This window comes from Alosa pseudoharengus, unplaced genomic scaffold (genome assembly GCF_046254945.1).
Source record: "Alosa pseudoharengus isolate Yale_2024_CS ecotype anadromous, Long Island Sound unplaced genomic scaffold, YU_APseudo_1.1 YU_APseudo_1.1_scf_16, whole genome shotgun sequence".
In the NCBI taxonomy this organism is placed as follows: domain Eukaryota; kingdom Metazoa; phylum Chordata; class Actinopteri; order Clupeiformes; family Clupeidae; genus Alosa; species Alosa pseudoharengus.
In genome coordinates this window covers 38106313-38348022 of record NW_027468630.1, presented here as the reverse complement: position 1 = coordinate 38348022, position 241710 = coordinate 38106313, and the positions used below count along the sequence as shown (strand labels likewise).

General features: G+C 40.1%; 3 protein-coding genes, 1 long non-coding RNA gene and 1 pseudogene across 4 annotated transcripts; 2 read left to right on the top strand and 3 right to left on the bottom strand.

The window, feature by feature from the left end:
• Window positions 1-6263: 6263 nt before the first annotated feature.
• On the bottom strand, window positions 6264-174652 carry dnaaf1 (dynein axonemal assembly factor 1). Its single transcript, XM_076287958.1, has 10 exons — window positions 174464-174652; window positions 140148-140226; window positions 91513-91604; window positions 60444-60665; window positions 60185-60351; window positions 26348-26469; window positions 8334-8500; window positions 6718-6920; window positions 6532-6579; window positions 6264-6434 (listed from the first exon to the last, which is right to left on the bottom strand). Exons 1-10 carry the CDS (start codon window positions 174537-174539, stop codon window positions 6390-6392), a joined length of 1221 nt encoding a protein of 406 aa, XP_076144073.1. The 5' UTR covers window positions 174540-174652; the 3' UTR covers window positions 6264-6389.
• A 28432-nt stretch (window positions 174653-203084) lies between these two features.
• LOC143125305 (general transcription factor II-I repeat domain-containing protein 2-like) lies at window positions 203085-204500 on the bottom strand. The gene has a single exon (XM_076286644.1). The coding sequence runs from the start codon at window positions 204498-204500 to the stop codon at window positions 203085-203087; it is 1416 nt and encodes a 471-aa protein (XP_076142759.1).
• A 4208-nt stretch (window positions 204501-208708) lies between these two features.
• On the top strand, window positions 208709-209220 carry LOC143125304 (ADP-ribosylation factor-like protein 5A pseudogene; annotated as a pseudogene).
• Window positions 209221-212505: 3285 nt separating this feature from the next.
• On the bottom strand, window positions 212506-234245 carry tmed3 (transmembrane p24 trafficking protein 3). Its single transcript, XM_076287952.1, has 3 exons — window positions 233954-234245; window positions 219364-219609; window positions 212506-212840 (listed from the first exon to the last, which is right to left on the bottom strand). Exons 1-3 carry the CDS (start codon window positions 234104-234106, stop codon window positions 212607-212609), a joined length of 633 nt encoding a protein of 210 aa, XP_076144067.1. The 5' UTR covers window positions 234107-234245; the 3' UTR covers window positions 212506-212606.
• Window positions 234246-237906: 3661 nt separating this feature from the next.
• LOC143126356 (uncharacterized) lies at window positions 237907-239121 on the top strand. Its single transcript, XR_012987464.1, has 2 exons — window positions 237907-238072; window positions 238958-239121. It is a non-coding gene; the product is annotated as an uncharacterized LOC143126356 (long non-coding RNA).
• The last annotated feature ends 2589 nt before the right edge of the window (window positions 239122-241710 follow it).

Here is a 241710-nt window from a genome sequence, read left to right as displayed (position 1 = left end):
GATTTTCATGGCGGAAGAAAGATGTGTAATAATTCAGTTTTGGATTCAGCCAAATCTTCAGGTTTTTTATGGGCCAAACCTTCTTTTATCAACCGATCTGAATCCCACAGTGTTTCCGCCGCTGCTAGAATATGAGCGGCATCACAAAAGCACATTAATAATCAATCAATTAATAAATAAAAGAAAAAACATAGAAGGGTTAATTGCAGGAACAGCAATTGGGTAAACTTGCTCGTTCCTCTCCAGGTTTGATGTCAACAAATAATAGTAGGCTAACTTATCTATTGGCTTGCATCTCTCAAGCCTACGTCATATTTAATATTTTCTTAATGTAAATGTACTTGTTTTTTATTTTAAGTCCAATAATCTTACAATCTCTAGATGCTTCAGTGTGGTGAAAAGATCATTAACCGAGAAAGGTAGCATTTGCTTATCAGTTTGATACTTCAAAAAAAGCTGGCATTCTTGAACAATTAAGAGGAAGATGTTGGCTTTGACCAGAAACATAGGGTCAGTGCATGTCTTTCCAATAGTTTCAAAGGACTTGTTTTTTGGATGTGGTACTTTACAGTCATTAAGGGCTGTATTTTGGGTCACCAGCGCATGCCGTAATACTCGTTATTCACCCGCGCAAAGTTGAATTCGGTATTTTGCACGTTTATTTTTTAAGCATTGCGCCCAGGGGTGTGGCAATTAACAACCTAGGGAGGGGCCTAGCGCGTTGTCTAAAAATCGCTATCATACACCACCTAAACCTGGTCAGAAGTCAATGGCGAGTTGTTCATATGCTATTTTAAGAGCGCATGTCACCAGTCATATTGGCAGGTGCACGCACCATCCTTCTATCATTCATGAACGCACACCAGCGCACATCCATGCAAAGCATTACAAATTGCACGATTACAATGGGAAACATAATTAGAACAAAGATATTACGAAATACTGTACATCTCATAATGAGTAGTTATTCACCATCATTTGCAAATTGGTAATGACGGTTAAAAGTGATTAGGGGAGAGGCGAGAGACACGTATGGAGCACAGCTGAAGACGCACTGTCACGAGATATAAGCAACTCCTCTGCAGGATAAATGTTGTTTTATTCAGTCATTTGAGCAATATTAGGGTAAGTGTTGCTTTTTCCAGCCTGTGTTTTCGGTGGTAACCCATTGTCAGTCAATAGTGAAAGTAACTGCATATAACCGTCTTGTCATTGACTGACTCCTTGGTGAAGTTAGTTTCACTTTGCCAATGAGTTCAAATAGACGAGTGCAAATGCGTGAAGGCTATGCTAGGTTTTAGTAAAGCATGATTTAAAGAATGACTATTCTATACGGTCTCGCAAGCAGCCTCCTTCAAATGCGCCTTTGAATGCCAAAATACCGATGCATTTATTTGACATATCGCGCGTTGCGCCGTTAAAGGGAATGACAGATGTCATTCTCATTGGTTTAAAATGATGTTACGCCCCAAACACACCCATATGACTGATTAAAAGACCCAGGAACGCCTTGTTACGCCATGCGCTCCACTTTTGATAGCGAAACCCCTCCCAATGTGAACTGGACATCCTACTAAATTTGAATAGACTTTTGACGAGTGACGATGCACTTTAGAATGTCATGATAGGGCCCTAAGTGTAGGTTCAATGTCCCACTGCTCCCAGCTTTAAAAGCATTGTGTATTATGTGGAGACCACAACTCCCTCTGTTCAGGAGTTTGGAGCCAATCTCCTCCGAACCCCTGGACAGTGTGTTGAATAATTTCCAGTTAACATGTGAACCATCCATGGATAGCTGAAATAGCCCATGGATCCCATGGAACAGTGTTGCAGTTGGTACGTAATTGCTTGTGGAGGGCAATAGCACATGCATGTCTGAGAAAATGTGAGTCAAAAAAACTTGAGCTAACATAGGGCTGTATTTTGGGTCACCAGCGCATGGCGTAAAGTTCATTATTCACCGGCGCGAAGTTGAATTCGTTATTTTACACCTTTATTTTTTAAGCATTGCGCCCAGGGGTGTGGCAATTAACAACCTAGGGAGGGACCTGGCGCGTTGTCTAAAAATCGCTATCATACACCACCTAAACCTGGTCAGAAGTCAATGGCGAGTTGTTCATATGCTATTTTAAGAGCGCATGTCAACAGTCATATTGGCAGGTGCATGCACCATCCTTCTATCATTCATGAACGCACACCAGCGCACGTCCATGCAAAGCATTACAAATTGCACGATTACAATGGTAAACATAATTAGAATAAAGATATTACGAAATACTGTACATCTCATGATGAGTAGTTATTCACCATCATTTGCAAATTGGTAATGACGGTTAAAAGTGATTAGGGGAGAGGCGAGAGACACGTATGGAGCACAGCTGAAGACGCACTGTCACGAGATATAAGCAACTCCTCTGCAGGATAAATGTTGTTTTATTCAGTCATTTGAGCAACATTAGGGTAAGTGTTGCTTTTTCCAGCCTATGTTTTCGATGGTAACCCATTGTCAGTCAATAGTGAAAGTAACTGCATATAACTGTCTTGTCGTTGACTGACTCCTTGGTGAAGTTAGTTTCACTTTGCCAATGAGTTCAAATAATAGACGAGTGCAAATGCGTGAAGGCTATGCTAGGTTTTAGTAAAGCATGGTTTAAGAATGACTATTCTATACGGTCTCGCAAGCAGCCTCCTTCAAATGCGCCGTTGAATGCCAAAATACCGATGCATTTATTTGACATATCTCGCGTTGCGCCGTTAAAGGGAATGACAGATGTCATTCTCATTGGTTTAAAATGATGTTACGCCCCAAACACACCCATATGACTGATTAAAAGACCTAGGAACACCTTGTTACGCCATGCGCTCCACTTTTGAGAACGAAACCCCTCCCAATGTGAACTGGACATCCTACTAAATTTGAATAGACTTTTGACGAGTGACGATGCACTTTAGAATGTCATGATAGGGCCCCGAGTCTCAATCCCAAAAACTATATATACATCTAATTGTTTTATCTGGAGGGGGGGGGGGGGGGTTCAAACTCTCATCGAACAGTAGGACGTATGCATTTGTAGATTTTACTTTTGACAAAAGTAGGGATGATAAATGTGGCACAGTACCAAAGGTTGATAAGTAGGCTGCTTTGTCATCCCCACAACTGAATTTAGAGGCTGTTGCTGTCTGGAAACATGAGGTGGAAATGGTCACCCTTCCCTGCACAGCTGTTGAAGGAGCCATGCTTCTCGACCAAGTCAAGCCAGAGTCCTGCATGGATCCATTTTTGGAGACCCACCCCCGCAAAGTTCAGCACCAGATCCGACCCGTCACCCGTGATAATATCAAAATTAAATCCGCACCTGCCCGCCCAGACCTGTTAATATTTGGCCCGTTACCTGACCCATGACCGCGATAAATCACACACAAGCTAAAATCATTGCAAATAAAGTGCTTTATTTTTATCTTGAACAATCTGCGAAGGGCAAGCACCAAGACATCTGTGTGACGTGTAGATGTGTGGGGTTTTTACTGCTACTGCCACCTTTGTGTGTGTTAACTGTGACTGGCAGTTTACATAGTTCAACAGCTTTATGATCAAGGTAGAGGAAGAGGTTGGCTTTGGTTTCCTTCGATCCCAGGGGAGCTTTGCAGTCTTTGATTGGTGTAGAGTCTTGTATTTTGTATCCCTTATCATGTGCTTTTCCCATTGTATGAACCTGTCTCGTCCTGTCTTTCATGGAGTTTGTGATGGTATAGTTGTTAAATAATAAGTAGCCTATATGTCATTGTAGCCTCGTGCCTTACTTTAAACATTTTCAAAGAAGCATTCTGCCAGATCTTGGCAACAGTTTATGTTACTTTTCCTGACAACCATCTCCTGCACAACAGCCATGTCATCTATTAAGATGCTATCCAATGTGTGTGTTAATTGCACTGAGCTACTTTCTGTAGATTGTTCAGAGGATGCTGTTTCTGAAACCAGTCACAATTCATGGATGAAGGCAGACTTAGCTGTAGTGGGCAGCATTAGGCTTGCATATAATCAACAAATTCATATGTTCCCACAATTTCCTGCAAGTCCTGTTAACAGAATTATTGAAGACCAAAGAACTAATTGTGGACTTCAGGAAGTCTAAAGCTAGCACACACCCCTATTCTCATCAATGGGACTGAAGTGGAGTGTATCACCAGCTTCAGATTTCTGGGTGTCCACATCTCTGAGGACCTCTCTTGGACCCTCAACACATCTACCCTGATCAAGAAGGCTTACCAGCGTCTTTTCTATCTGAGGAGGCTAAAGAAGGTCCTCCAACCTCCTCAGATCCTGGAGAACTTCTACCCCTGCACCATCAAGCGTATCCTTACCAACTGTGTCATAGTTTGGTATGGCAACTGCTCTGCCCACGACCGAAAAGCACTGCAGAGGGTGGTGAAAACTGCCCAACGCATCACCGGTTCCTCACTCCCCTCCATTGAGGCCATCCAGGGCAAGCGATGCTTGCATAAGGCGCACAGCTGAACTCTAGCTCTGCATCCCGGTGACAACCAACCAACTAAGCCCCCCCCCCCCGCGCCCAATGCCTCCTTGCCTGTGCAGACCTTTTTTTTGCACTTCTGGTTAGACGCTAACCACATTTCGTTGTCTTCATACTTGTACTCTGCAATGACAATGAAGTTGAATCTAGGGCTTTTCTCAATATGCGTTCTTTTCTATACTTGTGTTCTCATGAACTTGAAAATCGTTCTGAAACGTCATCAATCACCGCCGAAGTACTGTTCCAATTCACAAGTTCGCATTTATTCAAGAACGCATAACATTCCCGGAAGTGTTCTCGAATCGTTGGTTTTATCAAGGATGCATCGGGTGGTGACTTGGTGGCTTGAAGATTCCACAATGCATTAGCTCAGCCGTGACACTCACATAAGAGAAATGGCAGCATTGATACATAATAGGCCTACCTATCATAATTGCTGCTACAATCCGATCCATGTTTAGGCTATAAACGGTAGGCTACAGGCTTCACAACTAACGTTAATCATAACTGTCACTTAAACGGCGAACTTCAAACGTTGTTCCCGCCATCGGCAAGTGAATATATTGTTATTAATATTTAATTTTAAAAAAATCAATGAGAAACACAGTTAAACAAGCTGGTGAATTATATATTTTATTGTAAATGTCAGAAATACTGGGTAGACCAATAGAGCAATAAGTAAATGACTAGACTCCCGAGCTGTTCCGAGAGAAGCTGCCGTTGGCAAGAACGCTGCTGTCTCAAACTGCAAATTGAGCGCCCTGTGTCCTCGCGTTCTCCAGAGTCTGGACTCACGATCTTAACTTTTCAAGTTCGAACTTTCAAGAACGGGAGACCGTTCTTTAGCGTACTTTGTATTGAGAAAAAGCCCCTAATCTAATCTATTGTGATGAGTGCAGAACATTACTTTAATTCAAATGATTATTAGGTTATGTGAAGGAAACTTTTAATCAGTCAATGTTTTTCTGGGTATGCCAATAAATAGCATAATAGTGGTTACACCCATCACTGGTTGATAATCATGACATCTCATGTCACCCATGGTCATATTTATTACCTAAGTCATTCAATTTTAATAGAAAATGTATGTATATAATGATAATACCTAACATATATCCATTGAAAATGTTTAAAAAGGCGATTATTTGCAATTTTTGGTGATATATCCGCCATCTTGGATTTTGGACCTGTCCAGTCCGGGGGAAAATTGAAAACTGGTAGTTTTGCAAACTATAGGGTCTGAAGAAGTGAAAAAACATAATTTGCAAAAATCTATATGAAATGTTCCAAACACCTTTTTTTTGCTACATATCTCCCTGCACTAGTTTGTTACATGACTCTTTTTGCAAAATGATGTACTCCAGATGTTGATATTAAAAGTATTTTTCCCCAGACTTGTAATGTGAACCTTTACTTTTTCCTATGAATAAAGTGACATAAAATAATGATTGCATATCAATTCATCTTTATTTATTACTTAGTTTCAATTCATTATGCTGCAAGCATTTTTTTGCTCAAAAGCCTTCGATATACACATTGACAAAACATATCTAATAATGCCCATTCTAAGTGGTTATTCTTACCAAATAATAATATTATGGAAGTTGGCATAGACATAAAATAACAAAAACATGAATTACCAATGCAGGACTGGAGTGGACTACATAAGTTGATGTCCCATGTAACATGAAGGTTGTGTTAGCACTGCAGTGATGTAAGTGAAGCAGTTTTGATAAGTCATTCTTCTATAAATTGGAGGTATTCCTTGTCTTTTTCGAGAATAAACAGCTGGTTGGTCAGTGTCATGTTTCATAAGGTATTCTGACTGTGAAGGAATGTCAGAGGTTAACTCCATAGTTAGTCATCTCTTGTGATGATCTCTATGAGTGTATGGGAACCATCCTATTTAAAAATGGGAGGGGTAAAGAGAAAGAGAAAACAATGTATAGAGTGGACTTTACAAATGGGATTGTAGTGTTTGTGTGAGTTTATAGCTTACCTTCATTAGTTCTTTATGCTCAGGAATGTCATCCAGATCAGGCAGATCCTGTGGGGCATGAGTCAAAGTCAACATTTGGAGTAATGTTAATATTGATTATGTGTATGTTGACAGAATTCATGTTCAAGCTATGTATTTGTTTTCTTTGCCTTAGTGTGCATGCATATGCCTGTCAATATAGCTCACATTAATCCAGAGTGTGCTCTTATTTGAAGGAATGGGGGAATCAATCTGGTCAGTAGGCTTAATGTCACCCTTAATGGCTTCCGAGCTGGGACATGAATGATGAATGTCACTGCTCCCAGATTGTGACAGGTCATTTTCAGGCTCTGATGCCCTGAGGTGCATCTGAATCTTCTTAGTTGAGCAACTTAATGGTTGTTTCACTGCTATTTGGGACATATCAGAAGAGTCCCACAAGAGGGTGAGAAACAGTTTGTCTGAGTGTGTAAAGCATGAATATAAAGTATATAGATGCATTAGCAGTCTAATTGGTTTGTTTACATCCTCAACTACTAATACAATATTCCTTCTCTAAAACCTAGAGAAACCCAAAAAAAGACCACATAGTTGTCTGCACAGACTAGACAGAGTTGTCTGCACAGACTAAACTTTTTGTTTTTTGTTGTGGTGTCATGGAGCGATGCAAACAATAAATCGGTGGTCGTAACAGTAAATATGTCATATTTGCGTTCCTCTCTTGGCGTCTTTTCCGACCTTTCATATTCAGCTTGAAATTGATTGGCATGCGAAACAAACAAGGAGAAGTCCAAGGGATTGAGTTAAGAGTTATCTGTAACCATGGATACCTCTCAACTGTCCTGCTTGCTGCTGCAGGCAGGCAACAACAGCTTCAAACCTGGAAATTTCCCAGAGTTTCCCAAAGCCACTGACCTTCACAAATAGGCTAGACTACAAGGTAAAAGAAGGCTATTTAATTTACAGATAACTCAACGGTCAAATTAGCTAGACTTTTTGCTTTTTGTTGTGGTGTCATAGAGCGATGCAAACAATAAATCGGTGGTTGTTAAATATGTCATATTTGCGTTCCTCTCTCGGCATCAAATTGATTGGCATGCGAAACAAACACTGTGAAATTGTGCCAAAATCATGTAATCTGACCAAGCCTAAAAGGCTAAAAATTGGTCAACTACTATGGAATCAAAATTGACCCATACCTTTTGTACATGTGTATAGATAGGGAACTTAAATTCCTCATTGGCTAACCAAAATTGGTTAGCCAATTCCTCATTGGCTAACCAAACCTGAATTGGCTCTGAATTGGCTCTTCAACCAAAACATCAAACATCAAATTTGTCTTAAAAGTGTTCGTAGGTCTGTAAAAATTACGCCTTAACGCAACATAGATTTGTAACTGCAGAACAGATTCGTAATTGAAAGACAAAGATTAGTAACCATGAAATGGTTTGTACCAGTAGAATATATTTGTTGGAGTGAGTAACACTGAAAATTGTTTTTCAGTACAAATCACAGTCACAAATCAGTTTTACAGTTACAAATCCTGACACACACACATACAATATGAGACACTTTTGATCCCCAAGGTGGCGCGAAAGAAACCCCTTCTTTATTACCCATGAAGTACAGTTACAGTTGTAGCAATCTAAGGTTTATGATGGTAACAGCCCAGGTTTAATCATGTTTTATGAATCATGTTAATCATGACATTAAGATAGAACGTTCCAATACATTTCTTGGAGCACACAATGTTACAACATCAAACAACATCAAGGATGATGAACACTTTCATTAGACAATATTTTTATAGTTTGACTGTATACCTCTCTTCTGCAGTTCTTTGGCCTTGTTCTGCTTTAGCGCTCTGTCTCTGATGGCAGTCATTGCATCCAGGCTTTCCTGTATTTTCCTGCGTTCCCTAGTTTCCCACAGTTCCCTCTCCCTTTTCTCACCTTCTATCCCCTCTGCAGCCCAAGCCTCTGCGCAAGCCCTAAAAACACAAACAGTCCACAAGAGGGATGTTACAAAAGGGGTTAACAAAAAGCTAACAGTATATGCAGCGTTAATGATATGAAAAGCCAAATAAATACAGTATTACTTATACCAATAGATATTGTATGTTTATGTAAATAACACCAAGATTACCTCCCTGGGGACAATGGCATCATTGGCCATCCTGAGATTTACATTTAGATTTATTAAAGATCCCATGCCATCAAATACCATTTTGCCTGTTGTTTTTGAAATAACATAGGTCAAAATGAGTTTGTGACCTGTGGTAAGTTTGAAATCTATGCAGTTTGTCTGCTGTATGCAATAACCAAATGAAAGGAAAAAGCTGAAAAATTGAGCCAATCTGGATAAGCGGTCATTGCTAGGTAGCACTGCCTAATTATTATTCATGGCCCTGCCCACTTGGTTGGTTCATAACCACCCACAGAAATTCTGACAGAATCTAGATTGAGCTAGTGCTACACGTAGTTGCTATGGCAAAACAACAGTGAACCTGTGTGTTACGCCTAAACAAACATTTACATTGCATCTCCTGCCTAAAAAAGAGTTAGGGAGAAATGGTTACAATTGTAAGGATTCTGTCTTGTCCTGTTCTACCAGTCTAATGTTTTTCCATCATGTCTGCTCCTCTTGTGGCTTCCTGTTTGCTTTGTTTACTTCCTGTGTCCTGTGCCATGTGCTCCTTTGTTTGTTTTGCCATGTGTTTCTGTTCCCTGTGCCTGTGTCTCTGCCCCTCACCTGATCCTGGTTAGTTTAATTATGGTTTCCACCTGTGTCTTGTTCCTTATTCACCTGTGCCCTGTTAACCCCTGTGTATGTAAACCCTCTGTCTTCCCTCAGTCCCCTGTCGGTCATTAATGTTGTGCTACGTGGTGGTGTGATTAAAGATTCCTGTTTGTGCCTCAAACTTGCTTGCGTCTTGGTCCAGCTCTCCCCTTGCAACCTTGTGACAACAATATATTTTTGGAAAAATACCGGAACACTATTAAATTAGTGCTGTGTTTGCCGCATTTTGAAGACTATGACATCGTCAACTTTGGGGAGTACAGCAGGGGGTTTGCATCAAAGCTGGTAATGAAACCTGGAGTTGTGCCATCACGGAGGTTGCCCACCTCTAACACCAGCCGTAAGTACATTTATCTACACAAGGAAATCCTATTTAAAAAAAGTTATATGTGGGCAGTTCCAGCGTTATGGATGTGACAATTGGACTCATATTGGTAAACCAAATGCCTTAAAGTGGGGGCAAAATTAGTATCAGTGAATTAATTTGCATACATTTTAATGTAACCTCTGTCCTCTGAATACTGAGAAATCCTCAAATTGCATATAATCAATTTCATCCTAAGAATACAAGCCATTTTATCAGCGTTATGGATGTGACATGAAATGGACACACTTTTGTGAGAGATTACAGGTTTTCTACAAACTCTGTGAATTTTGAAGGAAACTGCCGAAACTATGATATATGTAGCATGAAGGAGACTTGAATGAACACAAAAAGTGTGTTTTTGAAACTATGCGTCATTTTCGTAATGCATTATGTAGGAAAAACTGGCGTTATGGATGTGACTGTTTCACGTTATGGATGTGACGTGTCTGAACCAGTCCTCGACAAACTACATAAAACACATAATTAAGTAGTGAATTTTGATATGAAACAATTGAAATAGTAATCATGAAAAACTAGCAATGAAAGTATTGCTTCCTCAGTGCCCACTAAGATCCACAGGAAGAATCAGGACAACAAGTCATTTAAAATATAAAAAAGGAATTAATTTTTTTCTTTTACCGTCATCAATTTTGGTCAGTGATTCCCGGGTTACTGAAACACCAGGGAACATGAAACTTGGTGGCCACTCCCCTAAATGACTAGCCCTACCTGAACCGTTGCACCCAAGATGACAAAATATTTATGGTATGTTAGTCTCAAGAACCTAATAGTCCATGAGCCACAGGGGGTCGTCACTACCACTTGGGGGGGCAAATTCTCACTATATTTTTCTGAAAGCTACATATCTCTGGAGTATAAAATGGTATGATAACAAGTTGGATCTTGTAGCTTTGTGGCTGTACAGGCCTTCAAAGTTGACCTCTGATTTGAAAAAAAGGAAATTCCGCCTATTGGCTCTCATAAGAGCCCAGAAAATAATCCAAATCTTATTATTACTGATGCATATGTGGTGTTTGATGTTGGCATACATATTTTGACTCATTATGTGATTTTGCTCTTCATTTTGGTTGATAAAATTCAAGATTTATGTGCAAAAAAAAGCTAATTTGAGTTTTCAAAGCAACATGTTATGGCAATACCTAAATGCAGACTTGAGATAAATAAGTTTGGTTTTTCTTTTATCACATACACATATATTGGTAGATGTTTTTTCTTTACTTTGACATGTTTCGACGTATACTTCCATCTTCATCAGAAGGTCACACGGTGGAGTGCTTACATTTATGTACAGAAATGTCCTACATGGAGTTATGATAATGTTAATACCTTGGAGAATGTAAATGTTATGGTGACAGTATTCACTATAATTTAGTTTATAATTTAGCCTGTGTGTGTGGACGGCACTCCAGGTACGGGAGAGCATATATGCTCGCTCATCTCTGTTCATCGTCTTGGGCTCCGCTTTCTTATTTTAATCGCCTCCTTTATCCAGCAGTGGTATCGGTTGTTCTCCTGCTTAATGACTCTGGCATACAGGAGGTGTGGTCCACCTGTCAAAAAACTGACAGGTGGATCACACCTCCGTAACAACATCAGCTGATAAAAACGCGTCACACTACTCCACCGTGTGACCTTCTGATGAAGACGGAAGTATACATCAAAACATGTCAAGGTAAAGAAAAAACATCTACCAATATATTTGTATGTAATAAAAGAAAAAACAAACTTATGAATTCTGGACTTCCTAACCAACAGACCTCAGTCTGTTAGGTTAAGGTTAGATAATCGCATCTCCTCAACCATCGAACACCAGTGTACCACAGGGATGTGTGCTGAGCCCTCTCCTCTACTCCCTCTTCACCTACGACTGCACACCTGTACATGGCTCTAACACCATTGTCAAGTTTGCAGATGACACTACGGTGATTGGGCTCATCAGCAATAATGATGAGACGGCCTACAGGGAGGAGGTCCAGCACCTAACATCGTGGTGCACTGATAACAACCTGGCTCTCAACACCAAGAAGACCAAAGAGCTCATTGTGGACTGTCTAAAGCTAGCACACACACACCTATTCTCATCAACAGGACTGAGGTGGAGCATGTCACCAGCTTCAAGTTTCTGGGTGTCCACATCTCTGAGGACCTCTCTTGGACCCTCAACACCTCTACCCTGATCAAAAAGGCTCACCAGCGTCTCTTCTTTCTGAGGTCCATCTGTCTCCTCAGATCCTGGTGAACGTCTACCGCTCCAACTGTGTCACAGTTTGGTATGGCAACTGCTCTGCCCACGACCGGAAAGCACTGCAGAGGGTGGCGAAAACTGCCCAACACATCACCGGTTCCTCACTCCCCTCCATCGAGGCCATCCAGGGCAAGCGATGCTTGCGTAAGGCGCGCATCATCAAAAACTGTTCTCACCCCAACCACAGACTGTTCACCCCACTCCCCTCTGGGAGGCGTTACAGGTCTCTCCGCATCCGAACCAGCAGGTTCAGAGGAAGCTTATTTCCTGCGGCTGTCACCCTACTGAACTCTAGCTCTGCATCCCGGTGACATCCAACAAACTAAGCCCCCATCACCCCCTGCCCCGCCCCCGCCTGATGCCTCCTTGCCTGTGCCTGTTGAGGTGTCCACGACCATGGCAACCTTGACAGGGACAACAAGGAGGCGGACATCCCCTAGACCCCCCCACAACTGCACTACCCTATCCCACCCATCTATCCCATCCATCTATTTATTTACAAATGTACATACTGTAATTATACTTATACTGTACATAGCCATATTCTACTGCTTTTCATCCTGCACATACACTTAATATTAATACTATTGTAATGTTACTGTTTCTGCACTACAATGGTACTGTTACCACACTGTACATACTGTACATATCTGTCTATATGGTTCATACTAAATATCCATATTTATTCAGTTTTTCTGTAATATATTCTGTTAATACACTGCTATATCTATATTGTTCTTACTACTACTATAATGGTACCGCCACTACATTGCACATACCTGTACATGTTGTTCATACATTGTTCATATTACAGTACATAGCCATAATTATTCTGCTCTTATAAGGTAACTGCTAATACACTGCACATATTTATATTTAATTTATGCTACTCTAAACCACCTTCTGCAAAACAACTGTATACTACTGTATACACTGCACTATATTTCTTGTCCTGTCTATGCACCACCTGCCTATACTGTGTATATCACATTGCACTTTTCTGCTTTTTTGCACTTCTGGTTAGACGCAAACTGCATTTCGTTGTCTCTGTACTTTTTCTCTGCACATTGACAATAAATCTAATCTAATTTAATCTAAAAATATATCTGCCTCTGCTTTGCCTCTTTACGGATCATGCTATGAATAGCAGCAGCAATGTCTGCATAAGTTGAGACATTGTTATTGACCTTCTGGACCAGAGACATTCCATCAATGATTGTTGCTGTATTATATTCATCTGGAAGATTATCTGATAGTGATGCAAGTTTCTGCAAATGCTTTGCAAGTGCTGCTTTAGAGGTTTTCCTTGGGGTCCCCTCAGGTGTCGCCAAGGTCCAAGAGGGTGACAAAAGACTTCTCATGTCCAGTCTTTAACATGATGGTCTTGCCATGTGCCTGTGTTTTCTTTTTTGACTCATGCTCGTAAATGTCTAATTTTTGCTTTGTCAATGTATCATGGAATTTGTGCTTAGAGGCTGGAGTCAGATACACCTATGTCATGATCTTTGCCTGTAGTATGAGCCTGAATCAGATCATCCCTAACCTCTTGTGTTGCTTTGCCTGCTGTAGATATGCAAATGAACTCATGTTCCTCTGAAAATGGATTGATCCAATTTCAGTTTCTGTCTCATCAGATCTAACTGTGTAGAATTTTTAAAATTGTTGTAAATGTATGTACTTGTAGATCAAGTCTTGGAAAATAGTTATTATTTCTTTTCAATGGAAATGATTTTAACATCAGATGAAAGACAATTTTAAGTATAATAATAATAATAATAATAATAATAATTGTACATAATGATAATGTGTAAAGTATGAATATTTTCACCAACCAGTTCATCTACATCTCATTCCCACATTCTTACTAGTCAAAAGTACAACTGAAATGTATAATGTAGATCATTTTAGCACCTGTGATGCAATTACAATAATTTCCCAACTATTAGCTGTAGCTTATACATTGATTTTGCAAAATTTCTTCAGCTATGAGGTTAATAGACTGGGGCAGTTAATATGGTATATGGTTTTGTTTCTTTTAACTTGCATAAAACACTGTCCTGTGGCTTATACACAATACGGCTAATACACAGGAAATTACTGTATGTATTTCATGTGCCTGGACATAATACAATTAAACTGGGTACATGTGGTGATGTGAACAATTTTTATATGGTATTCCATGAATGTAAAGGTAATATGTGATTGGTAATCATGATGTTTTGATCTCTTGGAATATCTCTTATGGGTAGTTTCAATAAAATACTAATTTACTGAATTTTGGGGTGTTTCCGAATAGTACATTTACAAATACTAAATAGCATAGCAATGCAGACCTATGTAATCATTTGTATTTCAAGTCTCTGCGGGGAGGTAGGAAGGTATAAATACATTGATTAATGAGGTAGTGGGCATTTCAATTAGTGCTGCAACACGTTGTGTCTCTGAAAATGTAGATTTGCTCATTATTACACATAAATCTTCATTTTGGTTGATAAAATTCAAGGGCAAAATCACATATTGAGTCAAAATATGTATGCCAAAATCAAACACCACATATGCATCAGTAATAATAAGATTTGGATTATTTTCTGGGCTCTTATGAGTGGTTTAACAAAAAAAAGCCAATAGGCGGAATTTCCTTTTTTCAAATCAGAGGTCAACTTTGAAGGCCTGTACAGCCACAAAGCTACAAGATCCAACTTGCTATCATACCATTTTATACTCCAGAGATATGTAGCTTTCAGAAAAATATAGTGAGAATTTGCCCCCCCAAGTGGTAGTGACACGCCCCTTTTGGGCCTGTGGCTCATGGACTATAACCCATACCCACTGATTTGTGATTTGCACCTATAAAGTACATGCACGCGCACGTGCACATGCACACACACACACACACACACACGCACACACACACGCATGCACACACACACACGCATGCACACACACACACACACACGCACATACAGACAGGCAAGCACACGCACACATAAACACATACAGACAGGCAAACACACAGACACACACAAACACACACACACCGACATGAATGCAGACACATAAACACACACACAGGCACGCATACGCATATGCAGACATGAACGGCAGGCTGAACAGATCTGCAACAGAAGGAGGTTGCTATGTTAACTCCAGCTGCAAAGTCAGCTAACACGATAATCCAGTTACTGTACAACAACAGTATGACAGTTACGGGAAGATAATCGCTCAGATTTTCAGATTTTTATTAGGCCACTTGAAAATAGGCTATGGCTAGGCTAATCACTGGAGGTATTTTAATATTATGTTTGTTTTGCTAATGCTAAGGCGAGGCCTCCCTGTGGTTTTGATCAACCTAATAATCTTTGAAATGTCAATTGTAAACACTAAGGTGAAATGCATTGAAACTGACATGCCACCAGAACAGACGTTTTATCGGCTTTGAGGTATAATAAAGTCTCCAGTCTTGTAAATTTACATAATGTAACATCCATAACGTCACATCCATAACGCACCATTAAAGGTTTTAAAAGTAAGAAAGGGGCACAATTTGGTCATCACACTTTACATTGATATAAATCAGCTTTGCACAGACACTATGGACATTGTCGCATCAACACTGTATGTGTAGCATAAACTTTTCCTATAAAACGTTATGGATGTGACATGGCCATGGAACTTGCTGACTTAAAAACAAAAGCCTTACAAATGTAAGGAGTTGCGCTCTTAAAGGCAAGCTGAGCATAGACATTGCTCTACCATTCCCTTGTCAATGTGGAATTTGTCAAATTACACAATTTGTTTGAACCTTGGGTCCATTTATCCACTTTTTAAATATGTATAATATTACCATGTGAAAAATGTTGTTTCTGGTATGGTTGCACACCATATTTATGATGTGAAAAGAGTGTTATTCTCCATCAAATTCAATCAGATCAGTTACAAACAATAAAATATAGACCTAAATGAACATTTTAACAATAGTGCACAACTTTTTTTTCATGGTAAGGATGACCTTTGCATGGAATTGCTAATTTAGATACACTTATGGTGTGGGTGCTTGCTTTTTCTTTAGGAATCCACCGCCTTGGTTTTTATAGAAATGAGTATGAAATACAGGACGGTTGATAATAAGTGACGTTCCTATAACCATAGTTAGCTTTTCCAAGCGAGGATAACAAGTTTTCTCACAATGATCATGCAGTTAAATAAAATTAACATGTCGATTACAGAGGGGTTTAGCTGTAACAATTGGTTGGATTTTATAAATCAGATGCTTTAGATGCTATAGACTGTATTGTAAGTTACATGAGAAGTCCAGGGCATTGAGTTAGGAGTTATCTGTAACGATGGATACCTCTCAACTGTCCTGCTTGCTGCTGTAGGCAGGCAACGTGCTGTAGTACACTTATTTTTTGCGACTACCAATCAGTGCAAACCTTATTTACATATTAAATATTCATGAGAAAAGCAGTCGTCTCCTCTACCAGGCTTTTCAGACAATGCTAGAATAGCTTGAAATAAGCGATCCAAGGCATTTCCAACCCAAATAATGTTAGACTCGATCAATAGACATCAAGGGTTATGACAAAATTAATGAAATACTGTAGGTGTGGCATGGGACCTTTAACTGTTGCATACAGCTTCAAACCTGGAAATTTCCCAGAGTTTCCCCAAAGCCACTGACCTTAACAAATGGGCTAGGCTACAAGCTAAAAGAAGGCCTATTTAATTTTCTTTCTGAAAATTAACAGATCACTCAACGGTCAAATTGGCATCATATTAGTTACTTAACATTGCTCGTGCTAATGCTCATGAGTCATTCAGTGACAGGGAATTTGTAATGTGTCTCAGATATTGTTGTTCAGGCTTGTTAGTTTTTTGAACATTTATTTTATCTAACAGAATGATGATGGAAAAGACAATGAATTATGCGCAACTATGTTCCATTAGCCTAAAATCGTGAGACTGAAAGAAAATTACTTTCATGATCCTCTTAAAGTGGCAGGCACTGATAAATATGAACTATTCAAATTACTAAATATATTTTAGCTATTATTAATTATGCAGATCATAAAATACTAGAAATTATTAACAAAATAATATTTATATGCATTCCAAAATATGAAACAAACATTTGACATCATTTTCTGTGTATGTGTGTGAGTGTGTGTGGAGGGTCGAGCAGAGTCTAGGATTACCACTGATGTGAATGATCACACACAATATTTAATATTACTGATGGTTTATTATCAAATACATTTTTTAAGTATCGAAAAAGTATTGAAAAATATTTTTTTCACTTGGTATTGGTATCAAAACAGTAATTTTGGTATAGTGACAGCACTACTACGGTATATGCTTGAAAGAGATTTCCTCTTAGAGATGTCCTCTAAACTCTTATTACTCGGTGTGGCTGAGTCACTATTTAGTTTAACTAAAACCTCTATCACAATGGGAAAGTGTACGTTTAGTGAGCTCAAAGATGGTGCATTTAGTAGTTGGCTCGTGGTCCGTTGCTAACAATTGGTATCAGGCCTATTGCCCACTGTAAGAAGGCATTGGAGTTGTCTAGTTTAGGCATAAAAGCCTTAGTCACACAGTCTATACATTTTCAACCCGTATAGCTTGCACAAACGATCTTTAATCGACATGAAAGAAGACAAAATTCCTCAGCCTCTAAGCACAATATGAAGTGGACTAAATAAAAACATTATGTTGGGATAAACATCGACAGTAGATGTATAGGGGCCCACTACAGGTCGTCGCCCCCCCATAGTGAACCATTAGCTCCGCCCCTGTACACTCACTCCTGAAATTATCATTTGTAGCATATGAAAAGAGAAGATCTATTTATACTGTAACCCTATGTCTCATTAGGCCTATAGGTCACTGTTGTTGTTGTAGTGTGGGAATCTTTTTCATTGTGCGGCTCTTTTGAGTGGTGTGGAATATGTTTGGGCTCTTTATGCTGGACTGGCTAGCCAAACCTGCCATAGGACTTCAATAGAGACGAGTGGAGCCAATTTGAACCCATTTCCCATTGGGCTTCTAATGAGCCACGCATCCACAGGGTGCATCTGAATAGTCAGTACGTAGGTTAAGAACGTACTGTACTACTCAACCATCAATCTCAGTTGAGTGACAAACATGTGACGCTAAGCAATGTTGAGGCTCGTGCCTTATATTTGGCACTTAAATATATAGATCAGACTAAACAACAAAAGTCTTTAAAGGGACACCAGGCAAGCCTGATGCTTTTTCTCTACGAAAATCCCCCTCGCTCGGTCTGAAGCTCTTTTCCTTTTCTTTGCATCTTCCGTCAAGGGTTTTCGCTGCTTCTTCGCCGGCTCTGCCATTATACACACGTTTGCAACAATCGCTAGCGTTTCGTTAGCCTCCCTCTGTGCTGTGGATGCAGGATGGAAACTGAAACTGCTTCGGTCGCCGGGTACGATACACTGAACTTGCAAGCGGGATATTCTTCCTACAGGCAGTAGGGGCGGGCGAGAGAGTCTTCATTCGCCCTGTAATGAGTCATTTAACCATATACCGACTTATGAAGATGATTAATTAACACGAAAACGTTGCCTGGTGTCCCTTTAAATTTTACAGACTCTAGATCATGTCTCCAGGCATTGGAATCCTTAAAAGCTGACCATCCTATTATTGTCAACATCCTTGATAAACTAGAAAGACTAAAGAACCAGAACTTGAATGTAGTTTTTTGCTGTCCCAGGCCATGTTGGTCTGAGAGGAAATGAAAGTGGACAGTGCTGCTAAGCAAGCCCTTAACGAAGAACTCACAGGATGTCAAATCCCCGCCTCAGACCTTAAACCTATATTGAACTCTTACATCACAGATAAGTGGCAATCTGAATGGGACCAATGTACCAACAAGCTATATGAAATCCATCCTTCTGTAAGGAAGAGACTATTTTTTTTCTTTTCAATCCAGACACGATCAAATAGTCTATACCAGATGCTGTATAGGACATTCAAGACTCACTCATAGCTTTCTATTGAGTGGTTGAAGATCCACTATTATGCCAATTTTGCAAAATGCCCCTGTCAGTGAGACATATTTTGATCTGTTGCCCTGCCTTGAAAACCAAAAGACAACAATTTTATTATCAAAATTCTATAGCTGATGTTTTTAGTAAGGTCCCACCTTTGAAGGTTTTAGAATATCTTATTAGCATAGATTTTAAGAAACATATTTAAGTTTCTATAACACATAGTGCTCTGGCCATTAAATAGCCTTAGTTGCGGAAATGGCCTTAAATTAAACAAACAAACACTAAGCAATGTACTGAACACAGTAAGTGTCAATGGAATGCTAACTCCAAGTAGTCCATGGTTAGCTACAGAGCCTCCAATAGGGGCTACCATTAAAATTAGATATCTAGATACCGCATTAGGGTCCAAAACGTACGCCAATAGCGCCGCGCCACAACAATCGAGCAATAAATCAGATCAGGTGTCTCTGATTGCCGGCAAGTGTTGCCCATAGACAGTAAGGTGTTGCTCCCAGCAATATGGTGCCGCATTGACGTACCACCTAATAGAACTCGACAGACAATGCGGTATCCAGATTTCTAATATCTATAGGGGGTACACTTTTCAAATGTTCACCTAACCCCTTGCAATTAACTGGAACAAAGGAAACAGGAAGTGTCAGGAAGCACATACAGTGGGCATCGCTTTCAAATGGCCACTTCAGTCACGCATTACGAGGCGTGAAGCTGCGTGAAGCTTTAGTACCACTTTCAGCCACTGTGCGTCGCTCTGCCACTGTACATCGCTCTGCCTGCCGCCCCTTCTGAAAAAGCTCGATTTACCTCGATTTAGGCTACTTGGGTATGGCTTAAGGCTTGACTACACGGTGGTAACGGAAATCGAAATTTGCTGTCTACATTTGTCAGTGTTGGGTTAACGCAACTACGCAAATCAAAACAGTGGTGTGATAATTGAGCCAGTAGAGAAATAACTGTTCAGAATTAATCTGTAGCCTTGGGTAGGCTTCTGCGACGTTTTTAACAGGCTACGCTATAGAGGCTTAGACAACTATGACCCACGTTTTGGTTTCGTAAATTAATTTGCCCTACTTCTTGACTGCAATGTAGTCAATTGACTGCTTGACATGTCATTTTTATTTTTCTGTACAATAAACAAATACATCTGCTTTATGCCGCAGAATTACATTCATATTTGGAACGTACATAGTCCAATGCGTCGTTACCCTACGTTAGTGTTTCCCAAAACCATAGTAGCAACGAACGTTCGCAACCACTATCGTAAAGTTGTGTAGTTACAACTACACCTCTCGACCTGTGGTAGAATGCTAGTAGAGGCATAGTTCCAGGGATATTCATGTCAAAGACGTCACTGACACCAGTTATTTGTTCGCAAATTAATAATTATAAATATATTTAGGTTTCTAATTGATATTTACACTTCTAACCACCATACATCCATATTAAAAAATTCCCAAGGCAGAAAATACATAAATTAAAAGCCAATTTGCAGCCATGTGCACGTAAGTAAAAGTCACACACCTGCAGATAATAATAAGGTGGTGCGCACTTTTTGAAGAGTCAGCTGAGAATATGTAGCCTTTGATTTTCAGGGAGGGGGGGGGGGGGGGGGGCTTGTTAGTTTACGCAAACCAAGCCAAGAAGGCTGATTTTTTTTATTTTTTTATTTTGATAATATGATCTGCACAAAAGATAAACTTAGGTAAAACAACGATGTCAATATTGTTGTCAAAATCTTAACCCAGATTCGAACTCTTGGACAGGGTACTGGTAACTGCTGTGCAACGGCGGCTGTCATCTGCCGGCCTTAACGCAATGCGCCACAGAAGTATGTGCAGGTGCCCGTTCACGTGCTACTAAACGTCATTAACCACCTTAGTCCAGACTACTGAAGTTTGGAAACTATCATGGTCCAAACTTACAGTACAATGTAAGTACGACAGTTTTGGGAAACAGTCGTAACTTAGATGTTGGTTAGTTGAACGATGCATCCTGTTAGTAAAAAGCTAACCTCGGAACCATCGTTTTTCGTTTTTGATCTGTATCCCCCCGGCTGGATTGGACCCCCCGAAAGGAGGGTAGGGCAGACACAGTTTTCTATGAATATCTCGAGAACCGTAGGGTTTAGGAGGACCATTTTTTTTTGTATGTTGATCTCAAGGGGCCATGTCAACCCATTACATAACCACTCATTTCATGTATAGCGCCACCTAGTTAAACACAAAAAAGTAAAAATGAGGTGTTGTAATTGCAGGTATCTGTGACCTAACATAGTCAAAACTGCACGAAATTGGAAGTGTAGGATCATTATGACACCCTCTGTATGCACGCCAAGTTTTGTGGAATTCCATTCATGGGGGGCCACACAATAAATTCATTAATGTTACTATACACCAACTGGCCTGTAGGTGGCCGGAGACAGTTTTCTGTGAATATCTCGAGAACCGTAGGGCCTAGGAGGTCCACCTTTTTTATGTATGTTGGTCTTAAGGGGGCATGTCAACCCATCCCATTACCACTTATTTCATGTATAGCGCCACCTAGTTAAAAATTAAAAAGCAAAAAATCAGGTGTTTTCATCACAATATCTCTGGCTGACAAGGTCAAAACTGCACGAAATTAAAAGTGTAGGATCATTATGACACCCTCCGAATGCATGTTTTGTGTACTTTCGTTCATGGGGGCCTTACAATAAAATAATTTATATGTACATTTAGTGACGTACACCAACAGGGATTCCCGGGACACTGAAAGACCGGGGTACACAAAACTTGGTGGGCATGTAACCCCACATGGATAGCATGGAACCGTCGTTTTTCGTTTTGATCTGTAGCCCCCCCGCTGGACTGGACCCCCCCCCCCCCCGAAAGGAGGATAGGGCAGACACAGTTCTCTGTGAATATCTTGAGAACTGTAGGGCCTAGGACAGGGGTGGGAAAACTGCGGCCCGCGGGCCGGATCTGGCCCGCCAAGCACTTTTATCCGGCCCGCCAAGCATTTCATTTAGTTATCAGGCTGCTCGCTATTTTTTTCCTGCGATAGAGACGACGTTGGTTAGCTTTACTGCAAACTGCTTTTCACTCTCCTTAGATAACGTTTACAATGTCAATGTCAAAACATCATGTTAAATAGAGATAACATCACGTTAAACTAAGTTAACTCTTAGTTATCTCCTTTGCAGCAGATCTAACGTGAACATTATGCAATCCATTGGGAACGCGTCTGCACTCACGAGAGGGAGAGAGCGCCGCAGGTTCCAGCTGGCTTGTGATTGTTGATAATTGATATCTCCTTCTTATAAGAAACTTTTAAAAGGAAATCATGAAGGCAACAGTAGTTCCCACTACTGACCATTTCAAAACTGTGAGAGGGCCCAGCCGTAGGTACAGCACTAGCCATAGCGGAGCAGGCAGAAGATCATTGAGAAATAAACGTAAATTAAAGCGACTGTCTTAAAGCGACAGTGCACAATTTATACATTTGTTAAACAGCATAAAATTAGCAGTATTTTTAAGCAATTAATATTTTAAAACAAATACTTTTCATACTAAATTATAGGCTATAAAAATGTATTTTTTTATGTGTGTGTGTGTGTGTGTGTGGGGGGGGGGGTTGGGGTTGTTGTGCGGCCCGCAGGCCAATTTTCAAAACCCAATGTGGCCCTTGAGCCAAAAAGTTTGCCCACCCCTGGCCTAGGATGACCATTTTTTTCCGTATGTTTGCCTCCAGGGGTTATGTTAACCCATTTCATGTGCACACATGTGCACAAACAGATACACACACACACACACACACACACACACAGATACATTCACAGTAATCATACGTATGACACATACTCACACAGTAGACATATGTACGCTTGCATGCACAGGCACATACGCAGGCACACACACAAGCACACACACACACACATACATACACCCACACACATAACATAAACATGTACATGCACACATGCACACAATTCAAGAAATTCTCAGAATTATGAACAGGCAAGATGGAGGTGGGGTTGTATAAAATGAATTTTACATGTGAAATCTATGCACTAATCATGTTTTGGTACTTGTTGTCTAGCAGATACCAGTGAGAATTGAGTGTGGATAATGCAATTTAGTGAGACAGTTAGAATCATATAGGCCTTTCAGCGTGATTTATTTTTGTGGAAAAAATGTGCTGGACTGGGCGGCAGTCATATTTTGTACCGCTCTGCGGTACATCTAGTTGACTGCAATGTAGTCAATTGACTGCTTGACAGGTTATTTTTATTTTTCTGTACAATAAACAAACACATCTGCTTTATGCCGCAGAATTACGCACTTGGCCAGCCTATAGAACGGGCACATTTTGGAGAGAATAGAGAATGTACGCACGCAAGAATCTGTAGGCTATTTGTGGCTGGTTACCAGCAAACATGTTTAATGCATTAACTCAAGACGTCAAACCTTTTCTAAACAATACAAACAGAAAGGATGCAGCAGGCAGCAAATGTAGAAGAGTCATTTCCAGTGGTAGAACAAAATGCTGAATGAAGCCCAAAGATATGAAGGCATATCTGGCAAAAGGCCTGTGGTTTGAGCAGCCTACAGTAAGTAGGTCTTAGTGAGTTAGGAGTCCTCTAGACTTCTTTTCAGCTGTCTCAGAGGTGGAAAGTTGCGTTCGTTGGGGGCAGGGCCGGATTAACAATTCATTGGGACCCTTGGGAACAAATGTCTGATGCCCCCCCTGCCCCCCAGCCAACGTGAATCGGGGCGGTCAGTTAATAGGCCTATCGTGAAGATTTGTATTGCCGTTTAAGGCATGAGCGCATCTGTGAGGCCAAGCCTCACCAAGTAGCCCGTTTGTTTACAACTAACATTACATTTAAGTAAACTGCTTATAGGCTATGCCGAAATAGTTTCAACATTTTGAATACCAAGTGTCGGGTAAATTAGGAAATGCCTTATGGCTGAAAGCTGCTTGGGATCCCCCCCCTGTCAAGCAATAACCATAGTTAAAAACAGATGACATGATGCGCGTCACTGACATAATGTGCAAATAATATAGCCTAGATATTCCAATATATTCGAATACATGCGTTTATTTTAGAGGGGATATTCGAACGTCATTTTTGAGCAATTTTGACAGCCCTAGTCCACTGTAGGCTACGCCAATCGTCTATTAACACCTTCCACCTAACCCCGGTGAGTGGGGGTCGCTATAATGCGTGTGAAATAGCACCATTGAGTAGCCTATGCGAAATAGCCTTAAAATCGTTCCGGTGTTGTGTGCCTTCTGGTTTCTCCACCTACTGGTTTCCTTGCGCGTGCATGCGCTGCAGCAGTTGTCAGACATTCACAAACAAGTTGTTTTAGGCGGTTTGAAGTCGCTTGTCATACGCCATGATCGATTGGCTACATTACAGCCACTCGGACAAAAGACATGTAAAAAATATATGTTTTGAAAACTAGCATTAAACTGGATTCGATCCCGCAAAAGCAACACACGCGTGACTCTCTCCATCCTGATTCCCTACTCTTTGAGCCAACTAATATGTTACGTGAATCAATTAACTATTGTAGGCTACCATTAATTAATAACGTAGGCAACACCCAGGTAACATGTTGTCCAGGCTATCTGAAACCAGGGGTTGCCTCTCATCTACAACAACTGGTTACCTTGGGCTGCTACAGTCGGCAGTGCATTGTGCACAGTAGGCCTATGCTACTCTTTGTGGTTGATCAACTAAAAATAAAAGATGTATTTGGTGATGACGTTATTGTAGGCCTAGTAGACCTAAATTCTGAGAAATTAAATGGTACGAGAAACGATCTACATAGCGCACCAGACCGCAATGTCTTCAAGGGTTGAATGAAGGGAGTTTGCAAAAATTAGTGTATTTTTCAAGTCAATAAACATTCTTAATTTTCGAATGTCTTTGTCAGGGAACATCTAACTTTTAAAAAACCATAGGCCTGGTAGTCGCTCAGACAAGGAGTTATAAGATAAAGGCAATACCATTTGTGTCACCTAATGCAGTTCAGTGAATTAGCAAGATACCATCAGAAGGCAACAATCATAAAGCGAGCTCTCTCCCCTGCGCATAAAGCTGTCTGCGTGTTGTAGGCTAGATTTGCGTGAGTTCTTTCTATCTGCTTTACTTTTGTGAGTTGCGACCACCTAGGCTATGTTATAGACGTTCTATGAGGTACCAGTGTTTAGCTGTGTCACAAAACAATAAGCTTTGTCAGACTACTTTTAAAATAATATTCAGGGCTATATACATTTTAAACATTCGGGGCTGAAGACCCGACAAAGCCTTGCGTTAATTCTTCAGGTGGGAAGTGTCAGGAATTTTCATACGAGAGACGCTCTCATTGGTGGTTAGTATATGAAGTAGGGAATTGACAGCAACATATCCAATCACATTATGAGAGATGCTGAATTTAACATAAACTGCGATGTTTGATTTTAAATGAATGTAAATTTAGCCGGGACTGTAAGCTGGCACACGTGGGTGCTCGATGTTTTCAGTGGGTGCCCGAGAGACGGAGCACCCACGGTATCGGCGCCTATGACAAGCGTATCTCGCGGTTGCATCCATTACAAACAAACATGCAATGTGAACGTCTGGGATTGGGGAGAGCACTAAATGCTCTTCTGAATAAGCACGAAGTCAAGCCTTTAAATGAAAAACACTCTTTAATAATCAAAGAAATAAACGCTAATGAAGTAAACTTGTGACCATCAAAAATAGTTTATCGCCTGTAACTCCGTGATAACAGGACATAACAGGAAGGCATTTGGCTGAGCAATGGAGGTTAATATGCTCTATATTTTGTCCAAATGATGTCTGTCTATCATCGTTGCACTCGGAGTAAACCAGAATGTTTAATTTGTCCTGCGTTTCTTCTACGTCTGCAAACGGGATTCACTCGCCGTTAACCAAATATTTGTTTATTAGGGCAGGGCAGGCATATTTCTGGCTATTAAATTATTTCTAAACCAGTCTGCTAAATTCTGTAGTGATTGCAGTGTCGTTGCAGCGTCACTGGAAAAATACAAATTAAAGTCGTGATCCCGCGCGCGGACCGCGAGGGAAGCTGGCCAAGTCGAAGCACTGCCCACTGCAGAACATGACAACTAGAAAGTGACGCAGGAAGTAAGGTATAAGTATACTCTTTTGATCCCGTGAGGGAAATTTGGTCTCTGCATTTATCCCAATCCGTGAATTAGTGAAACACACTCAGCACACAGTGAACACACAGTGAGGTGAAGCACACACTCTAAATACACAAGACTATAAGAAATCTATCCCATAATGATAAAACTAAAGACACAGAACCTCAAACATGGACACCATTATTGTTTAGACTATACACACAAAAAATGTACCTTTCTTTGGGAAATACAGGCCTGTCATCCAGATAAGTCAATTGATTAAGATGCACTATCAGAGTCTTCCTATAGTGTGAGATGTTTTTGATGACTTCATTCCCCATGAGATTAAGAACACGCTGAAAAGAGACACAAACAGGTCATTTAGACCAGGGGCCGTATTCACGCTGAAAAGAGACACAAACAGGTCATTTAGACCAGGGGCCGTATTCACAAAGAATTTTAAGGCTAAAAGTAGCTCCTAAGTGGCGAATTTAGGAGCAACTCCTAAAAATAATGGGCGTGTCACTCCTAACTTTAGGACTCCTCATTTTTTTCCCTAAAAGTAATTCACGAAGCATTTTAGAACTAAAAGTAGCACCTAAGTCTGGGACAGCTTAAAAGTAGTCGAGAGGACTCCTAACTCACTAAGACCTATTCACAAACAGCTTTTTGTGGCATTTCACGTTGCGATGTTTTGAAATGCGTCGCCGGCAACAGGAGCTTCCAAATCGCGAGGGAACAATTTTGCATTCATAAAAGGGATGCAATAACGCCACCAACAACAACCAAAACTACTCATTGTTAACATGTAAATTAAATGTAACGTTTCATTGTGAATCAAATTAAAATGGTCTCTTCTTTGCAAACGTAGGCATATGTGACAGATTAATTCAATAATGTTGCAAAGATACTGCATCAGTCCGTAGGCCTATGTTTCATTAGGCTACTACTGTAGGCTATTTGTTTTGCCTTACTCTTTATTCATTTAGGCTAGGCCTTTTTATTCAGTTATTCATCATCTTCCGTCCTTCGAGCTTCTTGTGTAGCGCACGCATTCTCAGACCTGTCACCTGTCACTCATCATCGTAAGGGAGGTGTTTGGAATCATTCCCGCGTTACAATCAGCCAATCAAGGTGGTCACTTCAGTCAAGCTTGTGCATGAGTAATGACGTCATCCATAGCAACGAAGACTCACTCTTAGTTTAGGAGTTGTCATTTTTCCTTACTAAGAGTAGGTCTGAAAGGCTTTGTGAATAACTTTTAAGAGAAAACTCCTAGCTAAAATCTTTTAGTGCGATTTAGGAGTACTCCTAGTGGTAAGATAAAAGGCTTTGTGAATACGGCCCCAGGTCAGTCAAACAGGTCATCTGAACAGTGATTTAGATACAGAACTTTTTTGTAGAATTTGCCCCTTTATCATCAATGACTTCGTCATTTAATGTTTATTGTTGTCTTCACTCATTCTTGTATTGCTTCATCCTTATTCATCTGTCTTCCATAATGTATTAACCTTATGATATGGCTGTATTTGTGTAGTTTGCAAATAAATGTAAAAAAGCATTAAGTGCTTCTATTCCTTTTTTTTGTGCTATATCATAATCAACCTATTTTTTTATTCAGGGAGAAATTGACAGGGCATTGCTGTAAAAGAGCTTGATGCTCAGAGTTACAAAACATACAACAACAATATCACTAATCAAAATAACAAAACAAGAACAATAAAAAAGGCTAATAATAATAATAATAATAAATGGAAAGAAAAGAAGGGGAATGTATGAATAATAATAATGATATAAAAGGTCATTAGCAAGCCAGATCATCAATCATACCCTTGAATTTGTCTAGTGACACAAACCTATCTAACTTAAGTAACTCTTGCAATTTGTTCCATTTATTAGATGCAAAAAAGTCAAAAACAAATTTACCAAATTCAGATTTAATTTGAGGAGCTTGAAGAGATATAAAACCCTGTGAGCGTGTATTGTGGCAGATTGATTTCATGTTCAGAAGAGGAGTTGGGTAAAAAGGTAACTTTCCCAGTAATGTCTTATAAACAAAAAGGAGCCAATGCCTTAACCTCCTATCATAGAGGGAAGACCATCCTACATTTTGGTAGAATTTACAGTGATGAGTTTTAAACCCATCTCCATTACATTAATACACAGGATTAGATGTTAAAATCCCTTGTGCCAAAATCCAAGGTAAAAACACATTCAGAAGCCCCTGCTCAAGTTTAACTTTAAAAAGCACACTACCCACAAATCCGCCAACAAATGGTCACAAGCACAATGCAAATGGCCTATCCAACAGCAGTAGCCTATATAGTATGCGGCATGTCATTGGGGTTATCAAGTGGGCACCCTCATTCACCGATGTTTCGCTAAGTTAGGCCCACGACACCTCATGAAGGCTTAACAGTGAAACCAGCGTCCTGGAGACACTCCCCTCCATGCTACCACCATATTACCACATTGAAATATCCAATACTCAAAATACTCTTAACCAGCCCAGGCATGGTCTAAGTTGGCTAGGTCGGTCCGTCCCGTTGATGTGGACTGAACCATAAACCATAAAGAACCTTAGCCAAGTACCATCACCCTAGGCACAGCCCATCACAAACACAAAACAAATTAGCCAGTTAGCTTAGCCCATTATCTTAGGCCCCATCCCAAACACAAAACAAATTAGCCAGCAGTTAGCAGTTAGCTTACGCCCCATGCTGCCCCATATTACCACAACAAGCATCCAAATACCCTTAACCAACCTAGGCATGGTTTAAGTTGGCTAGGTTGGTCCGTCCCGTTGATGTGGACTGAACCATAAACCATAAAGAACCTTAGCCAAGTACCATCAACCTAGGCACAGTCCATCACAAACACAAAACAAATGAGCCAGTTAGCTTACCTTAGCTTGCGCCCCAGGCCCCATAGCTTGCGCCCCAGGAAGGGTAACTTCTCCTTACCCACCACCAAAACAAATGAGCCAGTTAGCTTACCTTAGCTTGCGCCATAGGAAGGGTAACTTCTCCTTACCCACGACCAAAACAAATGAGCCAGTTAGCTTACCTTAGCTTGCGCCCCAGGAAGGGTAACTTCTCCTTACCCACAACCATTCGCTTGCCCGTTCTGCTGCTAAGGACATGTTACTAACCACCTGCCTTAGACTTCGACCACAAATGCCCAATTCAGACAGCAAGCCAATAGCAGATCTGGCCACAAACCCACGTGCACCGATTTCAATAGGCCTTAATCGTGCACTCCAACCTCGCTTAGCTGCCTCCTCTGCTATTTCAGTATATTTAGTTATTAAACGTCGTAAACTGTGGTAAACTGCATCAAGTGATTTCAGAGTGGAAGGGAATGCATGCATATACAGTACACAATGTCACCATAGTCTTGAATAATGGTTCCGCTTTCTAAAGAGAAGCAAGACCTAACTGTAAAGTGCACCTAATTTAATTTTTACCTTTTTTGTGAGATCAAGCACATGTGTTCTAAATGATAGTTTGTTAATGAGAATATGAATGTTAACTATATACTGATATCAAATATAAAAAGTTGATATAACAAGTTGGGACATTGTTAAAATGAAAATGAAAATAAAAAAATAATCTGCAAATCTCTCAGAAATGACAGACAAATGATAGTCAAATGACTATTTTATAGAAAATCAAAGTTGATACCAGCAACACATCTCCAAAAAGTTTGGATGGGACAACAAGAGGTTGGAAAAACGGTTTAATGAATACGACAGAAGGAGGAACATTTTATAACTAATTGGGTTAACTGGCACCATGATTAGGTATAAAAAGAACATCCCAGAGAGTCTCTCAGAAGTGAAGATGTGGAGGTATTCATTACTCTGTGTAAACTTGTGTGGGCAAATAATGAACATGAAATAGCAAATAATTTGGAGATTTCATCATCTACAGCAGTGTTTCCCAAACTTTTTTTCTGGCGACCCACTTTTTAAAAATGAAAGACCATCGCGACCCATTTCACTTCAAATCTACCCTGCAACCACCAACATTGTTTTAGGTCACAGGTTCTCCAACTTTTCTATGCCTCCCCCAACCATACATTGCTATAGGATCTAAATAGATAGATCCTGCTTTGAACACGGTAGTGTTGCATTTTGAGCACCATCAGCGTGAAAAGTTGGAAATGACTACTGAAAAGATACGTTTTAATGCGCAACCGAGTTTGGGGAAATTCTTGCATGTTGCGCATTCGTCAGCATAGTAAAGCTGTTTCTGTATTTCTAAAAAAACATGTTGTAGGCTACGTTGCGTTGCAGACAAATGGGTCCATAACACCGTGGACGTCATTTCCGATGTAAACAGCAAATAACTCAAGTCGTTATATTGTATTGTTGTATTATATTATATAGTCGTTATATCAGAACAAGAGGCTTTTGGGCAATAGCCGGAAGAATGCGCCTTTACTTTGGAGTTCGCGAGATAGAAAACGAGAGAAATAGTGTTTAAAATGTCTATTTAAATTGTAGCCTAATATAATGCACTGTTGTGCATTTTAAATCAGAAATAAGAATGTGAGGAGGTTGCTATTAACTTTAAAGATTGCCTCTACAATCGAAACTATCTGCATGCAATTGAATATCCTTATCCGGTCTATGGATGTCTGCTTTAGTTGACAGCACGGTCACTAGATTTTAATCGGTAAAGTTGAGGAACTGTATCTGTTAATGTTCGTGCAAATAGGCGGATTCATGTCCCTTGCAGTTTGCAACTGCGAGGTACAGGTCATGGCAGGCGCCCCACAGAACGGTTTCATTTTGAGAGGTAGATATCCATGCTCTGGCTTCCCCTCTGCGATGCGTTCATCCCCCAGTTTCATGCGCCAGTTTCATGAGCTTTTATGACAAAACCGCAACTGTGGTAGTTAACAAACTACATCCTAATAGAAAACTGTTAACTTTCCTGGTATCAAATGACATATGGTATCAGTTAGACCTATAACACAACATAAATTGTGCTGGGCTGGCGTGGGTCGCGACCCAGACTTTGGGAAACACTGATCTACAGTACATAATCTCATTAAAATATTCAGAGAAATCTTTGAAAACATCTTTGAGCATGTGTAGTTGGCGAAAACCGCACTACTGCTGATACAGCCACTGGCGGGCCAAGTATTTTGAGGCTGTGGCTTTGAGCTGACACTGACTGTGTGCCCCTTACATACAGACGCAAACATCCACCTGTCTCTTTTGCGTCATCTTAGACTCAAGCTCAACTCCACACGCATGATAGCTAACATACACCAGCCACTTAGTAAGTGCACACCCAGTTCACCTGTACACCAAGACGGCTGAGGTGACTGAATGTAGCTATCAGGTGTTATTTCAACTTCATTGGAGATGATGACATTAGCGGCTAGCCATCCAAAAATGTTTTATATGCAGGGCGCAACCAGAGGGGTATTTCACAAAGGCAGAATTAAGACATCCAAGATAAGTGATAAAGCAAGTTTTGGCATAGTGTTGTCTGGTCATCCTAGCTAAAATAAATGCAGAAAAAGGCGCCATTCACACAAAGTGAACAACCGCTTTTGTTCATGCCACCTGATAATTTTAGGGACTGCTCCCGTGATTGCATTGTTTTTCCGACTGCAAGCGTTCATTAGCTTTGCCGTCGAAATGTGCGGAAAACATGGATGCCACAAAAATGGTTAAATCATGCGCTAACTAATCTTAAAGGTCACAGAGAATCAAAAAACGTTTTACCTAATCTTTGTTGAATAACGGTAGTACGAAAAGAGCTAGACATTTTGAACATCTCATGTTCATAGAAATTCCTCTTTTAGAAATGTTTGCCAGAAATTGGGCCAATCTGAACGGATACATATTATGTAAAATGTATCTCACTGCCCCCCCCACTCTCATTCTATTTCCTCCTTTGCACACACCTGCCCTCACACACCCTATAGACGGTTTTATGGTTATGGGATTTGGCAGACGCCTTTGTGCAAGGTGACGCATATATACAAAAACAACATAATATTTAAAATTTAACAGGGAACAGATAAGAATGTTGGTCAAACTATAATAAGGAGAATAGCAATAATAAATAACAAAGTCAATTCAATCAATAGCCTAATAAAATAAGCAATGAAAATGAGGGCGAAAAGCAATAATAAACAATAATGTCTAATTAATCAACAGCCTAATGGAAATAAAACATTATGCAAACCATAACGCATAAGAAGCGCTTAAAGAACTAAGTGCATGTTGAACAGGAATGTCTTTAGATCCCCTCTTAAACGACCCAAAACTACCACAGCAACGGAGAGCACTGGGCAACTCATTCCACCAACATGGAACCACTGAGGAAAAGAGTCTTGAATTAGACTGTTTATGACTGGTCGACACAACAGACACTCATCAGAAGACCGCAGTGGGCGGTTGGGGATGTATGTCTTGATTATTGAATTAAAATAAGTAGGAGCAGACCCAGTTGGTGTCCTATAGGCCAAAGTCAGAGATTTAAATTTAATTCTGGCTACTATTAGCCTGGAAAATCCAGACCCTGGTAATCTAGAAAGATTAAGGGTCTGGCCACGAACAATGTAATAGCCCGAGGGGCGGCAACAAGCGTGCATTTAAAAATCTCACTGCATGCAATTGGATAACACTAGACCAATGTTTACTGTCCTCCAATGTTGCAGCGCTGTCTTCATCAGTGAAATAAAGTTTTCACAACTTTGCTGATAACATTTCAAATAAATGCCAGTTAGCGCATTAGCAAGGACATTGTGTAAGGTATTAGGCTGCTGCTGTTAGGCTGCTGTTGATGTTGTTGATGTTGTGCCTTTTGCTTGTGTGTAGTTAGGCCCACTGCTAGATTTTGACAGGAGCTAGCGATATCGCTTTAAAGTAAGCTACTTGGGCTCACGCAAGCTGTCAAACACTGTCCACTCGCCTATGTGGTGCACCCCTCTGGTTTATACATCCACTTATGTTAGCTAACTGTATCTGGATGTGTTGCTATCAGAGCAATACGTTAGAGATGGTGCATGACATGCAGTGATGCCTCGTATAAAATAAATAAATAAATAAATAAAACGCTATTTAAGCACCGAAATGAGGCACCGAAATCCACGTTGTTATTCATGCAGTTACTACCGTTTGTGTCGGCACCGGTGCCATATTAGAACCGTGTTTCGGTGCCCAACCCTACTTGCAACCCATTTCCCAAATTCCCAAAAGACCATACAATCAGCAAGCAGTCTGGTTTTAACAACCAGCATGTGGACTGCAAGAACCACTGAGGACCCTTTGATTTGGTGCAAAAAAAAAACGAAACCACATTTCCACTGCTGAACAAAGTTGCGAAAAAATACCTCAGAACTGTAATTTCATCTTGATTTAAACTATTTGACTACACTTCTCTTTAATGTCACTACATTGGTGGTGTGCGACTAATTGACAGCCTGCCCCTTTAACCCTTAGAACCCTAAACTGTTTTAAGGGCATTTTCACTACCTTTAGTTAGAAGGATTTATCCTGGTCATTCTAAGTGCCATACACACATGCTATATATCTAGGCTACCCAAATCTGCCACAATTTCATGTATTAATACTTGCACTGATTAAATTTAGATTTTCAAATAATAAAAATACAAAAAGCTTATTATAACAATTCTTATATTTTGACATGTATCTCACCACTGCAAGCTGCAGCTCAACTTGCCTTACAGAACTGATCTGACCTGACTTGAGGTAACTGAGGTAGCTGCCTATGGTGTAATGATTCTCAACTTTTTACTGGATTGCCATGAACAAAGTAAAGGCAAAAAAGGTGTTTCTTTGTTGAACAAATTGGGATGCAATGTGAGCCTTGAATTGGATGCCATGCAGGAATTTACTAGGATCTCAAAACCGGATTATGAACATGCTTTGCCATAGAGAAACACACGATAGCGTTGGATTATAAACATGCTTTGTCACAAAAACAGACAAAAACGTGGGGTAAGTCCAGCTATATGAAGTTATTATTTTGCTGTCACTTTGTCTGTTTTATAACCCTGAAGGATGTACTTGGTATCAAATGATGGCTCTGTGTCACCTCTTTCATCTGACATGCGAGTAATTCAAACGAGAGTAATGAGTGTGCAGCATTGGTTTGTGTACATGACGTTATTATATTGCAGTCACTTTGTCTGTTTTTATAAGCCAGAAGGATCGATATACATGGTACCAATGGATAGCCCTGTGTCTCCTCTTTCAGCTGATATGCTTGCCATATCTATGCGATCACAGGTTCACGAGTAATTCAAAAGTATAGACTGTAAATATAATTTAATTTCATGATTTTTTTTTATTTTCATACTTGATCGTACAGACAAGTGCATAGTCTCGTTGGAAAGCCCCACTTCTGTTCTGTCACGCAATAAAGGTTGCTGCGATGAACAGTTCCGGAGCAATAGTCCAGTCATTTTAAGCCAAAATAGGGGTCAAGGTTGAACAAATTGCAACACAAGCAAACTTAACTGATTTTGAATCCTCAATATGTCCTGAGTAAGGGGAAAAAAAGGCCCGAAGAATCCCAATAGGGGAAAGTTTTGAAAAAGACCCAAATATACCCTATTCATGCGCCTATACAGTATTTTTCTCACGTGAATAGGGGGAAAAAATTAACCTTCACATATCACCATGAAAATTACTGAGTTGATTACTTACATCAAGACAAACAAAAAATGTATTATAAGTTTTTTGAAATTGTTTGTTAACATGGGCAAACGGCATAATGTAATTATGTATAGCTAATTTGTATAAATATCACAACGCTAATAGTCTAGGCAAAGGTCTGACCCAAAACTAATTGCAACAGAATTTATTTTCACATTTTTATATTTCAATTGGTGATCTTTACACCATAGTAAAAGACCATGAAAATCCAGTTGGTGGAAATATGTTAAAATGAGGGTTGTTTTATGCATTATTCTTCAGCAAATACTGACAAAACTGTAATGGTAACACTTTCTATGAAGGTTGTATTTATAACGCCCTATGAATGCATTCATAATGTTTTTTAAGGTGTCTATAAAGCATTGTAATGCTCATTATTACCATCTATATGTATTCACAATTCGTCATAACCGACTTCATGATGCATTATGACAGCTAATTATGAATGATTATAATTTTAATCTGAATAATGCATTATAAATATGTCAAGATCTGCCTACTCACTTGTCAGTTTTATGATGCATCATAACTACTTTGCTTTGCTAAATGCGTATAGTGATGCATAAAGAGTTTTGACTTCTACTGTAGTCCTATATATCTATAGCTATAAGTATATATAATAAAGTTATAATAATTTATACATCTCCGTACAGCACACAATTATAAACAGCTATGCAATATCATAAGTGTTATTTGTCAGCTCTAAGTAAAGTGACAAGAATATGACCCTATTATCCTACAATGAAATGAGAGCCTGGACAGTAAAGACAAAAGGAATGCATTTAGTTCACTTTATTTTCATTTAAACCAAAGGTCTATTTTGATTCGAACAATCTTTCAAAATGACCCAAGAGAGATTTCAGTGGCATTGTGAGTTTTATTCCAATAATAACCACCACCACAAAATATAAGACCATGCCGTGCCACTTTTTTGGCCTGTCTCATTGTGTTTGTGTAATGTGCTCAGAGCGTTTATAATCAGTCTGATTATGTGTGTTGGTTTTAATGAAAATAAAGTGAACTAAATGCATTCCTTTTGTCTTTACTGTCCAGGCTCTCATTTCATTGTGCCTCATATTTGTTTATAATAACCTTATATCTATTTATAACAACACCTCATTTGCTCTACTTTACCTAAAGCTGACAAATAACACCTATGACATTAACATAGTAATTTATAATATCGTGCATATGGGGTAAAGATGCTAGACTCGGTACGTAGTTCATTGCACCCTTTAATTACTCAGTGAACTTATATTTGTTAATAATAGGGTCATATTCTTGTCACTTTACTTAGAGCTGACAAATAACACTTATGATATTGCATAGCTGTTTATAATTGTGTGCTGTACGGAGATGTATAAATTATTATAACTTTATTACTTATAGCTATAGATATATATAGGACTACAGTACTCAAAACTCTTTATGCATCACTATACGCATTTAGCGAAGCAAAGTAGTTATGATGCATCATAAAACTGACAAGTGAGTAGGCAGATCTTGACATATTTATAATGCATTATTCAGATTAAAATTATAATCATTCATAATTAGCTGTCATAATGCATCATGAAGTTGGTTATGACGACTTGTGAATACATATAGATGGTAATAATGAGCATTACAATGCTTTATAGACACCTTATAAAACATTATGAATGTATTCACAGGGCGTTATAAATACAACCTTCATAGAAAGTGTTACCACTGTAATTAGAATGTTGTAGAATACACATTCTAAAGAATATCTGACCCCATCTAACTTAACATGGAATTTTAGAATCTTGCATTGTTGAGGAACATTCTTTTATTTTCAAAGAGTGAATTCTTTTGGCTTATTTCAGACTGGTTTGTTGCAAAATTGGTGTCTATTTTTACATTGTGGCCCTTTGAATCAATGGAAATGGTTGTTGAATCTTTAAATAGAGCCAAGTGGGTTTTTTGCATGTAAGTGTTCCACAATGTGTAATCTGTACAAACACATAGGCATTATTCAGCCTAGGAAAGTGGTTTGGTGTTTACGTAATCTGATTTAGAGGTCACTGAAACATACAGTATATCACACTAAAGTATCAGTCCATCATTTTGCAAGTCTTATAGTAATTGACCTCTTGCCCAGGGGTGACTGATATAATGTCTGTCCAATCAGAGGGGGCTGTATGATGCCCCTTTACTTTGCACAATTTTTGTCTAAAACAATAATCGGACAGCACAGTATGTTTGTGTTAGTGAATGCAGGAAAATTGTGAAGGCAAAGTTGAAGATGGACATGATCATGTCCTAATTCGACAGAAGGGTGCAGATGGGATAACTGCAGTTAGCCTCCAAGTGACTCTATTGTTGTGACATCTGGCAAAAATGCTATACTAATAAATATAGTTTAAGGTTAATAATTAACAATGCATGCCTATGCATGGGTCATGGTTTTACCAAAGTCATAAAACAGTCAAAACTATACATATTCTAAAAGTATATGCACTGTACATGAAATATAGCATCAATCAACTTATGTCCCATCTTCCTCCATACCATGCATAACACATACTCCTCTATTCTGTATAGGCAAATCAAGTGAACAGCTGATACATTTTGGCCTGCACTATTAAGGGAAACAAATTAAACACCATAAACCATATATTTTCTATAAGCATATACCCTCCGGAGGAGATATAACACCATTTAAGACATTTCCCATCTTCCTCTATGCCATGCACAATACATTGCCCTATATTCTGTAAAGGCGAATCTAGTGTAAAGTGGATACATTTTGGCCTATACTGTCCAGGGAAAACAAATTAAACACCATAAACCATATATTTTCTATAAGCATATACCCTCTAGATGAGATATAATACCAGTTAAGACGTATTATCTTCCTCCATGCCTTGGACAATTTGTTTGTCAAATGTTGCAATTCGTTTTGGGTCACTATACATTAGCTATACATAATTACATTATGCCCTGTTTGCCCATGTTAACAAACAATTTCAAAAAACGTATAATACATTTTTTGTTTGTCTTGATGTAAGTAATCAACTCAGTAATTTTCATGGTGATATGTGAACGTTAATTTTTTTCCCCTATTTGCGTGAGAAAAATACTGTATAGGCGCATGAATAGGGTATATTTAGGTCTTTTTCTAAACTTTCCCCTATTGGGATTCTTCGGGGCTTTCTTTCCCTTACTCAGGACATATTGAGGATACAACATCAGTTAAGTTTGCTTGTGTTGCAATTTGTTCAACCCTTTCTCCTAAAATGACTGGACTACAATGTAACATAGGAGGATGTGTTTTTTTTGACGCACTTTTCGTTAATCGGGTTCTAAGGATTAAGGATGTGAAAGTAGCCTATAATACATTTCTGAGTGGATTAGAAGGCTTGTATCTCACTGTGTTCAGCTACGAGTGTAAATCACTTTTTGCATAGTACATTACGATATGTGGATGCAATTGGCAATGTCTTCTATGTCATTAAATAAATGTTAAAAAATAACTCTAATGAAATCATTCTTGGATCAGAGGTAAATATCTTGCAATTTTATTCATTTCTATGATTTTGGCAGCACTACTCAAACTAAGCCCATAAGCTAGAAAACATGACATAAGCTAAAAGGACATCTCCAGGTAAACGTTTGCCAATGAGCTGCATAGCCTACTGTCTTAATGTCATTAAACCAAGTAGGCCTTAATTAATTTACTTTCATAGCCTAGGTAGGTTAGCAACACCAGGTTGAGAGATGCAAGTAAGTAGATCAATAACGTTAGCCTTCTATGTATTGTCATCAAAACTGCAGAGGAACGAACACGTTATAGGGCAGTCTTTGGTGTCTGCAGAAGTAAGTGTGGTATCTGGCTCAATATTCTGCGCGAAGGACTGTTGTGGTAAGTGAAATTTCATGGGGAAACTACGATGATTAGTCAAATTTGCGAAAGTTGCGGTGGCAGTTTGGACAAAATTGCGAGGTCGCCTAGAATTCGCAGGGATTTGCTGAATTTGGGTTAATTGTTCCGATCACAACATCACGAATTCCTGGAGGGACTGGATATCATTGTCCATCGTGATGGTTGACAGACATCACATAGGCTACTTCACAGACGCCCCCACATGCCAGGCACTTATTCCTGCTGTAACATAGGCAAAACCATAAAAAAAAACCTTTCCCTGGAAATGAAATTGAGCCTACTTTAAAGTAAAGGCTGTCAGCCAAACAGTTATCACTTATTAGTCTACCGTCTTGTAAAATAAAAGACTTATTAGTCTACCGTCTTATTCAAATAATTCAATTCAAACAATATGACGTGAATGTGTAATTGTGTTTTTGTACATGTCTTGCAGTAGGCCTATAGCCTACATTGGACATAAAATATGTAGCCTAATGTTTTAGCAGAAAATTATCCTAATGAATTATTATTATTGTTACGACTAGGACATTCTAGCGCTCTAAAATTTTTGCAAGGCTACAGCGAGCTCCAAAAGCGTCCTTCTCCTCCGTGTTAAAATAAACCATTTCATTTCATTAGTTATAGGATCAGAAGGTAGGCCTAGCCTATCCGTCTTTCACTGTAAGGCTTGTATTTCATGCATTTAGCAAAAGTCCCAGTCAGCAGCGGAGTGTTAATCGGGATTCGTTATTTGTCAAAGTTTTTTACTTCTCCCTCCTATAGGCTGGACTGCGCGATCGCAGCCCTGTACTTTCACTTTCCGCCGCCCTCATAGTCGGCATGGACGGTAGCCTAACTGTACATACACACCGCCGCCGACTTGAGCTTCCAAAGAAGCTCTGGTCGCCCTGTCAAGGACGCTTGTCAAAAAAGTACAGGGAAGCTTTTGGACGCTTTGGCCGCTCTGACGTGACAGCATTTTACATTCCATCATGTTCTATCTTAATACTTTATTCTATTCGATTGGTTGCTGGTCGTTGGTCGCTGAATCACGTCATAGCTCATTACCATAAAGTTGAAAGTCAGTCAACTTTCTGCTTGACGCTCAAGTAGGGGAGAACGAATGAAACACTTCTTAGGGACTGTACGATATTTAGCGGGGAGGGGGGGGGCGGTCGCCAGACGATCGGGTTAAAAATGTTCTGCCTGGCCCTCCCCCCTGGTGAATTTTTTTTTTCAGGGGCCTCCCCCCAGCTCAAAAAATTCTCCTAGGCCCTCCCCCCTACGTGAATCAAATAAAACTGGTTGAAAAATGACTTTTACCAGGTTAAAACGGCCAGCAAATGTCATAAGCACACATACACACACACGGGGTTACAAACCAGTGTTGCGCGGGTTTGGTCACAAGCGGCCCGCAGTCGCCCGATATTTTAATCAACCCGACCGCAACTCGGACCGCGAATATTAATTAGGACAAAATTATACCCAACCCGCGATCCGACCGGCTTATTTACAAAATGTGTGCTTTTGGTTATAGCCTGCATGCAGTAGTCCATTTCTGTAAAACAAACGAATTTATTTGCGAAACTGTATGCAGTAGAACTACACGCAGGCATAGGACATAATGTTAGCGTAAGAACTGGTTTAAAATGCTGAATGAAGCACAAAGCTTTACTAAAGCACATCCACTGTTTAAAGTCACAAACACAACGAACTAAGGTAACTTTTATGCATGCGCGAACCTATACATAGCGGTAGATATGGCTGTGTAGTCTGTGCCATAAGATTTATTCCTGCAGGCTGCCCGTTTCGGCTGTCATACTTTTAAATGGCTTCGCAAAAAGTAGGCCTACATAGACCATAACTTGTACAACTGTCATCTTCTTTAAGAACTTTTCCCAATATTTCCTATAGCCTATATCGCTTTTCCTGAAGGGGTGTCTTTATTATTTTAACTCGCGTCTTCAGCTTCTTTACTGTTGACTTACTGTATCGATGCTTTACTGTATTGATGCTAGCCTTCTCGTGATGTTTTAAGTAGGCCTATTTGTAGAAAATATATATTTAATAAATTTTAACTGACCCGCCCGCAAATGACCCGAATATCATTAACATATTTTGTTTATGAGTCATAACCGCGGGTGACCTACAAGCTTACGAGGGGAGTTGTGGGAGATTCAGGTAGGGTTGCGACTTTTTGGACTCGCCCACTCTGTCAAAGAGACGTGAATCATGTTTTGGCCTACAAACCTTTTAAAATATCGAAAACGGATCATTGATCAGTGGGAAAAAAATATCATGGATCAGGAAAATATAATTTTCCTCGGCCCTCCCCCCCCCCCCCCCCGGTAAATATCGTACAGTCCCTTAATTAAATGTAATTTACAAAGACATTGTAAAACTACATCTATCCTCTGTCGAATACAGTTGCATTTACAGCTCTGAACAAAACCGTTCAAGAGTTAGTTCAAGAGAAGTTCAAGAGAAGTCGAACGTGCGTTTTGTTTCATTCGTCCCTCCTGGCTGGGACGAATGAAACGGCATGGGGGATGAATGAAACATACAGCTTAAATTATGTAAACTTCCCACAATTTCAATATGTGACAACATATCATAAATGGTACTTCAAGTATGTGTTATTTTAGATAGATTGCTGCTGGGCTATATGTCTTGGTTCATGTCTGTTAACAACTCATTGACGTCATGGTAAAGCGCTTTTCTCGCGGTTATGGAAATAGCATGCACTATGCCATTAATATAGCTAAAATAATGCATGTTTCTAATTATATAATGTTTCTATAGTACAAATGTTATTTCACTGTTTTTACGTGGTTAAAGCCACCACACATCCAAATAAGTGCCCTTCATGACCGACAGGCCGTCGGTCTCAGGTTAACATGGCAAAACTCGACCCCCTACCTGATAGCCCCAAATATATTTGCATCTTTCTAAAACTGCTTTTCCATGTGTCACCTGCATAAAATATAGTATAAACACAGATATGTGTGCATTGACTTAGAATAAATGGGCTTTACTGCCTGGTCAGGACAAATGAAACAGGTGTTTCAATCATCCCGCCATAGATATCTAGCAATTTTATGCTGTTTTGCATCCATTACAAACAATCATGCAATGTGAATGTCTGGGATTGGGGAGAGCACTAAATGCTCTACTGAATAAGCATGAAGTCAAACCTTTAAATGAAAAACACTCTTTTATAATAATAATAAAAAAAATGCTAATGATGTAAACTTGTGACCATCAAAAATCGTTTATCGCCTGTAACTCCGTGATACCAGGACGTAACAGGAAGGCATTTGGCTGAGCAACGGAGGTTAATATGCAGTGTTGGGAAAGTTACTGAAAATTAGTAATTAGTTACAGTTACTAGTTACTTCTTTCAAAAGTAATTGAATTACCTTACCAATTACTGTATATCTAGAGAAAGTAACTTTTGAGTTACTTTTAAGTCTGCTTTTAAAATGTCAATATGAAATATGAACTAGCTGGTATTTGGTTGATTCCAACGTCCATTTAATAGGCTATACACGTCAACTAAATGTGTAGCCTACCAAAAAACGAATTTTCTGGCATTCATAACTAGTGCATAATATTATGACTAGGGCTACACTTTGTTTCTTGAAATAACTTCTGATGTCCTCCACCTTTCTTTTCATGCCCGACATCCTCGAATCGACAGCCAAGCAAAGATTATAGAGCTAAGATCTTTGCAGCCAAGTGTGCCAAAAACTTCTAATCGACAGCATTATCTACAGGGAGCTAAGCCAATCAAAAAACAGATCTGTTTCAAAGACGTATTTTGGGTGGTGGTACTGAAGTGGGAAATGATTTTAACCTTTTGTGTACTGCATGATGCGCTTTTTTCCCCGTTTCAACCTGAATATTGGTGGGTGGGGACATTTCAGTCATTATTTAATATTGGCGTGGACACGTCCTTCGGACCCCACGCAAATCTACGCCCATGCATATAACAAGTCTCTCATTATTAAAGCTCTGATATCACTGCGATGGCAACTCCGCCCGCTCGAAGGGAGAGGGGGAGGGAGACGCACACACCACACGTGTCCAAAACTCAGCCAGATGGTCGCTGAATAAAACTCCCACAAATACTTCGGAACAACGTCGGCATTACTTAATCATATGATTGACCACCGCTACCCCATGCATACGGATAGCCTACAACTTAGCTATTTGCAGCTCCCTAAATACAATGGCAAGCAGTTTTATAGAAGAGGGGCATTCAGGGAGGGAGACACACACCACACGCGTCCAACACTCAGCCAGGTGGTCGCTGAATAAAATAGTGTTGACGAACTGACCGAAGTGTCGGTTAAATAACCCGGTTCGTGTCACTGAGCCGGGAGAATCGAGTGCCAAACGTCAAAAACCGACTCAGTGTTCCTAACATCCATTTTCACATAGGCTACAGAGCAACACTGGCTTGATTGGCTGTGCTCGAGTGTTCTCGTCGCTACTCTTTCATCGTATCGCGTATTAGCGCCTCTACTGGAGTGGTAGTATAATCAGTCAAACTATGATGAGCCTGTATGGCTCTGGGCCTCATAACCGTGGCTGTCAAACGAGTCAAACAGTTCGCTAGGTTCTCCGGGCCTCGTAACCTTGGCTGCCACACGAGTCAAACAGTTCTCGGCAAGTTGTAATCAACCGATCACATAAGCCTTTCTAGTGCAAACTGGATGCTTATGTTCATGGACATTTTATCGATGGTAAAGTATTATATCACATACCTACAAATACACATAGGCCTAATGTTATCTTAGTAGCCTAGTCATGTTAAATAAATGCTTAGAAGTGAATGACTGTAGTAGTGTTGCACGGTGTATCGATACTAAAAAGGTATCACGATGCCTTCACGCAAAAAACGATACGATTTTCGACGTTTTTAGAATTGATACTTCCTCTATCTATCTACTATCCTCACATTTGTACCTTTGCAACTGTCAAAGAAATCCCATGAACACGGGAAGGCCTAGGGTAGCCTATACTTAGGGTTGCCAACCGTCCCGAATTGGGCGGGACATCCCGTATTTTGGGTGATTTTGATTTGTCCCGTCAGGGACAGCGCCACTCCCGATTTTCAATCACAGCTCATCGGCCTTGTTAACTTGTCAATAGTAGGCTACTGTAAACGCACCTGGAACAAAGTGTCCAGTGCCGCCGCAACCACGCGCATCTCGCACTGTGCGCACGGCACCAAGGGACAGAAGGGGCACCACAATTTAGCCAGAAAAGCTTTACTGCAAACTGCTTTTCACTCTTCTTAGAGAACGATTACAATGTCAAAATGCAGCAAAAGCATCTTACATAAGGATGATACTTTTTGGGTCCTCTCAGTCTCTCTATTATGCAGCAGATCTAACTTGAACGTTATGCTACTCGTTTTAATTGGGAACGAGAGGGAGAGAGGGTGGAAGTTTCCAGCTGGCTTGTGGTCATTGGTAATTGATTTCACCTTTTTAATATAAGAAACTTTTAAAAGGAAATCACGAGAACAACAAAAACAACGCGAGGAGATTGCGGAATTATCCGGTTCACACTATGCTACTGACCATTTACAATGTGAGGGCACTTTGACATAGGCTGCACGCACTGTGATTTGGACTGATAGAATATGAAGAGTGGTCAGTTGCCTTTGTGTAATGGAATTGGTGAGTCTTGAAATCTTCAATAATCCGTTTCCCTTAAACTAAGCATTTACATGAAGCACATGATAACTATGCCAATTGAAACACTTTCCACTTAGATAGCTAGGTGGCTACCAGGTTCATAATTCACTTTTAATTGCAAACAGAAAATATCTAGCTAGCATCATTACATGCTTCTATTTCCACAGGAATGAAGGTTGTTTACACCAACTTAATATACTTATAATTGTGCTATAGGCCTAAATGTGGCACAAACAATGTTAGTTTGTGGAATGACCATAGGCTATATTGAATGGAGCTGGCAAAATATTATGAATACTGTGTAGAGTAGACTATGCTCTTAAAGTGACAGTACACCATTTGTAAATTAGTTTTTTTTTTTTTTTTTGGGGGGGGGGGGGGGGTGGTGTCCCGCATTTGAAGTGAAGTGTCCCTCATTTGGGGTTGAGGAAGTTGGCAACCCTACCTATACTGTACATAAGATGGCCTAAAGATTAGGCCCCTCTGCATAGCATTCAGTGATTTGCATGCAGTAATTTCAACACTGACCTTGATCTAGCCTAGTTTGGCTATTTAAAGTTACTTTATTGCCAAAACACAATGTAAATTAACTATAACAAACAATAAAGGACTTAAATCACACAATGTAGGCCTACTATTTTACTGACTATAAAAAATGATAATTATGTAGGAAGTTTAGAACCCAGAGTTGACCTGCACACTACAAAAGTGCACCGAATTCAACACAAATGATTCAATACACTTTTCCAGATATCTTAGGATTTTGCCGTAGTATCGTTTCAGTATCGAGCATCGTGATATTTATGGCAGGTATCGTATCGAAGTCATAATTTTGGTATCGTGACAACACTAGACTGTAGGCTGCAGGCTGTCACGAGGAGACAGAATGAGACCGAATGTAAACGTGCAACAACCGCTGTACACTTTATCTGGTTCTCGGCAAGTTTGATTCATACCAGCCTTAGTGCATCGTAGCCTAGATTATTTATTCATGGCAATTCACACATTATCGATGGGGAAGTAGGCCTACATCTCATATTAGCCTACACGTCATATTATCTTAAAGTTATAAAGTTAAATGTTAGAGAAGTGAATGTTGCTTAGCCTCACGAAGACCGTGCCAGGCTGAGCAAGACCGTAGTCGAGGGTGAGTCTAATGTTATCAAACGGTCTAGGTTCTCGACAAGTTAGTTATTAACCAAGCCTTAGTATCGTAGATGATTGTGTTCAATTTACACATTATTGATGGGGAAGTAGCCTACATCACATAAGCTTCAAATAGGCTACCTGGGTAGCCTAGTTATAAAGTTAAATGTTGCTGGCTTCGTTTGTCACGAAGAGACCGCGCATCAGGCTACTTCGCCTACTAAACGAGACCGTAACCGAGGTATAGGCTATGAGTCTATGTAATCAAAACGGTTGTCTAGGTTCGCGGCAAGTTATTGTTTTAGTGCATCGTAGATGCTTGTGTTCATGGCCATTCATATATCGATGGGGAAGTTAATCACATAGCCTACAAATACACGTCATGTTATCTTTGTAGTTAGAAAGTTAAATGTTAGAGAGGTGAATGTTGCTGGCTTCATAGTAGGTTCACGAAGTGACCGCGCGCCAGGCTACTGAAGGAGACTGTAACCGAGGGTATGAGTCTAATCAAACGGGTGTTATCGCAAGTTTGAGTTATCAACCGATCGCAGAAACCTATTTATTTCTTGTGCATCTTAGGTGATTATGTAGCCTACATAGAGGTTCATAGGCTACATTACCGATGGATATAAAATAAAAATACACGTCATGTTATCTTGGTAGTTGTTAAATGAGATGTTTGTTGGTAGGCTGTCATGAGGACTGTACAACAGGTTAGAGACCGTAACCGTGCTAATGCATGAGTAATCAAATGGGTGTCTAGGTTCTTGGTAAGTTGAAAGCCTTTATCTTTCGTGCATCTTGGAATTGTTCATTGAAATTCATATCCTAAATTACAAAGGGGGGAAATATTATATGACATAGGCTATGTTATCTTGGTAGTTAAGTTAAATGTTAGAAGTGAATAGGCTATTGGTAGGCTCACGAGCAGACCGCGCGCACAGCTGACTACTGAACAAGACCGAATGCAGGCTAACCATGGGCAGTGCTTGAGTCTAGTGTAGGTCAATATGAGTGTGTATGTCAGCTAATTTCAGAGACATGGAGAGCATGACATTTGCAGCTTGAGGCTACATGTCTTGGAGCGATATGGCGGGGGAAGTAACGCGCGATATAAACCCGCCCCCTGTCGCGCGAAACGGTGACCGAATCTATTAACTCGGTAGGCCAACCAACGACCGTCCGGTTGAACCGACTTGCGTGTAAGAGTCGGTTGTCCCATCACTACTGCCTATGATCTGCAGCTTTTCTCAAACTATGGGCCTCCTCAACAATTAACCTACTACTGCTCCACGTAGCCGCGAAATTAAGTTATGCCCGGTGCTTCTCACGTCTGCTCATTTGCAGCATACTTATTCATTTGGTGTCATCAACTATATAGACATAGCCCAGTCAGCACACATACAGTACGTCTCCAAGACGCTTGGAAAGGAACAGCTTAATTACATCGCGTTCCATTTAGAACATCTTATTTGATCTGATCTTACAAACGGCGGCGTCAAGACACATTTGAGTTCTACATCGGAGATAGAACGCTTATGATCGCTCATGCAATGTGTGCGTCCCTGCAGCAAGTGAAACTGGAGGTGTGGGCTAGAAGCAACAATAGTTTAAACAACAACATGGCTTCCTGTAACTATCAATGGAAAAATGCATAGAAACTGCTAATCATAATCTTTAAATTGACATTAATTAAGCTGGCTATATGCAACACAATTTATTTATATTCCCTTTGCATATGTTTGGGTAGACTTCAAACGTTTTTGAATTTGAGCTTACAGTTCTGTGTCCTTTACATTTATTTAATAGGTATTAGTGATACCTCAAAATTAGGCTGCTGTCTGTTGCTGCTGGCAATTTATTGTAGCCTGCTGTGTGTGCGTGTCTGCACGCAGGTGTCTCCCTCTCCCTCCCATGTCATAGGCCTATGTAATGTGTCCAGAAAACCCACAAAACGCAACAGTGATAGAGCAATCATAGTATCATGATATGATTGCCATCTGGCGGTAGTGGTTTGTGGGCCTATTGGGGTCAAGTAGGAAGCCCAGCAAGTTCCAAAAGTAGAAAAAAAGTTTTGCGAGATCTCGCAAAAGTTTTGCGAGATCCCGCAAAAGTTTTGTGAGATCCCGCAAAAGTACATCGTTTTTTTTTCCTTCTTCATGTTTTTTTTCCCATTACTTTTTTTTTTCCCATGTCACCCGGAGGGCTCCGTACTTATTTGAATGCTTTCAACATCCTAGATAAATTTCAGTCAGGTTTTAGAAAACTTCATAGCACCGAATCTGTTCTACTTAAGGTGCAAAATGATATTCTTTGCTCAGTAGATAATGGTTCTTGTGCCCTCTTAGCACTTCTTGACCTTAGTGCTGCTTTTGATACCATTGACCATAGCATCCTGTTAAAATGTCTGGAGGATGAAGTTGGTCTGCAAGGGGTGGTTTTGAAATGGTTCACATCATATCTGAATGATAGAACATTCTCTGTAAGATTAGGTAATTGCTCTTCGTCCATTGCACCTATCAAATGTGGTGTCCCTCAGGGTTCCATTTTAGGCCCTCTGCTATTCTCCCTATATATGCTGCCTCTTGGCTCCATTTTTAACAAACATAACATTCAATATCACTGCTATGCTGATGACTCTCAATTTTATCTGCCATTAACAGCTGATAGTCCCTGCACCTTGGAAAGCCTGTTTAACTGCTTTAATGACATAAAGAGTTGGATGGCTGCAAACTTCTTACAATTAAATGAAAAGAAAACAGAGATAATTATTTTTGGTCCACTCAGCTCTGTTCCTAAGATAAGAAATGCACTTGGGCCACTGGCTTTAAATTGCCACAGTGAGGTCAGAAATCTAGGTGTTTTCCTAGATTCCTCTTTGAATTTCAATAAGCAAGTCAGTAGTGTGGTTAAGGGAAGCTTTTTTCAACTAAGACAAATAGCTAAATTAAAGCCCTGGCTCTCATATACTGACTTAGAAATTGTAATCCATGCTTTTGTTACATCTAGGCTGGACTATTGTAACTCTCTGTATTTAGGTCTGAACCAATCTACCCTTGCTAGACTTCAATTAGTCCAAAATGCAGCAGCTAGGCTTCTTACTGGAACAAAGAAACATATGCACATTAGGGATCGACCGATATATCGGCCGGCCGATATATCGGGCCGATATTTGGGTTTTTTACGTGTATCGGCATCAGCCGATATGCGGCTGCGTTCGCCGATAGTTTTTTCCCAGCATTATTTACATACAGGCGTCCACAGGCAGGTCTGTGTTGCTGGAGACGCTGCAATTCACGTACAGACTGCCCCTCCCCCAAGAGCAGAGAGCTGAAAGCCTGCTCTTCAAGACAACAGTAAACTTTAAACTTTCAAAGCATCTTTTAACTGTTTGACTTTGCTGCTGAAATATTGCCATACAGTTTGAAGGTGGAAGCAAGTTTGTGGGTCCAAATGGAAAATGCGAATGATATAGGTAGCCTACTTTATTTAATGCTTAATGCCTCGTTTATAAAACTGCTTGCCATTGTATTTAGGTAGCTGCAAATAGCTAAGTTGTAGGCTAGGCTATCCATATGCATGCGGTAGCTAGCTGTTACAAACACTGATCATATGTAATGCCAACGTTGTTCCGTGGTATTTGTGGGAGTTTTATTAGGCAGAGAAAGCATAATGCTTTCCTTTCCAATTAGAATGTCTTATTTGATCTGATCTTACAAACGGCGGCGTCAAGACACATTTGAGTTCTACATCGGAGATAGAACGCTTATGATCGCTCATGCAATGTGTGCATCCCTGCAGCAAGTGAAACTGGAAGTAACGTGGGCTAGAAGCAACAATAGTTTAAACAACAACGTGGCTTCCTGTAACTATCAATGTTAAAATGCATAGAAACTGCTAATCATAATCTTTAAATTGACATTAATTAAGCTGGCTATATGCAACACAATTTATATATATTCCCTTTGCATATGTTTGGGTAGACTTCAAACGTTTTTGAATTTGAGCTTACAGTTATGTGTCCTTTACATTTATTTAATAGGTATTAGTGATACCTCGAAATTAGGCTGCTGTCTGTTAGGCAATTTATTGTAGCCTGCTGTGTGTGCGTGTCTGCACGCAGGTGTCTCCCTCTCCCTCCCGTGTCATAGGCCTATGTAATGTGTCCAGAAAACCCGCAACACGTAACAGTGATGGAGCAATCATATCATGATACGATTGCCATCTGGCGGTAGTGGTTTGTGGGCCTATTGGGGTCAAGTAGGAAGCCCAGCAAGTTCCAAAAGTAGAAAAAAAGTTTTGCGAGATCCCGCAAAAGTACATTGTTTTTTTTTTTCCTTCATGTTTTTTTTTTCCCCATAACTTTTTTTTTTTTTTTTTTTTTTTTTTTTTTCCCATGTCACCTGGAGGGCTCCGTAAATAAGAAGTGACCTGAGAGAGAACACCTTTTTCCAGGATCTTTGAAACAAAAGGTAATTTGACTTTGGCTTCTTTAGTAGAGGTTGGACAATTGCATGCTTAAAACTAGAGGGGACCACTGCAGTAGATAGAGAGCTGTTGATAATGGCCCAAACAACAGGGCAAATGATGACTTCCTTAAACAGGTGTGAAGGTAAAACATCTGAGTGGCAAGAGGAGGATTTCATATGAGACCACTTCAAAATAGTTGGGAGGGAGACACAGGTTGCCACTGCTGAAGGCAGTTGGGTGAGAGTTTTATAACTGAGGGATCATAAATTAAGTAAGGAATTTGAGATTTAATGTTATTAATCTTATCAATGAAGAAATTGAGAAGCTTCTCACAGTTTTCAGTGATGGGAGTGATAAAGAGAACAGCAGCAGGAGGATTTAAAATAGAGTTGATGGTACTAAACAATATTTTTGGTCTGTGAGCATTACTGGCAATAAACTTAGAGTAATACTCTGTTCTAGCTGACTTAACAGAGTTTTGGTACATCTTTAGAGAATCTCTAAAAAAGAGACTTGGAGTTTGTCTTTTTTCCATTTTCGCTCATTTCTCCTACACACTTGTCTAAGAGAATGGGTAGAATCATTAAACCAGGGAGTGGAGTTGGTTTTTGACCGTTTTAGTTTTAAAGGGGCAACACAGTCTAGAGTAGTGGAACAGGAAGTGTTGAAGATATTAACTAATTCTTCCGTATCAGAGCAGGTGGACAGGGCATCATTGATAGCATTGAAGCATAAAGGTGTTAGAGAAATGTAAAGCTGTGGTTGAATTTATGGCTCGGACAAAGGAGTGGGACTTGGGCGGAGAGACAGTCGAACAAAACATAGAGCATTCAAACAAAATCATAGAGTGGTCAGAGATACCAATATCAACAATTTCTAAATTAGACACAGAGAAGCCAGAGGAAAGTCTAGAGTGTGTCTAGGTCTAGAGTGTGGCCTTTCTGATGTGTTGGTGCCATCACTGATTGAGTGAGGTCAAAAGAGTCCACTATGCATAAAAACTCATGAACCAAAGGTTTTGATGGGCAACAGATGTGAATGTTGAAATCCCCAAGAATCAATAATTTGTGTGTCAAATAATTGAGTGGCCATGACTGATAAAAGGTCAGAGAATTCTTGAATAAAATTAGAACCAATTTTAGGTGGTCTGTACACTAATGCACAGAGGAGGGGGGGATTAGCATGAATTTTAAAAAGTTGAACCTCAAAAGTAGAGTAAACATCAGTTGGTATAATTCTACAATTAAAACAGTCTTTTAACACAGTTGCTAGACCACCTCCACGACCAGTAGACCTTGGGGAATTGAAGAAGCTGCACTTAGAATGGCATTACATCACCGTTGTTAAGCCAAGTCTCCGTGATGAAAAGAAAGTCCAGCTGACGAGACGTAAAGTTGTCCTGGAGAATGAAGGTCTTGTTCGAAAGAGACCTCACATTCATTACAGCGACTTTGAGGTCACGTGATCCGTTGTCCGGAGTAATCAGTGGGAGTAGGCCTAAGCAGTCTTGGTGCTCGCCTGTTCTGGTGGATGGCACAAGAGAGTCTGGCACATTATCAGGGACACTGCTGCATGATGCAATCGCCGGGTGCAGGTGCCGTACAGAGACGATCCAGGAGGTCGCTGTAGATTCTCCACTGACACTGTAGGGAGCGGTTTATTTGCGGGAGCGGACTGTTCTGGAAAGCAGCGTTGATTCGGCAAGAGATCCCGTGGAGATGATGGAGGGATGCTTTCCTGTGTCGCTCGGATGAGAGAGCGACGTGCGCCTCTGTGCAAGTAGCGTTTCCGCCGGAGGATCCCCGCTGCCCGGCAAAGGTGGATCACCTCGAAGTTGATGGTGTCGGTGGAGGCGAACTGTTGAAGTTTAAGGGGTGTGTAATGAAAGCCCCCCATAGCCGAAACACAAACTCCGACACGGATTGATGGATCAGCCAGACCAAAGTGGAGTTGATGTTATCGGTGCATTTGCAGTCACCTAGCTAGCACGAAGCCTCAATCTCCGGCTGGTCAGTCAACCGACTATATCCAGCAGCTGGACAGTCAACCAACTGTATGAACCCAGCATATACAGGATGGAAAAGGAGAGAGACACTAGCACGATCATTATCAAGTGTTCAGATTGATTGTCTGTCTGTCTTTTACGACGATTTTCTTGGAACAGATCTTTCACACAACCTCAGTAGCCTGGTCAGTATGTATCTTAGCTGTCCCCTTTCATCAGGCCGTATAACCTATATAATATATTGGGACATCGCCCAACCCTATTGTTTGCAAACGTATTGTTTGTGAAACTAAGGTCTAGGACCCGTTGTGGTCTAAATCAAGGGGGCAGGCGAACGTTCGGAGAGCGTAGACACTATGGCGGATCTGAGGCTAAATAGTAGACCAGTTCACCTAGCCATCCCCGTTGAAGCCCATTCAATTTTGGCGCCACTTTGACATCAAATAACATTACAACTGAAGCGTTTTAAGCCTTTATATTAACTTTTTCTATTTCCGGAGTAATACAACATTGTGTGATTGACGTCATAACCTCATAACTGACTTACAGACTGAGTAATAAACTTTTTTCGAAATCAATGCTAAAGTGACGTAATAAGCATACAGCCAGAGCGGATGAAAGCGTCACACAGGAGCAAAATAACCGTATTCTCTGGATAAGAACGATCGGAGCACAACATTTCAGCGAAGTTTTGATGGATTGATAGCCTAGGCTGTTTATATTAAATCACATTTATCTACGAACAACTAGGACATTTAGAACAGTAATGTAGACATGGTAACGAAGTAAGTGGCTACACACCCAATCTCTCGGTGCAGCTATCACAAGAGTTACACAAGTCAGACTACGTGCCTACGTTACATTTACGTCCCCTGAGCCTGCGCAGAAAGCCTCGTCGACCAACAGGAAACGGTTGAAATTTGCTTCACCCGCCTCGATTGACGTCTACGTGATGACTCTGTCCATATCTTTTACTGTCTATGGTCTAAATGCACGTCACACAAACAAGGATACGGAAATCTGTCTGATAAATAGTGTATTTAGGGATAGAACCTAAATGGTTATAGATCCGTTGAGATCAATTACATTTCTTTTGTTATAAGAAATGTCTTCTAGAGCTTTAATTTTGACTAAACTCCCCTAAGAATAGGGTACTTAGTTTCCACTGAGTCCCGGACGGGCAGACAAATGTCTGTTCAGGAGTTTTTGACCTCTCATTTTTAAGAATGACTAAACAACTTTTGTAAACATAGCTCTGAAGTTCTTACCCTTTTTATTGAGTTAACCACATTATTAAGTACGAACCAAGGGCACAGGGACTCCGAAATAGAAAGAGACTCTGAAGTAGTCCACCTTCCTTAGCCCCCAAACCAGGGAATTTGATAGACAGAGCCTCTCAATCAAGTCAACCCTCTCGTACATCCTAAACCCATTGAAAATGGGCCCTTGCACCAGACACACTGAAAGATACTTCCTCTTTTGCTCTGTCAGCACAGCTCAGACCTAAGACCAGCACACACACCTTCGCACACACAGAGTAGCGATCTCTACTGTGTTACGGGAGCCCCGTAGACACCAGAGTGGACACAAAACGCAACACTAGGCTAGATCCGAAGTTTAAACGAAGCCTAGCTGTGACTTGAGGTCACCTGATATCACCATCAAATTAGAGGATATTTCAAAACTATTAAGAGCGTCCTAAGAGCAATGCACGAGTGTTCATGCTACAAGCATGTTTGGGAAACAGTCAGAAAAACCAAACGAACGATCGTAAGATGAATCGTAGAAAACCCTCGTAAGTGCGTGTATCCATCGGTATCGGGAAACCGGGCCCAGCTCCATCTACCAGCAACAGGTCTCACCTGCAGACAATTAGGCAGACAATAGGAAACAGCACCACCACAGGGTAATGGAGGGACATAACACCCCCACACCATAATGGTGAGTCCAGTCTCCATAACAATATCAATTTAATTACCAAAAACAATAATGACACATGACTCAATTGGCGGCCTGCGGGGTCATTTGTACTGGCCCTTTAAAAAAAAAAAAAAAAAAAGCAGTAGTCCTGCAGCCACTGCACCTCAGCCCATTGCACAAGTTACATTACAATTCATTACATTTGTACGTAAGTTGAACTTAAGTTCCATCTTAGTTTAGTTTCAACCTAAATTGGCACTACCTTGGAGTTTATGAACTACTAATATTTAACAGGTTGCACCACACAGTTTCTGTCAACAATATCACAAAAACCACGAGTACAATTTCCGCAAAACTTGGTGGAAAAATGGAGCAGATCCGACTCAAAGGGAATTAGTATTTTTAGTATAAAAAGTATTTCTATATAGTAGCCTGTTTTTTTTTCCGCAATAATAGCGAAAGAAAAACTGGGAGAGTGGACGTCTCTCTGTGTCCATTTAGTGAATGATGAATTTGTGCGTAGGCTATTGCTGATGTCACTCTTCACGTTTTACAACATAAATAAATGCATTATTAGTCTAGTAAGTCAGAAATGAGCCTGTCTATAGGCCTCTTGGAAATCATGTTGCATATTACATTAAATGCTCACTCAATTGCGATTCGAAGCAAAAAGTATCACTGGTAAATAATGAAGGTAAATTGCATTATAGTAATGGATAGTATAAATGTGGCGACGGCAAACGTTTTGTATGCACTTGTGGTTAAAGTGAATCGTAGACTATATAATAACAAAAGAAAGTAAAGGAGATGATTTGCACCTTCGTTCACCAAATAAAGGCCGTGGTTGTGTTTCTACAATATGTTGGCATGACACGTAATTTCTGTCAGAAACCAAGTAGTCTAGGCTAAACTTTTTCATTGTCAGCGTGAACTATGACTATGTCCATGTTCAATATGTTTCATTTATTCATGCAGTGAAATTTGGTTTAATGGATGGGGTAACGTGACGTGTGTCTCACAAAAGACGAATCTGTCCCTCTCAAAACATGTTAAAATTAGTGTGATTAGCAATCAGAAAAAAAAAAAAAGTCCCGGGGGAGACACCCCCGGACCCCCGTGTTGTTGTTATTATTATTGCATTGCATGTAAATGCAATGGACTATTATCGCTGTTCTTCTTAATATTATTAGAGTGCATGAAAATGCACTCTATTGTTATCCGATTTATTCTTATTACAGTGCATGAAAATGCACTGTACTGTTCTTCTTCTTCTTATTATTCTTCTTCTAACGCAATTAATGCAGCCGTTTAACGTAGAAACTTCATTCAAACTGCGTTGCGTAGGTCTTACTTAGGACATGTGGGCTTTGTATTTTTCATCTTTGTAACTTTTATACTTTTTAAACTATTAATTAAAAACTGTTCAAAATTTCCCCATAGACTTAACATGGGCTGATGACATCACAATAGAGCCGTTAGGCAATTAGAATCCTATGGCAGGTGTTCGGGTCACCTGGATCTCAACTGCCAGTCTCAGGCTTTAAGCATACAAACTGGCCCTATTAAGACTATACATCCTGTCCAACTGCTTCCTCTGCCAAAAACTGTTTCAAAATAAAAGTCCTCACTACAATATTTCACTGTTAAACAATTTAACCCTTTAAACTACTGAACTTTTTAACTGTTCAGCCATTGTAACTGTTACTTGTCATCAACTATGACTCTTACCCACTGTAGCTAGTTAGCATGGTTAACATTGTTAGCATGCTAACATGTTAGTTAGCATTTTTAGCAAAAATTCCTAAAATTGATTAGCTAAGTTAGCTAAGTAACATGGTTAGCATAGTTAGCATGCTAGCATGTTAGCATGCTAGTTAGCATTTTTAGCAAAACTCTTAAAAATGATTAGCTAAGTTAGCTAAGTAACATGGTTAGCATAGTTAGCATGCTAGCTTGGTTAACATTATTATCTTTGATAACATAGTTAGCATAACTGCTAGCAAACATTAGAGCCATTCCAACTGTCAGTTATCGTCAACTATCTACCTAAATAATTTAACCATTTAAACTATCCACCTATTTAACTGTTCAGTCATTCCAACTATATTAAACGCACACCTTTAAGGGTTAAGCATACAGGCTCATTCTATGCTATAAGCCTGAGAAACTGTTCAGTCATTCCAACTATATTAAACCTCATCTATCTAGCAAATAGTTTAACCTTTTAAACTATCCACCTATTTAACTGTTCAGTCATTCCAACTATATTAAACCTCATCTATCTAGCAAATAGTTTAACCTTTTAAGCTATCCACCTATTTAACTGTTCAGTCATTCCAACTATATTAAACATCATCTACCTAGCAAATAATTTAACCATTTAAACTATCCACCTATTTAACTGTTCAGTCATTCCAACTATATTAAACCTCGTCTACCTAGTTCAGTCATTCCAACTATATTAAAACTCATCTACCTAGCAAATAATTTAACCATTTAAACTATCCACCTATTTAACTGTTCAGTCATTCCAACTATATTAAACCTCATCTACCTAGCAAATAATTTAACCTTTTAAACTATCCACCTATTTAACTTTTCAGTCATTCCAACTATATTAAACCTCATCTACCTAGTTCAGTCATTCCAACTACATTAAACCTCATCTACCTAGTGAATAATTTAACCTTTTAAACCATCCACCTATTTAACTGTTCAGTCATTCCAACTATATTAAACCTCATCTATCTAGCAAATCATTTAACCTTTTAAAACCTCATCTACCTCATAACTGCTAAAATGATTAGCTAAGTTAGCTAAGTCACATGGTTAGCATAGTTAGCATGTTAGCATCGTTAGCATTTTTTCCAAAACTGCTAGAAAACATGAGCTAAGTTAACTAAGTAACTTGGTCAAAATAATTAGCTTTGTTAGCATAACTGCTAGCAAACATTAGAGCCATTCCAACTGTCAGTTATCGTCAACTATCTACCTATATAGAGCCCTTAAACTATTTGTCTATCAACACGCATTAAACTATCAGTCTGTCAACAACTTTTAAACTATCTACATATAACTTTTAAACGTTCAACATTCATTAAACTATCTGTCTATTAAACTATCTGTCTATTAACAACTGTTAAACTATCTACATTCAACTTTTAAACTGTCTACGTCTAAACTTTTTATCAAGCTATGCTATGTCTGTCCTAGCTTCATTTTCATGCACTCGTAATTCCCTGGAATTACATTCTCTAGTTGTTATTCTTCTTCCGACCAAATTTGACGTTCAAAGGCTCTAAAACCACTGAACCACTCCTACAAAGGTCTTGAAACGGAGATTTGTTCTATGTTTTTTCACATTTGTGAACTTTATACTTTTTTTAGATATTTATGATAAAAGAGCAAGAAATTCTCATAGAGTTAACATTGACCGCTGTGGCGGCAAATTTTAGCATTATGACGTGACCTGCAGCTGAAGATAATCAACAGCTGAACATGAGCTACTAGGCCTACTACCACTGGAGCTGTGAATCTTCTGAACGCCTTCGCCTTCTGTGCCGTGGTCACTTTATTTGCTCGTAAAACTCTCATTCAGAGGCACATTTCTCTAATTACAGACAAGGTAAGTGTTCTGGTTTTTGGTATTGGAGTCATTTATGTCGTCAAATATTATGTTATGTAACGTTAAGTTGTATGAAATGATGGGTCACAAATAGCTAAACTAACGTTATAACGTTAGGTCACGTTAACGTTAGTGAAATAGTTAACGTTCGCACCTTGCTACGTTGATGTTATTTAAGGAAACCCACTGTTAATCAACGCAAATATGTCGTCAACTTTACAGTGACCGGTTAGCTGTAGGTTTCGATAGCTAACGACAATCAAACGTAACGCACTAACATTTGGTATTAGGCTAACCAGCAGCGTTTTAACTATAACCAGAGCCCGTCTGTCTTCTCTGCTAGAACGTTAACGTAGCCTACTAATGGCTCTGGTTCTATTCAACATCAGGTCACTTTCCACAGGTTTATAGAATCAAGCACCTAGAATAGATTATGAATGCAGACTACTTGGTGCTTGATTAGGCTATACTGTGTGAAGGGACCTGATGAAACCCATCATGTGTTTCATTCATGGCACGTTACTCATTGTTGATGGTCATAACGTTATAGCTTCTACCGTTCACATTTAGTTAAAGCTAACAAATAGCCTATGTTACTGTTTTTATTTTACCAAATTTGTAACGTTGTACACCGCTTGATTGTGTATCAAATAGGCCATACATTTTCATTCTATGCTCCTGATTCTTACGTAGCCTAAGTAAACACTATCACGGTATGCTATCATAGTTCGTCTATTGATGGGTTTCATCAGGTCCCTTTCCACAGGTGTATACAATCAAGCACCTAGATTATGAATGCATTTGGTGCTTGATTATACTCCTGTGGAAAGGGACCTTATGAAAGCCATGAATAGGCTACTGTTAGGACAATTGCAGACATTCCTTGTATTGTTTTGGCATAACTGTTAAACTTGTTTGCTTTTGTCTTTTAGGTTCCAGACCAGTGGTGATGACCATATATGACATTACAGTACGTGTGTGCCGATCTGTGTGCACACCTGTCAACCATACATCTCTGACAATGTTGCTAGCAACATACTAACATACATTCTTACAAACATGTAATCTGTGCACATACCATTTAACCATACTGAGACTTATCTGAGATCTACACTGAGACATTCTGAGAACTATACGAAGGACTATACTCACTAACTATATGGAACATGTATACCTGTGAATCATATGTCAACCATTCATACCTTTGAATCATATGTCAACCATTCATACCTTTGAATCATTCCTGTGCTGTAACATCTGTGAAACATAGCTGTGCTGTTAGACCTCTCTTTTTAGACCTGAGCTGTGCTGTGTGAAAAATAAGATTCTAACCTAAGTTCTGTCTAAAACTGATCATCTGAAGGGCTGACTCTTTTATTCTTCAGTGTATATATCACCATCAAATTTGACCTAATACCATTAACTGAGGCCTCTAGCTGTTGCTGCCAGTTCAGAGTTACCACTGATAAAGAGATCTGTCTTAGGATAATATGATTGGCATTATCAAGTTCTGTATATATATATATATATATATATATATATATATATATATATATATATATATATATATATACATATATATACACACAACTGTGATTTTTACTTCAAGCTTACATTGGTAAGTGTTCATTAGTGTATTCTGAGTATCATTCTGCTGTATTAAAACAAAGAATGTTGATCAATATTGAATTGACCATTTATTTTTACTGACTGTCATATACTCTAAGCTAACATCTAACCAAGTAAGTGGTTTTCAAGAATACTGTAAGACTGTGTAATCTGAATAATCATACTGTAAGTAATATAATGTTATACACAGCAGTTTTTTTGCATTTACATGCAATGGTAATTCCCTGGAATTGCATTTTCTAGTTATTATTATTATTATTATTATTATTAGGCCATTATGACTGGCCTGCCCCCACTGCTTAAAAAAAAAAAAAATCTAGAGGAAACAGCTGGAACGCGGTTCATTCTCATTTAAATGGTGGGAACGTCAAATGTAACAAGTAGGCCTATAAGTCGAGAAGCGCTATGAGACCGATTACACATTTAATTCACCTGGACAGTGTTTGAATCCTGTTCGTACTCACTGGAAATCTTGGACCTAGCAGTTACTGCGCAAAGCACAGATTCCATTACTATGGATCTGTTATCACAGATTTCAGCCATATTAGCCACCACCAACCGGCTAATGATGTTGTTATGCATACAAAATACAACATAACACCCATATTGCTGCTGTTGTACTTCATGTGATTATTCATATTTCAAGCCCTATTTCTCCAGCTCCTCAGTCCCCATTACAAACTAATTGAATAGCCCTGCTGTAATCTAAAGGATGAACAAACACACCTGACACACACACAAAAACAAACAAACATGACAACAGTTACAAAGTAACCGTAGACAAGAAAACATTGACAAAGGTAGATAAAGTGTGCATCACGTCTTTATCGGGTAAGTGTGGATTTACTGATAAATTCACCCAGAAAATACAATATATCTGTAAGCTTAAATCATCAAAAGAATCTGTGCGTTAATCACACACACAGCAATAAAGGATAACATCAGTCTTTTCAGATACAGTGGCTATGTGCTTACCAAATTCGGCATCTGCTCCAATATGTTGAGTATTTGTGGATCACTCAAACGGTTATATGAAAGGTCAAGCACACTGATAGATGGACAGAGGGAGAGATGATCTATGTCAGATGTGGTTTCCAGAGCATTGTGGGAAATCTGCAAAGTACTCAGCACCCGAAGACATGCTGTAAAATACAGAAATATCAACTTAAGTCATGTGCGAGTATGGGTGTGTGTATGTCTGTGGGTTGTCTGGTTTGAGTAGGTGTGTTCTCACAAAGGTTTTGGATGGTTTTGATGTAATTGTTTGAAACATTCAGTTGATTCAGCTTGCTGAGAGCTTGTAGGTTCTCCAATGTGTGAATAAGGTTGTGCTGTAGGAACAGACAGCATAGCTCCAGTTGGTTCTCCAGGTTCTCGATCTTGCGGATCCCATTCACTTCAAGCCATAAGCATCGCAATCCTGTGAATTCATCTAGATTCTCTATCACAGAGAAGCCTAAAAATGATAGAGGGAGAGATTCATCAACCCTTCAAGGAAGTTTTCATATGGTTGCTATAATCATGTTATAAGTCCCGAGTGCAATAAAACATTCTTACAAGCAAATTATATTAACTTGCACGTCTAGAACTGACCGAAAAAAGCCAGTTCATCAATTAATTGGTTGCACCATGGAGCAAACAGTGTACTTTTGCGTTCATTCATTGGGCTCCAGACTAACTTTTTTCACTAGGAGAACAGTGGCCCCCAACTGAATTTTAGGGGTGCAACCAGAAAATTTAGGGGCAAATTCTACTAATTTCCACTGTATTACTAATAAATACTTTGATAATACAGTAGATACAGAAATTACAATGTGCCGTTTCAAATTCAGTGTCACATTTTATTGTGCACTTTTTTAACATATCACGGCATACTCTCTGCTTGACGCTAAGATTGTGTTTAACTAGTGTATTGTGTTTAAACTGTGACATTTTGTATCATTTTAATGATAATAATGACAGTCATTTTGTTGAGGAAAATTATTTTATTAAGAAATACTGTTAATTGATGCTGTTTAAGACCATCCTTTAAAATATTCTTGTTTGCAGTAACAGCCAAAAAAAGTAGGTAGGTAGGTCAATATTTATGTATTTAGTGCACTGTCACTTTAAGACTTTTTGCCAGCTCCACTCAAATATAGCCTATGGCTAGTGCTGTGCCTATGGCTGTGCCCTCTCACAGTTTATAAATGGTCGGTAGTGGGAACTACTGTTGCCTTCACAATTCCCTTTTAAAATGTTCTTTATAAAAGGAGATCAATTCCTAATTAAATGGAGTAGCATAATGTAAATTAGATCTGCTGCAATGGCGATTACAAAGAATATAATCTCTATACATGCCGCTTTGACATTGACATAGTAAGCTTTCTCTAAGAGTGTAAAGCAGTTTGCAGTAAAGTTAACCACAATGTCGTCTATCGCTGGGGGAAAAAATAGCGAGCAGCCTGATAACCTAATGCGCGGCAGTCCGGATTAAAGTGCGTGGCGGGCCGGATCTATGATAACCTAATAAATACTTGGCGGGCCGGATTAAAGTGAGTGGCGGGCCGTAGTTTGGCCACCCCTGCTAGACTGGCACTAGCACACTAGCCGCTGGTCGGAAGAACGAGTCAATAGTTTGCTTGCTCATTGTTGACACACGTAGCAAGTTGTGATATCTGTCTCCTTCCCACAGACGTTTACGCATGCTCGATTATCTCAAGGACCCTCCCACTCCACACATTAGCCACTTACAGTGGCCATTCCCTATCCTTCTCATTGGCCTGCCACAAATTCCGGATTCATTGACGCATCCTTTCCACGTTTAACGTGTAAAAAAGGGTCAAATTTACTGGTCGCACATGTGTGACTGGATGTAAAATTCAGTCGCACACTCTCAAATTTTGGTTGCAAAATGTGACCATTTGGCCTGGGAAGTCAAGTCAAGGCAAGGTTATTTATATAGCGCATTTCATACACATTTCATTCAATGTGCTTTACATAAACAAAAGCAAACAGGTATAACAAATAAAAGCATAGAAGGGCATTATAGTCAAAGAATAGTTAAAAAGGTAAAGATCATAATAAAAAGAAAACATAAAACACACAAGGTAAAATCATTTAAAAATAAAGAATAATTAATAAGCACAAAAAACAAAGGTAAAAGTAGTAAAAAAGTAATAAAAGACAAGGTAGAATAATTTTCAAGGCAAATTCAGAATTTGTAACTCAGTGCAGTTAGCAGAAAGCATCTGAGAACAGTTTGGTCTTGTCTAGGCTACAGTTGGGGCCTTTTTGATGTCATCCGAAAGTTGGTTCCAGAGCTGAGCCGCATAGCAGCTAAAAGCTGCTTCACCATGTTTAGTTCTAACAGTAGGTTTTACTAACAGGTTTTTCAGCTGGAACCTGAGAGGACGAGAAGGTGTGTACTGCTGAAGCAGTACAAAACAACTAAGCAAGCAATAGTGCTTTAAAGTCAATTCTGTGACTTAATGGAAGCCAGTGCAGGGACTTAAAAATTTGAGTAATGTGGTCAGTTCTTTTAGTTTTTGTTAGAATCCTAGCTACTGCATTTTGTATCACCTGAAGCTGTTTAATAGTTGTGGGAGAAAATTTGGATTACTAACAAATCTTATTACATAGAGGTGATTAACAATACATTTTCATATATGCTTTTCTATACATTCAATACTGTGCATCAACTTTGCTTTGTCTGTCATTTGTTCTCTCTGTGTCACGACTTTATAATAAAGGTCATGCGACCCCTTTTGTCACGAGTTAAGGGTATTCTGCCTGAGGCAGAAATATTAGGAATATCCTGACAGGAAATGGATTATGGTAAGAAAATGCTGAAGGATGTATAGTATTGCACTGATTCTTGAAACTTTGGCAAAAACATGTTCCACTAAGAAAAGTGCTCATTCTGTTGGAAATGAATAACATTTTCATGAATAAAAAGAATCAAGGTTATAATCAGGGGGTTGTTTGCACATATGCAAGGTTCTTTTATAGGTTTATTTTTATTTTTTATTAATTTAATGATTATATTCTGGCTCATTGCCTACAAAATCAGCTATCCTCGGATAGGAGATAATAATTTAAATTTGATTAAAAAAGCAAAAAGTAATAACTAATTGAATAATATCTTTACCACATGAAAGAGTACATTATAATATGTATTAAAAACTACAAACAGTGTGTTTTGAACAATATTTACTATTATTTTGTGGTTGCTCAAAATGTGTCCCAAATATTCGTCACCACCGTCAGATATTTATAAAAAGCAATTAAATCAGGCAACTACAAGGTCAACTACATTCCTGCGGACCCCATTTTCAAACCTTCCGCTCTACTGCATGCTTCAAGATCAGCCAAGCTCCTGTAAGTTTGCTATTTTCTCTTAAACTTGTTCATATTTTTGAACACTGCTACTGTCGCAACCATAACATGTCAACACTGTCTCTTTTATAAAAAATATTAGATTTTAAAATGACATAAGTGTATAATTTTTAAGAACAGGTCTGAGGTAGCTAGCAACAGAGGGGAAACAAGATGGCTAATGTGAACAACTCATGCATATCATGTAAAAGAGTAGGTTTTTGTCACCACCGTCAGGTTTTCTGTCAGACGGTGGTGATAAAAACCTCCAAATGGTCCTCATTGGAGGCTAGAATATAATTGTTGATCACAATAAATACCAATATGACCTGTAATGTTTTATTAACCTCTTTTCTATTTTTATTTATGTAATTCCCCCCTCCCTATATTTCTTCCATATAGGCCTTCACTGCATGCTACTCTTAAGCAATATAGCGCGAGTGAGAGTGAGAATGTTCATGGATATCCTGACGGCTGTGGTTTGGCCGCAGCCACAGCCATGAGGATATCCATGAACATCCTCACAAACATGCCACATAGTATACAATATTCCTTGTAGGCTATGCATCTCCAATGACTAAAGCCAAATGAAAATGGCATGACCACATTTAACTAAATCTAATATTCACTGTAATTCCCCCCAATTTCATAGTGATTACACTCAACTTTGACTTTATGTATTTTAGGAAGTTATGGCTAGGCAGCAGCTATCTGTGGAGGAGAGAAGGATAAGAAACAGGGCATATCAAAAGAAGCGGAGAGAGAGAAAATACACAGGGACGCAGAGTTTAATTAGGAGTACCTCAGAACAGAAAGGCAAAGATGGAAGAAGAGGGTGGAGGAAAAGAACCTAAACAATATCAATGACTTGAATGAAAGGGAAAAGAGAAGTCAGAGAAAGGCTTGGAAACGTAGAAAACAAATATCAAGAGAACGTAAGAGAAAGGGCTCAGATCACCCAGAAACTCCTCCAGACAGTCCAGTGGATCAGGCCATACACGAGCCAGCGCGAAGTAGGCAGGCTATAGCAGGAGAAAGGGAAAGAAAGAAATCAAGAGCAAAATACTATAGAGAGATGAAAGCTATGAGAAATAAACTTCAAAAGGTAACAAAGGATGGGAACAAAATGAAAAAGCGTTGGCTACGAGAACAAGCTAGGAATAAAAAAAACACAAGAATCACCAAGATGCAGGAAAGCCAACTCAAAAACCCCTCCATTAAGAAAACTCTGCTGTTCCACAACACACTCATTCATGAATTGAAACAAAACAAGTCTGCCCACAAGAACAAGAGCTTGACTCTGTCAGGCAAGGTTCTGAAAAAATATCGGCTTATTCATCAGACAAGGCAATTTGGCGTGACATATAACACACTGCGGAAGAGGAGGCTTACTGACAAAAAACCTGCATACATTCAAACAATTTCTCAGAAGGTTCAGGATTTCTACCATAATGCAGCAAGAATGACAACTGACAAACAGGACACAATAACACGCAAGAAAATAAAGCATCAGAGAATGATTCTAACTGATACAGTATTGAACTAACCTGACTCCGCCAGATGGATTTGCTCCGCATATCCATCTGGGAACTTTTCATTGAAGAACTTTTGGGAAGGGGCGGACATACTGGTTAGCTGATTGGATAAACCATCTGTCTATCACCACCTTTGTTGGTTATCGACGGGCCAAATCAACCAATTACATTAACAAAGTATTCTTCTAATGCCGTTTAACATACAATTAAGTTAGGTAACGTGACAAACGTTAAGATGTTTTAACTTACCATTTATGAACCTAATCAACGACAATTCCCATCAAGTTTTCACGGTAGGCCCTACACTTCTGAAGATAGTATATTCCTCCATTATGAACTGGAATCAGCCGTGGAGGATGTCTGTCTCGTTCATTCCTCCCAGCTGCATGGCTGAGACTCATAGCTTCACAGTTTACCCAGGAATACTTTCTAATTTGAATAAAACTTGCTCGATAGCTATGCTCATCTCTGTGGATGCAGTCATGTTGTTCGTTGCGTCACACCTCAACCCGCCTCAAAGCCAACGCTGATTGGACGTTCGTTTGGTGAACTGCTCCAAATTTTCTTTAACGGAAAGTATCCAGACTGATCTGCGAGTGAAACCCTGAAGCTCGCGAGATCAGGATGGTCTCACGAGGCTAGTATTGAAACTCCATAAGGAGTTCACCAACAAGGAACCAAGAGTGAAGCTCAGTTATCCTTTTGTGCCTTACATCCATTCTATGTCACAGCACCAAGACTGTCGGATCGTAAGACATGCCAATGTCAGTACCATGAAAATGCTAAGCTGATGCTTGAAGTTCTAAGAGAAAATGGTATTGTCAAGGCTAGCAAACTGAAGGATAGTTTCACAGACAAGTGAGGCATGTCTTCTGCGCTCCTGCACCCGGTGTCTCCACAAACATACACTTCCCACACCACAGCAAGACCAGACCAATGTTGAATGGCAGCAATGGGAACGAGTTTAGGATCAAACAGCAGATGGGCTCCACTACACACAACACAAGACTTGTGATGCACAGTGGCATGCTGGGAGAGCTTATCCAACAATATGAAGACAAACTGAGGACAGAAACAACAACGCACGTGTGCTCAGTTCAGAACCAGACCAGAGAGTACAGGAGCATGATCGAGAAGTGCAATGAGAGCACCGTAATTGTGCACGTGGACTTTTCTGAGGCGTGGAAATGCAAGTATAGTTCTGAGGTACAGTCATGCCATTTTGGTCAGAACCTCCCACAGCTCAACCTGCACACTGGCATGTACTATACAAAAGAAACGAAGACGGGCTTTTGCACAGTATCAGAATGCGTCTGCCATTTGGACTCACATGGAACCAGTCCTGACAGATATTCGTTTAAAGTTTCCAAAGGTTGATATTGATACTATTCACTTTTGGTCAGACGGCCCCAGCAAGCAATACAAGAACAAGAAGAACTTTTCTCTCCTCTGCAGTGTCCCTCCAACTCTAGGTTTCAAGAGAGCAACCTGGAACTTCTTCCCAACCTCGCATGGGAAGGGAGCCCCAGACGGCATTGGAGGAACTGTGAAAAGGACTGCAGACAGCCTTATACTGCGGGGGAATGACGTTGTGAATTGGAATATGTTCCATGAGATGGTTGGCAGAAGCCTCGGCAGCACTAAGTTCTATATCATTACTGAAGCTGACATGCAGCCATATGATGCACTCCTTTCTCAACCACTAAAATATGTACCTGCAACCAGGAAACTTCATCAGGTTACACCAACACATCGAAACTCTGAGATCCACTGCAAATCACTGTCCTGTTTCTGCAGTGAGCCACAGATGTGTGAGTGTTTCAGCCCAACACTATTCCAGTTGACTGCCAACACACCCAGGGTACAGGTTGAGGATGATGGTCCTACACTGCGAAAGAGGAAAGGTCCTTTGGCAATGCTGATGAAGGAAATGGAACAGGAGGAAAGTGAGCAAGAGCCAATGGAGCAAGAACCACTGACCAAGAGTGGTCCTGATGGGACTGTGACAGATCTATCTGCTCATGTAGTTCATTGCGGAGATTGGCTTGCGGTCATTTATGACGAGTCATGCCACATGCAGACGTTTTCTGACGATACTGCAATTGTGGGGTGTATTAGGGACGAGCAAGAGGAGGAGTACAGGAGCCTGGTGGAGGACTTTGTGCATTGGTGCAAACTCAATCACCTTCAACTAAACACTTCAAAGACCAAGGAGATGGTGGTGGATTTCCGCAGGTCTAAGCCCGCTCTGCTACCAGTCTCCATTGATGGGGTCAATGTGGAGGTGGTAAGCACCTACAAGTATCTGGGTCTCCACCTGGACAATAAACTGGACTGGTCAGCCAACACTGATGCACTCTACAAGAAAGGACAGAGCAGGCTGTACTTCCTGAGGAGGCTGCGGTCCTTCAATGTGTGCAGCAAGCTCCTCAGGATGTCCTACCAGTCTGTTGTGGCCAGCGTCCTCTTCTATGCAGTGGTATGCTGGGGAGGAAGCACAAAGAAGAAGGATGCTGGGCGACATGACAGGCTGGTAAGGAAGGCTGGCGCTGTAGTGGGAGCTGAACTGGAGTGCATCACTTCAATATCTGACAAAAGGACCCTGAACAAACTGATCAACATCTTGGACAATGAATGTCATCCACTCTACAGTACTATTAAAAAGCAAAATAGCTTGATCAGCTGGAGACTTCGCTCACTGCCATGCACAACTGAAAGGCTGAGGAAGTAATTTGTCCCCAGGGCCATTGAACTGTTCAATGCCTCACTAAAGGGAAGAGGAGAGATAGACTTCTCTGCTTAGTCTGTCTGCCTCTCCACTAGTGTTGTCACGATACCAAAATTATGACTTCGATACGATACCTGCCATAAATATCACGATGCTCGATACTGAAACGATACTACGGCAAAATCCTAAGATATCTGGAAAAGAAAGGACTCATACCTCCTCCAAGTGTATTGAATCATTTGTGTTGAATTCGGTGCACTTTTGTAGTGTGCAGGTCAACTCTGGGTTCTAAACTTCCTACATAATTATCATTTTTTATAGTCAGTAAAATAGTAGGCCTACATTGTGTGATTAAGTCCTTTATTGTTTGTTATAGTTAATTTACATTGTGTTGTTTTGGCAATAAAGTAGCTTTAAATAGCCAAACTAGGCTAGATCAAGGTCAGTGTTGAAATTACTGCATGCAAATCACTGAATGCTATGCAGAGGGGCCTAATCTTTAGGCCATCTTATGTACAGTATAGGTAGGGTTGCCAACTTCCTCAACCCCAAATGAGGGACACTTCACTTCAAATGCGGGACACCCCCCCCCAAAAAAAAAATAAAAAAAACTAATTTACAAATGGTGTACTGTCACTTTAAGAGCATAGTCTACTCTACACAGTATTCATAATATTTTGCCAGCTCCATTCAAATATAGCCTATGGTCATTCCACAAACTAACATTGTTTGTGCCACATTTAGGCCTATAGCACAATTATAAGTATATTAAGTTGGTGTAAACAACCTTCATTCCTGTGGAAATAGAAGCATGTAATGATGCTAGCTAGATATTTTCTGTTTGCAATTAAAAGTGAATTATGAACCTGGTAGCCACCTAGCTATCTAAGTGGAAAGTGTTTCAATTGGCATAGTTATCATGTGCTTCATGTAAATGCTTAGTTTAAGGGAAACGGATTATTGAAGATTTCAAGACTCACCAATTCCATTACACAAAGGCAATTGACCACTCTTCATATTCTATCAGTCCAAATCACAGTGCGTGCAGCCTATGTCAAAGTGCCCTCACATTGTAAATGGTCAGTAGCATAGTGTGAACCGGATAATTCCGCAATCTCCTCGCGTTGTTTTTGTTGTTCTCGTGATTTCCTTTTAAAAGTTTCTTATATTAAAAAGGTGAAATCAATTACCAATGACCACAAGCCAGCTGGAAACTTCCACCCTCTCTCCCTCTCGTTCCCAATTAAAACGAGTAGCATAACGTTCAAGTTAGATCTGCTGCATAATAGAGAGACCGAGAGGACCCAAAAAGTATCATCCTTATGTAAGATGCTTTTGCTGCATTTTGACATTGTAATCGTTCTCTAAGAAGAGTGAAAAGCAGTTTGCAGTAAAGCTTTTCTGGCTAAATTGTGGTGCCCTTTCTGTCCCTTGGTGCCGTGCGCACAGTGCGAGATGTGCGTGGTTGCGGCGGCAGTGGACACTTTGTTCCAGGTGCGTTTACAGTAGCCTACTATTGACAAGTTAACAAGGCCGATGAGCTGTGATTGAAAATCGGGAGTGGCGCAGTCCCTGACGGGACAAATCAAAATCACCCAAAATACGGGATGTCCCGCCCAATTCGGGACGGTTGGCAACCCTAAGTATAGGCTACTCTAGGCCTTCCCGTGTTCATGGGATTTCTTTGACAGTTGCAAAGGTACAAATGTGAGGATAGTCTTCTTTGCGCCCAGTGTACAAGTACGACATTCCAACCACTCAGGTCTGTCAGATACTGTAGGCCTACACCATTACCATACCTGTTGCAATATATCTGTGTGCGTTCCTACATTATGTCTATTTCTTTGATAACATGATTTGCTACCACGTAACAATAAGCCGCTATTATTATTAGGACTCAACACGCTTTGGTGGTATTATATGCCGTGGGCTTTAATCAGCGCATTTCGGGTATCCCATCTTACATCTGGCCAATAATTATTAAACAAATTGCAGTCTACATGCCATGACAAATATTACCAGACCGAACATGAAATAGATTGTTTACAAGTTATGGTAATGTTATTCTGGCATGAACATTGCGCTTTCATCACGTTAGCACCCTATGATTACAGCTCGTTATGTCTCGTCAAAATGATTACAGCTCGTTATGTCTCGTCAAAATGCATTGATGAACGAAGGTTCGCTTTATCTCAGAGAACCATATACTCGTTTCACTTAGGCTAAACTAAAACAGAAGAGAAGAACTTGGCACTAACCATGTAGTCGTGTTTTCTATAGCATATTCGTTAACCTGTCGTTTTTTGAACTCTTTAAAAATGTTGGGATATGTCTGTGAGGTGTTTAGCCAAGTTCCATGCGTAGCCTACTGCTTTTAAATGACTTTGAAACATATTTTACAAACGGGCCTCTGTGTACCTGATGGCTTGCCTTCACTATTCGCGATGTATCTGAAATAGTTGCAGATTTTACTTAACCTTTTGTTTTAAGACTGTCGGCAAAGAACTATGTTGCCGTTGGCTGCGCACTCACTCACTCAGCGCTGCCTGCTTGACACGCCCACTTGCCTAGATGCGTGCAAGGAGCAGTGAGAGCAGCAGTTCACACAAACACAGAACGTTATTATTTTAATAAAGTATCGATTCTAAAAACGTCGAAAATCGTATCGTTTTTTGCGTGAAGGCATCGTGATACCTTTTTAGTATCGATACACCGTGCAACACTACTCTCCACCCTCTCCATGTTTGAGTACTGACTGCCCACTACTGCTTTACTACTGTTTTACTAATGTCCACAGCCTAATGTTTTTACTACCGTTTTACTGCTACACTGTTTTTCATGCTATATTAGCACACATGATCAATGGCTGCGGCCAGGCTTCTGCTACAATACTGAATGAATGAATGGCTATAACCCTATTACCTCAACCTGACGCAGATCTGTTCCAGAATCACTGTTTATCGTATTTAATGACATAACATTGCTATAGCTTTGTAATAGGTTTTGATGAAAGTGGCATAGCTTCTCTGCTATACTAACTATTCGACCATGATAATCTATTTACCAAATGGGGGTTAGAAAAACCACACGATAAATTCCGTGCATCAAAGCAGACTGGAACATTCATGTCTAGTAGTACTGTGCGTCTGTCTAATTCTCAAACAGCAGAATGCTTAAATGCTATGTTAAGCTACAAGTAGGCCTAGGTCAATGTATAACATTAGCTTGGGATGTTTTTACAGTAAGCATTGGTAGTTGTGAAAGTAGCTGCATCCCTTCTAAATATCAAAATATGGAAATGCTAACACATCTTTTCTTACCATTTCTGCTGTAAGTGCATGTTGTGTGTGATGTCTGTATGCTACTGAGACCCTTGAATTTCCCCTTGGGAGTGAGGTGAGTGAGTGGAGTGAGTGAGTGAGTCTATGATATGTGCTTCATACCATTTGACCATATTCTGGTCAAACTTGTGGAACCATCACCATGTCGTGCAAGCAGGACTTGGGAGATATACAACCTGTCTGCTGAAGTCATGGACTTCATAGAGGAGAAACATATACACCATATACTTCCTGATAAAGCTAAATGAGTGGTGGAGTGATGTAAAACAGGGAATACTCACAGGAGTTCACATAGGCTATGGATTATTGATTAATGATTTCTTTTTTACTTATGATGATAATTAAGGGGTACTTTTATTAATGATATCCTATTGCTAATTTAACCTATGTTTCTTATTGAAAGTTTGCCACATTGCTCACAATTGTTATTTGTTATCTGTTCTTCACGTCCAATATACAGTTTACAGTCCAGTTTTCAGAAGAATATAATGTGTTATTTTATGAGTAGGGGGCACTAGATGACAGTTTAGGATGATGTTAGTGATGCATTGTACATTATTCCTACTGGTAATGACTATGTTTTACTATGATTTGATATTTGATAATATGGGGATGGGGTACTTTTAATATTGCTTAATTGTACCTTATATTCCTTGAAAAATCACAGTGCTCAGGATTGTTATTTGTTGGACCAAATAGTTAAATAAAGTTTTTAAACAAGAAGCCATTGACTTGAGTGGTATACATTTTGGAATTGTTATGGTTATGGTTATGGATTTAGCAGACGCCTTTGTCCAAAGCGACACATAAATACAAAACAGCATAATATTTAAAATTGAACAGGGAACAGATTAGAATGTAGGTCAAATATAGTAAGGAGAATAGTTATAGTACACAATAATATCAATTCAATCAATAGCCTAATAAAAAAGCAATGGAAAAAAAAGGGGAAAGGCAATAATAAACAATAATGTCCATTCAATCAATAATATAAAAACAATGACATGCTAAGACTACATTAAGGAGAATATCAATAATAAACAATAATGTCAAATTAATTAACAGCCCATTATACAAACCATAACACATAAGCGCTTAAACAACTAAGTAAATGTTGAATAGGAATGTCTTTAGACCCCTCTTAAACGACCCAAAACTACCACAGGAACGGAGAGCACTGGGCAATTAATTCCACCAACATGGAACCACTGAAGAAAAGAGTCTGGAATTAGACCCAGTTTTCATGACTGGTCGACACAACATGCGCTCACCAGAAGACCGCAGTGGGCGGTTGGGGATGTAAGGCTTGATTATTGAATTAAAATAACTAGGAGCAGATCTAGTTAGTGTCCTATAGGCCAAAGTGAGATATTTACATTTAATTCTGGCTACTATAGGGAGCCAATGGAGAGTAACTAGAAGAGGAGTTACATGTGTCCTCTTTGGCTGATTGAAGACCAGGCGTGCTCCAGCATTCTGAATCAACTGTAATGATCTTGTTACACAAGCGGGTAAGCCAGCTAATAGTGAATTACAATAGTCCAGCTTAGAGATGACCATGGTCTGAACAAGAAGTTGTGTGGAATCTTGTGTCAGATAAGGTCTGATCTTCCTAATGTTGTAAAGCATAAACCGACATGATTTTGCAATAGAAGCTATATGCTCAAAGAAGTTAAGTCGTCATCAATTACAACGCCCAAGTTTCGTGCCGATCTAGTTGGGGTCAGTGAAGTTGAGTCAAGCTGGATGTTAATCTGTTGGGGAATAGCTGTTTTAGCTGGAAACACCAAAGAGAGAGATTAAGCTTGAAAGTAATTGTAGGTGACTAATTACTTAATATTAATCTTAGACTGGCGAACTTCAGGAAAAACTCAGGAATCAGGTTTATTCTGTTACAAGCAGAGAGAGTACAAAAAAGGTCTATGTAGGCCTAGCCCAGGCCATGGCACAAGGCCATGGCCTCTGTAGGATCACCCTCTCTCTCTCAGTTCTCCATGCTCTAATCTTGAAAATCTGATCTCACAAACATTGCAGTTTAGTTACTTTTAAATGGTTTAAACAAAGAACAAAGTGGCGCCAAGAACAAGCCCACTTGATTGGTTCTACAGTTGGTATCAGACACACCTACTCACACCCACTTCACACCTATGAATTCTTGTCAGAATAGCATGAGGAGAGATATCTTATACATCAGAAATATCACTTATAGAATGTTCCAAACATTCTCACAATCACATCATTACAATCCTTGTAATGAGACTATCAAAATGATACCAGACATGAATACATTTACATTTCATGATACATGGATACATTATATCAAGGAAGCATCCTTTGTCTTGTGTAAGTGATAGGCCTTAAACCAGCACATTAGCATTCCATTGGGGGAGGGGATAGTGTCTTTGTTTAAAACCAAGATGGGTTACATGGCTAACTAAAAGTAGTCTTGAAGTTAAATTATTATCCATTTTAACCATACATTTTATTGCTATCAATTCCCCCTTTTCAAGTCTGAATGACTTGAAGTTTAAAATAAGATTCCATAACATGAGCCTTCTTGAACAATTTTACAATTTTTTTTTTTGTTGTTGTTTTTTTTATAAAGTCCATAATCAGTCCATAATCAATGTAAGTGTGTGCGTGAGCAAGGAAAGCAGCGTTCAGCATACATCCTTTCTTGCGTTTCTCTTCCGTTGAAGAAGGGTCCTCTTATGAAACTTGAATGTGTCTGCATTGTTTCAGTGTAAGTGTATGCGAGTGCAAAGGGTGTGCATGCAGGCCGCGTTCGGCGTGCACCCTTGTGTCAGTCCAAACAGTCCATGAACAATGGGCCATGAGTGTCTTTGATGATGCGGAGTGCGAGGCTGCTTTCGGCACCCCCTTTCGTTGCTTTCAGTCAGTCCGGTTTTGTTGCTTCCAGAGTCATGGCAGTTGGTTCTGCCACAGGTTCCGTTGGACCTGTGGTTCCTGAAGTTCGCCAGTCTAAGATCAATATTAAGTAATTATTCACCTACAATTACTTTCATGGAGGTTCCAACCGCAGAGATAATATACTTTTGTCGCTGATTCTAAGACGCCGCAGTTTTTTTTTTTTTTTCTCTTTTTCTCATCGCTCTGGTGACAGCTCCCAAGTTAAGGACGCTTTTTATCTGCATTTCTTCTTTGGTGATGAACGAAGGTGGATCTGTAAATCCGGGTGGTTCCTACTAACCACAGTTTGGAATGGGCGGTAAGATATCGGAAAAGGCATTCTGAGTGAGTAGACATTTTGGCAAAACCGTAACTTAATAGTGGACACAAAATTGTGCTTCCCCGATTTTGGCAATATTTTGGCAAAACCGTAATTTAATAGTGGACATAAATTTGTGCTTCCCCGATTTTGGCAAAACGTCGCACAAGACGAATTAATCCATATTTTGTAAAGCGTCTATATATGTGTTGGATTGAAGTCCAATGGTGCCTCTTTATTGGATATAAGGAGTAAATAGATTAGCGAGTGTGCTAGGCAGCTCAGTATTAAACACGGTGGTTCATGTGCAATCTATTTTTCGCGGGTTTTAGGGACATCATGTCCTAACAAGCTACGTAGCTTATGCCCCTTTGTGTTTACAGAACATTTTATTCCTTCACTACCAAAACAGAATATTAGACAGAACTTGGTGCTGCCCTTTTTGTTTTTTATCACCAAGAGCGTATGAGCGGCTAGAATCCAAGCTAACACTAGTCTTGTTTTGTTTTTGAGTAGATGTGGTGTTTTGTTTTAGGCTACATCTACACTCAGATGATGAATCCAGGATTTTTGTCGTAATCTTTTTCAAGTGTGCAAACAGCATAAGCTCAAACAGCATAACCTCAAGAGAGCATGGTTAGGCCTCTTTTAAGTACGCCTGAGCTAACTAGCTGCCGCTAGGGGCGTCTAGATGTCTTTGTGAGCTAATATGAGCTAACTGAAAAGGCTTGACTAAACTTCTTTTGTTCTTTTAAGCAGGAAATTCTTCCTGCAGCCCGTTTAAAGTTGTCCTCCAGCTCCATGGAGCTGTGTGTGTCTGTGTGTCCAGTATGAATGAATGCGCGTGTGGGCCGGCCCTGTGTGTGTGAAATTTGTTTATTTCGTTATATGTGTTTGTTTCCATTTTTTGTTTCAAGTCCTTCTTTGTTTTCTTGGGTCAAAAGTTTTCACACCTTTTGCTATCTTATCTCACTGCCTTTGTTCTAGCAGCACTGTATTCTATAACCAACCCCCCAGCTTCTCCCCCATGGACACAAAAGGAACTTCACTGGGGAGATATGAACCTAAGAGGAGTGATAATGGGAAACCATTGTTGATTTCAACCATTTTCTTTCTTTCATTTGAGGGACATCTTTTGGGTTTAACATGTTAAGACATATTTTTTTTTATTTTTGCTTGTATGCCAATGGGAAATGTTTGCTACATGTTTACGCCTTGTTTGATGTGGGCAAATGTTCAATTGAATGGATTCATACCCACAACTTGAGTTTCTTTCTGTTTGAAATTACCTTTTATTTGTTTTTAGTTTGTATTTTTTTGTTATAGTTAAGAAACTATAAAAAGGGGGAGATAGATGGTATTGACTTGAAATACCATCTAAGTTTATTGGTTTTATTGCTCAAATGGTCATTTTTTAAATGCCTACTGTTTTGTTTTACTGACCCTCACTTCTAATGCAAAATCTCTTTAAAAGACATGTAGGGGTACCCTACCCACGTGAGTCTGTGGATTATTTTTCTTTTAAACATCTAAACTTAACCAAAGTTTATTTATTTTCTTTATATTGGCCTTTTGCCAATAGATGCAAATGTGTAGTCTCTGTTTGGAGATAAATAGCCCTGCTATGTTAGAAGACCCATGCTGTAGGTGTGACTGTCTCCAATTGAGAAACTGAATACATTAGCATACTGTTGTTGACTTGTGAATCTGCATTCACGAGACACTGTTTGACTCTGTTTACACTCATGCTAATGTCTCCCAAGTTGTTGTGAATCCACTCTTCAGAATCTCTTTCATGCCAGAAGGGACAAAGGGAGGTGTGACATGCCTTTGTCTTCGACTACCACTAAGCAAACATATCAGAAGATCCTTTCAAGATGGCGAATGGCTCCACCAACCAGGCTCAGCTACCACGCCAGAGCAGCAGCCGTGGAGACCAGGCCATGCCACTGGACGAGCTTGATGGACCAGACAACTCTGCCCTGGGCTCAGGTACAGCCAGCAGCAGCGGTCGGGGCTAGGCCATGTCATGAGACGAAACTGGACGAGGCTCAGGAACCACAGGTCCAACGGAACCAGTGGCAGAAGCAACTGCCATGACTCTGGAAGCAACAAAACTGGACTGACAGAAAGCAACGAAAGGGGGTGCCGAAAGCAGCCTCGCACTCCGCATCATCAAAGACACTCATGGCCCATTGTTCATGGACTGTTTGGACTGACACAAGGGTGCACGCCGAACGCGGCCTGCATGCACACCCTTTGCACTCGCATACACTTACACTGAAACAATGCAGACACATTCAAGTTTCATAAGAGGACCCTTCTTCAACGGAAGAGAAACGCAAGAAAGGATGTATGCTGAACGCTGCTTTCCTTGCTCACGCACACACTTACATTGATTATGGACTGATTATGGACTTTATAAAAAAAAAAAATTGTAAAATTGTTCAAGAAGGCTCATGTTATGGAATCTTATTTTAAACTTCAAGTCATTCAGACTTGAAAAGGGGGAATTGATAGCAATAAAATGTATGGTTAAAATGGATAATAATTTAACTTCAAGACTACTTTTAGTTAGCCATGTAACCCATCTTGGTTTTAAACAAAGACACTATCCCCTCCCCCAATGGAATGCTAATGTGCTGGTTTAAGGCCTATCACTTACACAAGACAAAGGATGCTTCCTTGATATAATGTATCCATGTATCATGAAATGTAAATGTATTCATGTCTGGTATCATTTTGATAGTCTCATTACAAGGATTGTAATGATGTGATTGTGAGAATGTTTGGAACATTCTATAAGTGATATTTCTGATATATAAGATATCTCTCCTCATGCTATTCTGACAAGAATTCATAGGTGTGAAGTGGGTGTGAGTAGGTGTGTCTGATACCAACTGTAGAACCAATCAAGTGGGCTTGTTCTTGGCGCCACTTTGTTCTTTGTTTAAACCATTTAAAAGTAACTAAACTGCAATGTTTGTGAGATCAGATTTTGGATTGTCAGACTAAGGATGTAGAGCGGAAGAGAGTAGTTGGCTCTAGGCCAACCTAGGCCTTTTAGGCCTGGGCTAGGCCTACATAGACCTTTTTTTTTGTACTCTCTCTGCTTGTAACAGAATAAACCTGATTCCTGAGTTTTTCCTGAAGTTCGCCAGTCTAAGATCAATATTAAGTAATTATTCACCTACAATTACTTTCAAGCTGAAGGTGCCGATCTTTCATCCAGGCTGAAATATCCTTAAGGCATGCAGAAATCCGGTGGGAAACACTAGAGTCATCAGATGGGAAAGACGGGTAAAGTTGAGTGTCGTCTGCATAACAGTGATAGTCAAATCCATGGGAGCGAATGGTATCACCTAAGGAAGTGGTGTAAATAGAGAAGAGCAAGGGTCCTAATACTGATCCCTGAGGCACACCTGTGGTGAGGTCATGAGACTTAGATAGCTGTCCCTGCCAAGACACGTTGAAAGAACGCCCTTTAAGGTAAGAATTGTATGTAGTAACTAGAATTGCGGTTCCAAGGAACTGCAAGAGTGGGCCCAAAAACGCAGAAAAACGGGAATACCGCGAAAACGACAAGGGCCAGCGACACGAAAGTAACAAGCAAGTTACACCGGTTCGGGCCTGAATTTTTGGAGTTCGAACTGCGTTGATAGCTCAAACGGTCTAGGAGCAGTAGTTTGTCCAAAAAGTGGGTGAAAAGGAAGATATAACTAGAATTGCGGTTCCGATGAACTGCAAGAGTGGGTTTGATCATGGGCATGGAACTCGGCCTCATCCAAGGATTCCAACGGTACCTCATTTATGAAAATCGGGCATACGGGTCAAAAGTTACATGCACACACCTTCATTATACACAGACAGCCCAGCCCAGCCCATTAGACATTGCCAGGTGGCTTAGAACTCTTCCAGGTGCAAGCTTAAGCAATTATAGCTGTGATGTCACAATCGAAAATTGAATTCTGAACATTCAGCCATTCATTTCAATGGGGCCCAAAAACGCAGAAAAACGGGAATACCGCGAAAACGACAAGGGCCAGCGACACGAAAGCAACAAGCAAGTTACACCGGTTCGGGCCTGGTTTGATCAGTGGCACGGAACTCGGCCTCATCCAAGGATTCCAACGGTACCTCATTTATGAAAATCGGGCACACGGATCAAAAGTTGTCTGCATTAACGCAACATCCAATAAGCTAAAACGCATAAATAACATGGTTGCTATGCTGGTTGCTATGGTGGTCGCTAGGTTGACATTACAGGGGTGGTTTCTAGGTTGTTGCTAGGGTAATTAGTTAGTTGCTAGTAAGCCATCTTAAGCTGACTGCATAAAGTGATTATTTTAAGAGATACATTTTCAAACCAGAACTGTGTATAGGTCATGGTTAAAAACGTATCAGAATCTCAGAAATAATCACGTAATGCAGCCAGTTTAAGATTTTTTAAGAAGTCAGATTTTTTAAAGGCAATCAAATTTCTGCTGACTCTCTTCTGGCTGCGGTTAAAGGCCAGCGCCTCCTGAGAGGCCTGAAGGGTCAGTTCTGAGGTTGTTGGCTGCTGGAACCGAAAAAAGGACTGCATTTTCTTAAAAGACAATGTGACTGAAGTGCGGGCAAAGTTTGCACAGAAATGTACGATTTTTCCCACCCTCATCGACCTCGTCATAAAACTTGTTTAAATGATCACACGACGCCTCCTTGCTGCTTTGTTGTCTACATCAGCATTTCTCAAACTTCTTTGACCTGAGGCCCAATCAAGGCATACTTTGGGGTCATAGGGCCCACCTACATGAACCCACCCCCTCCTCCCAACCCCTATCAAATTGTAATGATATCACAATTATTATTTTTATACTATATTGCCTACATGCACTTCAAAACAGTCAATGTTTAAAGTGCTAAGATTGTTTACAAAAGTTTGTGAAGGCATGCACATCAGAGTACTGCTTTACTAATGTAAAATATAATTAGGCCTACACTAGTTTCATTGTTTTTGCATTGTTGCATGATTGATATGCTATTTAATTACATTTCATTTGAATGCCTGAATGTAAGAATTCAGGAAACACAATACCAGCTTTTAACATTTCTGTTGTTAGTTTATGTAAATCACATAACACATGAACTGTTTACATACTACTGATAGCCCATTACTGTACACAATAATACTGTGCCCATTCATTAACATATATTAAACATCAGGCGTCTTGTTTACACATTTAAACCATATTTGCACTTCGAATTTCGCTTCCAAACTGTAATAACTACATCTACAAAGTCTAAAGAAGATAACCATGTAGTCTGTTCATAGATAAGATCAATTTTGACAGAACTACAGACTTCGTGAAAGTAGCCTAGTAGTCCTACATAAAAGGCTCCATATTCACTTCATTGCAAAATCGCGGTTGGTCTGTTTACACACTAAAACCATATTTACACTTCGAAATTCGCTTCCAAATTGTAGTAACTACATCTACGAAGTCTAAGGAAGATAATCATGTAGTCTGTTCAACGATAAGATACATTTTGACAGAACTACAGACCTCGTAAAAGTAGTACCTAAAATTAGTGTGATAAATGGCCATCACGTAGCCTAAAGCATATAGCACTAGCATATGACAACAGCAAATAGCTAACGTTTACGTTAGCCTAACTTACTTATCGTTGACGTTGACCCGACACGTTTATAAGTTAGACCATAGACTGATAAGGACGTCCATCAAAATTCCGTGTGTATCCTGTGTATCTTTCGTGCTGCTATCCTGTTGCCTTTTCCCTGTTGTTCCGGCAACAAGGTTTTTACGCGATATTTGCCACATCCCAGAGAGTTGTTGTTTGGTGGGTCAGGTGATGAGCCGTCGAATCACAGCACAGCACCCAGAATGCATTGCAACACACCGTCTAGAAGGGACTCAGCGTTAGGTCGGCTTTAAATAGCATACAGAACCTATAGTAATATAACGTTGTCTGTAAGCTCCACAGATCGTGGCAAGACAATTGAATTGATTGTGGACTTCTTGCTGGGCAACGATGAGTAACTTGATTAGTAATGCTGCGTGGATATGCATGATATCTGTATGAAAGTGTGTTTCTCAATGTAATAATCTATACAACTGTACACATGACTAAGTTCAAATGGAGCTAGCTGGGTAAAGGACTGGGCTGAATGGATTGGTGAAATACTTTATTTATTTATTTTTTTAATGACCTATATGAACATGGTTTGGCTTTAAAAAAAAGAGGAGACAGCGCGACCTTTACACTTAGTGCTGGCAAGGCATTGAACTGGGCTGAATGGATTTGGAAAATATATATATATTTTTTAATGACCTGTATCAACATGGTTTGGCTTTAAAAAAAGATGAGACAGCGCTTCGCGCTGTCTCATCTTTTTTTACATTACCTTTACACTTAGTGCTGGCAAGGCATTGAACTGGGCTTCATTCAAGGATTCCAACGGTACCTCATTCATGAAAATCGGACATACTGGTCAAAAGTTACATGCACACACCTTCATATACACAGACAGCCCAGCCCAGCCCATTAGACATTGCCAGATGGCTTAGAACTCTGCCAGGTGCAAGTAATCAACTCTAGCAGCAGAGCTCTACCAGGTGCAAGTAATGAGGTGCTGTGATGTCATAAAGCCCCAGCATTCCGCCATTGATTTCAATGGGGCCCAAAAACGCCGAAAAACGGGAATACCGCGAAAACGACAAGGGCCAGCGACACGAAAGCAACAAGCAAGTTACACCGGTTCGGGCCTGAATTTTTGGAGTTCGAACCGCGTCGATAGCTCAAACGGTCTAGGAGCAGTAGTTCGGCCAAAAAGTGGGTGAATAGGAAGATATAATAATAATAATAACTAGAATTGCGGTTCCGAGGAACTGCAAGAGTGGGTTTGATCAGGGGCATGGAACTCGGCCTTATCCAAGGATTCCAACGGTACCTCATTTATGAAAATCGGACATACGGGTCAAAAGTTACATGCACACACCTTCATATACACAGACAGCCCAGCCCAGCCCATTAGAGCTCTGCCAGGTGGCTTAGAACTCTTCCAGGTGCAAGCTTAAGCAATTAGAGCTGTGATGTCACAATCGAAATTTGAATTCTGAACATTCCGCCATTCATTTCAATGGGCCCAAAAAACGCAGAAAAACGGGAATACCGCGAAAACGACAAGGGCCAGCGACACGAAATCAACAAGCAAGTTACACCGGTTCGGGCCTGAATTTTTGGAGTTCGAACCGCGTCGATAGCTCGAACGGTCTAGGAGCAGTAGTTCGGCCAAAAAGTGGGTGAATAGGAAGATATAATAATAAGAAAACTTAAGAAGAACAATAGTGGGCTTGCTGGATCAAACCCACTAATAACTAGAATTGCGGTTCCGAGGAACTGCAAGAGTGGGTTTGATCTGGGGCACGGAACTCGGCCTCATCCAAGGATTCCAACGGTACCTCATTTATGAAAATCGGGCACACGGATCAAAAGTTATCTGCATCAACGCAACATCCAATAAGCTAAAACGCATAAATAACGTGGTTGCTATGCTGGTTGCTAGGGCAATCATGCTGGTTGCTCAGGTGGTCGCTAGGTTAGAGGGCAGTGCCTCCTGAGAGGCCTGAAGGGTCAGTTCTGAGGTTGTTGACTGCTGAAACCGAAAAATGGACTGCATTTTCTTAAAAGACAATGTGACTGAAGTGCGGGCAAAGTTTGCACAGAAATGTACGATTTTTCCCACCCTCATCGACCTTGTCATAAAACTTGTTTAAATGATCACACGACGCCTCCTTGCTGCTTTGTCGTCTACATCAGCCTTTCTCAAACTTCTTTGACCTGAGGCCCAGTCAAGGCATACTTTGGGGTCAAAGGGCCCACCTACATGAACCCACCCCCTCCTCCCACCCCCCATCAAATTGTAATATCATCACAATTATTATTTTTTTTATACTATATTGCTATACATGCACTTCAAAACAGTCAATGTTTAAAGTGCTAAGATTGTTCACAAAAGTTTGTGAAAGCATGCACATCAGAGTACTGCTTTACTAATGTAAAATATAATTAGGCCTACACTAGTTTCATTGTTTTTGCATTGTTGCATGATTGATATGCTATTTAATTACATTTCATTTGAATGCCTGAATGTAAGAATTCAGGAAACACAATACCAGCTTTTAACATTTCAGTTGTTTACTAGTTTATGTAAATCACATAACACATGAACTGTTTACATACTACTGATAGCCCATTACTGTACACAATAATACTGTGCCCATTCATTAACATTAAACATCAGGCGTCTTGTTTACACATTTAAACCATATTTGCACTTCGAAATTCGCTTCCAAATTGTAGTAACTACATCTACGAAGTCTAAGGAAGATATCTATGAACATACTACATGGTTAAGATACATTTTGACAGAACTACAGACTTCGTGAAAGTAGCCTAGTAGCCCTACATAAAAGGCTCAATTAACTTCATTGCAAAATCGCGGTTGGTCTGTTTACACACTAAAACCATATTTACACTTCGAAATTCGCTTCCAAATTGTAGTAACTACATCTACGAAGTCTAAGGAAGATAAAACTGTAGTCTGTTCAACGATAAGATACATTTTGACAGAACTACAGACCTCGTAAAAGTAGTACCTAAAATTAGTGTGATAAATGGCCATCACGTAGCCTAAAGCATATAGCACTAGCATGACAACAGCAAATAGCTAACGTTTACGTTAGCCTGACTTACTTATCGTTGACGTTGACCCGTTGACGTTCTTTTTAATAAACTGCCTGTAGAGTTCTGAATGCTTCGCTTTACATGTAGATACCCTCATTATGCTACGGTGTAAGTGTGTTGCTATTTGGAGCCTTGGTAGCTATTTATATTTACTACGTTTAGTTCAAGTGCTCTGGTTCAAGCATCGTTGTGTTTGGTGGGTCAGGTGACGAGCCGTCGGATCACAGCACAGCACCCAGAATGCATTGCAACACACCGTCTTAAAGGGACTCATCGTTAGGTCGGCTTTAAATGGCATACAGAACCTATAGCAATATAACGTTGTCTGTAAGCTCCACAGATCGTGGCAAGACAATTGAATTGATTGTGGACTTCTTGCCGGGCAATGATGAGTAACTTAACATGAATGAGTCAGGTGCGTAATGTGTGGATGTGCATAATATCTGTATGAAAGTGTGTTTCTCAATGTAATAATCTATACAACTGTACACATACATGACTAAGTTTGAATAGAGCATGCTGGGCATAGGACTGGGCTGAATGGATTGGTAAAATACTTTATTTATTTATTTATTTTTTTAATGACCTATATGAACATGGTTTGGCTTTAAAAAAAAGATGAGACAGCGCTTCGCTGGTGGCTTAGAACTCTTCCAGGTGCAAGCTTAAGCAATTAGAGCTGTGATGTCACAATCGAAATTTGAATTCTGAACATTCCGCCATTCATTTCAATGGGCCCAAAAAACGCAGAAAAACGGGAATACCGCGAAAACGACAAGGGCCAGCGACACGAAATCAACAAGCAAGTTACACCGGTTCGGGCCTGAATTTTTGGAGTTCGAACCGCGTCGATAGCTCAAACGGTCTAGGAGCAGTAGTTCGGCCAAAAAGTGGGTGAATAGGAAGATATAATAATAACTAGAATTGCGGTTCCGAGGAACTGCAAGAGTGGGTTTGATCAGGGGCATGGAACTCGGCCTCATCCAAGGATTCCAACGGTACCTCATTTATGAAAATCGGACATACGGGTCAAAAGTTACATGCACACACCTTCATATACACAGACAGCCCAGCCCAGCCCATTATAGCTCTGCCAGGTGGCTTAGAACTCTTCCAGGTGCAAGCTTAAGCAATTAGAGCTGTGATGTCACAATCGAAATTTGAATTCTGAACATTCCGCCATTCATTTCAATGGGCCCAAAAAACGCAGAAAAACGGGAATACCGCGAAAACGACAAGGGCCAGCGACACGAAATCAACAAGCAAGTTACACCGGTTTGGGCCTGAATTTTTGGAGTTCGAACCGCGTCGATAGCTCAAACGGTCTAGGAGCAGTAGTTCGGCCAAAAAGTGGGTGAACAGGAATAATAAATAATAACTAGAATTGCGGTTCCGAGGAACTGCAAGAGTGGGTTTGATCAGTGGCACGGAACTCGGCCTCATCCAAGGATTCCAACGGTACCTCATTTATGAAAATCGGGCACACGGATCAAAAGTTGTCTGCATTAACGCAACATCCAATAAGCTAAAACGCATAAATAACATGGTTGCTATGCTGGTTGCTATGGTGGTCGCTAGGTTGACATTACAGGGGTGGTTTCTAGGTTGTTGCTAGGGTAATTAGTTAGTTGCTAGTAAGCCATCTTAAGCTGACTGCATAAAGTGATTATTTTAAGAGATACATTTTCAAACCAGAACTGTGTATAGGTCATGGTTAAAAACGTATCAGAATCTCAGAAATAATCACGTAATGCAGCCAGTTTAAGATTTTTTAAGAAGTCAGATTTTTTAAAGGCAATCAAATTTCTGCTGACTCTCTTCTGGCTGCGGTTAAAGGCCAGCGCCTCCTGAGAGGCCTGAAGGGTCAGTTCTGAGGTTGTTGGCTGCTGGAACCGAAAAAAGGACTGCATTTTCTTAAAAGACAATGTGACTGAAGTGCGGGCAAAGTTTGCACAGAAGTGTACGATTTTTCCCACCCTCATCGACCTCGTCATAAAACTTGTTTAAATGATCACACGACGCCTCCTTGCTGCTTTGTTGTCTACATCAGCATTTCTCAAACTTCTTTGACCTGAGGCCCAGTCAAGGCATACTTTGGGGTCATAGGGCCCACCTACATGAACCCACCCCCTCCTCCCAACCCCTATCAAATTGTAATGATATCACAATTATTATTTTTATACTATATTGCCTACATGCACTTCAAAACAGTCAATGTTTAAAGTGCTAAGATTGTTTACAAAAGTTTGTGAAAGCATGCACATCAGAGTACTGCTTTACTAATGTAAAATATAATTAGGCCTACACTAGTTTCATTGTTTTTGCATTGTTGCATGATTGATATGCTATTTAATTACATTTCATTTGAATGCCTGAATGTAAGAATTCAGGAAACACAATACCAGCTTTTAACATTTCTGTTGTTAGTTTATGTAAATCACATAACACATGAACTGTTTACATACTACTGATAGCCCATTACTGTACACAATAATACTGTGCCCATTCATTAACATATATTAAACATCAGGCGTCTTGTTTACACATTTAAACCATATTTGCACTTCGAATTTCGCTTCCAAACTGTAATAACTACATCTACAAAGTCTAAAGAAGATAACCATGTAGTCTGTTCATAGATAAGATCAATTTTGACAGAACTACAGACTTCGTGAAAGTAGCCTAGTAGTCCTACATAAAAGGCTCCATATTCACTTCATTGCAAAATCGCGGTTGGTCTGTTTACACACTAAAACCATATTTACACTTTGAAATTCGCTTCCAAATTGTAGTAACTACATCTACGAAGTCTAAGGAAGATAATCATGTAGTATGTTCACAGATAAGATACATTTTGACAGAACTACAGACTTCGTGAAAGTAGCCTGGAAGCCCTACATAAAAGGCTCCATTAACTTCATTGCAAAATCGCGGTTGGTCTGTTTACACACTAAAACCATATTTACACTTCGAAATTCGCTTCCAAATTGTAGTAACTACATCTACGAAGTCTAAGGAAGATAATAATGTAGTATGTTCACAGATAAGATACATTTTGACAGAACTACAGACTTCGTGAAAGTAGCCTAGAAGCCCTACATAAAAGGCTCCATTAACATCATTGCAAAATCGCGGTTGGTCTGTTTACACACTAAAACCATATTTACACTTCGAAATTCGCTTCCAAATTGTAGTAACTACATCTACGAAGTCTAAGGAAGATAACCTTGTAGTCTGTTCAACGATAAGATACATTTTGACAGAACTACAGACCTCGTAAAAGTAGTACCTAAAATTAGTGTGATAAATGGCCATCACGTAGCCTAAAGCATATAGCACTAGCATATGACAACAGCAAATAGCTAACGTTTACGTTAGCCTAACTTACTTATCGTTGACGTTGACCCAACACGTTTATAAGTTAGACCATAGACTGATAAGGACGTCCATCAAAATTCCGTGTGTATCCTGTGTATCTTTCGTGCTGCTATCCTGTTGCCTTTTCCCTGTTGTTCCGGCAACAAGGTTTTTACGCGATATTTGCCACATCCCAGAGAGTTGTTGTTTGGTGGGTCAGGTGACGAGCCGTCGAATCACAGCACAGCACCCAGAATGCATTGCAACACACCGTCTTAAAGGGACTCATCGTTAGGTCGGCTTTAAATAGCATACAGAACCTATAGTAATATAACATTGTCTGTAAGCTCCACAGATCGTGGCAGGACAATTGAATTGAGTGTAGACTTCTTGCCGGGCAATAATGAGTAACTTAACTTGAATAGTGATGCGTGGATGTGAATAGTGTCTGTATGAATGCGTGTTTCTCAATGTAATAATCTATACAACTGTACACATGACTGTGTTTGAATGGAGCTAGCTGGGCATAGAACTGGGCTGAATGGATTGGGAAAATACTTTATTTATTTATTTTTTTAATGACCTATATGAACATGGTTTGGCTTTAAAAAAAAGAGGAGACAGCGCGATGACCTTGAACTGGGCTGAATGGATTTGGAAAATATATATATTTTTTTTTTAATGACCTGTATCAACATGGTTTGGCTTTAAAAAAAAGATGAGACAGCGCTTCGCGCTGTCTCATCTTTTTTTACATTACCTTTACACTTAGTGCTGGCAAGGCATTGAACTGGGCTTCATTCAAGGATTCCAACGGTACCTCATTCATGAAAATCGGACATACTGGTCAAAAGTTACATGCACACACCTTCATATACACAGACAGCCCAGCCCAGCCCATTATAGCTCTGCCAGGTGGCTTAGAACTCTTCCAGGTGCAAGCTTAAGCAATTAGAGCTGTGATGTCACAATCGAAATTTGAATTCTGAACATTCCGCCATTCATTTCAATGGGCCCAAAAAACGCAGAAAAACGGGAATACCGCGAAAACGACAAGGGCCAGCGACACGAAATCAACAAGCAAGTTACACCGGTTCGGGCCTGAATTTTTGGAGTTCGAACCGCGTCGATAGCTCAAACGGTCTAGGAGCAGTAGTTCGGCCAAAAAGTGGGTGAATAGGAAGATATAATAATAATAATAACTAGAATTGCGGTTCCGAGGAACTGCAAGAGTGGGTTTGATCAGGGGCATGGAACTCGGCCTCATCCAAGGATTCCAAAGGTACCTCATTTATGAAAATCGGACATACGGGTCAAAAGTTACATGCACACACCTTCATATACACAGACAGCCCAGCCCAGCCCATTAGAGCTCTGCCAGGTGGCTTAGAACTCTTCCAGGTGCAAGCTTAAGCAATTAGAGCTGTGATGTCACAATCGAAATTTGAATTCTGAACATTCCGCCATTCATTTCAATGGGCCCAAAAAACGCAGAAAAACGGGAATACCGCGAAAACGACAAGGGCCAGCGACACGAAATTAACAAGCAAGTTACACCGGTTCGGGCCTGAATTTTTGGAGTTCGAACCGCGTTGATAGCTCAAACGGTCTAGGAGCAGTAGTTCGGCCAAAAAGTGGGTGAAAAGGAATAATAAATAAATAAATAAAGTAAACTTAAGAAGAACAATAGTGGGCTTGCTCCGCAAGCCCACAGCATGGCTTCGCCATGCTGTGGTCTTGCTGGATCAAACCCACTAATAATAAGAAAACTTAAGAAGAACAATAGTGGGCTTGCTCCGCAAGCCCACAGCATGGCAAAGCCATGCTGTGGTCTTGCTGGATCAAACCCACTAATAATAAGTAAACTTAAGAAGAACAATAGTGGTCTTGCTGGATCAAACCCACTAATAAGAAAACTTAAGAAGAACAATAGTGGGCTTGCTGGATCAAACCCACTAATAATAAGTAAACTTAAGAAGAACAATAGTGGGCTTGCTCCGCAAGCCATGCTGTGGTCTTGCTGGATCAAACCCACTAATAAATAAAGTAAACTTAAGAAGAACAATAGTGGGCTTGCTGGATCAAACCCACTAATAATAAGAAAACTTAAGAAGAACAATAGTGGGCTTGCTGTGGGCTTGCTGGATCAAACCCACTAATAAAGTAACCTTAAGAAGAACAATAGTGGGCTTGCTGGATCAAACCCACTAATAAGAAAACTTAAGAAGAACAATGCTTGCTGGATCAAACCCACTAATGAGGCAACTGTCACCACCGTCAGTTCTGAAGTCACCACCGTCAGAGGGAGTTTTAAATTAATATGCTTACAGTATGTTTCTCCAGTGCTTTTTAGTTATTAAAGGAACACGCCACCCAATGTCAGTAGTAATATATGTTCTTACCTTAACTTTCACGAGTTGAGTCATACCTCTCCCGTGTCGGTACGTGCACTCAAACGCTCTAGTGCGCGGCTGGACTGTGTTAGCATGTTGCTATGCTAGCGGGCTTTGACGGTAACTAGGCGTAGAAGTAATCAAAAACATCCACGTTTTCCCGACTTAAATACAGTTGCACGAGTAGTTGATAGAAATGCTACGGCCACGCAACATGAAACATGGTGATTTTCCAAGCGAATAAACTGGAGAACTACAATGTGTGGCGCAATAGCACTTGGGAGTACTTCGACCTAGCGTAGTAGTATTGTTAACACCTAATTGTAGATCCTATCCACCACAGAGTTTAGAATCCATGCTGGATCGACCCTCAGCCTCTCCCTCCCCTCTGAGCGAGAGAGAGGCACACACACTAGAGATGCGCTGATGGGCTATTATTTCAACCATAACTGCATAGCAAAACTTATCATCCATCAGCCATCCATCAGCACCAAAGTTTTTATGACCAATTTTCAAAACCGCACCCGCCCACCATCCGCTGGTTGTTTTAGCCTAATGTAGGCTATATGGGTGATGCAGCGCTGCTGACGTGAGGCTAGAAAGCCCTTGCCTGTTCTAGAAAGACTGATCTAATGCAGCAAATATATTAAAAGGCTAAAGTCGTACATTGGCTATGTTGTAGCCTATCCCCAGAATATCAGCAGCAAACTCAGTCTCTGTCTCGCCAAACAGTCTCCAAATAAAACGCACATCGGCCTGTTGCCTATTCTGCCAGCTTGTGACAATATATCGTCCAAAATGCTTGATTGCATTGCATTCTCCACATTTTTAGCTAAATTTTCATGTACCACATCAGCATTTTTGTTCAGTGAATCTTTTGTAAATTGCTTTGTTGAGTGTTGAGTGGATAGGCCTACATTTTTACATCTGACCACCTGAACCAACTCACCACACTAAACTCAAGTGGGAGCTATGAAGAAAGTTAACATTCTGCCTTAAAAATGTAAATGTGCAAATGTATGAAAAATAAAATGAATTTAACAAACATAAGTTAGCAGTGCATGAGCAATACGATCAACTGATACGATTAGGTTACATCAGATCAAATAATTTTGTAGGCTAGGTGGCGGTGCTGTGTAATAGGCTATCCACCATAAAGGCCAGATCCTGCACCCATTCCGGGCATTTAAATTGCTACTGGTCTGCCTTTTTTCTCCAAGAACTGTCCAATTTCCTCTCGTAGTTCAAAGAAACGCTTGAGTACGGCACCTCGGCTTAACCACCGTACTACAGCGTGGTATGGTAAGCCAGACAGAATGCCATTATCACTAAGAAAACAGTCAAACTGACGGTGAGTCAGACCTCGCGACCTGAATAAATTTACAGTTTGCACAACCACACTTTAACATGATCCAAGTTTAGTGTTTTACAACACAACACTTCCTGGTGCAAAATACAATAAAATGCCCAAACATCTTGTCCTCCGTTTGCAGGCTGCACTTTGTCTCTGAATTTTGTCGCAACGCCTGCTTTTCTCCCGACAATGTAGCCAAACTGACAGGACAGGACCAGTCAACTCCGAACTTTTTTTTTTTTTTTGGCTGCGCCTAGCGGCTGAATTGAGCATTTCGGTTATTTCTTTGAAAATTCTTAACTCCTCACAGGAATGGGCTAGAGATTTTTTTTTCTCGTCAGAAATGTATTCTCTACAAGTCTGGGCCGGATTAAACCATCTAGCGGGCCGCATCCGGCCCGCGGGCCGTATGTTTGACACCCCTGCTTTAAAGCAATAGTGTCTTTTAATACAATATGTCTGTTAAATAAAAAAACATTTTTTTTTCTATTTAAGCTTATAGTAAACTTTGTATGATGTTAGATCTTTTAAAGGAGTACATGTGAAACAGTATGAAAAAGGAACAAAAGTGAATATTCAACATTTAACAGCATATGTGTGTACTAAGAATGCCAGAAAATGATTTAAAAACTCTAAATACATATTAGACCAAATAAATAAAACATAATTTGATTTTTATTGTGTCTGACGGTGTTGACAAAAACAAAGTAATAACTGGAAAAATGCCTATTTTATGAAAAATATACAAAATGGGGAGCTGACACCGGTACATTGCTGAACAGCCAATGATATGATATACCTTCAGATGTTGTAAATTTAAACAACTTTTTATTTTCAAAATTAAAACCCGTTTTATCCAAATTCCCAAGAATCAGTGATTGACCAATTATCTGGCTTACTTGGAGTAGCCACATGACTTGCGTATGGCATATGGGTCACATGCTATATCCAAAAAGTGTACATGTATTGTATTTCTGCATGTATGGGGAGTTTTGGAAAAGAACATTGTACTCATGTGATTTGTATAACCACAATGTAACTAGTATAAGATGGGGCCTCGCCCTAAAGAACTTTGAGTAGTGTTATTGGAACTTGTTGTTGCTAGTGACTTGCTCCCGCTATCGTGAATAAACCTGCAGTGATTTCTCACACCTGAGTGTGCCTGGAGATGTGTGTCTGGACATGTTTTGACATCAGTTTGGCAATATTTTTAAGGTGGGGGCCATTGCACTGGGCCCATTATGCAAAAACAGCAATCTTACCTTTGTAGTGTAAATAAAGGGCATCATTCAGGCTTGGTGTGATGTACAGTTTATTCTTTTTACAGTGGCGCAGAAGAAACTCTTTTGTGATCCTTCAATAAAAGCAAAAAAACAGTATGGTATGTTAACTGAAAAATAAGTTTTCCCTTTGTGGAGATAACTTTACACAGTATATAGAATATTTCTCCAACCATAAAGGAAATTGGAGTTGCATAGAGAATTTAAAAATCTGAAAATTTAGATAAAATTCTAAATGCTGCAGTCAAAAACCTCATTCACATAATACACAAAATATTGAACCAGAAGGTGTGTTAACCCTGAAAATGTGCAAATCTAAAATACAAAATGAAAATGAGTAGGCCTAAGGGAAACATGTGGAACTCAAATATCGCAAATATAGTGCAAAAATAGCACTATTTTGCAAAAGTGAAATGAAAACACATTTTTCCGCATTTAAGTGAGTCACATAACACTAAATGCATTCAAAAAGATGTGCGTTTTGTGTAGTCTAATGAGACAGTATTTTTATAGTTGGTTTTGAGGTGAGGACATTAGTGCAAATCTATAAGCACAAGAAAAATGTCTTTGGTGAAATTAGAAAATACATAATTTAGTCATTTTTTTGACCCTAGCTATATCTCGAAATGGATTTCCGCGACATAGGACTCATTTTGTCGTGACAAGCACCAAATATTCACCTGTATAAAATAAAAATTCTAAATGTTTCGGTAGTGAGTGCATTCGTAATTAAGCTAAACTGCGTTGCCGGTATTACTGTGTGTGTGTGTGTGTGTGTGTGCGCATGTATGTGTGTATCTTCTGGGAGGTCGACAAGAACATTCACAAAATATAGCTGCAAGCAGCAGTGAGGGGGCCAAGCAGATAGGCTGAAGTTGTCATGGCAACTCCATGCAGTGCAGTTACATGAGACACATACAGTGGGCATTACTTTGAATAATAATAATAACTAGACTGCATTTCCTGCGGGAACTGCGAAAGTGTGCTTGCCCTGGTCCGGTCACCAACGTGAGCAGACAGTGGCATACGCTATGCTGAACCTGGCTTGATCCAGGCATTGTAACAGTGCCTTTCAGTGTTGGAGCAGTGGCAATATCTCAAAAGCTCTAGGAGAGGGCTATTCAACTATTGGCTTGCGGGTTGAATGCGGTTCGTTGGATTTTACCTTTGGCCTGCCTTCGAATTTACCTTCTATGACTGAGATCAGACTGGGATTGTTTTGTGAGCCTGGGGTTGTTTTGAGAGCCTATTGATCTCAGATGTATCTCAGAATAAAGGAATACTTCATATTACTCTAAACCACTGTTTGTAAATCAACTGTATACTACTGTCTACATTGCACTATATTTCTTGACCTGTCTCTGTATATTTCATCACCTTTCTATACTTTGCCTCACATTGCAACACAGCTCAGATCTTTGGTTTGCTATGAAGGCCAATCGTTCTAAATGGATGGTTGCTATGGCCAAAGGCCAGTTCTATCTCTGCCGTTGTCAAGCGGGCATATCATAGAATTCTGATTAACCTTATCTTATTTGAAACATCTCTATTTTACTTAGCCCACTTCCATACAGTGGGTCCCATTAAGAAGTGGCCACTTCATTCGCGCTTCCCGTGGTTCACACAGCAGCATTATTAAATGAATCTGTCACCATATGCCTATGCCTACGTTTGCAAAGAAAACGTTTTAATTTGATTCACATGAAACGTTACATTTAATGTACATGTTGACAATGAGTAGGCTAGTTTTGGTTGTTGGTGGTGTTATTGCATCCCTTAGTTATGCCTACAATGCAAGTTCCCACACGATTGGAAGCTCCTGTAGACAATAGTAGACGCATTTCAAAACATCGCGTTAGGAGTCCTCGCCACTTCTTTTAAGCTGTCACAGACTTAGACTACTTTAAGGGCTAGATAGTAGTCCTAAAGTTATAAGTGATTAAGTTATGAGTGCAAGCATCTCATATCAAATGACCATGGCATTACGCAAAACAACATAAATCCCAATTGACCGATCCCAAGCCCCGCCCCCTTTTACTATGTCACAATGAGGACTTCGTTAGGCCTAACTTTGCATAACTTTGGATAGGCTGCTACTTTTCAGTAAAGAAATCTGAGTGTATACGAAAATGTTCCCTTTATTTGTGTTCATAACTACACACAAAAACATAACTAAATCTGGTTTCCACTGATGAAACGACAACATAAGCCTACGCAAAAAATTATACCTACCTTGCAGAAATGAACTCGCACATTCATACGATTGGAAGACGCGCAAAAGGCTACACCTTCAATCACGCATCGCCTTACACACAACAAGAACACTTTCAGCTTTGCTACCTTGCCATGTTTAACTTGGGATAGAAGACTGTTCATAGAAATAAGCTAATGATAATTTTTTCAACAAACGCAATAATAGCTGCGATGCATTATTGATGGCTGAACGAGAGATGTCTTCTAAAGATCGAATCATGTGCAGATTTAAAACTATGCCTTGCTATATAGGCTATGCAGTCTCGAAATCGCCAATATTAGACCTAGGCTAGCCTACTACATTGCCCAAACGTTTAAATGTATTATAGCATAAGCGGGCACTGATAAAGTCTAGTGCAAGACAAATCACATCTGCAAACTGCAGATAGCCTATGTCATGTGTGATATGAATTTGAACTTGGGAGTGGGAGGTCGACCTTCTGACCACGTGGTGCAGGGACAACAACCTCCTGCTGAACATCAGCAAGACCAAGGAGATTGTTGTTGACTTCCGGAGAGGTCACACCCAACACCTGCCACTGACCATCGACGGTGCTGTGGTGGAGAGAGTGAGCAGCACCAAATTCCTGGGGGTGCACATCAGTGAAGACCTCTCCTGGACCACCAACACTGCATCACTGGCGAAGAAAGCCACCCTCAGCTACATAACATCCTGGACTTTGTACCCACAATGGCTGCCTTGCACTACTCCAATTGCACTACTTGCACACTTTGCAACTTGTTGTTGTTGTCCTGAAAACACAACACACTTCTGCTGCTCTTACATAACTTGCACCACTATGCCACTTGCTTACTCAGGTCAAACAGAACTACCTCAGCCATTTATTGGCCTGACTTTGCACTACTATATTGACTGTCTATGCACAATTGCACAATTTCAACCCAATTTTGCTGCTCTTATTTATTCATTGTACAGGGATGCAAACAGAGGTATGGTCAAAAAGGAGTGAGATTATCGAAGCCCACGCCCCCGCAGGAAATATCATATAATTACATTTTGCCACCACCTCTACCATCCAGGGCTCACCCTATTCACACAAAAAATTCTTTATATGAAAATACACTGTCCCAGTTCCTTGGCAGTGATGCAAACACATGAGGTGAAAAAAGAGAGAAACATGACCAACCAACCCCCCCCCCTCGTAAAAAAAAAACAAAACAGTCTAAGATAGTTCCAGAAATGTATCTTTATGGATATATAAAACCATTATCATTGTTATGGTCTTGTTGTTGCACAATTGAAACTAAAGCAGTAAGTGAAAACATGCACATCGGTGGACTGCTTTACTAATGCAAAATTGCAAACTATTACAATGATTTCATTGCATTACTCAGCATGGTTGCACAATGCTTGCATGAGAAATACTTCCCAAAAGCCTTCCCTAATTGTAAGGATGCCATATAGGGGTGTAAATCACAAGTTTCATCACGATTCAATACAATATTGATTCTTTAAGCCAATGATTGGATTATTTTTGATCCTTCAAATTTGTTAGCAATTCCATGTGTTACTGGGGTCTGTTGTTCATAGGAAATGATAGATTTTGATTAATTTTCATGGATTCAAAAATGCCAAATATTATAGGCTTAATTATAGGCCAAATACTGAACATTGACTGTGGAATCAGGTAACACACTTTTTTTCTCTTTTCCTCCCCTAAAACCTCCTGTCACTTGCCAGATGCTTTTGAATTTAACATGGTTTAACTCATATGTTGCAGTCGAAGTGAAAGGACACTAGCCTATTTGGAATATTCTGTAGGCCTGCTGTTCCTTTTATTAGAGCAATTTAACTGACTGAACACGTTTTCATCAGGCTATTGAATGCTTTATATGTGAATGCTATATACTTAATTTACCATTAGCTAGATTTGAATGGTTCTATACGCAGTTGTCATATAAATGCAGTGTTTTGTAGTAGGCTATTCACGTTCATCACTCGTGGTGTAGGCCTATGTCTTGAGTGATCGCTGTCCCTTTAAATGAGGACTTTAAATTAGGCCTACGTTTTGACTCTGTGCTGTTTTTGTTGATGGACGGCGCCGTCTTTCATTCAGTTTTCCTACCGTTTTAATAAATGACACACGCAATTCCCGTGATTGAAGTAAGGAATTGTTTTTACCGGTATTCTTGCAATTCCCACATAACATTAAATATTAGGCCTAGGTCACTGACAGGAATAATTATTGTACGGTTCCGGATGATCACTCAGATGGCAGCGTGTTGCGTGTTAAAACTTCCACCTGAAGTAGCTATACTGCGGAGGTAAGAGCGCGAACTGAGAGAGTTGCCTCCTTACGGAGCCTATATTTTCTTAGCTGCTATCAGAACGATAGACTACAGCTCCTTTGCTTTGCTACATGATCAAAGATGAGTGGAAGGCGAAGCACATTTACCAGCAGGCCCATATGAGAAACGCTCAGGTTCCTCTTGTAGCCTGCGGTAGATGACGTGAAGAAAGCTAGAGTCGCCGGAAAGCATCCTTGATGATCAGACCCTGATCAGATGATCAGTGCCTTCTTATTTACTTTTTATTGTTTACTTGAATGTTATGTTTGTCTGTGGACTTAGTTGGTAAAATAATGTCTTGTCTCCACCGTGGGATAGTGAGAAACGTAATTTCGATCTCTTTGTATGTCTTGACATGTGAAGAAGTTGACAATAAAGCAGACTTTGACTTTTCAATACACTTGTATCATGTTTATTTGAACTCTTCCTTCTAAAGCAGCCATTCAAAATAATAAGTAGGCTATCAGCCTACCGAAGAGAAGCTATCTCTCCACCTCCCCAACATGAGCTGCTTAACAGGCTAGTCACTCTCCCAAGTTGCGTGGGAACTTGGATCTGCACCACTTGGTCCCATCTTCTATTAATCATCGAAATATGGTTAGATTTTGTTATGGACATGTCAACACCATATTTTTGCACAGACCTGTTTATTGAATCAGAGTCACATCTGCAGCAAATAAGGTAAACTACCTGCTTGTGATAACGTGCTAATTGTTTATCCCCAGTTAACATGCATCCCATTAAGATCCACGACACCTGATTGGTTTGTCCTCAATTTGTGGTGTTCCACCTCGTTGATAACAGCGGACATTGTGAATGTGTCCATCTGCATACTGAAGGCCTCTGTTTTTTGAATATATCAATATTACTTGACGCCCAGAAATCCAGCATACACTGTTGCACTCGGCTAAATGGGGGTGCTGCGTCCCCATGTTGAACACGCGTTCTCGCACACTTTCCTGCAAACTTGTCCGACTTAGCAACAGTAACTATGGGACTGACAATGGGAGGAGGGGCTTGGGATCGGTCAATTAGCAACATATCGTAAAACTTCAAATAATCGCCGAGTCCCTAAGAGACGCCTGTCTCTTTTAAACGCCTGGCGTGACTACAGGTTTGGGTTAAAGGCCGGTCTCCAGTAGAGGCCTGGTCTGTTTTTTAGTTTCGGGTTGTATTTAATCTTCTAAAACCCGTCAGATCGTCTGTTTAAAGATTCGCAATGACACGAAACCGTTACAGAAAGGAGGTTACAGCAGTATGAATTAGATGTTGACCGACGTTACAAGCAGTCGCAAAGCATTCACATGTCTGGTCACAGTTGCAAGGTTTTAGAATGTTGCATCAAGTTGCTGCTCGTTGCGAATCTTGGGTGTGATTTGTGCTTAAGTATGGCGCAGACTGCGCACGTTATGATTAGATGGCATTAAAAAACTGCGGGGAAAAGCTAGAGTTCCAAATTGTATAACTTTTTTTCCAATATGAACTATGAGATATGTCCGACTTCGTCATCGTTCAATTCATCCCTTGTATTTAAAATTTGCCGATAGGCCGATGGTAAGCTTGTTTTTATGCTGGCAACAAAACCAGTTCGGTTCGCGAACGTTATTCTTTATTCTAAATGCCATGGCGATAAAGAGAAAGAAGTCAGAAAAGGAATATACCTTAGACTAGGCTATATCAGAGCCCGTCTACGGACATTCTCTGGCTATATAACCTATTGAAATAGGTTAATGATGTAAAGTCAAGTGCGCTTCTATGGGACTTGTGTGTGCGCGCACAGTTTTTATTGATGAGTCAGAGTGGCAAGTGCTGCGCATAGTTGCAGTGGAATATGGCTGCCCAGGGCATTATAAAACTTCTCACTCTTAGACCTACTCATACACGGCGGTGAAATGGCGTATTTAGCTGTCTAAATTCGAATCATATGCTGGGGGAGAAATCGTCAGACATCCATGATTATTTTGTTATTCGGCACCCCTGGTCAAAAATATGTTCGTTGCTAGGCAACATCAAATAAACGAGATAAGTCTTTTCAAGGTATTAAAAGTGTACATGTGATTAAGAATGGATGTGTGTGGTTTGCAATTAGAATAAACAAGAAATAACATTTCCAATAATTTCCCATGATAAATTACATAATATTTGCACCTTCCTTACTTGTGAAGCTCACACCGTATTTAGTGAAATGTAATACAACGTTGCCACCTAGCGTTCAGATGTAGGCTATTTAACATTAACGTGACATTTCCTGCTTATTCTTTTGTCAACTCCATGCTTTTAGGAAAACAAACAATCTTTTTATCATAGTTCCCTCTTCAATGAGCGATTACCAGCTCGTTTTTGTAACAGAGATAGCTGTTTATTGTCCTAGGTTTACAGAAACACCTATTCATATTAATACGTATGGAGTGCTGCCGACCACTGTTCATTACATGGCCCAGAATGCCTTGCATGTCTTTACAACAAAACAACACAGTAAAACCTAAATGCCTGTAAACATATGAATTTGCATACTTGTAACATTTTTAATAATACTCTCCCATCATGATATTTAACAATAATGAAAAATTTAATTTGAATACCATCAATGTGAAAATAACTGTACTACGTCAGCAATAAATAGCTAATGTTCTCCTTGACATTTCAGTTTGTAAGTCCATACTATTCCATGGCTGAGCAAAGATTTCATGATTGGGCAAGGCTGCCCAGAGACATTGTGGCTGGCCAGAGACATTGTGCATACTTGGAAGGCATTGTGATAGGAGTGCAAAGGTGAAAGGTGGCAGTTACCAAATACGGGAGGGTGGTTTGCCAAATGTTGGAAACTTTTGGAATATTTTTTTTTTTTTTAGCTTATGCACCCTCACATTGGAGTCCCGAGTTCATATACAAAATTTGGTATCGATATATGACAGTGTTCCTAAGATATAGACGACTTCCTGTTTCGGAGTTTCGCCGCCGATTTTGTTTGGCTGTGACGGGCAAACGCTTCTGAAAATCAAACTTTTGTGAGGCTTGGTCCAAGGATCATGTACGTCAAGTTTCGTGAAGTTCGGACCAAATTTGTGACCTTCTACCTTCACAAAGTGCAACAAAAGTGCTTCACACACAAGACCCAAACAAACAAATAACAAAAATGCCTAACGGAGCGGCGTAATTGCCAGCGTACCCGTGACACGTGAAACATACGACATGTGAAACATTCAAGACGGATAACAAACAAACAAAAACAAATAATAAAATAAATAATTGATAGATTGATTGATAGATAGATAGATACTTTATTGATCCCTAGGCAGGGCTGTACAGTGCGACATATATGTCGCACATGCTACAAAAAAATTTGTTTGTGCGATGGATGATTTACCAACGTAGCACTGGTGCTACAGTAGGCCTATACAGTTTTGCTTATGGCAATACAATGCATGCGTGTGAGACTGACAGGGAGGCTACATCAATTACCAGAGGTGGGACCAAGTCACTGTTTTTAAAAGAGCATAGAAATAAAAATGTTCAATGGTTCTGTGAAATATGTTCAATGGTTCTGTCTTGATAGCTTTTACAATATATGCATGTGCATACCTGAGTAATCTGTACGAAACGGATAGCTATAAGACACTCAGCACAGCAGCAAATATATATTGTTTTTTGCAGCGTCCACTGTAAGGATGAGTACATAGCCGTGGGGGTGCGGCAGACAGTAATTTTGTTTTAAAGTATTAATTTCTTAAATACTACACATGTGATGCTGTTTAACTCTTTTGTAAATGGTGCACTGTCACTTTAAATCCAATGTGTGCCACTGCCCACACGTTCTCCTAATGACTTTTTTACCAGCTCCATTCAAATATAGCTAGGCTGGTCCACAAACTCTAACATTGTTTGTGCCACATGTATAGCACAATATTAACAATGATAAGCATGATATTAAGTTGCCACAAACAGCTTTCATTCCTTTGGAAATAAAAGCATGTAATGACTTGATGCTTGCTAGACATTTTCTGTTTGCAATTAAAAGTGAATTATGAGCCTGGTAGCCAGTAGCCACCTAGCTAAGTGGAATGCGTTTCAATCAGCATAATATCATGTGCTTCATGTAAATGAATTATTGAAGACTTCAAGACTCACCAGTTCCATTACACAAAGGCAAAGACAACTCTTCATATCCTTGTCCATTTTCCAAATCACAGTGAGTGCAGCCTATGTCAAAGTGCCCTGGCTCTCACAGTTTATAACAGTAGTGAGAACCAGATAAATCCGCAAATTCCTCTAATCTCGTCTTTGTTTCCTTCATGATTTCCCTTTATACGTTTCTTATATTTAAAAGGAGATATCAATCATCATCATCAATGACAAGCCAGCTGGAACCTGCCACTTGTTTTCTCTCCCTTTCGTGTGCGCTGAAACGCCTTCTCAATTAAATGGAGTAGGCTAGCATAGGCTACGTTCAAGATGGATCTTAATGGAGAGGACCCGAAAAGTATCATCTTTATGTAACATACTGTTGGTGCATTTTGACATTGTAAACGTTGTCTAACAAGAATGCAAATTTGTTGGCAGTAAAGCTAAAAAAAATGTAATATTGGTCCTTCCTCTGTCTCTTGGTGCCCTACACACAGTGCATGATGCGTGTGGTGCTGACAGAAGCACTGATCACTGTGCTCTGCCTGTTTGTGTCCACTATCTGTTTTGTTTTTTTCGTCATAGAAGTGAATCCCTGGGGTGACTGGTCTACGATCAGGAAATTTATTTTTGACTCGAGACATGTCAAGTCATTACAAGTCAAAGAGGCAAAGTCCGAGTCAAGTCTCGAGTGAATAGTATTCAAGTCCAAGTCGAGTCGCAAGTCATGCCGAATTTTATCAAGTCGAGTCTGAAGTCATTAAAATCACGTCTCGAGTCTGACTCGAGTCCAAGTCATGTGACTCGAGTCCACATGTCTGTCAATTACCTTCTACTGTGATCAGTGCAACTGGCTACACCAGATGTGATAGAGGCGCGTAGGCTACGTAAAAAAAAAAAATAGACCGTCTTCTGTTTTTGCGCATCGCGAACTGAGCTCTTCGTTACGTGTTGTTTGAAGTGCGTATAGACTACTTCTGTGAGCGGGGAATTGATGTAGGCTACTTTGATTTCAACTTAGTTGCAGTCTACGCGATTAAAAAGTATGTCTACTTGTTTGTAGGCCTAGTATCCAAACAATCCAACTCCAAATCAAACAACACCTTGCAAATTATCCTCGCGAATCAAACAAGTGATAGCTATGTTTAGCCTAAAGCGAAAGTATCTTCCGACCGGGCCGGTCTGACGGGATTAGATTAGGCAAGCAGAGGTAGAAGTTATGGCAATCGCCTTTGCATTTTTAGTTCAGTTTTAAACGAACAACTTAGTATCCAAACAACACCATTCAGATCTAAAACTTAGAAGAAAAAAGTCCACCGGGACGTTCGCTGCTATCTGTCAAATATGAACCCACTTCATGCGCAACAGTCTCGCTTAGTAGGCCTAGTGCTTAATAACCTATACAAGATCGGTTCCGAAAAAAACTTCACGACACTTTAATTACAACTGCGTTAGCCACAGACCTTCAGCTATCTTTAGTAAGCTACATACTGTAGCCTATGGGTATGGAACAGTCTAGGGATGCATTTCATGGGTGCACTGTTTGACATGTCAGTTAGCCTATAGAGGTGGGTCGGTCGCGAACGAACTAGTTCCTTCGAACGGGTCTTTAAAATGAACGACCTGAACTAGTTCGCCTTTCCAGTTCTTGTTCGTTCTTTCGTTCGTCGCTGAATCACACTGACCTAGTGCTGCTGTGAATGCCTCTGGCCCAGCTCCCTAAGGCGAGAGCCAAACCAATCGTATGCTGTTGTCTGTATTGTTTCTAAAACGTTCTCATCGAATTAGCCAATGAGGGGCGTGAAAGCATAGCAACCGTTTCCATGAAAAAAAACAAATGGGCTAGTGAGACTAGTGGGAGAGCATACGATAAAAAATAACGATAATGTACATTAACAATTCCATTTTGCATTTCAATATTGGCATTTACATTTAAATATCTGTCTAATGGTAAATGCATGCTGTCTTTGTATTTTCTGTGTCATGTCAGGTTAATAAATGTCTCTTCAATCTGTCTCGTTCGTTCGTTCTCACGCCAAGACCTGTTTCACTTCGGTCTGTCGTTCTCGTTAAGTCAGTCACTCGTTCTTGGCAGAGTGAAGCAGAAGAAGCAGAGTGATTATGGCTCTGTAGCCTGGGCAAAATGGGGACTTGAAACCTTTTCATCAATATAATCTTTCTGCCAAGCCTTTAAACATGTTTGTCGGCATAGCCTACTGGGTCTTTGTTCCTTTATGAATGAACACATTTTTAAAAAAGAAATTAGCTGATCTAGCCGTAGTCTACTTCAATATGTCAATTTAATGTCAAGATGAATGAACACATTAGCTACTGCTGTTTTGTCTAAAAGTACACATAATCATTTAGTTGCAGCTATATTTGCCGCTACAATTACAGTGTTGTGTTGACCGTTTTCACAAACGAGGAGCTGAGAACCTGCATTCCATGATTCACCGCTGAACTACGTTGTAGGCTACCGGAAATGTGACTGAACGAAAGAACGAACGATTCAGAACGAATCATCTTGGCGAACTGAACGACGCGAACTGTGTCATGAGAACGAACGACAAAATCCACCTCTATTAGCCTACTCATTTGCACCACTGGTTAGGGACCGTTCGTTATTTATAAACGGGGTCACCGGAGGAAAATAGGGGAGGGTCATGTCTTTTTATTCTTTGTTGAGGGGAGGGTCACCTAACTTTTTTTTGTCTAGAAGGGAGGGTCACCCATCTTTTGTATTAATGAAAACAGCAAAAAATCAAAGTGGCTTGTTTGATTGTTGATTTCTGTCGCCATATAACGTTCTCTTTCGTTCCATAGCTCTGTCAACATTGAACAATGAAAATAAGGGAGATTTCCCGGGTTTCTCACGCAAAATACGGAAAATGTCAACATTCGTCCCCATTAACGTTGAAAGGGTTGGAGCAACAAAGTAGCCTACTTTATTCACGCCTAACAGCCTATATCCATTTGGTCAACTTTATCCAGCCCTAAAAAAGCTAAATTTAACTTTGGTTTACTTGTAGTTTACCGTGTAACTTTAAACAGTCTGCATGCTTAACATAGCCTAAAGCATACTTGTGCTTCATTCATCCACACATCCAGCTTCTATTACGTTTTGACAAGCATTTCTACCAATTGACCTTGTTCCTGCCCATCTCTAGCTTTGCTGTCTCCATCCTTTCTGTTTTTGTTGTTTGCAAAAAAATATATAGTATTTATTGGTAACCAGCAACAAGTGCAATTTGTTATTTGCTGTCATTCTCTCTCCTGCCAACAAAAACGTTCCAAGTAGCAGTGCGTAATTCTGCTTCATAAAGTTGAACAAATACATTTGGTCATATAAATAGCCAGTTTATGGTCTACAGTGTAGTTGTTAAGTTATGGTAGGCCAACTTGGAGTAAATATACAGAGGGAATTCTTTGTCTAGCTGAGTAGCCTGGCAGGTGCGCACGTAGCCTACGGCCGAACACTGCAAGCGCTAATAATTCGTGCTCTCACGACAACCACGTCGTTAACTTAAATAGGCCTAGGTTAACATCACTCTGAGTTCGCATTCAAGCAAGCAAAACGATGATTTGAATACATCTGTTTCTCTGGAAGGGCAAGGGGTTACAACAGGACAACACAGAGACAGGCCAGAATGCAGGACTAATGTTATGAGAGTATTACACTAATATGGGATATTCTACGGAAAAATATATTAAAACGGCAAGACAGCGGGGAAACGTTAAAATGATAAACCCGGAAAAAGTTGGCATGTTAGGTATTTTTCGGTCCCTGTGATTATTTGTGAAATTGTGCAAACGGCTTTTCAAGTCATTTGAGAAGGAAGAAGTGTAGCAAGCTCCCAAATTGACGCTCGTCTGAGAAATTGAGTTTTGGATAATGTTCAGCTTCGGCAGCTTTACAATGACTGAGGAAGCCTAGAGACGAGTCCATAGCAACAAGTTCATGTGTTGAATTTGTTATTACCCAGTGTGGTTTGTTGAATGGTCTCAATGCTTTATTGTTTTATTTCATGTGAATAATTACTAGAGGAGTAACTTTTCAAGTAGGCTAATGCAGTTGCAGGAAGTGTGCATTTAGTTTCCATTGTGTTTCCACAACAATGTTAGTGAGTAAATACTGAAATGGCCACCATCTTGGTGAAGTGTGATGTGTAAGATCAGAAAGCAGAGGTTGAATTTATGGCGGTAGCATATATTGATGTGTTTTCATAGCGCGGAAGACATCGACAATTGGCCAGGGAGGGTCATGTCATTTTTGAAAATGCTGCTGGAGGGTCTTTGAAAATTATATAGCAGGCAGGGGAGGGTCATGCAACTTTTGATCGAAGCACTTAAAATCCCTCCGGTGACCCCGTTTATAAATAACGAACGGTCCCTAACCTGACTCTCGTCAGATGAATTTCGTTCCGCCTAGCTCCACTAATCCATCTGGGATCGATCCATTGGAGTGTTGCTTCAGAAGGCTGGGCCTTATCAAAAATCCTTGCATACAGTATGATTGGATAAGCCACTTGTCCGTCCTCTATTAACATGCTACTTCAACCACTCACATTGAAGCCAACCCGTGACGCTGAGAACAGTCTCACAGTCACTTCTACACTACGTCACATCTATGAAACTCCCGCCCTGCGTCCTGATTGGCTCTACCATAAAATCTGGTGCCGAAATCACTCTCAACGGAAGCGATTCCAGATACAAGGATACAAGGAAGTTTATTGTCACATGCATATAGTTACTGGAAGTAAGAAATGCAGTGAAATTATGTCTGGTGTCAGCCTATTTGTGCATTTATGGGGGGTAAGAAGAGGGGTTTAGTAGATTAAGTGGCAAGGACTGCATAAGAAGGTGGGGGAGGATTGGGATTGGGGGGGGCACCAACAAGGTGCACCCAAGAGCAACAGGGACAAGGAAAAACTCCCTTACCAAGGAAGAAACCTTGGGCAGATCCACGGCTCAAGGGGCTAACCCAACTGCCAGGGGTCTTGGTGTGTGTGTTGGGGGGATGACAAGGGAGATGGGATAGTGTGCTGTGTATGTGGGGAGAGGGCAGTGTGCAATATGTGTGTTGGAGAAGCTTCCTCATGAGACAATGTGCTGTGTACTGGGGGGGGGGGGCAGTGTGCAGCAAGTATGTAGAGGAGGCTTACTGTATCAAGCAGTGTGCTGTATGTATGTGAGGTGATGACAGTGATGATGTAAGTGTGTGTGTTTTTTGTGTGTGTGTGTTGGGGGTGGGGGGTGGCAGAAAGGCTAGGCAATCAAGGACATGGGTAAATAGATGGAGGATGAAATCAAAAATAATAAATAAAAAGTTCTATGGAGATGTGCAAAAGTTGGAGAAAGTCAGATATGTGTGTGTGTGTGTGTGTGTGTGTGTGTGTGTGTTTTGACGTGATGAAATAAGAAAATAAATAAAAGGTCTGTAGCATAGGGAGAGGGATGTAAAAGTGCTAAAAGTCATGTAGGTGTGTGTGTGTGTGTGGGGGGGGGGGGGGTGTCATGAGTGCTTAGGAGTGAATGAGTGCAAAGTCAGTATAGTGTGAGTTCAGAGTTGGGAAATGTCTGAGAGGTCTGAGGAGTGAATGTGTGCAAAGTCAGTGTAGTGTGAGTTCAGAGTTCGGATGGCCTGGGGATAAAAAAACTTCTTCTGAGTCTCTCAGTTCTGGCGTCTTCTTGATTTCAGCGGTAGGAATAATCCATTGTTAGGATGAGAAGAGTCCTTCAGAATCTTTTGAGCTCTTAGGAGTACTCTTCTGGAATATATATTTTGTAGAGCAGGGAGTTGAGTTCTTATAGTACGTTCAGCTGAGCGCACTACTCTCTGCAGAGTACTACAATCTGTGGAGTTCCCATACCAGGTGATGATGCTACCAGTTAGAAAACTCTCAACCATTGAAGTGTAGAAGGCCTTCATGATGGATGTAGAAACTTTGAATTTCCTTAGCTGACGAAGGAAGTAGAGTCGTTGTCTGGACTTCTTCAGAACATATTGAGTGTTAACAGTCCATGTTAAGTCTTCAGTAATGTGGACACCAAGGTATTTAAAACTTGTGACTCTCTCTACAGGTTGCCCGCTGATCATTAGTGGGTTGTAACTGTAGTTCTACTGCTGCCTTCTGTAATCCACTACCATTTCCTTGGTTTTATTGACATTCAGTGTCAAGCTGTTAGATTGACACCACTGTGCCACCTCATCAACCTGATCCAAGTAGAGCTGTTCATTGTTGTTACTAATCAGGCCCAAGATCACTGTGTCATCTGCAAACTTGATGATGGAGGTAAGACTACTGTTGGCTTTGCAGTCATGTGTCATCCATAAGATGGATGTGAGTGGAGTAAACATTGGTCTAGTGTTATCCAATTGCGTGCAGTGAGATTTTCAAATGCATTCTTGGTGCCGCCCCTCGAGTTGGGCCATTACATTGTTCGTGGAGGGACCCTTAAACTTTCTAGATTACCAGGGTCTGGATTTTCCAGGCTAGAAAATGTCCACTTCCAAATCCAATTGTCCAATTAACAATTACCACTTGACTATTTAGTAATTTAGCACTCTGGAACAAGGCGTCCGAAGGAGACAATGTAGATAGAAGATTTTCCGAAGACTGTTGATCTTTATTCACCGTATTGCAATGATAGTACAGCCCAACCAAAGTCCAGACCAACCATCAAAGCAATAGGGAGGAGATGTCATCAGCTGGGGCCCCCGACAAGATCTCCCCTATGGATGGCTATACTGTACACTATATTTTATACTCCTCAGCCCTTGAGAAGTGCCACCCTCTCACGCCATCTCCATCAACACCCTTCACCAATCAGTACCAAGCAGGGTCGCTTACATTGGTGGAAACCATCTTCCCATCATGCATAAAACTATATGCAAACCTATGTAATGCATAGGTAACATATGTAAAATAGTGTAGCCCTAAGTTTTTCTGTTTCCTTCCAGTTTGGTGAAATAAGGCCTTATATTATTATCTTCCTAGCTAGACAGGCCCTAACTCGTAAGGCACAGTGGCCTCCTCATCCCTGTCCTGTCCAGTCCTCACCAGCTTGATAACACCCCCTCTCCCTTAACCATGTAAGGAGGAGATCCTCTCATCCTGGTACCCCCAGTACTTTATGAAACCCATGATTACATCCCTTTAAATCCTGAAAACCCACCATAATACCTAGTAGAGTCCTAGGTAATATCAGTCCGCTGCTGCTGTTGCTTATATGCCTACTACCAACTTCAGGGAACAAAGTATAACTATTGCAATGCGATGCAAGGGTAGTTTTGTAACAGTATTGTATCAACATAGACATTTACATCAATTGTCTGGCGTTATAATTTAATTTTAAGGAAATAGCTGTAGATGACAATGTTTATCAGATGTTTGACAGAAATGGTTTGGATTTAATCTAAAACTCTGAACTGAAACAGTTATTTTAAAACAGGTATTCACACAGATGTTTGCATTTTTAAAACAGCAAATTATTTAGATTTCCCCTGGTTTCAGAGAGGCTACTACTACAATACTAAAACTAGAAAACGCAATTCCAGGGAATTACTAGTGCATGAAAATGCAAAACATATGGTGTGAAATATATTGTTAAAACAGATGATGTGCTAATTGGTAACCAACATGATAATGTTTAATATAGTTGGAATGACTGAACTAGGTAGATGAGGTTTAATATAGTTGAAATGACTGAACAGTTAAATAGGTGGATAGTGTAAAAGGTTAAATTATTTGCTAGGTAGATGAGGTTTAATATAGTTGGAATGACTGAACTAGGTAGATGAGGTTTAATATAGTTGGAATGACTGAACTAGGTAGCCTAGATGAGGTTTAATATAGTTGGAATGACTGGACAGTTAAATAGGTGGATTGTGTAAAAGGTTAAATTATTTGCTAGGTAGATGAGGTTTAATATAGTTGGAATGACTGAACTAGGTAGATGAGGTTTAATATAATTGGAATGACTGAACAGTTAAATAGGTGGATAGTGTAAAAGGTTAAATGATTTGCTAGGTAGAAGAGGTTTAATATAGTTGGAATGACTGAACTAGGTAGATAAGGTTTAATATAGTTGGAATGACTGAACTAGGTAGCCTAGATGAGGTTTAATATAGTTGGAATGACTGGACAGTTAAATAGGTGGATAGTGTAAAAGGTTAAATTATTTGCTAGGTAGATGAGGTTTAATATAGTTGGAATGACTGAACTAGGTAGATGAGGTTTAATATAATTGGAATGACTGAACAGTTAAATAGGTGGATAGTGTAAAAGGTTAAATGATTTGCTAGGTAGAAGAGGTTTAATATAGTTGGAATGACTGAACTAGGTAGATGAGGTTTAATATAGTTGAAATGACTGAACAGTTAAATAGGTGGATAGTGTAAAAGGTTAAATTATTTGCTAGGTAGATGAGGTTTAATATAGTTGGAATGACTGAACTAGGTAGATAAGGTTTAATATAGTTGGAATGACTGAACTAGGTAGCCTAGATGAGGTTTAATATAGTTGGAATGACTGGACAGTTAAATAGGTGGATTGTGTAAAAGGTTAAATTATTTGCTAGGTAGATGAGGTTTAATATAGTTGGAATGACTGAACTAGGTAGATGAGGTTTAATATAATTGGAATGACTGAACAGTTAAATAGGTGGATAGTGTAAAAGGTTAAATGATTTGCTAGGTAGAAGAGGTTTAATATAGTTGGAATGACTGAACTAGGTAGATAAGGTTTAATATAGTTGGAATGACTGAACTAGGTAGCCTAGATGAGGTTTAATATAGTTGGAATGACTGGACAGTTAAATAGGTGGATAGTGTAAAAGGTTAAATTATTTGCTAGGTAGATGAGGTTTAATATAGTTGGAATGACTGAACTAGGTAGATGAGGTTTAATATAATTGGAATGACTGAACAGTTAAATAGGTGGATAGTGTAAAAGGTTAAATGATTTGCTAGGTAGAAGAGGTTTAATATAGTTGGAATGACTGAACTAGGTAGATGAGGTTTAATATAGTTGGAATGACTGAACAGTTAAATAGGTGGACAGTTTAAAAGGTTAAATTATTTGCTAGGCAGATGAGGTTTAATATAGTTGGATTGACTGAAATAGGTAGCCTAGATGAGGTTTAATATAGTTGGAATGACTGAACAGTTATATAGGTGGATAGTTTAAATGGTTAAATTATTTAATAGGGAATTATTGTAGTGAGGACTTTTATTTTGAAACAGTTGTGGACAGAGGAAACAGTTGAACATGATGTGTAGTCTTAATAGAATGAGACTGTATGCTTAAAGCCTGAGATGCAGGTGGCCGCAACACCTGGCAGAAGATTCTAATTGCTATGATGTCATAAAGGCCCAATGTTAAGTAGATGGGGATTTTTTAAAAGTTAATAATTAATAGTTTAAAAAGTATAAAAGTTAGAAAGATGAAAAATACAAAGCCCGGATGTCATAAGTAAGACCTACGTAACAAAGTTTGAATGAAGTTTCTACGTTAAATGGTTGAAGCTGCGTTAGAAGAAGAAAAATAAGAACTAGAAAAGCATTTCCTGAAGGAAATACAGTGCATGAAAATGCAAAAAATATGATTTAAAATATCATACAGAGTAAAAACAAACTATATTGGTTGCTAGGTAGATGAGGTTTAATATAGTTGAAATGACTGAACAGTTAAATAGGTGGATAGTTTATATAGTTAAGTGATTTGCTTGGTATATAAGGTTTAATATAGTTGGAATGATTGAATGGTTAAATAGGTGGATAATTTAAATGGTTAAATTATTTAGGTAGATAATTGACGATAACTGACAGTTGGAATGGCTCTAATGTTTGCTAGTAGTTATGACAAAGATAACAATATTAACCAAGTTACAATGCTAACTAGCATGCTAACAATGTTAAAATGTTAACTATGCTAACCATATGACTTAGCTAACCTAGCTAATCATTTTTATTAGTTATGCTAACTAGCATGCTAACATGCTAATTATGTAAACCATATGACTTAGGTAACTTCGCTAATCATTTTAACAGTTATGCTAACTATGCTAACTATGCTAACTAGCATGCTAACATGCTAGCATGTTAACTATGTTCACCATGTGACTTAGCTAACTTTGCTGATCATTTTTAACAGTTATGCTAACTATGCTAACTAGCATGTTAACATGCTAGCATGCTAACTATGCTCACCACGTGACTAAGCTAACTTCGCTAATCATTTTTAACAGTTATGCTAACTATGCTAACTAGCATGCTAACATGCTAGCATGCTAACTATGCTAACTATGTTACTTAGCTAACTTAGCTAATGATTTTTAGCAGTTTTGCAAAAAATGCTAACTAGCATGCTAACATGTTAGCATGCTAACTATATTAACCATGCTAACTAGCTACAGTGGGTAGGAGTCATAGTTGATGACAAGAAACAGTTAAAATGGCTGAACAGTTAAAAAGTTCAGTAGTTTAAAGGGTTAAATCAGTGGTCCCCAAACTTTTTCTTCCGAGGGCCAGTTCACTATGCCTGGCTCTAAGAGAGGGCCAGAGACTCGGAGTATGTCAGTAACCGTAAATAGCTTAGTGCTGTGTGAACTACAGCAGTCTACCGGAGTTGAATATTAATCCATTACATTTAATCATAGGCTATTGCAATGTAATACCATTGTTAGCTGTGTTTATTTTATATTGTCATCATAACATAATCTAAATTTAATGTAGTTCAACATGAAAATAGCTCAAATTAAATAATACAACTAATAAAAAGACTTCAAAAAGTATATTTTATTCTAAATTTGTGAACTCTGAACTTTTTGCTTACACAGCTCAAGTTAAACAATCAATATCCGTAAAAATAATAAAGAGGGGAGTTTTATAAGGTGCTGGAAAAAACATGACCAATGACCACCATTCTAACTTTTTCTCACCTGGTGAGAACTGTGTGAATTCTGCTGTCTTTGTAAAAAAAAAGAAATAATTATCCCAGAAATATGACTTGAATAGAAGTTAGAAAAAGAAACTTTTAGAAAATGTCCGCAATGGAGTCCGCATAGGCCTATCTTAGTGTGAACTGTGGGCTTGCATGTTTCTGACAAGGAGGTTGATGTCAGGTTCGATCCTGCTCACAGCCAATCTCAGTGAATGGTGCAAATGTTGATCAGTGAGTCTTATTCTCTTCGGACCCTTCAGGAATTTCATCATTGAGAATGTTTGCTCGCAGATGTATGTACTACCGAACACTGTGCACATCTTGATGCCATGCATTTTAATGTTCGGATAATTGTCAATGGGTAGGGCAGCATAAAAGTCAATCAACCCGCTTGACTGGAACGTGTCCCGCAGTGCATCGCAACTCTGCAACTCGGCCAGCTCGAGCTGAACAGACGACGGGGCCTCATAGATGTCCGTTGCAAATAGGTTCTGAAAGAGACGAATGTCTTTTGCATTTGTGTGTAGCACACTGAATCTCACCTCAAACTCATTCTTGAGCATTTCCAGAGCTTCCAAACACTTCGTGACAGGGAACGGTACCTGTGGGTCTTGAGTAGCTACAGTTTGTGTTGTAGCAAGATGAGTAAAATCTTCCTCTTTCACCTGATGTTGAAGCAGCTGTAGTTTTATCTGGAATGCCTTAATGTGGGAGTACATGTCACAGATGAGTTTTCCCTTGCCTTGAAGTTGCAGATTCAGACCATTAAGACATTCGGTCATGTCAGTTAGAAAGGCAAGGTGCCATTTCCATTCAGGGTCTGAAAGCTCCGAGACGGTCCTGCCTTTTGATAGGAGAAATGTGTTGATCTCTGGAAGCAGCAGGTAAAAGCGCTTCAGCACTCTTCCGCGACTTAACCATCGGATCTCAGTGTGGTAAAGAACATCTCCGTGCTCGCACTCAAGCTCTGAAAGAAATTCTTGGAACTGCCGATGGTTCAGTCCATTCGCCCGTATGAAGTTAACACATGACACCACAACTTTCATAACGGAGTCCCACTTGATCACTTTACAGCACAGGGCTTGCTGGTGTATTAGGCAATGGATCTGCAATGGCCTCGCATAATCCCGCTGGTCCATCTCCCTGTTGATGTGACCGATCAGTCCCCTTGTGGATCCAACCATGCTTGGTGCACCATCCGTAGTTACGCTCACTAGCTTTGACCAGTCAAGTCCCATGTCCCCAATGGTCTGACGAACCCCGTCAAAAATGTCTCTGCCAGTTGTAGTGCCTTTGAGGCTTTGCAGTGCTGCAAGGTCCTCAGACACCTCAAAAGTGGAGCCATCTACACCACGGATAAAAATCAACAGCTGTGCGGTGTCTTTGATGTCGTTACTCTCATCAAGTGCAAGCGAGAAAAAAACAAAGTTTTTAGCTTTATCTTGTAACTGACTGTGAACATTAACTCCCAATTCTTCAACTCTCCTTGTGATAGTACTTGGTGATAAACTCACAGAACACAAGACCTCTTTTTTGTCTGGGCACATCTCCTCAGTCACTGCAGTCAAACACTGTTTCACGAACTCTCCTTCGGTGAAGGCTTTTCCATTCTTGGCGATCAGTCTCGCCACACGAAAGCTAGCCCGTAGACATGCCTCATTCTGATGCTTTTGTCTCAGAAATATATTTTGCTGAGAAGTAAGCTCCCCGCTCAGTTTTCGTATTTTTTCTTTTCGTACTTGTCCTTTCAGATGGTCATATTTATCTTTATGTTTGGTGTCAAAATGCCTGCGCAAGTTGTAGTCTTTGAAGACAGCTACGGATTCCTTGCATATTAGGCATATTGCCTTATCTCTGTTCTGAACAAAGAAATAATTATCAGTCCATTGTTCATTGAAACCCCTACACTCATTATCAACTTTTCGTTTACGCATATTCATACTCATATTCGACTACTAAACTGAAACTTATGGACAAATTTAACGGTGGCAGGCTATTTCTTGAGATGACAGCTATGAACCTGAGCGTGTGAATGGTTGCTGTGTTTATTAAATATCCTTATAAATACAGTAGCCATCAGAGGACAAAAATATGTAGGCCTAATTTGTAACGACACAATCTGTCACAGCACTCAGGTAGGCTGGCAGCTAGGCCCATTTCATTCCGTTTTCAATGGCAAATTCGAAACAGCGCCAAAACAACCACCAGTGGACAAAAAAATATGACATGTGTACTGTTAAAACTCGCCACAGAGAATGAATGGGGGAAATTAAGGAGGTTAGTTTGACGATGTCAAAAAAAAAAAAAAAGTTGACGATGTCTTGCGGGCCACCCAAAATGACGTGGCGGGCCGTATCCGGCCCGCGGGCCGTAGTTTGGGGACCACTGGGTTAAATTATTTAACAGTGAAATATTGTAGTGAGGACTTTTATTTTGAAACAGTTTTTGGCAGAGGAAGCAGTTGAACAGGATGTGTAGTCTTAATAGGGCCAGTTTGTATGCTTAAAGCCTGAGACTGGCAGTTGATGCAGGTGGCCCGAACACCTGCCATAGGATTCAAATGGTTAAATTATTTGCTAGGTAGATGAGGTTTAATATAGTTGGAATGACTGAACTAGGTAGATGAGGTTTAATATAGTTGGAATGACTGAACGGTTAAATAGGTGGATAGTGTAAAAGGTTAAATTATTTGCTAGGTAGATGAGGTTTAATATAGTTGGAATGACTGAACTAGGTAGATGAGGTTTAATATAGTTGGACTGACTGAACAGTCAAATAGGTTGATAGTTTAAAAGGTTAGCCTGAGAAACTGATAGGGTGCAGGTGGCCTGGCCACCTGGCCTAGGATTCTAATTGCTTAACGGCAGTCTTAATAGAGCCATATTGTATGCTTAAAGCCTGAGACAGAGTATATAGTTTAAAAGTTAAATGTAGATAGTGTAATGGATGTTGATAGACAGAAAGTTGAATGGATGTTGATAGGCAGATTGTTTAATGGATGTTGATGGATAGTTTAATGGGTGGATGAGTGAATGGTTTGAAGAGGATGAATGGATAGAAAGTTGGATGAAATGTGTCTTATATCCTTGTAGAATGTAGAGATACAGAGAGAGTTGGTCTAGTTCAGTAGAAAGCAGTTGATACAGGTGCAATCAGTTGAACTGATTCTTTGATGGGGCCTAGATGAGCAGCTGGAAGATGATACAGGTGCAAATCAAGTTAATTAGTCCATTGTGATGTCATCAGCCCATGTTAAGTCTATGGGGAAATTTTGAGTAGTTTTTAATTAATAGTTTAAAAAGTATAAAAGTTACAAAGATGAAAAATACAAAGCCCACATGTCCTAAGTAAGACCTACGCAACGCAGTTTGAATGAAGTTTCTACATTAAACGGTTGAAGCTGCATTAACTGCGTTAGAAGAAGAAGAAGAACTAGAAAAGCATTTCCTGAAGGAAATACAGTGCATGAAAATGCAAAAATATGATGAGTTCATATGGTTAAATTATTTGCATGGTAGATAAGGTTTACTATAGTTGGAATGACTGAACAGTTAAATAGGTTGATAATTGAAATGGTTAAATTATTTAGGCAGATAGTTGACGATAACTAACAGTTGGAATGGCTCCAATGTTTGCTAGCAGTTATGTTAACTATGTTAACAAAGATAACAATATTAACCAAGTTACAATGCTAACTAGCATGCTAACAATGTTAAAATGTTAACTATGGTAACCATATGACTTAGCTAACCTAGCTAATAATTTTTATTAGTTATGCTAACTAGCATGCTAACATGCTAATTATGTAAACCATATGACTTAGGTAACTTCGCTAATCATTTTAACAGTTATGCTAACTATGCTAACTATGCTAACTAGCATGTTAACATGCTAGCATGTTAACTATGTTCACCATGTGACTTAGCTAACTTCGCTGATCATTTTTAACAGTTATGCTAACTATGCTAACTAGCATGTTAACATGCTAGCATGCTAACTATGTTCACCACGTGACTAAGCTAACTTCGCTAATCATTTTTAACAGTTATGCTAACTATGCTAACTAGCATGCTAACATGCTAGCATGCTAACTATGCTAACTATGTTACTTAGCTAACTTAGCTAATGATTTTTAGCAGTTTTGCAAAAAATGCTAACTAGCATGCTAACATGTTAGCATGCTAACTATATTAACCATGCTAACTAGCTACAGTGGGTAGGAGTCATAGTTGATGACAAGAAACGCTAACATGCTAATTATGTTAACCATGTGACTTAGCTAACTATTTTTAGCAATTTTGCTAAAAATGCTAACTAGCATGCTAACATGTTAGCATGCTAACTATGTTAACCATGTGACTTAGCTAACTTAGCTAATCATTTTTAGCAGTTTTGCTAAAAATGCTATGCTAACCATGTGACTTAGCTAACTTAATTAATCATTTTCAGTAGTTTTGCTAAAAATGCTAACTAGCATGCTAACATTTTTGGAACGGTTACAGTTTATTTTCCATTATTTCCTACATACTAGTCCTTTAATGCCAACATTTTGATTCTATACACTTCATATTACTCAGAACTTGAGTGAATATTCCCATCATGATTCTAAGAATTTATTTAATTTAAGGTTTTTCACAGTCGCACCACATGACATTTTTTATGGTCATGGTCAATTCATGTGCGTGAAAAAATACTAAAATCACTTAATAAACATGTTAAACATAGATTTATGCATAACTGACACTGTGTGTGTTTGAAAAAATACAATAGAAACTATTGTTTATTATATTTTAAAATTTGCCTCTTGAAAATCCTTATACGTCATTGACCCACTTAGAGGTTGCTCAAGACCTTTGAAGTTTAACACATATTGTGCAATGTGCATATATTTGGGATTTTTCGCGTATTATGTGATACATTGTGCTAGCATGTATAATTGTTTAACCCTTAGAACCCTAAGCTGTTTTTAGGGCATTTTCACTACCTTTATTCATAAGGATTTATTCTGGTCATTGTAAGTGCCACACACATATATTATATATTGTTTTTTTCAGGAGAGTTTAGGCTATTCAGATCTGCCATCATTTCATGTATTAATACTAGCATTGATTTTATTTTGATTTTTAAAGAATTAAAATATAAAAAGTGTATTATAATTTTTTTTATATTTCGACATGTATCTCACCACAGCAAGCTCACAGCTCTACATGCATTTCATGTGTGTGTAGGGCAGACTGTCCTGAATCGGGCAATATAATTGCCATGTTGGAGGGATACTCTGGGGCTGAGCAATTTACAGAAATATTTGCTGTGTGATTTACGGAAATAAATGCCATTTTTTATTTAGTGATGAAAAATGACCTTTCTGCGCTCCATATCTGTGACACGAACTGATCTGACCTGACTTGACCCGAGGTTGCGTGTTAGCCTGCGTGCCTGTGTGTATGCAGTCATAATAATTCTCAACTCTTTACTGCATTGCCATGAACAAAGTAAAGGCAAAAAAGGTGTTTATTTGTTGAACAAATTGGGATGCAATGTGAGCCTTGAATTGGATGCCATGCAGGAATTTGCTAGGATCACAAAACCGGAATATGAACATGCTTTGCCACAAGAACAGACAAAAACGTGGGGTAAGTCCAGCTATATGAAGTTATTATTTTGCTGTGACTTCGTCTGTTTTATAACCCAGAAGGATGTATCAAATGATAGCTCTGAGTCTCCTCTTTCATCTGACATGCGTGGCATATCTATGCGATCACGGGTCCGCGAGTAATTCAAACCAGAGTAATGAGTGTGCAGCGTTGGTTTGTGTACATGACGTTATTATTTTGCAGTCACTTCGTCTGGTTTTATAAGCCAGAAGGATCGATAAACATGGTACCAATGGATAGCCCTGTGCCCCCTCTTTCATCTGATATGCTTGCCATATCGATGCGATCACGGGTTCGCGAGTAATTCAAACTAGAGTAATGTGTGTACAGGTGAACGCAGAGAAGTATAGACTGTAAATATGATGCAATTTGATTTAATTTCATGATTTTTTTTAATTTTCATACTTGATCGTACAGACAAGTGTGTAGTCTCGTTGGAAAGCCCCACTTCTGCTCTGTCGTGCAATAAAGATTTCATCTCGCTGCGATGAACCATTCCGGAGCAATGTAACAGAGAAGAAAGGGTGTGTTTTTTGACGCACTTTGCGTCAATCGGGTTCTAAGGGTTAATAATATATGCTTATGACAGCAATGGACTTATTTGACCATGCAATCATTGACGATGTGTATTGATTATTGGTGACCACATGTGGTGGTTTTACCTACATCACCTAATGAATCTTAAAATGTGAATTCCATATTGTCCATGCAAATTTACAATGATGATTTGCTGATCTCATCTGCTGATTCCGGTATTTCCCAATAATATGGTGTTGTGAGCAATTTTCATAGCAACTCCTGTTTTAGTTGTGATGTCTTTCAAAGCAAGAACACTTCAATGTGAATGAAGCACAGTAGACAATATACACTGAGACAATGGCTGAAGCAACACGAAGCAAGTCCGCTATATGGTTACTCGGATCAGAACAGACTGAAATAACTGGAACAAAGTTACCATCCAAGAAGCAGGTTTCATGTGTGTTGTAATATCAATTTCAATTTAATTTTACTTATAGAGCGGCAAAACATTACTCATGTGTCATGACGCTTTACAGAGTGTTAAACATTTAAAGAGAGCCCATGAGCAACAGGGGCGAGGAAAAACTCCCTAGAATTGGAGATACATATAGGAAGAAACCTCGAGCAGATCCACGACTCAAGGGCCAGACCCAAGGGTATCACATAAAACAACAGTTTATGCAACAGCGGTGATAAAAGAAGTCTTGGTATTCTAGGACAAGGCTAGGATTCCCGTTTGTCCCCAACATCATGCCATAAAATATCTGGAAACACTTCAGGACAAATGGCAGAAGCCAAGAAAAATGCCAAGAGAACTTCCAAGACTCAGCAGTCCAATGTAGAGCCCTTTGTAGACCAGTTAGGAGACCTGTTTGATATTGAATTTCAGGATGCACTCATTCATCTCAAGAATCCATAAGATAGAGACTTTCTTCTGGCCCAGAGTGAAAATGGACGTCTCAGGTGTACAACTGTACAATATGATGATACTATACTATAGTAGAGTTCAACATTCTGTCATTAAGTCATGACAAGTGATTTTGGTTTGTTTCTTTCTTTCTTTCTTTCTATGATTTGTATGTTGTATGTTGTTTACCACACTACCACAGTGCCTGTGTTATTAAACATAATATTGCATTTTATTTTTTTTGTGTTCTTAAATGGTACAATTTCTGCAAAAAGTAGTGATTCCGGAAATATTCAAAGGCCTTGAGCAACCTCTAGATATTGTGGGAACAATTCAAAATTTTGCACAGTGTGTTTTTATTGATATCCTAGCACATTTAGGGGGTGAGAGTTAAAAATTTCCAAATTTCCCTCCCTCGACTGTTCTTTGACTCTGCATTTTGGGGTTTTCCTGGTAGACCATCAGCTTCGGCTACTGTGAATATAGCCTCTGGTGGTCAAACTCTCAATCTGCCGTGACAAGATAGGCTATTCGAATAGTTCGATATGTTTGTTTTTTAGAGGGAATATACGAACGTACCAGCCCTACAGCCCTATAGCCTATGCATGACAGCCCTATAGCCAATTATTTTTTTGTAAATGCATGGCATGACTGTTCGCTCACAGACCCTTTCGGATTCGGAAAGTTTCCCAGTTTCTGATAGTTGCCTATGCTACAGTATTTTCTGATCAAATAACACCTAGGCTATTAGGCCTAGCTTTGCACCCTGCCCAAGCATCTTCTTTAGCTGATATGTGAGAGCACAAAGTAGGCTATCATATTCAACAGATGGTGTTTAAGGTAATACAAATTAATCGGAAAAGGAGATATTTTATTTATTTATTTATTTTTTCCCGAAAAGTGGGGTGCCCACTGGCCTCGTGGCCTCATGAGCTAAACCATTAATGAAAGCAAATCAACCAGATGCGTCTTCATAAAATAACAGACACCTTCATAAACAATAACAAGTTAAAGTTGTATCGTGAGACTGCGTGTCGTTTGGAGCAGCGTAGGCTTTATTAACCAACGTCCCTAACCCTGCTCACAGGTGCCATCTGGTGGTTGTTTGGGTCATTGCAGCTTCACTGGGGAAATATAAATAAAAGATGTGTGATTCACGCGTGAGGTCCCGTGAGAATCATGCGTGAAACCGTTCAATTTGAAGTAGCACCCCCTGTAGGTAAGAACAGAATCTACAAACACTCAAGAGCACTCTTACGCACATTTGAGAACTGACTTGTTTGTGCAAAATAAATGTTTTTTCATTTTCATCATATCTGCAGGTGTAAAATATAATCGAATTTAAATGACAACTATATATTTTATAATTTATGATATTTTTGACCAAAAATATATTTTTTTGATAAAATAAATTTCACTACTTTACAAAGCACTCAGATATTTTAAAATAAACAAACAACAAATAACACTTTTTCACTTTTTATACTAACTACATAATGACTCATTTTCTGTTCAATTCCTGCAGCAATGCTTTCACTTCAATGTGTCATATATGGTAATCAATTTGTCTTGCTCATTTAGTGTATAATATACGATAGAAATAAGCTGGTGCCTCAGCTTCAATTTGTATGCACACGGCCCTGCAATATCATGCCCTTTTATGGGGATTGACAGGGCGTTTACCTACACTAATTACGAAAAATTGGCAGACCCTGTCAACTTAAGAAGAGCCGTGCTGTGATCATAATAACAAATAGCGCTATGGAAGAATCTGTAAAAACCATAGGTAAAAACTGGCTAAGTTCCGAATGCTTTGGGTCTGGATATGGTCACCCCTCGTCCATGACTAGCTTATGGTCATACTTAACGTACACTATATTGCCAAAAGTAATGGGTCACATGCCTTGACTCGCCTTTGAACTTAAGTGACATCCCATCTTAATCCATAGGGTTTAATATAGGGGTGTGAATCTCTCATGTAAAAGACGATACGATTCGCATCTAGATACATGGGCACGATTCGATACAAGAAAAGATACATGTTTATAAAAAACAATTCAGTACGATTCGATGCGATGCGATTCGATGCAATTCGATGCAGTTCAAGAATGGAAAGCATTCTGAAAGATTTTTTATTATTTGCTCAAGGTGCACATTCATTTTATATTATCAATTATCATGGTCATGGTTGTCAATTAGGCAACAAAATGTGTGAATATGATTATCTAAACTGAGGTTTGTTTCATATACTGTATTGAAATGAAAAAAGAATAGTCTACATTTCAGTCAAGAACAGCAGCCAAATTTGTATAGACTTTACAGATTTTATAGAGTTATATCTGATTGTTTTCATGGAGCTGTAGCCTTGTTGAGGTAAGACAATACCGAAATAAAATAAAACAGTGCTTAAGACACTCTTGGCCTTTTCTCATATAGGCCTAGCCTACCCTACAAGAATAAAATAGGCCTACAAATCAATGAACTCTCTGGGCTTATTTTGTTCCAACAGTAGACCTAATGCAGAAACCTAAAATGCCACAAGTCTGATCATTTATGCATCGTTTTAGCAGCAAGGGCCAAATTATTATTTAACATTAAGGAAATCCCTTCATCAAAGGTAAGGCTACTCTACAGACTATCGTTGCTGTTTAGGAATGCTATAAGTGCTTAATTTCGCGCTGGATTTCAAAAAACAAAAGCTGACCGAGTGCAAGTTGTCACATGGTTAAGTTGCAATAGGAGGTCATTTGACAACTTTGGGCAATGAATGTAACCAAAAACGAACTGCATTACCCACAATTCCGTGCCACGTGCAGTTTCAAAACCGGAAGTGGGATGAACGCGCTGCTTGGAACGTAAATGAGTCTGAGCGAGCAGAAAAGGTTGTGCACCGATTCATAACAAGTAAATCGATATAACGACCGGTTCATTTCAGTTTTTTTCCGATACGGGGCTTCCCGTATCGATGTAGCCGTATCTTACATGTTAAAAACGGATACCGATACGTATCGGTTAATCTTTACACCCCTAGTTTAATATGATGCCGGTTCACCCTTTGCAGCTATAATAGGGGAAGGCTTTCCACAAGGTTTAGGCAAAGATCGTTGATTACTAGCAAGATGGAGCAACGTAATTCGTTACTACAGGAGCAAAACGGGATAGTTCCGGTCTGCATAAGTGGGAGTGTCACCTTAAGTCACTAAATAAACTTTCTCTCTTAATAAGCAGTAAGAGCAGATAAGCATAATTGTGTTCAAAGTATTATTGTCTATAATCATGTATGATAACAATTAATCATTCTTTAGGATATGTTATGAATACTTTAATTAGTCATGTGAACCGAGCTAGCTAGCTAGCTACCGCTAGCTTAAAACGCTATACAAGTGGATGGGAGTAGCTATGGCAATACAGCTATGTGCTAACAAATGACTAGTAGTTGAAGGACTTAGCTTAACCCCTACGAGGCCGACCTTTCTAATTTCGTAAACATTTTAATAATTTAATATCTCAGCTATCCAAAGACTGATTTTATTTCTGAAATCTTCCCCATAATGCTGACAACACAAGCTTCAATTTGATATGATTGGTTAAGGGGTTTATGGCGCAAAATGTTTTCGATACTTGAAGATGAGTCATGAAAAAATATTTTCACTTAAGTCGTACATTTGTACGGAGCCCGGGAAGGGTCACGTTCCCTCGGAATACTTTTTGCGTTCCCTCGCAATAACTCGATTCTGCTGCTCCCCCAGCGAGCCGCGCCACATCCCATGTCGAATTGGACAAATGATACTTTAAAATCCTCACTTTAATGTTACTGTGTGAGGCTGGCAACTATAATTATGCCAGTTCATAAGGAGCCTCACAGCTGTGCAAGTTGCAGCAACTATTTCTCCTCTCACGGATCACGTTCTCTCGTGAATCCATGTTGCCGTTGCTGTGTGTGTGTGTGTGTGTGTGTGTGTGTGTGTGTCTGTGTGTGTGCATTGAGTTAGCCTACCCTCTCCCCAGCTCTCCCTCCACTAGATCCCACTCACTCACTGTGCGCTCTGATATGACACTGACCATGAACTAATACGCTGACAGCGCTGCGTGAATGGGGACTGAAATATACGGAGCCCAAGTTGAAACCTTCTTCATGGAGTACTGAAGATAAATGAATTATGCTAAAGGGCTACTTATTGTACACCTGAACATCAGGAGCCTGATGCCTAAAATTGATTTATTGCGAGTTTGGCTTACTTATAACAAACCCCATGTGATTACATTATCTGAAACTTGGTTAAATAGCATTATCACCCGGAGAGAAGAAATACTCTTTTCTGATTGGCTGGCGGGTGGCCTTTAATTCTGAATAACAGGACACCGTTCCATATCAATGCTTATGAATGGTAACTATAACAACCATAGTAGGACGATGGTTACAGCGCTCTAGAATCTTTTGGTTGCAGGCTTCCCAACAATGGAATCAACTGTAGAAAAAGGCCAAAGTTGTACAACAAGCTGAACTAGTGAGCTTCTTTTTAAACGGAACCGCGTGTTTCCTTTGCTTTACAGTGGCAACCGGGTGATAAGCGGGATAATGGCCTTCGAGGTGTGTCCAGTTATACGGAATTAATGGACGAGGGCGAGGGGCAAAAAACTCCCCGACGCGCAGCGGAGTTGCCTCCGCCTGAGTCCGTATATGTTATTCCGTATAACAGGACACCTTGGCGGCCGTTATCCCTTACGTATTTCTGACAAGGACGTTAAACTTGATAACTATGTATCATTTAGGAAAGATAGAGGATCTAGAGGTGGGGGACTACTAACATATGTCACATCAAATTTGACTGCTGATCTTGCTCTTCCTGAGGAGAGCCCCCAGTATTTTGAAGGACTTTTTATTAACATTATTTTTCATGAAAATAAACGTCTAATTATTGGAAATATTTATAAGCCACCATCTGCTCCAGCAGAAACCACTGATTTTATTTTGTCTACTATTAATTCCCAAAACCATTCTACTGAAAAATTATACTTGGTGATCTTAATTCCAACCGGTTAGACCGCTCTTCGCAAAAGGTTCGCACTCTTTTTAATAGTATATATTTAACACAAATCATTTCTGAACCTACTCGAGTTGGTCCCAGCTCTTCATCTCTGCTGGACTGGATACTAGTCTCCCACCCAGGCAGAATAACTCAATCAGGTGTGCTACCTGATTCTTTTAGCGACCATTCAATGGTATTTTGTGTCTGGAAAATGAAAATGGTCCATCCGCCTCCCAAACTGATTAAGGTTAGGCATATTAATAAAATTAACCCTGAACACTTCATTCAAGACATCTTAAGGAACACGCCACCCAAAATCAGTAGTAATATATGTTCTTACCTTAACTTTCACGAGTTGAGTCATACCTCTCCCGCGTCGGTATGTGCACTCAAACGCTCTGGCGCGCGGCGCGAATATGTTAGCATGTTGCTATGCTTGCGGGCTCTGCCGTAGCCGTAGAGGGAGTAAGATGGCATTAATCGAACACATCCACGTTTTCCCTACTTAAATACAGTTGCACAAGTAGTTGATAAAAATGTGTAAGGTCACACAACATGAAACGTGACGATTTTCCAAGCGAATAAACAGGAGAACTACAATGTCTGGCGCAATAGCACTTGGGAGTACTTCGACCTAGGTAGTAATATTAATTAACACCTAATTGTAGATCCTATCCACCACAGAGTTTAGAATCCATGCTTGATCGACCCCTCAGCCTCCCCCTCCCCTCTGAGCGAGAGAGAAGCACACACACTAGAGATGCGCTGATGGGCTATTATTTCAACCATAACTGCATAGCAAAACTTAATCCATCCATCAGCAAAGTTTTTTGACCAATTTTCAAAACCGAACCCGCCCGCCATCCGCTGTGTTTTAATGTATATGGGAGGCGGCGCTGCTGACGTGAGGCTAGAAAGCTCTTGCCTGTTCTTTCTAGAAAGACTGATCCAATGCAGCAAATATATTAAAAGGCCAAAGTCCTACATTGGCTATGTTGTAGCCTATCCCCAGAATATCAGCAGCAAACTCAGTCTCTGTCTCGCAAAACAGTCTCCAAATAAAACGCAGATCGGCCTGTTGCCTAGCCTATTCTGTGTGCCAATATAGCCTATCGTCCAAAATGCTTGATTGCATTGCATTCTCCACATTTTTAGCTAAATTTAGCTAAAAATGTGGAGAATGCAATGCAATCAAGCAATGGTGACGTCTTTGTCAAACGAAGAATATCAAGTCTGACGCAGAGCTGGCCATATTTCTCCACAACAGGTAGCCTAGGCTAAACTTCATCTGCATCGCTAACTTCAGCTAAATTAAGTGGACATCGGAGGAGCTTACTGAGATGGTGACGTCTTTGTCAAACGAAGAATATCAAGTCTGACGCAGAGCTGGCCATATTTCTCCACAACAGGTAGCCTAGGCTAAACTTCATCTGCATCGCTAACTTCAGCTAAATATGTTACGTTGGTTAGAGAGGTATTTTTTGTTTTCACTGTTTCCGTAATGTGTAGCTGGGTCATGGTTGGAGAAACGTTAAAGCAGCTGCAGGTCAACTAACGTTAGCTAAGTCTTCATTACATCTGGCAACCCAGAAGAGGCTCACGTCTGGTAGTCTTGAGAACGTTCACCAGTGTTTTGATTTTGGCCTACAGAACATTCGGTAACAATCCTACAAATCGCACCTTTAAAGGAGAACTTATTGTTTTACTTAAACAAAGAGACAAGGCCTGGGGAAAATTTCGTAAAACCAGAGATTCTGCAGACTGAAACATCTACAAGGAGCTAAGGAATAGATGCAAAACTGAAACAAGGAATGCTAAGGCAAGTTACTTAAAGGATAGGCTAGCAACAGATTTCAAAAATCCCAAGAAATTTTGGAAAAAATTGAATAATCTTACGAACAAATCCTCAAAAACCTCCACAACCCATATTAGTTTAAATGACCAAACGGTAAGTGAACCTGTATTGATTGCTGAGGCATTCAGTCATCATTTTGCTACAATAGGGCAAACTATGTCAGGTAACTCCCATTATGGGTCAACCCTGACTCAGGGTAGGAGTAGCAGTTCCTTTTGCTTTGATTCAATTTCTCCATTTGACGTCCAGAGGGTCATTGATGGTTTAAGAGCTGGATGTAGTGCGGGCCCAGACGGCCTGGATATAAGGCTCTTTAAACTGGCCTCTCATGTTCTGGCATTCCCTTTAGCTGATCTATTCAACTTATCTTTAACAACATGCGAAATACCTTCCTCATGGAAAAGCGCTAGAGTAATTCCTCTTCACAAGGGTGGCAGTACCTCTGAAATGAATAATTACAGACCAATTTCAATAATTAATAGTATAACAAAAATATTTGAAAAGCTAATATTTAATCAACTGTCCACATATCTTAAAGACCACAACATATTATCACAACATCAATCAGGCTTCCGACCCAGTTACTCAACCACTACTGCTCTCTTAAAATGTACGGTAACACTTTATATTAAGACACGCATATTCACCATTAATTAGCTGCCTACTAACATGTATATTAGTAGCATACTAGCCATTTGTTAGTCATTATAAGTCACTAATTAATACCTTATTCTGCAAGACCTTATTCTACCTTTACTAGACCCTTAATTAAGAATTTCCCCTATGTAAGCTCCTAATTACCCCTTATTCATAGGTATTAAATAAGTTGTTTGCATATGAATTATGACCTAAATATGCATGGCTCAGTATGGGGCTTGTAAGGTGGTAGTACCACAAGAACAGTTATTCACTCCAATACTTATCAAAGATGCTCTTTTCAAATGGAACTAGGCACTAATCCACAAGTGCTAATAGTGTACAAATAACTCATAATTAAGTCTTTGTAATGCAGAATATGTTCCCTATTCTAAAGTTGGGTCTTTGTTCACATTTAATTCACAAATAATTTGGCACTTATTAACCCCCATGTGTTCCCTAAACTAAAGTTGCCTCCTATTCACACTTTTTAAGTGTATTACAGCGCACACAAGAAGCAGACAGCCAAGTTAGCACAAATAAAAATCGATTTTAGACTAGGGAACATATTATGCAACAACTTATTTAATAACTATGAATAAGGGGTGATTAGGAGCTTACATAGGGAAAATTCTTAATTAAGAGTCTAGTAAAGGTAGAATAAGGTCTTGCAGAATAAGGTATTAATTAGTGACTTATTATGACTAACAAATGGCTACTATGCTCCTAATATACATGTTAGTAGGCAGCTAATTAATGGTGAATATGTGTGTCTTAATATAGTGTTACCAAATTTACTATGAAAACTAGTATTGTTAGGCAATACTATAAGTGCAAGTCCAGGGCAGCTGAGGTGTGGCGATGACATCATCGATACGCAAGCAGGATGTGCGGTTTCACTGTCTAAACGAATTCAAACGGGCTACGGTTTCAGATTTCTCCAGGTTTTCAGAAAAGTGCGGTTTCGGGCAGTGCGTTTACAGGATTTGTTTGGACGCTCGACCAAGACGAAGCAAAACCTCTGCGTTTAACCTAAAAAGCGTCTCCGTGTGGACGGGCCCTTAGGTGTCCTTATAGGACACATCACTGTGTGATGTATGAAACTTTGGACTGGCCGGCACCCAAGACCAGAAGACAGCTCCACTGGTCAACTCTTATTTTCAATTGTATTCACTTAAAGTCCCCTCCTTACTTGAAAGACCTATTATCCTCGAAATAAATAAATAAATAAATAAAAACTGCAAGGAAACAAAAAAAAATGATCACAACACAAAAAGGTATTGCGAGGGAACACAAAAAGTATTGCGAGGGAACGCAAAAGTGTTGCGAGGGAACGCAAAAGTATCGCGAGGGAGCGCAAAACTATTGCGTGGGAATGCAAAACAATTGCGAGGGAGTGCAAAACTATTGCGAAGGAATGCAAAACTATTGCGAGGGAATGCAATAGTGCAGTCCAAAAATATTTACCAACGTGACCCTTCCCGGGCTCCGTACTTTTGACATGGACAGCCATATGCCAACTGCACTTCGTTGGAGTTTACCTCGACTGGAAACCACACAGCTGGATAAACTGAGGTAATATATGTTTTTACATCAGTTCTAGTTATGTTTTATCTTAATTTGTAGTCCTAAAATCATGTTATTTGACAGAAATATGCTTTCTCATCAGTGTCAACATTATTGCATAGTAGGGGCTAGTGCATTGTCATGTAACTTTAGCTAGCTGCATTACTCTGAACTGCTTGCAGTATTCTCGTTCGCTTTTGATGTTAGTTATTTTCATCTGACAATTTCATTTAAAAACCTGTTAGTATATAACCTGTAAGTAAGTTTGTTTTTTAGTACCAATTTGCTTGTTAGGTAAGCATTATATTGGCAAGTCAGTATAGCATACCAAAGCTGAATAAATCAATGGGCGCCGCGTTTCTAAGTTGCGTCGTTACCAGCCAGCAGTCAGACCAACCGATACCTTGTCTTAGCTGAATTACTGAAGCTAAGCAGGTGTGGGCCTGGTTAGTACTTGCATTGGAGACCTCCTTGGAAAACTGGGTTGCTGCTGGAAGTGGTGTTGGTGGGTGGCCAGTAGGTGGCACTCTTCCCTCTGGCTAAAAAGATCGACCCCAATGCCCCAGTGCAGTGACAGGGACACTGCACTGTAGGAGATGCCGTCCTTCGGATGAGATGTTAAACCGAGGTCCTGACTCATTGTGGTCATTAAAGATCCCATGGCACTTATCGCAAAGAGTAGGGGGTTCCCCGGTGTCCTGGCTAAATTCCCAACCTGGCTCATTCAATCTGGCGTCCCTAATCATCCCCCACTGTAATTGGCTCATTCACTCCCTCACTCTCCACCTGGTGTGTGGTGAGCATTCTGCCGCATAATGGCTGCCGTGCATCACCCAGGTGGGTGCTACACATTGGTGGTGGTTGCTAGTGAGGTCCCCCCTTCCATGTGATGCACTTTGAGTGTCGAGAAAAAGCGCAATATAAATGTAATGTGTTGTTGTTGTTGTTCGTTACTTTCTCTGACCTGAAATAAGTTGAGCGATATTTTTACTCCTCTCAATATGTAGTTGTAGAAAACAAGATGTGAAATCACAGATTCTGTCAGAAATGTTAACTTATTGCCTTTCCTTGGATTGTTAACTCGCTAGGCAGTTTGTAGTGAACTATTTTAGCTTGCTAACTTCTAAATGACAAACATCAGATGTGCTTGTCTCAACATTTTCTAAGATGGCATGACTTGATAGTAGGGTTGCAAAATTCCGGGAATTTTCAAAGTTGGAAACTTTCCATGGGAATTAACGGGAATATACGGAAATTAACGGGAATAAACTGGGAATTTTTAATATGGCAAGTTAGTCTACTGTATAACAGGGAACTTAAATGTAGTGGACAAAAGCCCATCTTGCAGAATAATATTAGTTAAAACAACCTGATTTAATGCAATTTCAGTCAAATTTCTACCCTGCACATACGTCAATCTCATGCACACAGCAATCAGCATAGGCTACATAATAGAAACCTATGGTGCGTTCATGTACATGGGGAAAATAAATTCCTGGGGAAAATAAATTCCCAGTGAAAATGTCATCTCATGTGGGAATAACTGGGGGAAGTTTGCAAACAGGGTTGCCCAGTTATGTGCTTGTCATCACTTTTGTCCTCATTCAAATGGGTGTACGTCATTTTGCATAAACTGTAATGGGACAATTAATCTGTCTGATTAAGCGCGACAATTTATATATAATTTACATAATCTATAAGGTTTGGTTGGGGTGGTATGTTGTGTCATTATATTTTTATTTGTTTTACCATTTTCTGGGATTCTAACTGAACAAAATGATAGTCAGTCAATGTTCCAACCAATTGGATTTTATTGAGTGGCGTGGTGTCTCTTGTGCAGTTTAGTGGTTTCAGTGTTGCTAGCTTAGCACGCTAGTAAACCATAGGCAGAGAATGGGATTCCCGCTAGCATGGTAGCTAGCTTTGTATGCTAAGCTAAGCGAAAATAAGAACAAACAAATCATATTGCTTATTACGAAACAAAATGTTAATGTCTGTATATGAAACAGTAGGAATTACCAAAAATTCCCAGTTAATTCCCATAAGTAAGGGATAATGGACGACACGGTGGTCTGTTCACAGAAGTTAATGCACGGTCGAGGTTGTAAAACGGCCCCGACGCGAAGCGGAGTGCATTAACTTCTGTGAACTTAGTGCATTAACTTCTGTGAACAGACCACCGTGGAGTCCATTATCCCGCTTATTCCACTGTTGCCACTTGCGTTGTGTTCATTTCCTGTTACAATTTAAACGTTTTAATCGCTAAAACTGTCTTGTTTGTAGAACTAATTTCTTCCGATACATATCAACTAATTTCTCAACTCACAGGACAAACTGCCGTTACTAGTTCTAAATGGATGGTTGCTACGGCCAAAGGCCAGTCGTTAGTTCTATCTCTCCCGTTGTCAAGCGGGCGTATCCCAAGATTCTGATGAACTTTAGCCTTGAAACATCGCTATTTTACTTAGCCTGCTGTCATCAATCTAGCTAAAAGCCACCTCCGTCATGCTACAATGTTGCAATGTTCTGAACGTCTGCATTTTACAGCTCGGATGCAACGTGACAGTTTCAGATTTAAACTTCACAACGAGTTCGGCGAATTAATATACAAGTGTGATACGGCCATAAAAAAAATGGATCTACTTCATAGGTGTGCAGATAACATACGGTTAATGGTCGTTCTAAATTACGTAGGACAATGGGAAATTCAACCATGCAGTGGAATAAATTCCCATAATTTCCTTTAATTCCATGAAAGTTTACAATTTGGAATATTTCCAAAATTCCCCAGCTTAACTTCCCATGGAAAGTTTTCGGTAAGTTTCCGGAAATTTACCGGAAATTTTCCGCCCCTTTGCAACCCTACTTGATAGCTATTCTACTCCTCTCAATATGTAATTATAGAAAACATGATGTTAAACCAGCCAGGCAATCAGATTTAGGGTAGCTAAACCCATGTGTAATAAAATGACCTTTCATACTTCTAAATATTTTTCAGTTACTCAGAATGCTTCAATAGTTTAGGCTACCTCTTATTGTGTATAAATTAATAAAGGTATTACATTTGTATGATTTTACTGTTGTTTCAGATGGAGGATGACAAGACCTACACAGACCTTCTTGCAGGCCTGAAGAGGTAGCTGACTGCTGATGAGCTTGCGCTCACAATGTTTGAGACCATGAGAGGATGGAGGAAGAAGGTATAGATTTAGGTGGTGTGCGCAGGGTGGTGCAGACTGACACTAAAACAGTGTGAAATAGACTTGTTATGTTGTTTTTTACTCACATTATTGTCCCAGGCATATGTGGTTTTACCAACCGGAATGGGTGGGAGGTTGTGCTTAGTAGGCCGTTGTATGCAAACACACAGTGCAGGGGCATGGGACGAAGAGACCTCAGAAGAGTTTCACAGTTTTCTGGGATTGATCATTGACATGGGGCTTCACTTCCCTCCCTAATATCCATTGCTACTGGGGAACCAAGTCTCTGCAGGGATTAGGGAGTGTTGATCAAATGATAATTGTCAAATCAAATGACATATTGTGTACACTTTTTCTCCATTGACATTGCCGTTGTTACTTCAAGTTTGGCAATGCAGAATCTGGTGTTGAACCTAGGTTTGGTAGCTACAGCCAGAAAGACTTTGGAGAAAATCTATCACAACAGCTGGCAGGCATTTCCGTCGAAATTTCAGCCTCGCCTTCAGCTGCTCCAACGACTACTCTGTCATCTTTTCATCAAGTTCATATTCCTGTACAGCAGGGGCCTGTACTACGAAGGGAGCTTAACCTACCCAGATGTAACCCAGGGTTACTTTGTTAAACCGGGGTTGACAAGTGGTGTTAATCGGTACTACGACACTGATTATGAAGTTGATTTGTTGAGCCGGGGTTAACCTAATTGGAGTTTGTGCGCGTTCACATAAAAGGGGCGGGTTGCAGCGCAAGTCACCACTTTCAATGATGACGCGATCACCTTATTTTACGGATGAGGAATGCACAATTATTATGACAAGTTATGAGGAATTAAAACCCACACCGACAAAAATCAAATATGTCGGCAGTGAACAAAGCAAGGCTGTTAGCAACGTATTGCAGATCGGGTAGCCTAAATGCCTAAAAGTTTTATTCCCACATGTTCTTCAAATATGTGTTACGGAGGATTAGTAGCTTGCGGAATGTCTGAAATGAGTTGAAATAATGAAATAGCCTATTTTGAGTTCATAGAAAGGCCTACAGATGCAACCCAATTCAGAAGTGGGCATATAGATTACAGTAATAAGGATAATTGAATGTTTAAGTAGCCCCCATTGACTGATTTAGTGTATGCCTAATCCTGTGAACATTTCAGATGCAACACCATTGCCAAACACACATGGCAGCAGGTGAAAATGAAACAAAAAAACATTATTCAGAATAGTAGGTTTATATAGTTATACCTTGCATTAATATTTCTTAATTATGAAAACATGTAGGCCTAGCTTATAGCCCTCACTTGGCCTCTGTTTTACAGCTAACAAGAAAAAGGTGTCTTCGAACACTACTGTAGGAGGAAAGGCACCAGAGTGTTTTACAGTAGCAGATGAGTTGGCCATCGCAAATAATAGTGGAAGGCCGATTATGGAGGGGGTTGAGGGAGGCATTCGGTCGGATTCTGGTGCTGTGGAAATGTGTAGCCTTTATGTGCAGGGTACAGTAATATGACATTCAATTCAACAAGTTTGTTAAAATGGTGATTTTTATTTATTAGGCCTAGCCTACTGTAGGCTATGTCCGATTTATTTTAGGCTATTCTTGCTCAGATGTTCAGCATACTGTAGGCCTTTGTCCGATTTATTTTCGGACATATACAGTATTCTTGCATCACCGATGGAATACATGAATGTCCACGTACGGGCATTGCTATGAGACGTCTTCCTAGATCATCTGACAAAGATAACGAATTCCCTTGGCTGACAATCTATATCTTCATAGAGAATATCGTCCGGGTAGGCTATATATATTTTCTGGCGGTCTCTAAAACCCCTCGCCCTGCGAAGAGAGTCCCTCACGATTTGCGCTCCAATGTCGTATGGATCATCCAGGTACGCCGACATGTCTCGGGAGAAATTGTTAGTGGAGGGGTGGTACTTATAAAGGGTGTGGTTAACGGAAACCTTGGGTTAACCAAGAACATAACCTGGTCGGAGCAGGTTTGAGATGCAGCGTAAATTGCCATGGTAGCATACCTCGGTTAAAACCTATCCACCTTTCGTAGTACGGGTTAATCGGGAAGTTACGCCACACGTGATCAAGTTACTCTCGAAGTTACCCAGATAAGCCAGTAACCCCGCTTCGTAGTACAGGCCCCAGGAGCCAAAGAAAAATTGTTGGCTTTGTTATAAAATATATATATATATATATATATATATATATATATATAATAACTAGGACTGTCAAAAAATAACTGATTAATTTTGATTAATTCATTTGAAAATAAATAACTGATTAAAAACAAATAGCACAGATTAATATTCCGTATGACGTTTAACCCCAAGCCGTTCTAGTCAGTAACCATTAGACTGTAAAATGAAGGAGAGAGAAGAAAATGTGCTGCCTAGATCATTGATTGGAACATTTACTTCGGCCTGATGGTGTTGATAAAAAATAAAGTCCTCTGCTGCAGCAAGGAATTTGCATATCGCCAGATAAGAGTTCGTCAACTCTAAAGTTGCACATCAATGCAAAGAAATAATGTTGACATTGAGGGGAGTGTTCATTTATTTTCATAGTGTCCCCCCCTAGGTTGTATGTGGCCTGAAATGCCTTGAATGTGAAAAAAAACTTTTGTATTTATTTCCTTAGCATATTAGGTCATATCATAGATTATTATGGCCATTATTTGAACAGTGAAAATAATAATAAAAGAGTTTTTGAACTTTAATGTCACTAATGCTGATTATTCAATGATTCATTTGAATTTAAATATTTAAAATACTTTTTTTGATTTTTGAGTGATGTTGATTGTATTCCTAGCTTTTAATAAATACTAATACATTTTATATGTACATTTAACAACAAAATGATTCATACCCCTGGAAAATATTGATTTAATGCTGATTTTCTCTTTATCATATGTTTGTTCTGACTGAAAATTACACTGTCACATGCCAAAAGTTTATAAGACAATGTGGGAAAAACATGGAATTAAGCGATTTCATCTTTTTTTTAACATTTTTATGATAAATGGCAAGTCCAAAATTATTCATACCCTTTTTAAATAATCAATGCAAACATCTTTATTTGCATTCACAACTCTCAAAAGGGTTCTTATAATATATACCAAGCCTCTCCATGTCTCCACAATGATTCTAGACCACACCTTTTTAACAGCAATCCAGGTTTTCAGTCAGGAACGATTATTTGCCATCACTTTTGCCTTGTGCTCACTTTTTTGATGGATTGAGGTCTGGACTCTGGCTCTGCCACTCTAAAATATTGATATTGTTCTCAGTTAACCATTTCCTGCCTTGTTTGGCTGTATGTTTTGGATCATTGTGTGGTTTAATGGTCCAATGATGCCCATTGGGGCAGGTCTCTCGGCAGACTGCCTGATCTTTTCCACCAAAAATCTCAATGTAGGCCCTTTTTTTAGTGTTACTGTTTACTTTGAGAAGTTCACCAGGTTCCATTGTCTGAAAAACACCCAAAACTAATACATTTTAACCTTCTGATTACAATGGTATGTTTATCCCATTGATGGTATGTATTATATATTTTTTTTTTGTGTAAGGTCATCCAGCACCAAAATTGGAATGTTCGACATGGGCACGAAAGGGTTAAACTCAATATACTATTGCAAGTTCACTTGAGTATAAACTATCCACTTTAATTAATGTCAGTAATGTTATTCAGCTAGTTGTCATTTCAAATAAATTACACTTCTCCGTTTAAAATGTTACCTTAGCTAGGAGGCTAGCTAGCTTGCTAGCAACCGGGCAGTAACTGTCAGCAGCATGGTCTGATATTAAGTCATTTTTTTACAAATCCGAACCCTAAAAAATTACACTATTAGGCTTGAAATTATCAAACACTTACAGATTATGACAAAATTTTCCAAAAAACCCCTCAACAAATCCAGAAAGACATAATGACCAATTTATTGGTAAAATTCCACGTTTCCCATTGACATTAGTGCAGCGAGGGCTTACTCTGGTCTGCATAAAGGGGGATTTCCCCCCCTCCCCCTTGCAATAATCGAATGCGGAAGTTGTTGAACGTTTTCACCTCTCGCTCTGCTTTAACCCTCTCTGGTTTAGTAGTGTGTTTATGGAATTTTTTGACCATTCTTCCAGAAGCGCATTTGTGAGGTCACACACTGATGTTGGACGAGAAGGCCTGGTTCTCAGTCTCCGCTCTAATACATCCCAAAGGTGTAATCAGGTTGAAGTCAGGACTCAAGTTCATCCACACCAAATTATGTCATCCATGTCTTTATGGACTTTGCTTTGTGCACTGGTGGTGCACAGTCATGTTGGAACAGGAAGGGGCCATCCCCCAGCTGGGCTTGGCCCCTTAGTTCCAGTGAAAGGAACTCTAAATGCTTAAGCCTCAACCAAGAGATTTTGGAAAATGTATGGGAACAGTTTGTGTCACTTTACCGTTCAGAGGGGAGAAGGATAAAAGCATGAGTTTTCCCTCCATATCAACTGTTGCCATGAGTAAACAAAACTAGTCAACAAGCATTGCAGATGTTGACTAGAATTTTAAACAGCTAATTTCTGCTGTTTGTACAGGCCAACTGTTCATAATTCTCCTGTTTATGCATCTCATTAACTTTTGTTTTGCATGCAACACCCATTGTTGATGACGCCTCCATGGTTCAAGAACGGGTTCTCTGTCGGTCGAAAAAACGCCTAGAGAGGTCAAGGCAGACTACAGGAGGAGGATAGAGGACCACCTGAGCAGTAACAACAGCGGGCAGGTGTGGCAGGGAGTTCGGCATCTATCTATAAATTGCAGGAACGTCTGTCGTGCAGTGCCGCATATCTGATGAACCGTTGGCCCGATTGATTTGATAGGAAATGCAAAAGATATTGTGAAATATATTGGTATGAGAAGCACACGTTGGGTTTCTCCACTCTACGTTAGCCACTCCCCCTCTCACACAGCACAGTGCGGGACCAGAGACAGAGAGGATAGAAGTGGAGCTATGGTGGCACTGAATCAGGGCACAGCACGGGTCAAGATGTTTGGATTATTATCATGTCTGACGTCAACAATTAAAGATTCCCTGTATGAAGTTTGTTTGCATAAAATGATTCCGCGGATTTTGCAACAACATGCCAACAAACACGGGTATGCAATGGCTATTCAAACTGATGGGCAATAAACTGACACTTCGAATAGCCCAGGCTACTTTGGACTTGAGACTTTGAATAAACAAAAACAATTCCGACTGCAAGGTCCCAAATTGAAACGAGCGATAGGCTAATGGTCCCAAATTTATCAACGTTTCAGAATGCCACACAGCTAGACAACGAGTGGCAGACAGAGCGACATGTCACTTATGCTACCAAAGACGCAGGGACACGTGCTAAAGGACTGTGCAGATGAGCTGGCTGGAATCTTCACAAAGATCTTCAACCAGTCACTGGCGCAGTCCACTGTCCCACCCTGTCTGAAATCCTCAACTATAGTCCCCCTGCCCAAGAAACCTCACATCTCTAGCCTCAACGACTACCGACCAGTGGCACTAGACCCAGTGGTGATGAAGTGCTTTGAGAAACTGGTCCATAGTCACATCACAGCAGCCGAGCAGGCGAGTCTGCCTACAGAGATGCCATGTCATCATGGTGCAGGGCCAACAACCTGCTCCTCAACACCTCAAAGATCAAAGAACTCATCATACAGGGCTTTCATATATAACCTCCGGAGTAAATGCGGAGGTTTGTCAAACGAAGGTCCTACCCTCGGATGATTTAGATATGATGCTAACCTGCGGACCTTATACTGACCTTATACGGACCTATGTGTGAACGACATACACGCACATTACAGAATCTCCGTGTGGTTGTCGAGTGAGGGGTGGGGGCTTGTAGAGTTCACAAGAGGCGAGATATGACGCAGAATATATGCGGCCGCTGTCACAGCTGCTGTTTGTTTACAAAGTGTAGGCTATGCATTATGTAGGCTAAAGAAGAAAAATATGTTGTGCGTAGGCTAATACTTGAAGTAGTCACGTAAGTGTGCACTTGAAATTGACCTACAGTATTTGTATGTGTGCTTCGAATAAACACATTTATCTGTTTTCAACGTTATGTAGCAGAATTACTTGACTATGGAACCCCAAATCTGGTTTGCGTTGGAGAGAGCATGCACGAACTTTAGCACGAGTCAAGTCAGTAGGCTAACTCAAGACTTTAAGGCCATCATATACAATTTTTTTAAGCAACATACAAAATACTAACATAACAGTGAAGTGGTTCGTTTTTTCATGGTTTATTTTTCCAACCCTACTGCCCATGTGTCTATTGCATTTACGTAAGGAGCTTGGAACAAAGTTGGGTTTTCTTCGTTTTCATTTTCTCTAGGCATATTTATGCTCAACAAATATCAGCGAGCTCAGCAGTGAGGTCATGAGAAGGCTATCAATGAACAGAAAACCGACCGTGTTGGCTAACAATTTATTAAATACTCCTGTTATTGTCGCCAACGACGTCGCTGTAGGCTACTGCCTTTTCAGCGCCTTCTGCTTATGATGATTTGGTCTTTTGAATTCCTTTGGCCTTGCGATGCAGTTGTAGGCTACATCAACGTGTCTCATGCCGTTCCCTTCATGTGTTCAATCACAATGCTGTCTGCCCTCATGGACAGTAGCTCCGTGATGTCTGCATCTTTCCAGGTCGGAGATTTTCTGGTCAGCACTATGCCACTCCATCATAATACTGGCATTTAAGTCAGATTTAACCACAAGGACGCACGAAAGAAACGTCACCGACACGCCCTCACTAGGTGTGAGTTTTAACCGCATGTTCTACGCTTCATTCAGACACAGCACATTTACATAATGTCCGGAGGAAATACTAGGGGGGAGTAGTAGAACAACTGGCTAAATTCGGACTTCCATATGACCGGTTATGTCGTTCAGATATACACCCCACCGTTTAACATCCGCAGAACCTCCAGTCTTACACGTATGTCTGAAAGCGCTACAGGACTACAGGAGAATGTCTATGTCTAAGACTATGTCTGAAAGCCTATAGACTACAGGAGAAACAAAACAGAGATCCCACCATTAAGCGGGGACTGTGTGGAGAGGGTGACAGACGCTTCCCAGGAGTCGATTTCACAAAAAAGTTGATCCACCGCGCTTCTGCGGCATTTACATCTGGTGCATCAGACGAAGAGCGGACCGTGTAGATATACTAAAAGTAAAAATTCAGAGCAGCACAGATGTAGTAGCTATAGACTTTAATTATAGTGCACAAAGGGAATAACGTTTTGATGCTTCATGCATCTTCCTCAGTGAAGGCAGGTGGCAGATCTTGGGCCTCCCTCCAAGGGCTGCACTCAATAAGTACGTTAGCCAAAAGAAAAATACAAGTCAAACTTTTTTACACATAAGCTTTACAATGAAACAATAACTAAATGAACCAACAAGAGAAACAAAAGAAAAGGAAAAGAAAGAGAAGACACTAATTGCTAGACATTTCATGGAGATGAGAAAACTCGCCAGTAATTTAAAAAAAAAACTACTTTTCAATCTATTTTATTTTTTTTTTTATTTTAAGAGAGTCAATGGCTAAGAGTCATATATTAACCTAGTATTACAGGAAACACGACAGGCTCAATTCTTCATTGAGACCAGAAGGCTCAAGTGTGCCCAGTGTGTAAATCCAATAGGACTCCCTGCATAGAAGCTTCTTAATAACATTGCCGCCTCTAGGTGGTGTGGAGACTTTTTCAATGCCCCAGAATTTGAGTGATGCTGGGGAACCGTGATTGGCTTGCATGTAGTGTCTTGCAATAGCGTAGGTGGTATTCTTAGTGCGTATAGCCGTTTTGTGCTCTGCTATTCTCAGTTTTAATTGCCGTTTTGTTTGGCCTACGTATGCAAATCCACATGGGCATTTTAGTAAATATACTACATGCGTGCTGTTACAATTTATAAACGATGAAATGGAATATCTTTTCCCTGTACGGGGATGAGAAAAGTATTTTGTATTAGTCGAATTAGAGCAATGTGCGCAATTACCGCATTTATAAAAGCCTTCAGGAGGGCTAGGAAGCCAAGTCGTGAGAGACGGAGTTTTTATGTCCGAATGTACAAGACGGTCGCGGATACTGCGGGCGCGTCTGAAAGTGAATGTTGGGAGTTCAGAACAAAACTCGTTTAAAGTCTTTTAACGCTTTTTTGTTGATTTTGTTAAAAGTGTAGACCGATCTGTTTGTAATGCCCTTTCCCAAGCATGGTCAATATCCAGTTGTGAGTAGCCTTGTTGTTGAAAGCGCTCAGACAACTGTGCTGCTTTTTCTTCAAAATCTGAGGTTAAGCTACAGTTTCTCCTTAAGCGCAAAAATTGCCAAGTTGGAATGTTACGTATAAGGTGAGAGGGATGGTTACTATCTGCATGCAGCAGAGTATTTCGACTCAAGGGCTTACGATAGATAGTAGTTTGTAAAATATCATTTTCATCTTTAGATATAGTCAGATCTAAAATATGAATCTGATGAAGATCAGATTCCATTGTAAAGGACAAATAATTAGTGGTGGAATTCGCATATGACACAAATTCATTGAGCTTCCCAGGAGTCCTTGGAGGAGAGCCTATCCTGGAGTACGAACACATCTGAGCTGCTGAAAATGGCCCAGCAGACTGTAATTCCTGAGAATACTTAGGAGGAATAACATCACACAAAGACGGCTGGTGTCCTGTTACCGTGCCTCCATTGAGAGCATACTAACATACTGCATATGCGTATGGTACACCAGCTGCACAGCGGCTCAGAGGTAAGCGCTCCAAAGGGTCATCAACACCGCCCAAAAGATTGTTGGCTGCCCTTTCCCCACACTGGAAGAACTACACAGTTCCTGGCACTTTTAATTGTACCTGTGACAATGACAATAAAGACACTCTATTCTATTCTCTTCCATTCTGCATCTGCCGATTCTGTAGTGCTCCTTGAGCATGTTTCACTGGTTCCAGAGGATTCAACATTCAACCTGTTTTAATTGTTGGAGCAGTTTTCTTGACGACTGGATTCTTGGACTATGAAAGAGTTATCTCTAGGCTGGTCTTAACAGTTGCAGTTGAAGATAAGCTGTCAAAACTTCTCAGATCTTGGGAAATCCGCTGTCACATGTATCTAAAATGACTAGTGAGAAGATAAAATTCACATTGCATCACTTTCCATTTGCAATGTGCTTTGCCGAATTTCAGCAAATATTGCTTTTATTTTGCGCAAAACTGAAATGGAAACACAGCTAGTGTGCAAATGTGATTGACACAAAAGTGTGGTTGTATTTTCCATGAAAGATACAGACAAAGGCCTTCAAAATCCTTCTCATTATCCCTTTCTTTAAAGTTTGTAGGATACAATAGATTTTGCAATAACTAGGCTGTTTGACCTGAAAAATCCGATTTTGTAGTCTGATTTACTTAATTATCCTACCAAGTGAAATATGCCTCTATGAAATTGTTTCTGCTCTTCCTGCTAATCTGATCATTTTCCTCATCTTCACTGTCATACAGACCAACTGGTACTGTATCTTTGACAGTTAATTTATGCCTTCCTAATTGAGCAATTATAACCTTAAGAAATATTTACATTGAAATATTACCTGGTTCCTGATTCTGACACCAATCCACAACTTGTCGTTCCATCCTGGTCTTTATTACCATTTGACATAACTTTATTCCCTGAAAATTACAAAATGAAAAAAAATACTTTTAGTGGAGATATTGGGTAACCCATTAAGCTCATGTTCAATTTAAGCCCATTTTCAACATTAAAGTCAAATAAAAGCATTTTAACCAATCCAGCAATTCAATTCCAACATTTTCTATTCACATTCACCAATTTTGTGTTAGCCCCTTCTCACACAAAGTTACCCACTGATCTTTCAGGACCCAAAGTTGGTTTGCTGTTTTAGTATTTACGTTTTGTAAAATGAATGATACATGTTTTGATTTTAAAATAGTACCTTATCAATTTACAGTATGCAATTGTTTCTGCATATGCTAGTGCACAGAGATACTCTCTTAGTCAAATCATTAGTCTCATTGAGAGATACAGTAGTAAGGATCTAATCAAGTACGCCTATACACAATGGATGTTTTCTAATTCATTTGACGTTAAGGCGAGACTAGCAGATATCACTATGAAACTTCCCCAGTTGATTACTTACATTAATATGAAAAATATTTATTAGAAGTTTTCTGTAATTTAATGTTTATATGCAAATTAGGCATTATCTAATTAAATATGCACTACACTTTATTTGTTTATGTGCTAATTTTCATACATTTTATTTAATTTCATTATGTTAACATATTAGATGCTAAAAATATTACAGAGGGATTTATGTATATCTAAGTTACTTATGTTTTTAGAAATAAAATGTCATATAAATCAGGCTAGGAATTATCAACAACCCCCTCTGTAAAGGTCTTATATATCATTAGGTATAAGACTGGAAAGTTTGATCAGGGCTGTACGTTAACTTTTTTTGCAAGTAGCACTGGTGCTACAGAGGTTAAAAGTTTTGTAGCACCAGCCACAAATTCTGTAGCATCGATATAAAACCTTTAAAATCTCTAAAAACAATCAGTTCATCAAAGTTCATCAATTGTGGTTGGGATCTAGGCCTACTGCAACTGGATTGATAAAAGGTCATGTACTTGTAAACATCTCACCTGGCTACATTCTGTTTGAGATTAACAAAAGCTATCAGCATGATATGTTATTAAGTTGTTGTGTTTTTGTAAAAACAAAAAAAACAATCCCTGACAGTTCCATGCAGTTAGACGTTTCAATGGGTATCAGGAAGACAGGCCATGCCATTGATTTTTTGTTAATTTTTCTTATTCATGGAAGTCCGTTAATTTATTTTTGAATAAGTAAAAGATATGCTGAATATTTTATTCCACTAAGATTTAATTCACGTTTAGTTCATATTTCTAAGTTTTTAGATTAGTGTAACCCTACATTCAACCTTATTGTCATTGCACGAGTGAAATACCGTAATTACAGTGGTGCAAATGAGTAGGCTAACTGACACGTCAAATGCATCCCTAGACTGTTCCATACACATAAGCTACAGTAGGTAGCCTAGATAGCTGAAGGTCTGTGGCTAACGCAGTCGTAATTAAAGTGTCGTGAAGGTTTTTTCGAAACCGATCTTGTATAGGTTATTAAGCACTACTAAGCGAGACTGTTGCGCATGAAGTGGGCTCATATTTGACAGATAGAAGCGAACGTCCCGGTGGACTTTTTTCTTCTAAGTTTTAGATCTGAATGGTGTTGTTTGGATAAGTTGTTCGTTTTAAACTGAACTAAAAATGCAAAGCAACAAGGCGATTGCCACAAACTTCTACCTCTGCTTGCCTAATCTAATCACCTCAGCCCGGCCCGGTCGGAAGATACTTTCGCTTTAGGCTAAACATATCTATCACTTGTTTGATTCGCGAGGATAATTTGCAAGGTGTTGTTTGATTTGGAGTTGGATTGTTTGGATACTAGGCCTACAAACAAGTAGACATAGTTGCAGTCTACACGATTAAAAACTAAGTTGAAATCAAAGTAGCCTACATCGATTCCCCTCTCACAGAAGTAGTCTATACATACCAGTGGCGGCTGGTGGTTAAAAAAATAACGGAGGAAGGAACGTCTGCCTGATTGGCGTTAGTGGCAAATGTGAGGTTGTGATGGTGTTGGTGGCATATGTGAACAATAGAGTATGTAGGCCGCCTACCCAGACACATTTATAGCAGCAGTATGTACTATGTAGCATTTTAACTGCCAATGTTGTGCAATAAATGCTGTTCTGACATTCTCGGGGGGAGGGGGGGGGGGCAATTCGTCCAGGGACAATGGACTTTGTAATATAATTTAAATATATAAGTCACTTTGGATAATAGTGCTAAATTAATAAATGTAAATGTAAATAAATGTAAATTTAGGTCTGGGAAGTTAGGGAAGATATGTAGGTGTAGTTATGAAATACTGTTTTCCAGATTTGCAAAATTACGGAAAGTCTGGAGGTTTTGATCAGTGTAATACATTGGCAGAAAAGTCTATAATAATAAAAATAGACACTTCTTTTATAAAACCATGTAACTATTTACCATTAAAAATAGACCTTAAATGTGGTTATTTGTAACATGCTATTGTTTTTAAAGCCAAATCGCTATAATTTAAAGACAGGTTGTAATAGCTAAGTGGGAATTTATGAAAGCATACTCGAAAGGCAAATGTTATTGAAGACGTCATTAAAGGAATGCATCATGGTCTGAAACATTCATTAACAATGTTACCATCCAAAGATACATTTAGAACGGTGAAAACAAGAACATAACAACAAGAACCTTATTTAACAATTGTTTAGTTAAGGCATAACTTGGATGATTATAACAACGCATAACTATCCAAAAATGTTTTATCACCAAGTGAACTGTCCACGTATGTGACAGGCCAGCAGTGAGCTATGGCTGATTGTTTTCTGTGCTAACGTTACCAGTTAGCCATGAGCAGCCTATTTGTCTGACTATGTAGCATTCAGTAGCCTACACATACCATCTTGTTTTGGAATAGGAATTTTTGGAGTTGGTCTTCCTGCTTTGATAATGTATAAAAGATTTGAGATTGTCCTCTGATTCCATTGTACTGTTTATTTCACGAGCAAAAAACAAGCTTTCCGTTCAACATAAGATTCGTAGTTTGACTGCAGATAACATTCTTGAACCGTTGCCGCTAAAAACAGCACCCCCTATCGCAATTGAAAATTACTGTACGGAGGAGCTTCCTCCCTTGGCCATTGAAAACGACGTGATCAGAGCCCGTCTACGGAGAGCCTCCCCACTCTCTATTAATCCCATACAAACCGAATTTGGCTGCAGTTCACCTAGATGGCGATCGCGGGCGAGTCCAAAATACATGGGGTCCTATGGAGCTACATGGCTACATTTGTTGTTTTCACCTATTTAACAACTGAAACCCTCAGATTTTATTTTATTTTTCGCAAAATGGATATGGATTTTCAATCAAAAGTGAAATAATCCGGGAGTCATGTCCTTTCGTTTTCTTACAGGTTGGGTCGTTGTTGCCCATAACACGCTAGCATTGATGCTATGCTATGCTATGATCATGCTAATGAATGACGTCATTGGCACGTTTGAAAGGCTTTTTAGAACAATTAAGTCACTTTAAAAAATATAATACTCAACCAAGTGTATTGTCTTTGCCTCCCCTTTCGAATACAATATTCAAATTACTTGAAAAAAAATTATATCCCGAGAAAAGTGGATTTTGAGGGGTAAAGCTCCATAGACCTCCATTCATTCTGGACTCGCCCGTGAGCGCCCCTAGATGCAGTACCACACCGGAAGAGTTCCGAGAGTGAAGGTTCTCTCCTTATTAGACATTCTCTGACGTGATTCACGAGCCGCTGGGGTCCGAGGCGTTTATAATGGACTTCAATGAGGGGCTTGAGGAGGAAGATCCTCCATACAGTTATTTTCAATTGCGATAGGGGGTGCTGTTGGCATTTTGACCTAGGGGAACGATTTTGTTCATTCAAAGTGTTAAAAATAGTAATATTAACAGTAATTGATCAGATTAGTAATTCACTTTATATATTTTTTATTTTTCTCTGAAATTTTAGGGAGGGTGTTCCTCCCTTTCCTCAATGAAGGAGCCTCTTCTGATACATACGCACTTCAAACAAACAAACGTTTCACCGGGAGCCTACACCGGGCTCGTAACGAAGAGCTCCGTTCGCGACGCGCAAAAACAGAAGACGGGTCTATTTTTTTTAACGTAGCCTACGCGACCGTGGTAAAGTTGGTTTTATATTGGACGTTGGATATTCGACACATTCGAAAAATGACTGCGTCAAATCAAAGAGTGCGTCTTTGAAAAAAATAAGCTTTGTGTATTATGTAGGGCAGTTAGCTGAGTGCAGCAGATGTGTTTTGACATGGGTAGGTCAAAAGGTCAATTCGCATAATAGATTTATAGCATTTTTATAAAGTAAAAAATTAATATAAAATCAAAGAGTGAGTTTCTGGAAAAAAAGAAGCATTGTGCACTTTGAAGGGCAGTTAGCTGAGTGCAACAGATGTGTTTTGACATGGATAGGTCAAAAGGTCAAGCCGCATAATAGATTTAAAGCATTTATAGCATTTTTTTTACACTAAAAAATATTTATAAAACCAAAGAATGGGTTTTTGGGAAAAAGAAGCTTTGTGTACTATATAGAGCAGTAATCTGAGTTCACCAGATGTGTTTTGACATGGGTAGGTCAAAAGGGCAAGCCGCATAATAGATTTGAAACATTTAACATTAAAAATTGTATAAAATCAAAGAGTAGGTTTTAGGGAAAAAGAAGCTTTGTGTACTAGAAAGGGCAGTAAGGCGAGTTCAGGAGATGTGTTTTAGTATAGGTAAGTCAAAAGGTGAAGCCGCATAATAGATTGAAATCTTTTATCAGCATAAAAAATTCATAAAATCAAAACATGGGTTTTTGGACAAAAGAAGCTTTGTGTAATATAGGCAGGCCTTGTTTAAACACATTAAAGTTGGTTTGACACAAACTCGACCCAATATAAAACCAACTTTACCATGGTGCCTACGCGCCGCTATCACATCTGGTGTAGCCAGTTGCACTGATCACAGTAGAAGGTAATTGCTGTAGCCTCCCTGTCAGTCTCACACGCATGCATTGTATTGCCATAAGCAAAACTGTATACTGTAGCACCAGTGCTACGTTGGTAAATCATCCATCGCACAAACTAATTTTTTTGTAGCATGTGCGACATATATGTCGCACTGTACAGCCCTGTTGATGTATGTAAGCGCTTCTGAAGTGGAGATTTTGTTCTCGGAGTGGGAGAGGAAACTCTTTTTGAGAAAACAGCCATGAAACACAGCCAATGAGATTCCATTCTCAGCCTAGACTAGGCTTTGAACTTGCGATTGGCTGCTGATACAAAGGAAGTGTCCATATTTGGATTGCACAGCTTCCTGCAGAAAAAACGTAGCTTTGCAACGGTACTACACATGATATGTTTCGGATCACGGTCGCGGTAGTGCATGAAACTTTAGAATGCTAACTTTTGGTGAATTTGGGTGGTTAACGTGAACTCAAATTCAAAGTGAAATAAATGATAATTCAAAAATGTCAAATGACATATAATTTATATTCCCTTATATGTGAATAATTCAAAACTGAATGTGTCCATTTCTAATTCTGCATAAGCTTATATTTTGCATATTATTTACTTTTTGGTGTGGTAGTCCTAAAATGTGTCCACCGGTGCAACAGAATAAAGAATGTCATTATTTAATTCAGGAAATGTTGGACAGATAAGATAGATAAGCCCAAGGCATATTAGTTTGCCCCAATTATATTTCCACATCAAACATACCTCCAAAAAATCAGAATTATGTTATTTATATACTATAAGATGTACACATAGAGACTTCACCCAAATATCTGGGTTTCATTCATTATAATTAGTATAAAACCCAAGGAATCTTCATTTCATCCTTATAGCTGCATAGTGATGATATCATTATTATACTATCCAACACTTTTTACATAAATTCTTCATTAAAATACCTTTTCCACTCACAATTCAATGTGTTGCACCACAGGACATTCCGTTGCACCATTGGACAACAGAGTACTAGTATGCCCATTATTATTTTAAATTAAGTCAAATTTTTAGTACAACACAGGTAAAATATTTTTTTCTGACAGCCATACTTTCACATATCCATGAATGGAATTCATCTATAAAATAACTGGGTCAAATTCATTGAACAACCCATCAACATAGTGTGTTTGTGTGTGAGGGAGGAAAGTGTGTGTGTAAGGGAGGGAGGAGAGTGTGTGTGTGTGTGTGTGTGTGTAGTAAGTAAAGTGAGTGGTGTTAGTGTGTTAAAGAGATGGATGATAGTGTATGTGTGCGTGTGTGAGGGAGGGTGTGTGTGAGTCTTTGTGTTAAAGAGGGAGGAGAGTGTGTCTGTGTGTGATGGAGGATGTGTGTGTGTGTGTGTGTGTGTGTTTTAGGGCTGCAGCTATCGATTCTTTTTGTAATCAATTAATTAAAGAGAGGGACGATTGTGCATGTGTGTGTGTGTGTGAGGGAGGGTGTGTGTGTGAGTCTTTTTGTTAAAGAGGGAGGAGAGTGTGTCTGTGTGTGATGGAGGATGTGTGTGTGTGTGTGTGTGTGTGTGGGTGTGTGTGTTTTAGGGCTGCAACTATCGATTATTTTTGTAATCGATTAATCTAGCACTTTATCAATCGATTAACTCATTGAATGTCAAGCTGTTTTCGGAAGCTTTGTCCTAGAGTGCCAGCAATCTAGACCATTGTTGATGATTTTTGTACAGCCACAGCATATTCTGTGTTATAGCTATGAACACATACAATGGCTCGTTTAAAAGGTGAGACTTTAAGCACTCAGTGGGTGCAAACCGTGTATTTCTACACGCCTCTGTTCCTGAGAAATCCCAAGCTAAACAGTGGCTAGTTTTCATCAAAATCGCTGTTTTTTTTTTCTAGAAATGGTGTGTTGTCTGTAAACTTTCCAGGAAGTGATCAGCGAGACCTGGCGAGACTGCCACCTAGTGATAGACCCACGAAAATGGCCTGGTTTTGACCTGACGTGCATGCGTCACTGATTCGACCCAAAGCGGCAACCAAGTTATGATAAAATGTCCAGATAAAATGTCCAGATAAACAAATAATTTTAACATTAGGCTACTAAAAAATAGCCTACCATTAGGCTACTAACAAATAATTTTACCATTAGGCTACTAAAAATAATTTCTGGGGTTAGCCTATTTGCTACGTGTGTACGTGTGTGTGTGTGCACGCGTGCGGTGCGTGAGGGAAGATGAGGGTGCATGCATGTGTGTAAGCAGGGGTTGTTTTTTAGGCATACTGTCTTGCTTAAGTTTACTTAAGTTTACTATTTAAAAACATCAAAGCTAAACATTATATCACGACATCGCTACAAATACAGTATGTGATTAAAATCAGCCAACATCAATGTAGGCTATAGCCTTGGCTACGTAGATAGATAGGCTAGATAGTTTGATAGATAGCCTACTTTATTGACGCTTGGTGAAACAGCATGGAGTGGATGTTTTCGGTTCAGATGCTTGTTCTTTTCTTTTTTGAGTAATGATCCCAAAACTTTACTTGAAAACTTTAGACATTCTCTGCCATTTATGGACATCTTGACTCAGAATGTATCACGATTCAAGCGCTAGTGATGTGCTTCCTGAACAACGGACCGTGTGGAACAATCAAAATTCTTGAATTTCCCCTGGGGATCAATAAAGTATCTATCTATCTATCTATCTATCTATCAGATCCCTACGCGTATAGTGCGCGTCATAGGAATTTAACGAGGCTTCGAGGCAGGGTTTTTGCCTCGAGTAATTTTTGTAATTGAGTTATTCGAGTAACTCGATGAATCATCATCTCAGCCTCTCACAATGCTCAATGCTAAAATCAATGCTACTTTGCGGCCTAGCTATATGAGAGACATTCTTCATCCTGAGTAATAGTGTTAAGGTTTACATTATTTTCAATGACCAATCAATGTAAATTGATAAATATATTCAAATCAATACTTAAATTGTGTTGTATCAAAGGACTACCTTAAGACGACCAGTTCCAACACTGCACGGAAATAGTAATATTATGAAAATATTTGAGACAGAATTGCGGGTTACAAATTGTCGGCAACTGCCGAAAATGAGGGAGATCTCCGGGCGTTTACGGGAAATCACACTTTTCACGCAGTGTTCCTGTTCAACATGCACTTAGTTCTTTAAGCGCTTCTTATGCATTATGGTTTGTATAATATTGTTTTATTTCCATTAGGCTATTGATTAATTTGACATTATTGTTTATTATTGATATTCTCCTTAATATAGTCTTACCATGTCATTGTTTTTTATATTATTGATTGAATGGACATTATTGTTTATTATTGCTTATTTTATTAGGCTATTTATTGAATTGACATTGTTGTTTATTATTGCTATTCTCCTTGTTATAGTTTGACCAACATTCTAATCTGCTCCCTGTTATATTTTAAATATTATGTTGTTTTTTTGTATTTGTGTGTCACTTTGGACTAAGGCGTCTGCAAAGTCCCATAACCATAACCGACTGTTTATGCGTCTTACAGTGCATTCAGGGCACTGGCAGCTAGCGGATTGTGAGGTGATGTTTGCAGTATGTGGCAAAAAAAAAAAAATAGCTTAGAAACGGCATGACATCGCTTAGAGTACCTTTAAGTAGTCTACATAACTGATTGTGCACCCCAATTTTTCTCTGTGCTTCTAATTTTTTTTAACTTGGGAGCACAAATGCATAGTTCATCACTCTTTTGTATATTTCCCTTTTTCTTGTAAAACCTTTTAAATTATTGGATCAACTTTCCTATGTTCACTTGTAAGATAGACTAGACCATCGTTTCCCAACCTTGGAAACGATGGTTTAGAAATCCAAATGGGGTCGCCTGAGACACTGGATATCTTACAATTGACCAGTGCATTACATTAAAATATACATACATTTAATAAAAAAATATTTAAAATCCCATGTACAATCTGGCTATATCAAAATAAACTTCGACAGCCCACATTTGCTTGATTGACTTAATCATGCTTGATCAACATTCCAAAGTAGCAAAACAACCACATAAGCTTAGTCAAACGAATTAGCTGCTAGCTTGCTGGACATTTGGGGAAGATCAAAGTCCCACTCATCTGTTACAACAGAGATGTTGGAAATGATTGGGGTCGCCAACATTTTGTGACATCCAAATAGGATCACCTGAGGGGTATTCCAGAAAGGAGGTTTAACAAACACTGAGATAAAACTTAACCTCTGGGTTGTCTGAACCTGTGGCGACTAAACGCGAGCTGTCGGTTCCAAAACACCGGTTACCAGTTAGTTCAATCAACCCTGTGTTAGATAACCTAGAGTTGTGCACGTTCATGGCGAACTTATAAAGGCATCATCTATTGAGAGTCGAAACCATGAGTGAAACCGGCGAAACGAAGAGCACCGTATTTTTCAGAGGCGGAGAAGTCGAGGCTTACAAGGAGGAGAGAACTGTAATAACAAAAAAAAGAGCAATACTTAAGCGCCTGTGTCCGAGACCTTGCTTGGCAGAGAATAGCCTAACTGACCGTGTAAATGCGTACGTTTAGGATAGCCTATTTAATGTCAAAAGCACAATTAAATAATTCACTGGACATCACGTATTGTATTGACTGCTTTGAATGATGCTTTCTTAAACTAGCTTACCTTGTCACAGATTGAGTGGGCCATAGAATTCTTTGAGAATCCCAAATGTAATTTTCTATTTTAACGCGGGTTCTGCAGCTGTGGGCCAACTTTTGCGCTCCATCATCGGAAGGGTGAATGTCGGAAGGCATGGGTAGCCTATTGGACACATTTCGGTGCACATTTTGAAAATGTAATAAGTGATGCTGACCTGCCAGTTGGTGAAACTACACATTAATGATCCTCGTGGGTTTGTGTCCAGGAAAACGAATGAAGTTGCGCAGAAACTGCTTTAGCGCAAGGCAAACTTTACGCACCGACCGACAGCTTGCCGATATGCTCTGCGTCTCCAACACTACAAAAACTCCCAGTCGGAGAGCGTGTGTAGCCTATTAAAAAAATATTTTATTCCAAATGCCATTAGCATTCTTAACCAAACTTAGTGACAACATGCATACCCGGCTGAGCTGTACAGCTAGCCTATATTTAAACGTATTTATTAATTTTCTATAGGCTATGTTTTCCCTTTTTTGTACTGTACTTGTTTTAATTATATCTTCAATGTGTCTGAGATGTTGTTTGTCCATCTGTCTGGTGAGCCAAACACAAATGTCAACTATGGTGTAGGCTAGCTAGCCTACATTAAAGATTTATTTTATTCTATTCTAATCCACCATGCGTAATGTAGGGATGGAGAATGCTTTTCAAGTACCGGTAGCCTATATTTTGGATTCAGCTGAAAAACTCTAGCGCTCTTAAAAAACTTGTTTGGAAAAGAATGGATAGGCTATCATGTGATGTGGTCTTATCGCCCTCTCACGGTGAATTGCACGGATGAATATTACATGATTTTGTGCTTCTTTGTCAATCGGACCTTCGTCAAAATTGTGTGACAAGTGTAAAAATAGCGGCCTGATTGAACATGCACTGAAATAACCGAACATAATTGAACATAACCTGAACAAAAACCTACCCCCTACCAGGTTAAGTTCAGAGCCTATGTTACCATAGTTACTTACATAGCCTGATCATTTTTGAGCTTTCTGGAACTGAAATCCCAGTGGGGTATTCCAGAAAGCAGGTTTACTGGCTTAACTGGGTATGTTAACCCAGAGTTAGCGGTGAACCTGGGATTTCATTTGAATTTAAATATTTAAAATACTTTCACAGCAAAAAATTATATATGCAATTAATTTAGATTAATTAATCACAGAGTATGTAATTAATTAGATTAATTTTTTTAATCGATTGACAGCCCTAATTATTACATGACCATGAAAAATGGGAGAAAAAATAAACAGAAAATGTTTGTCTCTTTTACACATAGACTACACAGCTTCACTCTCTCTCACCCACCCACACAGACAGACTCTCATACATAGCCTACATGCTGTTTTTTGTCATCTATGGCAATATCATGTATAAAAACTCATGTATTTGAGTATGCCTCAGCATCCCATTATTACAGAAAAAAGTGTGTTTTAGTTTTAGGGTTGTGTTGTGTTAGTGTGTGTGTGTGGGGGGGGGTGCTCGAAGGGGCCTCGGGATCCTTTGCCTTGGGCCTCAAAGTGTCCAGGTCCGCCCCTGGCTGCTGTAAGCTACAATCGGATTTTTTTGTATACCCCTGTTGTCTCAATGATATAACATCTCATTTCAGACTATATTTCAAAGTTTGACGTTCATTTGGATTATTAATATAACATCGTATTTTGTCATTTTTGCGAAGACATGCATTCCGTTAGGGATATTGAACATATTTAACATTCTCTAACCATCGTGATTTCGAACTGGTGCAGTTTACAGCACAAAAACTAATTTTATTCTTTTGCTCTTTTGCATTGCTCTATGCTGTTCTATGGTGCTTTCTGCCTCTTGGTTGCGCACGCATGTTTTCGTGACGTTCCATAGAAATCCATGTATAGGGAGGGAAAGTAATCTCATCGCCATCTAGTGATTGCGTTCCTAGAGTTTAGCGGAGGGGATGGGATTTTTTTTTAGAAAAAATATATCTCGTGCACATTGGGATCTTAATTTAATGCCTTCCATATGTTAGGCACTGGGGTCACCTCTATTGCTTCAAGTGGTCATACCTTATTTTTAGGATCAGTTGAATTGTTTTGAGTTTTTGTCGTAACATGGTGATAACAAACTACAGTTGCATGTGACGTCACAGGTTTGGGCGCTTAATCTCTAACTGATCAATACGGCAATTTGCTTAACTGGCTTACATATTTTTGTAATAACGGAAGGTGATGTAAACCGCGTGGTGATAACCTTTATGTCTGGATAACTGGTGTTGTGCTTCTACTCACATGAAGAGCTGGCAGTAAGTGTTAAGTGGCAATGCTAACCAGGCTAATAAACAAACCATGCTACGTGAGTAACGTAGAAGGGTAAAGTCACGTGGCTTTTTTGTAGTTCGTTTATGAAACAAAAGGAGCAATTTCGATTTTTTTAAATAAGGCAAAATAGGGTCTGACATTTTCACAGTTAGAAGATTATTACTGTATAGACACTGAAAAATATTTTTGGTGGATAAGATCGCTGATTTGGCTTCACAGTATTTTCTTTAAAATAGGTCTATGGGACTTAACATTGGAGCTGCTCTTCGATAGGAACGCAACCACTTGGGGCGCTGGTTTTCACTTTCCCTCCCGATAAGTTCGCCGTGAACGCGCACAACTCTAGGTTATCTTACACAGGGTTGATTGAACTAACTGGTAACCGGTGCTTTGGAACCGACAGCTCGGGTTTAGTCGCCACAGAGCCTGTGGTGCAGGTTAAACAACACTTTCAATTAATGGGTACATTAAGCACTCAAGATATGTATATAAAGTTAGATATGTCTCCAAAATGGTGTTAAAGTCCAGTTTTTGTAATTTTTTGTTAGTAACGGTTATTTGTTACGCAATTCGGCGATGACGTCATATGAGGTAGACGTGGTGGAAGCTATCTTTTACAGTCTATGGGTGGAAGCAGAGATAAGAAGGAATCCGACCTGCGGTCATATCCCTGTCCCACCCCATCTCTCTCTCCCACTTACTTACTGTCTCACTATTCACTGTCCTATACAAACAAATTCAAAAAGCCCAAAAAATATACTATACTATAAATATAAAAAAGATCTTTGGTGGAAGTAGCCTCAGTTTTATAGCAGCTACTAGAACTAGCACTGGCGTCTAGCTGGGATGAGGAAGAGGTGGCAAGACCCACAGTTAACATTTATGATGGCCCACAGCCATATAATTTTGAACCGGTTAGACGTGAGAGGGCGAATGGGGAAATACCGAGAGCTGATGGCCATCAAAGAGAAATAAATGCATGGTCAGAGGAGAATCACTGGAGAGTTGGTGAAGTGTCCTGGTGAGTTGCTAGTGCAGCAACGAGCGCTGGAGCTAGTATATAAATAGCAGTGGGTAGGCCTACAATCATAGTTCGAATTACCCCCCAAAGAGACAAAAATATCAGTTTTGGTGGGGTCAGATATTTTTTCTGATATTGTGAAAAAATATCATTACAGTTACAATACAAGTCAACTCCTATTTTCACTGTAGGAACATAATTTAATGTAAAGCGATTTCAGACACCCCTATTGTGGACCATACCATTTTTAATCACCGTGGCGCTAGAAGCAACTGAGATAGAGAACGACTTCAACTTCTCAAGCAAGTGTCAACATTGAATGACAAAACGTAACTTCCTCCAGTAGGCTAAATTCGGTTTGCTGCTGATGTGCATGGGTAAATGTAAGTTGCTAGCTGACGTCTAGCTTGTTGAAAATGTGTTATTTTACAACCTTCATTTATAAACATGTTTTGTTCTTTCATAGCTCATGTCACGTCTTCATACATTGAATTACTGGCTACTTATTTGCTACTTACCCACTGAGGCTAGTAATACTTTACATTGTGGTGAGGTAAGGAGATGAACTCCATAGCCTAGGTGTCCATTCTCATTTTATCTTGAATAAATTATTGTGCCCCTTTGAAATTAGTTTGGCACAGATCCTGTGTTTTTATATTACCGGTATGTATGCACAAGAGGGTCTGATGTAGCTAAGTCTACATAACATCAGTGAAACCTGTGGAAACATAAAAAGACCCAAGTAGCCTAGGCTAAATAGTAGGCTATGTGCTAGTTTTTGAATTTGTTTTTAATTGGTTTTGTATTGTTTTTACATTCTATAATTTCATATTTTTAGTTCGATAAATAGTTTCATCTGAGAACCCTGACTATCTTAGATTTTATTTTATTCTAAGAGACACTATGAGGAAAATGAAAGGGCACACAGACATCAGGCACTTTTTTGGTGCTAAAAGAGTAAGCAGGATATATATGGAATCAATTTTGTGTCAAAAAAATTAAAGAATACTTATAAAATAGCAAGCAAAAAAAATCAAATCAAAATACCAAATAGAAAAAATCAAACAATTTTTTTTAACTCAATTAAAAAATACAAGATTGCAATGAAATCATTTGGGTAACCGTGTAACATATTTGTCTTTGCCTCTTTCTCAGTTTTGTTTGCTGCTGTTTTCTTTGATTACGATTCCAGCTTTCTCGTTTGCGCTCCCTGACTTTTTGATTGCGGTTTTGACACAAACGTGTCTGGGGGTTGGGATTTCCTTGGGTGCATTCCCATTGGCTTATTTATGTTTGACGGACAGCTAAGCAAGCGTATTGCGAATGCCGTACTCTGCTTCTGATTGGTTGTAACAACGTCATCACCGGTGCGTCGCACCTTGATGGCAGAATGCAATCCTAGGTAAGGCAGGACATAGGCAAGTTTACGATTCAGTTTATTATTAACAATTGTAACTATTACTGATTGTACATTGTTGTTTACAGGAGCAAGTACGAACTGAGTAGGTCGTCAGTACAATCCAACTTATCCGAGAGTGTAGTCTGAACAGCCCATTAAGAGGAATCTTCATCTTGAGCCATGCTCGGTGACTGGCTAACGTTACTGTCCACAAGCACGGTAGCAGTGTTTCCTCTACGTTGATTTGGTAGTGGCGGCCCCCCACGGTTTAATTTTCTTCCCCCACGGTATCAGAAATGGGGCAGACGCACAATAGTCGCAGTTGCCTTTCAAAATTCATTGTGCAGACCTGTTGTAGATTCTCCAAATATACAGCTCAATCACAACTGAAAATAATGCCTCATTGTGTGTGAATAGAGGTGAATACATATAACTGTTTGTGTTGCAGCGAAGTGTCAGTTGTCAGTTCCGTGGGACGGGGGGGCGGTGGGGTTGTTCGGACAGGCCTGCCCCCACTGCTTAAAAAAATCCTAGAGGAAACACTGCGGTAGCCTCGCCTGGAGCCCAGCTCAGCCAAGTCAAGCCTCTGTCTAACACAAACACGGAGCGGTTTACCTTGAGCCCAGCTCGGTAACCTCTAGTCCCAGTCAAGCACAATCACAACAGCCTTGCCTTGAGCCCCGCTCGGTAACCGGCTAGCTCACGTCAAGACACACCGCCTCGCCTTGAGCCCCGCTCGGTAGGCTAGCTAGTAGCTAACATTCCATTCCTGCTGGGCAACATCTAATAGATAGCCGAGGTCTACTGCTTCATTTCTCAACATTAAGAGGAATCTTTGTTGTATTCTTTGTAAGAACTCAGTTCGTACTTGCTCCTGTAAACAACAATGTACAATCAGTAATAGTTACAATTGTTAATAATAAACTGAATCGTAAACTTGCTTAGCTGTCCGTCAAACATAAATAAGCCAATGGGAATGCACCCAAGGAAATCCCAACCCCCTGACCTATGCCCCCGACACGTTTGTGTCAAAACCGCAATCAAAAAGTCAGGGAGCGCAAACAAGAAAGCTGGAATCGTAATCAAAGAAAACAGCAGCAAACAAAACTGAGAAAGAGGCAAAGACAAATATGTTACACGGTTACCCAAAGGATTTCATTGCAATCTTGTATTTTTTAATTGAGTTAAAAAATTTTGTTTGATTTTTTCTATTTGGTATTTTGATTTGATTTTTTTTGCTTGCTATTTTATAAGTATTCTTTAATTTTTTTGACACAAAATTGATTCCATAGATATATTACACTAAGAATAGAACACTAAGATCTACAAACAATTACATTAAAAATGTAGACCTGTGCAGTTAGGTTTTATACACTGTTCATATGTGTTAATGAAAGGGGTGCTCAGCAGACAGGAGAGGCACAGGATGAAAGCCGTGAGCAGGCCGCAGGGAGACGACAGGATATATAAGAACGATGAGATATTCTGTAGCCTACTGATTATCAGTTTGTTGCATGTTTAGACCTTATGTGTTTAGACCTTATGTGAACACATGTTGCACTTGGCGATCACGGTGGGGATTGATATGGTAGTGGACCATGATGGTCATGGAAGAAGTGAAGGAGCAGTACCCCCCAATTATGGTGGGGTAATTCGCACTCTGCCTACAATAACAACTTTTTTTACTGTCGAGTGAAAGTCAACGTTTTCTTTATATCTAGTGAAAGTGATTATGTCGTTGGCTCAGATAAGTACCCTAAACTTAGTCAGAAGATCTAGAAATAGAAGGCATATTATGCTAGCTATGTAGCTTGACCCACCTGTGAACCTGTTTATTTCTAAGCTTTCAGGCTACCTCTTTCTCCGGTGAAAATGTTGTTTGCAAACGTAGCCGACGCCGAGTAGGCTGGTCGTGTCTTCAGTGTGATTATAGTGCTAGTTTTCCCCGTGATTGACATTGTCATTGACACCGTCAGGGTACCGCTTACCGGGAGAGAGTAATACGCGTGTCTGTGTCGCTGTGTTTGGCAAATTGACAGGTCCCATGGAAACTGTGGTGGAGAGGTTGTGTTGTAGGGAGGTGAGCGCGTTTTGGTCGCTGAGGAGCTCACCCCGCGGCCAGCAAATAACGTGCCTAACACAGCGTCCTGGATTTGAGGCATGCTGCCTGAATCCGTTTGTGCTACACATAGCATACTCACACTCCAGGCAAGATCATGGTCCCCTTCAAGCCAGCACGCACAAGTATGTTCATGGTTTATGTTTACTTTACCAATCTTTTTACACTGAGTTCTTTGAACCAACAGTTATAGGAGAGAGGAGATGTGTTACAATAAACATGCATAAGACACAGGCTTAAAATGACGTCTCCAACCTACTTACAGAGTTTTAAACTGAACAATCTTTCCTACTTATCCCTATGCAATACCGGTACACTGTGTACAGGCAGGCTTATGGGGTTTTAGGCAGGAGTATAAGGAAGCCTCTACCCTCTTGTGTGGTTTCACCAGGGGCGTCGCTAGCTATTGAAAACATTCGGGTCTAGAGCCCAGAAGAGACCTTTTTCTCCCCCGAGAGATTTTGAAAATCGGGCTGATGAACATGCAATTTTAACCTACTTTGAGAATGAAAAGGAAGGCCAATTGTAGTGACTCATGTCACGGCATTCTGAATATTTTGATGTTTAAAGACCGGGTAAGGAGAACGTCTCTTCTGCCAAAGTGCACCACATACAACACCCAAAATATGACATTAAAATAGCCTGTAGAATAAACATCGTCATGCACCTCTGTCAAGTGCACAGGTGTGAGTGTTCGTCTCGGGATAAACATTTGGACGTCATCCCCTTCAATTAAAGGTCCAGTATGTAGGAAATAATGGAAAATAAACTGTAACCATTCCAAAAATGATCACCATATGTTGTCAGAGAGTGAGGAAACACGATGAATTGAAGTAATGGCTTATTTGACAACATTACTCTAACCCGTGAAACCCCGTAAAACCCATGGAAAAAAATGTTACGGGGCGGAATCTCTTGGAATTTTCGTTTATGTTTTGAACGATTAAAGCCTGTGTTGCAGGTTAAACACCACTGTTGATTAATGGGTACATAAAGCACTCAATATATGTATATCATTTTAAAAATGTCTCCAAATGGTGTTAAATGCCAGTTTTTGTTGTTTTTAGCATTAGCGGGTTTTTTGTACGCAATTCGGTGATGACGTCACTTTGGGGACTACTTGATCTGCGCTTCATTCATTTCAATGCATTTCAATGGACATCGCGGTTACACTTTCAACATAAAGTTTGTATATTTACACTTCGAATTTCGTCACAGCATTTATATCACAGCTACCCTATGATCTACCAAAGGTAATAACGGTGCCTGATATCAATTTAGTATTTTTTCTGAATTTCGGGAGGTCTCGTTTTGGAGGGTATATGTTTTACATTCATTCCTATGGGAAACGGTCGCGGTTACACTTTCAACATAAAGTTTGTATATTTACACTTCGAATTTCGTCACAGCATTTATATCACAGCTACCCTATGATCTACCAATGGTAATAACGGTGCCTGATATCAATTTAGTATTTTTTCTGAATTTCGGGAGGTCTCGTTTTGGAGGGTATGTTTTACATTCATTCCTATGGGAAACGGTCGCGGTTACACTTCCAACATAAAGTTTGTATATTTACACTTCGAATTTCGTTACAGCATTTATATGACAACGACCCTATGGTCTAATAAAGATAACAATGTCTTCCGATTTTAGTTTAATGCAATTTTCTGAATTTGAGAGGCCTCGTTATGAGGCTACATAATGCACCTATTCAGTTCAATGTATTATGCTTATAACATTACGACACTTTTTTTGTTACTGTCAGTGAACAGCACCGAATGAAAGTCAACATGTTCTTTATATCTGATAGTGATCATGTCGTTAGTTCAGATAAGTAGGCTACCGGGCAAACTTAGTCAGAAGATCAGAATATGAAGCATCATGATAGCTAGCTGGGCTAACTTTTTAGTCCCACCTGTGAGCCACCCCAGTTAGATAACTTAGCTTCTAGCCGTCGCCGATTAGGCTGGTCGTGTCTTCAGCATGAATATTTTCGATAACTACTGCTCGTGATTGATTGCCATTGACATCGTCAGGGTACGGCTTACCAAAGAGGGAGAAAATATGGGCAAGTCGCAGTTTTGCAGGTGCTTGTGTGGGCTGTGCCGTCCCGATGGAAACTGTGGTGGAGAGCTGCAGTAACTAGGGAAGCGAGTGCATTTTGGCCGCTGGTCGAGGAGCTCACCTGTGACCAGCATAATGACATGATCTATCTAGCTATCTATCTGTCTAGATACATATCTAGGCTATCTATAGCCTATCTATTTATCTATAATCTGCGCTATCTACTGCTGAACAATCCCTTACTCGTCTCTCTTTACTCCTCTCTCGTTACTCTCAAGGGTCTCAAGGTGGGCTTTGGTCTGTAGTCTCCCCAAGGTGACGTAATGCAATGCATTGTGGGGGAAAGGAGAATCACTTCAAATGCTGTGAAATAGTACCTGCTTTTTCGTATTATATTCCGTTTTGTGATACCCAACAACATCAAATACAATGGATAACAGTTTAAATGTTTATTATCAACAAGCAAATTGTGCAAATTCGTTGGAAAATGAACCCTGCAACACGGCCTTTAATTCTAGAATAGCGTATTAATAATGGGCTAGCGCGTCCTCCTATTTGGGTTGCCAAATTAGCAAAGGCCAACTGTCAACAGCTGTCAGTTGTAGTCATGAACGCCTACAAGAGGCAGGCAAATTTCCAAAATTAAAACAAGAAACAAATTAAGTGGACATCGGAGGAGCTTCCTGAGATGGTAACGTCTTCGTCAAACTAAGAATATCAAGTCTGACGCAGAGCTGGCCATATTTCTCCACAACAGGTAGCCTATGCTAAACTTCATCTGCATCGCTAACTTCAGCTAAATATGTTACGTTGGTTAGAGAGGTATTTTTTGTTTTCACTGTTTCTGTAATGTGTAGCTAGGTCATGGTTGGAGAAACGTTAAAGCAGCTGCAGGTCAACTAACGTTAGCTAAGTCTTCATTACATCTGGCAACCCAGAAGAGGCTCGCGTCTGGTAGTCTTGAGAACATTCACCAGTGTTTTGATTTTGGCCTACAGAACGTTCGTTAACAATCCTACAAATCGCACCTTTAATGGGCTATGGGTGCCTTGAAAGCAATGCATTTGGGTTGTGTAGGCTATCACGAACTTTTGCCCAAAGAAAAAGTTCCATTCTGTCAAAATCAAGCCCAACGCATTGCTTGGAAGCCCCCTCAAGCGAGGTCAGGTTAACCATATTTACTGCGCATGTGATTCAATAATAAATCACGATATATTGAAACTGAGCTGATCGAAATGTCCTCCTGGGTTGCGGGAGATTATGACACACTGTGAGTTTCCACTTCTTGTCCCTGCTCTGCCATTTTTTTCTCTAAAGAAACTTCTAATATCCATTTGTCCTTCTGTACACTTATTTCGCTAAGGCTAGTTAGTAGAAGGTACGAAACAGCAATGCGTAATAGCGTAGAGGAGAATTGAAATTGCAACATTTTGCAACAAATTATTCTAAACCTGCCCAGATCACGTCAGATTTTCTTGCACTGCTGTTAATGCACACAATGGACACAAAACACAAAAGTCTCTTCTACGGGGCTATTTATTTAATTCACGATTAGATTTTTTGTTGTTGTTGTTGACGGCCCATAGATCCGGGGCTATAGCCCCGAATGCCCAGGGGCCTGTACTACGAAGGGAGCTTAACCTAGATGTAACCCAGGGTTACTTTGTTAAACCGGGGTTGACAAAACCTGGTTATCTTTAGTGGTGTTAATCGGTACTACGACGCTGATTATGAAGTTGATTTGTTGAGCCGGGGTTAACCTCATTGGAGTTTGTGCGCGTTCACATAAAAGGGGCGGGTTGCAGCGCAAATCACCACTTTCAGTGATGACGCGTTCATCTTATTTTACGGATGGGGAATGCACAATTATTATGACAAGTTATGAGGAATTAAAACCCACTCTACGACAAAAATCAAATACGTCGGCAGTGAACAAAGCAAGCTGGCAAGGCTGTTGGCAACGTATTGCAGATCCTAAATGCCTAAAAGTAAAGTTTTATTTCCACATGATCTTCACATATGGAGGATTAATAGCTTGCGGAATGTATTTAATGAGTTGAAATAATTAAATTGCTTATTTTGAGTTCATAGAAATGCCTACAGATGCAACACAATTCAGAAGTGGGCATATAGATTACAGTAATAAGGATAATTGAATGTTTAAGTAGCCCCATTGACTGATTTAGTGTATGCCTAATCCTGTAAACATTTCAGATGCAACACCATTGCCAAACGCACATGGCAGCAGGTGAAAATGAAACACAAACACATTATTCAGAATAGTGGTTTATATAGTCATAGCTTGCATTAATATTTCTTAATTATGAAAACACGTAGGCCTATGATTATAGCCTTCACTTGACCTCTGTTTTACAGCTAACAAGAAAAAGGTGTCTTTGAACACTACTGTAAGGCACCAGAGTGTTTTACAGTAGCAGAGGAGTTGGCCATCGCAAATAATAGTGGAAGGCCGATTATGGAGGGGGTTGAGGGAGGCATTCGGTCGGATTCTGGTGCTGTGGAAATGTGTAGCCTTTATGTGCAGGGTAGCCTACAGTAATATGACATTCAATTTAACAAGTTTGTTAAAATGGTGATTTTTATTTATTAGGCCTACTGTAGGCTATGTGCGATTTATTTTAGGCTATTCTTGCTCAGATGTTCAGCATACTGTAGGCCTATGTCCGATTTATTTTAGGACATACAGTATTCTTGCATCACCGATTGAATACATGAATGTCCACGTACGGGCATTGCTATGAGACGTCTACCTAGATCATCTGACAAAGATAACGAATTCCCTCGGCTGACAATCTATATCTTCATAGAGAATATCGTCCGGGTAGGCTATATATATTTTCTGGCGGTCTCTAAAACCCCTCGCCCTGCGAAGAGAGTCCCTCACGATTTGCGCTCCAATGTCGTATGGATCATCCAGGTACGCCGACATGTCTTGGGAGAAATTGTTAGTGGAGGGGTGGTACTTATAAAGGGTGTGGTTAACGGAAACCTCGGGTTAACCAAGAACATAACCTGGTCGGAGCAGGTTTGAGATGCAGCGTAAATTGCCATGGCAGCATACCTCGGTTAAAACCTATCCACCTTTCGTAGTACGGGTTAATCGGGAAGTTACGCCACACGTGATCAAGTTACTCTCGAAGTTACCCAGATAAGCCAGAAACCCCGCTTCGTAGTACAGGCCCCAGGGCTGTAGTGGAGGCTAACGCAAGTAAACACAGTTTACCCACCTCTGACATTTCAGAAACAGAGTTTATCCACTTCTCACTTCAGAGTTTAGCTACCTCCCAATACAGTAAATGCACTACCTCATAGAGTTTATGCACCACATGCACTCTAGACATTTATTACCACTAGTATTGATGTAAACATTTAACAGTAACCTTCAACATCATCAAATATGTTCTGAATGTCTTTCATGTATTTCTTAATACATCGAGTAGCGCATATCAGGGTCCACTGTACTGTAATCTTTTTTCTCTTGTGTACCCTCTTCGCTGACCTTTTTTATATTTGTTTTCACAAGATGTTGACAGACACCTCACAGCAGGAGACCATGGACAGTGTGATACTGGGGATCAGCCCTTGTCCACCTCCACTTCTGATGCTGGGACACAGGTGTTGGTTTGTGATGTCATCATATTTGAGTGTTATACTGTATTGGTCATGTAAGTGGTAATAATTGTAGCTGTACCCCATTCAAGGGGTGCTGCATGTCTGCTCCTCTGTCTGTGTGCTTGGATTTTCTTTTTTGTTGTTATTTGCATGACATTTCTTGTATGTAATTCAAAATAATTTACCAATCATTTTACCTGTGCCTTGTCAACCTCTGTGTGCGGTGTTGTCTGGGCTCACTGTGTGTCTGCTTGATGTGCTTTTGCATGTATCACTGCATGTATGCATGCATGAAATATCATGGGTTTGTGTGTGAGAAAGAGAACCATCAGCTGACCCTCAGGTAAGACCACACTATTGCAGGCCAAAGAAACAAGGTGCAAACGTTTCGCGTCTAGCCCTTCATCAGTGTTCCTTGTATGTGTACCACCCCACCCCACCCCCATCCCCAACACACACACAAAAAACACACACACTTACATCATCACTGTCATCACCTCACATACATACAGCACACTGCTTGCTACAGTAAGCCTCCTCTACATACTTGCTGCACACTGCCCCCCCCCCCCTCCCTCCCTACATACACAGCACATTGTCTTCAGGATCTTCTCCAACACACATCCTCTACATACTTACAGCACACTGCCCCCACCTACCCACACACACACACACACAGTCACTGCTCCACTCCCCTCCCGCCCACACACACATCTTCACTGTCATCACTCACATACATCATACATACAGTACTCTGCTTGCAATAGTAAGTCCCTTCACCATACTTGCAGTACACTGCTCCCCCCTCTCCCCTACATACACAGCACATTATTTCATCAGGAAGCTTCTCCAACACACATCCTCAACATACTTACAGCACACTGCCCCCCCCCCCCCCCCCCCCCCCCAATACACAGCACATTGTCTCATGAGGAAGCTTCTCCAACACACATATTGCACACTGCCCTCTCCCCACATACACAGTACACTATCCCATCTCCCCTGTCATCCCCCCAACACACACACCAAGACAGTTGGGTTAGCCCCTTGAGCCGTGGATCGATCTGCCCAAGGTTTCTTTCTTGGTAAGGGAGTTTTCCCTTGCCCCTGTTGCTTATGGGTGCTCCTTGGTGCCCCCCCCCCAATCCCAATCCTCCCCCACCTTTCTTATGCAGCCCTTGACACTTAATCTACTAAACCCCTCTTCTACTGCACTTTTTACCCCCCCCCATTAATGCACAAATAGGCTGACACCAGACATAATTTCACTGCATTTCTTACTTCCAGTAACTATATGCATGTGACAATAAACTTCCTTGTATCCTTGTATGTTTTGTGCCTAACCATTTTTTTTTAATAGAGATTTGTTTACTTCCAACCTGTGTCTTTGTCCTTGTTCAGTAAATGTTTAAATGTTCAGTAACCATTACAAGCAATGCCAATAAACTGTTTTTTTTAATCAAAATTCATGTGTTCTGTGTACTTTATAACATTTTAAAGCAACACCAAAGAACTTTTCATCTGTCGCACGCACTATTTGTTTATCCAGCACCGGCTTTGCAAATAACAATGTCCACAGACAAGGTAGAATAAGTTGCATGATTTTATGAAAGTGTGATGTATTGCGACATCAGAAGCAAGTCAAATTTGTAGTGTCTCATGTCTCATTCCATCGAACTACAGATCCGCTACCCGATGCAGCAAACTTACATAGTGCGGTTATAGCCGATAGAGGGCCGCGAAGCGAATGCAGAAAGTGCCGTTCACCCTGTTAGGAGTTGATGAACCACTAAACCGATTTTGGAAACATTATTTTAAGGTACAAAAAACTCTTTGGTGTTGCTTTAAGGGCAATGGAGCGATCACAACAGAATAAGCATAACAATTATTTTTATTCATTTTCATCTAAACGAGGCCATTGAAAGCCCTGATAGGTCTGGTCACCACTTTGGAATTGTTGTCTGATGGTGAAACCCAGTGGCGTCGTTAGACCTGGGGCCTGTACTACGAAGCGGGGTTTCTGGCTTATCTGGGTAACTTCGAGAGTAACTTGATCACGTGTGGCGTAACTTCCCGATTAACCCGTACTACGAAAGGTGGATAGGTTTTAACCGAGGTATGCTGCCATGGCAATTTACGCTGCATCTCAAACCTGCTCCGACCAGGTTATGTTCTTGGTTAACCCGAGGTTTCCGTTAACCACACCCTTTATAAGTACCACCCCATCACTAACAATTTCTCCCGAGACATGTCGGCGTACCTGGATGATCCATACGACATTGGAGCGCAAATCGTGAGGGACTCTCTTCGCAGGGCGAGGGGTTTTAGAGACCGCCAGAAAATATATATAGCCTACCCGGACGATATTCTCTATGAAGATGTAGATTGTCAGCCGAGGGAATTCGTTATCTTTGTCAGATGATCTAGGAAGACGTCTCATAGCAATGCCCGTACGTGGACATTCATGTATTCAATCGGTGATGGAAGAATACTGTACGTAATAAATCGGACATAGGCCTACAGTATGCTGAACATCTGAGCAAGAATAGCCTAAAATAAATCGGACATAGCCTACAGTAGGCCTAATAAATAAAAATCACCATTTTAACAAACTTGTTGAATTGAATGTCATATTACTGTAGCCTGCACATAAAGGCTACACATTTCCACAGCACCAGAATCCGACCGAATGCCTCCTTCAACCCCCTCCATAATCGGCCTTCCACTCTTATTTGCGATGGCCAACTCCTCTGCTACTGTAAAACACTCTGGTGCCTTTCCTCCTACAGTAGTGTTCGAAGACACCTGTTTCTTGTTAGCTGTAAAACAGAGACCAAGTGAAGGCTATAAGCTAGGCCTACATGTTTTCATAATTAAGAAATATTAATGCAAGCTATAACTATATAAACCTACTATTCTGAATAATGTTTTTGTGTTTCATTTTCACCTGCTGCCATGTGCGTTTAGCAATGGTGTTGCATCTGAAATGTTCACAGGATTAGGCATACACTAAATCAGTCAGTACTTAAACATTCAATTATCCTTATTACTGTAATCTATAGGCCTATGCCCACTTCTGAATTGGGTTGCATCTGTCGGCCTTTCTATGAACTTAAATTAGGCTATTTAATTATTTCAACTCATTTCAGACATTCCGCAAGCTACTAATCCTCCGTAACACATATTTGAAGAACATGTGGGAATAAAACTTTACTTTTAGGCATTTTGGCTACCCGATCTGCAATACGTTGCCAACAGCCTTGCCTTGCTTTGTTCACTGCCGACGTATTTGATTTTTGTCGTAGAGTGGGTTTTAATTCCTCATAACTTGTCATAATAATTGTGCATTCCTCATCCGTAAAATAAGGTGAACGCGTCATCACTGAAAGTGGTGATTTGCGCTGCAACCCGCCCCTTTTATGTGAACGCGCACAAACTCCAATGAGGTTAAAGGACAATTCCGGCGCAAAATGAACCTGGGGGTTAATAACACATTTGTACGAGTTCGACCGTTCGCTGGGATTTATTTTCATGCTAGTCGAATGTGACCAGTTTTATTGCAAACCGCTAATTAGCTTTTAACGCTAGCCTTCGGGGCACACGTACAGTAGAAAGAAATCGCTATTTCTATACCACTAACAAGGCTCAAAATAGCACCACACTTAAACAGTAGCATAATGAGGGTCTCTACATGTAAACCGAAGCATTGAGAACTTTGTAAGTGTACAGGCAGTTTATTAAAAAGAAACACATTACCGTTCACGTCTGGTTGTTCACATATACAGGCAGGCGATGTGAACTAAAATCATGTAATTTGCTCAATATAGGCCTATCAGAAATAAGCTCCGATGTAACATAACTTGTATAGTGTACTTACTTAGTGGATGTCCATCTGGTCTCTCTGGTATGGATCGCCGCCTCCAATTTCTTTTCGGGACATGGAAAAAAGTTTCAACTACAGCCCTGTTTATCAATGAGGGGGAATCTTCAGACTCTACAAAACACTGCGTCTCTTGGGGGTCGCGACGCAACAGGTCCCACTCCATGCAACACAGGCACTCCTCTTCGGTGGCTATAGCTTCACAATGTCCGCAGGTAGCCTACAGTTTCTAGAAGTGCGAGGCTGTGTGCAGCATTGACTACAGGTAGCTCTCTCTCTCTCATAGCCCTTTCACGGAGCTCCGCAGCTCTTCGTTGGTAGGCTATATTCCGACGTCCAATAAGGGTTCATCCTCGATGTCTTCAAATTCGTTCAAATAGCCTGCCATCTCTTATGTCTCCTGTTGCGTTCAGTGCTTCTCTTTTGCACAGTCCTTTCTTTCAGCAACAACGTTTCACATGAGATTCACTTCACATCCCAGAGTTTCGTTTTCCCAAGGCGCCTGCCTGTATGTGAACCAGACGTGAACGGTAATGTGTTTCTTTTTAATAAACTGCCTGTACACTTACAAAGTTCTCAATGCTTCGGTTTACATGTAGAGACCCTCATTATGCTACTGTGTAAGTGTGGTGCTATTTTGAGCCTTGTTAGTGGTATAGAAATAGCGATTTCTTTCTACTGTACGTGTGCCCCGAAGGCTAGCGTTAAACACTAATTAGCGGTTTGCAATAAAACTGGTCACATTCGACTAGCATGAAAATAAATCCCAGCGAACGGTCGAACTCGTACAAATGTGTTATTAACCCCTAGGTTCATTTTGCGCCGGAATTGTCCTTTAACCCCGGCTCAACAAATCAACTTCATAATCAGCGTCGTAGTACCGATTAACACCACTAAAGATAACCAGGTTTTGTCAACCCCGGTTTAACAAAGTAACCCTGGGTTACATCTGGGTAGGTTAAGCTCCCTTCGTAGTACAGGCCCCTGGTGACACGGTCATGGCCAAATATATGTGAAAGAGAACCGTAGCAGTCTAACACAAAACGCAAACACACTGTTTAGTTGTGAAAGCTGCTTGATGGTCACCACCACTGATCCCAACGCTAGCCATGATGCTTTCATGACGATATGGACATTTACTTCAGGGCAATTTTGTTTTGGCTCATATTCGTGAATCACGAAATATCCTCTATTGCACTATGTGCATGTTAAATGCGCTTTATAAATAAATCTGACTAGACTTGACTTGACTCTAATGTCAGACTGATCATGATTGTAGTGGAGGCTGTGTCAAAGGGAACACGGTATGCAAAATACACACAGAGCTAGCTAACGCGCAGCTTGTAAACATTAGCATGATGCTTACCGTGGCAATATCTCGCTTGCGGCAGACGGTGTCTCTGGACCTCGGGACAGGGCAGGCAGAGAGGTTTGCATTCACAGACGGCAAAGCGGTAGGAATTAACTTCGCCATCCTCTCACTCTTTAAACCAAGTGAGACCATCTTGGCATCCCCTGAGTGGTAATCCTCCTCCTTGAAATGCGCGCTGCATATTCTCGAGAAGGCGGTGACGGAGCTAGCTGAAAAATCTGCCCACCTAACCTTGACAAATTGCACCTAGCTTCGGAAGATCCCTTTGTCCTTGGGGAAGCAATGGACCCTAAGTCCAGTTTTGCTGGAGTTCTTGCACCCGGCACAAACACAGTAGTAAACCATTTTATCTATTTATTTATATATCTACTCTCTCCCTCTCTCCATCAGCTATCTATGTTATGTTATGCTATGCTATCTCTCACTACTATCTATCTATGTTATCTCTCTCTCACTATCTATCTATCTATCTATCTATCTATCTATCTACCTATCTCTATATATCTATCTATCTAGGCTATCTCTATCTTTATATTTACTTATATATCTGACACTGTTACTCTCTCACTAGCTGCTACTCTCACTAATCGTCGTCTCTCTCAATGGTATCAAGGCGGCCTTTCCTATGTCGTCCCAAAACGAGTACCTCATGTGACGTCATGGAAAGCATTGTGGGAGAAATAGAATCATCGCAAACCTGTTGCTAACCGCTAAAATATCACCTACTTTTCCTTATTATATTTCTTTTTTGTGATACTTTACAACATCAAATACAATGGATAATTGTTTAAATGTTTATTACCAACTAGAAAATTGCCAGAAAAGACAAAAAAAAAAAAACTGCACCACAGGCTTTAAGTTTTATCTCAGTGTTTGTTAAACCTCCTTTCTGGAATACCCCTCTGGGGGCGTATTACAGAAACTTCCTAACTCGAAAATCCTATCTTATCTGTTTGGTAACTACGGTAACAAGGGTTAGGATCGGATTTAGGAAAAAAGTCATTACAGAACGGCCGATCCTAAAGTCAGTTTCTTATCTTAACTCCAGATAGGAAATGTGTATTACAGAAATATCCTAAGTTACCAAAATCCCAAATAAACTGTCCTAACTTTAGGATGACCCATTACAGGGTATATGCAGGAATCATAGAGTTGAATTTACTACTTTTTACTACCTTTTTTACTACCTCCACAATATTTTTTACTACCAACACGACATCAAGCAGCAGCCCTTTTTTTTTGGGGGGGGGGGGGGGGGGGTACCACTTACTACTTGCTATAAGGTATAAATCATAAATATTAGGTACACTAATAATTTCTAATTGTGATCATTAAGTATGGTCATTGTCAATGACAATGTTTTTTTGTAGTGTCGAGGAGTTCAGTTTCAGTTGTCCTTACCTTAACCCTAGCCCTTGAGTTATCCTAACCAGCCCTTAGCCCTAATAAGGTGAATGATAACCTTGGCACAAATGACGCTAAAACACCAAACATGTGTGGTGAAAAATGAACAACAAACACCACCGAAACAACTCTAGTCTAAGGATAGGCCCAGAAATCTATTTATATGGATATATAAAGCCATTATTATTGGTATGGTATTGTTGTTGCACATTTGACACAAAGCAGTCCGTGAAAACATGCACATCAGTGGACTGCTTTAATGCAAAATTGAAAACTATGATTTAATTGCATTACTCAGCATGGATGCACGATGCTTGCATGATAAATACTTCCCAAAACAACAGTTAGGTAGGTAGGTAAGGATGCCATTTAGGAGTGTAAATCAAGTTTAATCACAATTTGATAAAATATAGATTCTTTAAGCCAATGATTTGATTATTTTCAATACTTCAAAATGTGTAGCAATGCGATTCGATGCGTTACTGGTCTGTTGTCGATAGGAAATGATAGATTTTGGTTAGTTTTCATGGATTCAAATGCCAATATTATAGGCTAAATTATAGGCCAAATACTGAACATTGACTGTGGAATCAAGTAGGTTACAGAGTTTCTTTCCCCCCCTAAAACCTCCTGTCACTAGCTAGATGCTTTCAAATTTAACATGGTTTTAAACTCATATGTTGCAGTTTTCTGTCACTGCAATAAAACTAGCCTATTTGGAATATTTTGTATAATTTGCTGTTCCTTTTATGAGAACAATTTAACTGATCAAGTTTTCATAGGCTATTGAATGATTTAAATGTGAATGCCATAAACTTAATTCGCCATTAACTAGATTTGCGTGGTTCTTCACGCAGTTGTCATCTAAATGCAGTGTTTTGTAGGCTATTCAAAGAATTTCACGTTCATCACTCAGTTGTGGTGTAGGTCTGTCTTGAGTGACCGCTGTCCCTTTAAATGTCTGGGACTTTAAATAACGGGACTTTTAAACTGCATGCTGTTTTTGTTGATGGACAGTTCCGTCTTTGATTCAGTTTTCTACCGTTTTAATAAATGACACGCGCACTTGCGTGGTTAAAAGTAAGGAATTGTTTTCACTCGTTTTCTTGCAATTCCGTAACATTAGATACTAGGTCTAGGTTACGTTAAAAAATGTTGTCGGTTACTATGTCAGTGACTAGTTCGAACTTTGTTACTGATGGGATAGGTGGAATTTTATAGCACGGTTCTGGATGATCACAGTCAGATGGCAGCGCTACCGTCAGCTGAACGAAAGCTTACACTAGTCAAGTCCACAGTTGTTAAAACTTCCAGCTGAAGTAGCCTAGTGTAAACTGAGAGAGTTGCCTCCTAACGGAGTGAGTGTAGCCTATATATTTTTTAGCTGCTATCAGAGTGATAGGCTAGCCTAGGCCTACATCTACCGCTGCTTTGCTACATGAACAAAATATTATTAGATGAGTGACAGAAGCACCGGACACCAGACCAGCAGGCCCATATGATAAACGCAGCTCTGGTAGCCTGCGGTAGGGCCTAGATGACGTGAAAAACGCGAGAGTCGCCGAAAAGCATCCCTGCATCGCTGGCCCCTAAAAAACTCTTCGGATCTGCACGATTCATATAAGTCGCCCAAAGCAACGTGAAGGAGACACCGAAAAGCGTGTTGTTTGTATCCCTGTAATATCAACTGAAGCAAAAAGGCGAAAATGTTGTTTGTTGGCTGTCAACCACGGAACGCTACACAGTTTACTTCTACGTCATTGCTATCGACTCCGACTCACTCAGGTCCTGTTAGCACGTATATATTTTTTAATTAGGCAAGATGAAGTTAAAACATGTAGACACAAATATTAAGCAACAAATTTAAACTCATATATTGAGGTGGTGATGAAAAATTTACTACCTAGTCAAATTGCATTTATTACCTTTTACTACCTTTCAAGGGCCTTAATTTTGGTAGATTCTATTTACTACCTTTTACTACCGCGCGGACACCCTGCATTAGCTCTCCTAACTGTCAAATTACTGTTACTGTTACAAATAAGCGAGATGGCAGCTCTTTTGTTACATGTAGCGCAGGTACTGTCTGTATAAATCGTCTTGTAAATAAACTACCATTGCTTTTTCAGTTCACAATGTCTCGTTTTAAATGGCAAGGCCATCGGAAGTCTAACAATGAAGTAGGGAGCTATAGACTCATAAATGGTGTAAAACAGTGATTTATTTGCATGGCTAGGCGGATAACTAGCGCCCGATTTCTGAGTGCAGGGGACAAGCCGAGATGAGCTAGACATACGTTCACACTCGGTATCATGTTTCAACACACTTTAGGTCAATATCACACCGGAATTCTCCTTTAACAGAGGTGGCAAAAGCCATTGGTGGATTAGCGCGACGTTACATCAAGTTTCCAACGGGTAATATATCACTGTTTTACACCATTTACGAGTCTCAAAGTAGCTCCATACTTCATTGTTAGACTTCCGAGGGCCTTGACATTTAAAACGAGACATTGTGAACTTTGAAAAAGCACTGGTAGTTTATTTACAAGACGATTTATACAGACCATAGACTGTATATATACAGTCTATGATACAGACAGTACCTGCGCTACATATAACAAAAGAGCTGCCATCTCGCTTATTTGTAACAGTAATTTGACAGTTAGGAAAGCTGATGGGTCATCCTAAAGTTAGGACAGTTTATTTAGGATTTTGGTAACTTAGGATATTTCTGTAATACACATTTCCTATCTGGAGTTAAGATAAGAAACTGACTTTAGGATCGGCCGTTCTGTAATGATTTTTTCCTAAATCCGATCCTAACCTTTGTTACCGTAGTTACCAAACAGATAGGATAGCAGGGTATATGCAGGAATCATAGAGTTGAATTTACTACTTTTTACTACCTTTTTTACTACCTCCACAATATTTTTTACTACCAACACGACATCAAGCAGCAGCCCTTTTTTTTGGGGGGGGGGGGGGGGGGGTACCACTTACTACTTGCTATAAGGTATAAATCATAAATATTAGGTACACTAATAATTTCTAATTGTGATCATTAAGTATGGTCATTGTCAATGACAATGTTTTTTTGTAGTGTCGAGGAGTTCAGTTTCAGTTGTCCTTACCTTAACCCTAGCCCTTGAGTTATCCTAACCAGCCCTTAGCCCTAATAAGGTGAATGATAACCTTGGCACAAATGACGCTAAAACACCAAACATGTGTGGTGAAAAATGAACAACAAACACCACCGAAACAACTCTAGTCTAAGGATAGGCCCAGAAATCTATTTATATGGATATATAAAGCCATTATTATTGGTATGGTATTGTTGTTGCACATTTGACACAAAGCAGTCCGTGAAAACATGCACATCAGTGGACTGCTTTAATGCAAAATTGAAAACTATGATTTAATTGCATTACTCAGCATGGATGCACGATGCTTGCATGATAAATACTTCCCAAAACAACAGTTAGGTAGGTAGGTAAGGATGCCATTTAGGAGTGTAAATCAAGTTTAATCACAATTTGATAAAATATAGATTCTTTAAGCCAATGATTTGATTATTTTCAATACTTCAAAATGTGTAGCAATGCGATTCGATGCGTTACTGGTCTGTTGTCGATAGGAAATGATAGATTTTGGTTAGTTTTCATGGATTCAAATGCCAATATTATAGGCTAAATTATAGGCCAAATACTGAACATTGACTGTGGAATCAAGTAGGTTACAGAGTTTCTTTCCCCCCCTAAAACCTCCTGTCACTAGCTAGATGCTTTCAAATTTAACATGGTTTTAAACTCATATGTTGCAGTTTTCTGTCACTGCAATAAAACTAGCCTATTTGGAATATTTTGTATAATTTGCTGTTCCTTTTATGAGAACAATTTAACTGATCAAGTTTTCATAGGCTATTGAATGATTTAAATGTGAATGCCATAAACTTAATTCGCCATTAACTAGATTTGCGTGGTTCTTCACGCAGTTGTCATCTAAATGCAGTGTTTTGTAGGCTATTCAAAGAATTTCACGTTCATCACTCAGTTGTGGTGTAGGTCTGTCTTGAGTGACCGCTGTCCCTTTAAATGTCTGGGACTTTAAATAACGGGACTTTTAAACTGCATGCTGTTTTTGTTGATGGACAGTTCCGTCTTTGATTCAGTTTTCTACCGTTTTAATAAATGACACGCGCACTTGCGTGGTTAAAAGTAAGGAATTGTTTTCACTCGTTTTCTTGCAATTCCGTAACATTAGATACTAGGTCTAGGTTACGTTAAAAAATGTTGTCGGTTACTATGTCAGTGACTAGTTCGAACTTTGTTACTGATGGGATAGGTGGAATTTTATAGCACGGTTCTGGATGATCACAGTCAGATGGCAGCGCTACCGTCAGCTGAACGAAAGCTTACACTAGTCAAGTCCACAGTTGTTAAAACTTCCAGCTGAAGTAGCCTAGTGTAAACTGAGAGAGTTGCCTCCTAACGGAGTGAGTGTAGCCTATATATTTTTTAGCTGCTATCAGAGTGATAGGCTAGCCTAGGCCTACATCTACCGCTGCTTTGCTACATGAACAAAATATTATTAGATGAGTGACAGAAGCACCGGACACCAGACCAGCAGGCCCATATGATAAACGCAGCTCTGGTAGCCTGCGGTAGGGCCTAGATGACGTGAAAAACGCGAGAGTCGCCGAAAAGCATCCCTGCATCGCTGGCCCCTAAAAAACTCTTCGGATCTGCACGATTCATATAAGTCGCCCAAAGCAACGTGAAGGAGACACCGAAAAGCGTGTTGTTTGTATCCCTGTAATATCAACTGAAGCAAAAAGGCGAAAATGTTGTTTGTTGGCTGTCAACCACGGAACGCTACACAGTTTACTTCTACGTCATTGCTATCGACTCCGACTCACTCAGGTCCTGTTAGCACGTATATATTTTTTAATTAGGCAAGATGAAGTTAAAACATGTAGACACAAATATTAAGCAACAAATTTAAACTCATATATTGAGGTGGTGATGAAAAATTTACTACCTAGTCAAATTGCATTTATTACCTTTTACTACCTTTCAAGGGCCTTAATTTTGGTAGATTCTATTTACTACCTTTTACTACCTTTTACTACCGCGCGGACACCCTGGATAGGATTTTCGAGTTAGGAAGTTTCTGTAATACGCCCCCAGAGCCTATGTTACCATAGTTACTTACATAGCCTGATCATATTTGAGCGTTCTGGAACTGAAATCCCAGGTTTACCGCTAACTCTGTGTTAACCATAGACTGTGTTAACATACCCAGTTAAGCCAGTAAACCTGCTTTCTGGAATACCCCTCTGCCAAAAAAGGTTGGGAACCCCTGGACTAGCAACGTTAACTTACCTTGTGTGGTTGTTACTGGCTCAACACCGTCTGTTATGATCTCTCTAACGTTAACGTCGTTATCCACTGACTTCATAGTTGTTAGAAAAGCTTAAAGACTTCCCTGACGAAAGACCTATGTTGCACTTTGTGGTGTTAAACTCCCCTAAAATGAGTTTCGGAGAAGATGAATCAAAAGATTAATTTATCCTCTTCACCACGTTACCTCCGCTTCAACCCTCTCTGAATAAGTTGCTGAGTGTTTTAGATGTTGCCATAGCAGCTGTATGAGAACTCGCGTTTAGTCTCGCGGGCTTTATTCCGGTGTTATACGGTAACTGGCTTTCATGTTAACTGGCTGGACTGTTTACTTTGCCTCTGGAGTTAAGCATTCTGCTGTTTGAGAATTAGACAGACGCACCTGGTGCTTTAAAGACAGTAAACAGCTGGCGTGCATGAATACTACTAGACATGAAAGTTCCAGTCTGCTTTGATGCACGGAATTTATCGTGTGGTTTTCCTAACCCCCATTTGGTAAATAGATTATCACGGTCGAATAGTTAGTATAGCAGAGAAGCTATGCCACTTTCATCAAAACCTATTACAAAGCTATAGCAATGTTATGTCATTAAATACGATAAACAGTGATTCTGGAACAGATCTGCGTCTTCCTTATCCCGTTAACAAGTATGTAACCATATTCCGTCCGTTCGGGGAAAAAAGTTGTGCTAACGGTTCTAGTTTGTTACAAGCCATACACTAGATGTCGCCTTGACTACTGCTGTTCATTGGAACGAATGCGTCAATCGAGACGCCATCTTGCTTCAGTGATCCCATAGATATATACACTAGATGTCGCCTTGACTACTGCTGTTCATTGGAACGAATGCGTCAATCGAGACGCCATCTTGCTTCAGTGATCCACTCCTCTATAATGCATTAGCGTCAATCTGGGCAAAGATCTAGCGAAAATAAAATCACCATAAATCGTCAAAATCTCAAGCAATTATCTAGTTTTTTGGGTTGTTCCTCTGACAGGCATGTATTTATGGTTGAGTCTAGAGAAAACTAAGCTTAAGACGATAATAAAGATACATTTTACCCGTCCAGCCCCATATCCCATTCATTCTGCACTAGCTAGCGGCGGCCCCTAGAGGAACAATGAGTAAACTGCAACCAGGTTCGATACAATGAAAGTAAACAGGCTCTTTGTAGACAGGCTCTGGTTGAGGCCACATACCCCTCGTCTCGTTTACTCATGTAAATTGTAATCTCACCAGAAGTTGCTGTAGATCTGTAGAACATTTACCTCTGCTACTACATAGGCTACGCCAGTCGTTACTTTTATAATCATGGGTCAGTGCCATTGGCAAACGAGATGTAGCTGAATTCATAAATGACAAAGCCATGAGAAAGGTGATTTTCTTACGTTTCAACAACAAAGAAGCCGATCTGCCATCATTGTGAGAAGTTCCCAAATTTGTCGCTAATCGCTAAAAAGGTTTTCTATCGCTGGGGATGGCCAAACGTCGCTAAATAGGTAACGCTGACAATACAGGAGAACTAGTTTAGCGCTCCAGATCCCTGTTCCAAGATGGCGGCGGTGTTGACGCATGCTGAGAAGCAGAAGGCGACATCTAGTGTATATATCTATGGTTACAAGCAGCATGGGCCGTCAGGCAGGTAGTTATGCTATGTTAAGCTACAAGTAGGCCTAGGTCAATGTATAACATTAGCTTGGGATGTTTTTACAGTAAGCATTGGTAGTTGTGAAAGCAGCTGCATCCCTTCTAAATATCAAAATATGGAAATGCTAACATATCTTTTCTTTCTCCCTCAAGTTGCTTTGCTTTAATTTTTCAGCCCTCAGGCTCTTCCTAAGAATACCTCCACTGATGAAGATAGCATGAAAGGTTAATCTTATGTGTGTGTGTGTGTGACTGTGTGTGTACTTGTATTTATGTTGGATTTTTAAATTGCTATACAACCTGCACTCTTTATAGTTTGAACAATGCATCCTTTTTCTGCATAAGATGGCAGTGTTTTATTTTCTCACTTTGTGAGAACTGAAAAATGTTAATGTGAGTGTGTGTGTCTCTGTGTTTAAGTATGTTGGATTTAGTTATTGTGCACTTTTTTACATTTATATTGGATTTTATGGTACGGTGGTGTTTTTGCAAATGTTCAAAATGTTCAAAACTAATGCACAGTATATATATGCAACTGCAGTATTTGCACTGTCAAAATTTTGTATTTATATAAACTGTGGGTGAACTTAAACTGTATGGCTATGCGGTGGTTCCTGTAGGCTTAGCGTGCGGGGGGCGGGGGCTCCATGTCCATTTTGCTTGGGGCCCCCAAATTCCTTGAAACGCCCCCCCCCCTTCACACGCTCACACGCCACACCCCCGATTTCTCACGCTGAAGTGTCAACCCGGTCGGTCAAATGCCTGAAAGATGAGTTTATAGATCTATAGATCAGGTATACCTGTTGTACGTAGTAGGAATTTTCTAGAATTTCTCTCGTTTGCGATGCTAGGCCTAGCCTACTTCACAAGCTGCACAAATTTTCCCAAGCTTTGAGTATTTATTATTGAGTATTTTTCACGCTGAAGTGTCAACTTGGTAGGTCAAACACCTGGCAGATGATGTTCAACTAAACTAAACTTATACAGATATCACACGTGTGAACATGTGAACGAGCGGAATCTAAGCTTTCCAATGATATTAGCGCCAGGTTGCTGTGATAAATGGTTCGCGAGAAAATTAACATTGAACTTACAGTGTATGCAATTTAATCATAATTATTTGCATTTTGCACACACTGCACACCCATTACTCTTGGTTAAATATCTCTCTAACCCTTCACACAACACAAGGCAAACCCAATATCACAAATAAACAGCAAACCGTAGCCTATACGAGGATATAAAGCATGCCTCTGTGCAATAAGTGGTTCCTAATCCGGTTTTGAAATTGCAACACATTTCTACATAGGCTAGTCTCATTGGGGCGAAATTATAATGTATTCTAAAGTAAATTATTTGTCAGTACATACATTTTTGCAAATTGCTCAGCCTATCCCACTACATGGTTCTTATTGCCAGGTCAATCCTACTTACACAGATAAATTAATATATTTCTATTGGCATGCTTCCTAGTAACATTAATGCAAAAATATGACGAAAATCAAATAATGAGACAAATATTTTTCTCTTGATATAAAGCCTGACATAAGCCACATGCAAACATTCACATCATAGTTCCCAGATATGGGTACGTCCTGAAAAAGGAAGAGCATGTAGGCTATAGGCTAGATGGCCATTACAATGACCAATATCTTATCTTAAATGAACTAGCTGAATAACACAGGTGACCACTTCTGCATAATTTCATGGAGTGCTGAAATGTACACACATTTTTGACCATTTCGGAACTGTGAAATATAGCATATATGTTTTTTGGTTGTGAACTTATTGCAATATCACCATAACTATTCCACCTGTGTGTGCATGGTTATAATTCTGAAGTGCAAAATAGTTTAGGCTACAGCACAAATATTTCCATAAAAATAAACAAGTCTGACCTCTGAATTTATTTTGAAATAAATGCATTTAAAAGTTAAAATATACAAACATTTCTTAAATTCTTACAAAACACCCTTAGGACGACACAGTATCAGATGAACGCAGGTTCAGGCCGAGGTCCTAGTAGTAGGCCACTGATGTATTTTTTTTTTTTTTTTTTGCTGTACGGTAATAATGCTGCTATATAAGCCAAACAAAGATTTCCTATGTAGCCTACGCAGCAAACTTTGGTTGGCCCCACCAAATCTCACTCCAAGGTTTTGTGAAAAGTTGTCAGCCCTGGAATTTCTTGGTATGTAGTATGGTATGTAATGTGGTATGTAGTATCTGTAGTCTCAGTATGCTATACAAGCAAATAAGTATGCAGGTAAGTGACTAGTTAAAAGCAGGGATGGATTAACTAACAGGCCTACCAGGCCCAGGGTCCCAGGAGCTCTGGTGTTCTACACAAAGATGCTACTGTAATATAGGCTTGTATTGGGTTTGTTCATCTCATGTCTGAATGATGTCCATTTATATCCACAAAAGTCACCAGCTTACCTCCCAGGGAAAAAAGTTCAGTCTCAGGGTTTTTTTTCTACTATCACCCCTGCATTTTGTAACGTCAACTAGGACATTTATGGTGCGGTTTCCGTTGCTAGTAAATCGCGCTTGCAGTGTGGGGGAGCTCGAGTCTGTTGCAATATACCATCTCACATCTAGGTGGGAGAATTCCCCCCAAGAATTAACCTATGTAATTGCACAACAATGTAGCTTTAAATTTCAATGATTTTATAATTTTGTTCACCCTTGCTTTTTTAAAATCATTTTTACACTCTCAGAGATGCCTTATCTTTGAAGTCATGTTTGAGCATTAATATCTTAAAAAGTATTATTCTTAGCCTGCCCACACTTCGTAGGATGGTAGACAAACATGTTTTCAGTATGGCTGGACTGTTAAAAGATTTAGATTTGGAACAAAATGCAAAACTAGTGATATTGAGGGTCTTGTAAACTTTTTTGTACTCACATGGCATCAATCAAAATGGGGGGAATTCCCCCCCTTAGGTTCTTCATGTAGGGGATATTTACACAATTTGGTGGGGGGGGGGGGGGGGGGGGGGTCGTCATCAGTAATATTGAATATACAAACACACACGGAAAATTATGGCTTGTGTCATATGTTTCTATTTCATATATTTTGAAATTCATATGAAGTGTATTTAGTTAATAATGTATAGTATTTTATAATTGGCATAATTACTAGTAGCTAAACATATTTAATAATTTGAATACTTTATATTGATTTTGAAACTGTTACACGTAGGCATATATTTAATGTGGTGTGTAGGTCTAATTGAGTGCACATGTGGATGCGAATGCGATTCATTATGTTTTCTATGTCATTAAATAAAATAAATGTTCAAAAAACGAATAGGTCGAAGAAAATCTTGTAATGTTCATTAATGATTTTAGTGAGCACTACTGACAGACATGTCCTGAGCTAACGGGATAGTTAGCAAGGAGCTCTCTCCAGATGTAAAAGTTTGTCATGATTACGTAGCCTATTTGCGTAAGCGCAAAGTGGTTCTCTGCATAGATATGCAGAATGAATATTAGAATGAATATGTCAACTTGGCCGCCATATTGGTAGGGGCAACACTCGCCCGTAAATGAATGGAGACTAATGATGAGCTAACGTCATACCCTCATCTCAAATGAGACGGGGTCTGGGAACTAGGCATTGATTTTCTCGTATTTGAAACGTGGTTTACGAATGCCTAGAGCCGTTTATTGGGCGCTACGAATGTCTATCAAATGCGTCTGTACGTGGCTCATAACGGCTGTCGTCATTGTCTTACTGCCCTCCCTCCGTTCTGTGATTGGTCCCCTAACTGAGGCGAAAATTTGCTCCATGGTATCCAGGCTGCCTAGAAGAGTGAATTAAATCGCACGCGCAAAGCAGCATGGGAAAACCCAGGCTAGAGCTGAATGGGTTTTGGGCTATAATGTCCTCAAACTCATCAATATTTCAATCGATGGGCATAAATTATATTTCATAGTTAAATGTAGCTAAAGTACATAAAGAAAACAAAAAAGAAATAACACTATTTACGTGGAGAAAAATAAATATTTTTTTGAGAACAATAAAAAAAACACCCAAACTCATTACAATATATTTTCACATTTATTTATTATTTAGTCAATATTTGACATACCAGTTCCATGAGTCATGATGCCGTTAAATTTTGACATTTCGAACGTTACCATTTCACTACGGCAAGCTTTTTGACAACCAACATTCAAATGACCGCATTTGACAACATTAATAGGAGACAGATAAATTAATACGGATAACGGATACCGTTTGACAAATGGAAACCTTTGTCTTAGGCTACATGACTCCAGAAAACAACATGTTTAACAATTCCTGAAGTTATCGTGCCCCCCGGCCGGCTGCTTAGTTCATTCACTCACGCCCCGGCCGGCTGCTTAGTTCATTCACTCACGTTACGTAACGTTAGCCTATCAACGAGATAACAGATAGGCTAACTTACTTTCAAACATTAGACAGGTTAATACAGTATCAATACTATTATAATAAAGTGACTACATGAGTAATGCTACGTTTCAGAATTGTTAATTTCGCCTTCAATTCACAACAAACCCGTGGTTAACTGACATGAAATTAGCCTTGCCACAGCAGCCACACTAGTCACTAGCTTACTATTAGCCAACTCCAAACCTGTTCTCTACAAGACTGGCAAATACAACAACAAAAAACATAAACGTGCTATTTTACATGTACAAGGCTATCCCCATATGTCTAGAAGGCGCTACGATTTGTACAAAGCCCACAGGGTCTGTTCTCATATCATTTCCACTCAGAGACACCTGTTTCTCCATTGGCCTCCATTGATCTATCGGTTGATTGTTGCCCTCAGTAATATGGCGGCGCCGCTGACATACGTTCTGGTGTCCAATCATAGACAGTAAAAGAAATACGACGAACATTCTCAATGGGAGGGCACTGAGTCAAATTGAAAAATTTTTCAGTTGGTCCCCCCAGTACTGCGCAGACTCGCACTTAACTTTGTAACGTTAGCCATCGAACTGAATCTTGTAACTCATATGATAGATACACAGAAATTCTTCTCACACTTCCTTCGCCTTCAAAGTCATCAAAGTTAAACATTTATTTATGTATTATTATTAATATCATCTTCACAAGTGATATCAAGTCGTGTTAATGTTGAAACTACCACACATGATCATCTTCATGGTCATGGTAAAACAAAACAAAAAAGTTATAGCCTTGAAGCTAATCTTCTTTCCACTTTTCTGACCTACGGTCAATTTATCGAAAACCTCTGAAATGATTATTGTTAGACTACCTAACGGTAAAACTACTGTTTTTCATTAGGTTTACTAGCCTCTATGCTTTACCTTAACATACAATGCTATTGTAGGCTACATAGCTTTGTTCAGGAGTTTCCGTGCTGGCTGGACTACGCTTCTTATCCAAACAATACGGTTATCTCCCTTCGGTGCGTTAGCTTCCCTTCAACCGGACATGCTAAACATTCTTCTTACGGGAACCTAACGTTACGTACGAGGTAGTCGAGTCTTGTTTTGCCTTTTATTGTTTATGTAGATAACACAGAAGCTACAATATCGGCACAGGATATATGTTATATGAAGTTATGGGAGTTCAAAAAAATCCTAAATGAATGGGCGTTCTATGGGGTTAGCAGAGAGTTGATAACCACCGATAAGTCGATGCTTCTACTTCCGGGAATTCGCCTGCCCCCTTGAGTCCAATGTGGCATCTATGTAGAGCCGAAGTCCCGCCCTTCTACTTCCGGTCCATGGGACCTATCTTTCAAAAAAATATGAACGGGAGTTAATGGAGAGATAACAATTATTATTTGGTCCAGTATGAGACCCCGTTTACACGAGCATGTGTATTTTTATAAACAAAGACATTTCCCTACGTTTGAGCTTTTCATTTAGACGCAAACAGAGAATTCGCCCCGTAAAACGGTTATCCAAAAAAACTCCGGCCAAAGTGATTTTTTTTGGATAACTTCGTTTATGCGTTTGGTTGTAAACTGTGGTAAACGGAGTTTTGGGCAGCCAACGTCACAGTATGCGACAGAAGTACACCAAATGTGCGACCAATGTTTACATTTACATGTTCTCACGTGCGACTTTTCAGGGTTCTGATTGGTTAATGTAAGCTTGAGCTTATCGTTAAACTGCCACTGTGGTTTGGCGTGCTCATGACAGCATGTATGTACACGGGTTCGTGTAAACACATCTTTAAAAAAAACGGTCTCGTGTAAATGCAGTTTTATTTGCAAACGTAGATGGCCAGATATTCGTTTAGGAAAATACCCTGCTTCGTGTAAACGTAGTCTGAATTGTGCCACGAATTTCACATATGATGTGTGTGAATTTAAAAGATAATTTTTCACGTCAAGAAAGTACTGTTGTTCGATAGACTTCAAAAGTTATGTTGGTTTTGTGCGAATCCGCTCAGTGGACTACATCTCTCGTCTCGAACGATGTACGTCACCAACGTAATGAAATGATAAGACTAGCTGTTATGCTAGTTAACAGTTGCATCTTGCTGCCAGCTATGTCACTTAACAGTATCTAATGTACAGTCTATGGACGAATACAACTTACCTGATGTGTTTAATCCTCTGACTCATGGTATTTTCATCGGCAAGGAAAGCCCAATTAAGACCTGTTGCTGGTATGCTTGTACAATCTAGTTTGGCTGTGAATGAGCTAACGTCACTAGCGCGACTGATGGGTTTGTAATCGTTGGAATTACGATCTTTCACAATGTTGTAATTCAATAGTTACGAAACAAACTGCAAATGTCTTTACATGAAAAATTCTTTAAAATTGACAAACATCATATGGGTAATTCAAGGCACAAGTCAACCGGGACCAGAAAATAATTTATTTTTCGACTTTTAGACTGGCGTTCAAAATTTTTTGAAAGATCTTCTAACGGAAGGGGCGTGACTTCGGCTCTCTATATCTATGGTTCTCTGTGTATGTGTGCGTCTGCGTGAGGCTATGTTCAATTCAACTCGGTAGTTGATCCATCTGGTCAATAGCCCCGCATTCACGCCACTTCTAGATTAGATTAACGTCATCAGACAGGCTGTAAAGTGTATGCGGGAATCGGAGAACTGTAGGGTTTAGGAGGACCATTTTTTTTTGTTGATCTCAAAGGGCCATGTCAACCCATTCCATAACCACTCATTTCATGTATAGCGCCACCTAGTTAAACACAAAAAAAGTAAAAATGAGGTGTTGTAATCGCAGGTATCTGTGACCTAACATAGTCAAAACTGCACGAAATTGGAAGTGTAGGATCATTATGACACCATCTGAATGCACGCCAAGTTTCGTGGAATTCCGTTCATGGGGGGCCACACAATAAATTAATTTATGTTACTATACACCAACTGGCCTGTAGGTGGCCGGAGACAGTTTTCTGTGAATATCTCGAGAACCGTAGGGCCTAGGAGGTCCACCTTTTTTTTGTATGTTGGTCTGAAGGGGGCATGTCAACCTATTAATTAAAATTAATAAAAAGCTAAACTTTAGGTGTTTTTATCACAATATCTCTGGCTGACATGGTCAAAACTGCACAAAATTGAAAGTGTAGGATCATTATGACACCCTCCGAATGCATGCCAGTTTCGTGGACTTTCGTTCATGGGGGGCCTTACAATAAAATAATTTATGTGTACATTTAGTGACCGTACACCAACAAGGATTCCCGGGACACTGAAAGACGGGGGTACACGAAACTTGGTGGGCATGTAACCCCACATGGATAGCATGGAACCATCATTTTTCGTTTGATCTGTAGCCCCCCCCGCTGGACTGGACCCCCCGAAAGGAGGGTAGGGCAGACACAGTTTTCTGTGAATATCTTGAGAACCGTAGGGCCTAGGATGACCAATTTTTTGCGTATGTTTGCCTCCAGGGGTCATGTAAACCCATTCCATATGCACACATGTGCATAAACAGATACACACGCACACACATACATTCACAGTAATCCTACGTATGACACATACTCACACAGTAGACATATATATGCATGCATGCACATGCACACACACAGGCACATAAACAGGCAAACACACAAGCACATGCACATGCATGCACACACACCCACCCACCCACACACACATAAACATAAACATGTACACGCACACATGCACACAATTCAAGAATTTCTCAGAATTATGAACAGGCAAGATGGGGGTGGGGTTGTATAAAATGTATTTTACATGTGAAATCTATGAACTAATACTGTTTTAGTACTTGTTGTCTAGCAGATACCAGTGAGAATTGAGTGTGCATAATGCAATTCAGTGAGACATTTAGAATCATATATGCCTTTCAGCGTGACTTATTTTTGTGGAAAACATGTGCTGGACTGGGCGGCGGTCATATTTTGTGCCGCTCTGCGGTACATCTAGTTATTCTTGTTAGTCTGAGCGAATTAGGGTTGAAGGTGGAAGTAAATACAGCAAAAGGATATTTGGTATCAATCGAACTGTAATTTCATGTAGATTAAGAATTTCAGGTGCCTACAGTGCAGATTTGTACCAGAAAAAAGATATACAGCTTTGAATGGACCATGGTATAATGATTATTGGACCAAAATCTTATTTATATGATCACATATAGATATTAGCTGATATCTCCCATACTGGTAAAAGGATCTTTACCAAACTTGGTGTACTTACTCACCATAAGTTCTTGATGAAATTAGTAGGTGTTTAATGTCTTGGGGTCAAAGGTCAAGGTCACGTGAGGTCATAGTTGACATGCAATGTTTGTTTTATACCTCTCAAGCAGATTGAAGGATCCTCATTAAACCCAACACAGTTAATTAAGCCTAAATTAACTAATAAGGCAATAAAGATCATGGGGTCACAGCAGGTAGAGGTTAAAGGTCATGAGGCTATAGCTGGCTGAGGCATAGAATCAACTATCTGAATTGACATTAAAAAGATTAAGACATTTATTAAAGCAAAACAAACTTTATTTTCTGTATAAAAACAGTTGTTTCAACCTCCACATCCTATTTTAGTATTGTAGTAGTAGCCTCTCTGAAACTAGGGGAAATCTAAATAATTTGCTGTTTCAAACATCTGTGTGAATACCTGTTTTAAAATAACTGTTTCAGTTCAGAGTTTTAGATTAAATCCAAACCATTTCTGTCAAACATCTGATAAACATTGTCATCTACAGCTATTTCCTTCAACTTAAATTATAACGCCAGACAATTGATGTAAATGTCTATGTTGATAGAATACTGTTAGAAATAAAAACTACCCTTGCATCGCATTGCAATAGTTACACTTTGTTCCCTGAAGTTGGTAGTAGGCATATAAGCAACGGCAGCTGCGGACTGATATTACCTAGGATTCTACTAGGTATTATGGTGGGTTTTCAGGATGTGAAGGGATGTAATCATGGGTTTCATAAAGTACTGGGGGTACCAGGATGAGAGGATCTCCTCCTTACATGGTTAAGGGAGAGGGGGTGTTATCAAGCTGGTGAGGACTGGACAGGACAGGGATGAGGAGGCCACTGTGCCTTACGAGTTAGGGCCTGTCTAGCTAGGAAGAGAATAAGATAAGGCCTTATTTCACTAAACTGGAAGGAAACATAAAAACCTAGGGCTACACTATTTTACATATGTTACCTATGCATTACATAGGTTTGCATATAGTTTTATGCATGATGGGAAGATGGTTTCCACCAATGTAAGCGACCCTGCTTGGTACTGATTGGTGAAGGGTGTTGAGGGAGAGGGGGTGTTATCAAGCTAATGAGGACTGGACAGGACAGGGATGAGGAGGCCACTGTGCCTTATGAGTTAGGGCCTGTCCAGCTAGGAAGAGAATAAGATAAGAAGGCCTTATTTCACCAAACTGGAAGGAACCAGAAAAACTTAGGGTTACACTATTTTACATATGTTACCTATGCATTACATAGGTTTGCATATAGTTTTATGCATGATGGGAAGATGGTTTCCACCAATGTAAGCGATTGGTACTGATTGGTGAAGGGTGTTGATGGAGATGGCGTGAGAGGGTGGCACTTCTCAAGGGCTGAGGAGTATAAAATATAGTGTACAGTATAGCCATCCGTAGGGGAGATCTTGTCGGGGGCCCCAGCTGATGACATCTCCTCCCTATTGCTTTGATGGTTGGTCTGGACTTTGGTTGGGCTGTACTATCATTGCAATTTGGTGAATAAAGATCAACAGTCTTCGGAAAATCTTCTATCTACATTGTCTCCTTCGGACGCCTTGTTCCAGAGTGCTAAATTACTAAATAGTAGGGGTGTAACGGTTCATGTATTCGTATTGAACCGAAACGGTACGGGCGTCACGGTTCGGTGCATGAATTTCAACGGAGAATACACGGTATAAAAATACATAAAACTCGTGTGCGGATTAATTAATGTCATGCACAATTACTGTTAAGTAGCGAGAGTTACGGGAGTTCTTTAGCGACACCTAACGCTAATCTGTAGCCTCGCCTTAGCTCTGAAGCTCTGATTGGCGCCTATGTTTTTTTTTGTCAGGTCGTCAGTCAAGTCCATCAGTCATTAGCAGCACTAAGGTTAGACCCACAAGAGTTAGAGCAGGGGTCTCAAACACCCGGCCCGCGGGCCAAACCCGGCCCGCGTCCGGCCCAATTCCGACCCGCGACGTATGTCAAAATAATAACGTAATCCGGCCCTTGAGACTTTTTAATTGTGACAAACAACGATACTGATTAAAATAGACGATAGTTCCAAGTACGGTGACAAATCTCATTTGTACTCTGCTCCACTATGTGCTAGACATCCAGATCTTAATTCAAACCCAAAATCGCTGCGCAAAGTTTTCAGGAAATACTTGTACACGCGAGAAACACAAAGACGTGCATTTGTAATGACGCGGAAGCGATGCAGGCCATAGTGTTGCATAAATTGAAGCAGAAATTAAGCAGAAATAGGCCTACACCAAATGTTGAAAAACGTTTACGTGTGATAAAGTCTTAGGTAGGCTATGTTATTCACCTATTCTAAATCTGAAGGAGAATATCCTTTTGGAGATTATGATCGATCGTCTATTGAATGGAGGTGCATCTGCGTGTATACGACGGCATAATAAGCATGGCATACCATGCTTATTTCAACCCTCTGCCCAACATAGCTTGGAGGTTGCAGTGGTAATCGTGATGATAGTGTCCGTAATGGACGTGGTACAGACAGCATGGTAGAAATAGGGCTCTAAACTACAAAGTCACCTGCAATATGATGCGAACTTCTGGGTACTCAGATTACCCGCGATAGGAACTGATTTAACCAGAATACTTTATTGTAGGCCTTGTGGTTTAGAAACCATATACATCTTAGGTGTTGGTATACATCTTAGGTGTTTTCCTGTTAATTTGTTATGTGGGTAATATGAAAAAAGTAAAGTAAACCTGCTCAAATATGTTCATCCAGTATTTATTGAAAGATGCATAATTTGAGGTGCTTGCCATCCAGTGGCAAATTAGATGGGTAAATTTACCCCCTTCATAAACTTTTTGTTTTACTCAAAGATTTTTACATTTACAGTAGGACTTTATCTCTGACCACTTTCAAGCCATGGCCTTTTGACATTTTGATATAAAAATCCAATGGTGTTGCTTAAACTATTTTTATTTGGTGTGAAACACACACATACCTGTTGTTATGCTTTTCATTTGTTTTATAATTTGTATTAATATTTATTTTATAATTATTTTATTTATAAGCTAAGGTTGCTAGCACAGGTGTCTAAAACTAGATAAAAACACTTGCACTTGCTGTTTGCAGTTTTGTGTGGTATTTGAAAAAAAGAACATTGCATTTTCAGAAATAGCCGGCCCTCCAATCAGATGACGTTGGCAGAATTGGTCCCCAGCTCATTTGAGTTTGAGACCCCTGAGTTAGAGGATCCGCTGGTCTCTTTAAGATCGCAAGTTTGAGAACTTCAGTTACAGTAACGTTAGTACAGGCGAAAGAGTGGTGGACAGAGGCGGACAGAGTACACAGCTTTATTACTTGAGTAAAAGTACAGATACCCTTTGCTCAATTTTACTCAAGTACAAGTAAAAGTACAACAGTCAGATGCCTACTTAAGTAAAAGTACTGAAGTACTTGTTTTTAAAAGTACTTGAGTATCAAGAGTACAAGAGTAGCCTACATTTTTTAAATATTGCATTACTACTGCCACAGTGCTTACATTTATGTACAGAAACGTCCTACATGGAGTTATGAAAAATGTTAATGTTAGTACCTTGGAGAATGTAAAAGGAATTGAAAGTAAAATCAAGTCATTTTCATCTTTTTACCATGTTGCCAGGGATGGGCAGTATTTCTAATACATGTATTTAAAATATGTATTTCAAATACAAAATACTATTTTGTAATTGAAACACTTGAAGCGAAAACTATCATTAACTTGTTCAGAAAGTTGTAATAGTCTGGCGAGGTGGGGCCACAGGTTGGCACATTCCCGGGATGGACCTGCTGCGTCTTCATCCATTGTTTCGTCCATGGTTTCGTCTCTTATCTAAATCTGACCATGGAGTTGACTTTGGCGGAAAGCTGAAGGTGATTGCTGATAGGCTGTCCCAATCAGTGGCGCCTGCACAATCCAATCACGTTTCAGAGGGAAACAACAAATTGAGGGTTTCTGAGATTTTTCTTTTTTCCTTTTTTTTTAGAAGAAGTAACTGGTACTCACAGTTATGGATAGAAATGTAGTGGAGTAAAGAGTACAATATTTGCCTCTCAAATGTACTTGAGTAAAGTCATGAGTACTCCCCAAAAATGATACTTGAGTAAAGTACAGATCCCTCAAAATTGTACTCAAGTACTGTACTCAAGTAAATGTACTCCGTTACTGTCCGGCTCTGGTGGTGGATAAGATGAAACTGTGTGTCGGCGTTGTTCAGCAGTTGTTGGGTATGTGAGTGGAAAAAATGCTACACACATTCGAAGCCATCACCCAGATGATGTAGGCTACCAATCACTGAAACGAGGGGGGAAAAAAACTTCCCCTGCGCTTCAGCAGCCTTTGGATACACATACAAATAGGGCCAAAACCTATGGCTTAAATTAAATGATTTCGTAATGACAGAAAGCTATGTAAATCACATGGTAATTACCTTTATGTTGGGGTAACTTGTAACTTCTCACATGAGGAGCTGGTAGTGTTAAGTGCATAGACAGTAAAATAAAGTGACAACGCTAACCAGGCTAATAAACAAACGTGAGTTAACGTCAAAGGGCAAAGTCACGTGACTTCTAGTTGTAGTCTGTTTATGAAATGAAAGGAGCAATTTCGTTTTTTTTAAAAAGGCAAAATAGTGTGATATTTTCACAGTTAGTAGGCTAGATTATTACTTTACACACAATGAAAAATATTGAGGCAAATTGTAGACCCTTCCATATACAACTAAGGGTTGAAGAGATGTTAAAGGTCTTGCTTAAGTGGATTTTTAAAAATAATTTTTCTATGTAATTTGCACTTTCAGAAATAAGAGATGCTGTAGGCCTATTTTCAGTTTTATAGCTGATTGTCTTATTTTGTTTACAAGTTACAGATGGAGTCTGGGTACTTATGTAATGTTTAGCCTACATCTTACACACTTCAGGCTGTTGCAGATAGCTCAGGGAAGAGACTGTATGACACTAGGTGGTACAGCCTGATACATGCACAATAAAAAAAAATGCTTTCTGCATTTTTGTTTTGCTTTTCCCTCCATTGTACCGAACTCGTACCGAACCGTGATGTCTGAACCGAGGTATGAACCGAACCGTGACTTCTGTGTACCGTTACACCCCTACTAAATAGTCAAGTGGTAATTGTTAATTGGACAATTGGATTTGGAAGTGGACATTTTCTAGCCTGGAAAATCCAGACCCTGGTAATCTAGAAAGATTAAGGGTCTGGCCACGAACAATGTAATGGCCCAACTCGAGGGGCGGCACCAAGCATGCATTTGAAAATCTCACTGCACGCAATTGGATAACACTAGACCAATGTTTACTCCACTCACATCCATCTGGGATCGCTTCCGTTGAGAGTGATTTCAGCACCAGATTTTATGGTAGAGCCAATCAGGACACAGGGCGGGAGTTTCATAGATTTGACGTAGCGTAGAAGCGACTGTGAGACTGTTCTCAGCGTCACGGGTTGGCTTCAATGTGAGTGGTTGAAGTAGCATGTTAATAGAGGACGGACAAGTGGCTTATCCAATCATATGCAAGGATTTTTGATAAGGCCCAGCCTTCTGAAACACCACTCCAATGGATCGATCCCAGATGGATTATTGGAGCTAGGCAGAACGAAATTCATCTGGCGAGAGTCAGGTTAGTCTCATCATCCATTGCAGTGAAATGGAAAATAATGAATCAAGACAGTACTGAGCACAACTAAATACTGATATTCATCCCAGGGGAAAATATTTCTTCTTACAACAGTCTCATCTTTCAGAAACAAAATTTAGAAAATGAACTGCTATCCTAATACTTTGTGTCCCTTAATGTGCTTTGTAAGAAATTATAAGGTGGCTTGTAACAAATTCGTATTTAATTATATTATTGATATCTACCGTCAAAATCTTCCAAAATATTTAGATATTATTTTTTGCCCACCCCTAACTTCAACTGAACAGATAACAATGGACATGCCACATTACTAACATCAAAACTGGAAGACAATGCTAGTCTTCAGGGTCACAGAAATTGCCAGGAGAAAGTGGACAACACCTTGTCCATGAAGGGAAAAATAGCAAGGGCCACAGTTAACAGTCATGCTAACTTATGGAAAGTCACAACAGCAGAGAAAGTGTCGTGGAAAAACCGGTCCACTTCTGAATCCAATGAACAATTAGTTCTGTCGTGGAAAAACCGGTCCACTTCCGAATCCAATGAACAATTTAGCACTTAACTACTTACTAATTAGCACTCTGGAACAAAGCGTCCGAAGGAGACAATGCAGACAGGAGATCTCTGAAGACTGTTGATCTTTATTCACCGTATTGCAATGATAGTCCAGCCTAAACGATGTCCAGACCAGGTGTCAAGCAATAGGGTGATGTGAGATGTCATCAGCTGGCGCCCCCGATGAGATCTGAAATCAAAATGGCTGCGGCCTATCTTTTATACTCCTTAACCTTGAAGTTGGGCCTTCTCGCCTCCCTCGAAAGACACCTGTTGGCCTATCAGCATCCACCAAGGTTACGACTATTGGTGGAACCCATTGTCTCATCATAAATTTTATGCAAAACTGTCTTCTTCTGGGTTTTTCCCAGATTCTGTTTTTTTCCAGTTGTAACAGGCTTCTTATCTTGCCACCTGTTACTTGGCCTTGCTATTACCACCATTACATCATCCAATTACATCATCCTCTCGCTCTCGGCCATCTAGTTCACTGTGAACTCCTTCACCTCGACCATCTAGCCAGGTGTCACTGTGAACTCCTTCACCCCCTCGACCATCCAGCCAGGTGTCACTGTGAACTCCCTCACCCCACTCCTTGACTGCTGGTCTGGTCTGTTTATGATGTGTACAGGCCTTGAAGTCTCATAATACTTGCAGTAGGCTAATATCAAAGTTTATAAAAACCATACATGCATCCGTTCCATAAGTCATAGAAATCCACCACATATTCCCTCCTTTGAGGCTAAATTAGCCTCACTCTACAGCAAGCATAAATGATATGTCGTGACCTAATACATTGTCAAGGCATTTTCATCCAGACATGCGTGAGCATTTGCTATGGATTGTATTGCATTGTATATGGTTAGCACCCTTCATAAGTGATGATTGTACAATTTTCATTATCATATGTGTAATTGTAAAAAACTGTATATAAATGTAAACCGTAATGTATCCCTACCTAATCTATTTAAATGATTATGCACTAGTACTCTCAAATATGTGTAATATTGCTAAATTATCAAACCTGGACGCCCAGAACGGGTGACAGAAAGACCAATTTTTTTGTTATGACAATGGCTAGGACCCGAGACGGATTTGTCCCCAAAGCTGACCAATATGTCAGTCACTTTGAGCATAAACATAATTTTCATGCAACGGCCATCGTGTCGATTCGGAGTTACATAACAACATCATGATCGTATTTGTCCCCAATCTGCCAATCCGTTTTCTCCTCACATATTTGAAAGTAAAGTATATATTGATTTAGGTTGATTATTTTCCTTACATGTCCCACCCCCCTGTTCTCCCGTAGCATCGCCCCCCCTTAGATATCTCCCAGATATCTCAACACTTATGCCCCTTCCGGGCTGGGTGGACGTCACCGGTCGCAAGTGTACGCCACACTATGGAGCCGGGCCGTCAGCCCCCTGCCTTAGGTTGCCCCTGCTGACCAAAATGGGGTCTTACCCGTCCTTGGGCACTGCCTGAGCCACAAACTCCGCCACGCCTTGCGGCGGGCCGGGGCTAGCATACGGCAGGCTGGGGTGAGAGCATGTATTATAAATTTCAAGCAAGCAGTACAATCCAACTCTTCTGGATGGCCTTGCAGGTGAGGGCTAATCCTCCACAATTCTAAGTTTCATCTACGCATAATAAGTATTCATTAGCCATACATCAACATCCATCTTACCTTATCGCTTTATGCTCTTTTGAGGCGACTATTCGTATCAGGTCACAGCCCATGACTTCTATCCTTTTCTCTGTCACCTGGGCGTGCAGGTACATGTCTTGTGAGTTACCTATCAGTAATTTTGTGTGCGTAGACATAGCATCTATGTATTATTGTGGATAGGTGTGGGCACCTCGCAGGGCCCCACCCTATTCTTGCCCACTTGAAGGATGAAGCTCCAGATAAGCCTGGAGCCCTTCCAACACCATTATATTCTCATTCACTTTCTTCTATACATATCATCTCCCATAACCATCAATTGTTTGGCCACTGCCTGTGAGCAGATCCTCCTACAACATTGGGTGATGCAACAAAACAGTCCTACGACAAGGGCAGCTCCGAACAGCAATGTACCAAGAGATGCCACAATCAGTGCTCCCAGTGACCCAAAGTTTTTTTTTTAGTTTTTTTTTGCCACTGAGTCACTGGACTAAAAAATACCTGACACATCACCTACATCTAATGTTATATTCTTCTATTCTTTTCCCGAACTTTCATGAGCTTCAGTGTTCAGGATCTTAAGTCTATCCATTGCCTTTACAACACCCTCCATGTCTTCATCTGTTCCAGGGATGTACGTACAACATGATTCTGTCCCCATTGTCTTGTTCTCTACTACCATTCTATGAAGTCCTCTGTAGTGGCTGGTCTGTCATTAGGAAGGTCAAAAGAGTACCAGATTCCCCGGTCGATTGCGTCCCTCTACTGGTGCAGCATCGGCGGTGTTGTCGCTTTCCCTCCTTCTTCTGGTCCCGTCGCTTCTTTGGTGTAGCCATCATTGTAGGGGGTTTTGGAGTCGACTGTACAGCCAGCTGCAGTGACTTCTAGAGGGCTCGTTACAGGGATGGCTGTCTCTCGGGGCAGCTGGCATGGTCTCAGATACCTGGGGTTCGGAAGTGGCCTCAGTTCTGGGTGGAAGTGTCCGCCTCCTCCCATTTGGGCCTGGCTCGACCCCATCATCAACAGCACCTGCAGGAACAGATAGTGGAGAGAAAACACCATGCCCCCTAGGCACATCACGCCTAGGGCCAGTATCAGGAGCTGGCAGTATCCTTCTTGCCATACCCCTACTCGTACTTGATTCTCCCCCGGATTCCCCACCACCATCATCCACCCCAGGGGAGTCTGGTGGGGGTCCCGGCGGTCCTTGGTTCCCCTGATCATCGTCTGGCTCCTCCGTTCTTCTCTGTGACACCGCCCTGAATGGGTCCTTCTTCGGACCCCCTCTTCAATCTCCTTTCTCTTCTTCCGCTCATTGAAAATTGCCCTGTGAACTTGGGAAAGTTGTTTAGTATAACTGCTCACTTTCTGCTCCAATAGTTCTAGCGAGGGTTTCCGTCACTAATTCACAGAGTAAGAATTACTCTTCCAGTCACCATTTGCGGCGTTAGGTGCATGGTGCGATTTTTTCACATTATCATTAATGCAATTGGCAATGCATCTACCTAATTTAGATTTAGCAAATTTGGATCTGCGCTCAAGCTCTACCATTATTACTGCTAATTATTTCTGGAATTCCGAACCTAAGGGATCACTTCTTGCCAGAAAATGAATCACAGTCTTTTCATCCTGTCCCCTGCTTGGTCAGGCTTCCACCCACCTTAAGTATTGACATACTATCACTAGAACATGTTTGTATGAATTGACTTTTTTTTCCATGTCAATGTAATCCAGTACCAGATGTTTGAATGGACCTTCTGGGAGTGGAATGTTTCCCAGGGGTCTTGGCCCTATGCCTGTTTTTATGCCTTGAGTTGCTTATTGCACAAATGTGCCCATCCCTCAACACATAAGCAATGCGATCCTGAAGCGATGGTGCCCAGAATCCTCTGTCAAGAATCTGCTGCCTTATATCCTCCTTTGCACTGTGAGAAACACAATGTGCCTCTATTAGGAGATCGAGGAGCCAATTTGGGGCCACCATCCTTCCATCATGATTCCTCCAGACCCCATCACCTCCCTTTGTAGCCCCCCTCTGTTCCCACAACACTTTCTCAGTATCAAACCTCTTTATGTCATCCAGTCGGAGTTGGGGGCCGACTCTATGACAACTCTGACCCTCCTGCCATCTGGTAGATCTGCTATAGCTGGAGCCTGTACGGCCACTGACTCTGAGTCTGACAGGAGTCGGTCAATCAAACCTGACAGGTACCTGGCCTCACAGGGTTTGTCCCAGCATTCAGGGCAGTCTGCCCTTTGGCATAATGCACAACAGAGGGGATCCTGATGATGTATACATTCGTCATCATACCATTTAGAGCACCATGTGCACTCATTATAATGGTATGGGCACTTTGTGGGGCATGGCATAGTACATGGCACGCCATCCAAATTTGACCTGTTGAACAACACTGTATGTGGTTCATTCTCCTGAGGGGGTTTTGGGACTGCATTAAGCCTTCTTGCCTCTAAGGCAGCTTCCTTTGCTACCTCATCTGCCTTAACATGACCTATGGTAATGCCCCTTACAGTGTGCTTTGCATTTGCATATAGCTAGCCTTTTCGGCTGCATTATGGCAGCTAATAATAACTGAATTTCTGAATAACATGTGATTTTTTTTGAAGCCTAATTTCCTCCACTGTGCGCCATGCACATGGCAAACATTGTGAGTGTATGCACTGTCAATATATATGGTTGCCTTCTGTCCTTCCGCTAGTGAGCATGCTGCTGTTAATGCTTTAAACTCCGCTAGTTGAGCTGAACACGGTTGTGTACTGGGCTCGCACATGACTGTATTTATTTATTTATTCATTACAATGTTTGCACTACACTGAACCCTGTGTGTGTTTTGTTGTCATAATTATGTCTACAGCATCTACAAAGTATGTTATCCCATCCCCCAGTAGCTCACTCTTTTGATGCTCCCTAAGCTTACAGAAGGTTACTGAGTCTGCTACACAGTAGTGTGGTGGTACACCCTCATAGCCCTCATAGTAACAAGATCTGCTGGTTTTCCTGCTGTGTCACATGTCCTTAAGCTGACATCAGGGCAAAGGGACAAATTGTAATATCTGAGCTGTCTCTGGGGTGTCAGGCAGAACTTTCCTTGTTCAACTAACTGGGCTATTGCACGACTGGTGAGTATGATCACTGACCATCCCATGGTAATGCTGGAGGCCTTGACATATGCTGAATACACTGCCTCAAGTCCCTGAAAGCATGGTGGATAACCCTGAGCCACTGCCTCCAGTTAAGAGCTATAGTACGCAATTGCTTGTTTGCTTCTCCCATGACACTGTGTCTGCGATAAATAGCTGTCATGTATGCGTCTTTTCCCTCCCCTTTCTTCACTGACACATACAGGTGGAATAGTTTTCCATAGTCCGGCAGTGCAAGAGCAGGTGCTTGCTGCAGTTCTCCCTTGATGCGCTCAAATGCTTCATTTCTATCCATTGTCCAGGTGAGGCGGTTCTTCAGATTGTTGGTTTCTGCATTCATGATCATAGCTAGCATAGCATAGAGTGGGGCTATGTTCTGTTCATAGCACTCTACCCAGTCACTACTGAATCCTATGAGGCCACTGAACAACATCATCTGTTTTACCGTGGTTGGTCTTGGTGCCTTTGTGATGGCCTCAATATGCTCTGGGGCAATTCCCTTGTGTCCACCTAAATAGATCACCTGGGCGAATTGCAGTTTTTTCTTGACATTTTGTACCCCCCTTCGGCCAGAACGGTTAACACAGGGACTGTGTCCTTTTTCACACGTTTCTCTGTCCAGGGCACATATCAAAACGTCATTGAATATATTGCAGGATCGTGCTCTGACACGTGATGCACTTTAGGTTATTAGTTTTTCAATTTGAGGTCCTTAGGCAAACGATTGTATTGATAAGTTTTCCCCAAATATTGGAATGCAAAAAGTTCCTCGCTCGCTGGCACCACTCTAATGGAGAAGTAAGCTTGCGTTAAATCTATGACGGAAAACGTGGTAGCGTCAGACGGGATGTATGTCAGTAACACGTTAGCATGTGGTATGTCTGCCGGATAGTCCTCAATGCACGCATTTACCGGCCTGAGATCTTGGATCATTCTCCATCTCACTCCATCTGCCTTTCGTATAGAGAAAATAGGCGTGTTGCACCTTGCGCTTGGGACTTCTTCTAGGACTACTCTTGCTTGCAGAAGGTCTTCAATCATTTCCTTAATTCCTTCAACTGCTTCTGCTGAGAGTGGGTATTGTGGCTGGAATGGCAACGTTACTCCTGGTTTCAATTTTACTTCCATGGGGCTTGCTGACTTAACCAGTCCTATGTCTCCATCTCCTTGGAACCACACCACGGATGGTTCTTGTGCTAATATTCTTTCCACGTGTTTCTGATCTGTTTACGTTGCCTCCTGCAGCATCATCATTTTCCAGGCTGCTTGTTTTGGCTCCACAAGCCTCTCTTCTGCTTCACGATCCATGCATTGTATCACATATCTGTCCCCGTCTGGGTCAAACCTGCTGAAGGACACATGATTCTTTTTGTCCCAGCATCGCTACCCTATTCCTGCCATCAGGCCATGCATGCAATAGGGATTGCCATATAGACAGGGTTTGACATACGGTATATTGAGGGCCTCTTCCAGGGCTGTTTCTTGACTTTGGCCTCTTTTCTGCTTCTCTTCAGTCTTTTTTCTGGGTTTAAGTCTGAGGCGTGTGCCGTTGGCGGTGCATCAGTCTCTTTAAAACGTCATGACAGGTGTTGCATGTATGTGTCCCAGTCCATATCATTGCTGTCAAAAGGTTTGTCGCGTTTTGTCCCAGCATCGTTGTCCTGCTCCTGGGAACAGCTTGTATAATTGAATGCATTTCCATAGGGGCATCCTTTTGGCATAAGGTATGCCCCTCTGTTCCTGGAGTCCTGCATTCATGAGCTTGATTATTTGTGGGACGCCCCATACAGTGATTGGGTTGCTTAGCTTTACTCTGTACACTGTACATTGGACCATCTTCTGTCTCAGTGGCTATTTGGACCCAATCATTTGTTGTCCCCTTCCATTTGGCACATCGAGGCTTGAGCATCACTGGGCCCATCTCTCTTGCTCCGTGTCCTTCTGCCACTCTTAAAGTGATGTGGGCCATTGTTCCAGGCATGTCAAAGAATGCTCCCATATTCCCTCCTTCCATGAACTTTACATCAGCAGCCACTCCTTCTTCAGCCACTATTACTGGGTGTATGTCCAGCGGAATGTGTTTCCAGCCTCCCACTTCTCTGTTCCACTTTCTTCATTTGGCGTCTGGTCAAACTTAATTGTGCAGTGAAAAGGACATCATGGTGCTCGTAGATGGCCATGGAGGTTGCTTATTTGGTCTGCAGTTTGTTGTACAGCTCTTGTTCCAGGTCAGGTTCCAACTGACCGATCCAGTAAACTTGCTGGACGTGGTTTTGTGGGGGGCCATGTGTCATCATAGCCATCTGGGTTGCTAACATCTGCACTCTTGACGGGGAGCATTCAATTTGGAGTCTTAGATTGCACAACACGTCCCGCCCCAGCAGGTTGACAGGCGTGTGTATACTAACCTATTAACACTGGTATCCTAATTTCCTTGTCTTCTATTTGAATTGATACTGGGGCTGTTATTGGAATAGGCTGCGTTTTTTCCCGCGAAACCCACCGTCTTCCTAAATTTTCCTGAAGACCTGGGGAGGTGCTGGGCATCTTTTGGGTGAAGACAAGTGTACACTGCTCCCATGTCCACTAAACATTTAACCTCTCTGCCCTGTATTAGAACCTGCAGCATCGGTTTTGCATCAGCTCCCCTCATCAGGGTGGGGAACTGACCCTCCCCTGGTTTTTCCGGGCCTTGTCAATTGTAGGCTCCCTTATAGGGGGAGACCTGGGCAGACTTAGTCTGCCCCTGCGACGGGCCTCCCCTATAATGGGTCACCTGGTTGCCAGACTGGGCTTGGCCTTGTGACAGAGCTCCTCCATATTGAGGGGCCTGACCACTCTGTCGTATCTGCCCTTGTGGTGGTGGTGCTGGTCCCCCTTGGTTGCCTTGTCTACCAGTTCTAGTCAGGCAATCCCTGGAGATGTGTCCTACTCCTCTGCACACCCAGCACTGGAAGCTACCTGGTCCTTGATTTGTTGAGTACGTTGTCGTTCTCTTCCATAGCCTCCTCTTCCTGGCCCAAATCCCCCTCAGTGGGGCCCACCTCGGCCTTTGTTCTGTGGGTACCATTGTTGTCTCTGTTGTTCCTTTTTATCTTCTCCTTGCCTGTGGAGTGTTACGTAGTGTGCCACTGCTAGTCTGAACTCATCTTTAGTCATGCAACCCAAGCGCCAGTCATTTTCTAACTGTGCCTTTACTGGTCTCGGCAGGGTGTCCATAACGGCCTGTCTGAATTGTATTGTGGATGCATATGATTCCTCTGGTCGTTGTTCCATCCCGGCTGTCCAGTCTTTGGCCGCCCTCTCCACAAAAGCTGCGGGATTGTCATCATCTTTAAGCTTCTCTACGTAGACGGCCGTGGGGCTGTACTGGTTTGGGTAGGCCGCCCTCAAGGCCTTCCATATTCGGGGTCGATAGCTATCAAAGTCCTTTGCATCCAGGCTGCTGTCTGCCATCAGATACCCTAATTTCTCCCTCTCTAACACCGCTTCCGTCTCAGATTTTCCCAGTAACAAACTGAGCACGTATTTTATGTCCCCTACTGTCAAGGTTCGTCCTTGTGTCTGGTTTTTTATCGTTGAAATCCATCTACCTCCTCCCTCGTGTAACACTGGGAGCCTTGCCAAGAGACCGTTCACGTCCGAGTGAGTCCACGGCTGGTAGTATGATTTTTTCTCTTTTATTATTATTGGTGCCATGACATGTGTTTCTTCATCTGAATCTTCATGGGCCTCTTTTTGCATTCTCTCTTGTTCCTTTCTAATCTGTTCTTTTTTCTTTTTCTCCTCTTTTTTCTATCTTCTCCAGCTCTCTTTTGTTTTCTTTCAAACTCCTTTTTACTTCTCTTTCAATCTCATTTAGCCCTTTTTTCATTCCTCTCCGGATTTCCTCCAAGCCTTTCTCGACGCCTTTCTTTACTCTGCTTATCCCCAAGAGTCCTGTGGTGATCATACTGGGTGGAATCATTACTGAGAGCAGCGTCATTCCTTTTCCACTGCATTCCTTCTTTCGGCCCTGGTGGGATCGTACTCCTTTTGTACCTTTAAACTGTTTTTCTTTTTTTTTTTCTTTTTTTTTTTTTCTTTTTTTTTTTTTTTTTGCACCCTCCACAGATTGCCCCCCGTTTCAGTAGTTTTGGTTGTGTCTGGTCCTGCTCCATTGTTCGCCCTTGCTCCTGATTTATTTCTGCGATGTAATGGGCTCCGTCATGCTCTATATCCAGGTCGTCCTCCTCCTTACTAGGCCCTTCGCTGTCGTTTGTGTCACACTCTGATTCGGACTCTTCTACGCGGAATTTTACTAAGCACTCCTCTTCTTGGCTTTCGTTTCTAATATTTTGGACACACTCATATATTTTCTCCAGAGTTTCATTAGTTCTCCCTTTCCGCTCTTCCAATTTAGTCATTTCAGCTGCTAGGCTAATTAGCCTTTCCTCCTCTATTTCTTCCCTTCTTGTCCACCTCCAATGCTTCTCCTTCTCTTGTTCCTCAAGGCTCATCTCCTCTATGACTCCTTCTAATTTCTCCCTCTGTTCTTACATGAGCTTCAAGAAGTTGACCTTGTATTTCTGGTGCTTTTCAGATTCCCACATGCTTACACTTTCTTATATCCATTTCATAGCCTCTCCCATTTTCTCCCAAGCTCTGGCTACCAGTTCTTCTTTTCCTTGCTCATTGCCTTCTGTCTTTGTCAGTTTATATATAAGTCGTTTTGCTTCAAGTGCTTTCCTCTCGCTCCAGCGCTCAAGTTGTATCTCAGCTTCTCTTTGAATGGCTGCAACCTGCTCTTCCTCCATCATTCTCTGATGCTCCTGGATCATCCCTCTGTTTTGTTCGTGATCTCTTATTTTCTATCCCTGTGTTTTTATTCTGTTCCTGTCCTTTGAGAGTACTGGTGTGGGTCAACCCTTCTCCCCAATCATGCTGCAGCCTTTACAGAGCACACCTATGGTTTGTTGCCACCTCGTCCTCACTTTGAAGTGCTTCTTCCCACCTTTTGGCCACTTCTGTTTCAGTCCTCTGTATCCTTCCCGAACTCCTTTGGTCTATCTCCGTTTCCCTCAATGCCCCTCCGGTCTCTTCACTTCTCGGGGCAAGCTCAGGGGCCCCAGGGCTGAAGAGGGGCGCTGTTGGTCTTGGTGATGCTCCTGATGGGGAGTCCTGTTGCCTCTCCATTATTTTCTTTATTTCTTCCCACACCTCCATGTGATCTCCTCCCATTGTGACTTCTCTCAACACTAGGGCCGCTTGGATTGCAGGGCCCGGTGATCCTTCTTTCTGTTGGCCCATTTCCTTTGTATCTTCTTTCAGTTATGGTATCTCGGGATACAGTCTGTCCCTTTCTCCATATGGAGGTGGGCGTAGTTCCTCCATAGGCAGGGCCCTTGGATCTGGAGCCTGGTTCGGGGATGCTTGCCTTTGTTGACTTGTCTTCATTTTTCCCTCTTCTTGCTTTTTCTTTATGGCTGTTGTTAGGGGCGACACCCTATCCCGGTCACCCTTCTCCTTCCCTTTCTGCTCGGCTATTTTCATGAAAGCTTCCAAGGTCAATAGTTCTTCTTCTCTTTTCTTTTGTCTTGCGGGCCTCTTGTCATGATTTTTATGGTTCAGGACCATCTCCTGCATTTGGGCTATTGTGCTTAAATCAAATGTTCCATTGTATGCCCAGGGGGTGTGGTGCGTCCGTGTCCTTTCTTCCCATTTCTTGCTGACCTCCTTGATTCTATCTCTGGCAATCCTGTTCTCTTTCAAGACTTCCTCCAATGGTGTCATCTCTCCCGTCGCCATTATTCACAACTCTTCTCCCTCCTGTGGGTTTAGTCTTTTGAATAGTTGTGGTCTTTCAAGTGAATGTTCTGAACCTCCTCGTGGATATATAACAGATCCTCTTCCGATTCGTCGTCTTCCCTGTGCACCTGGTGTTGGTTTTGGTCTTCTATATTACTAGATTGTTCCCACTCCAGGTACCAACCCAGTTCCCAGTCACGGAGGTGTGCCTCTTGTTCGTTGAATTTAGGTATATTGCACACTGGCAGGTTATCTTCCAATGTATATGGGCGTAGGTCACCGACTGTGTATAGTATGGCGTCCCTCAAGTCTCCCCAAGTTTCACAGTGAGCTGGAAGCAGCACTCTTTGTCCTGGAACCGCTGCCCCCTATTTGTCTGTGGTGCTTATGCCCTCCTTTTGGGTGTTCGGTGATTTTAACCACCCACTCTTCCTCTGACTTTTCACTATTATGTGCGTCTCCAGCTATTGCTCGGGTTTGTGGCCACTCCTGATTCTCCTGCAAATGCGTGCCAGGGTCTATGTCACCAAGTGTATTAATTACTACTTCAACAAGGCCCCACCACTCTCTACAGTATGTTGGGAATTGCAACCTCTTGCCTTGGAATTCCACGTGTTGTCCAGTGTCAAAGTTTATATAATACCCCTCTTCTCTATGCTGGGTAATGTTTATGGTCCAGATCACTTCATGTCCTCCTTGTGCCATATATCCCTGTAGTTTGCTTGTTGCTTATTAGATAAGTTGTTTGGCTTTTTTTTCTGATTCCGTGTGTTAATATGGGAAACGGTTATAGGCCACTGCTATCTTAATTACTATGTGATTGTTCCCTTTCTCGTCCCTGTGTAATGAGTAGTCCTAACCCAGTGGTCCCCAAACTTTTTCTTCCGAGGGCCAGTTCACTATGCCTGGCTCTAAGAGAGGGCCAGAGACTCGGAGTATGTCAGTAACCGTAAATAGCTTAGTGCTGTGTGAACTACAGCAGTCTACCGGAGTTGAATATTAATCCATTACATTTAATCATAGGCTATTCCAATGTAATACCATTGTTAGCTGTGTTTATTTTATATTGTCATCATAACATAATCTAAATTTAATGTAGTTCAACATGAAAATAGCTCAAATTAAATAATACAACTAATAAAAAGACTTCAAAAAGTATATTTTATTCTAAATTTGTGAACTCTGAACTTTTTGCTTACACAGCTCAAGTTAAACAATCAATATCCGTAAAAATAATAAAGAGGGGAGTTTTATAAGGTGCTGGAAAAAACATGACCAATGACCACCATTCTAACTTTTTCTCACCTGGTGAGAACTGTGTGAATTCTGCTGTCTTTGTAAAAAAAAAGAAATAATTATCCCAGAAATATGACTTGAATAGAAGTTAGAAAAAGAAACTTTTAGAAAATGTCCGCAATGGAGTCCGCATAGGCCTATCTTAGTGTGAACTGTGGGCTTGCATGTTTCTGACAAGGAGGTTGATGTCAGGTTCGATCCTGCTCACAGCCAATCTCAGTGAATGGTGCAAATGTTGATCAGTGAGTCTTATTCTCTTCGGACCCTTCAGGAATTTCATCATTGAGAATGTTTGCTCGCAGATGTATGTACTACCGAACACTGTGCACATCTTGATGCCATGCATTTTAATGTTCGGATAATTGTCAATGGGTAGGGCAGCATAAAAGTCAATCAACCCGCTTGACTGGAACGTGTCCCGCAGTGCATCGCAACTCTGCAACTCGGCCAGCTCGAGCTGAACAGACGACGGGGCCTCATAGATGTCCGTTGCAAATGGGTTCTGAAAGAGACGAATGTCTTTTGCATTTGTGTGTAGCACACTGAATCTCACCTCAAACTCATTCTTGAGCATTTCCAGAGCTTCCAAACACTTCGTGACAGGGAACGGTACCTGTGGGTCTTGAGTAGCTACAGTTTGTGTTGTAGCAAGATGAGTAAAATCTTCCTCTTTCACCTGATGTTGAAGCAGCTGTAGTTTTATCTGGAATGCCTTAATGTGGGAGTACATGTCACAGATGAGTTTTCCCTTGCCTTGAAGTTGCAGATTCAGACCATTAAGACATTCGGTCATGTCAGTTAGAAAGGCGAGGTGCCATTTCCATTCAGGGTCTGAAAGCTCCGAGACGGTCCTGCCTTTTGATAGGAGAAATGTGTTGATCTCTGGAAGCAGCAGGTAAAAGCGCTTCAGCACTCTTCCGCGACTTAACCATCGGATCTCAGTGTGGTAAAGAACATCTCCGTGCTCGCACTCAAGCTCTGAAAGAAATTCTTGGAACTGCCGATGGTTCAGTCCGTTCGCCCGTATGAAGTTAACACATGACACCACAACTTTCATAACGGAGTCCCACTTGATCACTTTACAGCACAGGGCTTGCTGGTGTATTAGGCAATGGATCTGCAATGGCCTCGCATAATCCCGCTGGTCCATCTCCCTGTTGATGTGACCGATCAGTCCCCTTGTGGATCCAACCATGCTTGGTGCACCATCCGTAGTTACGCTCACTAGCTTTGACCAGTCAAGTCCCATGTCCCCAATGGTCTGACGAACCCCGTCAAAAATGTCTCTGCCAGTTGTAGTGCCTTTGAGGCTTTGCAGTGCTGCAAGGTCCTCAGACACCTCAAAAGTGGAGCCATCTACACCACGGATAAAAATCAACAGCTGTGCGGTGTCTTTGATGTCGTTACTCTCATCAAGTGCAAGCGAGAAAAAAACAAAGTTTTTAGCTTTATCTTGTAACTGACTGTGAACATTAACTCCCAATTCTTCAACTCTCCTTGTGATAGTACTTGGTGATAAACTCACAGAACACAAGACCTCTTTTTTGTCTGGGCACATCTCCTCAGTCACTGCAGTCAAACACTGTTTCACGAACTCTCCTTCGGTGAAGGCTTTTCCATTCTTGGCGATCAGTCTCGCCACACGAAAGCTAGCCCGTAGACATGCCTCATTCTGATGCTTTTGTCTCAGAAATATATTTTGCTGAGAAGTAAGCTCCCCGCTCAGTTTTCGTATTTTTTCTTTTCGTACTTGTCCTTTCAGATGGTCATATTTATCTTTATGTTTGGTGTCAAAATGCCTGCGCAAGTTGTAGTCTTTGAAGACAGCTACGGATTCCTTGCATATTAGGCATATTGCCTTATCTCTGTTCTGAACAAAGAAATAATTATCAGTCCATTGTTCATTGAAACCCCTACACTCATTATCAACTTTTCGTTTACGCATATTCATACTCATATTCGACTACTAAACTGAAACTTATGGACAAATTTAACGGTGGCAGGCTATTTCTTGAGATGACAGCTATGAACCTGAGCGTGTGAATGGTTGCTGTGTTTATTAAATATCCTTATAAATACAGTAGCCATCAGAGGACAAAAATATGTAGGCCTAATTTGTAACGACACAATCTGTCACAGCACTCAGGTAGGCTGGCAGCTAGGCCCATTTCATTCCGTTTTCAATGGCAAATTCGAAACAGCGCCAAAACAACCACCAGTGGACAAAAAAATATGACATGTGTACTGTTAAAACTCGCCACAGAGAATGAATGGGGGAAATTAAGGAGGTTAGTTTGACGATGTCAAAAAAAAAAAAAAAGTTGACGATGTCTTGCGGGCCACCCAAAATGACGTGGCGGGCCGTAGTTTGGGGACCACTGGCATAGAGGAATACCATATATCATAAATCACAAAAAATACCTTACAGATCAGTCGCACTGTCTGTTCCCTTTGACCTTCAAAGGTTTCAGAATAACCCTATTCTGACTTCTCTATCGCATAGAGGAATACCATATATCATAAATCACAAAAAATACCTTACAGATCAGTCGCACTGTCTGTTCCCTTTGACCTTCAAAGGCTTCAGAATACTCTCATTATTCTGACTTCTCTATCGCATAAAGAAAAATACCATATTATCATAAAACGCATGCGCTTTTAAAGACCAACAGTGTAACTCAATCTCCCTCCTATGTCTCCACTATTCTTTTGAGGATTCAGTAAACAATTCAGTCCCAGGCTACCCACAAGTCACAACAGCCTGGCTCCCCCTAATGTAAGCAAAATTGCCTACCTTTTGGGCCCTTGGGGAAACGGCTGCCATGACCTGCTTCACCCGGGGCAGAACTGCTTTCCTGATGAATCCTGTGTCAAATCTCGGTTGGAACCTCCAGTTCTGTCGTGGAAAAACCGGTCCACTTCTGAATCCAATGAACAATTAGTTCTGTCGTGGAAAAACCGGTCCACTTCCGAATCCAATGAACAATTTAGCACTTAACTACTTACTAATTAGCACTCTGGAACAAAGCGTCCGAAGGAGACAATGCAGACAGGAGATCTCTGAAGACTGTTGATCTTTATTCACCGTATTGCAATGATAGTCCAGCCTAAACGATGTCCAGACCAGGTGTCAAGCAATAGGGTGATGTGAGATGTCATCAGCTGGCGCCCCCGATGAGATCTGAAATCAAAATGGCTGCGGCCTATCTTTTATACTCCTTAACCTTGAAGTTGGGCCTTCTCGCCTCCCTCGAAAGACACCTGTTGGCCTATCAGCATCCACCAAGGTTACGACTATTGGTGGAACCCATTGTCTCATCATAAATTTTATGCAAAACTGTCTTCTTCTGGGTTTTTCCCAGATTCTGTTTTTTTCCAGTTGTAACAGGCTTCTTATCTTGCCACCTGTTACTTGGCCTTGCTATTACCACCATTACATCATCCAATTACATCATCCTCTCGCTCTCGGCCATCTAGTTCACTGTGAACTCCTTCACCTCGACCATCTAGCCAGGTGTCACTGTGAACTCCTTCACCCCCTCGACCATCCAGCCAGGTGTCACTGTGAACTCCCTCACCCAACTCCTTGACTGCTGGTCTGGTCTGTTTATGATGTGTACAGGCCTTGAAGTCTCATAATACTTGCAGTAGGCTAATATCAAAGTTTATAAAAACCATACATGCATCCGTTCCATAAGTCATAGAAATCCACCACAAAAGCTATAATTTACAGCTGGAAGTAGCACTGCTTGTACTGTGGAAAGGACTGCGCGGGCAATATTGAAAGAGATATTGGTCAGGTCATGACTATGCTAGTGGAAGTATTTCACTTATGTAACTGCTAAGCATATTTGCCTACAGTAATTGCAATCAGATACTTGATTCTTATAAGGAGGGGTATTAAAGTCATTGTGCTGTAGATAGGGACTCCCCATGTCAAAAACAACCAAGTCTATGTTGTGCAACATAAAAAAAGTTCACTATATTTACAGTAATTGAATTGAACATGGTCACCGTCTATAACCTTGTATGTCAGGGGATGAAACTGACCTTAACCTTTGACCCCATGGCCCTGAGTCCCTAAGTTCATCTAACTTGTATAGACAATAAATGTACTAGAGTTAATGAAGATCCATCAGTCTGCTTTGGATATATGAACCAAATACTGCATGTGAGTTATTTGTGTTACCCCTTGTAACCTTGACCTTTGACCTCAAGACCTAAATTGTCTTGCCAGCTCTTTGACAACTTGTAGTGGGTAAGAAGACCAAGTTTTATGAATATCTTTCAATTGGCTTAAGAGATATCAGCTAATATCAAGATGTACTAACATACGTTTTTGGCCCAAAAATCATTGTGCCATGCTCCATTCAAAGCCCTATATATTTTTTTCGGTACAAATCTGCACTGTAGGCACCACAAATTCTTAACCTACAGAAAATTATGATTCAAATGATACCAAATATGCTTTTGCTGTATTTACTTCCACCTTTGACCCTTTTCTAGGCTAATTCGCTCAGACTATGTCCCTTAGGTAAAACAATGATTGTGACTTGTTATTTATGGTACAACATCGGCACTTTGTACACTAAATGTCCATACATTAAACTACTTCCAGATAGACTAGTAGATAGATAGATAGATAGATAGATAGATAGATAGATACTTTTATTGCCACACAACAATGTTGGTGGTATTTTTGTTTGAGAAGGATTTTAGAGCTGTAAATATATATGCGTATCAAAACCGAAATCGCGACACACCCCTTCCAATGTTTCCCGCAGCACTTTAAAGCTTAAGCAACACACGTATCCCGCCTTAACTACCGCTACGTTGTCCAAAAATAAATAAATAAATCATAATTTCATGACTCTTGTAGCTTTCATTGTAGGGTTATGCGTGCAACTTTACCAAACATTATAGAAATAGGTTACCATAAACCCCCACATTCCCTCTCTCGCTCAATGGACACGCCCCTCAACATGCACATTTAATCCAAATAAAACATTCATACTCGTGAGAGTGAAACACACACAGCACACAGTGAACACACAGTGAGGTGAAGCGCACACTAACCCGGAGCAGTGAGCTGCCTGCTACAGCGGCGCTCTGGGAGCAGTGAGGGTTAGGTGCCTTGCTCAAGGGCACTTCAGCCGTGGGTGTGGGCATGGGAGAGCAGTGCTCAACCACTTACCCCGTCCACATTTTTCCTACTGGTCGGGGATTGAACCGGCAACCCTTTGGTTACAAGCCCGAAACCCTAACCAGAAGGCCACGACTGCAAATTTGTTTTAAACTTTTCCCATTCAAGTTGACTGATCATCTCATTAACAACACAACATGAATTAAGTATTGTATCTGTGGAAAGGTACTGATCGATGCCAAACAAGTTAAAGCAAAAACAAACAAAAAAATACTTTATACCCTCAATGTCGACAGCTCTGTACTCTGGAGCAGCAAACCCGAACACCAGGCCTGATCCCTTTCTCGCCAGATCTCAGCTAAGATGTGTATGATGCTGGGTAGTTAGGCTATCGCAGTGTACCTACATGTAAGAAGATGTCTCCAAAAATGTCGATATATCGTTAACTCTTCGTAGAATCTATGAGAAATCGTGGCAAAGGTCTTGCTTTAATGGAAACTGAAGTATTCAATGCTCGCTATTCCAGCAGTTCTTGGTAGCTTGCTTGCTAGCTTGGGCTAACCAACGAGCCAGCAGATTGTTTTCAAAGTCTCGAATGGCCCTCTGAAGGCCCTTGGTCTGCAATGGGAATTATTTTTACGAAGTTATGGAGGCTGTTGAAGAGCACAAGGTCATCATTGTGGGCCTCGACAATGCAGGGAAGACGACCATTCTTTATCAGTTCTCAATGAACGAGGTGGTACACACCTCGCCGACAATAGGCAGCAATGTGGAAGAGAGTGGTCAACAACACCCATTTCCTCATGTGGGACATTGGGGGTCAGAAGTCCCTGCGCTCTTCGTGGAACACTTACCACACGAACACCGAGTTTGTGAACGTGGTGGTTGACAGTACGGACAGAGAGAGGATCTCCGTGACCAGAGAGGAACTGTACAGAATGCTTGCACATGAAGACCTTAAGAAGGCTGGTTTATTGATCTTTGCCAATAAACAAGACGTGAAGGATTGCATGAACGTGGCGGGATCTCTCAGAGCCTGCAGCTCATCTCGGTGAAGGACCATCAGTGGCACATCCAGGCCTGCTGCGCTCTCACTGGCGAAGGGTTATGCCAGGGCCTTGAGTGGAGCGAGTGAGATGACCTCTGACCCCTTAGCGTGCAGTGGGTTCACTCTGATGTGCAGGCGTGACTGGGGGCCATATTCTAGATTTTGCACTTTGTTCCAAATCTAGGTTCTTACACAAAATCATGTGTGGCATATCTGTATTCCATCCCACAAAGTTTGGCAGAAAAAAAACAAAAACATTGGAATTGAACAAAAATATTTTACAGGTTTTAATTTGGGAGCCTAAACATTATATAGACAAACTTTGAAAAAGATCTGAGACGGTGTGGCAAAATGTTCCTGATTTGACAAAGAATGACTGTATGACAAATGAGAACATAAAGGCAAAATGAGACTGGGTTGCTGTGTGTGAAGGGATTGTAGTGCCAGATCATGCCGCATTTAAAGAGGCCTTATGCAACAATTTTAGCAAAAATGGCCATAATTATGTAGGTTGAGAGTCGTTCTGATGGTTCTACAACACTTTTTGGGTCATTTGGTGGGTGCTTCGTCTCCCCCTAGTTCTTCTCCGCGGAAAAAACGAATATGCAACTTTCTGGTCCCGGACCGAAGAAATCTGGATGTGACTCGGCGGAAGGCCTCGAAAATGTAGTAAGATTGTAGTTTCTAAGAAGACTGCAAAACGGACTCCGACTTGGCTTTGTTGCTGCTGAAATTGTAAGTAGCCTACCCTTGGGTGAACTTTGTTTTGATGACAAAACCATCCCCAATGTGGACTGGACAAACCCCTAAATTTCTATAAGCTATTCATGTTTTAGATTGCCAAGATAGGGCCCTGAGCATTAGTGAATTAGTGATTAGCCAGCGGAGCTCAAGCCCCCTCCTTACTTTTCTTGTCACATCTGCTCTTCAGCAGAAGAGTCGCAAGTCATACAGCTCGAAACATGTTTCTTGGATTTGCCCCTAAACTGACATTGAACGTTTTAAAAATGGTGCTTATGCAGTCAATGACTTCTCATTTTGTAACTGATCAACCTTGTATCCAGTAACGTGCAGTGACCATACATTTTGGTGGGGCAGAAAGCCTTGTCTGACTCTGTACTACGTTTTTTTTTTTTTAATAACCTATCATTTTTGGGCTAATTTACATTAACATTATATATTTTACAGGTTTGCTGTATGCTTAAATCATGTCACAGTCAGAAATTGTAGATCAGTATAAGCCATCAGTTTATTGAGTCTGCACCATTCTCATCACGTTAAACCAGCAAAGCATTGCAACCGTTGTTGCTATGGGTAAACAAAACAAGTTTTCTGTGTTCTGTCTGGCCCAATTTGCTAACTAACGTATGTAATATTTTTTAAGGAGTTTTTGTTAAGGTTTTGTAACTGCAACTCAAGAACTATAACTCATTCTGAATGCAGTACGTAGCCATATCTTTGAATACCGTTGCCTTTTCGTTTTTGCACTGTCCAAGGATGCTACTAAATCTAGAATATGACAATGGGGCAGACTACTTTACGACCATACAGGGGTCTTTTAGCACGGATTGAAATCCTTATTGAAGCCGCCAGGGTTATGCGATAAACAGAGGAATGTGATCGTCGAGGTACCAAAAATAGTTGGAAAGCTTACAGAAACTATAGATAGTTAATGTGACAATCACATTATTAAAAATAGACTTGGAGCAATGATTTACTGAGGAACTATTTTTTGTGGAGCATGCTTCAGGTATTTAGCTGCCCCACCTGCCCATATGAAGAACAGGACCTTCGATAAATGGCCACAAGAATGAGTGTAACATAAATCAACGATTTTTTTGAATTTTAGAATCCTTATTAATGCCAACATGTTACATTAATGAGTCCCTCTGTGTACTTGACGTTCAGTTAGGCTTCCTAGGAGAGTGGCGTGGAACTTGGTGATTTTCATGTTACAGGGCCCTGGTGGCTTGTGGACAGAAATGGTTTCTGTGTCTGCTGGTACAGGTCTGCATACTCTTGTCTTGTACCTTCTACCAGATGGTGGGAGGGTGAAGAGACTGGGTGGGATGACTAGGGTCAGCAAGGATCCGCTTGGTCTTTCTCCTGGCTGTAAAGGTCCTCAATAGTTGGTAACTCAGTCCTTGTTATATGCGCTGCGCTGACCTGACCACCCTTTACAGAGCTTTGCGGTCATGGGTGGTGCCAGAGACTTTCTAATGAGGAGACACAGCACTCAAAAAATCCTCCATAGAAATGCATGGGGTTTGTTTGTCTACGCATATCCCACCCCTTCCTCGGCAAAACGTCAACATGTGAATACATTGAGCCAATCATGTGGTGTGATGTGAATACATTGAGCCAAACATATGGTGTGTTGTAAAGACATTGTGCCAATCATGTGTTGTGAACTCGCCGCTGGAACAAGATTGGTGTCGTGAAGCCTTGCGCACGCACATTTCTGCTGAATAGGATGCCCTATGAGTGCCCAAAAAGTGTTGCGATATGGCCGCCAATGGAGGGACTTGCCTAAAGGGACTTTGGCAACATCACAGCATGGTATTGTAATAGCACCGCCAGTCAGGATGCACTCAATGGTACAGCGGTAGTAGTTGGTCAGTATTTCACCGTCCATACCAAACTTTCGCAGCTGCCGAAGAAAGAAGAGCCACTGTCTTGCTGACTTTATGATTAGCGCAGATCCTCGATGATGTTAGTTCCAAGAAATGTGAAGCAGCTCACTCTCTCCACTGCTGTGTACCCAATGTAGATGGATGTGTGCTCCTCTTCCTGCAGTCTCACGATATGCTGTTTATTTTTGGTGTTTTGGATTCATGGTTGAAAAAAATGTATGTATAAACATATTTTTATAAAAATATAAAATGTTTAATAATAATCAGTAATGATGAGTAGGCCAACCCTTGCCTTCAATTTTTTTTGTTTCTAGAAATGTGATATACATTTCCTAGAGCTGCATCTCCCTATATTGTGATTGTGCATAGCATAGAATTACTGTATTCTTTGAACAACTTTTTGTTGTTTCAACAGTTGTATATGGTGTTCTTTGGTTGGGGCAAGTACAGTATGTCCTGAAAAGAATTCTGCCCTTCCATACAGACGTTCAGGTTTTCCTATTTAAAAGCAAATTATAATTATTTAACAATAAACATAATATCACCACATATGGTGTTCTTTGGTTGGGGCAAGTACAGTATGTCCTGAAAAGAATTCTGCCTTTCCATACAGACGTTCAGGTTTTCCTATTTAAAAGCAAATTATAATTATTTAACAATCACTGCATAGATCACAATCCATCCAATCCACAATCATAATACATAATACTGCACTACAAGAGAATACACAGGCTGCACATTTAGGAAAAAAATCTTTAATCTTGCAATATTTGGCTTAATGTTTACACAAATATGAATTAACATCTGGTTGTTGAATGTTTATCTGTGGTGATATTATGTTTATGTGCTGGTGTTCACATTGATCCGTTTCTCAGTGAAGAAGCTTCTGAGCATCAGCACCTGACCAATGCTGACCGCAAACAAAAAAACTGTCTCCCCGATGGACCAATAGGATACGCGTTCATGAAGATCCTCAGCCCTTATCCGGTCCTGAGCTTCACGGAGACGGTACCATGTTTGGGAGTCTGTGACCACTTTCAAGATCTCATGGATAGACAGACATGCAGATTCCATCTGAAAATACACACACACACATAGATTAGTCTAATCACTTTTTAACTATACTGTTTGACAAGATGATCCTCTAATGCAGTGCTTCCTAAACTGTGCCTTGGCACACTGATGTGCTGTGAGGGCTGCACAGGTGTAGCCTGGTTAAAACCAAACTAATTCACTTTGTGAATAGTCTGGACACTCACAATGTGGAAACCTTTCCAACATTAGCAAGGTGACGGGTGTCGACATAGCGTTAACTTTGAAACCATTTGTCCAGCTTAACCAATCACATTGATCAGGGATTCCCAATGTGACTTCGTACTTCACCTAAACTTTACAAACTGACAATAGACTACAATAAAGTATTTGTACAGTTATAAATGGTTTGTTCATAGTAAATAAGCTTATATCTAAAATATGTTTATAAATTATTGTTAATACTTAATAATAATAAATTATGCTATAATATTTTGTTGATGAAGTAATATTTCCATTATTTAACAGTTGTTACATAAACATGCACCAATAATTAGGGTGAGGATACATATTTTATAAACCATTTCCTAATACTATAATTCATGATTAACAATTTACAAATGAGTTATAAAGTTTACATTTGCATTATTCATTTAGCAGACACTTTCATCCAAAGCGGCTAATACATGTCAATGAAATTAAAGAGGCCCTATGCAACAATTTTAGCAAAAATGACCTTAATTATGCAGGTTGAGAGTCGTTCTGATGGTTCTACAACACTTTTTGGGTCGTTTGGTGGGTGCTTCGTCTCCCCCTAGTGCTTCTCCGTGGAAAAACCGAATATGCAACTTTCTGGTCACGGTCGGAACATTTTTTGAGTGCTGTGTCTCCTCATTAGAAAGTCTCTGACTACAGTACCTCTGCCCAGTGACATTACCACAGTCAGTTCAAAAATATAATATAGATATGAGTGTTTACTATGAGCAAACCATTTTAACTGTGTGTAAACATGATTTACAGATGAGAATTAATGTAGGAATAATGCTTTACAAATGAAGAATACGGCATTTCATAATAGTTTACAGCTGTTTAATAAATGCTTAACAGTGTGTATTAGAAGTAAACAGAAACTATTGCATGGTTGTAGGTGTTTTCATCTGGGTCAAGGTAGTGTAGTGGATAAGGAGCTGAACTAGCATGCAGTAGCCTGAAAAGTTGGCGGTTCGATTCCCGAGTTTTCACTGTTGTGTCAATTGCCTTTAATTTAATTGACATGTGTACGTCTAAATGAATGAAAGTAATCTTTACAACTAATTTGAAAATGTGTTGCAAGGCATAGAAAGTCCTCACTTTACATAAACTCACAAAATATCATTAACTAACCACTTGTAACTCCTGAGTTAATCATGAGTTATAGTATTAGGAAGTGGTTTAAAAAATATGTATCCTCACCCTAACTAATCATTAGTGCATGTGTATGTAACAATTGATAAATAATGGAAATATTACTTCATCAAAATATTATTGCATCATTTATTAAAGGAACCATATGTAAGATTGTGGCCAAAACTGGTACTGCAATCACTTTAAAATTACTGTAGAGCTGTGTATCCGCCCCCCCCCCCCCCCCCCCCGAGGTTGCCAACATGGATGCCGAAACACTACTGACTTACTATGAGCAAATAATTTAACTGTACAAATACTTTATTTATGAGAATTAACATAGGAGCAATAGCCTAGAAATCTAGACGCGGCCCTAGCGGCAGCAAATTACATTTGCTGCCAGGGCTAGTCTAGCAACTCCGTTGGCTTGTGAGCTCCAGAAATCGAAACTTAATCAGGCCATTGAAATCGTGTATAGAGTCGTTAGGTGGGCTTAACATAATGATTGATGGCAGAGTTGCAACGGTTTGGCTTGAATTCCCTGCTACTTGAAAACAAATAAGATGGATGTTGCTGCTGGCGAACAGTGTGACACGAGTTAAGCTTTTATTATGTTGGCAAACGTTTGAACTAGGCAACTAGCTCCGCTGGTGGGAAACGCATGGGACTCATTAGCGCTGCCGCTGTCCTATTGCGTGCAGAGGGAATTTGAAAGACAACGGATTATCCCGCCCCTCGGACTGAGCACTGCGAACGGTGAGTGCCCAGACCCTACATTTTAATGTGGGTCTGGCTCGCCAGGCTATAGGAGCAATGCTTTACAAATGATGAACAAAGCATTTTGTAATAGTTTGCAACTGGTTTATAATGGGAAAATGATTTAATTTATAAGTGGTTGTTTCATAATTTATTAAGTATGAATCATGTACATACAAACATATTTTTTGGATAGGCTTATTCACTATGAACAAAGCATTTACAACTGTGTGAACAAATGCTTTACTGATGATAAATTATGTATGAGCAATAAATTACTAATGAGGAACAAACCATTAACTAATAAGTAACAACGGCTTAATAAATGATGAATTGTGTGTAGTTATTATAAAGTGTTACCAAAATGTTTATTATTGGGCAAACAAAATATTCAGTGTCGGAGTGAAGATGTAAGGGGCAGAATATAACGATGTATGTAGGCCTACCTTTGCTGTAAATTAATTTACACATTCTTCCAACTGCAATTTTTGATGTTTGCAGGCATTGCTACTACTGTTTACCACAGCCACTTTCGATCTTGAAAATAGTGTCACATCCCATCATTTCGTTGCTGATTGGGCATTTATCTTGATACCATTAATATTACTCAAGGAATGTTACACTCGCATGCAGCCAATCACACCTCAAATGTGGCGTTTTTATTGTACTATCTCTACCATCATATCTCTACTGCTGGCCATGATAAAGTATAAACTTATAAGCTTTTCCAAAAAAAATTCAGCCGGTTTGGAAATTGGACTAATTTAAAGGTGCTCTAAGCGATGCCACACATTTTATGTCACTTACTGCAAACATCACCTAACCAACCTCTAGCTGTCGGTGTCCTGACACTGTAAAAAAAAAGCGCGATCTCTGTGGACAGCCCAGGCTCCAAAAACGGCAACAAAAACAACCTGGGCAAACCTAGCCCATAAAAACATAACAAACTGTTCCAGAAAATCACAGACGAGATGCGCGTTAGGAGAGTTTCAATTGCACGGGAGCAGCACGGGAGGAAGGTGGAGGAAGTAGCGAGCTAGCTCTCTGTTTTGTTTTGAAAGTCAACAGAAGTGACGTTACCCAGCATCGTTTAGAGCACCTTTAACATGATTTTTTTTTCTTTTTAAAATTTTTTGTCCAGCACCTTTTATGTTTGTTAGTTTTAAAATGTATTCGTCATGTCTTGAGGTCACAAGTACGCTGGCGACTACGCCGCTCTGTCCAGTATCTTTTGTCTTCTTGTTATGTGTCTTGTATGTGGAGCGCTTTGGGTTGCACTCTGTGCATGTTAAATGCGCTATAAAAAATAAAACTGACTTAACTATAACAATACCAGCCTCCATTACAAACGAATCAAGAGACAGAGGAACATAAACTATGCTGCTTGACAATAGTGCGTCTGTGCAAATGTATGGATGACTTTGGTCAAGTTAGAAAGAAATACACAGATTCAAACAAAGTAGGCTATGGGACTATGACTTCGGGCCCTATCATGACAGTCTAAATCGCATCATCACTCGTCAAAAGCTTATTGAAATTTAGTAGGATGTCCAGTCCACATTGGGAGCGTTTTCGTTATCAAATGTTGAGCGCATGGCGCAACAAGGTGTTCCTAGGTTTCTTAATCATTCATGGGGGTGTATTTGGGGCGTAACATCATTTAAACCAATGAGGATGACATCTGTCATTCCCTTTAAGGCGCGATGTCAAAGAATGCATCGGTATTTTGACAGTCAACGGCGCATTTGAAGGAGGCTGCTTGCAAGACCGTATGGAATAGTCATTCCACTAAACCATGCTTTACTAAAACCTAGCGTAGCCTTCATGCATTTGCACTCATCTATTATTTGAACTCATTGGCAAAGTGAAACTAACTTCACCATGGTGTGTCAGTCAACGACAAGACAGTTATAAAGTTACTTTCACTATTGACTGACAATGGATTACCATCGAAAACATAGACTGGAAAAAGCAACACTTACCCTAATATTGTTCAAATGACTTAATAAAACAACATTTATCCTGCAGAGGAGGTGCTTATATCTCGTGACAGTGCGTCTTCAATTGTACTCCATACGTGTCTCTCGCCTCTCTCCTAATCACTTTTAACCGGCATTACCAATTTGCAAATGATGGTGAATAACTACTCATCATGAGATGTACAGTATTTCGTAATATCTTTATTCTAATTATGTTTCCCATTGTAATCGTAATTTGTAATGTTTTGCATGGACGTGCGCTGGTGTGCGCTCATAGATGATAGAAGGATGGTGCGTTGTGCACCCGCAATATGACTGTTGACAATTATAAACAACTCGCCATAGACTTCTGACCAGGTGTAAAATAGCGATTTTTAGACAATGCGCCAGGCCACTCCCTAAGTTGTTAATTGCCACACCCCTGGGCGCATGGTTTAAAAAATAAACGTGCAAAATACCAGTTAAACTTTGCGCCGGGTGGAAAACGAGTTTTACGCAATGCGCCAGGGTGCAAAATACATCCCTTCATGCCAAGTTAAAACTGAAGATGCACAGTCGGTAAGCTCCGATATCCAAAGTGGGTCATTATTATATAAATTATATAAGTGAGTTTTCCTTATTTAACAATGTAGCCTCACTGATAAGGTAATGTTGGGAAATATGCCACCTTGTGACACTGTAATGGGGAAAAACATAAAGCCATATCAGTATATTAGCCGTTATCTCCTTAACTCCAGCCATTTTTTGCAGGTTTTTGCATTATTATGTTTTAAAGACTTTACAGAGGTCTCAGGAAAGTGCAATACTATCTTATATCCTTTTTTTAGCACAACCTAGGCAATATGATTAAAGTATTGTCATTTCATTTTAACCAACTATATACACAAACATTTATTTATTTTATTTTGGTAATGATTGGCAAAGAAAACAAATATATAGATCAAAACCTTTTTTACTATTTGAAATCATACACACACATATTCTGAAATAAATACAATGACATTTTAACTACAACTATTATAGTCAGAGAGATATCCCTCCTCAAAGTCATGTTGACACTACTTTCTATAATGCAAGTCAATGAGTGGATTACGATCTATGTATATATGCCGTTGTTGCTGATGTAGTTAATCTACCCATCCCTGGACAGGAAATGACTTCCATACAAACGTCCTATGGTCATTTCAGTTTACTTCCAATGTTTTGCAAGTTTTTTACCCCGCTATTATATTTTTGCAACGTCTTTGACATATTTCGCTTATGGTAAAAAAAAAAACCATATTTTTAAAATGACAATAACATTGGTTGTACTTCATGGTTTGGAACAACCAATTAGCTGAGCATGATCCCTTTCGATAGACACCAGCGGCACCTCCGGACAACGAGGGTAAGTCTGTTAAAGTTAGTCATTTTCCAAGGGTGCGTGCCGCTAGAGTTCTAAAGGGGTTAAGCAATGATCAATGATCTGAAACATCCAGCCATTTCCAAGTGGGAAATAAATGGTGAAACAATATCAACATTTTAGAGTGATCCAGCCAGAGTCCAGACCTCAATCTGTGTTCTGTGTTTCTACAGTACCACATTGTATTACAACCTTTAGGCATGTGGCAGTGTCATTTTCAGACAGAACAAACATATTGGTCAAGAGCAAAATTCAACATTCACCAGAATCATTTTATTGCAAAGTTTTTTTCTTTTCCACACAAAAAAGAAAAGACAAGTAATTTGACTTGGTGAAATGGTTCAAGACACATAAAAAGTATTTAAATATGGAATACATTGTATCCAGAGCATATAGTTAGGAGAATAACCACATTTTCTAATAGGTGCATACTGTAGATGGATACACGCACGCACACACACATACACAGTGGAGCTGCCCCCCCCCCCTTTATTTGTTATGTTGCTGTCTTACTTGTCGTTTTCTGTGTCTCTTATACATGCATGTATGTATGTATGTGTATATATATTTATATATGTATAGGTATATATATGTACATGTGTGCGTATGTATGTATGTATATGTGTGTGATTGTATGTATGTGTGTGTGTATGTTTGTATGTAAAAAAATAAATTAATTAATTAATTAAAAATTAAAAAAAAAAAAATAACAAAAAAAAAAATAACAAAATAAATTATATATATATATATATATATATATATATATATATATATATATATATTATACACTTATACACTTTGTAATTTGAAAAAAATTATCTTATACTTTAGCTGTCTACCTGCCGCAAGTGACTTTACTTGCTGTAGCAAGTATCAAGGTATCGGCTATAAACTTTTTTCCGGATGGCCTAGCAGGAAAGCAACACAGAACTACGTTGCCAGGATATCAGAAGCAAAATAACTCAACTTCTTTTACTGTTTGCTTCATTGTCTTGGCACTTCTAAAAACAGGAGCTATGTCTCACCTGATAGGGTTCAAACTCACCTGAGTAAGAGCTGTTGCCCTGTTCATGTCAGGCAATAAAGGACGTTCTTCTCCCGCCCGGAAGTCCAGGTAAACTATTTTATGGGAGAAGGTGGAGAACTCATTGCTGAAGCACACTTTGTAGACACCTTTTGAAGTGGTGGTGTGTGAGAAACTATCGTACTGTTTCTTTCTTTCCTGGTATAGGACATTGTTCATGGGATCGGTCACAAAACAATCAACATCATAGTTCCCCCCAGCAATCACCTGTTTAAGAAGAACAATAAGGGGCAGTGATTACTCAGTATAACAAACAGTTGAAATTGTGATGTTCATGAATCTATCTTAACTCCTCTGAAAATGCTCTCTTCTTCACTTATGATGACTAATAGCCTTGAATTGACAACAATAATATACATTAATATACATGCGCACACATACACTAATATAATATTAGTATACATGCTTTGAGGCATACACTGCTGTGTGAACAGCAGTATCACAGATTATGAATTAACTATACAAAAATGCCACTGGACCAGAGATGGTGTCATCAGGGGTCAATCGCAGGCTGTGCTGTGAAAAGTTTGTCTTACAAAATATGTATTTTCTATATTTCCACATTAAATGTGCAACCTTTATGTGACAGCCAATAAAAACAAAACGCAAATACATAATTTTGGACATATTTGCATGAAGTTACTTTTAAGGATGTAGTTGGTGCTGATTGGTCTGGTGTTCTGGAGCTGTTTGATTTGCTGAAAATGAATATGTGTGTAATGTAGGCTATGTAGCTTAAAGAATGACATAATCAGGCTGAATAGAACGCAACATGTTCATTAGTCTAACTTACGTAACCATGCCTAACAAGATCTAGCCAGTATCTATGTTTTCATGGACAGCAAGGGTCCGCTTCGTTCATTGTTTTAAAATGGCTACGTTGTTTGTTGCTGCTACCCACGTTATCTCCAGTGGTTCCACTGTTTAACTTGCACAGATGCACACACACAAGAATGAGTGCTCACACCACTACCCCCTAAGGCTATGCCTCTTTATTTGATAACAATGAATTAAGAAATGTTTCCTATTCTGGGAAATGTTTAGTTTCTTTTTATTTCGGTCCACGGTTCAATGATACCGTTTAATTGTGCCGGAAATGATCCGCGGACCAGCAATCTCCTCGTCGAGGAGGCCCTAACCCTACAGATCATAGACAGAGAAAGCATAGGCCTACTGTATGCTTTGGGTACAGAACACAGTTGCATGTCCAGTGTACACGGAGAATGACAGTGTCTTGGAGCGGCCACAACCCCGCAACTCCACTTCCAACGTCATGATTCCGACAGATACACCCGACACTTATGCTTTTTATCTGGTGGTGGTGGAGTTGACCGGACATCTGAGGCTTCAAAGGACATATTGATTTAATAAAGGCTTACATTTTAAGGCTTATTCTCAAATTCAGATTGCGTTAGGGGGACGGGATTATTAGACAATTTCAATCGGACAATTTGACCCGGAGAGATTTAATTTTGTCGGACATTTCATTTTTTTTCCGGCCTATGTCCGGTAATTACCGGACAACGGAAACCCTGCCCGGTGAATATCACAGGAGAGTGTCATTCAGCCATCACAATTGCCAAACATTTTGGTCTTAATTTTCTATTATTTTTATGTATTATCATAAATGCCAGACACTCAAGTTGTAGAAATATATATTAGCTGAGCTCCCACACCTATTTTCAGATGATTATAGAATATTCAAAGGACAAAGCATTATTATTATGTCCACCATGTCATGGACATATACATTATCATAAATATATATCATTGAATAGTAAGATGAAACTGACTTTTTTTTTTAAAGATACAAAGTCCCTTTCTAAAAGAGGGTTATACATTTGCTTTAACTTTTAAATAAATAAAATATTTTACATAAACCATTTTTTTTTTTTTTATTCATACAGTTTACACATACTTTTTTTAAAATAGGGGGAAAACTTTGATATGGATACACGGTTTTATTTGCATGTTACTTAGGGATGAAATGCTGTAGATTTTATATACCGTATTTTCCGGACTAAAAGTCACACTTTTTTCATAGTTTGGCTGGTCCTGCAACTTGTAGTCAGGTGCGATTTATATATTATATATATATATATATATATATATATATATATATATATATATATATATATATATATATTAGGGCTGTCAAAATAACTGATTAATTTCGATTAATTAATTTGAGAAAAAATAACTGATTAAAAAAATTAGTGCAGATTAATCGATTCCGTATGACCTTTGACCCCGAGTCATTCTAGTCCAGGGGTGGGCAACTAATTTCCCCAAGGGGCCACATGACAAACTGGGACTGTTGAGGAGGGCCGGACCCAAAATACCGAACTCAAGTCTGAACTCAATTTTGTCCAATTCTATTCTGTTCTTGTATAACATTAAGTAAATCATATGGTTTTGTTTACTACTCGTAAGAACAGATGAAAATGTGAGGGAGACCAAGGAAAAACAGCAATAGGCTATTTAATCTATGTCCAGTATTTAATCCTCATTCTCGAAAATGATTTTTTGACATTGACTTTTTTTTTTCAGTTTTCAAAGGCTGATATAAAAAAGTACTACAATATCTATATAATTAGGCTAGGCCATGAACATGTGAAGGAGTCAGTACAACCATAGGCCTGTGCCACCATTTCATCAATACTCAGCAATATTTCATCATTAAATCATTACCATCATTAAATTAACTCTATGCAGAATTAGACTATGTAGACTGTACAACAGTAGGCTGTCATTAGTTAATCAACATGCACAAAGAAAACTATTTTAAAAATGTAGGCTATGTTTTTGCTTTAACTTTATGCACAAAACTGTGATTGGTCAACTCGCCCTGTGTGTTGAGCCAGCTGCTTCAAGCAACCTGTGGGTAGTAGCAATAGCATCATACTAGTTCGCTAACATAAGCTTTGCAAATAAACTCAGACATATTTTGGTTACAGTGACGGGGTTATCCGAATGTAAACTGTCTCTCTGCCAGTAACGTTTTGAAATTAACACTTCGTATCTCCAACAAACAGCAGGAGTTCGTTCTGACAACCTTTGCGGTGGTGAGCGACGCAGACATACAGTAAGAGACACAAAACTTTGAAAGGTTTACGCCGACTTAAAGGCAACTGCATTGTGTCGACGCAGAAGCATAAATTCTATTCACCAGCACATCAGTGAGGGTGTTTACATCGTATGCATCCACGCACAAATGTATGGGCGTACAGTCGCTTTCAAAATAAAAGCAACAATATTGATTTGCGTGCATTATCTCTATGCTAGGCTCTTGACTATTGTTCTTTCACGGACCTTACGCGGGCCGGTCAGGGAAAGCCCACGGGCCGGATGTGGCCCGCGGGCCGTATGTTGCCCATGTATGTTCTAGTCAGTAAAAATTAGACTGTAAAATGAAGGAGAGAGAAGAAAATGTGCTGCCTGGATCATTGATTGGAACATTTACTTTTAAAAAACGGCCTGATGGTGTTGATAAAAAATAAAGTGTTGAAAATAAAGTCCTCTGCAATGAAATGCCTTGTATGTGAAAAAACTTCTTCCCGAAGCACTTTTGAATTTATTTCCTCAGCATATTAGGTCATATAATAGATTATTATGGCAATTATTTGAACAGTTGAGTTTTAATGTCACTAATGCTGAAGAGTTTGTGAACTTTAATGTCACTAATGCTGATTATTCAATGATTCATTTGAATTTAAATATTTAAAATACTTTCACAGCAAAAATTATATATGCGATTAATTTAGATTAATTAATCACAGAGTATGTAATTAATTAGATTAATTTTTTTAATCGATTGACAGCCCTAATATATATATATATATATATATATATATATATATATATAATTTAACATGTTTTTATATGTTTGTCAGTATGAATTGACCCTACACGAACCATGACGCTCTGGTCGCTCAAGACGGACAATTTTTTTTTAAAAATCTGGCGCTAGTTAGCCGATGCTACAAACAGGTTTTCAATGGGGGTGCCTCGGGAGATTCCATGTATTTCCACGGAATTATTTTTGGAATCTGATCCCTTATCATACCTGGTCATTCGTACTCGTCGCTCGCCTTATCGTGACTAAATTGAACATGGCGACGAACGGTAAACTTCCTGAAGGTACTGTCTGTATAAATCGTCTTGTAAATAAACTACCAGTGCTTTTTCAAAGTTCTCAATATCTCGTTTTAAATGTCAGGGCCCTCGGAAGTCTACCAATGAAGTGTGGAGCTACTTTGAGAAAACAGTGATTTATTTGCATTGCTAGCCCGATGCCCGAGGCACCCCCATTGAAAACCTGTTGGTAGCATCGGCTAACTAGCGCCAGATTTCAGAGTGCAGGGGACAAGCCGAGATGAGCTATGAGACAAAAGTTCACACTCGGTATCATGTTTCAACACACTTTAGGTCAATATCACACCGAACTTCTCCTTTAATTAAGCTAGTTTTAGGTTATACTAGGCTAGATAGTTTTAAGCTAATGTTTTTGTGCTTACCATCCGTGGCCCAGTTTACATTCTGACTTAAAATTCTGGAGACTGTAATTCTGGTTATACCATGGTCTAGGTTGAAAAGGGTGTCGTTTAAAAAGTGATGCCAATTCTGCTGGTCCAGAGTGAACAGAAACGTTGTTGAGAAATGTGTCTGATAAGATTCAGTTTCACTTGCGCAGACGCGCACAGACATTGAATGAGCGCTCACATACCCCCCAATTGTAGGCTATGCCTCTTTATTTTTGATCACACACAATTAAGAAACATTTCCTAATCTGAAAAATATTTAGTTTTTTTCGGCCAGCGGTTCTATAATAGTCTACCATTCATTTGTGCTGCAAATGATCAGACGTGTGACAGAAGCATGGGCATAGCCAGTAACTTCGCTGCTCTGCAGACTAGCAATCTCATCGGAGAGAAGGCCCTAATGCTGCAGCTAATAGACAGAGAAAGGCAAGCATATGCTCAGGGCACAGAACACAGTTGCATGTCCAGTGTAGCCATGGGTCTGGTGAATATAGCCTACTGAATGCAGATGGCTACAAGCTCATGCTACTTAAGTAAAATACAAATACGTGGAAAATTTACTTAAATACAGTAACAAAGTATTTGTACTTTGTTACAGTTCACCACTGTGTAAGGCTGCGTATACAAATCCGCTTGGAGCTCCAGTGGAATTTTGATTTGTGACGAGAATTCTCGGTCTAACCGTTGATGTGCCGTGAGAAAGGTTGGAAATAGGCACCCACCAGCCCAGCACTAAACTCTGAGCGTGGTAAACGAAATCGGATATTTCAGGCATTAAAAGCCCCATATGTTGTTCAAATCTACACACCTATGGCTACTTAAAAATGTAAGGTTAATTTATCAAATGTTATTTTGAAGTATTAAAAAACATTGTTGTTTTAGAATTTTCGAACGAAAGGGTTGGTACCACCCTAGCTCACTCTGTGGTATTGCGGGTTGGCGGGATCAAGCCCGGGCGTGTGCAGGGCTGGACTGGGCCGTCATCCAACAACTCAACAACCCAACTCATACCACCATCATTCAACAACTGATGCAGTCCACTTTTACTCTTCGTCGTCAAGAGGTTGTGGAGGTTGAGCCCCTTGTCAGAGAAATTAGACAAAGATGGCCAGCTCCCTTTCTCAAAGATGAGGTAAGTATCTATCTATAGTATTTATCTCTCTGCATGTCTGTGTATGACTATCTGTCTAACTTTGTCTATCAATATGTCTTTTCTGCACATTGTTTATAAGCTTAAAGGAAAGCTCCGGTCATGGTCAAATCATCATGTGTAAAGTTAAGCGTAATGATGGCTTTGTGATGCTCTAAGGCCGTTTTGCTTCCTCTGGCGGCTCAGGAAACCTGTGGCATTAGAAGGGGGAAATAAGATTCAGTCAACTATTTGGAAATTCCAAGAGCATCATGCCATCCAAAGAAATCCATAAATATGTTCAGTTTGTAAACTGAAGACAATTGCCCATAAGGAATGGGCTAAGATTCTTCAGGAATGCTACCAGAGCTAGTGTCTGGTTTGGCTTTAGCAGTGGGTCTGCTATTTAGTCTATGTTGTACCAAATGTTCATGTTCTTTTTCCTGCTGACAGCACAGTGGCCATCTCAATGAAAATGGGAAATTGTGACAAATATTGTCATTCTTTCTGTATTTCCATGTATGCGCAGGTAGCAGACATCACAGCACATTGGAGTAGAATAGCCCCGGAAAGACTGCCTCAGGGAAGAGTCTGCATGCCTTTTCAGGAAATGCCTGGTAAATGTCATCAATGCATCTTTGGCACTGTTATGCTCTAGTTTTTGTCTCTCCACTCTTGTTCATCAAGTTCTCAACCCTCTTCTTCTGACTTCATGCTCCTCTCCTCATATCTACAACCTTCCCCCATCATCTCCTCTCCTCCCCTCCTCTCCTCCAGCCATCATCATCTCACTTCTCCAGCCTCCTCTCCCTTCCACTCACAATACACTAATTTTACCTTAAAGGAGAATTGCAGCCATTTTCAACCCATAAGTATCTTGATCAAAGCAGCTAAAGCTAACCTATGAAGTTTCTCTTTCAGTTTCTGTTGCCTTCATAGGTTAGCTTTAGCTGACGGATCGATATTTGGTGTACATTGTATCAAATTCTTTCGGTGACCTCAAACAACAGGGCTATGGGCTAAAATGGCCGGAATTCTCCTTAAATTAATAGTAAATAACAGTTTTTTTAAATATTCAAATGGCCTTTGAGAACTTCATAGCCACCAATGAATGAATAATGGAAAGGGTATCCCCAGCTAAGGGCTATTGAGGTCAATGGTTAAAATATAATTTCTAGTACATAATTTGATATATATTTGGCATTCTTTTCATTTTCAAGATGTTAGGAATGTCTTATTCTTTTTAGTAAAATATTGCCATTCCGTTCCTTTCAAGTATCAGAGTTATGCCTTGTAAAAGGAGTAAAATGCTATGTTGTGTTTCACCTGAGGGGGCGCTAAAATCATTTTTTCATTGTAAATGTTTATTTTTGTGTTCCCAAAACACCTGTAACTACATGCATTTATTCTGTGAATGGGACTTGGGACAATATTGTTCCTTTACACACTAAATGTCCATATACTAGGGCTGCATGATTATGGCCAAAATTATAATCACGATTATTTTGATCAATATTGAGATCACAATTATTTATCACGATTATTAATTAATTTTAGTGACAAAAATATTTTTTCCCTAAACTATTGGACTTGCTATCTGGCTCACCCAAATTCTTCCCCTTACATTTACTCCCCTAAATTACTGCATAGACTTGACTGCGACTTCCAAACTTCCAAACAACTTTCAAACAAATTTTTTGTGTGTGCTACTTTGTTAATATTTGGGGAAACGTTAGCGGCTCACCGGGAATCCTCCCAACGCTCCCCATTAGCCACTTAAGCTCTGCTTCTTGTTCATGAGTTTAATCGTTTAGTCCAAGGGTGTCCAAACGTTTTGTATTATTTAAATGACAGTCATTTTGTTGTAGAAAATTAATTTCTTAAGAAATACTTTTCATTTGATGCTGTTTAATTAATTTATAAATGGTGCACTGTCACTTTAAGACTCTTTGCCAGCTCCACTCAAATATAGCCTATGGCTGTGCCCTTTCACAGTTTATAAATGGTCAGTAGTGGGAACTACAGTACTGTTTCCATCGCGCTCTCTTCCTCTCGTGCACGCTCAAATGCGTTCCCAATTAAATGGAGTAGCATAACGTAGTTAGATCTGCTGCAATGGAGATACTATGTATCTCGATGTAACAAGCTGTTTTGACATTGACATTGTAAACGTTCTCTAAGAAGCGTGTAAAGCTGTTTGCAGTAGCCTAAAGTTAACCACAACGTCATCTATCGCTGGAAAAAAATAGCGAGCGGCCTATGATAAACTAATAAATGCTCGGCGGGCCGGATTAAAGTGCATGGCGGGCCGCAGTTTGGACACCCCTGCTTTAGTCATTCGTAGATATGTAAAACACTGACGTGTAGGCTACATTTTCATTATTGTTCACTCGTTTTGAATAGGCTGTGTCTTGAAACGCATATGCATTATAGGTTGCACATGTAGCCTATAAAATACATGAATAAAATTCACGGATCCCGTCGTTAGCTCAACTCTTATTATAGGCTAAATTGGAGGAAGCAAACAAGGACTAAAAGTTAACTTGATAAAAAAGGCATGTGTGGTTTACGTCATGGTATGAGTTGAGTGCCCTGCTTTGCTTATGTTTTTGATTAACCACTTGCCTGAAATCTCTTGCTCTTGGCCTTCTGCTGTGCCACACATATGATTTTTGATCGTCGTTTTTTGGTATAGTCTAACTAGCCTACTAATAGTTAACATAATGGTACTAGTCCACAGTGCATCCAAACTGAGCAGTGGATCAGGCTGAGCAGTGCAGGGAACAGCTGTCCTTGATAGGCTGCATGCAGGCACATGGTCAGCCAGGTTTAAAGAGCGCTTGATTTGTTTTGTAGCAGAGCGTTCTATGGGTTGCCAGATTGGTTCTATGGGTAGAGCACGCATTTTTAATATCGCTCGATCATGCAAATTTGATCGTTGGAAGCCAAAATCGTGATCGTGATTAAAATTCGATTAATTGTGCAGCCCTACCATATACTTAGCTATTTCCACGTTTGGTCCTACTAGCTACCCCACATACCATTTCAGTTGCCTGAAAATGACACAAAAATACAAACACACCTTGTTTTATCCTTATTATTGTCATGGCCTTTTGTTTTGGAGACTTCACATTTCGAAACAACATTAACAAAGGATTATATTTCTAGAGAAAATACTGATTGATGGTAGGATTGTCACAATAAAGGAGTTTTGTGATCCTCAATATCACTTTTTTGCATGTTTTTATCTGAAACTAGGGACTTCTATAAAACAAATTAGACTGGTACAAACGTTTAATGATTGAATCATACTCAGAACATGTTTGTCTTCCATTCTATAAAGTTTGGTGAGGCTATAATACTTAAGATATGAATGTCCAAACAGGGCCTCCAAGATAAGGTCTTTTAGAGTGTAAACAATTAAGGGCAAAAAGTCTATAAAAACAATAGAATTGAACAAAAATATCGGAGTCGTGCTGCAACCATTTTCCTGGATTTTGTCTGATTTGACACGGCATGACCCCATGTCGTAGCTGGTTTTTAGTCTACCATGGACAGTTACAATTTTATGGCTATGGATTTCCAGGAAATCAGCAAATGTATCCAATCCTGTACCCTACCCATAAGGTCCTTTTTAATCCAATTACAAATAATAATAATAATAATAATAATAATAATAATAAAAATTAAAAATAAACGTTTGTGTTGACAAGGAATTCATAGGCTATGAACAGAATTGAGAAAAATCTGCACCTCTGACAGTCATACGAAGTGGCAATTTTTCACCAATTAAATCACTATTATCAAACTTCACCGTTGGCCTACGTTGTTTGTGACAGTTAGTCGAAGGGAATGAAGAGCTATACAATCTTGCTAGCATATGTGGCATTTTGTAGGCTACAGTGAAACTATGGCCAAGGAGCCATATTGTTTAGGATGAAATTCCCGTGCACAGCCTTCCAGGTGCTGGTGAGGTGCAGTCATCAATTGATAGACAGGAGAGTGAAGGATCACCGCACACTGGTGGGTTTTCTTTGCTGATTTTATTTAGTAGTGAACAACGCGTTTCGCCTATGCTTCATCGGGTTCACTTTTTTAACGCATTGATTTCGGTTTTTAATTCCTGAGCTACTGATGAACTAGTGAACCTGATGAAGCATAGGCGAAACGCTAAATACTGTTAAATACTGCTATATACAATGTTGTATTACTCCGAAAATAGAAAAAGTTCATATAAAGGCTTAAAACGCTTCAGCTGTAACATTATTTGATGTCAAAGTGGCGCCAAATTGAATGGGGTTCAATGGAATGGCTAGGTGGAACTGGTCTACTATTTAGCCTCAGATCCGCCATAGTGTCTACGCCATAGATATACATAATAAAGGCTAGATGTCTTATGGCGGAGTCTCTAACGGCATCACCGGCGGCCATCTTGTCACAGGCAAGCTATCTGGTGGGCTCTGTGGTACCTGATGTAAGGTGAGTGATCTGCACGAACACAAATACTCTTATCTCGCTGAAATCTTGACAGATTTACAAACGGTTTGGTTTCTTACAAACATTATTAACGTAGCTATAATCTGGACTCGACTTACACACATGAGTACCTCAGTGTTCGGTTTATTAAACTTAACCTTTACCACATACATCCGCTGTATATATCTCTTCTTCTACTAAAGGCAGAACAATGCCCCCAGGCTATAACAATGACACCTTCAGGTTATGAGTTAGTGAGCTGACTGTGGCAAGATGGCCGGAAGGTGCGGACGTCGACCTCCTTTGGCAGCAGCGCGGACGAGACATCTAGCCTTCATTATATATATCTATGGTCTAAGCTCTCCAAACGTTCGCCTGCCCCCTTGTGTCCTCTGACTGGAAATCAAACAGGTGTCTCTGATTGCCGGCAAGTGTTGCCCATAGACAGTAAACGTGTTGCCCCCAGCAATATGGCGGCCACGTTTACATATGCACCAGAGCCGTAGGCCTATATCAGAGCCCGTCTACGGAGAGCCTGTAGCCCAGTTGAAACCAGACCCTTCTGAGTCGTAACTGAGAGTGGGTCTGGGGAAGGTTCGTTCACAGCCCATTTCCAAAGAGCGTTCCCAAACGGACGCCGATCAAAATGCCTCGGACGCAATAGGAGAGGCCAAAAACCAATCAGAACAACGAAAGAGACAGATTGACAGAAACACACAATTTGCAACACTGTCTGGTTGTAGGGAGAAGCAGGAAGAATTAACCACTTTTTATTTAAACGTAGGCTAATTTACAAAGACATCGTACCACACTGAAAGCTAATATTTTGTCACTAGCAATTTACATCTGGCCTCTGTCAAACACAATTGCATTTTCGGCTCTGAACAAAACCGTTCACGTTCAAACAAGCATTTTGTTTCATTCGTCTTTTCTGGCTGACCGGGACATATAAAGCAGGAATGGGGGACCAGAGACTGAAACGTTCAAAGCAATTATGCCAGAATGTTTCAAGGCAAACACTGAAGTTTAGCTTAATGCAGATAGTGGTCTGTAAATAATTTTCTTTCCATAAAAACTCTCGATGTTGCAATGTTTAGGCTAGCCTAGGCCTATTTCATTTTTGAGCATTCGAGTTATGCTCGCATAGCACACCAATTGAAAAGTAGCCTATGTGTTTTCTGTCGGATATGTGCCCAGCTACTGTAGGCCTATAAATGAACAGAATATCAAACCGTTTTCAGTAGCCACTGTTGCAGATATCACATATCGTGGTGATAATAACACCCCCAATTATCACCACTTTTGTTCGGAAATTCTAAATTTAGAATCTAAAACAACAATTTTTTTTAACACTTCAAAATAACATTTGCTAAATGAACCTTACATTTTTCAGTAGCCATAGGTGTGTAGATTTGAACAAAATCTGGTTTGGTTCTTAACGGGAGCATTTACTGCCTGAAATATCTGATTTTGTTTACCACACTATAGTGCTGGCCAGATGTGTCGCCTATTTGCGCCGAGAATTCTCGTCATGAAATTACAATTCCACTGGAGCTCCAAGCGGATGTGTACACGCAGCCTTACAACATTGTTTACAGCTCTTTGAGTGACGGTAAAATGTAATTTTTGGTACATAGCTAATTTAGATACACCTATGGTGTGGGTGGTTGCATTTCTTTAGGAATCTGCCGTCTTGGTTTGTATAGAAATGCATATTAAGTGACACATACACACAAGACGGCGGAAATACGGGACCGATGGTAATAGAGGGGGTTCCGGTAGGTATCCCTTACATGTTTGTACAATGTTGCATATTCCAACACAAGGAAGCAGTTGCGAAACGTCTAACTCCCAGTCTTAAACCAACGTGATAGCAGCTTCAATCAAGCGACAGCAGCCATCGTTGATGATTTTTTTTTAAAAACCCCGGCTTCTTCAACAGGGTGCTCTATCGTCATCGTGTAAAGCCCGCCTCAAGGGTTCTGATTGGTGCCTAGATCTAGGAAAATTGGAAATGGGCTAGAATGGGTTCTTGGCCAGACGGACTTTCAGAGTGAATCTCGAATTTGCCGGAAGTACATCTGGGTTTTTCCCAGGCTAGAAAGCCTGGCCACTCCGTATTAAAGGAATTATCCGGAGTAAAATGCACTTTAGATCAATTTACGGATGATTGGGAGTACATACGTTGAGTTGACATCAAAATCATGTCATTCAGATGTGTTTTGAGAAAGTTTGATTTCGATTTTACCGTTTTTAGTCAAAACTCGTTAGCCTGGAAGTGACCAGAGCATGTCATTTCGCCGCTACAAAACGCTATTTTTATACCTCTTCTACAGTTCCAAACAACATTACACTTACGTGGTAGTGAGTAGAGGGTCCCTAAAGCCAAACCGAAGTATCCCGAGGTCTTTATGTTGTCGGATAGAGTCCAGAATGAATTTCATCAAGCCAGTCCCTTTTCCGGAAATGTTGCTGCTGCAGCTGGCATCTTTAGGGGAAAGTCCTGTAGGAGTCGATTGCCGAGTGTGGAGTAACACGCTCTGGAAATTCACAATTTCGTCGCCGTTTTTAAAAAAAAAAAAAAACATAGTCCAGTATTTCTTTCGAAATTGAAATGAAGTTGTAAACTCTAGCTTACTAACAGGTTGGAATTTTGAAATGTCACGTGACGTGATGTCATGCTAGCCTGGGTGTTCCCATGCTGCCTTGCGCGCAATTTGATTCACGCTGCTAAGGCAGCCTGGAGACCATGGAGCAAATTTTCGCCTGAGATAGGGGACCAATCACAGAACAAGGGGGAAAGCAAGACGATGATGAGCTATGCACAGACGCATTTGATAGACATTCGTGGCACCCAATAAACGGATCTGGGCATTTTTTTCAAATACGAGAAAATTAACGTTTGGTTTCCAGACCACGTCTCATTGAGAAGTGGTGGCGCTAGCCAGGCTAATGTCGTGCAATGACGTGATGCAATCGACTCCTACAGACTTTTCCCTACAGCAGCAACATTTCCGGAAAGGTAGTTCCAACCTGGAGCCTAACGAGTTTTGACTAAAAACGGTAAAATCAAACTTTCTCAAAACACACCCGAATTACATGATTTTGATGTCAACTCAACGTATGTACTCCCAATCATCCGTAAATTGATCTAAAGTGCATTTTACTCCAGATAATTCCTTTAAGTCCCATTGTACTGAATTTTGGTTGCAGTTCCACCAGAACTCCACTGGGGGCGATCACTATGAGTGCAAAATGAATGGAAGTCAATGGAGCTAGACGGCTAAATTTGTCTCTTTCACCTGATTGTCGTTGAGAAATCTCAGATTTGATTGTAGTTTGTATAAGTTCAACATGGGTTATAAGTCAAAAGTTGAATGAACGAGTACTTATGCCCTTTTGATTCCTTACAAGTTGGGTCGTTGTTGCCCATAACATTTTCGGTGCCGTTTAAGTAGTATAGTCTATAGTATACTACTTAAACGGCACCGACAATCAAAAAATCCAGTGGAAACTAGATGGCAGAAGTGTGTAGGCCAATCTGCCCACCAGCTTTTTCTACTGCGCTACCTACAGATGTTTTACCGGTATGATATTTCGAAACGCCATGTTATTTCCCATAGACAATCGACGCCAGGAAGTTGGATGGATACGGAAGTTACGGAGGCGGGACTCATTCTGGAGAGGTCTATTTACTGGTCTATTGTGCTAATGAATGACGTCATTGACAGGTTTGAAAGGCTTTTTAGAACAATTAAGTGACTTTAAAAAATATAATACTCCACCAAGTGTATTTTTATTTGCCTCCCCTTTCGAATACAATATTCAAATTACTTGCCAAAAAATATATATCCCGAGAAAAGTGGATTTTGAGGGGTACAGCTCTATAGACCTCCATTCATTCAGCACTCGTGGATGAGCGCCCTCACGTGGAACCAGAGTAGGTACTGCAACCAGTTCAGAAACCGGAAGTTTTCCGAGAGTGGAAGTTCTCCCCTTATTAGACATTCTCTGTCTATATTCTTTTTTGGAATAGGCTACAGTGCCCCAATTGGTTTGGAGGAATCAACTTCCATATTTTGTCAAACTAACTACCTATGACGATGGCTATTTACAACTAGCCGAGCCCGACAAACGTCCGCCTGAAACACACCTAATGACCGGAGAGTCGGGCACCATGAACATTCAACATGGTTATAACATTCAACATATCATTGTTATTTATTATACTAAAATTAGTTGCATGGTCTGTTCAAGGCAAGCTCATCCAAATCGTTCCAGTAGCCTGTAAGTTAACGTTAGGCCTAGAATAAAAGGCATGTTATCACCTAGACTAGCCTACCTGACGTTTGCATGACATTACCAACATTCTAGATGAAAACTGCATAAGAGGCTAGCTACTTACTTGAAAGTCTATGTCAAATTTTACTCCGCTCTCGAGATCTTCGTAAAAACACTGCTTCTCGTTATCAGGTAATTCAAAAGTCAATTCCGTGCAGACAGCGAAAGCGATGAACAATGTCAGCACCAGCAACCCCCGACAATGCCTCCTGTTCATGGTTTACGCGATCCGGTCCTTGCAAATGCGATTATTATTTTTGTAAATAAAAAAAACGCCAAACTTTAAGCACTATCAATGTGCCTGACGTGGCATTTACCCATAGCCTACGTTACCAGAGGGCGTTAAGGGGGAACTGACGGGGGCATGTTCAATCTCAAAAGTTTCGCACCGTTTTGCTACGAAATTCTGGGTTGCGCAACATCTTCTCTATATCGTGTATCATTTCCTCTTGACATACTGTATATGGACTGCACTTGAAGAAAAATGTTTGTTTGTTGATTGAAAATGTGTTGAACTTGACTTGGACTATTACAGGCCTACACACTTCATGAACATGAAAATTCAGCAACAATCATGGCCTGAATCCCAATGTGCAGAATGAATGAAGAAAGATAGGCGAACTACAGGCTATAGCCCTTCTCAAACTTCTTTGACCTGACATAGGCCATCATACTTTCATTTCATTTTTAATTTATGTATAAGGACAGCACACATTCATTAACATTTGATTTGGGCATCCGTGTCCTAGCGCCTCGGACTTGTAACCGGAGGGTTGCCGGTTCGAACCCCGACCAGTAGGCACGGCTGCTCCCCGAGCGCCGCTGTTGTTGCAGGCAGCTCACTGCGCCGGGATTAGTGTGTGCTGAGTGTGTTTCACTAATTCACGGATTGTGATAAATGCAGAGACCAAATTATATATATAAATGTGCCAGCCAGCTAATTCTCAACTTTTGGGTCATAGCCACCCACATGTATGGAAGCATATGAGTAGCTTTTTTCAAATGAGAATGCAATCTGCAATATGCAATTCAAAAAGACATTACATTATGCAATTGACAATTCATTATGCAATTTAATATTGCAATTTGCAATAATATCCAACAAATTGTATTTTAATCTGCAAAGTGACAATGAAATCCTAAAATCAATTCCAATAATTTTGGTTAAAAAATAGAATAAACATGGATTGAATTGCATTCCATTTTGCCATGGTACTTCAGTCTCAAAATTCAAATGGCAATTCATTTTGCATTTCAATTTTCAATATTCAGTTTCATCATTTAACTGTCAATTCGTTTTGCAATTTAATATTTAAAGTGCAATGTAGGATTGCATTTTAAAAACATATTTGGCAAAACTGTCAATGCCAGCTTGAAAAGATTTTGGATTATTTTGGGCAAAACGTTTTGCCATCGTTTTGAGGCATTTTATTCAAATGGAAAAGAAATAGCGCCCCCCGTGATTGCATTGCACTTTGGTCACGCTCTTTGTGTTGCAAAATTCAAATGGCCATTCAATATGCCAAACGCATTGCAATCTGTCAAGTCTCTCGTCAAGGCGGGAACTAGGCTACGTCACTTCCGTGTTAACGTCTTCTTACCAGAGCCCGTCTACGGGCTAATGTCTTATTAGACATTCTCTGTTCTTACCCAGTTAGCGTTTGCAATGGAGGAGTTTGCAGTCTCTGGCCGACAGACCCGGCTGTAGAGTACAGTGACAGAGGGGGCATTTGCGATTTTCAAGGGGGCACATTTTTTTTTTGGGGGGGTGGGGGGTGTTGGCGCCGCAAACATATCATGTCACAGTTGATGAATAATGTTAACCGTGACCGCGAGTAGGCCTAGTGTCCGCGAGACCCAGCTGTGTTCTTACATTATTAAGGCTCTTATGTTGCTGCTGATAACTTTGCCAACCAGCGGCAACTTTAGTAGCATCCCTCCCCCCAGCAATTAGTAGCCTACAAATAAGCATCGTATACAACAATTCAGCGAGATAGATTTGGCCAAACGTGGGCCCGGAACGACCGCACCCCCCGGTTTGCTTATGAGGCTAGCCAGACCACGGAGGGGAGTCTCTGTTGTGTGTGTATGTGTGTGTGTGTGTGTGAGAGAGAGAGAGAGAGAGAGCAGGGCAAGGAAAGGCTGTGAGTTTTAGCCTAACTAACGACAATGGACGACAGAGTGGGCGATCTAGCCCTACTTGTCCTGTGAACTCCAAAGAGCTCCGCGATCTCCCTAATAGGAGAGGTAACCCTCTATTCCCTCCAGTGGTATCCACAGAAGGTCTCCCCACCGTCTAGCGCCCATTAGCTGTAAGGCCTCAGAAATCTTTGAACGGACCAGGTTGACATCAAATCGGACAAGTAGGGCTAGATAGCCCACTCTGTCGTCCATTTTCAGTAATCTGTCCGTTGAGTCAGACTCGTTGACACGGTGGTGTTCTACATAATCAGCCAGAGACCTTAGTGCAGCTGCAAACTTCTCCATTGCAAGCACTAACTGGGTAAGACGTAAACACGGAAGTGACGTAGCCTAGTTCCCGCCTTGACGAGAGACTTGACAGATTGCAATGCGTTTGGCATATTGAATGGCCATTTGAATTTTGCAACACAAAGAGCGTGACCAAAGTGCAATGCAATCACGGGGGGCGCTATTTCTTTTCCATTTGAATAAAATGCCTCAAAACGATGGCAAAACGTTTTGCCCAAAATAATCCAAAATCTTTTCAAGCTGGCATTGACAGTTTTGCCAAATATGTTTTAAAAATGCAATCCTACATTGCACTTTAAATATTAAATTGCAAAACGAATTGACAGTTAAATTATTAAACTGAATATTGAAAATTGAAAAGCAAAAGGAATTGCCATTTGAATTTTGAGACTGAAGTACCATGGCAAAATGGAATGCAATTCAATCCATGTTTATTCTATTTTTTAACCAAAATTATTCAAATTGATTTTAGGATTGCATTGTCACTTTGCAAATTAAAATACAATTTGTTGGAAATTATTGCAAATTGCAATATTAAATTACATAATGAATTGGCAATTGCATAATGTAATGTCATTTTGAATTGCATATTGCAGATTGCATTCTCATTTGAATAAAGCTACTCATATGCTTCCATACACATGCTCCCCATGCACCCCGCCCCAGTCTAGGCCCAATAACGTTTTCAGTGAAAACATGCACATCAGATGGTTGGTTGCCTCAACAGGCTACTTTAATTGCTAACACAATTACAATGTTTTTATTGCATTATCAGCATGGTTGATGATGCTTGCATGAGAGATACTTCCCATACTGCACAGTTTTCCTTGTGCAAGTATCATACAGTGGTAGGCAAATGGAGAAAATTTGCATGCCTTTTATTTTCAGTGTTTCAATGTAAGAAAACACAACACCAGCTTTTGTTTGGTAAACGGCAGAGAGAGTAGAAGGGCATAAATCACTTATATCCTTTAAACAGGAAGAATAATTAGGCTATATCATTTTGCATGTTATATTTAAATCTAATTAAATTCATTGCTCAACACTATTGGCAAGGGTGGATTATCCAGTCTTTCTGTTTTTAAAGACAGTTGCAGGAATCCAGCCCTGCTATAATGTCATAAAACACATTCCAATTGGTCTATCAGCCTTTACATTTCCTACATTTAATTGGTCAGAATGTTGTTTGCTGATTGATACTTCCCCTGATTTGTCTTATTATGGACCATGTTTATGGAGTAAAACTTGTGTCACCTTAAACCGAATTTGAATATGAATTTGAATATGAATTTGAGCAATTGTATTGGAAAAACGAATTTGAATAGTATATATTGAAACTGAATTCATTAGATTGGAACTGAATCTCAGTCAACTTGAAATTGAATATAATAGTTTGAAATTGAACTAATTTGCTCTGATACATAAATTATCCTGACTGAAAATTTCGCTCTTGGAACTTTCACATTCAGTTCTCAAAATTCAGTTTCAAAACGTGAAATTCAATTTCAGTCTACAAAACAGCTGGTAGCTAAGGAAGAGCAATCGAGTGCAGAGCTATTGTGATCGCGTGACAAGTGCCGAGCGCGAAGCAAAGAGCATAGCACCCTCTTAGCAAGCTGTCTCCTGAACCTCCTTACAGTGTCGAACAGAGAAAGAAGAGATGGAAGCGACTGGCACATCAGAAAACGTCCAAGTAAGTTGATATCATATGCCATGTCTGTTAACGTTACTTTATATAATGTACATTATATGCTAGCGCTGGCTGGCTAGCCAGCATAGTTTCATCGACTAAGTTAAAGTTTTTTCCATAGTTCAGAACCAGTTAGACTACTATAACGTTACTCTTTGATAGAACAATATGATTGGTCATTGTCATATCATTGTGCCTTTTAGGCCTGTAAGAACACATGGAAAACTGGATATGTCCCCCTAGTTAAGCTTTTTTCATCGTTGTGTTGTCTGTTAGCTAATGCTACGTGGGGCAATTTTTTCGTGCCGTGATGTTGCCAGACAACTGGATTGCGATAACTAGCAAATGGTAGCTAGCTAGCTTCTAAGAGTTTCAAACTGAATATGTTCTATATCGATAATATGATCAAGACTCAAGAGACCCTAGTTTAACAGTATTTCTACAGGCTGATTTATGCTTCTTCATCGACTCCATGCAGATTTTGTAAAAGTTATTGAGAAATAGACACAGTATATTACAATAACCTAATTATTATACTTTAACTGTGTGTTGTCTTGATACTTCTGTTTCAGTAATGTGTGTGTAGATTGCAAATAATGTGTTGTATGACGATAGAAATGTCCTTGGTTCTTAATTAACTCATTGTATTGACCAAGTCGTGTGTGTGCAGAGAAGGTGTAATGATATTTATTATGATGTATATGATCCAAGGTATATATGTGTGTGTGAGAAACAACTGATTGTCTCTTAGGTGCACAGACTTGTGTATCCTGATTGCCTTATGCTTATGAGATCTCTTTGCGTAGAGATGAATAAACAATTAACGAGAAAGACTCACAGTAGACCTTTAAGCTAAACACTGATTGTTTGTTGGTTTTATTTTCATAGGTTGAGAGGCCTCAATGAACAGTGGACAGTGAGATAGACTGAGGACAATGGACTGGCACCGATCAGACATGGACACCGAAGCTTGATTTCTCTTAATAAATATCTTTGCAAGATGCAACACATATTGTAAAACACTTTACACACTAATAAACATGTCCACTGTTGTTTTCTCTGGAATTGATGTTTGCCAATTCACCATCACCAATTGTTTGCCATTGGTGGTGATGGATTTCCAAATGGATTTCCAAATGTATGGGCAATCTAAATTTTAGTTTATGTGTGTAATCAGCTGATATTAGATATGATGCAATTGCAAAATCATGTAGGTTTATCCTTTGCAACATAAGGAAGAACAGACCTTATCTGACACAGGATTCCACACAACTTCTTGTTCAGGCCATGGTCATCTCCAAGCTGGACTACTGTAATTTACTATTAGCTGGTTTACCTGCTTGTGTAGTAAGATTGTTACAGCTGAGTCAGAATGCTGCCGCACGCCTGGTCTTTTATCAGCCAAAGACATATGTAACTCCTCTCCTAGTTACTCTCCATTGGCTCCCTATTAGGCAGAATTAAATTTAAATCTCTCACTTTGGCCTATAGGACACTGACCGGATCTGCTCCTTGTTATTTTAATTCAATGATCAAGACGTACATCCCCAACTGCCCACTGCGGTCTTCTGAAGAGTGTCTGTTGTGTCGACCAGACATAGGTCAAATTCAAGACTTTTCCTCAGTGGTTCCATGTTGGTGGAATGAGTTGCCCAGTGCTCTCTGTTCCTTTGATAGTTTTGGGTCTTTTAACAGGGGTCTAAAGACGTATCTGTTCAACATGCACTTGAATTAACACTTATGGTTTGTATAGTATTGTTTCATTTTCATTAGGCTGTTGATTAATTTGACATTGTTGTTTATTATTGATATTCTCCATAATGTAGTCTTACCATGCTATTGTTATTTTTATTATATTATTGACTGAATGTACATTATTGTTTATTATTACTATTTTCCCTTTTTTCTCATTGTTTATGTCATTAGGCTATTGATTGAATTGACATGGTTGTTTATTATTGCTATTCTCTTTATTATAGTCTGACCAACATCTTCATTTGTTCCCTGTTCAATTTTAAGTATTATATTGTTTTGTATTTATGTTGCTTTGGACAAAAGCGTAACCATAACCATATGTAATTGGAAGCAAATAAAGGTAGCCTACACATCATAGTATTACAAGAGTGGCTTTAAACGTAAGAAAACGGTAATGATTTGTCCTTTTTTGGTCATTCAAACATGTAGATTTTTATTCACATAATTACTAGGTTGTTGCCTTTTCTATCCAGTAGGTGGCAGTCCAGGATAAGAAATAGAGCAGTAGTTGAGTAGGAAAAACGAAAACGAGAGAAAGTTATGCCCATGACATTTTAAAGAATGACAGGCTAGAAGTTTGCAATTGGTAGACAGTACATTGATGGTTGATGGCTAGCTGAGTAGTTCTGTATGGACTGACAGGCTGGAAGTTTGAAATGTAATACTGTAAAAAATGTTTTAGCCTATTTAAAATTACAAAAACGGTAGGTAAGACCATACATCGATGTTTGATGGCTAGCTGGGTAGTTCTGTACTTCAAGGATTGACAGGCTAGAAGTTTTAGATGTAATACTGCAAAAACATTTTTATTTGTTTAAAATTACAAAAACGGTAGGTAAGTAGGCCTAGGCTACATCGATGTTTGATGGCTGGGTAGCCTAGGCTGTTCTGTATTTCAAGGATTGACAAGCTAGAAGTTTGAAATAATACTGCAACAAATGTTTTATTTGTTTAAAATTACATAAACGGTAGGTGAGACAGTAGACCTACAATCGGAATGTGTTTTATGAATCGTGCGTGCAGATCTAATAACCGTGCAAACCAAGTGCCCACACTATGCTCTGCTTCGCGCTCGGCACTAGTCACGCGATCACAATAGCTCTGCTCTCGATTGCTTTTCCTGAGCTACCAGCTGTTTTTGTCTCGGTAGACTGAAATTGAATTTCACGTTTTGAAACTGAATTTTGAGAACTGAATGTGAAAGTTCCAAGAGCGAAATTTTCAGTCAGGATAATTTATGTATCAGAGCAAATGAGTTCAATTTCAAAATATTATATTCAATTTCAAGTTGCCTGAGATTCAGTTACAATCTAATGAATTCAGTTTCAACATATACTATTCAAATTCGTTTTTCCAATACAATTGTTCAAATTCAGCAATTCAAATGCAAATACAACATATTCAAATTCGGTTTAAGGTGGCACAAGTTTTACTCCATACATGTTAAGGACCCAGCAAATTATTAAATAAGTTTACCACAAGCTAGAAGGTTACTGCCCTGCTAAGGTAAAAGACCTTACTCGCCAGAGTGAAACTGAGAAAAATGACTTTAAAGTTATCTTAATGTCCTGACAATAATTTCTAGGTATAATATTGTATTTTTCACATTTTGTAGTGTATTATTCTATCTACAAAAGGAAGTTTCTGTATTCTGCCTTAGCATTGCCACCAAAATGACAATTGACAAAAGCACAATGTTATGATAACAATGATAACTTTCACTAAAATGTAAGCACTATGATAAAAATGGCTTCACATTTATCAACATCATATGAAAATGATAGATCAAGTTTTTTTTCTGTATTTCATACTCATACTGGTACAACAAAGGCAGTCACATGATTCACACACTCTCCCTGACAGATGTCAGAATTAAGAATGAGAGA

What these genes read in the sequence shown, in the direction of transcription:
- dnaaf1 (XM_076287958.1), bottom strand. Translation starts at nt 174,539, where the DNA reads ATGAAGTCAGTGGATAACGACGTTAACGTTAGAGAGATCATAACAGAC. An exon ending in CCTTTATTTACACTACAAAG is followed by an intron (nt 60,666 to 91,512) that starts GTAAGATTGCTG and finishes TATCATTTTTAG; the next exon opens with GCTTCTCTGTGATAGAGAAT. An exon ending in AGCATAAAGAACTAATGAAG is followed by an intron (nt 6,435 to 6,531) that starts GTAAGCTATAAA and finishes ATTTTTAAATAG; the next exon opens with GATGGTTCCCATACACTCAT.
- LOC143125305 (XM_076286644.1), bottom strand. Translation starts at nt 204,500, where the DNA reads ATGTGCCCAGACAAAAAAGAGGTCTTGTGTTCTGTGAGTTTATCACCA.
- tmed3 (XM_076287952.1), bottom strand. Translation starts at nt 234,106, where the DNA reads ATGAACAGGAGGCATTGTCGGGGGTTGCTGGTGCTGACATTGTTCATC. An exon ending in AATTTGACATAGACTTTCAA is followed by an intron (nt 219,610 to 233,953) that starts GTAAGTAGCTAG and finishes CTTCTTAAACAG; the next exon opens with GTGATTGCTGGGGGGAACTA. An exon ending in GGGCAACAGCTCTTACTCAG is followed by an intron (nt 212,841 to 219,363) that starts GTGAGTTTGAAC and finishes GTGTATTTTCAG; the next exon opens with ATGGAATCTGCATGTCTGTC.